The sequence below is a fragment of the Vespa velutina genome, chromosome 9 (genome assembly GCF_912470025.1).
Source record: "Vespa velutina chromosome 9, iVesVel2.1, whole genome shotgun sequence".
NCBI classification, from domain to species: Eukaryota; Metazoa; Arthropoda; class Insecta; order Hymenoptera; family Vespidae; genus Vespa; species Vespa velutina.
The window spans coordinates 1,400,001-1,672,500 of record NC_062196.1 but is presented as its reverse complement, the minus strand read 5'-3'; the positions used below and the strand labels follow the sequence as shown (position 1 = coordinate 1,672,500).

Below are 272,500 nucleotides of genomic sequence, written 5' to 3'. Positions count from 1 at the left end.
AGAAACTTTGAAATTTTTCAACAAGAAACTCCAATTTATTTACAAGTACCTTTTTACGCCTAAACCATCGAAACGGATAAGGTCTACCGAAAACTTTTCTTGACGTAGTGATTTTGAAAGAAATAATATGAAATTCGTGTGGGAATGAATCGAACGCGTCACCAGTGAAACTCGTAGTATGATTTATAAATATTATCTAAAAATAATTCTACCGGCCCCTGTTATCGAAATAAATTTCCTATATCTCTACGATGAATTTCGAATTTTTTCCTTCTATTTCATCCCCCATATTTGAAGATTTTTTAATAAACATGAAATCGATATTTCTGCGATATAATAAAATGAAAAATTATAAATATATCATATAAATTCATATTTAATTATACATGCAATTCAATCTATGCATTTTCAAATTCCAATTTCCAAGTTCCTTTTCAAAAAGTTCTTCGCATTTATTGCACCGGACATTAAAAAATCGATTTTCCATGGTAAAAATAGAGATTTATCGAGTATCTCTTTCCGCTTAGTTTTTCCCATCGTCCACTTTTATCCTTCCTTTCTTTCCTTTTCTTCCTTTATTTCTTTTTCTTGATCTTCCTATATCTTTTAATTTAAGTTCTATATCTATCCTTTTGTAACCGTCTTATATCGTTCTTTATTTTATTTACATTTATTTAAATAAAATGTACTAAATAAATATAATCTACGTTCATATTTGTAATATGGTTAATATGGTAAACATATTAGAAAATATAGTCAACAATTTCATAAAATTGTGAACTATGATAAGTTGACAGTTATACTTGTTAAAAATAAAAATAAACATCTCAAGATCGATCTACTTCCCCTTCCCTATCTCTCTCAGCATAAATTTTTATCCATTAATATAATTTAATATGTAGTAAAGGTAAAGAAAAACAACATTATCAGCGTCATCGTCATCGTCCTCATTTTTATCATCGAAAAAAATCCGTTGACCAAAATTCAATCAATCCTGATGTGCTCTCAGTTTAGAATTTTTTACGATTATAGATCGGTCTGTATTAAATTTGCCCTTGTACCTTTCTTAAATATTTTCGAAAATTAAAAGAGAAACTTAGGCGACAACAGTGAAAATATAAGATTTGGAAAACGCGACGGAAATAGAATTTTTGGCATTCAAGCTATCATCGCTCGTATAAAATACAAAGTAAACGGAGAACGATCCTGTTGAAAAATATTTGTTGATCGTCTTGAAATGATCTATGAAATTAAAGGAGTGGAACGAACAAAGTCAATAATATGCTTATATCATTGAAACTTATACCAAAAGGCTTTCATTCTACGAAAAGTTAAATCGAAACTACCAAAACATCGCACGAAATTTTTTAGGAATATATTATGGATCCAATGACAAATTAAAAAAAAATGAAAATGAATGATAAAATTCACTTATTTATCATCTATTATCAAATTTACTTATCTACGTATACCAATTAAAGCTATCTCCTTACCAAATATTTAAATAACATATCTTACATAAATACGCTTCTATCGTGTATGTAAACGTGATTCCTATTTCGTTTCGTGCGAATAAGAAATATAAAAAAGAAAAAAATATAAATAAAAATAAAATAAATGATTAATGGAATGACTATCTATTGTCGCCGCAATTATATGCTTGTATCACTGTCTGCACTATTGAAGATCTCGAGAGAAATCTAATAGGTATAAACTTGGAATCGTCAAGACGTTTGCACGCAATATTCATTCATAGAAAGCTATAGAAGACATAAACGTGACGAATGACCGGAGGAGTTTATAGTGTCATGACGTTGTCGATGAAAAGTGTCATAACTCTGCTAATAAACAGACGTCATTCGTCTCTTGATAAATGATTCGAGTTTCGATGTACTATTATTACCTTGTATGTGCACACACATTGACACACACGTACACACATCAAGACGAATAGAGATATTCAATGATACATGGTATCCTTCAATTAGAAAACTTGGTCAAGAGTTTGTTAATATACATTAAAACAATGGGTAGTTTTTAAAAATTAATGATACCTAACCCCGGCTTTTTGTTCGTTATGCTAAATTATATTTTCGCTTTTTGATAAATGTAAAATTCATATCCCATGACCACTGAGAAAGATTTAAAACCAATGAGAAAGGTTAAATTATAATGGAACGTATATTAAATTATATTTATTAATTAAAACGAATTTATTATTTTACTAAGTAAATATTTATGTATACAAGATATCCTTTCCTGTTAACGATAGACATGAGTCTGTAATAACACATAAGAAAAGGGTCTCCTTTTATTTACTTTTAACGCAAAATAAAGGATTTCGTATGATTCAAAGTGGGTATGATTAAAACACGACAAAAAGCAGATATTATTAATTGTTTTCTTATGAAATTTACGTTAATACGAATCATTTACGATAGATTTAAAAAATGTAAGTAGCTACAGTAAATTCATAGAAATACTGAAGTGGATTCTCCTCTCAAGCATCGAATATTTTATCTTCTTTTTTTCACCCTTTTAAGAGGATACAATATAGGTATCCGTTCGCAATCTTGTTGCAAAGCTATTAATCCAAGATGGATATTTAACGTGGGTTTTTACCTCTTGAAGGAAAATAAGTATTACTACTATATTGTCTTGAATACCAGAAAAGCAAAAAGAAGAAAATAAGTCCTTAGAGAAATAAGAAAATAAGATCTTATCACTTTTCACTTCGAAGTGTTATTCGATGTATATCTTTACTCCAAAGTAAAGATTTCTGTGTTCATTATATCACGTTGATCATATTGAAATAATTATTTTCAAGTATACTCCATAAAATTCTTAAAATGTGATTTTGCCAATTTGTTTCCTTAAAATGAAACGATAAATTAATAAACTATTCAACGATCCTTAATACTTGTTTTATAAATTTGAAACAATTTTATTTTGTGCAATCAAAAAAGAATCTTTTAAAAGTAAAAATAAAATTGAGTCAAGAAAGTTAATTATGGATGATAATATTACATCGCTGAAATTTATCCACAAGAAGAATCATACTAAAATTCTTACATCTTATTTATCCTATCTATATCGTTTCACGTTAGCCAGATTGAAAATAAACTTTGTTTCTTAGCTATGAAGCCAAACGAAGAAGGACATGCCTTCCTTTCTAAGGAGGTTTGAAGAAAAAGAATTGAAGATAATCGATCGTACGTTTAGTAAAATTAAATTGAGGGAGAGAGAGAGAGAGAGAGAGAGAGAGAGAGAGAGAGAGAGAGAGAGAGAATAATGATAAATCCATTTAGAGAAGATAATACGGTAACATTGACGATAATCACTTTCCTTTTAACACTTAATCGACGAATTTATTTTGTTTATGGAACATATAAAAAAGATCAAATAGATCGACAAAAATCTTAAAAAACGATAGAGTCATCGAATCGAGTCACTTCTTTTCCATCTGTCGTTTTGAGTGCTCAATCTTTTTGTCAATAGAAGAAAAAAAGAAAGAAAGAGAAAGAAAGAAAGAAGATATAGACATAGGAAAGACAAAACGAAATCTTGAAACGGAGTGCTGGCGTAACGCCAAATAGAAGGATAGACGCACACCTTTGTTCGACAGAGAGCTTTTTCCACTGACACATTCCAACTGTGGTATCGAAAATTCACGATAATGGTTCATAATGAAAGAGAATACCAAAGACAAGCTCCGGATAAAATATGCGAAAGAGATAATTTATCGATACGTACTAACTAACATGACGTTTTTGGCATATTTCGAATATTAGGCTCTTTGATAAGTTCATTCGTATTATCTTTGAAAAAGAACAAAGAGATAAATACAGGAAATCAAAATATAAAAAAAAAGAGGCAAATATATATTGATATTCGATTTCCAAATCTTGTAGTTAGTTTAATTATGGAACGTTCAATTGAGCTCACATTCATTAGCATGAAGAAACAAGATCACTTTAACGCACTTCATTTTTCTCACTCTCTTACTCTCTCTCTCTCTCTCTCTCCTCTCTGTTTCAATAATTGCGGTTATTTTAATTAATCGTTACAAATCGTTGTATTTAATTGAGCATGCTTTTATATTCGTTGAAGTTTGAAATCAGAGAGAATTGCACTCTTTCTTTCTTTTCTTCTATCTCTCTGATCGTTCTCTCGTTTCCAAAGGACACGAACAACTATCACGCCATTCCTACGTTCTGCAAACAGTCCTCGTTTGGCGCACGAACTTCGATCCAAACAGAATATCGTTCCCTTGATGTTTGTTACGGTTTCGAAATTCGTGTTACCAAATCAAATTCCAATCGAATCGTGGATGACACACAATTTGAAATAAATTGAATAGAAATTATCAACTAATCCTATGTAGAAACTATCGTAGGATCTTTGAAATATCATTACTGTTTTTTCGAAATTCTAAAAATTTTCTAGGAAAGAGGTACACAATATAAAAGTGAAAAAAATACAACGTAAAAATTGATATTTTCATCTTTATATGAAATCTTTTTTATGTTGAAAAATTAAAGTCGTAGCAAGCATCAATTTTTCAACATAACGAAGCAAATACTCCTCCACAAGGTATATAAAATTCGTATGAAGGAGCAAAAAATATTCAAATGTTCGAAGAATCCTTAGCTTATTGAGAAGAGTAGACAAGAAAGCTGATGGAGAGCAATCTTGAGAAACTCCATTAGTGCGTCTCGACTACGAATTCGATCGATATCGTACCAATAAAATCGACTCTTCACAGATTATCGACAAGAAACGACCGAGAACCGAATAGGGTGGAAGAAAAACGTTCCATAACAAATCGAAAAGTTTCGGGACTAACATAACTATAATCGATAATGTGATGGATGGATTTAGAAGTCGAAGACCTCCATTTGAAGTCTTCTCGAAAAGAGAAGAAGATGATTGTAAGAGAAGATTCAGAAAGAAACGAAGAAAATTTGAATGATGCTTCTTAATCTAACAGAAAGATTTGAAAAGAGATAAAATAATGATAGAATATTAATCAAATGATTACGAGCAATTAAAATTTAAATCAACTGAAATATCATAAAATGCGCTAGATTTTAAAAAAGTTTGCAAATTAGAAATGATATAATCTCTAATATATAATACTTTGAAAGATTAAAAATACTATAACCGTTAAATAGAAACAATTACAGAGAAAATAGCGGAACTAAAATATAATCACGAATTCAATTATATAACAATAAGTTAAAAACAAAGAAACTACCTGATGATAGGTTTATTCTGCGGTTTATGAAATAAATCAGAAAATTAAAATGAATTTCTAAAATGATTTATCGTCTCCTAGTAATCTATTCATTGTTTTTGTTATACAAAAAATCATTCTCTTATAAATCATCACGAGATTAAACGATTGTAAAGCATTGTCCAAAAGTCTACCCCCCCAAAGACCATTCTTTCGTTAAAAAGAACATTAACGAAATATTTTCAAAAAAACACTTTAAATTCCTTCCTTCGAAAAGAAAAAGAAAACAAAAAAGATTTATAGGGAACTATAAAATAGTAGTGACAAACTAAATACATCGTTTTTTTTCTTTTGTTTCTTTAGAATAGAGAAAGCTTGAAAATTTTTTTCTGTCTTGATTATGAGTCACGCTTTTCGATAATAACAATGAGGGGTAGAAAGAGATATTTCCGTTCTCTTCTGTTTTTTTATCTGAAGACAAATGACAAGTACATACTACATTGCTTTTACATAATTCATACGATCTCTCCCTTTTAACATTCTTTTTTTGTAAGAAGTGAAGAAAGATGGATGAAAAGAACCCTCACAAGGGAAACCGAACATCATAGCATGCGTTTAATCATGAAGAACGAACTCTCGGGCCCAGATCACGAATATCTCCAACCTCATTATCGGATCTCTGGTAGGAGACATCTTTAAAAAAGAATATATTGATTCCTTTCCTTTGTTGAATTCTGTGAGAAGAAAAGGAAATATAAAGATCGTATTCGTATTATTAAGCAACAAAGGACCAAAATTCGATCGATTTGACCAAGACCAAGAAAATTATTGTAGATATAATTAAATTTCAATAATAAAATTTAAAATATATAAAATAATTAATAATTAATAATATATTTTATATTTTTATATATATATATATATATTTTTTTTTTCTCTATTATATTTTTCATAAGTATCACAAGATGGATAATGAACTATACAAACAAAAAATATGAAAATTATATGATTATTTAGAAGAGTATATTAATATTTTATGAATATGTTCGAATGGGTCGTCGTGATCGAAAATTAGCAAAATTATTTATGACTGACGATAAGAAATTTCCTGAAATATATTCTTAAGAGGAATATGTAATTGGTGCGTACTCCAGCCGTCATCGGCAAATTTGCTGAGTCCATTTATTACCGAGCAGACTAAAAATGCTTTCAAGCCGTCTTCGAGCGTTTGCTAAGTCACTACCGATATACGATAATGCCTATGTATATAAACGCACACTACACGCAACAAAAATTTCTATATATAAACCGCAGATGAAGCACGTCGGTTCAGCTTTATGAGATATTCTTTCTGCGAATCAACGTCACCATCGTTTTCCTTTCCCATATTTTTACATTTTTCTTTTCTTCAATATGAGATTTCACACACATGTACACAGAACGGACACACATAAATATCTATCGCTAAAATTCAAGTTTCATTCAATAAAAGCACAAAAAATAAGTGATTATCCGATAAATAGCGTCGAAAAATTTCGTTGATAATTTATCATCCTACAGCAGGAGGACCAACAAGAATGGCGACGCCAAAAAGTAACATCGAAAACATTCGAGTACTGTGACGGGTAAACAAGTCTTCTTTTTCTTCTTTTTAATTTTCTTTCTTGAAACAAATAGAGATAATTTCTGTAGAAAAACCATCTTCGTGATATAGAATCTTCTTGAGTTGGAGAATCTATTTTTCACATTTTATCTATACTTCTTTTTACATCCTTCGATCCGACGGGAAATTTCATATATTTTCTTGATGATGAAATTTTCTTTTGCTATCACAAAATATAATATCTTGTGATATTACATAAATGTTCTTTAAAACATTTTATTTAAAAAGAAAAAATAAAAAAGAAAATTTAATCGCACTGTACGAATAATCGATAAAGTCTAACGTGGATTAAAAAACGTTTATCCTAATTACGTGACGGAAAATCAACGAAGAAGACAAAATATTGAACTATTTGTATCTTATCGAGACGTCTTTTTATCGATCGTAATTACCTTCATATATTTTCCGGTAATCGGTCATACTAAATAACAATTAGCGAGCAAGCCGAATCGATTTATCTACATACCATCGATATATTAGCTAATTATCGAAAAAAATCTATGCATTGACACAGATACAATCAAAAACAAAAGAAATACTTTTGTCTGTTTTTCTATAATAGATAATATAACATGTTACACAAAAAAAAGAGAAGCTTTCTTTTCGATTTCACAATTTTACGAAAGATATTTGTTTCTTGGCAACTTTTCTGGAATATTACATATCTATGGTTTAAGTACTTTCTATTTTTATTGAATGATTATTGAAATTGGTTACAATACACATATTAAAAAAAGAAATTTCATTCTTAACTCTGCTCGATCTTTCGAGAGACAGAGAGAACAAGAGAGAAAAAGAAAGAGAGAAAGAGACAGACAGACAGACAGACGGAAAGGCAGGTGGATAGGCAGACAGGCAGGCAGACAGACAGACAGACAGACAGACAGACAGACAGACAGGCAGGCAGAGACGAAGAAAGAAAACGAATCCTTCTGTTATTGGTCGTAATAATACTGCAGTAATTAATAACGATTCCTGAAGTGTGCGGCAAAATCGTTTTTCAATTGCACATCTCTATAGCTTTGTTTTTCGAATCCGGTAAATTCGAAATTACAAGCTATACCAGCCTGTTTTTGAAGAATATATGAACGGGAGGACGATTAATTCACCGAAAACATCTATATAGAAATGAGAGAAATGAGAATATTGTACAATGTCAGTCACTTAGGATTAAAAAATAAAAGAATAATTTAACGAACGAGCCATGAGATTTTATAATTTAGGCGTCACCCCTGTAGAAATATCGTGAGAGAGATAATTCAGCAAGTAGACACCGTCTAACGACAAGTTTTGTCGGCGACAAAAACCGATAATCGCGAAAAAATCCACGGAATTCTCAAAGGAGTATTGCCTCGAGTTTATACGTCGCACGAGCATCGATCCACATAGACTTCAATCGATGATCCTTGGGTAAGTTCGTTTTGAAGCATATCCTCGCTTTCCTAGCGTCGAGCTCTTTTTCCGTCCTCTCTCGGATCCTTTCTTTTCTTTTTTTTCATCTTCCATAGCAAAAGTATAAAAAATAAAAAGAAAAAAAAAAGAAAAAAAAAGAAAAATAATGGAGAGGAGAAAAACACATGAAATACAGACCATCAGTATCGTCCGAATGAGCGATAACGGTGATCGTCTTGCATCTTCCAATAGGACTTCAAAAAAATATGATCGTTGATCGCTCCGGTGTTTTCTTTTCTATCTTCTGTCACTTTTTCTTTTCTTAATTCCTTTTATTTTCTTTTCTTCGAAAAATTCGCACGAAAGGAAGAAAACAAGATATGCTCTAAATTTTCAAAAAAAAAAAAAAAAAAAGAAAAAGAATAAATGAGATGCTGTCTTGTCGGTGAATTAAGAAGAAAAACAAAGAAAATGTTTTTATCGTCCTTTTTTTTCTTCGTTGTCGTTGTCCTTTTCGTCGTTGTTCGTGTGTGAAATGCGCGTCGCGACGTTCGGCCACCGACTGTTCACTGCAACGCGTCGAATGTCGGAGCGACGCCCGAAGACATCCGAGGACGACCGACGAAAGCAATGCGCCGCACCCCGCACAAACAACCCTCAAAGCAAAAGCAACCCCTCGTCGTATCGCTCTGAGATGACCGCTCTTCTTTTTTTCTCCTTCTTCTTCTCTCCTTCTTATTCTTCTTCTTGTTCTTCTCCTTCTTCTTCTCTTTCTTCTTCTCTTTCTTCTCTTTTTCTTGCGGTTTCTCTTTTTAACCCTTAGACTATGAACTATATATATGTATCTATACCCACTCTTTACAGCCTGGCTGATTCATCCAAGTCAGCTTTGCACCGGAAATAGATTTATTCATAGAACCGAACTTTCAAGGGCAAAATGTTATATTATCAAAAGCAGATATACTATACATATGTATTTTTTACTATACTATACATATGTATCTATGCACACATTTATCTTAGAAATGATATTTTTGTTTATTCCGAATTGGACATTTTGAAAGTACTATTATGATATAAGTCACCGTCAGTGATAATAATCTTATGAAAATTAATATAAGAAAGTAATGATTTTAAAAAATATTATTACATTCTTTATTGTACAATCTATCTGAGTGATCTATCTATTATATAAATAAACTGATATTAGATAATTTATTATTAATTTTTGTGTCATTTGATCTGATTCCCTTCAAAATGATTTTCTTAAAAAACTATCTTTCATTTCTAGCAATTCTTGCATCTCTGAAAATAATACTAGCGGACTTCAAAAGAGGATATCGGCATATATTTGGATCCTTCGAATACGGGCAGCGAGCTGTCATATGCAAAACACGCTATTGACAATTAACTCGTTTAAATGAAGAATCCTTGGAAAAAACGAACGAACGGTCTCGATGGATCGTAGGGCGTGGCTTTTGCAACGCGATAATACTCACGTTCGATCGCTTAGGAAAGAAGCCAGCAGGAAATAAGCCGGTTCAATCGGCCTCTTTTACCACACCCATCTTACAGCTGTCCGATCCTCTTCCGATCGATCGTCTATTTCTTCCTTTCATATTTCTCTAACTAAAAAATTTATGAATACAATATGTCCATCAAAATAAAATTAAAAAGAGAAATACAAATATATTACTTGAAGTATTAATGACAATTACAACAAAAACTTTTCGATTTTTATTGATCTATAGATCATTCTCACAATTGAGTGAAGTAATTTAAATATTTTATTCGATTCTTTGCCTCTTTACGATCTACCTTTCGAACTTAGATCTTTTAAGAACTTATAACTATATTTGAAAACTTTAGTCTGATCGAATAAAAAACTTTATGAAAGATCACGTATCTAAAACAATTCAGATTGGATAAAATATAAAATGGAATATATTCAGACGTAAACAATTACGAAGGATTTTACAAGAAATTCGCTTTAAAATCCAACTTTGTTCGATACGTTCGTTTCTTGTCAGGGACATTCAATAAACGTTTAGTTTGTGAGACTCGATTACTGTGTCTTTGATGTGAAACTTCAAGGTCGTTATGATGGACGTCAAATATCGTGATAATACAGCAAATATTCTCTATACACAACTCTATCCGTTAGTGAAGCGAAATTAATGAAGTCCGTTGGTACATTCGAGAGAGAACTCAAGTCGGTAGGAAGTAGTAAAGACACGCCGATCATGCGACCGCCAAGTGAAACGGATTTATATTCGTCGTACCATGCTAACGAGATAATAAAACTTACGAACGTAATGAGATATAAAAACTCGTAGATAATAAAAAAAACATTATAGTCGAATCTTTGCGAATAAGAAAAATTAAGTTATAATAAAATAAAGAAAGGATAATGTAAAGAGAAGAAAAAAAACAGGAAGAAATTATCCGACTTTTCATGTAACAAACATGAAAGAAAAAAAAAACCTGTGTTTCATAAAATCTTGTTATCTAATTATAAAAAATTTTTGTTCGTTAATGAAATATTTTTTTGAAAAAATTCGAAAAGCTAAAAATATACATAAAACAAAAGATGACATTCGTAAGATTGTTAAACGAGATTAAAGAACGATGATATTATGTGACAATAGAAATACGTGGACATTTGATTTTCCGCAATGCGACGAAAATGGACTGTTCGTTAAACGATGCCACCGACCTCAAATTCGATAGGTAACTATAATGCTTGATGCTATATACATATATATACATATATATATATATGTATATATATATATATATATATATATATATATTTATACTCTAGAGAAACTAAATCGTCATGATAAGAGTAAAAAAATATAGTATGATAAATGACTTTCTCGCAAAAAAGGAAGATAGGAATTGTACGAGAAGAAGGAAAAATAAAAAAAGAAATGGGAAGAAGAAAGAAGAAAAACACGAATAGGAAGATAAAAGACAAACGAGAAAAGTAGGAGAGCAAAGACGTGTCTATTACTAACGCCTTGACTTTACAGTGTAGTCCCTCTAAAACGAACGAGCAGAAATGCATTAATAAACATGAGAGCGAATGAATGGAATGCTTATAACACAACAAGCGTTGTATTAAAGGAAACGAGTGAAAAGAAGAGATCAGACGTAGTGGCTTGAAGCTAACGTTTGCCATGTAAGTACATTATATATATGTTAGAAAAAACAAACAAGGATAAATACTTTCATAAAACAACGTATTGTATTACGTTATGTTATTAAATTATTTGAAGATTATAAGGATTAAAATAAAAATGATAATTTTAATTTAAAAATAAGAATAGACAAAAATGTAGAAGACGTAAATGAAGGAACAAAGGATGAAGAAAATAATATAAAATAAATATACGACTTCCTGAAAAATTCATTCAAAGTATAAAATATATTTTTTATCTCTTTCTCTTTCTCTCAACAGATGATATAACGCACATTGATCCATACTATATCTCAACGAAGTAATCAGAATGTACCACGAGTTTATACGATAGTTCATTGCGAACGAGTTAACTTTATGCATCGTACCTTTGGCATTTACCCTGTACATCCTACAAGTCTCCGTTTAATTATAGCTGATGCGTGAGAAATGTCTCCCAGCGGATAACGAGTAAGCTAGTTGTGTGTCAAGTCCGACACCTCTTGCATATTTCCAAATGGTTAACGCGAAATGAAATTTCGTTATGTCAAATTTTCGAACGATGAACCAGGGGCATCCTACGAATATATTAAAATGCCAACAGTTCGAATATAAAAAACGAACAATTCAATTGTATATATAAATTTATTACATACGTACACATAGACTCGTTCGTTAAAGAAGCACGGACATATTTATGTCGATTCGGTTAATAGCATCTATCGATATAATATAACGTACTACGGATAGTTTCACGAGCTATACGCATCATATATTTCTAATGATAGCTTTTAGTATCCTAATGTATAATTACGTATATATCATACGTCGAATATCGCATTCCTTGGCTCGATGAAACGTGTTTTACCATAAATTGATAACGACACGATGTTAATATGCTTATTTGATAGAAAAAAAAAATTATTTTCGAACAAATTTTTCGATATTAACCGACCGTGAGAAAAGAAAAACGATAACCTTCTCTCTTCCTCTCTCTCTATTTTTATCGATCATTTCGTTCTAAGAAGAACATCATTTTCGGCTAATCGCATCCAAGAACCAACTTGTCGTAAGAACGACGAACGGATAACTCATTTTAAGAACTTCGTCATCATCGTCGTAGTCGTCGTCGTCGTTTTCGTTTCTTGGCTTCCTCGACGAGACTACTTTTTCTCGCTAAATATAATAGTTATTGCCGACTACGACGAAAACTCCTTTAGGAAATACGATAAAAGAATATTTCTACCTTTGAACCTTGTCTACAGAACGATTACCAGAAAATATAACATTAATAACGAAAAAGGTAAAACGAATAACTTTGTTTCCAAGTTATATAAAAGACAAAAGGACAAGAAATTTTTCTACGCAAATTCATTAACATTTATGAAATAAAATGAATAAGCGAAAAATTGAATTCAAAATATTCCATCCGTTTAAATTCTCCTCGTTTTTTTTCTTTTCTTTTTATATTTTCGAACTTATTTTAAAGTTATTTCGTCGAATAATGAGACGTATAAAATAATTTGTTAACAATTTGTTTCTCTCGATAGTACGTCTAATGATAAGATTGAAAATAGAAGTTAATTAGTATAAAAATTAATATGACCATACTCTACCTTCTTTTTCTTCTTATTCGTTCTTGCAAGCATCGTCTTCTCCACCTTTTCCTCTTTCTTCTCATCTTCACCATACATTTTTCTTCTCTTCTTGCCATTTTCTCGGCTATTGAGTTACTACGGGAAGATAATGGCTACTATCGGGGATCTAAAAAGAGAAAAAAGTTAGTCAATATTATTGTGACACCGATACTTTTATTTTTTTATTGCTACACGAGATAAAAACTCTAGAATAGAAGCCATCTAGCTTGGATGTCCAAATATTCGTAAGTTAATTAAAACATAACTAAGTCGAGTAAAATAATAATAATATAATGCATAAGAAAAAAAGAAAAACGCAAAATGTATTTTCTATAATCTTATTCGCTTTAATCTACTTTTATCTTAACTTCTTATGACAATTTTAAGAACAATATTTTAAATGCACATACATATGTATGTATATTTATATGTTTAAAAAGCAAAGATGATTTGTATGCTTTCTTTAATATTATTCGTAATATTATTCCACTTAAAGGACATTTATTCAGATAATTTTATACCGTAAAAATTATTTAAGCAATAAGTTTTATATTACTTATTTATATTAATACTAATATCTACAGTAAATTGTTTCTGCAAAAAAAAAAAAATTGATTAAAAATACCATTTTATTAAAATAACATTACATTTCAGCGGAATACGTGGTAAATACTAATCCGAAATCGAAGTATACTATCTAACAAGTGTACTTTTACCTTAACAGATGGCGTTACTATACCCAAATGAATGAAATGCATGAAATTATTGTACCAATATAAATATGTAAAAAAAAACAGCCTTAAAAGTATTTTTACACAGTTTAAAGAAATCGTTCTATAAAAAGCCTTATATTTTAATTGTGTACATAAATAAAATTATATTATAAATTATATTATTTAAGAAAATTCGATGTTTTCAGAATGATATATATGATAATGTCTATCATGGCTGCTACCGTCGTCGTTTCGTGTTCTAGAATGACTAGGCAAATTGATCGAGAAACCACAGAAGGCTGGAGAAAACGTTCTATTTTTTGTTCGCTTTACGTTGGAACGTGAATATTTTTAGGTAAAAAATGGCTATGGACGGAAAGCGATCTATAAAGATGGTACGTCGGCAACTATCACACGTGAGCAAAATGTCTTTCATTATTACCGATCGTGTTTATTTTGATAAATGTACGTTACTATAACATTATGAATAATACGTCTGCGATAATATGTTGTAGCGATATCATCTACAAATTGCAATAAAAATTAGTAAAATATTATTGTTTTTAAATAAAATAGATGAAAAATAAATGTAAAATTTACTATATTATTCTGTAATGAATTTATTTTATATTTTTATTTTATTAGTGTAATCTCTATTATCTGACTTACTTATTTATCTTGTTTATTATATTTTCTTGTTTTTGTATAGGATCCCCTTTCACCAGGACCATGTTTGGATATCAGTGATGATGAACTCGTTACAATATCTGTCAGAGATTTGAATAGACAATTGAAATTGCGTGGATTGTCGAGAGAAGAAATAGTACGAATGAAGCAAAGAAGAAGAACTTTAAAAAACAGAGGTTATGCAGCCAGTTGCCGTATAAAACGCATAGAACAGAAAGATGAGCTAGAATCAGAAAAGACTCAGGAATATCGTGATATGGAAGCAATGCAGGAGGACAATAATCGTATGAGGGAAGAAATAGAATCTTGGCATTCCAAATATCAGGCACTCAAAAAATTTGCTGCAGAAAAAAAAATTCATATTCCATCTGAATTAGAAATCATATAAATCTTAAACAATACTAAACAATATATATATATATATATATATATATATATATATATATATATATATAAGTACATATAACTAGTTTTTGTAAATATAATGTATAACTTCTAAATATAATAGAAATTCATATACTCATCATGATATGATCACCAATAAATAATTAAAACAAATCTTTATTATTGGAAAAACTTCAATTTAGTATCTGTATTGAAATAATTTATGTGCGTGTTATAATAAAGAAAATAGTTTATTAAATTGTCTATCAAATTTTTAAAAATATTATAAGTACTTATTATTTATATTATTTATATGGTACATAATTTTATATCTCTTACATATGTACTTTTCGTAGTACATTAAGTATATCAACAATTCTATAATGCATTTATTAACTTTGAATATAAAATTGTTATAATAAAGTTGAAAATTTATATAATTTGTAACTCACAAATACTTTTATTTAAATAAATATCTCATATATTCTCATTCTCTTTAGTACATAATAAAAATATTAATTTGCTAACTACATCAACATTAATTGAATTACCTAATAATCTGTATTTTTGTTTAATTGTTGTACTATTTGGAAATGTAAAATCTTCTGGAAAACACATTAACCTAGACACTTCTTTTGGTGTAAAATATCTTAACTTCAAAGATAAAAAAAGTTGTAATTGATCTTCTGAATATTTTTCATATTTGGTTGATTCAATAAGTCTTTTTTGTACTATTTCTTCTGAAAATGGACAATATACAGAACCTGTACCTTCAATGTAGTGTCCATAAGCTTTTGTAAAACAGCAAGATCCAAAATTTTCTGCTGTTCTTATATCTAACAGTGTAGCTCGTTTCTGTAGAATATTTCTAGGAATTAAGTATAATGATTCTTCACAAGTTTCTAAAATATGTTTTAATTTATAACAGATAATACCGCATTCCATATTATCTACATGATCTTTTTCTATAAGCAGTTTATGTTTACTTTGTGGAAGAAGTGTCATTAATCTTTGAGAAAGGCTATGGTCTAATACAGAATCATCGAAACAAAATTTTAAACCTTTTTTCTTAGCAAGCAAATAATATCTATGCCTGGTATTTGGAATACCAAATTGATTTGGACTTAAAATTAATTCCTTATAATTAAAATTGCAATTTTTAAGGCACTTCAGTAATTCTATTCTTGTTTCTGAGTTTTCGAATCCCTTCACATTCTCCAATAATATATACTTCAAAGATGAAATTTTTGGTATAATTTGTAAAAGATGAAACAGTGAACACGATCTGTTATCTAATTTGTCCTTTTGCAATCCTACTCTAGTAAATGGTTGACAAGGAGGACTCATAAGTATCATATTTATATTTAGATTTATAATTTCCTCTTCACTTATAGATTCAATGTTGCGGTTCATGAGTAAGACTTCTGGAAAATTATGTTTATATACATTATTGGCAATAGGATTTATATCCACTGCACCAATAACATTTCCAACCACTCCACTTTCTAGAAAATAACATGATAATGAAGACTTTTAACAAATATTAAATCCATACAAATTTTGTAATGTCTTTTTGGTGCAATTAATATATATGTATAAGATTTAAATTAAATGTACCTCGAAAGGCATAATGCATTCCGCCAATACCGCTATATAGTTCCAATATTCGCATTATAAATGATTCAAAAAAATATTTTCTTTTAAAGAAAAAATATTATATACACTTAAAAAGACACATTCGTTACAGTATAAATAATACACGAATTGATTTAAATGTACATAACCTCATAGTGAAAAGTGCAACAAGGTAACTATGTTTTGATTGGTTACCTATTTACCCGCCGTGATCACATAATTTTCGAATATAATAACATTATTATAATGGAGAAATGAATATAGATAATAGAATATAAATAATGAATGAATATAAAATGGTATTTTTTCGATAACAGTTTATATATAAAAATAAAGCTTTTCATCTTGTTCACCAAAATTTTTCAAGAATTATATCTGAACTAAATGCCGTAAATGCTATTTTCGACATTTATCGTTAAAAAAAAAATTTCTTATATTAGATCCCTGGAGCTTTGTAGCACAAAAAAGAAACATCTACCTTTATTACTAATTTTCTTATAAACGCGATAGAATGATATATAGTTTGTTTTCGTGAAATAGCCGATTGCTTGCTTGTTTTGTATGCGTTAATCGATGCTCAAATTTTCTAAGTCATTTCAAACGCAAGAAAATGCGTTTCGCCATACTTAAAAACAGGCCATTGTATTATTCAGGCATTTTAATGAATTTTCGACTGATGAATTTATGATAAAAATAAGAAAATAAAGATTCAGTCGTCCATGCTAATAAGTCTTAAGAATAATTTTCATAATTATTTAAACAATCTTATTATACATATTTAAACAATTAAATGTTATATATATGAAACATAATATATATTATATTTAAACAATAGTACGTTCGCATAAACATATTATACGCGGATGCGAATAAGTCATACCGTAGACTTCGTTTTATTTTTCGAAATTCAAAAAGCATGGACGATCGTGTTTTGTAGTGATTGAAACTTTTAATGTTATGACGGTCTTGCTATCCGTAAGTGGAAAGCAAGTCACTTCGAGTTAACGTTAGGAGCCAGAATTTTCAATAAGTGGCATGTCAATCTGATATCGCGGGTTTTAAAGTAGAGTCACCGCTAGCCTGTAGGTTTCCAGATGCAGCAATCTGCACGTGGCGAGATCTGGGTCGATATTGCTACTTATTGAATTTCGATTTAATGCAAGTGCTACTGGACGAATGGCTGCATATTTCAATGTATTTTCAAATTCCCTTTAATCCAATTCTAATTAAACATTAAAGCATTAACATTGTACATTGCTAATAATATTTCCACAAATAAGTAAAATTCTATGGACAAATATTAAATATATAAATTTGCAACTAAAATTAAGATTTTGTTGATTATTTGGTCTAAAATAATAATTAATGAATATATATTTATATTAATATATAACATATATATATTAATTATAATATATATTATAAATAAGAATACATAATATAATATATTATATATTGTTTTTATAAAAATTAAAACATTAATTCTGTCTATTGCTAGCATTGTCTATGAAATAAAACTCCAAGCACTATTCTTTTTTCGTAGTTTCTGCTATAAGAGAAACTTTATATAATATTATTATTATCACTATGGTAATGATATATAATATAATAATATGATAATGAGAATAGTGATAAGAAGAAGAAGTAGAAAAAGAAATACATTTATCATATAAAATAATATTTAATATATAAGTATTTACTAATTTTCATATCAATTATATTTATTATTTTTTATGCATTTATATCATAAAATAAATACAGCGTACCTGTGCTGCATCATATTTATCATGGATTATTACACAGACATATTACACACATTAAAGAAGGATATTAATGTGAAAGAATGAAAATCGTGAGTTCATAGCCTACTAAATTATCTATTCTAACTCAAACTAACCCGATCGTTATGTTATGCGTAAGAGTATAAGCTATTCAAGCTTATAGACTGATATGATAGTGCATGAAAGTGGAGTGTTCTCTGCTTGTGCATGTAGTTCATATTTTGTCCATACCTGTCGCTGAAGTCACACACTTTTCGACCGAAAGGTGATGAATTGCCTTAAAGAGATAACCTGACTTGAGATGTATATACAACACGCCAGTTCATAGTTCGTAATTTAACGTAGAACTGCGTCGCGTGTTGTGTTGATTAAAATATTACAAATTTATCGTAATAAACTTCGTTGTAATTTGTACAATGTATAAACTTGAAATATATGATGATATGTGACGACATTTGAAGTAAGATCAGTAATTAGGCCAAAATATATTGCAAAAGAGAAATTCTTCGATAGATAATAACCTTTATTTTAAAACAATGTAATATGTTTTATGACGCATCTTTGAAATAATCCGTATATTTAGACATATTTGACACATATAAATCATCAAATCTCACATAATTTATCTAAACGACATGAAGTAATATTTACAAGAAATTAAATTAAACTAAAATCAAACATGAATACATTGTGAAGCATACTCAATTAAGTTTATACATATGAAAATGTTTCGAAGTCGTAGTTGGTTTGGAGGAGGCCTTTGGAAGCCAAAAAATCCACATTCATTAGAGCACCTTAAGTATGTACATTTATTTCAATTTTTTATTATGATTTTAAATATTATGTTATGCTTAGGTACCTGTACAATGTTCTGTCGAAGAATCAAACAGTTTCTGAAAATAATAGAGGTTTATTAGTAGAAACCCTTCGTTCAATAGCTGAAATTTTAATATGGGGTGACCAAAACGATAGTAGCGTCTTTGAGTAAGTAATATTACTTATTATTTAATCTAACATTCTGTTCCATCTTTGAATTTAACCAAAATATGATGAATAATAATTTTTGTACATTTTTCACAGCTTCTTTTTAGAAAAGAACATGCTTTCATTCTTCTTGCGTATAATGAAGCAGAAATGTGGAAGTTATGTATGTGTTCAATTACTTCAGACGCTCAATATCTTATTTGAAAATATACGCAATGAAACATCTTTATGTAAGTTATATTTTATGTAAACTATTTTTTTTTAATTGTTTATTTTGTTTTCATAATATGTATTATATATTTGAAAAATATTTGTAGACTACCTACTAAGTAATAACCATGTAAATAGTATTATTGTGCACAAATTTGACTTCAGTGATGAGGAGGTAATGGCATATTACATCAGTTTCTTAAAAACCTTAAGCTTGAAGTTAAATACTCATACCATCCATTTCTTCTATAACGAGGTAAACGAGGTATACGTAATAAACCTATATGTTTCTTATTTCACTTTTTATCTAATATTATATATGCCTAATTTTTTCATTATTATTTTAAGAAATTCATTCTAATAAGTAATTAAAATTTGAAATAAATGTTTGTGTGTACGAAATATATACTTTACTTTTGTTATTTTGCACAATTTGAATCACATTTATCACACAAACATTATGTTTTATATATAAGAATACTTTGTAATTTAACATTTTTATCAGCATACCAATGATTTTCCTCTATATACGGAAGCCATTAAGTTTTTCAATCATTCAGAGGGTATGGTTCGTATAGCAGTAAGAACTTTGACTTTAAATGTATATCGTGTGGAAGATGTGTCTATGTTGGCATTTATAAGAGATCGCACAGCAGCACCTTATTTTAGTAATCTTGTATGGTTTATTGGTAATCATATTATAGAATTGGATACGTGTGTCCGAAATGATGCAGAGTAAGTTTTATTGCAACATTTCATATTTTCGTATTACTACTACGAATGAACAAAATAAATAAATAAATATATTATTATTATTATTATTATTATTATTATTATTATTATTATTATTATGTTATAGTCATCAAAGTCAAAATAGATTATCAGATTTAGTGGCAGAACACTTGGATCATTTGCATTATTTAAATGATATACTTTGCTTAAATATACCCGACCTTAACAAAGTACTTTCAGAACATCTGTTGCATAAATTATTAGTTCCACTATATGTATATTCGTTAATGAAACAAAAAGATCTTATTTGTCAAAATCAGGTAAATTATATCATCTATAATATCTTACAATAATATTAATAGATCTTTAATATTAATAATTTTTTAATTGTTAGGATGAAAGAAAATATGTCAGTGTGGTTGTGGCATTATTTTTACTTTCTCAAGTATTTTTGATTGTTTCTCACGGACCTCTTATATATACTTTAGCAGCTGTGATATTTAAATCTGATTTGAATATGATTCAGATAGGAGTACGAAAAGTGATTGAAACATTTAGCGATATATCATCAAATAAATCAGTCGAATTTTCACAGCCAAAAGAAACATTAGAAAAATCCTTAGAAAATCTAAGTGAATCATTAACCATTTCAGAAAGTCTTAATGATGATGATGATAATAATGTAGAATTTACAAGTGAGACTGGAGAAACTATAGATGAAAAATTACAAGATTTAAATAAACCTAGCACATCACGTATTCATGTGTTGCCCTGTGATACATCTATTAAGAGCTCTGAACAATTAGATATGAATATTCCGACTGAAGAACTAGAAGACATAAAACATTTGAATGTTACTGATGAAGAAAAAGAACGTTTGGCACTAGAAAGCCCATTAACACAGAGTCAAATACAACATAATGCTCTTGAACTATTATCAAACAAACCATTTTTAGAAACTATACTGAATTCCTTATTTTGTACAGAAAATGATTATGCTGCATTATTTGGACTGTGCTTACTTTATGCACTAGCCAATAATCAGGTAATGGATAAATAAATACAGAATAATAATAATAAATATAAATTTTATGTAGTAATTTAGTAATTTTATTTATAAGGGTATAAATCGTGAAACAATGAATTTAATTTTATCTCCTTCACAGAATGCAGAAACAAAGAATTGGTACAATGATATATTAATAGATAGACTAATTCACATAATCACTCTAAGCTGTCAAATAAGTGAGTTATACAATCAAATACAATTACTAATTAAAATAAGTATCTATTTCTATGATATTAATAAATAGAAATTCTTTTATTGTTAGATGCTAAAGTGAGACTTGTTACATTAGAATTAACAATCAAATTATTGACACAGTTAGTTTTGTCAGAAGGACAAAGTCTTCTAAAAGATTCGCATTTAGCAGCAATTGAAGCAGCAAAAGAACAAAGTACAGCACTTTTAAGAAATTTTTATAAGGTATGTGATCAAACATGGACATATTACATTTATGAAATTACTGAAATTTCTTTCATAACATTTATTAGAATGAAGAGATATTCTTGGATATGTTTGAGGATGAATATAACGAAATTCAAAAAAGACCCTTAAATGTCGAATGGTTGATGATGGACAGTAACATTTTGTTACCTCCTACGGGTACCCCAATGACTGGTATTGAATTTAGCAAACGATTACCATGTGGTGAAGTAAGTATTCTCCTAAATTGAAAATTTATATAAAACAATTTCGATATTTATACTGTATAATAATTATATTTATGTAGGAGGAAAGAGCGCGTCGTGCGATTAGAGTATTTTTTTTAATTCGGGAATTATCTTTCACTATTAATATGGAAGAAGAAACACAGTTACCCTTAACAAATCCAGATAAATGTGTAGAAGTTACCAACAAGCTTGATCTAAGTAAAAGTTATTTGTTTTCTTTGAACAAATTAGTATCTTTTAATAGTAGTATCTGAAAATAAAATAAATGATTGCTTTATGTAATAATTAGAAAAAAGATAAATATCTATATGGCATTAATATTGGTAAACAATTAAAATATATTTTTGTGATTCATAAAACATGTTTTAATTCTGATAACTGTTACAGATAACAGTGACTTAATATCATGTACAGTTATATGGAAAGATGGACAAAAAATCCATTGGTTTTTGGTCGTTGATGTAACACAATTAATTCTAGTTGAACCTGATACTACCAGGCTTGGGTGGGGCGTAGCAAAATTAGTAGCCTTTTTACAGGATATTGAAGTAGCAGGTGACAAGGACGATTCTAGATGTTTGAATTTAACTATATACAAGCCTTTGAGTAATAGCACAGGCAATAGAGTTCCGTTACTATCAACTAAATTTATATTCAGTGACCACATTAGATGTATGGCCGCAAAACAAAGGTATTATATAAAATAGTTTATATCTACATAAAAAACGTATTACGAAATTCTTTTATGATATAGGTTAACCAAAGGTAAAATAAAAGTACGACAAAAAAAGATAAATCAAATTGCTCGATTATTGGATATACCAACAAGTATACCTCATTCGTCTACTCCTCCAAACTATGCTTTACGTAATATGCGACATGACCGTAAGCAAATCATTATATGATCATTAAATTTTATTATTCGCAATATATAACATATAATATTTTTAATATTAATTATTTTAGGTATTCTTGGACGTGGACAAAGGCAGAAGGATCAATCAAGACCAATGTTTACGGTAAATAAAGTTCCAGGATTCGCTGCACAAATGCGCAGGGAACAGGTTCTTAGACCTGTTCTTGGTCTTCCATCAACTAGTTGTAAGCGTGTTGATAATAACTCTAATGAGAAGATTCATGAAAATGGTTTACGATCTAGAGATAGTTCTCCAAAAATGCCACGTCCACGTAGCGAAGAAATACCTCTTGAGGATATGCGTAATCGTAAAACATCTTTAACGTCTAATGGAGCAAGTGCATCTCATATATGTTTAGAGAAGAAAGATAGTTGCAATCCTGGTAGTTCAACTAATAGTGAATCTTCATCTATAATTAGAAAACGTTCCGAAGAAACATCGTTTACTTCTCCTCAAAATAAAGAAATTAAACCACGTAGAAAGGGTCAAGTGGAGACAGTATGATTATATAAGAATAGAATTATTTTTAAAAATTGGAAAAAGGAAAATTTTTGTTAGGAAGTTAATGAAAGAAGAAAAATGTATATACATTTTTGAAATAGAAACAAAATCCTCAATCAATTTAATCTGTAACTATTTGTATGTCGTTCGAAATTTTCCAAACTATGTTTTTTCACAGTATTTGGTAACTGATATTACAAGTAATTACTACTGCCTCTTGTGTAATTACATACTTTACCATTTGCAGTTACAAAATGAACACTTGTATAAAAAATAGTACATTCGCGTTAAATTTTAATAAATGAATATATCGTGATAAATATTTCTGTTACGTAATTACATATTTTGTAGATACGTTTTATTCTTTATACAAATATCATATTTATTGTTTTTTTAAATGTGGACATTACTTCATTAGTACATAAATTCTTGAATAATGTTTCTCATAATGATTTAATGTATATATGTTTTTTAATCTAGAATAAAAGTAATTTAAATTATCTATATAAAATATTATTTGTGTATTAAACATGCTTTGCATTCAATATTTATAAGACTTCTGTAATATTTTAAAGTGCAATGGTATTTTTTTTACTTTTAAAATAATGTGGGAAATTTTAGTACTTATTAACATTATTATCATAATTTAATTTTTCCTTTTCTACAGGTATTACATCTATTTCCAACGTATATAGTATCACTTTCTTGTAAATTATATTAAATTTGGTATTAAAAACGGAAATTGAATATTGTAAATAAATATATTTAAGAAGGATACTAGAATAATGTTCTAATTTCAGAGTAAGCTTTAAGAAACTGTAAATTCTCTTAAATGCATCTGTAATAATGGTATAACCTCATGTCCATTTGGACTATTTTAGTCAAAAGAAATTAATTCAGCTGTTTCAGGCTTTGATTCTTCCTTTGCTGGAGTACTTTCTGCTGCTGGTGGAGCTGAATTTTGTGAAAATGTAAATGGTTGGCCTTGGGTAGCAGAAATTTGTGTCATTCCTTGCATATTTAAATTAGGTCCTGTAGGACCTTGTAGAGATTGATTTGATGGAACCATTCCAGTACCACCTCCACCAGAAACTTGTATAGTAGTTGTTCTTTGAGGTGGAATAATAGTAGAAACATGCTGTTGTACTGGAGCCCCTTGTGGAATAGGTATACCAATAGGTTGTGGTCCAATTTGTGATGGAAGTACAACTTGTCCAGGTGGTGCGTGCGTCGCTGGAACTATTTGCCTTGGTGGTGGGGGAGCTATATTAGTAGGTGGTACAGATTGAGCTATACCTATCTGATTTGGTAGACCCGATATTTGTGAATTGTGAGGTCCTTGTGGCATGTGGCTTGACGGTACTTGTGTCACTGGAATATGACTAGCAGTACCTTGTTGAGCAGGACCTATCTGATGACCAGTTGGTTGCTGAAGTTGTGTTATAGGATTTGTCACTTGAGGCATCTATAATAAAAAAGATAATAAAAAGCTTTTAAATTATATAACTCTTTGTCATTTACTTTGGAAACATGAAATTATTGTTTGTATACTTACCATTGCAGTATTTGTAATTACAACTCTACCTACGTTTTCCCGCGATTGAACTGCTGGATCAGTTGCAGCTGATTCTTGATTTGTCATTGTACCTATTATATGAGGGGGTAGAGAACTCATTGGTGGCATGTTATAACCTTGCATAGGATATTGCCCCATTGAATGCTGTCCATACATATAAACACCCTGATCTGTTGGAGACATAGGATTATAATTTGATCCAGGTCCTTGATATTGCATTTGACGAACTGGAGATCCTTGTGAATGACCCATATATCCTGGCATAGCTTGATAACCACCTAAACAAAAGAAGAGAAAGTTAATACATAATATACTGAAGGACGTAATTAAAAACGAATCAAATAATTTCGATTTTTATAAAGCAAACAATTTAATAAGATTTACTCATTATATATTGTTGTTTTTGTTGCTCTTGTCTCATTTGCATTTCTCTTTCTTGTTCTTGAATTTTTTGTAAAGCTAATTGTCGTTGATACTGTAAATAATCCTGTTTCTTTTTTCGCATAATTGCTAATTTCTGTGCCATTAACATCTGTCGTTGCCTTTCTGCTTCCTCCGCTTGTCTACGCAATTTCTCTCTATGCTCATCTCGTAAAGCATCTAAAGCAGCTCTGGCATCTTTAATTTGTGTTAACTTGTCCTGTAGACCTTCATAATATACTCTACTATCATCTTGCTCTTGAATATATGTTAATAATCTATCGAATAAAGTTATGCATTAATTATGAATAATAACAAATAAATTTTTTAAATCTTTAAAAGTTCATATTTTTTGTATAAAATACCTTGAATGCATACGTGTAATATTTAGAAATAAATTTTGTACAGAACTGTCAGAAGTAATAGGTCTTCCTCTAGAAGAATTACTTTTCATTCTATTTACAAAAATTTCTACTTGAGATCTTAAAGCACTGACAAACTCTTCCATTTCTATATCAACTTCTCCATTTTGCTGTTTTGCAATGACAATTTTCTGAGGCATGGGACTGCTTATATTAGGTGCAGAAGGACTGGTTACATCTGTTCTTCCACTATGCTCTTCTATTGCTGTTTGTCTTTGCTCCCAATATCTACGATTTAAATATTTTGCAAGTTCAGGGTCAATTTCCTCTTCATCCTGAATTCGCGATGGACTTGGTCCCTACAAAATGAATATATCAAATAAAACTATCAATAAAATAAACATATGGTACGTTTATATGTATTCAAAATATAATATGATGGTTAATAACTGTAATAACTAACAGGAGATGGGGGAGGTGAATATGTTGTTTTAGATACAGAAACGGCATTAGATTTCAGAGCATTCGTTGCTCGTTTCTTTTCTCTCTCTTTTTGTTCTGCTTCACTTTGACTTAAAGCTATAGCCAATTGCAGATCTTCTTCTTCACGAATTTCGTCCTCTGTTTTTCTAGGAGGAACCTAAGAATACTTGTATATTAATTTAAACGAAATAATTTACTTTTCTTTTTTTCTTACCTGTTGTTGTTGAGCCAAAGAACTGCTCAAATATTCAGCTGGTAAATCAGTTTCTTTTGTTTGGGTAGTAGAAGGCCTAAAGATATAAAATATTATATTATAAAAATAATATAATAACAAAAATTATATATTCAGAAAGAATTGTACTAACTTATTAACTTGTTCAAAACATGCTTCACATACTCTAACTTCTTTTTCAAATCCAATTTTAGGTAATGTAGATACTTTACTCGAGCAATGACCACAAAATACTTGACCACAGGCTCTGCAATGGTGTTTTCGTTGAAGAAAGGTAAATGTTATACGACAACGATGACAAACATCACCATTTGTCCACTCAGGAGCAGTATCAGCCATGAACATTGCGTCGCTTTCTTGTAAAGTAGGGAATATATGACCTTCACTTTTCATAATATTTAATGTATCCTAGAAATATAAAAGTGATATTTTCATTCAATATACCATGAACATTATTATATAAAATAAAATCTTACCTGCACTGCCCTATACTTAGGAATATTTCGAAATGCATATGCCCAAGCTTGTATTAATTCAAATATTTTCTGTCTAACATGTTCATGAGTTGATGATTTTACTAATTCTTTAAGTTGTTCCATATATTGTTTAGTAGCGATTTCATCATGGATACGTGATCCACAATTTTTAACGCAAGATTCTAATACCTATCCAATAATACGTGATACGATATTAACAGAAAATTGTAAAAGACAATAAATGATACAATAAATATATTTCGAAGATTTTAACTTACTAGCAGAGCGTATGAAGCTACATGTGGATTAGGATTGGTTAGTTTCTTTTTTATAGCAGCAAGTGCTTGCTTTGGCCTGTAAATAAAATAGAATACTAAATACTTTTAATGAAATAATGATATTTGAAGTAAATACAATATGGCCGCATTAATAGCAAACTATGGGAGAAGATAATTGGCTTATCATTAGTCAGAAATGTATGACTAATTCAGGTTCCTACATACGTATGATGAATATATATATACATAAAAATATAGATATATATTATGTATATGTAACAGTTACACATATACACATACGCGCTGAATATTATTTAAGTTTATACAGGTTAACTTTGTTATATTAGGAATACTAAATATGTAAAATTTACTTACTGAACATCATTTTGCCGTATAAGATCGGAAATTTGTAAAATTGTAGGCCAGTCAGGTTCAAGCTGTAAGTGACTTGTGGCTTTATCTGTAGTTAAATAACAAAAAAATAATTATAAACGAACGATGTCCGACATTTTGTGAGTATTAATGGAACAAAAGAAGTGGAATTTACCCAACAGTCTGTCGAAATTTGTAGTACGAAACATAGTGCACTTTTCAAGGATTACTTTTCTTTGCCTAAACTAATTTTTGTGTTATTTTCTTTCAATATAAACTTTATCACTAACTGCACAATAGCTACAATCAGTTTTGATAATAACTTTGCTTTCGAACACTTCTTCACAGTTTCTTCAGTATATGAGGATCCCAAAGCTTAATGTAAAAGATTGCCTACGACTTTAATTTTGTACCTAGAAAGTTAGGAGGCGCAGTGATACATCAGTGCGATTTCTTTATGTGCATGTGTAGTCATTGCGCCATCTAGCAGTGTAAGTCTGTAGTTAAAATTGTAGGTGATATTTTCTATTCGAATTAAAAAATGGCAATATCTTTATGTAGTAAATTTTTTTCTTAAACGACTATATCTCAGGAAAATAAGATACACATTACATTGAAAAACTCACATTTTATTTATAGTCGTTTAGGTAGAGATCGTATATAAACACGCGAAAATCATGTATACATATTTACTAAAATATTTGTATACTATGTGTCTATATTACTTATAATGATATATTGAATTAGAAGTACGAAAACATAGTTATGTACAAGGTAAATATAGAAATTGATTGAAATGTTCAATTTTGTTTCTTATGAAGATCTCTCTTTCTCTTTTTTTTTTTACATTTCAAACATATAAATTCAGTCGCTTCAAAAATGTTATTCCCGTTTTAAGAGTATAGATCACTCCACAACGAAGACATTTCCTGAGAATCTTTCCGTGAACTTCTATCAATACTATTTAAACTAATTATCAGCTTAATAAATATACATATGATTTACTATACTATTAAATACAGTCGTGTATTGCATACAAGTCCCGCAACCAAAACCCCAATTATCGCTTATGATCTCTTGTCAAAAATATTTAATATTGTCGTCAACAAAGATTGTACGGCACGATGATATGAATTATGATCGATGATAATTAGTAATTATTTAAACTAACTACTCTAAATGAAACTGATTATAATAGAAAAATATTATCAGTTTCATTGTAGAAGCTGGAACGAACGTAAATCGTTTCAAGATGGCTATCGAAGATCTGTCAAATGTTATATCTTCGGCAGCCATGTTGACAAAATCCGATTAATCGTCTCATTCACTTCTACGTGCAAGACTTGTATAATGTTTCCTGATGACAAGTTTTGCATGTAACCTGAGAGATTTATACTGTTCTTGGAAATTTACGAAAGTAGTGTATCATTAGCTAATGACTCAAAAGAGACGCAATGCTCTCGCGGAAAGATTGATGTCTTCGACTGGTAATTGCCATCGACTGTCCCAAAAATCATTCTTCCTGTATGCTAAATGTGTGCACATAGGTAGACGAGTAGCACGTTCACATCTTCTAGAAACCGACCAATAAATGAAGTTCGCAGGACATTTATAAAAATATCCTTGCAAATTATCTCTACTGTCTCGTTTGCATTTATAAAATGTGTTGCTGCAACCCTGCCGATATGGATAATGTCCAATGTCAGGACATAAAGGTTGCGATGAGACTTTCACCTGAAATAAGAATGTGTTAAATTAATAATCTATTAATGAAATGATGAATTTATTTCATTTTATGACTTTAATACGTACTGGTGTTATAGAATTTTCTTCTAACTTTCTGTAAAATCTAGCATTGGCACGAAGACCCGTACAACCTTGATTGGTTTCATTTTCAGGAAGACATTGAATTTTTTGCTCGTCGAAGATAGTATTTTCGGGACAACTTAAAACGAGAATCTTGATTTCCATATTACCTTCAATGGTACATTGGTAGAACAAATTACAATATCGCGGATGTTTACGGAATCCTGTGGGACAAATAAGAGTTATTTGTTCATCAGTTAAATTTCCAATAGGACAAGGTGTCACCATCGAAGGTTCTTTGGTTGTAGAAGTCGATTCATCTGATTCCGTAGTAGATCCCTCTTGTATCTGTGTAATCGACTCTTGAGATTCTGTGGTGGATGGTTCTTGAGATTCTGTAGTAGATTGTTCTGAACTATCAGTCGTTGATTGTTCTTGATATTCAGTTGTTGACTGTTTTTGAGATTCTGTAGTAAATTGTTCCGTTGTTGATTCACTAGCAAGTGCTTCTGATTGCGTAGAACTCATAGACGATTCTTCTGTTAATTCTGTTGTTTGTTCAGTGGAACTTACTGTTGATTCAGTCGTTTGTTCAGTGGAACTAGTTGATTCTGTTGTTTGTTCAGTGGAACTTATAGTTGATTCTGTTGTTTGTTCAGTTGAACTAGTTGATTCTGTTGTTTTTTCAGTGGAACTTACAGTTGATTCTGTTGTTTGTTCAGTGGAACTTACTGTAGATTCAGTCGTTTGTTCAGTGGAACTAGTTGATTCTGTTGTTTGTTCAGTGGAACTTATAGTTGATTCTGTTGTTTGTTCAGTTGAACTAGTTGATTCTGTTGTTTTTTCAGTAGAACTTACAATTGATTCTGTTGTTTGTTCAGTGGAACTTACTGTTGATTCAGTCGTTTGTTCAGTGGAACTAGTTGATTCTGTTGTTTGTTCAGTGGAACTTACAGTTGATTCTGTTGTTTGTTCAGTGGAACTAGTTGATTCTGTTGTTTGTTCAGTGAAACTTACAGTTGATTCTGTTGTTTGTTCAGTGGAACTTACAGTTGATTCTGTTGTTTGTTCAATGGAACTTGTTGTTGATTCTGTCGTTTGTTCAGTGAAACTTGTTGATTCTGTCGTTTGTTCAGTGGAACTTAATGTTGGTTCTGTTAATCTTTCGGTCACTGTTGGAGTAAATGATTCAGTACTGGACATGGATGTAATTTCCCCGGAAGTTGTTTGTTCCGATGTCATCGATGTCATTTCTGTTGAAATTCCCGTGGTTGTAAATTCTACCATTGATGTTGTAGTTCCTGTAGACATTTCGGTATTAATTTGCGTTGTTGAACTCTCAGTGGACGAAGATTCTTCTGTTGCTTCTGATATTGTCGTAGATTGTGTTATAATATCATTACCAGATGAACTTGGCTCTGCTGCTAATGTAGTACAATCTCTTGCTGGATAGACTGATTCCGGATAATTACATGCGCTTATACTGGGATCGAATATAGTACTCGGTGGACAATTAAAGTGATAGACGTTAAATCCTTTTCCATTGTTAACGCAACGATAGAATTTTTCACAGTACATTGGATGCGGATAAAATCCTTCTTCATTACAAACTATTGTATTATTAATTTCGGATGTCGTGCAGGGCGGTTTGACCATATTAGATGATTCTGTGTTTGATTCAGAAGATGAAACTGTCGATTCAGACGGGGAAGATGAAATTGGATATGGCGGTTTAGAAGACGACATACTTTCAGTAGTTGATCCTGCAAGTAACTGCATATTTTCAGACTTAGTAGATGTAAACTGAACTTCATTCATGTCAGAAGTTGTTGGTATATAAGTTGAGGAGGGTTTTATTGTAGTCTGTCCAGGTTTTTCATTAATAGTTGCAGGTGTTTTACTAGAATTAGTAGTTGAGGTAGAACCTTGTTCTCCTACTATTTCATTATTATTTATCATGCAGGAACTGACTTGTTCAATATAATTACATGTTTGTATACTTTGGTCCCAAGCAGTACCAGGACCGCACTGAAATTCATATCTTACAAATCCGGATTGATGACTGACACATCGATAAAACTTCTTGCAATCATTAGGGTTTGGGATGAAACTTTCTGTATTACAATCCGACGTTCCTACTTGGCCAGTACTTGATGGAGTAGTACTTATCTGTTGTGATATAGTTGTAGATTGACCAACGTCATTTGACTGCATAGTACTGATAGGAGGTAAGTATGAGGCTGATGTTATTTGTGATGTAACTTCGGGAGGTTTAGTACTAGAAGTCATTTGTGTACTACTAATTATTTCAGAAATTGATGGTGGTAAATAAGATGTAGATATAATTGTTGTTGGAATCATAGATTGTGCCTCATGATTAGTAGTAGTTGTTATTGTAGTAGAACTAAAGATTGAAGATGTTGTACTTTCCATAGGTTTACTAGTACTTACTTCAGACTGTCCATTTGTACTTGAACCATTAATAGAATCTATTTCATTGATAGAAGAATCGGGTGTTGTCATGTCGACACCAGCGTTACTCCTACAATTTGGTACGTTGTAATCGTAATTACAACTTTGTATGCGGGAATCCCAAACAGTACCAATGGCACATTCAAATACATATTTCATGAATGTATTGCCTTCTTTTACACATCGATAGAATTTCTGGCAACTACCAGGATCAGAGAAGAATCCTTCTTTATTACATAGATCTGAATTACTTGTAATAACTGTGGAATCTGGAGTGACAGAGTTGCTAGGGGTTTCCAAAGTACCAGGAGCACCAGGTGATCCAGGAGAGATGGGTCCAGTAGGACCTAGAGTTCCAGAAATACCAGGTGTGTCAGTTGCTGTCGATGTTGCCGAATCTTCTGGTTTTGTAAACGTCGTAGTTGAGACATCTGTTGTCGTTTCCGGGGGAAGGTATGACACTGAAGTACTAGCTAGTGTTGTGCCTTGAGTAGGCCTGGATGTGTTTACTTGTTGCTGTTCACTTGAACTTAAAGGAGTAGAAGAGTCTATTTCATTGACAGAAGAGTCAGGTGATGTTAAATCCCCTTCAGCATTACTTGTACAATTTGGTACGTTGTAGTCATGATTACAACTTTGTATCGTGGAATCCCAAACAGTTCCAACACCACACTCAAAATCATATTTTATGAATTCATTGCTATCTTTTGCACATCGATAAAATTTACGACAATTCTTTGGATCGGGGAAGAAACCCTCTTCAATGCATACACCTGGAGTAATCGATATAATAGGGATATCCGACGTATCATTGCTGCTTGGAGTTTCTGAAGTAACAGGACTTCCAGATATGTCTGAACTACCAGGAATAACTGAGGTTCCAGGAATGTCAGATGTACCAGGAGTACCAGGTATTCCAGGAATACCAGGTGATCCAGGTGAGCCTGGTGTTCCAGGTGTACCAGGGGTTCCAGGCGTACCAGGGGTTCCCGGGCTGCCAGAGGATTCAACACTACCGGGTGTACCAGGTGAACCTGGACTTCCTGGAGTGCCAGGTATTCCAGGAGTACCAGGTAATCCAGGTGAGCCAGGAGTTCCAGGTGATGCAGGAGTACCAAGTGATCCAGGAATACCAGGTGATCCAGGTGAACCAGGTGATCCAGGAGAGATTGGTCCGGTAGGACCTGGAGTTCCAGAAATACCAGGTGTGTCAGTTGCTGTCGATGTTGCCGAATCTTCTGGTTTTGTAAACGGCGTAGTCGAGCCTTCTGTTGTCGTTTCCGGGGGAAGGTATGACACTGAAGTACTAGCTAGTGTTGTGCCTTGAGTAGGCCTGGATGTGTTTACTTGTTGCTGTTCACTTGAACTTAAAGGAGTAGAAGAGTCTATTTCATTGACAGAAGAATCAGGTGATGTTAAATCCCCTTCAGCATTACTTGTACAATTTGGTACGTTGTAGTCATGATTACAACTTTGTATCGTGGAATCCCAAACAGTTCCAACACCGCACTCAAAATCATATTTTATGAATTCATTGCTATCTTTTACACATCGATAAAATTTACGACAATTCTTTGGATCAGGGAAGAATCCCTCTTCGATGCATATACCTGGAGTACTCGGTATAATAGGGATATCCGACGTATCATTGCTGCTTGGAGTTTCTGAAGTAACAGGACTTCCAGATATGTCTGAACTACCAGGAATAACTGAGGTTCCAGGAATATCAGACGTACCAGGAGTACTAGGTATTCCAGGAGTACCAGGTGATCCAGGTGAGCCTGGTGTTCCAGGTGTACCAGGGGTTCCAGGCGTACCAGGGGTTCCAGGCGTACCAGATGTTCCCGGGCTGCCAGAGGATTCAACATTACCGGGTGTACCAGGTGAACCTGGGCTTCCTGGAGTGCCAGGTATTCCAGGAGTACCAGGTAATCCAGGTGAGCCAGGAGTTCCAGGTGATGAAGGAGTACCAAGCGATCCAGGAATACCAGGTGATCCAGGTGAACCAGGTGATCCAGGAGAGATTGGTCCGGTAGGACCTGGAGTTCCAGAAATACCAGGTGTGTCAGTTGCTGTCGATGTTGCCGAATCTTCTGGTTTTGTAAACGTCGTAGTCGAGACATCTGTTGTCGTTTCCGGGGGAAGGTATGACACTGAAGTACTAGCTAGTGTTGTGCCTTGAGTAGGCCTGGATGTGCTTACTTGTTGCTGTTCACTTGAACTTAAAGGAGTAGAAGAGTCTATTTCATTGACAGAAGAGTCAGGTGATGTTAAATCCCCTTCAGCATTACTTGTACAATTTGGTACGTTGTAGTCATGATTACAACTTTGTATCGTGGAATCCCAAACAGTTCCAACACCGCACTCAAAATCATATTTTATGAATTCATTGCTATCTTTTACACATCGATAAAATTTACGACAATTCTTTGGATCAGGGAAGAATCCCTCTTCGATGCATATACCTGGAGTACTCGGTATAATAGGGGTATCTGACGTATCAGTGCTGCTCGGAGTTTCTGAAGTAACAGGACTTCCAGATATGTCTGAACTACCAGGAATAACTGAGGTTCCAGGAATATCAGATGTACCAGGAGTACTAGGTGTTCCAGGAGTACCAGGTGATCCAGGTGAGCCTGGTGTTCCAGGTGTACCAGGGGTTCCAGGCGTACCAGGGGTTCCAGGCGTACCAGGGGTTCCAGGCGTACCAGATGTTCCCGGGCTGCCAGAGGATTCAACACTACCGGGTGTACCAGGTGAAGCTGGGCTTCCTGGAATGCCAGGTATTCCAGGAGTACCAGGGATTCCAGGTGAGCCAGGAATACCAGGTGATCCAGGTGAACCAGGTGATCCAGGAGAGATGGGTCCGGTAGGGCCTGGAGTTCCAGAAATACCAGGTTTGTCAGTTGCTGTCGATGTTGCCGAATCTTCTGGTCTTGTAAACGTCGTAGTCGAGCCTTCTGTAGTCGTTTCCGGGGGAAGGTATGACACTAAAGTACTAGCTAGTGTTGTGCCTTGAGTAGGCCTGGATGTGCTTACTTGTTGCTGTTCACTTGAATTTAAAGGAGTAGAAGAGTCTATTTCATTGACAGAAGAATCAGGTGATGTTAAATCCCCTTCAGCATTACTTGTACAATTTGGTACGTTGTAGTCATGATTACAACTTTGTATCGTGGAATCCCAAACAGTTCCAACACCGCACTCAAAATCATATTTTATGAATTCATTGCTATCTTTTACACATCGATAAAATTTACGACAATTCTTTGGATCAGGGAAGAATCCCTCTTCGATGCATATACCTGGAGTACTCGGTATATTAGGGATATCCGACGTATCATTGCTGCTTGGAGTTTCTGAAGTAACAGGACTTCCAGATATGTCTGAACTACCAGGAATAACTGAGGTTCCAGGAATATCAGACGTACCAGGAGTACTAGGTGTTCCAGGAGTACCAGGTGATCCAGGTGCGCCTGGTGTTCCAGGTGTACCAGGGGTTCCAGGCGTACCAGGGGTTCCCAGGCTGCCAGAGGATTCAACACTACCGGGTGTACCAGGTGAACCTGGGCTCCCTGGAGTGCCAGGTATTCCAGGAGTACCAGGTAATCCAGGTGAGCCAGGAGTTCCAGGTGATGCAGGAGTACCAAATGATCCAGGAATGCCAGGTGATCCAGGTGAAGCAGGTGATCCAGGAGAGATGGGTCCGGTAAGTCCTGGAGTTCCAGAAATAACAGGTCTGTCAGTTGCTGTCGATGTTGCCGAATCTTCTGGTCTTGTAAACGTCGTAGTCGTTTCCGGGGGAAGGTATGACACTGAAGTACTAGTTAGTGTTGTGCCTTGAGTAGGCCTAGATGTGTCTACTTGTTGGTGTTCACTTGAACTTAAAGGAGTAGAAAAGTCTATTTCATTGACAGAAGAATCAGGTGTTGTTAAATCTACTTCAGCATTACTTGTACAATTCGGTACATTGTACTCATGATTGCAACTTTGTATAGTGGAATCCCAAACTGTTCCAACACCACATTCAAAATCATATTTTATGAATTCATTGCTATCTTTTACACATCTATAGAATTTACGACAATTCTTTGGATCAGGGAAGAATCCCTCTTCGATGCATATACCTGGAGTACTCGGTATAATAGGGGTATCTGACGTATCAGTGCTGCTCGGAGTTTCTGAAGTAACAGGACTTCCAGATATGTCTGAACTACCAGGAATAATTGTGGTTCCAGGAATGTCAGATGTACCAGGTAGACCTGGTGTTCCAGAAGATCCAGGAGTACCTGGTGTTCCAGGGAAACCAGGAGTGCCAACTGTTCCAGAGGAACCAGGAGTGCCAGATGATCCAGGAGAACCAGGGTAGCCAGGTATTTCAGCCATGCCTGGTGTTCCTGGTGTACCAGGAGAGCTAGGTGTTCCAACTATGCCAGGAGTACCTGGTGTTCCTGTTGTTCCAGGGGTTCCAGGAGTACCTGGTATTCCAGGAGAACCAGGACTGCCAGCTGTTCCAGGGGTTCCTGGTGTTCCAGTGGAACCAGGAGTGCCAGCTGTTCCAGGGGAACCAGGAGTGCCAGCTGTTCCAGGAGTACCTGATGTTCCAGGAGTCCCATCAGTTCCAGTTGTGCCAGGTATACCATCACTACCTGGTGCTCCAGTTATTCCAGGAGAAATTGGACCGGGAGGACGTAGAGTTCCAGAAGTACCAGGTCTGTCAGTTGCTGCCGATGTTGCCGAATCTTCTGGTCTTGTAAACGTCGTAGTCGTTTCAGGGGGAAGGTATGACACTGAAGTACTAGCTAGTGTTGTGCCTTGAGTTGGCCTGGATGTGCCTACTTGTTGCTGTTCACTTGAACTTAAAGGAGTAGAAGAGTCTATTTCATTGACAGAAGTATCAGGTGTTGTTAAATCCACTTCAGCATTACTTGTACAATTCGGTACATTGTACTCATGATTGCAACTTTGTATAGTGGAATCCCAAACTGTTCCAACACCACATTCAAAATCATATTTTATGAATTCATTGCTATCTTTTACACATCGATAAAATTTACGACAATTCTTTGGATCAGGGAAGAATCCCTCTTCGATGCATATACCTGAAGTACTCGGTATAATAGGGGTATCTGACGTATCAGTGCTGCTCGGAGTTTCTGAAGTAACAGGACTTCCAGATATGTCTGAACTACCAGGAATAACTGTGGTTCCAGGAATGTCAGATGTACCAGGTAGACCTGGTGTTCCAGAAGATCCAGGAGTACCTGGTGTTCCAGGGGAACCAGGACTGCCAGCTGTTCCAGGAGTACCTGGTGTTCCGGGTGTTCCAGGAGATCCAGGAGTACCTGGTGTTCCGGGTGTTCCAGGAGATCCAGGAGTACCTGGTGTTCCGGCTGTTTCAGGAGATCCAGGAGTACCTGGTGTTTCAGGAGATCCAGGAGTACCTGGTGTTCCAGTGGAACCGGGAGTGCCTGCTGTTCCAGGAGTTCCTGGTGTTCCAGGGGTACCAGGAGTTCCAGCTGTTCCAGGAGTACCGGGAGTGCCAGCTGTTCCAGGAGTACCTGATGTTCCAGGAGAGCCAGGGATGCCAGATGATCCAGGAGATCCAGGGTAGCCAGGTATTCCAGCTATGCCTGGTGTTCCTGGAGTACCTGTTGTTCCAGGCGTTCCAGGAGTACCTGGTGTTCCTATTGTTCCAGGGGATCCAGGAGTACCTGGTGTTCCAGGGGAACCAGGACGGCCAGCTGTTCCAGGAGTACCTGGTGTTCCGGGTGTTCCAGAAGATCCAGGAGTACCTGGTGTTCCAGTGGAACCGGGAGTGCCAGCTGTTCCAGGAGTTCCTGGTGTTCCAGGGGTACCAGGAGTGCCAGCTGTTCCTGGAGTACCTGATGTTCCAGGAGAGCCAGGGATGCCAGATGATCCAGGAGATCCAGGGTAGCCAGGTATTCCAGCTATGCCTGGTGTTCCTGGAGTACCTGTTGTTCCAGGCGTTCCAGGAGTACCTGGTGTTCCTATTGTTCCAGGGGATCCAGGAGTACCTGGTGTTCCAGGGGAACCAGGACGGCCAGCTGTTCCAGGAGTACCTGGTGTTCCGGGTGTTCCAGAAGATCCAGGAGTACCTGGTGTTCCAGTGGAACCGGGAGTGCCAGCTGTTCCAGGAGTTCCTGGTGTTCCAGGGGTACCAGGAGTGCCAGCTGTTCCTGGAGTACCTGATGTTCCAGGAGAGCCAGGGATGCCAGATGATCCAGGAGATCCAGGGTAGCCAGGTATTCCAGCTATGCCTGGTGTTCCTGGAGTACCTGTTGTTCCAGGCGTTCCAGGAGTACCTGGTGTTCCTATTGTTCCAGGGGATCCAGGAGTACCTGGTGTTCCAGGGGAACCAGGACGGCCAGCTGTTCCAGGAGTACCTGGTGTTCCGGGTGTTCCAGAAGATCCAGGAGTACCTGGTGTTCCAGTGGAACCGGGAGTGCCAGCTGTTCCAGGAGTTCCTGGTGTTCCAGGGGTACCTGGAGTGCCAGCTGTTCCTGGAGTACCTGATGTTCCAGGAGAGCCAGGGATGCCAGATGATCCAGGAGAACCAGGGTATCCATGTATTCCAGCTATGCCTGGTGTTCCTGGAGTACCTGTTGTTCCAGGCGTTCCAGGAGTACCTGGTGTTCCTGTTGTTCCAGGGGATCCAGGAGTACCTGGTGTTCCAGGGGAACCAGGACGGCCAGCTGTTCCAGGAGTACCTGGTGTTCCAGTGGAACCGGGAGTGCCTGCTGTTCCAGGGGTACCAGGAGTGCCAGCTGTTCCAGGAGTACCTGATGTTCCAGGAGAGCCAGGACTGCCAGCTGTTCCAGGAGTACCTGGTGTTCCGGGTATTCCAGGAGATCCAGAAGTACCTGGTGTTCCAGTGGAACCAGGACTGCCAGCTGTTTCAGGTGTACCTGGTGTTCCGGGTGTTCCAGGAGATCCAGGAGTTTCTAGTATTCCAGTGGAACCAGGAGTGCCAGCTGTTCCAGGAGTTCCTGATGTTCCAGGAGAGCCAGGGGTGCCAGCTGTTCCAGGAGTACCAGGAGTACCTGGTGTTTCTGGAATTCCCGAATTATCAGGTTTATTATCATTACTTGATGTACCACTGTCACCATTCCAACTTCCTGTATTACCATTCCATTGTCCTCCATTTTCTCCTGTATCTCCATTCCATTGTCCCCCATTAGCTCCTATATCGCCATTCCATTGTCCGCTATCTGTATTGCCATTTTCTTGGAGTTGTCGGCAGTCATCTCTCGTAACTGCCCAAGCATGGTTGCATCCTTCGATCTTCGGATCCCAAACAGTTCCTACTCCACAAGTAAACTCATATTTTCGTAATATTCCAGCACCTTCGTCTACACATCTATAAAATTTTCTACAGTCTTGTAAATCAGATAAAAATCCATCAGTAGTACATTGTACTCCTCCTAGACCAATCGTCTCATTTTGATTTGATTCAGATGTTGATGGCTGTGTAGTTGTTGAAAATTCGGTACTAATATCAGATCTTCTCGTAGTCGTCCAATCTTGGGTAGTTGTTGTAGCCTCTGTTGTAGTGGTTGTTGTAGCTATATGTGTACTATCCGTGATTTTAATGGTTGTTGTGGACGTAGAATAAGATGGGTATGAATCCATACTGAGATTTTGAATATCAGAATCTATTTCATTCTCAAATCCACCACATTCTGGTCGTTCACTATCATTTGGATGAATGCATATATTTCCTTTTTCTCTGGAAAATACTGTGTCAATTCCACATTCGAACTTAAAGATTGTCAAAGGACCACCATTGCCTTGATCGACGCATCTGTAGAAAACTCTGCAGTCGTGTGGATCAGGATGATAGCCTTCCTCGGAACAGGTGAAAGGGATATCACTTTTTCTATATTGATCTTCATAAATCTCATAGTGTTCTGAAACAAAACACTTATATTTTGATATCATATCCAATTTAATTACATTTTTAATATCTTTCTTTCTTCAAACAATTTTTTATTTAAAGTTCGATTATTTATAGAAATCCAGAGCTACTTAAATAACATTTTTAATTTTCAGATAATTCATGTTATATACACATAAGATCGTCAGTTCTTAATTTTACAAATGTAATAAAAAAAACAGGACTATGATTATTTTGGAAATTTTATTAAGAACTCAGAATCTATGTTTTGCGGGAATAGATCAAATAGAATCAACATGACACGTTGGCACCTTTCTTGTATTCAGTAGCTTCGTAACTATGCAGGATACGAAGTATATTTTTCACGACTTCGCTATACATTCAAGATTGTGCATCTCGGATGGAACCAGTTTGACGGCAAGAGTAAGAACAACAACAGTGGTGATCGAGACGAGTAAAGGCAAAAATAATAGGAAAGCTCGTTTGCATTCAGCACCCATTTCACGTGTAACCCATCCAGGGCCGTAATTGGCCCATAGGTACTTAACGAACGAGTCTTCTTCTTCGTAATAGTGAAATAAGAGCCCTTAATATGGATCCAGTGATTAAAGGTTCAGGCCGAAAACGTATTACAATTTAAATTCATCGAAGTTCAGAGAATATTTTAACGCCTCGTTTAAAACAATTTACATGCACGAAGAAGAGGTCTTAATGTTTTTTCATTTAGAGGGCGTTAAATCTATGAGATAATACATTAGGAAGATAATAATATAATGATGCTAAAAGATTGATTTATGTGTGTAGGGCGATTCATAAATTGTTTCTCGAAGTAAACTCGAAGTCTACTCAAAAGAGAACGATATTAACGATATGGCCAATATCTCACCTGCTTCTGCAAATGCCAAGATCAGGGCTATCAAAATATGCAGAATTTGCCGTTTCGTCCACATTATTCCAATAAGATCGAACCTAAAACAAAAAAAAATAAGAAACTGATTATTTTTTTTCGAATGGAAGATCATGCGAAAAACGTTATTGTGCAGTCGAAGTACTGTTAAACTGAAAGGTTCGGACGTGACATGCGAGTCATTCGTCTGGTCAACTCTTTTTCTAGAACACAAGGTAAGAATTTCCTTAAATAAGAATTTTGCATAAAGAACGCTAACGATAAGCATATGTACAGTTACTCCTACGTTCCGATTGGCACAACTCCAAGAGAAAGAAGCTTCTCTCTTTCGCTAAAAGACATTACCAGTCGAGGGATTCTAACTGTTGATTCGCATGACCTTGCAAGTTGCCGGAATAATTCTCTCGCATATCATCTACCGTGCTGATCGGCTGAATCACGATTCAGTTTCGAAGTGATAATCTCAGTAAATGATTTCATGTCTCGTATTTTGAAGTGTACACGATGGTCCGCGTGCGCGATCGTCAAATAACCATTTGAATAAATCATTGGCATTATCTACGTGTACAGTTATACATATACCTATTGGGCGTTCTCGTGATGATTTCCGGACGCTCCCACTTAATACAAATTATAAATTTAAGGTAGAGGAACGTCACAGAGAAATATTCAGTTTGAATACTGTAAAGACTTGTTCGATGATCTTTTAAAGATCAAGTTTCGTCTTACCTATCAGGTAAGATGTTCTTCGTCTGATCGAAATATCATCAATTCAAATTCATTAACAAGAAAATTTTTTATTACTTAGCCTCGAGACAAATCTCAACGAGATTTGATCACGCTCTTAATGATCTCTCGATCTTGTTAATGAGCGTTTCTCCGAAATTCCTGCTGCGATCGGCAGGAGTACCTTTAGCAAGCACAAACTTTATTCCGATGCAAGTATCAACACCGATATCCTGCGCGTGGACTCCGAGTCCGCAATTCCTGTTGGTTATCGAGATGGAAGTCACAGGAATGGTTCACCACCACCCTTGTATTTCCTTCTTGATCCACGATCTGCATTGGTACAACGAGAGAAAGAAGAGGCATGCCACATTGGCGGGTAACGTCATTGGCGGCGATCTAAATGTTCCTTTTGGACCACCAACTTCGTCTTTAACATTCTTTGATCATATATAAGAATAAATAATTTGATGATGTATAATACGTTCGTGCGATTGAGGCTAATTTTAAGAGAAAAGATATAAGTGCAAATAAGACATTATATCTCTGTTTATTCCACCGATTAAATTTTTCAATTATTTAAATAGAGATTTTTTTTTATTTTAACGGAGTCATTTTATGAGAGATGATAATCGAATATTATTTTTCATATAAATGAGATTTTTTATTTGAACAGATCCAAGATTGAAGTTATAAAATTTCGTGTGTCTTGGACATACTATAATATAGCGATAATATAGAATCAGAGAGAATAGTAAATCAGAGAATCCCTGTGGTTTTTCTTTCTTTCATTTGATCCAAGTGAAATTAACTATGACATATCAGTTAGCAGTTCTGAATCCGTAGGATGCAATTTGTTCTCCGTCTCCCTAGGCCGCCGCCAATGGGACTAGTTGCCGCAGGAGATGCAACCAAGTGCACTCGATCTACTGCCATAAATACGGTCCACTATAGCAAAGAAGGGACGAGAGAAGTTCTGGCAGCATCTCTCTTAACGAATTGTAACCATCATGATCTACTATATTGCCTGTGTAATACGAATTGATGTGATCCTTTAAATGAAAATAATATATTCATTTTCTAACGAACGAGTATCAAGTTTATGTTTTATTTTCAAATTAGATATTAAAATAGAAATGTAAAAATGTTGCAGATAGAAGAAAATTATTAAAGATGTAACCGAGAAGGCTTATTGCCGTATATTATATATATATATATTTTTTTTTTAAGTTTAAAAGCTTCATTTATCTTAATTAAGATCTCTTCGTCAGATACAAAAAAAAATTTTTCTTTTCTAGAAGTCTGATATAACATAATTGTAGAGTATAGAATCGGTTTTAATTTCACACTAATGTTTGCATTTTTGTTTACTTTCGCGAGCGTTTCTTGGGAAAAATCTTTCATAAAATTGTCTTTGTTATTTGGCATAGAACTTATTTTCAATGTAACCGTGATATTGGAAAAGTAGTTATATCGTAAACCGGTTTTAGATTCTATGCTCTTTTTAGCTATACTTTCTTATGTAATAGGAGAACGCTACTGTATAAATGGAATATTTAGAAATTATTGTTTCCTCTCTATGGTATGCAGGAAAGCGATTGCATCTATCTCTGTAAACCATGTTTCGAATAAATGAGTATCTAAAAGCTCGCTTTAATCTTTTCCTTTCTATCGCAATGTCCGTTCTATCTAACAATCTTTAAATCGCTCGAATAAAACAAAATGTCTAATGTTTTTATTATACAATTCTGGATTCTTTAAGGTATTACGAAAAGAAAAAATAAAATAAAATGAAATAATATCGATCGAAAGCTTTGAGTAATTGTATTACTTAGGTCGACCTTATTGTTAACTTATTATATTCGTGATGAAGATCAATTTATCAATCGAGGCTACGAGGAATGAGGGTGGAACGACCGTGCAATACGAGAAAGAGAGTGAAAGAGGAGCCGGTTAAAAGGAAGAGGACTCGAAAGAAAGAAGACCATGCAACCTCATTCTCTTGTGATTCTATCTTAAGATTGGGATGAAGGAACGAACTCAGAGATCGTGGGAGCATGCTGACGTAATCCGAGAATGCAAATTCAACGGTGTTTCCTGTAACATACTCGAGTAAGAGAGAGGATCCCAAGGTTCCAACGACATTACCGGCGTCTTGGAGGTTCAATGTCAATGCTAATTCTCAACTACTAATACTTCGTTTGACGATTCTATTCGATGAGAGTCGAAAAGAAAACATTGGAATTTCTCCTTTTTCCTTTACAATCCTGTCTACATACTTCAAATGCGAATTCTTCTTTTTTTTGCAAAAAAGATGATGATATGTTATGAAAGATACTAACGCAAGACTTTAAAGCGAAAGTTATGAAATAAGATCGAAAAAAAATTGTTATGAATAAAGGCATAACTTAAGAATGCGGATTTACGTTTTCTTGAAGTATTACTTTAGTGAAAGGAGACGAAGTTCGATAACGTAATCGTTGAAGTATTCAATATCATAATATCATTTTCATTGATGAATTTATTCAGAATTCTTAAAATTTTTTTTTTATCGGATGACTAATTTTCCTGGGATAAAAGGATAGAGAATACAGGTTTAGCAAGTTGTCTAGTTCCGAGTCAATGACACGAGCTGCAACGACGATTGCAAATTACCATTCATGACTACTGGATTGAACGCAAAAAGGATCCAACGATTATATAGCTATCTTATTTTAAGATCCTTCGTGTTCTTACGTTTTTATTTCATTTATGATCACAAATATCGTTATAACTATATTTAATTATTTAATTCATAATTTTATAAAACTGTGTTTCAAATTTTCGAATTTAAATAAAACAAAAAATTAGTTTCGACATTGTGCATTCTATTTGCAAGGAACAATGCATGTTACCGCATACTAGGAAAATTCTCTGAGGTTATTTACGAGATCGTGTCCGTGAATCGAGAGCATAATTCGCCTGGGATAATCTCGATTTGTATTCAAGAGACGGAGATTGTATCAACGGGTCTGTGGTCTTCGCGACGCAGAATGTTTCATTCAAGAGTAGGATGGTACTTCACCCAAATCGCACGGCTCCTCGTAATGTAGGTCGATATTTCGATGAAACGGTTACCAATTTGCTTATTCGATAACATGATCTCACTATGGTATCTTGCGATATCTTTAATATTTTAATGCTAAGCTAAAAAAATGTTTCGATATAATTTTTTTTAAATACTATAAGGATAAAACTATTATTAATAATAATAAGTATAAGACCATACGAAATTTATAAATATGGTGTAATTGGATACACAAGACTAGGATTGTACACCATGACCGCGTGAGCGAGTAATGACAAGTCATGAAAGCATTACACGACTTATTTATAAACCGATTCAGACAGGTCTACCACCTGCCGTTGCGATCGAAAGAACCCGAAGTGGTCTCGAAACGTCTCAAGGACGACATGCTTCTCGCATCTCAACTCTTCTCGTGCAATTTACTCGACCGACCGACAAGTCTTTATTTTTGTTCCTTATTCTTCGATTTTCCGAAGAAACCTTCGTTTTTCTGAACACTTTGAAAAGATTCCATGCAGAATAACTGATACGAAAGGTAAATAAAAAAATTTCTTTTTCTTTAAATAATAATGGTCGTTACCTAATTATTTAGTTCCTGTTTTATCAATGTTTATTATCATATCGATTGAGTATAATTTTCATACGTACGAATGAATTAGAAAAAGAAAGAAAGTCATAAAGGATAAATGCGGAAGAAATGCTGGTGAAGATTTCAAATGATCTTAGCTTCGAATTTTTTCGGAATGCACTCCTCTAGGAAGTAATTCTTATTTCTGATTTCTTCTCTCCTCGAAAGGGACGAAAATGGTACTACGTACATTATTTGCAACGGTGCTCGAAGCATCGTTTTACCTCGCAATTATTATCGATAATTGTATGCTTCTTGGTCGCTTGCAACCCATGATTTTCTACTTTCGTGAACCTACCAAAAGGAAGTTCGTTCTGCTGGAAGGAGAGAAAGAAATTCGGCTTCTACCGGACCATGATTATTCGAATGATTTAATTAACGTCATACGATCCTTCATCATGTTTCTTACAAGCGAAGTCATTGACTCATAAAAAAGAACTGGTATTACTATCATTTGAAACAATTATAATATGCCCGTACCCTTCAAAGACTTCCTAACTTTTAGTCAATTCTCATACCACCAAGCGAGAATGCTAATTCGTTGCTAAAGATTTTTATGAACGATTACTCACAGGATACAGAATTTTTCTAATTTCCTAAGCCACCAATGTCACCCACCATCAATGGAGACAAATTTAAATGCCTTTTTCGGTATATATAGGTAGATATTTTTTAAATCGAAACGTCAAGGACGGTACGATTATTTTTATAATCATCATTTTTGTAAAGGAAAGTTCCATATACGAGTTGCTTTGATTTCACGATAATCGCAGGTGGGAAGATGTGTATGTCTCTCATCGAAAGCTTTGATATTAGTTAGAGTCAGAAAAAAAAAGAAAATAATGTGACAAACTTTGGATGAAGAGAAAAAGAGAAAGAAAAAAAAATCTTAACGTTCGATACGTTCGACCTCGAATTACAAGCGATTATTGGAATTTTCCACGTATCGATGGTAAAAATCAATATAACGATTGATTGAGCATGTTTCAAGAAGTTCCCATTTATAAACAACTGCATCGATTTTTCGCTTTAACATTTCGCACGAAAGAAAATGAGAAAGCCTTCGTGAAAAATTGAAATGTTCTTCTACGAATTTGGACAACTATGTACCAGGAAAACAACCAAAACCGGTACGGTGTTACGATCGTATGGAAATATTATCCGAAATCACACACCGTTATTCGCATTATTTATATAATTTCTCAATAGAATTCCACAAGAAAAATACGATTAAAACAGTGCGGCCTAATTTATAAATAATTTTAGGCCGTATTAAAAACAAAATCTTCCATTAAATATTTCTAATTTAATTAAAACCTTACAAAATTAATATCCAAATTGAGTTGATAACTATTTGAAGGTATCGATCAATCTGATGTTAGATAGTAGATCCTCGATAATAAATCCTTGGATCGACATGATCGAATTTACTTGGATCGAAGATTGAATCTAGCCACAGTGAAACGTGTAAGAATTAAAAAGAAAGAAAAATTGATGAAAAACTCAATCAAATTGATTTTTTTTAAGTCAATATACATACATACATACATATATACATATACATATATATATATATATACATATATATATATATATATATATACATATATACATATATACATATATATATATATATATATATATATATACATATATACATATATACATATATATATATATATATACATATATATATATATATATATATATATATATATATATATGCATACAGAATGTCTGATCGAAATTGCAATAGATCAAAGATAGGGATGCGAAAGTATGTGAGGATATGTAGGATCAGACTTGCGTTTGCGCTTATAATCTAATTGAGATCTATCAAGACTACCTGATGCTACATGACGATGCGAATCCACTAGGTTGGTATCGTATTGCACACGATGCAACTCGGTACAGTGAACCTAAGATTGTTATGATGGCAAGTACACTGCCATAAGCGCAGCCTTGCCGTTGAAAGTTGCAAGGTCGTTTCTTCTCCCTCTCCATCGTTTTCATTTATGAATCTTTCCATCGTGAATGTATCTCTCCTGTTCTTGTTGACAATGGCGTCAGATTGAAGCTAACTTGTTGAAAGAATCTAATATACGTATTTACGGTCGAATTTATTTTCTTTTTCTTGTCTTTATTCGATACTCAGTAATATCCTCAATCAGAGTTCGACGACTTCAAGATTTAGGTAATTTCGAAACGATATTTGATCCGATTCTCATTAAAATTATTTATTATAAGTCGTAACAATTGCATACGATGTGATTAGATTTAACAAAATCAGGTCATGATATCTAAATATTGAAATACGTAAAGAGTAATTTTAAAAATATTCTGAAATCGACGATTTTAATGGTTAATAGACATGAATTAATGACGTTAAAATTAATAACACAGTAAATAAGTATTATAAAAATTTCCGGAAAATACTTTACAAGTCAAATGTAAATGAGTGGAAAATTTTTAATCGTTCGAAACAATCTTATTGTCCTGATATATTTAGAACTGTTATTTCGGCACCACTGCGAAGAAAAATATCTTATCTATAGCTCATTCACCAATTTTTTCAGAGAAGAATCAATGTTTCATCCAAGAATATTTACATTCTCAGTGGATTGCAATTAAAGGGATACTTGGAAAGTGCCTGCTCTCGTGAGCTCTCTTTCTATTCACTTGCTACTATCTTTGCAACCACCAGCAACAGACGAATCGATCTTTTCCTTTTTCCAAGTCCTTTTTTCCTTTCCGTTTTCAGGTTCTCTTCCACCACAATCACGCTACGCCGCATTAACCATGTATTCTTCATCATACGCGTCTTCGTACAGGTCTCACCGCGCCAACCGGTGAGGGTTCAAGGATCTCTCTATTCCTTCTTCTTCTTCGTCCTTCATCGTTGACCTCGTCGACAATTTTCAATGGAAAATGAGAAAGCCAAGAATGGTGGATAAATGTTAGTAATACGAAGATTGGGCACGTGCCAACTGATATTTCAAAGTTCGCGCCATATTCGGCCGTATTTTAAACGAATGCTTGCGAGAATCGATTATCGTTGGAAGGACGTTCGGAAGGATCGTTTTCATGTATGTACCATATCTGTTCCTGCGTTCGTACATCAATTTTTCTTCACTTTTTTGAACCTTTAACAATGATTTCTTCGATGATGACTAAAATAGGAAATATAATGATCCACGATTAAATGAAAAATATTACTTCTTCATGGTCAACCACAAGATAATTCATGCTAATTGTAGTACCGTGAGATGCACGTAGAAAGCATCCTGAATCTCGTTTGTATAAATTTTTCGTAGTATGTTCGTTCTGTTCTTAGTACTCACGAGGTGCTGACTAAAAAGGGCCGAAAAAGTTTCACGTGTGTCCAGTCCTCGTACATAATGTATCTCAGCGCCTCATGACATTGTTTTGCCGGTTGTTTCGTTTCTTAGCAAATACTTTAAACAGTGGCGTCGAAGTTGTGGTTTTTTTTTGAACATGTGTCTAATACTTAGATATAATTTCTTCTAAGAATTACTTTTGTTTTATTACTAGCAAATTATCCTTTCTAAGATTTATCTATTAATAAATATTATTACAGAGAAATTAATGGGGAAATAATCGTAATGATGCAAGATTGGCCTATTCGAAAGTAAAAAATATTTAATTGTTCAATATATCATATAATTCTTTTCACAAATTGAAAACATTCGAATCTTATGTAGAAGTTAAAAATCAGGAAAATTTCAATTAAAAATGAAAACTAAGGTAGTATGGTTGACGCCACTGGGCTTAAGGACGCTGCCATTTATGGATCACAAAATGCTCTCAGAATGATCGTGACGAGACAATGTCGAGGACGGGCATAAATGTATATATGTATAAGTGGAATCGGCGTTTCTCTCGCGTAGTTCAATGCCAAGATCGATCGATCGGTTTGTTTCGAGCGAAGCATTCGAATCGCATTCGATCCAAATACAGACTCGATAACATTCAGTTTTCGGTCGTACGGGTGTGACAGGAATCACAGATTGGACTGCGAATTTTTCGGCTTGGCACGTTTGAGTCACGGACACCTTGTCAAATTCGTAATCCCGCCTTGTAACGAGGTGAAACGGTTACGTGATCATCCTCTAGCTTGTCGAATGACATCGATCTATGTTTCGTGATCATTGCGGAAACAATTTTCAATGGGTCAACGACGACTAAGTTTCATTGCTCTTTTTTATTTTTTTCTCCTCTTCTTCTGATCGACAGGTCATTGACGTTACTCGTCTGTTCCTTTATTTTTTTAATTTCCCACGTAAATGAGATCATGACGATTATGGTTCAGGAATCACGATTGATTTGGAATGGATAAAAAAAACAAAAACGAACCTGTGTGGACCCTCGTCACTGTAGATCGACGTCATAGTTGTGTAATTGGCGCGAGAGATGAATGAAAAGCAAGGATCGATGAAGCATCGTCCGATTTAATTATAGACGTCGAGTCCTCGAACTTCGATTATTCGTTGCATCATAATCAGCTGGCCAACAGTACACGTTCGTGGGTTTTCCTAAATCCATTAGGTGTCCCCGGACGTTCGAAATTATGCTAATTTTGCATCCTTATATATTTGACAAAAGAAATTTTGTTTCCCAATTTCGGAATGTTTCAAATAGATACCAAGAGTGACATATCGAAGACACTAAATGATTTCTTTTTGTGTATTATTTTCTTTCATACACTGGATGTAAAATTGTTAAAGATTCGCGTCCACTGATTGTTGTTTGTATTTCGGTCTGAATCATTCACGCATAACGTTCACCGATAGAGAAAACGGGATGTGCATTTAAGATTGATGCAACTTCCATTGAGCAAGTTTCGATCTTCCGCAGAGAATAGATGTTCCTCTTACTTCGTAGTTGTTATGCGATCGAGTTATTTAAGAGTTTTCAAAATGTCAAGGCGTTAGAGGAAATCTACGCCGGAAATGGTCACGAAACATTCGATAGTCCATGCAATCACTGACGAATTCCAATACTTTACGGGAAAGCAATTTGCATTCGTGTCGAGTTTAAGAATCTAATATTCTCAAGAAGGTAATAAAAAAAAAAAAAAGAAATTCACGAGGTCTAGAAAGAGTTATAAAAGAAAAAAATATTAATAAAAGATTTATGATAGACATTCTCGAATTCTTTCGATAGATTAATTAAAGATTCGATACCGTTGCGAAATGTTCTCATTAAATTCGAAACATATAAAACGCGCTGCGTGTGATCGAGGAAGGAAGATTTATGACTCGCATAACACAAAACAAAACTGATAGAAAACAACAAAGAGAACATAGTTGAATTTATGATACTAACGATTGTTTGTGTAATAAACGATTCATAAATTAATTTTAACGATCGATTAACTCCGACCCTTACTATAATCTTTCAACATGGTGTTCGAAAAAGTCGTTTGGAAAACTAACTAAATTGATCGATAAATCACTGAAAGTACTTACCTTATTGAAAGGGAAGATACTCTTAGAGAATATAGATCCTAACTCCTTCAACGACGATCTATAGACTTCTTCTGCATCTTCCGTAATCTCTATAGCTTTCCTTTAGATTATTCGATCTTCGGAATAAATTTCCTTCTTCATTTCCAAGCAGAAACAACAGGAGTAACAAACGACAAGAACACTCTTTCTCTTCCACCCTTTTTCTCTCTTTCTCCCTCTCTCTCTTTCTCTCCCTCTCTCTCTTTGTTGGAACAGTCGAGGGCTACTCTTATACGAACGACGTCTTTTGAGAAACTATTCTGCAAAATCGGTCGCCGATCGTGGTACGTTCCTCGAGAGGGAGTAAGTCCTGAGGACTCGGATGGCTCCTACTTATAAAGACTTGGCCAAGTCTTGGCTCTCCAATTGGCTTAGCCGTGTGCGTTAAGCGTACACACGGATACGGGAGAGAGAGAAAGAAAGATGGAGAGAGGGCGAAGACGAAGAGGACGCTCGCTTACTCGTTTACTCGATCATTCGTTCGCGTGCGTATGCGTACGCGAGGAAGAATCGTGGCTTGATCTTTCCTCTTTCAAGTGGAAGGGGGCACAAACCGTGTACCGATCGTTACATGCTCAATACTTGTTACATATTACACTGGCACGATCATATCCAAGGATTTTCTTGGTATCCAAGGATATCAGGAATGTTCTTTTCTTCCTTCCTTCCTTCCTCTTCTTACATTTCTCTTTCTTTCTTTCTTTCGCCATCTTATCGTCACTTCAATGAAATTCACCCTCACTAACGATCATAGCGTCTTTTTTCTCCGAGGGTTGTTATCTTAACTTTTTTCCTAGATAATCGAAAGTATGAAATGAATTTTCCTTGGTAATGAAAAATGAATATTTTAAATTAATATTTAATTTAATACCTTAGGTAACATTTTCCTTTTCTTTATCAAACCAATTTATGAATCATTGAATGATCTGATTAAATAGTTATTTTAACGAGAACCTAAATATTTAATATTAAAATTCATGCATTATTTTATATGATCAAAAAAGTAGATTCGTGCATATGCTCGAAAAATAGATGAAATTAAAATTATGAAATTCATATTTGAAATAATGTTCCTTCGCGCAACATTCCATTCAAAACGATCCAAAGGCTCATTTACAAGATATGTCGATATTATTTGATGACCTTCGAATCATCTTCATTTCGATGTATTTCCTTATCTGTCACGGTAGAATAAATGCCTTCGCATACCTATGTATCTTTACAACGTTTTTTGACGTTTCTTTTAAAGACCTCTATGGGATAACGGTAAATTTTGTAGATTAGACAAGTTAAAATTGGTGGACTTATTTCCTGAAATTTTCTGTTATCTTTCTATTTCTTTACAAAATAGGTATCTATAGATATGTAGGAGAAAAAAAAATATTAAATGCAATAATAAACGCAGTGCAAATAAATGATCGAATAGTAACAATAAGTATATTTTCTTATTAAATATACATTAATGTTAAAATATAGAATTTAGAAAGATATATTATTCTCAGATTATGGATAAATTTAATGTCTTACAGAAAACGTTTATTATTATTTTACATTTGTTAGAATTGTTCAGATATCGATAATGTAGGTATATGTTAGCTATGGCGAAGATACCGAAGGCCGGTTTTCAAGTTTACTTCGCCAAGATAATTAGGAAGGTTGGAAGGATAAAATACAAGTAAGTAGACAAAACAAAGTGGACTCATTAACGTCGCACTGATATTTCTAACTCAGAAGTGTTGAATAAGGAATATAATATGAGTTCTTCTATATTTTATGTCCCATAAGAACTATAGAGATCATTAATCATTTTCATACTTATATCAATTATGTGTAGTCTGAGTATTTTATATTTGTTCAAGAAGGAAAATCAATCGATTGACCAAGCTCGTAATAAGTACCTTTTTAATTGAACGCTTCCGTTGGATTTAACGCATATTATATAAATGCGAACTACATGCGTGCATCGTTATGATTATAAAAAAAGGGATTTATCTTTATAAAAAAAAGAGAAAGGTCGTTAGTAACACATACTGATAGGATTTTTCCTTGATTCGTGTCCTTGATATTAACATTCGTTTCATCGATGATACGAATCGCCTTCTTTTTATCGTATTGTTTATTATTTTTCCGCATCAATGCTCTTACATCGGATTTTTTATATTTTTTATTCCGCGAGAAGTTGGAAAAAAAGATGAATTTCAAAACAAGAAAATAGAGGATAACAGAAAGCGATTTTTTTATCTTATCAGTCGAGATATGCATTTTCATATGAAAATCCATGAGTATCTTTCATAGGTATGCTCTATTGAATATTACTAACATTATGAAATAGAAAAATGTCATAAGATATTGTAATACATTCCTAAGTATTTCAAAACGAAACAACTTTAATGAGATAAAAAGAAGAAAAGGAAAAAAGAAAACTTAAAGACTCGATGGCAGAACGAAAGTTACAATGAACGAATAGTAACTTGTACAAGTTGTTTTCTTTTTTTCAACACAATGCATTTCTTTTTTTTTTTCTTTACACCAGATAATCGTTAAGGTTGTTCATTTAATGTCCTTCAAGATGTGTGTGATTTTAATAGTGACCAATGCAGAAAAAATAAACTAAAAGCATATTAAAAATAAACTAAAAGTATGCTAGTATAGGTACGTTGTACCTCTCATGCGTTGTCAGAATGCGTGAAGTAAAGGACTGAGTTGTCAATGAGACATCAGACAATGTCCAATTGACAATTTTTAGAAAACAGCTGGTACGAAGTCAATAGATATCCTGTAAAAGAAACGAAACATGCGATTTCTAGATAAACGTTGATGTTCCTCACATACTCGTTTGACATTAGGCGCATTACTTTTTTTCGCTAATCTATCTAAAACAATTTATTATAATAATAAACTAATCTAAAAGAAACTAATAGATATACATACTTGCATATAAGTCCCATTGCAAGAAGTATTACAATTTTTCTTCCTTCGTTTATTTTGCCATATTGCTTGGTTTCAAGTGTTCCTTTTACATTTTTTTTTAGAAATTAACAAAGAAAGGGACCAACATATTGAGGAAACCAACGGTCTTGCTGTGATAGATACATAGGGCGATTTAAATGGTCCGACAGTGATTAACACACGAAGCGTTAATATCTTGATCATTGCTTTTCATTGCACCACAAGAAAGTTCCAAAGAAATAAATTTCTCCTATATAATCTCCTATATATCTCTTATATAATCATTTAATCATTCTCCGAAATAATCATTTCTCCTATTGTATTTATTATATGTGTAATCATGATTCTACATATATAGATGCATATATTTGAGTTTGTGTGAGAAAGAACAGATATGGAAAGGACAATATTTTTTCCTTGAAAAAAAAGTTATTGCCGAAGACTGATGAAAATCTACGTAACTAATTGTAAAAAGTTCAGGAAAATGTAGAAATTCTTTGTTTTTTTCGAAGAATTTAAAAAGGAAAATGAGCCACTAAGCGGAGACAATCACAATTGTCTTCATCATATGTCAAAACATAATTTGTCTTACAAATATCATTTTGAGGGTTCAATCGGAATAATAATAAATTTTTATGTATGTATATATATAAATAATCGAATAATATATTTCGGAATACCAACGGAATTCATATGAATATCGAGTCCAAGATGAATATCTATTCCGAGAGAAGACACAACTGTGTCGTCTTTTTTATATTTACAAAAGAAGTAAAACGCGAGATTAGAGAAACGTATAATGTTATCGTCATTTTCTCGATATGAGATAGCATAACTTGTGTGGTACAAAAATACTTGCATGGAATCTTCATAAATTCTCCTGGACGTAATTTTTGTCCAACTTTAATGATCAAAGACTCATTCATAAGATATAAGTTTTTTTAACAAGATGATTGTGTTTGATTTTTGAAAAACGTCATTTTCTTTGCATAAGTGCATAATTTTCATGTAAGTAAAAGCCTATTTCAAAAATGTGAAAGGATCATATTAGATTGATCTTTAAAATCGGACAAAAATTGTAACGATGAGAATTCTCATTTCATGAGAAATTTTTAATGCATAGGAAAAGAGTCCCCTTAATCAAATTACCAGAGTCCATGTTTGACTCACGGAGGACGACGAAAAGGACGACGGTCAGTGGCCGATGCGACAACAGTTCGTTCAACTTCGCGGAGAAAACGCGTGGAAGAGGAGAACAAGAGGAAAAGGAGGAAGAACTGAGTTGGTGGAAGAAGGATAGGAAAAAAGATAGATAGACGAAGGAGTTCGCGGGATCGTTTTGTGGGCGGTCACGTGCGAACAAGAGATCACGATCAACCGTTGCTTTCTTTCGTCGGGTTAGTTTTACTGTAAAAGAAACCACGATGATTATCATTATCATTATCAACGATCATCGACGGTAAGAACCGGCGCTCGCACGATGTATATAACGAGGCGCCTCGTGGGAATTTTGTATCTGCACTTTTATTTTTTATACTTTTATTTTGCTTTATTCTTATTATTATTCTTCCTTTCCTTTTATCCCTTTTATATCCAGCACATTCGCGTTAAGGTTAAATGCTACGAGGCGAAGGGAAACGCAACGGAAGCATTTTATTTACTAGATACTGGTACTTCCATTTGCTCCTATGTGTGCCTCAGGGCTGTATTATTTTCACGGAGGTTATTTTTTTGAAGGATGATTTACTCCGATAAAGAAAATTTTTATGTCGTTTATTCTTATATTAAATATTTATTATTACGACCGTTCATTAACTTATTTGTTCATGTTAAGAATACAATATTAATTCTTATTGAAGTTAATTTTCACATACTATTTTCGTTTCCCATCACATAAGTGATTTTACTTGAGAGTTTGAATGGGTGGGCGTTTATGATATTAAATTCTGATATCAAAAGTAAACTCTTCAATTTAACACCTGAAGCCTTTCATATTAAGAAAGAAGATATTTAAAAATCTTAGAGGATTACCTTCCGGCAAGTAGATTCATGTGATTTTATCTTCGATGATCTCGAAGGATAGGATGGTTACAGAGTATCTACTTCTTGTAGTATCAAAGAGGAAACATATGTCAAGATTCTTTCTCGAGTGGAACGAAGTCTCAAAATTATAATAGAAAATTGTTCAGCAATAAACTTTAATAATGATTTAGAATTTGCACACTATATACTCGTTAAGTATTATACCATGATTATTACTATTAATATTAATTATTCACGTTTTAAGTATTATAATTATCATCATCAAGGACGATATAATAGTCGTATGATTTTGTTATAATCATTAGTTACGATCCTGTTGCGTATACGTAAAATAAACACATAGGAAGAGTGAGAGAGGGACAGGAAAGTAGAAAGAGAATCATACAATGGACCGTATCTCAAGAAGCGCTCGCCATAAATGTCGACGGTGAAAAATTCTGACGGCACGTTTTACCCCTTTGTTGTTGTCCAGTGGCGATTATGGCAATCCCCTGTCCTGTCTTGTGGATTCTTGTGGGGAGGCAACGAAGGAAGGAAAGAAGATTGAATTAACGAGCTGTGGAATAAAGCGCGGAAGTACGTCTTTCGGTCCTATCCAAAGGGAAATCCTCAAGTAAACGATCGAAAGAACGCACGAGAAGTATCCATGAATTATTCCTTCTCTCAAGGGACAACCGATTCAGACGTCCTTACGATTTTTCTCTCGATGCGGAAGGATCAACCTTTTTCTTCTTCTTTTCTCTCTTCGTTTCCCTGTTTTTCTATAGATTATTTAGTACTCGCCAAACCTTCGTGTTCCTCGTTACCTACTGAAACAAAAACTGGATAGCATCAATCTTCGCGATTTTATGGAATATTATAATGATAAGAAATTTTCTCAGACGGATCTTTTGTTATTTAATGCAAATTGTTTACGATATAATTTTACAATCAATGAGAGCAAGTATCCGATGATGAATTCGATGAATAATGAATAGAAATAAAGATCGATAATGCACGCATTCTTTTTTATCTTTCTCATTCACCTCGTATCGACAAACTCAAAGCGGTATTTCTCTTTGGCGGGAGCTCTTGAAAGCAAGCAGAACTTGTAAATAAGCCGGACTACCTCTTTGCATCTCTTTGAATTTTTTCTCTCTTCTTTCTTCCCCATTCGTACGAACGTTTACCACCTATCTCTCTCATTCTCTTCCCTCTTACTTACTCTCTGTCTCATTCTCTCTCTCTCTTTCTCTCTCTCATCTTTACTCAGATTTTTGCCATTCCGAGACTCCTGTGATTCAGGTTCCCTCGCACGTACGTTGCGAGTGTACCTACACCAAATGTAATTAACGAAGCGGGTGACAAAAATAAACCTTCTATTTTACCGAGTTTAAACAAAAATTTAACTTTCCTGCACCTGTACACTTTACCTCCCGCCCTTACAGATATACAACTATGCGTGAGTAAGTTTAATGGCCTTTGTTTATTACCGAGTTACTCTTAGGGTTGCTTTAACGTTACTCTTTTCTAAGAATCCCATCGTTTACTTCGTTTCACTGTTCCTGGATTTTACGCAAAGAAGCCGAGAAGATAAAGACCATGTTATTAGCGATATTTTTTTAAATCCTTTCGTTCTCGCAAATTACACGTCAAGACTTTCTTCTCCTTTTCAAATATTTTATTATTTTTACACTCTGATGATTTTTTTTCAATTTTTATTCATCAATTCTTTCGATCTCATTAACTATAACAATGCTACGTATTTTGAAAAAATTCTGTTCTCGAATCAAGGTGTAATTTGAGAAAGGATGTTGAACGATTTACCAGTAAAGTTTGGTCCAACAAAAAAGGATTGCTTTTTCCGGCCGCTAATTTGCCATTCTAACGACGCTCGACGATATGTAAATTTTGGCATCGTATGTTCTCTAAACATCTTCAGGAATAAGGACGTGTAATCAATGTTCGAAGTCAAGATGAAAAGAAAAAGAAAGAGAAAAAAAGAAACAGAATCTTTTGGTCAAAATAAAAGAAGATGACAGAAGATTTATACGGTGGCAAAAATGTAACTTGTCTTCGTTCTTGCGTGAGGTATCGTTTTACGATTGATTGGTTTACCGCTACTTATCGAGATGCTGAACATGATTGAAAAAAAAAAGAAAAAAGAAAAGAAAAGAGTTCCTGAAGAGATTTAAAATACACGTACATACATCGTCTTTGAAAGCAAGTATTACGAATGAATTTGTATCCTTAAAGATGGGCAAATGGCGTATATCTGTTTGGTATACTCTGAGATATTCTTTTCCGATGCCGAAGAATACCTTTTATGTTTCCTCAGCATCAGGATTTTGCGATAAACATTCTAATTATTCCACAAAAGATAGAAAAGCTGTAAAAAAAAAGAAATAAGGAATCAGTCGACTGTTGAGTTCAAAGTCTTAAGAATATTTGGACGAATCACGAAATTTCTCGTTATGAACATTCTTTTTCTTTACCAAATATTGTACACATAATTTAATACAAGACATGATATCGACTCATCATTGTGTTAACCATCTCCGAAAATTAATTTGTCCATTATCGTTTTATCGAGTATCTAATTGCAACGACATTATGACTCTCATGGCACATTAATCCGTATACGCGAGGTTGGGTAAAACCCAACGATTACCATAACTTCTAATTAAACGAGTAGCTTTCTCTCTCTCTTTCTCTCTCTCTCTCTCTCTCTCTCTCTCTCTTCCTCTTTCTTTCTGTCTTTCTTTCTTTCTATTTCTTTTTTCTCCTTCTTAATGTCTGATAAAAAAGCTTTCGTACCGACGAAAAAATTTTCGCCACGAGAGATAAAAGTTTTTCGTGTGTAAAGCGAGCCAAGATAAATGACTAATTAAAGTGTCTAAAAAATTAAAAGAAAAAAAAAAAAGAAAGCCATTGAGCCCTTCTAAGAACAGCTTTGCAACTCGTTAATAACTTTCCTCGAACGTGTTAGTATTCAAAAAAATAAATCATTCGTCATGTCTTATCGTTTTTAAATTGAAATTGATTTGTAATCGATTGTAAACAATGACTTTTTTATTTATCAAGCAAAACTCTCTCTCTTGTCTGAATTTTTATTCTTTTTCGACAGATATATTTCACCACGATATGAAAATTGTTAAGTGTCACTAACGGTAAATAATTTAATAATAGAATAAGGAAAACGAAAAGACAAGAGTAGGCTAGGAATGATTCTGACACTAACAAAAATCAATCATTTAAATCGTATAACCGATAGATTCTATGGGTCGAGGAACGCTTTTATTCATTTATTCCACGCACACCGGACCTTCCTTCGTGAAAGATTCATTCAACATTCTTCACATTTTTCGCGGTGTCATTAGAATCCGCAGCCGCGACTCAACAGTTTTTGTTCTAATCCATTCGAGCAATCTGAATGGCCGAGTGATCTCATAATTCTTACTATGAGTTGGAATGTTAGAAATTCATCATTATCAGCGTAAAAATCATCTTCAAACGTAATTCCTCCTTTCTTTGCTTTTTTTCTTAATTTAAAAATATGGTCTATATAAAAAATGAATCCTTAAGAAGACAATAAATTTTATGAAACGACGAAAAGATACTAAAGAGATTGTTTTGTCAGAATATTCATTCGATGAGTAATATCTATTAATTGCATTCTTTCGTATGTAATATCTCTAATGATAACAATCTTACGAAATTTAGAATCGTTTTTTACATCTGCTAAAATGTAAATTTATTATTTAAAAATAATGTTTAGTATTATCAATGAAAAGTCTATTTTTTCTTGCTGCAGAAGAAATCAACGGATCAAAAAAACTTTAATTCTTTATCCAATAGAACGTAAACAACTCTATTATCCATTTCTTTCTAATTCCTTCTTTTAATTCCACGTTACTTATAAAAATATTATAATTAATGCGAGGTTGATTTTTACTTGTTCTTTATCATTCGTCTTCTGGTAATTTCGATCTATCAACATATCAAGGACGACTGAATCACGACTAATCATGGCTGTCTTGCGTCCGGTATTATTAACGGTCTGTAACATACCGTCTAACTTAAGATCAGTTCGTCCTGTTATTCTTTTTTCAAAGTATATTTCGCAATTCTATCGAAACATATACAACGATAAATATGTTCCTACATACAAGCAGGAATAAAAAAAGCGAACTGGCTACGAAATCGTTTAAAGATATGTGTTCATTTATGACATAAGAAAGTTCTTCAGGAAAGTTAGAAACAATTCGAACGTCAACATGACGTATATCTTTTTGTATCTCTTCTTGTCATTTCTACAAAACACGTGTGATATTTATATCTGATTAATATAATGGAGGAATGACAATAATATTTAATTAGAATTGTTAGAGAACGATATCCTGTTGCAACTGTACATTCATTTCTTCGATAGTTATATGTTGTGTTCATCAAATATTTCTTTGATTTTACAACTTTTTAAACTAAATTTTTTCCTCAGGAAACTCCAGATTTTACAATTAAACTTTTTCCTCAAAAAATAGAACCGTAAAATGATAATTAACTATAAACAAAATAAAAGAAGTATCGAAGACAATATAATATTCGATTTTTATATTGATACATAGCAAGGAGAAAGAGAGAGAACGAGACAAAAAAAAGTAATTTTTGGTATTTTGCCAAAGGCAAAAAGATTAATCAATATGATGCATCTCGAACAACCGTTTTGCAGGTTCCGTTTGAATTACTAATGACTGCTATCCTCTTTCCTATTTTTTATTCTGGTATATCGTTTCCACGATATAAAAGATCCTCTGATGTAAATATGGCGTCATTATTGAGATACATACGATTAGTATAACGGAACGAAATAAATGAATATGCGAGAAATGTCGATACCAAGTAAAGAAAGAAAAGGAGAGAAAGAAAGAGAGAAGTGTGAAAAAATGTCAGACATATCGAAAGTTTGCTCTTCTTTTATAACTCTTTGTAGAGTCTTAATAGATTATAATAATTTGTTAATATATTATATTAAATGAGATAGAACTACGTGCCAAAACACGATAAAAATGCTAAACAGCGTATTTAACTGTGCTACTATGGAAGAAATAACACATATTAGATAAGAATGGTTTTTGATATTAAAAATGTAAAAAAGGAAACATATTAGGAAACTACTATATTATGTCTGAAAATAATTTCTAACATTAATTGTAAATAAGTAAATTATATAAGGTTATACTTCCGAAATTCTTGATAATGATAGTAACTTATATCTGAGATCACTAATTTATGTTGACGTTATAAATCACTTTAACACGATAAAGTGACAAAAATTTACTTCGTCCGTCGATGTCCTGACTCGCATCGAGCTATAACAAGATTTACGGTAGTTTATTAGTTAAGTGCTTTCTATAAAAGCACGATAATGAGATCTCACGCTAGCAAGATTAGTGCATCTCTCTCTCTCTCTCTCTCTCTCTCTCTCTCTTTCTCTCTCTCTCTCTCTCTCTCTCTCTCTCTCTCTCTCTTTCTCTCTCTTTCTATTTGGTTACAATTTCTGTAGAACTATTTCAAGAATATTAAATCATTTTAACGAGTTCAACTTTGTCCTCTGGAGATTCCTTATTATAGTTACTCCTTATTATAATTATACAAAAGAGAAAGAGACAGAGAGAAAAAATCGATTTAATGATATAAATTATATTGTTATGAACCTTTTCATCATGTGTCCTATAAAATAAACTATCGTGAATGTTATCAATAATTTTCGTTTAGTAACATTGATAAAAAAATTGATCAAATGAATTTCCAACAAGATATCAACATGAAATTTCGAACATTAAACGCTTTAATAAATACATTAGAACGTAGATATCAAAAGCAAGCAAAGAAGAAACGTATGGGGAGGTGCAAGACCAACAGCGAATATAAATATGCATTGTGTCGGATCAGCTTTGCCCGATGAAATTTATTTAGTCACGCGTACTCGGTTACTTAAACGTTGCATCGGATGACGACGAAGACGTCGTATAAACTTTTGGACAAAGTATAACGGAATATTCTTATGAACGACTTGACTTGGAAGAGAAAGAGAGAGAGAGAGAGAGGGAGGGAGGGAGGGAGGGAGAGGGAGAGACAGGAGAAGAGAGGTAAAAAAAGTCAAACGATGACATTTGCATCTTGGAGTATCAGGCCCAGGGCCGGTTTCGACAAGTCATTCGTATTCAAAAAGTTGACTATGCACCAACGGTCATGAAAGGTTGGGATCTTAAAACCTCGAGCTCGTATCGAAATTAATCTTAAAGATTGACAATGTCTACAGCGTGACATATTTGTTAAAAAGTGTATTAATATCAAAGAAATTTCTTATATAATTGAATAATTTGATTTTCGAGCCTATCTGTTCTTTCTGAATCAATAAGTTTATACAAGGTATTTATTTGATACCATACTTAACATTAGACTTTTTCAGATGGAAATAATTAAATCTACGATGTTATTATTTCGATAACAAAGAAGTTGAATTTTAGCGGTATTCATTTTTGATGGACGGAAGGGTTGAGAAATGAATTACAGATCGAGATTAATGACTGTTGATTATCTTTGAGAGTCTTCCTTCCTCAAGCATCTTTGTTCTAATAAAAATAGAAAGAAAAAAAAAGAAGACAAATTTGCGTATTCGCTCGTGAGAACTCATTAGATCTCTAATTTTATTTTAGATGACGAAAAAACGAACTCATGAACGTGTGAACATGTTACTCAGCATTTTCATCCCCTTTTGCAGAGACTTTTTTCTGAAGTACCGTACATCCTGATGAGACGTCCGTTCGGTTACAGGCGATATATTTTTATAATCATGCCGAGGTTTTTAGTTCGGCAGCTTTTTTCTTGCGATCCTTAATATATCCAACGCTTAAGGTAGTCGATGTTTATCTTAATATAATAAAAACTCATTGCCGTTATTTTCTCGATCCTGTTTATGTTCACTGTAAATCCAGAAAAATACGGAGAGAAATATAACAAAATATTATTGCGAATGGTATTATACAAATATTTATTTATATAATATAAAAATGTTTTTTTATTTCTATAATTTTGTCAAACTTATAGAGAAAAACTAGAAAAGAAATATAGGTACCTATTACGTCAACTTCGAAAGATAAAGACTATTTTCGACGATGACAAACGACTCCGATTTTAGAAATATCCATTCGATCAATATCTTAGACGTTTGAACGAAGAGGCGAGTGTAAAAATGAAAGAAGTAGGATAGATTGCTAAGTCGATGACGAAAACACTTTTATGGCGACAATACTCTCGCAAATAACGGTACGTCGAAAATGATTCCGTGGGTCCTCCTGCTCGACTATTTCAGGTTGATAAAGAAGTATGACACGAGCTCACGTGCAAATTAGTTGCAAACGTAGGCCCTTCTTTTTCTCCTTCTTTTCTTTTCTTTTTTTATTTCTCTTCTTTTTCTCTCGCTCTTTCTTTTTTCTTACCATCCTTTTGGGGATTCCACCGAGAAAGGATAACGTTACTTCCAGATTCTTTCGCTGCCTCTCGTTACAACGGTCGGCACGATTTTTTTCAAGTAGCCACGAAGAAAGGGGTGAGAGAAAAGAACGCGATGAAAGTTAAACTTCCTTCCTTCTCCTTTCCGATACGCAAAGGAAGTCCTCGTCATCGATCGTTACGATCAACCATCTCCACCTACTTCTCATCCATAACGTATACGTAAGTTCGCATAATCGAGTGGGTGTGTCCGATAAGGAACGAACGAAACAACGACAAATCCATTGACATACATTCGAGAAAGAAGACGACAACTCGACTCGAAATCCAGACAACATAGAATTCCATTCGTAAAGCTTCTTCCGGAAATATTTGTCGAGGTTACTTTTTGCTTTCTTAAGATTTTATGTAATCTCGACGCTTACTCCAAACGATTTGACAATATAAATATGTCACTTATCTATATATTTAGTTTCCGTTAAATTGACAATTTAGTTATTCAAATATTCATGAATTTATTGCTTTTAATTATGAAATGGTATATCATTTATGTTTATTTACTACGATCTGTAGATATTTTAGGAATCCCAAGATAGAATTATTTAATTATATGTAATTTAATTCAAAGTAATAAATACTAGGATTATATTAACGACAATCCATGATAAGGCATTTTTTCTCAGAAGACGGTGAGAACAACCAGAAGTTATTTTTAGGTATGCCTGATGCTGTTTGTTGCACTGTTGCACGTACATACTTGACAAAGATGCTGCATTACGGGTCACAGGACCTGCGCGAGAAATACTTGTAACGAAGAAACCAATAAGGAAATTCGAACCGGTGCTGATCACGTGATGTGGATCACGTGGGCGATTTTATGGAGCGGCAGCTATGGTTAACCACCAATTCGACTACCTTTTGGTATTCCCTTCATCGAATATCAATTACATTTCATCTTATCTTTCTTTCCTTTTCTTTTTTCCTAATCTTGTAAATAAAATGAAACTTACTAAAGACCAATAAAATACATTCCTTTTTTTATAAATGCTGATATCTGAAATCGATATATATATATATATATATATATATATATATATATATAATATAATTAACGAGAATACGACAATATCGAAAAGAGCGTTTAAAAAAATCGTTTACTAATGTACGATACTATTGTTTGTAGTATCGATAAATCACGATATCTGGCTAGTTTCTATGAGTTCTTATAAGAAAGGAAGGAAGAAAGAAAGAAAGAAAGAGATAGAAATAGTTCTTCCATCATTCATGTATACTTCGTCTTCCTTTAATGAGACAACTTTTTAAAGAAACACTTTGCTGTTCCAGGTAAATGAATAAACAAGAGTCAAAGATTTATACAGCCGTGTTGTACAATATTTTACTCTTCCTCCAACGTGATTGCAGTCATGATACGATAATGAATCGCGAGCGAATCTCCAACGATCGAAAGTGATTTTCCTTTTCTTTCCATTGCATCCTCGCCTTCTTTGGGCGTTCAAGTATCAAATTAATCGAGCGTGCAGTGCAAACGAGTACCTGTAACTACCTATACACGAAATCTATCGAGCGTGAAGTTCGAAAAGATTTCGAATCAAGAATTATGCACATTTATATGATGCAATCTTCTTATCTAACTCTTTCGATATAATTTATTTTACGTTTGTATATTTTTGTACCGTATTTTAAAAATTTATTGACATTTTCTTCGCGGCTAGATAATTATTTTATTTATTTTTATTATTCCTTCCATTCTCACGGATCAAGTATCTTCCGAGTAAACGAACACGTGAAGCGAAAAAAAAATAAAAAAGACATAAAGTCAGAAACCATCTAATTTGGTCATCTTGAATTATATAGAAATTAGAAATTATGTAAACATCATGGCGAAATTTTAACAAGAAATTTTTTTTCATGAGAAGTATATATTGCGTTGTCTTTTCTATAACATTAAATTATCAACGATCAATGAATTTTCAATTCATCAACGTAAAATTTAGAGATTATAGATTAATATAATCTTTATAGATTACAGAGATTAATGAAGAAAATAACATAACAAAAAATACAGAAAGATAAAAAAAGAAGAATATAACGCGTATCGTTCTTTGCTCGTAGTAAAAGTTATTAAATTCACAACAAACTGTGGGTACTGTGTAATTTGGAACACGTCGTTTGAAGATAAGGTGTGTCTAAGTCAACTCGATCGACTGGATGAATATAAATTTTGGTATAAGAAACCTTGGCCTAGAGGAGCCACTCTCCGGAAAAAATTCTTTCCTCTATCTCCCTCTTTTATTCTCGATACCATCATCGATCTTCGATCTTGAACTTGATCTTACTCGATCTCCCCTCTCTTATCTATCTATCTTTCTCCTTCCCTCTCTCTCTTTCTCTCCCACTCTCTCTCTCTCTCTCTCTCTCTCTCTCTTTTACATTACCAACTTCGTATACGAGTTCGTGCGAAGTCAATAAATATAGTGGCTTACGTAGGCAGATGGAATTTATTAAAGACGGTCATTATCCCTTCTGTTAGTTGCTTCAGGCGCTGTTTCGTATATTCGAAAAAAGATCATTGACTTTTATTAGGCGAAAAATAATTTCGAACTTGCCGTTAAATCTATGACCCTTTCCTTCTTCCATTTCTACATTCTCTCATACGTTTCGTTTTCTCATTCACAATTCAACCATTCGATCCCTTCGATTCCCTTCGAGTAAGAGAGAAAAAAAGAGAGAGAGACCGCATTAAAAGCCCAATCCATACTCAATTAGTACTGTTATTTACGAGCATTCTTTTATTATTTCTCTACGATAAGTAGACAGGCTTTTATATCAGATATTATTACTGGATCGAAATTAAGTGAAAGGTTATTATGATTTGGTGCAACTCGAAAAAAAGTTCTTTTTTTTCATTTGCGAATTTTACTATCCAAAAAAATAGATAAATAAAGATAGTTTTATCTCTTCCACTTTTATTAGTTAATAATTTTTCATTGATGTAAAATATAATTTATTTTATATTATAGTATAGTATACTAATATACTATATTAATATACTATAATATATTATATTAATTATGATGTAAGGATTAACAAAACCATTTAATATTATGGTTTAGCACACGTACATTCAAAGACGTTTTACTTATATAATATAGTGGAGGAAAGAAATGAAACTTCGTTAAATATTCTACTATCGTTGCCATAGCATGTTCGATAGAACAGACTAGAAGCAACCTTGACAGCAAATATTATCCTTGTGTCCTTTTAACTCGTCGGACATATTAGAATTTATAAAAATAAATTAATGATTCTCTCGAAAGAATTAATAATGAGTGACACATTTCATTGAATGAATAATAACATCTTATTTAAAATAAATATAAAAAATAATCGTAGATCGAAAACGATCTATGAAGCAATATAGACCATCTATGAAGCAATAGATCAACCTTGAGGATACAATTTTACGATTCTCTTTTTCTTAACGAGGCTAATTAACTTAAAAATTGTAAGATCTAATTCGATTTTTCGTACTTTATTAATTATGGTTATTAACGTGAAATGTATTCGTGTTATTTTCTTTTTTAAAATATTCTCGACGATTATCATCGACCAGAAACAAGCTGATCTAATGCACTTTAAAAAGTTTATATGAAGAGAAAGATTTTAACATTAATGACATTGTTAATACAGTATGATTTGTTCTACGGATATACCTAGTATGTCTAGGTTTGAACTTTTTCTTTCACGCTTTTTCATCATTTAGCATGACCGCTACCATTTTCTCTTATCTTTTTTTTCTGTATCTACGTACTTCTGTAAATTTTTTTTTAAATATCTGTATAAATCTTCAAAATGAAAATTTGATAAAAATCTTAATTTCTTTTCTCTAGAGAAAAATAATAAAAATATAAATATAAATAAACAATTGAATTCAAAAACATTAACTTTTGAAAAAGCAAATTTCTATGATTATATTTTTAACTCTTTTATGGTTTTAAGAAATGTTACTATTTAAATAAAATTAATTTTACTAAATTATATCATTCAATTCATTTTTGATACAAAAATCATGATCCATAGGAATCACTGCTGCTACCTATCCATAAAACAAATAACATTTCTTTATCTTGTTCCAACGAACGGTAAAACAATATGATTGACCAAATGAACAATAAATCGTGCTGCCATCTTTTGGGATCAAAAAGTTTCATCTTTTATATTTATCAAGAAACTTTATTCTTCTTTCATATCGATATTACAGAGTTCGTTTTTATCTCAATTTCTTTATCGCATGCGAGTACATGTACATGATAATCAAATATGTAAAACGCATGTATTCTATTTTTGTAAAAGTTAATTAACAAAACTGAAAAAAGCTTATTTTGTATTTTTTATCTTTGCTAAAATAAAAAATGCTTGTATAAGACATTATTTTCTTCATATTTAGAAGAACTTAGATCACTTTGTTTAGTCTTCTAAGAAAGTTATTTAATTATAAAAAGTATTGGAATATTTCTATAATTATAAATTTAAAACAGATAAGAAGTGAGATATGCGACAGATAAAAAAATAAAAATATGTAATCAAGGATCTAAAAATTTAGCGATAAATATATCTTTGAAGCAACTAGCATTTAACTATTGAAATTACCCCGTTCGTTAAGCGATACGTGAAGGAAACGTAAAACATATAAATGCAAATTTTACGATCTTGTGGTTAGCGCAAGTAGAAATTACTGACGAAATATTTCCCTGTTTGATTTTTCTAAAGACAGGGCAACATTTTCTAAAATCTATAATGTGCTTTAAACATTTGTTTGTTCAATAAAAAGATGACGATTTTACTTTATAAGCAACGCAATAAAATAGAATTTTCACCTAACATAGACTATAAACAATTCGTTTTATTGATATACTTTTCTAACGTTTACATATTACACAACTACTTGAAGTTTATTCTTAGAAAAATGATAGTGTCATTATTTTTATCTTGACATATCTTGTACTGTTGCAAGACATTATTAAAAATAAAGGTTTTATTTGGTCAATATGTCCGCATCATTCTGAAAATTATGTAATAATTTCCATATGTTTCTTGGAATCATACGAATAATTATCTACGAATGTGAAATAAGTTTACATAACTATATACACACACCTACAAGTATATCTATAACCTTGGCTGATTTCAATTTATGTGGATAGCCTTTCCAATACAATTTCTTTTTTATCAATGTTACGTATTTATTTTCTTTTTATTCTCTCCTTGTATCTCCTTGTAAATATTATTTATAAAAATCAATAAAATTAAAAAAATTTCGTCAAAATTTCGTTTTGTTTTAATAAATGGAAAAATAAAAAGAACGAAGGTTATACAAATTGATATTTATAAGTGGACGATCTAAAAACACGTGTAATGTTTATTCGCGTTCAAGAACATCCAATACATCCAATACATATATACGTCGTCCTTGCGATTGCGTTTACCTGCCACACATAGTAAAGAAGAATGCACGAAGAATTTAAATGAACTTGAATTAACTCAATACGGAACATCGACCCAACCGTAAAATCACTACTACAGTTTATTTTATGAGGAAGTAATTCAGTAAAATTGAATTCAAAGAATTATTACTTGGCGATATTTTTAACATCATAAATCCAAATGTGAATAAAAGAGAAACATAACTATAAAAATATTTATAGAGATAGAGATTTGATATACGAATATTTTTAATAAAATTATCTTTGTAGTAAAATAATCTTTCTCTCGTTAGATTTAAAAAAAAAGAATTTTCTAACGAAACATCTCGTGACAACCAGGTCAATGGACCACTATTCCATTATCATTTCGAGAATTATTAAACTAACAAATATATATATGTACAATATATACCTGGTCTGAAACACTTAATATTGTTACATTAGTACGTGATAGCATTTTACTTTCTTATTGATTAGTTATTTTTTACATAAATATAAAAAGTGAGATAAATTATTTATAGATACTTTATTTATATTTGAACAATATCCGGAATTTAAAAATAAAGATGCAAATTAAAGTATAGAAATCACGTTAAAAATTAATACGTGTATTTGTTGTTTGCTTGTTTTATTAACGTCTTGCGAATTGCGAGAGAAATACCATTCCTTAACATGTTGTCCGTCCTTAATATATATATATATGTATATATCATTAAAAAACAAAAATCTGAATAAAGAAATAATAAACCTGTTATCGTTAAACAAGAACAAACATAATAAATACTTCTTTATAAATACTCTCAATATATAAATTAAACCATTTCAATTACTCATATGAAAAGAAAAGGAAATATAGTGAACAAGTGAGGACCGGAAATACCCAGAAGCACGGAGGCGTGAAAAGGGAGCAATTTGACGAAATCAACGATGATCCTCGTTTCCGTCAGACACGACAACGATGATTACTCTTAGCAAGTACGTATTAGATATAGCTGAACGAATAACGATGATGATGACGATAATGACAATGACGGCGACAACGAAAACGACGACGCATGCGTTGACGTTTAAATACTCGTCGCGTCCAGATGAAGCACGCGGAAGAGAGGTACGCGTCAATCGAGAAAAGCTATAGATTCGATCGGTCTGCCGAACAGGTAGATCGTACGAAGCACAGATCTTCGGAAAAGATTTCGAGTTTCGCGACATCCTAGAATATCCGTTTTTCTTCAATTTTGTTCTTCTTTTAAGGTTGCCTTATTTTTGTTTTGTGACTTTTAAGAAATAAGCAAAACGGATCTAGGAGAGAAATTGTCGGTATAGTTATAGTTTTGTAAAACTAGACGAATTTTATGGAGTATTCACAACTATGTAAGAAATCGATGGAAAAGGAACAGTGATTAATCCGCTAAACCGTCTACATTTTATCATTCCGGCAAGTATATAATATATATAGATATATATTTTTTTTCGATTGACAAAATTCTTCATAGTTTCTTATTAATCATAATTTATTACATGTGTTATCAATTAAAATCAAACTTAATTCATAACTCAACAAATTAAAATAATATCGATAACGTTCGTTTTGCTCTCATTAACCATTTACCACCTGATCTAACCACGGTTAAACGTAGTTTACCGCGTGTGTCGATCTTAAGACGCGCAAATTGTTCCATACAAATTGGTTAATTAAAATTGTTTCCTTTGTCGGACAATTAAAATTAAAACCTCCGCTTTAGTCGTTGGTACAGTAATCCTAACGTTGGTGATTATTTTCCGAGGCATGATTAAAAATCCTTTTCATTGCGTAGTTGGCGAAGATCATTAATAGTTGGTGATGCTTCTTTATCGTCGATTCTATCACGGTTCAACAACAAGCTGTGGCTGACACTAAACGTCGTCGTAACGTTAGGAAAGAAGAAAAGAAAAATAATCATCTTATTCATTTATAAAGGACAACGTAACGAATGTAATCGACTAACAAACATGACTGGGATCAGCTTTGAAAAAGTAATTAAGGGAAGAATTCCTCTCTTAAAATGGTTACCTCTCTACAGAGGCAAAGATGCGCTCGGTGACCTCGTTGCTGGTCTCACAGTCGGACTGACCTTGATACCTCAGGTACTTTCAACAGTGATTACGTTTTTAAGTTACGTGAACGACATATGCATGGTCAAATGATTTAACATGTCTTTTGTTTTTTGGGTTTAATTATTATTAATTAGGCGATAGCCTATGCAGGATTGGCCGGTCTAAGTCCACAGTATGGCCTATACAGTGCGTTAATAGGAAGCTTCGTTTATATCATTTTTGGTACTTGTAAAGAAGTGAACATCGGTCCCACCGCTCTAATATCCTTGCTGACGTTCACTTATGCAAGGTAAGAATGTAAAAAACTTCTGTTTCAAAAACCTTCTCATTCGACGCACCATTATTTCTGTAGTATACTATTCAAGAACAAAAAGCACGTGGTAATACCACATTAGACAAAGATATCCATAATATAAAAGATAAATAAATGCAAGCATATGATAATTGTTTGTTTAAATTAAGTATGCCGAAAAATGTATTTACTTTCTTAACTTTCAACTTTATAAATGATTCGATTCTCATTGATCTTAATAAAATATTTCACGATAATTGACATACATCACTATATCGAAAAGTATAAGAGCTATTATTTTTTTAGGGGAATTCCACAGTATGCAATCCTTCTCTGTTTTCTATCAGGTTGCATAACCATTATCTTTGGTATTCTGCGGTTAGGATTCTTAGTAGAATTCGTATCTATGCCCGTTGTTGCTGGGTTTACGTCTGCAACGAGTCTGATAATCGCTTGCAGTCAAATTAAAGGTCTGCTGGGCTTGAAAATACACGCCGAAAGTTTCTTAGATATATGGAAGGAATTGTATAATAATATTGACCAAACGAGACTGCCAGATCTTATTCTCTCCTGCTGTTGCATTTTCGTTCTGCTGCTTTTAAAGGTTCGTGTGTATAATCGACAAGTGTACATTCGTAGATTGTACTTACATATGTTCTAACACAAACATATATGTATACAATCGATGCCATTGTGCGCGAGTTATTTAAAAAAAGATTCTATTGTGTGATATTTACATACGAAAAGAACCTGAATCAATGAATCCGACAAATGGTTGTTGACGCCATCGTTCACGATGGGATGCAATTTTAAAGTTACTTTTATATTGTATCTATTATCTCTAAAATTCTTACTCCTAACTTTTTATTGCAGATTCTGAAAGATATCAAGTTTCGAAATCAATTCCTGAAAACGTTCTTTTGGTTCCTAGGAACAGGCAGAAATGCCCTTGTTGTTCTCCTTTGTGCCGTGGCATCATATATCTTTGAAATTCGGGATGGAGCTCCTTTCCTTCTTACAGGACACATCGATGCCGGCTTACCGCGAGTGGAACCTCCATCCTTCACGATAAACGTTGGAAATGAAACTCAGACTTTCATTGATATTTGTAAACATTTTAGTTCTGGTATTATTGTTGTGCCATTGATCTCTATTATTGGGAACGTTGCCATTGCCAAGGCTTTCTGTAAGCTTTTAATATACTAATTTTTGTTTATTCTTTCTTCTTTATGAATTTAAATAGAAACATGTTTCATACTTTGACGTGTTTATATAAATTTTCTTTTTAGCACGTGGACAAACTCTGGATGCCACGCAAGAGATGTTAACTTTAGGATTGTGTAATGTAATCGGTTCATTTTTCCAATCCATGCCAATTACTGGTTCTTTCTCAAGAAGTGCCGTAAACAATGCCTCAGGTGCAAGAACTCCATTAGGTGGACTTTATACAGGTACATCGTTGACATCTGGGCAATCTAACGAATAATATACTCTTTCTATTAATCGATTGACATCGTTTTTAGGTATTCTGGTCATACTTGCCCTAAGTTTATTGACACCGTATTTTTATTACATACCCAAAGCTACTTTAAGTTCGGTTATAATAAGTGCGGTCATATTTATGATAGAAATAAATATAATACGGCCGATTTGGAGAAGCAGTAGTAAGTATAATGATTTGATCCGTATTAATTGTTAATTAAGGATTAATATAGATATATTCATATTATATATATACACATACATATAGAACATATTAGATTCATTTATTAAGTTCTTGTTTTTTAAGAAAGAGATCTTATTCCGGCATTCATCACATTTCTCGCATGCTTATTCGCCGGTGTTGAACTGGGAATTTTAATAGGCATTGCGATCGATCTACTTATATTAATTTATTTCAATGCACGGCCAACCATGTACATTGAATATAGAAATGTAAGTGAACAAGAATGATTACAAATAATATATAAACCTATAAAATATGGGAGACTTAAGTATTCGTACAGTACAGTACGTATTTTCATATTCCTACTTTATGAATACTTCCGTCCCTCATTGTATATATTATATTTTATATATATATATATATATATATATATATATATATATATATAAAATATAAAATGAATAAATATAAATATATATATATATATATATATATATATATATATATATATATATATAAGCATTATTTTTCTATTATTGTTTTTTATAGAATCCCATAGCGAATTACGTTCTCGTTCGTCCTAGCGCTGGACTTTTATTTCCCGCTGTTGATTATCTAAGGATCTACTTGACTGAAACGTTGGATGATGATAAATATAAGAAATCATTAAAATATTCAAGAAATATAAAATATGTCGTGCTGGATTGCGGATATATCGACAAAATTGATTTTACTGCAGCACAGGTACATTAAAAGAATATACTTTTTATTTTTTTTTTTTTTCCCTATAAATTCAATCTATTTTTTTTTTAAGGGTATTAGTACTCTGGTCAAAGATTTCAAAGATAACGGTCGCTTTTTGATATTGTTACGACCAGCTGCAGAAATTTTTCAAAGTATAAAATCTCTTACCAATGAATCGATCGTTACTGCTAAAACAGATGTAGAGTTATTAACCATTTTAAAAGAGTTCAATGGAATTAAGCGCATAGGTTCAGAAAGCTATGCCATACCTGATGATTTTAAAAGAAAGACTGTCGTCAATGTAAGGGACGAACTTGCAAGTACAAATCTATGATTTATTTTATATCAATTCATCGATAATAAATTATATAACACCGCTAAGTATTATTCCCTGCATAATCTCCAACAGGCTTATTTTATAAACATAATAATGAATACTATTACAGAATATAGGTATAATACAATATCTTACAATCAATAATTTTATTTTTTCATTACAAAATGTGTATGGTGTATAAACTATATCATAATTAATAACAATGTCTCATATAAACCAAAAGAAAAACTTAATGATTAGAAATACTCATCTGTATATTATTTTATAACAAAATTTTTATACGTTAAATGTAATGGAACTTTTTTGTTATTTTTAATATATTTAATTAAGTTGATAATTGTAAGCACAACGAAAAATGAAAACATTTTTAAAGTATAGTACTTTATAACATAAAGTGATGTTTTTACTATAAATATATAGGAACTTGCAGGAAATACTGTTACGAAAGAAATCTTTGTTTATATTTTAATACAAATTTTGAAAAAATTTATTCACATATATATAAAACGATTTTCTTATTATTAATCATAAAAGACATATCTTACTGCAAAATCGTGATTCTAAAGTGTTCTACAGAATAGAATATTGATAATAAAAAAACTATGCTATACCAAATATCAGAAAATAAATAATTTTATTCTTGTGCTTTATAGTTTGGATGGCTCTGTTGTTTAATTGCCTTTTTTCTGTAATCAATTTTTGCATTAGATACATACTCTTTAGAAATATAAGAGCGTCCATTGTATTTCTTATATTGGAAATCATAATTTGAAGCTGATTCTTTTCTGCCACTATACTTTGTTTGAGGCCTTACAGTATTAATATTTATAGGCAAACCACTTCCATAATTCATACATGCTCTTGGTGATATTATTGGAAGATTAGTCTCTTTATCATTTAAAAACTCATTATTCCGTTTTTCTTGTTTAGAATCTGAATAATATTAAAAAATTAAAGGTTTGCAAAAATAATAAAGATTAATTAATACTACATATGTGCTTTTTTAAAAGTTTGTGGATATTTTCTTTACTTACCTATCTTTTCTTGCATATTTACTAAAACTCCTTGTGTCTGTAAATTAATACCATGTGTTTCTTTATTATGTGAGCTTGTATTATTATACCAAGAATTAGACATAGACCTCCCATTTCTTTGCAAGTTTTGTTCATAAGAAGTTTCTGCTTGTATAGAAGTAGGTATTGATCTTGCTATAGCAGGATTCTTATAAATCATATCATTTGACGGTGAATGATTACAACATGAATTACAATTACATAAAAGAGAATTCGGTAATAATGATACTGGATAAGCATTAGGTAAATTCCAATTTTGTGGATGTGGTAAATAATGGTCATTCCTACATACAAAGCAAGAATTCATAAAATATGAATAACTCATTCCATATCTATGCAAGTTAAATTGCTCCTCTTGAGCTGTCGTAGGATGTATACAAAAACCTGGCTGTGGTCTAATCATATTTGGATTACTACAAGGTACCACGTTTGGCATCTGATATTGCAACATGTTTATATTTTTTGTATTTGTATGTGAAACGTTTGGATTTGTCATAGAACTTGCGTTTACTAAATTGTTCTGCATAATTGGTATATTTTCATATTGATTTAAATGCATTGCATTTGCATCAGAATCGGATACATTGGAATTATATTTGGGTAGGTTAGTATTTACAGGACAATCTGTAATAAATTGATTAGGGATGGAATGAATAAAGTTCTGGTGTGAAGATATCTGCTGTTGATAGATATTTTCTTGAGAGTGCTCATAAGCATACCAAGTATTAGTAGAAGATATATTATCAAATTGTCTATTACTATCACAGAAGTCATTGTGAACACTTTCCTTAATATTTTGGGTATTTGTTTGTAAATTTGACAAACCTTGTAAAGATGGATTAGTATATATCTGTTTCTGTTCTATACATTCATTAATGGAGTGTTTATTTGGCAAATTTTGTGTAATGCTTTCATTAATCTCTTCTACTTCTTTAGATAATACATTTGTTTCTTTATTTACTACATTAGTCACTAATTTATCATCAATACATTCATCAATACATTGTTCTTTCAGGGTTGGTATTTCTATTGCTTGCTCACCTTTTAATATTGCATTCTGTTTTATATTCTCATATTTATTATCTGTATAAGAAGTTATTAGTTTTTTACTATGAATAGAATCCATTTCTTGTACATTAGATAATTGTGCAGTTGTTTGCGATTGTACTGAAACAGGTGAATTTGAATCATTTTTTTTCTCCTTAACTGTACATAGTGTAGTTTTTGATGAATTATTATATACTTTTGATATAGACTTATTTTCTGTTTTCCTGTATGAATAGCATACACGATTAATTTTAGTTTGTTTGTTGATACTATTTGAAGAAGTAGTTTTATTCTCTTCACTTTCTTTAATATTTTTACTAGTACATCTTGATATAGATTCTGAAGAATATTTCATATTAGATTCTTTCTTTGACTGTAAATTACATTTACTTTTCAATATTTTTGAAGTATTTAATATAGGTGGATTTGGTTGATGATCTCTTTTATCTTGGCATTTTTTACTTATTACTATTGGCTCATTTTTAAATGAATTTTTTATACCATTTTTTAATTTATTATCAATGTTTTGTTTTGAAATTTCATTTTTAGATTTATTAGGAACATTTGTAAAAGCACTTTTATTTGATACTATTTTCTGTATTTCTTTTTCCTTAAAAGGTTGCTCAATCTGATGTTCATGCATTTTCTGAGATTTACTAGCAACATTAAAAGTCTTCGATAAATTAGGGGCACGAGTATCCTTTTTAGTAATGTATGTTTTATCTAGATTTTTTGAATTAATTGAAGAATGTTTTTTTTGATTTAAACTAATATTATTACTTTTTTCTTCTTGATCGTCATCTAATAAAATATATGTAAAGTAAGCTATTTTTATTACATTTATTTTTACTATTGAAATCATAATAAAAATTGTTATATAAAAATAAATTATGTTGGTTACCTTTCATTAATAATGTTGTCGTCTCTATATCAGATTTGGAATTAGATTGTTTTATAGTATTCAATTTATCATTATTATTCTTATCATGAATATTTGTTTGATTCATTTTATTTATATTGTCTTGTACTTCCAATGAAACAGGAAGATTACACTCGGGAGTGTTTCTAATTATTTGAACATATAAATTTATACAAGTCGATCAATATGTGAGATTTTTACTAATTATATGATGAACTTACTGTTTTGTATCCTCTGATGCAATACACAATGCATCGCATTTGTCCTTTCCTTGTTCCTCTAACCTAAGTTGTATTTCTAATTGTTCTGTGATTGAACTATCATCTGTAGCCATATTAATTATTTCTTCTTCTTTTAATTCTTTTAGAACTAATCCTTGTTTATTTAAATGTGAAGAATTTATTATTTCCCTTTTTAATTGCAAAGTAGATACTATATTTTTAGATACAACTGGTCTTTCAGTTATGTCACTTTCAATGTCAGAATCACATTTATTGTCATGTGTTGTTAAAACAATGTTGGTCGAGTTTGCTAGTTCTAAATTATTATTTATAGAAGTATGAACGTACTTAATCGTCTCGAGATCTTCTCTTGAACTGTTTATGCTTTTCTTAAGTGTTTTTGATTTTACACTGTAACAAAATTTTATAATTTTTTACATGCATTTCCTTGTTAATTATAAATTATTAAAAACATTTTATATCATATGTAAAACAAAACCCAACAATCATACAAAACTCAAATTTCACAAAATGATTAAAAAGAACAAATTATAATGCATCAAAATACTTGAAAAATAAAAAAATTGAACATACTGGCCTGGTAAAAGTGCATTATTTTTTAGCCACTGCATATTATGTAACTTGCTAATTACAGCTACTTGCTGTGTTTTAGATGTATTTTGTAAAGTTCTATTTTGAGATTCCATTTTATCTGTTGTATGGACGATTGATAATAATATTGGTTATTATTCCTAACAAATACAACCAATGAGAGAATCAGTTTAAGTTAGTTTTACATAAAATTAACATCTACAGAGTTATTTATAATATAAGAATAATACATAATAACACAAGATAAAGAAATATAAACAAAATGTAAAATGAAAACACTTTAGGTCAAACAAAATATACACATGACAATATCTTCGACATAAAAGGTGAAAATTCGTATTGTTATCAACGGATATTCAGTTTGTATCGCTAGATATTATATATACTCATTAATACATAAATTAATAATACGAAAATGATACAAATAATATTCACCATAATAACAATTAATAATAATAAATATAAATTAAAATGGTAAAGTGCGTCATACGTCAAGATAAAAAATAAACTTAATATGACAATACTTCACTCATGTTCTTGGATTATACGAATGAATTTAACAATGATATATTTTGTACTTACCATTTAATACTGGACCGTCAGACACGCTTAATATTTAAGCTTTAGAAGTTTTCAATAATTAAATTCTTTATTCTTACGCTTTGAAATTCTAAAGATCGGACGCTGTACAACGTTGAGACGCCATTACTTTTATTACTCTCTGCTTACTTCGCTGATACCGATTAATGCGTAAATTCAAACGTACTCATATATCGAAGAATTTATACAGTACAAAAGAAACGTTATTTCTTTCAACGTATATAACAAGTCAAAATTTTAATTCTTTATACTAAGTTAACGTTTAACGACTCGAACACGACAACTGATCTTCGCCTACTGTTTGAAATATGAACAATCGAGAAATTTCAAACTACGATTCATTTATTGGTTGCAGCTGATCACAGATCTGTCCAATCATATTAAAGATTAATTTCATTGAATAAATGAATTATAGATCCAAAACGCAAATTAAAAATATCAACCTCAAAAATGGAAATAAAAATATTAATCTAAGGTTTAATTAATTTATATTAAATTACTAATTAATATCAAATAAAAAATTTAATATTAAATGTATCCTAGTAGTTTGAAATAGTGAGAGAAATTTTTAAAAATTATCATCTATCGATAAATTTCGATTATAGAGGCATCTATGCGAATTTAAAGCATACTTAGAAAAATATATAGTGCAATATGTTAAGAAGTGATGTTCAGTTTATAACCTGTAATAATGAAGTACTGGATTTTGACATTTATTCTGTTTTAATTTATTTTTGATGTGATATTTATGAATATAGATTTTCGAATTGAAGAAAGGTATTGACCTTTCAAAAGATTAGTTTTTATTCGATTTGAAATAATTATCGCGTTTATAGGTTATAATATATTAAGTGTGTTTAATCGTGTAACCTAACATGTGACGTGCGTATTTACGTATGTCAAAGCGTGAAATATTTTAAATAAATATGTGATACATTCCATGACATTTATTTATATCAATTTTATTAATATATGAACAAATATAAATCGTTTAATGTACTATAGCAAAGGTTTCCTACAAATAGAAAGAATTTGAATTTTTATCAAGAATCAACCACATGATCTACATTTCAAGGTGTTTGTAATCGTAGTATATACATACGTCGTTTCGATGTGGTTTACTTTTGATTGTGTAACAGAAAGGGTCAAATAGTCGTGGCCCTTCAATAAATGCGATGGATACGATCGGCTGTCAACGTGATATGTCACGCGGTATTTGTGAAGACAATCTCTTTGCTGATTGGTAGAAGGAGAAAAACACATCTGCGTTCGATTCGGTGATTCAAGTGCAAAAAGAAATCAACGTACAAGTAAGTATAACCTAGAATTATGAAATTCATAGCGACTAGCTGTGTAATTAGATTTGATGAAAACATTCAAGGCCGTTGTTTTTTTAGTTAATAAATTGTGTCCTTAAATTGTTCGTTTTTGTGTTCGCCTTGAATGATTACGATTTTCTCTGGTTGCCGCGTATTTCTATTATCTTGTCCAATAAGAATAAGCCACTATTGTATACGTTCAAATGAATGATTATCGAAGCTAGTGGCGCGAAAACCATACCAATTTGATTTCTTTTTTATCAGAAAGAAACAAAATTATTCCGGACAGAAGATCGCTTCGAATTATTTTAAATAGCTTATTTAAAGCGATAAAAGCGATAAAGCGATTAAATAAATTAATAAAGTTATCGCTCTTATTTTTTAGACGTCATAAAGTATAAGCTTAATTATTTGCAGAAGTATTTGTAAAATTATGAGGAATTATTTGAATAAAATATTTAATACTTATCAGAATACTGTCACAGTAATCAACAATTAATAAACTGTTACCATAAGAAATTTTTGTCCTTGTACAGCATAGAGAAATAAATGCAAGAGACAGTAAAAAGAGGTTTAAAGAAGTAGCAAAAACCATAATCCAATCACCTTCGAAGTGCAACGACATTACGTAGTGCTTTGCTATATTTCTAATAAACGTTCTTATATACACACTAAATACACACATTCAGTTTAACGTTTAGAAAAGTAAAGAACCAAAGAAACGTAACGTTCAACGACTGGTGACTAACACCAGCCGACTATTTATACAGATTTATTTGTCCCAATACTTTCGCACGTTACCGTACTCTCGAGAAGCATACCCTCTCACGTTCATTCATTGTGCATTAACGTATGGCTGAAAAAGCGAGGAAGGTTAATAGCCAACTTTTCCTTCGACCATACACGAGTTTCGCTTCTCTCCTTCTTCGTACTATATAAGCAATCAACAAGCAACGGATAACTTTCAGTGAGTGACACGCGGTATAGCGTTCTCGATACGAGCGTTTCTTTCCACAAGATTTTACCGTTAGTGTACAAACACAGAGAGAGTGAGAGAGAGAGAGAGAGAGAGAGAAAGAGAGAGAGAGGAGAGAGAGAGAGAAAGAGAGAGAGGAGAGAGAGAGAGAGAAAGAGAGAGAGGAGAGAGAGAGAGAGAGAGAAATATTAGAAGTGTTTGAACATTTTCAAGCTATTTTAGTGATTTTAAATTCGATGAATACATCGATTACACTGTTCTTATGGATCACTTTTCTTTTGAGTTTAAAGATTCAATTTCACGCGCGAAAATATTGATTTTTCCCCGAAGAAAATCGATCGGTACATTGCGATCAGGTGACGAAGAGGTCAAAGAACGCACTTGTTTTTCTTGAATTCAAATTACGATTGGATATGTAGTGTTACGTAGGATCTCTTGAGTAAATTCACGTGAAAGGGCAGATGCACGAATAGATATTTTTTCTCTGGTATTCAGCACCACGGAAGATAACATTACCTCATCATTATCGACGCATCTACTACTAGATCGCTGTCCAAAACTCGTAAGTTTATTTTTAGAGCAAGCAAAAAAAAGAAACGATCAATTGATGTATTAGGATTGTCGCTTGTTTTGTCTCGTTTGTTGATTTTTTTAAAGAACAAAATTGGGAATAAAGAGGACAACCTCAAAAACAAAAGAAAAATGAACAGTGAAGACGACGACTTGATAATGACATAATTATTTCAAACGATAATGCAAGAATTTATGTTCACAAAATAAGTTTGCTATGACTAATACTTGCATGCACTAATGAAATTCTAATGGTATACCTCCGCGAATAAAAATAATGATGAGACTCGTTAATTATGATTGGTGATTATATACTCTGCTTTATAATTGATTGATCATTAAAGAAAATCATGTAAATTTTTAATTCTTAAAGCGTAATTATTTCAGACATGCATACCATTTAAAATGGAATTATATACAATGTGTGAACATCAACTGCAATTCAATAAATAATAATAATAAGATTTATCGATAATAATAACTTATCAATGTAAATTTGATCAATTTTCGGCTTTAACAGGAAATTATACGAAATTAAAGTTGAAAATTTATCATTACGATCTGAACGATAAGATACTGATAGTTTATCAAACGTTCGATAATATCAGCTTATCTATTATATTTAAATTCATCCGATACCGAATACCGAAACATACTAGCATGTAAATTTCAAAAAATCATATAATACTTGAGATAAGAGGAAAAAAAGAAAAAATATATCAATGAATTTCCGTCAACGTGCGTACATGTTTTTTAAATGTTTAACGATAAGGTAAAACCTCTCAAATCAGTTTTGCGATACGACCTTATGAACTTTGCTTTTTGATAAACTGTCGATATTTAATTCGCAAAATTTTCTATTTTATTCGTGTATCACTTTTTTTTCCTAACATATTGAAATCTATTTCGATGACTTTAGCTTTAAAAGATTATAAGCAAACAAAAAAAAATAAAAACAGAGAAAGAGAAAAACGTATGAAGTAATATATTTGTATGATGAAGTTATCAAATTTGTTTCTATATCTTTTACGTTTTCATACTATATAAAATGAGCAAATTCCTTATTAATATCTTATCCGTAAAATATTTGAAAAAGCTAAGAAATTCATTTAAAGAAAAAAAAAAATAAATAAAATAACAGTTTTTTTATCGCTATAATTTTCGTTAAAACGAAACAAAAAATCTTGTAATAAAATATCTTTTTTCATTTGCATATTGAAATCGTATACTTACTTATCCTTATTAGCATGTCTTTAGATATAAATACAGGTGTACGCGTCCTCTAATCATTTTTAATATGCATACATTCCGATTTTTTATATAACGAGAAACATATGTATGTATTTCAAGGTTCTTTTCAACTGCAGAATTATATAAACAATGAGTGAAAATGAATGAAAATTACCAAAGAAATAATTTCAGATATATAAAAAGTATTAATAAATTTTATATAATTTATTATATTTTTTTTTTTTACAATAGAATTCAATAAAAAGCCATTGGAAAAGGTGCTTCATAATTTTCGTCGTTGTTACCGATGGTTCCGATTATATTTTTATGTTCTTGTAATTTATTTCTTCTAATTTATTTTAATGTTTGAATATTTCTTGGAATGTTGTATATGAGCTATATAATATAATGAATGATTTCCTTCCCAAAGGTATTATGGAGGACAAGACGCCAAAAGTTTTAAAGAAGTGGAAAAGTAAATCTCGTGGAAAATTTATTGGGAAATTAGTGAAAAGACGAATACCGATTTTGGAGTGGTTGCCTAAGTACGATTCGGAAAAATTTTTCAACGATGCGATCGCTGGTGTCACTGTTGGACTCACCGTGATGCCGCAAGGATTAGCTTATGCGACTTTAGCCGGTTTGGAGCCTCAGGTATGAAAGAATGGATATCATCCTTTGTTATTTCTCGTTACGCCTTTCTAACCCACGCCAATGAAATTTCTCCTTTTGATTATTTATCAACTCGAATGTTTAATATATTTTCACAATGGAAAGTTGATATATATATATATATATATATATATATATATCCCAAAATTGGTACAAGCTGTATCTCCTAAACAGTTAAAAATAGAGAAAATGTTATAGGTCAAAGTTAAATGGTGTCAGACAGTGTATAATATGCAAAGTTTTTTTTTTTTTATGGAAATCTATATCCTTGACTGCATCAGTTGATGCAGTTTTTTTATGCTTTACATGAAAGTATTAACATATTTATGTCCTAAACTTATATGTTAAAAAGTTATCATAGCTAACTTTTTCTGATTTATTAGGTTTGTCGACAGGTGTTTTAGAATACTTATGTTACAACAAATATTCGAATGGTCCAAAAGTGCAACCTAAGCACTTTTCCATTGCTTCTTAACGTTACGTAACACATTCCTGACGGTCCTTTTTGTAATTCTTGTAATTTCTTGCCGAATACGTTGCTGGAGGTCTTCAATATTAATAATTGAAACAATGATTCGTTACATTATCGCATACGAGTAGTAAATACTTATTAATAAAAATCTTAATCTTACGTTAATATTAGTGATTAGTATTAGTAGCTGGTTCATGTTCACAAACACGGCAATGGAACATAACGTAAATATTCCAGAACACTTGCTGATAAACTGAAATAATATAGAAAATTTTTAGCTACAATAACTTCCTGACGTATGAGTTTACGGTATATTAATATTTTTATTTAGAGCATAAAAACTGCATCTACTGATGTAGTCAAAAACATAGGTTTTCATTAAGAAAAAAAAGTATAGTTGTATTTTTCTGATGCACCAATTCACAAAAGTGCATAAAATTATTTTGCTCTTATATAGTTTGATACTATTTAATTTTTACAAATATTATTTTTTACTACTCTCAAACGTTTAAGAGATACAGCTTGTTCTAGTTGCGTGGAACACTCTTTATACCTATGTATATATTTCATTACTCTGATGTAAAGGTTTATGATTTAGGAACAATACCATTTCATATATAAAAAAATTGCTTAGATATCGCCAACTTCATCAGCAACTATAGATCCGATCGTTTTAAAGTACCAAACCATACTATGATATATGCGGTGAAAGTGTATGTATTACGTATACCTAGTACAAGAAATTCTAAGCATTTATTTACGAGATATTATGCTGATATTCTCGGTAATTTATAAACGGATCAATTATATATCTTTGAAATTCATAGCATGTCCTGAAATATGTGTTATAATATGTTTCATAGTATTTATTTACGTAATAAAGGTCAAATTAATAATATACTTTCAATATGCGTAGCGATATATTTAATTAACCAAATCATTATTATTCTTTGATCGAAAGACGTATTAATTTTCTTATCTTGATTAACAGCCTTCAAGTAAAACATCATTGAACATCAATTTCTGTCTTATTAAAATAAAAAAATTATTATCAATTCGTGTTTATATAATTCTTGATTCGTGAGAAATGAATGTATATTTACAACATTCGAATATAATAATGTGAATTTTTGAAAAAATATTTTTTCTTGCTGTATTTTGTCTTTGCGGTAGAGTGTACAATTCCCTAAAAATTATTTTTTTTTTTTTTTCATAGTATGGGCTCTATTCCGCTTTTATCGGTGCTATGGTTTACGTCATATTTGGCTCTTGTAAAGATATTACGATCGGTCCGACAGCACTCATGGCTTTAATGACCCACGAATATGTTCAAGGAAGAAGTCCTGATTTTGCTATTCTTCTTGCATTTTTAACTGGATGTTTACAATTATTGATGGCCTGTTTGCATTTAGGTGAAAATTGTTTGAAAGATATGAAAGAGAAAGAGAAAGTAATCGTTTATTTTATATTTATTTTATATAAACATCATTTCCTATTTTTAGGTGTTTTAATCGATTTTATATCCGTACCAGTGACCGTAGGATTCACATCAGCCACATCTGTTATAATAGTGGCATCCCAATTAAAAGGCCTTTTGGGATTAAAGATCACATCTCAAGGATTCTTGGATACTTTGATAAAAGTCTTTCAAAATATTCACCAGATAAGTCCTTGGGACAGTGTAATGAGTTTCACTTGTATTATCATTCTTTTATCATTTAGGGTAACTCTTATCATCTTGAATGTTTTTTTTATTGATTCATTCGTTTATTAGCTTACAATTTTATTTATAGAAAATGAAGGACATCAAGTTATGTTCCGACGAAAAAAAAGCACCAACCTGTCAACGGATATTGTCTAAAACAATATGGATGCTTTCAACAGCACGAAACGCTATTATCGTCATTATTTGCTCAGTAATTGCTTACAACATGAACACGTCCGAGTCTAATAATCCTTTTATTCTAACTGGTAAAGTACGATCTGGTCTTCCATCGTTCGGTCCACCACCATTCTCAACTCAAGTTAACAATCATACCATCGGCTTTATGGAAATGTGTTCAGAATTAGGAACGTCCATAGTATTAGTCCCAATTATCGGAGTACTCGGCAATGTAGCAATTGCGAAAGCATTCGCCAATGGTGGCAAAATTGATGCCACGCAGGAACTTCTTACCTTGGGAATTTGTAATCTTCTTGGATCCTGCGCCAGTGCAATGCCCGTTACAGGTTCCTTTAGTAGATCCGCAGTGAATCATGCTAGCGGTGTAAAAACTCCGATGGGTGGTTTATACACTGGTGTACTAATTTTGCTGGCTCTTAGTCTTCTCACTCCATATTTCTACTTTATTCCAAAGGGTTGGATAATATGTTTCTATAGTCATCATTTGTGTCAATAAACTACAACCACAATACTTACTTTTAATTTTTTTTAGCATCATTAGCCGCAGTTATTATTTGTGCCGTTATATACATGATTGAGTACGAGGTCGTAAAGCTCATGTGGAAATCTAGCAAGAAAGATCTCATACCGATGTTTGTTACCTTCCTTTTTTGTCTCATTATCGGAGTGGAATATGGAATTTTATTGGGCGTTGGCACTAATTTGATATTTTTGTTATATCCATCTGCACGACCAACTGTACACGTAGATAAGTGCACCGTGAGTAAAATTATTTATAGGTTGTTACAGTGGTTAATAAAAAATATTAATAATACTAATAACTAATCTTTTATTTTTTAGACCGATTCTGGAGCAGAATATCTTTTAATTACTCCAGGGAATAGCTTATATTTTCCTGCTGTAGATTTTATTAAACAATCTGTCGGTGATGCAGGAGTGAAGGAAGGTTCTAGTCAATTGCCAGTAGTCGTTGATTGTAGATATGTTTTAGGTGCAGATTTCACAGCTGCTAAGGTAAAATTTTGCAAAAGAAATAAAACCTATTGCATAAAGATTATAGTACTTAATTTTTTTCCCATATTTTAGGGTATAGCTACGTTAATCAGCGAATTTAATAGTCGTAAACAAAGCCTATACTTTTTAAATCCGCGATCTGATGTTGTGGCCGTATTAAAAGGTGCTTGCGGTGAAGAATTTCGATATGTATCTACTCAAGAAGAACTTTCGTACTTATTATCGACAAGTCAAGGTAATTTAGTTATTTACAAACTATTACTTTGCTATGAACTATTTATAATGAACACATTCTATATTTTTTAGATAAATCATCCCGACAATTACTAGAAATATCTAGGGATAAAAGTAATGACCCATTATTATTAAATAATTTAGGAGTTATTCATAGAAGTAATCGATCATCAGCTCATGAGCTAAGTGAAGTTACAACCACACTGTTACATGCTACGGCTAGTTGAAATGTAATCATTTCAAATATATGACAATTATCTTATTTTTTTATAGCACAACATTTTAAATATTTATGCACTTGTTCAACATTAACATGACAAAAAGATCTCTTAAAGTTTTTTGAAGTATTTTTATGGACTGTATTTGAGCATATGAATGAACTTATTTGCTTAAACTTTCTTATAAATATAAAATATTTATATATTATGTATATGTATATATATATATATATATATATATATATATTTATATATATATATTTATATATATATATATGTGTATAAGATTAATTGTTCCTCGTATCACTTGCATATATAAAATGTTATTTTATTTATCATTAATATGAGCAATGGAGTTTTGGTGAAATATCTTTTCTAAACCTCAATTTATTGGTTTATTTTTATATTATATAAGAAAACTAAATGCAAGGTGAGTTATTTGAAATTTCTTTTTTACTTACCTATTACCTGACTGATAAATTATAATGTATCGATATTTATTATGTTATTATAAAATTATATAATTATATAATTACCTCCCCCCTTCTTTGCACAAATCTTTGATTTGTACGAAACTTAATAGAGCATTATGACATTCAAGTACTTGTATATTAAATAATTCAACTTACATGTTTCATGTAAAAAATAGAATATACAGATTGTGAGAGTGTTTGATATTATAGTCATTGAATCATCTAAATATCTGTTTTTTATTTACGATACGAAATATAGTTATTATATAATATCATTCTTTTATTAATTCCAGATAATCGTAAGTTTAATGCTCTTTACATTAAATAATGAAAATTTAATAAATTAAAAGCAAAGTTACAGTAGCGCAATATCGAAATTTCTGGCCGTTCTGTTTAATAATTTCGAAGAATTACATGAACTTCGAAATTTGTTTAATTATAGAAATAACATGTTCAATCAAATATTATATCTTCTAGCAAGCTGTTATTTACATTTCTGCTTAAATATGCATAGGATACAGCCTTTGTTGTAGTTATATTACTACTACATGCAAATGTGATTGCAATGAAAACAAAATATTGCATGATGCATTTAAGATCCCTCCATCACCGTCATAATCATCGTAGTGTGAATGCACATAATTTTGTAATGCTTACAAATATCTATAAATTAATTTCTGAATGATTTCGCGAACACTTGTAAATATTGCACAAGGATTTGTTAGGTTCATTACAAATTTTAATAATTAGGAGTAAAAAAATATATTAGTCTTTATGTCTTTTAAACAAATGTTTTCCAACAATTCAATTTGAATTTCATAAATTCTATAAAAATATCGATTTAATGATTTTAATATAAACCTGAAACAACATCAGTAACCTTACCACGTTTACCAATTATGGATGAGGTGGTATTTCGTCTGGCCAATGGATTATCTTTAATGCGTTGATCACCCGAATATTTTCCTGCGTTAAATCGATTTTTACCAAGTCCAAAAGTGTCATAGGTTCGCCCAGCGAAAATACCAGAATCGTTTGATCTATTTGAAAACCTATTGATCGTAGATTTGTTTTGGCCAAAAGAATTATGTTTGACTTCGGATTTTGATAATTCCATGGGTATAGTTTCGGAACCAATTTCATTATCCCTCCTTGCTAATTGTACTTCCTTCTGATAATTCCATTGCCGATTTCTCTGCTCTTCATACAATTCGTCATTCCTTAATTGCTTATTGTTTATATGACAATTATAAAATTCATCGTTCAATAAATGATTATTTCTTACCATTGATTCCTCTTTTTTAATTTTTTGCTTTTCACGATCTATGTAATTACTTTTCGAATTATCCAATTTATTGGATTTAACTTTTATTGATTGTTTGTCATTACGACTGTTATTCGATTTCGGTTGATGTTTATTTGCGTTCCATTCGTTTTTCTCTTCCGTTATAACGATATTAACCATCGAGTCTAAGCCTTCGTCTATTCTATCCAACGATTTAGTAAGCAAGTTGGGTGACTTGGGTGCCTCTATAGATCGTGGTCTTCGAGTAACTAGCGGATCGAGATTATAATCCGTAATATAGATTAATCCACTGTCGCTTCCGCCTCTCGACGAGCATTGATCCTTTCTAGCGATATGGGACACGTGATGAAAGGATTCGGATCTTCTCATCCTGGACTTGGAGAAATCTTCTGTGATACTCTGGTGTTGCTTGTTCAAATTATCGGTACTGCCGGGTCCACCGTAACTCTGAAGACTACGATGTTCATCGAATGAGTTTAAACTCTCGAATTTTCTTATACGACACTCTACTCGACTTCCAGTCGATCTTCTCGAACAAGGTGTTGATGTATTCGAATCTAGATAATCGTGACTTGTCGATCTACGTAGAAGCTTCCTCTTTTCCACTTCGCTCCTATACTTAGAACCGTGTCGATGAACGGAAGATTGACGATCTGTTTGATGCTTCGAGAAATCGAATACTTTCGAAGATGTTTCAAATTGTCTATATTCTACATGTTTAATCGATCCATTTTCAGCTGGTATTCGTGTTTTAGACGAACCAGAAGGTTCATAATTTCTTATAGTTTTTCCTTCTAAATTATTTCCATTATTTCCAAAATGACGAAGATCGTCGAAACTTTTCCTGAATTTAGCACTCTTATCGACGATATTGTTTGACAATAAACCGTTCGTGGATCTCTTTTGAAAATGTTCAACCACAGCGGTCTCTCTGATGTGTTCCTCATAGGATTGATTCTTCTCGTTGTACTTCAATCTAGAAGCACTTAACAAAGAATCACTACCATCACCTAAAGTTTCCTCCTCGAGCTCTTCGTCGTGAGAGTTGTAAGGTTCATTGTGATCGGCAAAATTACAGTGCCTCACCGCCATTAATGCCGATAGACACGGTGGCGTTCTTCGCGGTGGTTGCGGATGAAGAATTGTCGGAACTATAGCATCTTCGACGTCCGGTCCCTTGACGACTATCTTGACGCTACCCTCCAACGAAGATTTTGAGATCCTTCGTGATACATCCGAGCTCAGTCTTCTAGTGACACTCGAATTATCGCTGTAATCAGGATCGTTACCAAAATAAGTAACTTGTTCTCCTTTCTCCTGACAACTTTGTAATACATTCGAAGCAGAATTGGTATTAAAGATCTTTCGATCAATTTGCTGATCTCGTTTCGAGACTTGCTCATAGAGACAGACATCGGAATTGTCGTAAGAAAGTTTGGAATTTGGCCTGAAGAGGGCATTTTTCACGAAAGCTGGATCATTTGAATCCAATTCCGCAGATCTTTCTTGGTTCTTATCGCTGAACTCTTCCTCAGCATCTTTCACGATGATCCTAAGTTCCTCAATAACATCATCGATCGTCGTTTCCTGATCATTGTCTTGCATCGTCGTGATTTTCTGATGATCGTTTTGAGATTGATTTTTTGTATCTTCTGGACTGCTCGATCTTTCTGACGAACTAATACCTTCGTCTTCCGCGTTCGACGATACCTTTTGCGTCTTATTTATACCAAGAATTGTTCCGCTAGATATATTATCGCGATTTTTCGTATTATAATTGTTGAGCTTCTCCACTTGCAATTTTTCAAGCTGATTTTGTAAAGCAGAGACCTTCTTGCTTAAAATTCTACAAGTTTCTTCTGCACGTAGAACCCTTCGTTGAAGGGCATCTACATCGACACAATTTTGTGCCCATTTCTGGACTTCCTTACGCAAAAGATCGGTCAATGTATCTTCCTCTCGACCGTCCGATTCTCTCAACCATTCTTGGAGTACCTGCGGCTCTAGTCCAGCTTCGCAGGCCTCCGCCTACAAGATGATTATGATAAATATATGCATTTTATCGGTCAAAAGAAATATATATATTTAACGAAAAAAAATAACAAATACAATTTTTATTCAATTTTGAATAAAATTACACAGACTGCTATCTATTGTTCTTAAGTGGCCTTATTATCCATTGTTCATTCATATTTCATATTTCGATGAGCAAGCATTTTATTATTCTTACCTGAATGTATAATCTCGTTTGCGTACGAGGTGCTGACTTTAAGAAAGCATTCAAGAAGGATACTCCTGCCACTCTCAGAGCGATAGCAGCTCTGGGAGCTAGAAGTGCGCCAGCCAAAAATCTGAACCTTCCACCTTCGCCGTATTTCAACCTCAATGTAGAAACAGCTTCGGAAACTGCGGCGTGTCCACCTGCAGTCTGACAAACCTTCGTCAGCAACTGTAAATTCGATCAATTTTTTTCTCTTTTTTTTATAAACTATAAACATCTTATGTTATCAAACAAGTTTTAGTTTCAGTTATTACAAGTTTTACGATTGGAATGAAACACGTTTTACAACCATAGGAAATTTTATATATATATATATATATATATATATATATATATATATATATATATGTGTTTATATATATGTTTTGTTGATTAATTTCCTTTTTATCTTCTGATAATCGTTCATATATTTAGCCTGGCCATGGTTAACAACTATATAGGTACTTCCTGAGATAAAGATATCTAGGTATATGAGAAGATAAAGAAAAAGAAAAGAAATTACGGTCAACGGTTGTATAAACGCTTGCAAATGAAACCGTTGCGTTCGACCGAATAACGTTTGGTTGTAGAAATGATAAAAACTGGTTTTGCCGTTGACGGTATATATTCTCCAAATAACGGAGCTCGATCGAGTAAAGGGTTCTTTTCGTTGCCCAAACTTCGTATTTATGAGCGTCTCAATGGGTCAAGTCAATAACGAATTAATCGAGGACGATTTTAATTGGGTAGAATTGAAACTACAACGAATAGATGATTCTTTTTATTTAATAAAAGTTTCCTTTTACGAGTTAACAGAATTATCACGATTCTTATAACGTTAACAGAATTTTTTTTCTTACCGTTCCGAGATATATACCCATGCAACATAGCCGTGATGAATGGTTAATTTACTCTAATGTTATGGTTATAAGAAATGAAGATAAGTACTGTCAATTTTGATCGCATTAACGAGCGTATAAAAACTTCAGAGTTCATTGTAATAAATTATATACGAAATTAATACGGAAAGTATGTTAACGGTAAGATGTGTATCTTCGAATAAAAATGTTTTGAGATCCTCTTTCAATTCCAGGAAGAAGTAATAAGCGGGGATAAAAGAGATCATCAAGGTAGAGTGAGGAGTTTGAAGTGATCGACCACTCGACTTAAATCTTTTCTAGGATTGAGAATCATTCAAAGGTACGTTTACGGATGGTCTCTCGCGTTTGTAAGCGATTATCGTGTCGGCCAGCTGTTTTTAAAATAACGGTAAGCGTCGAGTACGAGCGCGGAAGATGGTACGATTGTTACCTGAAGAGCCAGAACACGAGACCGGTTCAGACTACTCGTCAGACAGACCGCCAGAGCAAGAAGTCCAGGTTGAGCTTGCACAAGTAGCCGTGGTGCATCAGCGCATCGTTCACCGCAGGCGGCCAAACACTCGACGCATCCTAACTCGTCCAGAGCAGCCCTTCTGGTACCGACTCTTGGCCCAACATGTCCGGACGTCGGTGGTGAACTTTGAGCCAACTGTACTCCACGAAGAGTCTCCAATAATAAAGTTATTCCATCTGCCGGTGGCGAGGCAAATTCTTGAACGAAACTGCAAAGCAAAGCAACATGTGAACGATGTATTCTTTTATTTTAAATAATAGTTCCATAACTAAGATATTTGTCAAAGAATAGTATCAAGGATTTAAAAGGCACATACATATATAATATTTACTAAAAGATATAAAAATATTATATATTAGAATTGAAAGTTGTTAATGGGGTTTTAGTAATATAAATAATCGGCAACCAAAAGATTTGCTTGCTGATTAACATATCACATCCTCATTTTATTTTTACAATTCTCCTTTTCTTACTTTTTCCCATACGTCAAAGCAAGAATATGGAATATTGTCACGCATCGGTGAGGATTATTTTCACCGAAATGTCTCTTGTGTCTATTTATTTTTTCCTTCTTTTTTCAACGATCGTTCGTCCATATATCGCGTCTGCGACTATGGAAACTTGGTTGGTGCGTTGCGACAAGCCGGCTTATGCAAATGAAGTTTATGGCGAGCTATTTTATGCGATCGGTTTGTCACCGGGAGAGGAATGGCGAGAGAGGGATAGGGTGGCTGTTTCGTTCGCCAACAAAAAAAAATAAAATAGAGAAGGGAGAGAGAGAGAGAGAGAGAGAGAGAGAGAGAGAGAGAGAGAGAGAGAAGGCAACAGGATTAACGTAGAAAATCCCTGCAGCCCGTGGAGAGCCTTTGAAATATCTCGTAACGTGGCAATACGTTTTCCCTCTCGATAATATCGGCCATTGTAAAATATAGGCGCAGATTAAGAGGACGATAAATTCTACGACTTAATGACGCGGACGATCGGCAAATAGAAGTAGAAATAAATAATATCGTCTCGTGTTTGTCTCCTTTATATTTTATTCTCTCTCCCTCTCTCTTTCTCTTTATCTTTCTCTCTCTCTCTCCCTCTCTCTCTCTCTCTCTCTCTCTCTCTCTGTCTGTCTCTGTCTCTAACTCTTTCTTTTTTTCTTTCTTTGCTATCTTTTTACAACGCTCACCAATAACGTCATTGCAATTGCAATTTCTTTTCCCAAGCTTCATGCTCGAGTTTCATTTTTCTTTACTCTTTTGTTTTGTTTTGCTTTCTTTGTTTCTATTCGAACAACATGGTACGTGAGGAAGCGTATGAATCATTGTGGCGATCTTTAGTGGAACGAAGAAGAATACGGAGAACGATGATGAAGAAGAAAAAACAGAGGAAAAAGAAGAAGAGGAGTACGAAGTGATTTCCCTCTACGGACGTCCGCAAGGTGCACGTTCGTGCGTAATGGCCCTAAGGGAGACAGGTGCAAGGACGAAGAGGAAACGCACGATGCAGCTGTCGCACGGTGACAAGTCAACACGGTCTATAGTAGAGGAGTTTGAGAGATACCGAGAGAGGATACCACCATCACAGGTGTTGCCCAAGGATACAAAATTACCGATCATTTATTGTAAACTAATTACGCCGACACCCATAATTTCACTATTTTACCTTTCCAAAGGGGAAAGAAATCTTATAAAAATTTAATCATTACTCGTTCCATTTAAAATTTAATTTTTTCCAAAATTTTTTCAAAATTTTCTTTATGATCATCTCGTAAGATAGACAACGTTCTTGTATTTAAGTGTAAGTTTCATTTAATTTCTTTAATTATAACTTCTAAACGAAGTGATGTAGTTACGTATAATCAAATTGAACGTCAATTTGCAATCGACAGTCGATAAACGAACGATAGAATAATTTTTCCGCAAGTTGTACATACGTATGTATGTATATATCTATTTCTTTCTATTTGGGTGAAATAGAAGCGTCTTATCTCTTATCATAGAAATATGAATATATTCATTAAAATCGTAGATACTGATACAAAAATATAAATTAATAGACTCAATAATTCAAGATAAAAGCTTATCTTATATATCGACATTAATGTTCATGAATATTTGAACATTCGATGAATTTCTAAATTTATTGTCACGTGAGAACATGAACCGTTTTTCCAACTTTCCTTGGTTAAATTCCCGTAACACATAATTTGCGTTGTTCCCTTTTTTCTCGGTTTCTGAGTCGTTTTCTTAATTGCACCATTAATACTCAACGTAACGGCACACAGGAAGAAGTGGAAGCTAAGTAGACTCTTCGTTGTAGCTACATTTTAGTCAGCTTTAAAGAGCTTCTTTACTGAGAATTCACCGTGAGAATGAAACGTACAATAAAATTGTTTGTCACTATTCTGGAGAAGAAGGTTTCGACGAGCTCGTTGACGGCTAGTCTTAATTATTAATTTTAGCTTGGCGAAGAAAATAAAAGGGTTTGTAATTTTCTCAGGGTTGTTCCTACGAAAGGCAAGTTCACGTTCTGATGTTCATATTTGGATGATCTCCTTCGCATTCGTACATTAATGGTTCGGTGCTAGCAATCGACCGTTCAACATATTTGGATGTTGAACGTTCGAACGATTTCGCTCGAATATTCGAGTTGGAACGTTAACGACAGGATGTTTTCCTATTCCCTTGAATTTTATAATGATCATTCTAAGCAAGGTGATGTTTAGTAATCGTCGATTTAATACTCGTTATCCTAAGTCCAGTAATTTACGTTTCCATGGACTTTCTGAATAACGCACATATATAGCAAAATTACATTTACAAATTGCCTTTCGAAATTGAAGTAAAAGGAATGGATTTGAAAGACATTTATTAATACATTGACGATCTTCTTTGCAATGATTTATGTTATGACTTAGTTACAATTTAAAAAAGAATAAGTTCACAGCAAAGATTTCTAATATGTTTCAACATTAATCAACTATATTACCTAAGTATAAAAAAAATACTAAACAAATAAAATCTTAACATATCTAAAACAAATTTCTTTCCATTATGAACTCTAATAATTGCGTAGTTGACATAAATAAACACGGTATGTATAATTACAAAATCGTTGTCTACCACTTTCGATAAGCAAACGAGAAGGCCTTTGCATGTTGTGAGCTGATCGTGGGTCGAACGCCGTGGAACAACGAGGACCAGAATTCGTACGTCTTAGCCATTTATGGTCGTAAGAAATGTTGCGCAAGTTGGAGCATGACCGAAAGAGTGAAGTGGTTGACGTCTTGAGGAAAAAAGAGGAAATAAGAGCAGGACAGAAACGGTAATACGCAGGAACCATAGATCAAGAGCTGTCAAGAATCGAGCCGTGACTTTTTTCGGCTAACAAGATCGCAAGAGGAAGAGACGATAGAAGGAGAAAAAGAGTTAAAGAAGGGAAAGAATGAGGAAGATGAGAAGGGCTCGTCGATATCTTTTGCCAATTACTCGTCGCGCTCGTCCGACGCTTATACCTTCGGACGAACGGACGTCGCGGACAATAGCTTCATTAACTCCTCGTCGGACAGGATCCTTGAAGAAGCAGGAAGAGTTAACTTGTCGTTTAACGATCGCCCGTAACTCGAACTTCCTTTTGTTTATAACAGAATCTAAGAAGTTTTTTTTAATCGGATGCGAAACAAAAAATAATCATTTCTTGAAAAATGGTTCTTTGATCTATCTAATAATAACTTCTTCTTTTAATTTATAGAAAAAAAACGAAAATTAACAAAGTCGTTCGATGTACAAATATTATTTATACTTATAAAATTATCACGTTTATGAAAAAGAATGTAAACGAGTTAAAATTAGACCAAAAGGTACAGCATAGTCACTGTTTACTTTTTTTAAATAATATCATATGGATATATATGTAAATTGGAACTAAAAGTTCGTCTGTCTTTCTATGTATATACGAGGACTGCATAAATATAACGTATAAGCGCCGTTGTATAATAGAATGAATGCAAATGAGTATTAAACGGGCCGTGTATACCTTGTTTCTATGAACAGCTCAGCTCGTATTTAGTAGCACACTATGAAACAAACCGATACACACAGAGAAAACGTTCTTCCCTTTTCTAACAATGGCTGCATTATGTTACTCCGTGTATTATGCATAATGGCCGAGGTGTCGTGATACCTCGACTACGTGTATAAAATATTCCAACGCCTCAGGATTCACAGTTCAAATATCCGATTTTTTTCTTCTTCTTCTTCTTCTATTTCCCTTTTATTACATTTTTTTATGGTAACTGTTATCAACTACAAATGTAAATGTTAAATAGAAATACGAAACAAAATCAAAATCGAAATTAAATCGCACCAATCGATATCGATGCTATATATACATAAATATATATATATATATATATATATATATATATATATATATATCGTTGCTTATAAATTGTTGATTGGCGATACAAATGCAACATCTCGTAATAACTCTTTAATTTTTCTTGAAAAATCAAAACCGTTCAAGTTTTTATCCGTCTTTCAAGCAAGAAAGGCGAACGAAGTGGACGGTTTATTATTCCGCGCGACGTCGGTATGGAACAAAGAAAGCGTTCGTTCCAAGGAGAACGAGTGGCCGTTTATCGAAAAGTATGCCTTCCCCGCGACGCGGAACGTGTCGCGCGAGGCTTCGTCCGGCAATGGGTGCATTATACTGCATCCTGCATTATGCAGACTATGGTGTGCACGTAAGAATGTCTTGTGGCGAACACACTGTGAATACCGATTGGTCCTTATTACTTCTTTCAAGAGATGGACACACCCTAAAATTCACGTGACAACGATGCTCGATGACGTTGAACGAAGAAGGAAAATGAAAGGAAATGACCATCTTTTCCCTTTTACCACGTAAATACGTGCTATTATGTTGTTGTCCTATTCATCCTATTTTTCTTTTTTAAGAAAAATTGCAATATAAAATAATTATATGCGAAAAATAATCGTTATTATTAATATTACATATAACTATGTTAACAAGATTCCTCTAATCTGATTATGTAATATAAACTTTTTCAATTTTTTGTAAATAGCTGTAAAGCATAGAATATAACTCTTAACGATTTATTTAAATAATAGTATATATATATATATATATATATAATTTCTGATTATTTAGTTACTCACAATTGTTTAAATTTTCTATTGTATTCGACTTTATATGTATTTGTACTATAAACAATTTTATCTAGCTGCTTACGTAATATATAATATGAATAAGTTCATGACCTACAAACTAAAAGTGAGATTTACATAGCAAGATAAATAAAATCCAGTATTTATATGACCGTGTCTTTTTCTTTGGAGTTCTAAGAAATTCGTCTTCGCGTAAGGAAATAAACAAAATCAAACAGACCAACCGTCTTCTCTCTCTTAACTGTGATAAGGATAATCCTCTTAGTATTACACGATATCCTCGTGAGTACGCATCTGTCGTTCCTTTTTGTAGGTTTTAAATTCGTTCGTATATTTTAAATTCCGTTTAATATTCGATTTCACACGGAATTAGATACTTGATACTATTAACTGATAAGGTTGACAGTTGATACATTAATTTTAGAAAGTGAACAGGTTAACCTTTTGCACTATAACTTATTTTCTTAATATCTTTTAATAATATTCTCGGCAAATTCTGATATGATTTTTTTTACATTTAAATATCTTATGTATAATACACATGTTCACATATACTTTCAAAGAAATTTTTAATTAAAACTTTTTTTTTGTTAAGCAGATCAAGAGTCATATCAGAGGTGATTCAAGAATTTTATGTAAACATTTTATTGTCAGGTCAAAGTGCAAATGATTACAAAAAGAAAGCAAATGTTTTAGCAATAGTATTATTTTCTGACAAAGAAAGATATTATAAGACGAAAGAAATGAAAAAAAAGGATAATAATAGAGATAGAAAATAGAGGAACATCACGAAAATGTCTAAAAAAGAAAGAAAAAAGTTTTCAAAATCGTAGACATTATTTGATTGTGTATTTCCGTCCAATATGTTTGCGTGGAATAAGAAAATCACAAAGGAAAGTGCCGGCTATTCTATTTCTCAAATACACGCGATCTGATACAAAACTTCAGTAAGGAGAAGAAAGAAGAAAATGGATTCAAGATCGCGTGGCTTTCCACGCGATTTTCCCGTTTTTTCTTCTCTTTTTTTTTCTTTGTTTTTTTTTTTTTTTTTCCATTAAACTAGGAAGCAGTTATGCGTTAGCTGTTACGCGAAGCGGAAGCATCGTAGTGTGTATCACGGGTTCGGTGCCCGGTCGACGAGCTATCCTCTATCCACTTCTTATTCCTCCTCCTCCTCCTCTCCTTCTTCTCCCTCTTCTTCATCATATTCTTATTCATCTTCTTCGTCGATAGTTGCGTGCGTATAGATGCGTAAAAACACGTGTGCATTAGCTACGTTTAAAAATTTGTTTCTTTTTTGTTATGCTTTCTGTTTGTTTTTTTTTTCCACACGATTCAGTAATCACATAAACGAAAAATATGTCTCTGCTTATTATTAAGGCAATAGAAAGTATTAAAATATATCGAGTTTTGTCGATTTATGTTTAATAAAATAATCATTTGCATATCTGAATGTGATATAAGTTATAGGTAATAGCAGACTGTAAAATACGAGATTATTAATATATCATAACTTACAAAAGCAACCCAGACGACAAGAAATGTATTAGTCGTAGTATATGAACAGACAATTAACACGGGAGAAGTGTACGGAATTAAATAACATCTCCGTAAGATCGTTTATTCATGTATAAATATATACATACATATATCATATATATATATATATATATATATATATATATATATATATATATATATATATATATATATATATATATATATACAGAATGTTTCTTATTCCGGTAATGAACCGACGAATCCTTCGTTAATGAATAAACGAAAGGGGGAAGGATCTTGTTCAGTAACCGTGACGGGAGAACATGTTTTTTGACGTTAAATTACCAGTTTAGATATGATACATAAATACATGCACACATATATATGCATACATACATACATACATACATACATACATACATACATACATACATACATACATACATACATACATACATACATACATACATACATACATACATATATACATATATATATATACATATATATATATATATATATATATATATATATATATTTATATATATAAGAATTTATAATCAAAGGAAAGTAGAATGGTTGCAGTTAATAAGGAAATGAAAAAAGAATTAAAAAAAGAAAGACAAAAGAACAAATTTCCAAACATGCCGCACCTTCAACTCATCAGAAACTTTCATGATCCTTGAATGAAGTCACGGATTTCTCGTATGCAAGAAATATGGCATCGAGGATGTGACTCGTTCAAGATCATCGATTCGCACACAATCTCTACTACGCTCCCGTTGAGCAGTTAACCGTAATATCACAGTTTGCTTATCCACGATCCGTTCGGTAAAAGAGTCTTATCTCATTTGCATCGTCGAACAGGGTGCTCTCCGTATAGTTATTATTCCTATTATTATTATTATCGTTGGTTTATGTGGGACATCGACCACGCGTCCACTTGCTCGCGCTAACGACAAGACGAAGGATTCTAGAATCTCTCTTTCTCGATTACGCCTCTTACTAGGCGCCGCGCACGAGTCCGTCCCTCTTTCTTTCTCTTTATCTTTCTCTTTCTTATTCTTAGATGCCACGGGCTAGACGTATTTCTCGATAGAAAAGGAGAGAACAAAATATAATATACATACGACGATGCACAGCATCATCTTTATTAATCATTCGTTCGCCTAACGGACTTAGCTCGTTTCTCTTCGACGACTTTCGATCGGTCATACATTGTTTTTTATGTTTGTTAGTTTGTATGTACGTCGCTGTCGTTGATTTTCTTTCGAAGCGAAGAGAACGCTCGAGAATGATTCATTTTTTTTAAAGAGTTGTACGAGTTTCCCTGACACAGCTCGTTGAATTTGTCTCAACAAATATCATGAAAAGAAAATTATATGATTACGTTTACAAAAAAAAATGAATTTGATTTTGAAATTTCTTTGATCATTCGAACTGCAAGAAAACAATATATGATGTCTATACTATATGATGTCTATACTATATGATGTCTCGTTTCATATTAAAAAACATTTGTAAAAATCTTTTTTTGATAATTTCAGTCCCTCACGATTTTAACACTGCGATACATTCTTTATATTTGTGCGAATTTAGAATACGATTTTAATATAGATAAAAAAAATAATTATGCGTTATTAATGATAGCCAATAATGATAATACATCGGTCGAATAAGGAATAATGAATTCTATAATTTCGTATGAGTTTTAGTCAATTACGTAGAAGATACTTCCGTGTTATTAATTAAGTTGAGTTAAGACACATAATTTCTTATGTTTAGCAAGGTCATAAGATAATTTTTCTTTGTTCATAAATAAATTAAGGGAATGTTTACACGTTTATAAGAAATCTATTAATTGTTACTTCTTAAAAGGTTAATTGATAATATACTAACCTTGGAAAGGCCAGCCTAAGATCAGCTCTAAGTTTGTTTAGTAGTTCGCTAACCGATGTAAATTGTCTGAGTGTCATCTCGCCTGCACTTCCGGAAATGTAACCGGAACTTGAGCTGGTGGTAGACGGCAAGGTATCCTGTGAATCCTGAACAGTGCTTAGAGGTCGTCTTCCCCATCGTCTTAATGCGATCGCGTAATCCTCGGCGTTGTACGTTGGTGGTCTCAGGCCAGGTTCCTAGATAAATAAAAAAGTCGATTTAGTTACACTTTTTTTCATAATTTAAAATTCATAATTGCTATACGTGAGTATAATGAACATTCAACGAAATGTCTTAAACGCGGAAGATGCATTTATAATAAACAAAAAAACGAATACTTCTCTATGTATTCCTATTTGAATTTTCGAGCTTGGTAAGTGAAAAAGCTGAAAGTTCGCAGACATTGATGGACAAATTGTTAGTCGATCGATTTTCTTTGGTTGGTGATCGTTCGAGCGATGCGTGACTGGAGTGTCTTTCGATGATACGACGAGATACGTTTTTCTATCTAGAATATAGCGAGTATCGTGACTCATGTGCGTTTCTTATGAATTATTTACTTTGATGTAATAAAAAGAAAAAAGTTCTCGCTATATCGACCTTGTCACTTTTATTCTCTCCATATTAGTTGACATAACGTTTGTGTACGAATTGATTCCCGAGCATTAACGAAAACTATGCGATCTTTTGAATGTGCATATAAATTGAATTTGTTCTTTTTTTTTTTTCATTAGAACGAACTTACAGAACTTACGAATAATACATAACTTACGTAAAGTTCAGGATTAATCTTTTCGATAATTTTTAACTCCATTACTCGTCCTTGGAAAGTTCGTTGTGAAGATCAGTTTAAGAATATTTCGAAATTAGTCCACGAGTTCGCGTTCGCGCGAATTATAGGCGCATCGAACTATGAAATATTCATGCGAAAAGGCTTGGAGGCAATCGAGAGGAGAGCGACGGCTAATTTTACGGCGCTTCGAAGCATAAATCGGTGAGATTATAGTGATTATCGCGTTTCCCCGTGATCCGAACACGAATCGAGTGCATCAAGGTGCTACTGAAGCTTCTTCTACTATTTCTACTTTTTCTTTCTATTTCCTTTTGCTTTCTCTCTCTCTCTCTCTCTCTTTTTCTCTCTCCCTCTCTCTCTCTTTCTCTTTCTGTTCACTTTAATCGGCAAGACGAAAGGCAATAGAGGAAATCAATTCTCCTGGATTCAGAAAGATTCGCTGGTCCGTGGAAAGCACGAAGTAGAGCCGGAGCAACTAATGAGAAGATTACATAGCAATTTCGCGGGAACCAACTCGTCAATATATCGGCGTTCAATGTTGGTTATTAAGTCGATTAAAAGATCGTTCGAGTTATTGTACTAGGAGAATAGAATTTTCTTTTTTTCTTTATTATTATAAATTTCTATTAAATCATTCGAAAATTACTTTTAAATGAAATAATGATAATATATAATAACATTTTAAATGACGATCGAAGACCCGTGGTAAAATATAATAGTTCTAGTTTCCACGTCCTGTCAATTTTAAAGGATCGCATGTGCCCGAGTTAAATTGGAATAACTAACAATAAAGGCAAATAAGTATATATAAGGTAATATATCCTCTTTACATAGTTTCGAAAATTACAAGAGGGACACAGAGAGAATGACGAGACAGGAAACGTAGTCTCAGCAAAGTAGGTATATACTTTGATTTCTTATTTGCGGTCGACCGTTTCTTTCCCGTCGCACGAGAATCTCACACGCTGGATACAACCGCAAAGTCCAAGTTTTACGAATCTTATTTAATATACAGCGAAGAATGGAAAAAGAAAGGAAAAAAGACACTGTCCTTCGATCAAGTAATTTATAAATAAGAACAAAAAATGGTTGAAACGAAAAAAAATCATTATCTATGAAAAAATCTATCCTATAAAAATTCTTAATGGCTCTTCGAAACATAGATCACAAAATTATTTTACATCTTTTTGATTCAACGGTCAAGCTGTCCTGATTTGAAGGATCATCCATTAAGATCCGCATCGTCGATCAAATTCCTATTAGGTCGAATATCGCGTCGATAGATTAGAAATCTGGCTCAACGATAAATGACGGATACTTTGTAAGACGTATTAAGGCGCTCAAGGTATTACTCCTGGCAACGCTTTCATGAATCGAGGACGATTAATCGTGCGGGGCTTATCGATTCTTTATCTTCAAAGAAATCGATTGCATCGTTTCCAATGACTTGTCCGAAACGAGGACGAATTAATCAAACTCATAACATTAATTAGGAAAACTGAATTTAATATCTCTAAATGTTTGTTATTAAGGAGTATAAAGTCAAGAATAGTTAATAGAACAAAAAATGGAATGGTTTCATACTGATAGACTATTAGTTAAGTTAAATATTCGATCCAAAGATGAAACGTGAAAAACAATGTCTTTCAGTGAGGAAAATTATATATTAGAAATACATATTATAAGTTAACGGAAAGTGATCTTTTTTGATCCTGCAGCTAGATCAGTTATTTCTCGCGTTCTTCTCTTTTTTATTTTAGGCTCTTATTGTAGTTTCCTTTGCGTCACTTTCAATGTTGTCGTACACCGAGCATTAGTTCTCTGGTAATGGAATTCTCACGGTTCGAAAGAAGCAAAAGGAAGTGGCCGAAGGACGTTTTACCATGTATATTTTCTCTTTCTATCTTTCTACATACACACACACACACATATTTCAAAGCAGAAAAATAGAGAGAGAGAGAGAGAGAGAGAGAGAGAGAAAAAGTATGCTAATCTAAAATATCCTGCCGCGTCGACGCACCGTGCGTGGAACGAGCGTTTTGTAGGATTAAAGTTAATTCTTTTTCTCCTCGGTTAACCTTGTATGAAGTAGAATAAAACAATTTGAAGTTTTTGAAAATGTCTAAACCAATTGATTATGTGCCTAAATAATTAGTATTGAATATTAGAAGAACTAATAAATTCGATTTATATAATAAGTATAAAAACATTTCGATAAATGTACATACATGCACTATTACATTTTACAATTGAGTGTAGTTTATCTCTACTTTCTTTTTAAATAAAATAAATAATATCCACATGAGAAAGATTTCACGTTCTACAATTGAAAACTAAAAATACACATAGTGATTTTATATAATTTAATCGAATAAAGTCAAGCGCACGCACGTGTAACGGTTTAAAGAAGTGCTTCGCAGGCGTGAAATAACGTGGAAATCCTTGAAGTTCTTACCTTTTCCGTTTGTGGTCCCCAGGGCTTCACAACGAGCAACTCTTCCTCTGCATTTGGCGCCATGTCCGATTCGCTGGAACAGAAAAGCAGTTAGTCTTAATTGAGGAATTTTCATTAAACTCATTTACATTTAGTTCAACCGCATTTACATTTTTTCTAGATTAAATGAGAAACGAAGGAATAAATTTTGTTCTTTTCTTTTCTGTTTAATTTCTTTATATATTAATAAAATGAATTAGTAAATAGTTATAACTTTCTTTTCTATCGATTATTAATGAAATTATTAGTTATCGATTATCGTTATGTTAAGTTTTTTTAATCATATTTCAACATAACAAATTACGCGAGTAAAAAGTTTGATAAAAATATTGATTTGAATAGTAAATTCTTATAAGATATACAGTAAGAAAAAGGAAAAAGAAAAAGAAATGAGGAAGAGAAAGAGCAAGCAGGTCGAAGGAGAATCGATCAGTCGATACTCGTGATATTTAATCGAACTTCTTGCACGTTCGTACCAGCTGTTTGATTCTTTTACGATTATGTTTGCCACTTCAGTGCGATTCCACGCTTAACGGTTGATTTAACGACGAGGTACGCGCGATGTGGCGGATGAATCGATTTCGTGTGGACTCCCTCGACTCTTTGCAGAAAGAATCGATGATGAATGTTACGTTCGAAGTTCCTCTTATTCTCTTTCGAACGGATGGAAGGCGACCAGACCGCCTTCAGAGTTTCCATCATGGAATTTTCAAACGGTACCTTTGCCGAGTCCGCTTCAACCATAAGTGCAAGTCGATGCGATCGCAAGTAGTCAGAAGAATCGCGACTAGTTTAATTACGCTTAACTCACGAACCGACTTCGAGGTGAATTCTGCGAATCCCTCGTTATTAGAAGATCTTCTTGGCAACGTGACATTTCCTTGACGATATAACTACATATATGCGAGTCTTGCTAATTGAAGTAAATGAAACAGATGTATTCTAATGATTCGAGTACTTTTTATAATTAACTTTATGAACAATTTGACATTATTACTAGAATACTATATAAATTAATGTTTTTTTTTTTTGGGAGGGGAAACGTTTGGAATCTTCATGGACTTTGCAGTTAATTATGAATCGAAAAAAAATCCAATAAACTTTTCAAAAATTTTCTAAATATTTTAATGAACGAGCTGAAAAAAGATTGTCATAACGTGTTTATAAATTTTACATATTTTATAAATTTCAATGAATCTTTCAATTGGTATATCAATAATCGAAAAACTTTCTATACAGCTATTCGTATCTACGCGAAGAGATTGAATGATTATAATAAGAAAAAAAAGCATAATCGAATCGTTGTCCGACATCTCCGTTTCACTGTCAAGGTCAAGTTACGGCCAGTTGTGCTTCTTTTGCAAAAAAAAAAAAGCTATAGAAATTCTTCCCGTAAGCGTTTATGCTTTGCTTATATGCGAAACGAGAACATGAAACGACTTGAGCCTGAAGGAACGCACGGAGTAAAATTTTATCAAATATTAGCGTTTTACGGTCCAGTGCAGTTCGTAATGCGATAATTCTACTATGCTAGACGTTCTACGAGGACATGGGACTACGGGCGCTTAGTTTTGTAGGTTAGCTATGTCGATAATGGAAGTCACGATCCGTATACGATCATGTTCGTATGCACAAAGAAAAAGAGAGAGAGAGAGAGAGAGAGAGAGAGAGAAAACGAGATGGAAAGATAGATAGATAGATAGATATATAGAGATAGAAAAAGAGAGAAAGAGCAGAGTACAACTTCTCTCAATATTATCGAGATCGATCAGAAATCTATTGGCCATGTTCGGCGAGTTCCCGACCTCGAGATCACTCGATTACTTCGAATCGTATCGATTCATGTAAGAACGTTTGCTATTCTTATTTCTTATCTAGCAAAGAGCGATCATCTCAAAGTTCGAATCTTCTTCGAAGGTCCGTGATCGTGCGGGTAATGGAAAGGGCGAATCGACATCTGATGTATCTTCTCTTCTATATATCCTTTGAATGTTACTAACCGGTTTAAGGCTATCTAATTTATCGTACTAGTGTATTGACAGTACGGTAAATCTTTAATTATATGAATACCGGTTATGAAAATCCTGCCGGATCGATATGACAATTATTCGAAAATAGATCATGTAGTATGTAGTACACCTTTGCAAATGAAAAATTCATGTATTCATCTTAAATTTTTCCTTCTCTTTTAAATTAACGTTCGTTAACGTTACTTCATCATAGTTTCTATGTATTTCTTCCAATTTTTAATAAATTGATACACACAATCGCAGTAAATTATACCATCAATAACCAATTCTGCTCGGTATGGATGTTATAAACATAAAAAATCAATTTTTATCGACGTATTATTCATTTTCTTTTTGTATTTAAAAATCAATTAACGTCTCGTTTACAATTATTTTTGCTACGTCATTCCATCACTTGGACATCCATTCATCGTATCTTTTTCAAACTTTTTCGGTAACGGTATCCCAAAATCGAGACTCGAAGTGTGACGCAAGAATTTCTTCAAGGCTTGTAGGAGTAACTTGAAAGGACAGCTATAAAAAGTATCGATCGTGACAAATTAGCCTCATAAAATTCTTAACTGCATTTGAAATCTCTCCTGTCACCGTTTGTAAAGTAAGAACGCGAGGGTTATCGTTTATATCTTGCCTGTTATAATTTATACGTTTGAGTACCGCGAAATTGCATAATCGCAAAGTGTAATTTACACGACTTCGTTTTTCATGTTTCTTTTTTTCATGTTTCTTTTTTATTTTTTCTTGCAATGTCTCTTATTAATTTCCAACCTTCTTTTTCTTATACAATTTCCGTGTCCCATGGAAAGAAGAAATAAATCAATAATAACATCAATTTAATAAATAAGTTAATTAATAAAATAATTCATGAACAATCAACACAAGATAATAATATAATGTGAAACATATAAAACGCGTAAGATTCTTAACGTAATGATTTCTCTACGACAAGTGTAACTCATTCATTCTGTTTCTTGCTATAATAACTTTACATGTAATGACAGCTAGAACGAATTATATTTATTACTCACATCAGACAAGAACGAAGAACTCATTAAAACAAGAGCACTAATAAGCAAGGATATAATATATACTGCTCAAAGTTCACAATAAATCGAAGAACGTTCTTTTGTCTTTTTAAAGATAAAATCAAATTTGCAAGGGACGATGGTTAAACGAATATATATATCGAACTATGCAATTCGATCGGAGATCGTGTCGTTGTAGCAAAATGCAGGATGAAAACTCATTACGGTCGCTCATGATGTTTCTCTAGAAATACAAGGGAATACCTTTATTGATCCGAGTGGAGTCATTGGTGATCAGATTGAATCGATTGATTGATCGATCGATCGATCGACCTCGTCTCGATCAGATTTAACCCCCCGGAAACGTCTCGGACCGCTCGGAAGCATGTCGAGCACGATCGGATGTAGCAGACGAAGTAGCAGCCGAGCAAGATCTTACGTAGTCACATCTCTATGTATGCATACATATATGTATGCATCTATGTAAGACATGATACGTATATACAAGATAGGTAAATATCTATATATATATATATATATATATATATATATATATATATATGTATTTCTGTGTGCGTGTGTAATGCTGGCAATGGGAGTCGACTCGTCGAGGACAGCCAAGGCATTGACCCGCGCGAGCTAGCTTGAGCTAGCGAACTCAAGCCACCCGACTACGCAAGTCCACGCACTACTGCCCGCTACTTAACGGAAGAACGAGGAGAACGCCGTGCGTTAATTTCGCTACTAGAATGAATAACGCAAGTACGTCCCATTTCTCCCGAGTTTCGTATTTCAACTATCGTTCGTGTTCGAATTTGCACAGCATCAAGTTTTTCCCTTTGACGGGTCGTATTTACATCTCTTATTTACTAGGAGACAAGTGATACTGATTAAATCGTTTCTGTCGCGTTTTCTTTCTTTTCTTTCTTTATTATCTCATTGTCATTTGAAATTTGAAAAGTTTATACACTTTATCGAGTATCAACATTATCGTTGTTGTCCTGTTGTCAGAAATCACTAAGATATAAAAGAAAATTTTCTTTTTTTTCAGGTTTATGTTAATGACAACAAGAATATTAGGCGTTTTCATAAAATTAAGATCGATAAAATATTTGTTGATATTACTATGGGTACTTAGCAGTACCTGTATTTTTCTATTTCGTAAGCTTATAATCTACTTTCCTTTTTTGTCTAACGGATTAACATTTTCAAGGAGTTTCAAGGGGACAGTTATTTCTTATTTACTATTCAATTCATTATTCCGTGTTTACGTTATGTAACATGCAACGAGCTGTAGTTAAAAAAGGTGAAGATTAGTTATTCAATTCTGAAGGTCAATTAGCAAGAGAGAAAGTCTAACGGTCGTATAGTGAATAAGAGGAAGGAGCAGAAGAGACGGTCAAGTTCGTGTCGGCAGGTGTTTGTTGCGGCTAACGTAGATTTTCATAAGACGGTAGCGTGAGAGCACGCGCGCATATAATGCAAACGATTGTAACTCAATGATAGTGCTCTTTTAGCCTGAACGTATATATATATAAAACAATTTAAAAGCTTAAAGATATTTTTCCCCGTTCTCGATGAATTGACGTACCATTAATTTTATTTTAACGGAGTTAGCATATTGTTGACGGATCTTTTATAATTATTTCTGTTCAGCTTTGTGCGCAATCCTTATTTAGATAAATTCATTGTAGTTAAGTTGAAGTCGAAAGAAAATAAATAATCGTTAACCGGTATGACAACATTATAAGTTGTTCATTAATGTAACGTGCAGAATGACAAGAAAAAAAAAAGAAACAGTTAAATGAATCTTTTCATTTCATGATTTTCTTCATTTCACGATGGAGCACATCCGTTAACTTGCGTTCGTCCACAGAAGATTAATGAAGATCATTCGAGTCGACAAATCGAAGCGAATGCACTTTTTATAATTCGTAGAAAACTCGAAGGAAGGCGATGATGTGCGAAAAGACGATGTCGGACGTGCCGACAAAACGTGCTCCCACGCTCATTGCCATAGTCACTTTGTAAAGAGAGAATAAGGCCTTGGCTTATGAAACACTATGTTCAAGTCGAGCCACGCATGGCTTTCCATGACGAATTTCTACGTCCTCCGCGAAGCGATGGCTTTAAGACGCTTTAATTCCGAACAAATCGAATATTTACACTATTTTATGTATTCCTCGCTAAATTGTGAAATAACTTGAATTTCCTTAAAAATTCCGTAAAATTCGACATCCATCATCCTTGTCAGATTTGTAGAACTTTATCGATCCACTATTCAATACCATTGAGACCGGACCCCATGATACTCAAAGCCATAGAAAAACTATAGAAAAAATTTTGATTCTATCGACAATCGAATATCCTATTCCCTTGATATGTTCCTTAACCCTAAGAAAGAAGCCGTGTGAGATTTACTGAGAAAGTTCGCTGAGGTTATGCGTTTTAAGGATGGAAGAGCATCGATAATCGTTCACGTGGACGGCGAATTCTTTGAGCATTTCGACGTATTGCTTGTACCGTGTATCGGCATTCAACGAAGGGAGCGAAGGAAGCGAGAGATCGGCTGGCAAGGCGCCACGACTTCGATGCGGTTACCTATCCCCCTTTCGGTCTCTTGGAAAAATAGCGTCGATCGAGACTCCAGATCGTCGATCTTAACGGCCATTAGTGGAATACACGAGAGTTTGCAGTGATTTTTCTCCCTTGCCCCGATGGTCTTCGCGGTGGAATGCTAACCGGCGCCCGGAAGTACGCACTCGATCTTCCATTCCTGATCTTTTGCAGATCTGAGAAAAAGTCAACTCTTTCTCTCTTTCTCTCCTCCCTTTCTCTCGTTACATTCTTACGGACATAATTTTTAATAATTTTATTTTAATCATTTTTTATCAAGTAAGTAAGTTACTTTTCTTCATTATTTGTTTCTATCCTCGCTGATACGAAAGAAAAAAGAGTTATAATTTGTCTCGATGTGTTCGTATCATCTTGTATATTAAACGCAATTTTATTGAAAGGGGGAAAAAGGTAATTCGTAAGAGAAGACACGCATCAGCGTGTACCCTTTTAAAAAGTCAAATTATTGGGCGAGGTTCGAGATATACAAGTGGAACGAGATGCATGAAAGTTCTCACGGTATTCGAGAAGAGATTCGCAAAAGAGAACAAGAAGTATAGTAAGCGTGACATCACGCTTCGTACCGAGTTGCGTGAAGGCGCGACGAGTCTAATCGACCTGACGCGCCCATCAAAGGGTGATTCAGAAAGCATCTAGGATCTCGATGGGATTACGGATAGATGCGTGTGCGTACACCTACATATCTCTTCGTGTGCTTGTCAATTATAGTGTTCGATCTAGTTATTGGTAGATCGCTACCGGTAAAACTTTGCAGAGAAGACGGATGAATGAAGAAAGAAAAATCAAACCAACAAAAAATCTCAAGAAATAGGACGACGATGGAGAAGTAGCCATTGCGACTACAGTGTTTCAAGCGTGTAATAAATGTGAGATCGAATCTGGTTGCTCTCATTTTATCACCTTCACCGATTCGCTCGAGCGAACGGCTATCCAGATTATTTGAATATCATTTTCCGCAAATGTCCGGCTAGCCAACCGAAGATGATGTCCATAAACACATGTTTGATGATCGTAAATATCTGGAACAGAACTCACCCTGGAGGTAATACGACGAACTCAATATCCATCTGACCCAAAACAAGACACAGTATAGTAAGATCTGTTCGTAATGTGTTACAAGAATATTAAGGTTGATATATATTAACTTAGACTAACTATTTAATTTGATTTGATTTCAATGATTTTTTTTTTTTTTAAGAGAAATTTGCAGAAAGCTGATAAAGATATAAAAAATAATTGTTTCTAACTGTAACGTAAAGTCCGATTATCTCGACTACGTGTATAATTAACGTTCGAATAAACGAAGATTAAGCTAAAAATTTGATAACGATAATCATCCTAAAAGAAAAAAAAAGAAGAGATATAAAAAAGAATATCAAGATCACTTTGAAAACTTTCTACGGATATCGCGGTTGTGGTATCTTCTCCCTTTCTCTATCTTGAACAAAACAAATACGATAGTGGAAAGAGATACGAACGGTAGATATCTTGACACTTTCCAACTTCAACCGCAGATATGACGGTAGTTGAACTTGGCGATCTGTGCACATCTTATGCTAACGACGAGTACCATTAATACTTTTCTTGTTTTCTTCGCTCGGTATATTTCTCGTAGGGTGCGTTCTCTCGCATAAAATATAAAGTACACGTCGTTAATGGTTGGTATCGAAGAGTAAGGTTGTGTTCTCCGTCGCCATGCAACTTTACCATAATTTTCGTCTATCTAGTTTTATGCCAACGAATAATATTTCTTAAGAGAATGTAGAAATAGTTCTGATAAGGGGACCCAACGTAACCGGTAATCGTTGTTTGCTATTATGCTGATCTCCGTGGGAGTAAACAGTGTGCTAAATAATACGTATGTCTCTCTCGACAACGAGACAATGCTCGAGTATCTTCCTCCTTCCTGAGTTAAGACGGTACATTACGTTGGCCTGTGATGTGCTTACATAAGATTAACTCAATACCTCCATTCTTTTCTCATAGAATTTTATTTAAAATGTTGATCGATAATAAGAAATATTCAATGTGTATTATTATTTTGTATGGATCGAGTCATTTCCGATATTTTCTTAGTCATCTTTCTTTTGAATTCACATCTTTTTTCTAGAAAATTCTACCTTGGCAAAAGCAAACAAAAATCAAAAATAAATAATAAAATAAAAAGAAAAAAAAAAACAAAAATTCAAAAAATTCCTTCGAGTCAACTACTTCATTTCTCGAGTTGGCCATTGATCGTGGAAATGATTTTCACGGACTTTCCAGGAACCGTTGAACGTCGTAGAAGGACGGTAATCCTCTTTGGAAAAGAAAACGAAGCCGTGCGTTGATGGTAGCCATCGTAGACCGCAGGAAATTGAAGTCATTAATGCTGGAGCTGGAGACGAGTAACGCCCATTGGTCGAGGGTACTCTTCTTTTCCTTTTCTTCTTGCTCTTGCTCTTGCTCTTTGCGTATGCTCGATGAATGCTTGCTTTCTACGTTAGCTCGAGGCCCGAAATACTTTTCGCTTGAATCTCTACCGGAAGATGTTATCATTTTTCCGATCTTCTTATTTTTCTCCTTTTTCAGATCCTTTTCTTCTCTTCCTTTCTCTTTCTCTCTCTCTCTCTCTCTCTCTCTTTCTCTCTTTTTTTCTCTCTCTCTCACTCTTTCTCTCTTCTCTCTCTCTCTCTCTCTCTCTCTTTCTCTTTCTCTCTCTCTTTCTCTCTCTCATCCTCTGTTTTTTCCTTTCCCTTATATTCTCTAGTACTTGCTCGAGGATGCACCATAAAACGATAATCGTCATTAACTCATTAGGATAGGTAAAATTAGTACCCTCTGAAAGCCGACATCTGTCCGCCCGTGCGTACACCGAACGCACGCCGCTTTTCATGAAGGTTTCTAACGGAAGACGTCATTTTCGTTAAGCGGACACTTTGTACCCAGAGGCGATCGGTAACCGTTTTACTATCCTAACGGAGAGTACACCAACATAGTAGCGGCGTAGCATTCGCGCTTCGCTTCGTTAATCTTCAACTAAATTAAGCAGAACGATCTACGTTGCTTCGCCTTTCGGCCGTTACACCTTTACCATCAACCTAGATCGTTTTAAACTAAATGAGGAATTAGTAGTCATTCGAGGTAATTTCTTCTAATTTTACTACCGGCCGATTACTAAAGTAACTGACTAGTTGTTTCAAGTATATGTTATATTTTTTTCTCCATCGAAAGTATGAATTCCCTCTTCGTTGGTATATACATACATCCTAACCCCGATTAGACCGATTTGTTAAATTTATTTAACTGCGATATAGATATATTGAAATGGTCGACACAGATTTGTAAATGTATATAAGTACCTAAGCAATATATTTGATACACATTCTAGATTAGTATGTCATAAATATAAAATAAATATATGTCTTTAATTATATAGAAAAATAGTTTATAAAATATATGCAGGAGATATGTATATATATATATATATATATATATATATATATATATATATATATATATATATCATTAAGAAAAAGGCATATACTATAGCTATATCATCATATATGAAATACATTTACATCATACTTTGTTTATGGACTTTCTAACAACGAGCGAATCTGCGGGAAAGATAATTTCTAATACGTTACCACGAAAGCGAGACGCCTCGAGGCTCAACTCCCATCTTCTAATTTTTCTCTACTTTATAACACACCCTTCATAGCTTTTTTAATGAACGATCGAACCACTAATGCGACGGCATCGGTTTCTAATTTTCTCTTAAACGATAAGTATACCATTTCTTTGATTTCATCTTTTTTCTTTTTTTCATCTCATAGAGATTGTTGAAAGCAGGTCATCGGGCGAAAGAATTTATACATATCAAAAGGAAACGATCGTCATTACTATTTAAACAATAAGAACGCGTAGGTCTTATTGTTAATATTATCTATCCCACGCGATTACTCTCACGTGCGGAATCGCACATATATAACTTTATTATCAATATATATTTAAATGATAATATTCTCATGCAGGTGTTAATTGCTATTATCCTTTATGATGATCATTTACCGTTACGATTCCGAAGGAATAACATACCGATTATATTCTTTTTAGACGAACATTATTGACCGTTCCATATTCAACGAAATTAACGGACGTGACATTGCAAGGGATAAACCGTGTGGCGAATAAATTTCCTTGAAATGTTTATAATTCTTCTACATAATTTAAATCGTCGTCAATAAATCAGGTATGTCCTAGATATGATTTTATAATTTCTAATATAATTTATCGAAGAAAGAAAAATTAATCCGAGTAAAAATATAAAGTATGTAAGCAAGATTAATGCTCGCATAGTAGCGGAGAAGGTTATCCTTAAAAATTACAAAATTATATCCTCAGATAAATCAAGCGAAACGGTCGATCGTGTTCTGAAACTAAACGTTTATGTCAGTACTATTTTAGAAGGCAAACAAGATCGTAACTTTGAAAATAGTATTGACAAAATTGTTCAGTGAATATTATGCCTGATTCTATCCTATTAAAATGGATTTCATTGTACGTATATGATAGTACCTAACAATAATCTTTTGATTTATGCCTTTTGAGAGTAATTTAACGATTAGTTCAAATGTAATCTTTGTTCACTGTTTAATTATTCTTTAGAATATTTGAACAATGACAAGTATCAATAGTAAAGATTACTAACTAATAGATGATGGTTTCATAAAAGCGAACATCAAAAACGTAAAAAATATCTTGAAACGGCTCTCGGTCCATTGTGAGAGATCGTGTGTGCCGTTATGAATCTCTAGTTATAAAACGAGTCCTCCGGTAGACCCGGGCACCGCTCTCCGAGCGAAGCGCATAACTGTATCCTTTCACGGAGAGTACGCGTACGTCGGGAGTACGAGGGAAGAGTAGGGCTTTCAGTAAAAAAAAGGAAAAAAGAAAGACAAAGAAAACCAAAAAGAAAAATAAACATCAGAAGGGTTTGAGAAGTAGGCGAAATAAATGATGTCACGGGACGATATTTTTGATGTAAGAGACAACACTTTTACCAGAAAATTGTCATGTGTTCTTTTTATGAAAAGTGAAATTAAGTTCGGAGATTTCGAATATTAGAAGGCATGCTCATCAAAAACAAATAAAAGTGAACATTTTTATTATTTTCAATTACTATAATAATAAAATATACGTATAATAGTCTGTTAAAATTTGTTATCATCACGGTATATTCCTATCTTTATATCTGAATAATTTTGTCTTATTATTATTTATCAAGAGGATCAACGAATAGAGATTCCACGATGAAAGCTTGCCGATAAGAATAGAATCAACGCGAGGATTTTTTTTTTCTCTCGAGGGAAAGACACAATCGACTTTCGCATCGGTTGCGACAGTTCCGCGTTGATATTCGGTGTCGTACGATTCACGTACAAAGCGCGATATCATTGAAAGGATCTACTCGTACCATTGCTTGCATAACGTAGATCTTCCATAGATCGTAGTAGTAAAAGGTGAGAAACTATTCCCTCCTTCTTGAGGTTGGAAGAAGCCTTAACCGTAAGAGGAAGCAATAACAATTCGACTTTGTTTCCGCAGATCATCGACGAGCCGAAACGACAGCATTGCTCCTTGCCTTTGTTCTTTCAAATAGATTCTTCTTGAAAATTTGTGATGTATGGTAAACGCGAAAAGTCATTGTCCTTTGAATACACTGTGAACGAGCCTTTAGAAAATCCATCCGCATGGAATGTCGAGTCGCAGCGTGTAACGGCTATGGAATGCGCTAGTGGAAGTTCGATGCGCGTTCCCTACTCATGGTGTATGTACGTACGTACGCACTTGCGCAAGCGAACGCTCGCACATACAAAACACACATATGCCACCGCGGAAAATTCTTTATTCGTCGTAGGAATTTTCGATCGTCCTTCGTATGTACTTTCAGCATTTATCCTTGGTGGATATACTTCGATACATTAACGATTTTCATAGAAATGGCGGGAAAAGTTAAGATCATATACGATATGCCCGATTATTCCTCTTAAATAAATGGAATAAAAAAAGATCAAGAAGACGATGATAGAGTCGTTAGAAATGTTTGTAAAGATCTTAGGTGATCTACAGAAAAAGAAAAGAACACCATAACACCATTCTCGACTGCGTGAAACGCACGAAAAGGCTTTCGCCTTGAAGCTGGCGATCTCGAATGCGAGATGAGTCTGGCGGCATTGCAACACGTGTTTAACACCCACGTGATACGCTTACGGGCGTCGTCGCGGCGGCATCAACGACCAGGAGGTGGTCCCTTCATGATTTATCGATCCGATCGATCCTCGAGCATGATGTCGTGCCGCGATCCAGATTGCGAGACTCTCGAAACTCCGACCATTCGTGTTCCGGCCAAGGCTCGTTCTTCTTCCTACGTTTCTAGAGGCTGATTCATATTCGAATGTAAGAAACTTAAATATTAGCTATAAGATTAGAATAAAAGAATCTGTAGTTTGAATCGTAAACGATAAAGCTCTTCTTCGGTGGAAAATAAATTATTCGACGAAATAAAATCTTTTCCTTAGACATAAGCTTCCTTTTGAAACGTTATTCGAAAAGCAATGGGAAGAAGGTAGCTCGGCGTTGTTCGCGCTAAAAATATAACATCCAACGATAACTTTAAGTGCGTGTAGTAAAAGCTCAAGAAGAGGACACCGTAATCCATGAATGTTGCGCGACGAAACCGCAAGCATAAAATTGGCAATAAAGTTTACGAAGAGACATGTATACAGAGATACATATGTACATACATACATATATATATATATATATATATATACATATATATATATATATATAAATATATAAATATATAAATATATATATATATACATACATATATACATATTTATATATATACAACATGCATACATTTATGGTGAACAAGAGAGTTTCTTTTTCTAAAAATATCATATCCAGTCGCTCGTTTTGAATCGCTTTCGGCGCAACGAAAGAAAGAAATAACGGATGGTGGTCCGTGCGATATATCGAACTTTTGTAATCTTAAAATACAATCAATGGGCGTTACAAGAGACGGAACAAAGTTAATAGCCCAAGGCAATGTGTGATCTCGATTTACGATCGTTATGTAATTAATCAAGTTCGAACTTCAGTCATGGTATTTCTTTCAATTTTCGTTTCTCACTAAATTACTTACCAGACGAAACGACCGTGAACTCTTCTAATGATTTATCATTGAATTCTAGAAAGTAGCTTGGACTACTTACCCACTAATGTAATTAAAACTCCTTTCTTGGAGATAGCTATTATTGCTGTTAGACCGATAATTAAATAATAAAAAGAAACTTATTCTCGATTGTAAAAGAAGGTGTGAATTTAAAGACTCGTCAAATTAATTTTACCTTTTACCAATTTATATACTTCTAAACCCATTCACACTCACGATAAATGATCAGGTAAATAAACAGAAATCGAAGGAACAGTTTGAGTTGAAATAATTCGATCTTTTAAACGATCTCTTTCTTTCTCATATTTCAGAAGAGAGAATTACGAACGTGAAGTCACGATCTTGAAGTAAAACAAAGGGTCAAACAAGGTTGCGTCTGGCAACCCTTTGAGGATGAATCGAGTTAGAGAGAAACGAATCGTTATCTCGTTGTGCTCACGATCGTTCGCGAGTCGATTTAATGGACCGTTCGCGGGCCGTTCACTCTGGTTACCGCAAAACGATCGTCTGCTTCTCTATCCTTTCTGTGGTGAGAAATCGCGAGGACGTTTCCGCGATGGAAGGCGCCCGATAAATACACACATTCCTACAAAACTCAAGAATAAATATCTATTCGAGATGTGTAGTAACACAGATCTCGTCGTCTCGCGGAAGCCCAATTAAAGCGTTATTTATTGTTTCGCGCCCTTTATCGAACGTTTCTCGAAAAATAAGAAGATTCGAATCGTGGCTTTAAAGATCCCGCAATAGAGATTGCCATCTGTTTTTCTTCATTTCATCGTACATCTTCTCTTTTGAAGATAACTCTTAGTCGTTCGAACTTTTTATTGATTTAATCGTCTAAGTGAAAATTTTATTATTTTACGTTTATGCCGTTAATGATTTAAAAATTTCATGTGACGTGGTTTCTTATTTAGAGTTGTCATTTCTTTAAGCATAATGAAATCACGTACAATGAAAATCTATATGAAATTCTCGTACTCGTATCGACGAATTATATCGAAAACAAGTAGGTACGTTTCATCGACGGACATTTCTCGAATTCTAAACTATACGATTCGATTTTATTTCCAACGAATGATAGGTGTAAAGGGCATTAACCGTGAACAACTCCGTGTATGATCGTGCGTTGATTTTAACAAGAGAATTCATTTATAAATTCAAACGTGATCGTAACGGTGAATGGAATCGAAAAGAAGTATCTCCGTTAAGAGAAGGGAAAAGGATAGAAAGAGAAATGTAAAAGTACACCTTGGTAATTGGCCGTTCATAATTAACGAGAATGATAATGACGAGACGATGGGCGATGATGATAATAATGACGACTAGAGTAATATTATTCCGCATTATATTCGCTCGAGAAAGCACGATGCGCGCGGATGAACGGTGTTCTTCTCTCACAGATTTCAAAGTCGATCGACTGTCTCGAACTTTGCGCACGATTTTACACCGCTTATTTTGCGTCAAACCAATTGGATTTATTTCTGTTCTCACGAGTCTATTTCTATTTCAAATATATCCGACTTATTTGTTTGGAATTTATTCACATAGAACAAAAGTACATATACATATACGATATATTAAATATCATATGCTCGTATATAAACAATAATCATTTAATTTTTCTTTTGTATATACAATTGATCCAACTATCGTTCAAATGGGAAATAACAAATGAAAACTTTATAATAATTTCAATTATTTAGCTGGACGTTTCTCGGGCATCGTGTTCTGTCAATTTTACGAAATCAATTCCAACGATCTATTATTCGTCGCGTAGAAAATTCTCGGGCGGATCCGGATGCAATTTGTCGACTCATATAGGGCGGATTACTTTCATATTTACTTTCCAACAAGAGAATTCAGTATAGCGTCGGAGTGAAATTTCGCTACTCTCACGCGTCGAATGAAATTGTCACGTACTCAATGTCCGCTTGGAAAACGAGAAAAGTATTTGGTCTTGGTACATACATACGTATAATGTCACATTCTGCATAAAAATACATGACATTTCTCGATTCCTTCCTTCTCGATTAGGAAGGTACTATGCTAACGGTAAGTCGATCGTCGGATAAGCAGAGCACTCGTCCATCACGAACAACAACGATAATTGGACATTCGAGGAAATTGGTAATTACAAAAAAAAGTTCGACGAGACGGCAATGCATCTGTCTTTAAATTGATAGCAATTGAAAGACTTTCGACTTTATTGCTTCGACATTAATCGTCTGATTGGACGTTGAAGAGTATCGTGCCATACGTAGAATACAAATGTCGCGATAAAATCGTTTATGTCGGCGTTATCGCTTGTAATTGTTCTCGTTGCTTTGCTTTTCGAATCGGAATTGTTTTTAATCTCATTAACTATGTATAACGAGATATTTACATCGGTAATAATAAGTAATGATACCACGATCTAACCGAGGGTTATAGCAAATGGAATATAAATGATGAAATTATTTAAAGCGCTCACATGTTATAGGGAATTCGATCGTTACGTTTGTTACAACGATCATTTGTCGAGGTACGATATAAATGATTTCGATACGACCGATGAACCTTTGAGGACATTCATCATCGAGCCATTCTAGCGTTCCATCGTTCGACTTATCAGAGACGTAATTAATGTTCGTTCATTAAGCGACCTATGGTAATTTGCATTTGCCCGATCTTTCGATCGCAATGCTCTGTGTAACGCGTTAATGAATCGTAAGATTCTCATAAGTGATCATGTAATAAAGTTTTTTTTTAAACTGCTGGAACTTTCGTACCGCTACTTACTCGATTTCCGGATTTCGTTAATTTATCTCATAAAATAAGGTTGCAAGCGTGATAAACCAGTTTGAAAGTTTACAAAAAAAAAATGAAGAAAGAAATTAGTACAAGCTCGTATGAAACACGAAGAAAATAAAGAATTAATATTGAAACATTTATGTATAAGTGTCGCATCAACTAGACAATAATTAATATGGATCAACATTATTCTCATTATCTTAAAGATGGCGAATGTAAAGTTAAGAATCGGCTGAAGCGCAATTATATCTAGATGTAATAAAAGTCATTAGAAGCGATCAGAAACGACCCCATACAGAGCAGAAACTCTACCAATTAATTAAACGGCGCTATTAATAGAAGCTATCTTGGTCGTACACGCGTTATAATGCATTCGTACTATATAAAAGTTAGTGTAAAGAAAGATAGATGTTTTATAAAGGGAACTAACCGGTTGACTCATCGTTCTTGCAACCTAATTTTTATATATATATACATATATATATATATATGTACATATATATATATATACATATATATATATATATATGTACATATATATATATATATGTACATATATATATATATATACATATATATATATATATGTACATATATATATATATATATATCCATACATATATATAATCTAGTTTTTAATTATTCGTAATATTAACTGGGCAATTATTATTCGTTAATTAAGTGCGACATGATGATTTGCATCCTTGCATTCTACGTGGTCCATTTGATTTTTATAAGAGATGGCAATGCAAAAGAGAAAGAGAAAGAGAAAAAAATAGAGATAGAGAAAAAGATATAGAGAGTGAGTTGTTATTTTCTTTTCTCTCTTGCTCCGCTTTGAAGCAACGTCTCGCATCTTAATCTTCCTATACCGTGAGCAAGGATTCGCTCTTAATCGATCTCTTAGCTACTTCTAGTAGAAAGAGTCGTGATACGGTACAACTAACAGCGAAACAGTTTATTAGAATAAAAAAACATTAAATTGTACAGAACATTTCTTTTGTGTACAATAGAAATTGGTAGCGAGTAATACAAAGTAGTATCTAACGAGTCTCATTTCAGAATCAGTAAGAAGTTTCGCGGGTAAACATGTTTTAAGGAAAGGATTATACTTTCTGATAAAGTCGGAAACAGTTAGAACTTACTGTTAATGTAGAAAGGATTCAGCATGTGAAAGGATTATAATGTTTATTGTATCGAACACAGGATTCGGTTTAATTGACCCTCGTTCTAGGTTCGTTGCAGTCGAAGACTCGTATGTACGTATGTATATATGTACGTTCGTAAGAAAAAAATGAACTGATTTGGAAAATCAAGTCCACATGATTTTCTTATTTGGCGATAGTAGTTTCTAAGGAACTTCATTTTTTGTTTCTTTTTCTTCTCTTTAATGAACGATCCAAAGTGAGGATATTTTTGAAGAGTACATCGAACCGATCAAAGTCTAACTGGTTCCTTAGCACTTGCCAGTTTAAAATTCTTCAAAAATGCCGTTAAATTTTTTAGTTTACCGTTATGAATAGGATCGTTATCGTTGAAATATAGAATATTTATATCAGATAATAGCTTCGTTAACGAATCATTTTACATATACGTTATATTATGATACATTTATATTCCACAGATAATATATCTTTCGAAATAAAATTCATACGACTAAAATGGAAATAAAGTCTAAAAGAAATTGTCACTAAAAACTATTTCCATCTCGAGAAGACGAAGAAGGTAAAACAATGTTGGCGTGGATGACAAGGGTCTCTTCTATCCTGTCAACTTTTTTTTGTTACGCTCTCACGTCACTGGATTTCTAGGATCAAGAAGAATGCTTTCTTCAAGAGTGAACGTTGATGATGATTATAATAATAAAAAAAAAAAAAAAAAAAAAAAAAAAAAAAAAAAAAAAAATAATAATAATAATAATAATAATAATCATAACAAGAGCAACAACAATAATAATAATAATAATAGTAATAATGAAGAGGCGATGATGTGCTAGAAATAGGCTACGTGACTTCATGTTAAAGAGCTAAGGCATTTCTGTAATCGTCGATAATTGGCGCGTAAGTAACGACCGATGGCTTTTTTTGTTGACTTTTACACGCGAGAAAACAAATGCGCGCGCTCCTTCGCTAGCGCATGCGTTCACGACTAAACAAGCATGTGCACTATTTACGATTCATTGTACGTCGATGAAACGACGGTTTGTCTCGTTAAGTCTATTCTATCATTGAAAATGAAAAAGATGAAAAGAGAAAAATTCATTACTGGTTACTTCGAAAGAAAGAAAATCCATGAATGCCATTTCCTTAAAGGAAACACGTCGAAGAAGTTTTAATCGCGCAGGTCCCTCGAGAAAATTCTGTCGAACGTAAGAGATAGACGCGCGTACTACCCGCAGCATTGTTACGTTTTTTCCCAAACGAACAAAGATCAGAATCAAGAAAACGACTCTTACAGTTCATAGCGATAATTTCTTTATAATACACGTATTCTTAATTTGCAAACAGTATTAATCACAATAATTTTATCGAATACTAACGGTAAGATTTTAATCTACATTTATTAAATTAATCATTCATGAGACAACAGAGCTAAGAACTTGTTTTTATCATATTCACCTACGTATCGCTAATGCAATTTCTCACCCGTTCCGTACTATTGCTATACATGTTAAAGCAAATTTTATAATATGAATTGTTTAAAATAGTAAAAGAGAGAGAGAGAGAGAGAGAGAGAGAGAGAGAAAGAGAAGGAGAGAAAAAGAAAGAGAAAGAGAGATAGAGAGAGAAAGAGAAGGAGAGAGAAAGAGAAGGAGAGAGAAAGAAAGAGAAGGAGAGAGAGAGAGAGAGAGAGAGAGAGAGAGACATCCTTATAATAGATTTAAAATAGAAAATGAATCATCATATGTCTCGTCGTCCCACAACTTTACCTGGATATCTTTTGGACGATGACACCAACAGGTCTAATTTCTCCGGAGACGGAGCATGTCGTGGTGGATGACATAAAAGAAGCCAAAGAGAGAGAATTTTCACATGAAAAGTTTGCCTCGTTTCATGACTCCGAATTCGACCGATCGATCGATCATCGAATTTAACTCTAAGTAGTCACACGACGTCTCCGACCAAAAACGTCTCTTGCGATCGACCGTTCTTCGAGACGGTCGGAGGTTTACTGACACCGGCGCTTCCACCTGCTTGTAACGCCAGCCAAGTTTACCCGAGTTTATCCCCCGATGCGTTACACGCGCGCGCAAGTGAAGTGCTGACTACGAGAGAAGGGACACAAAATGTAAGAGCATTATACATAGTCGATAATCAACCGTTTTCTTGTCATCCTTATCCCCTCTATTCTTCTCTCTCTCTCTCTCTTTCTCTCTCTTTCTCTCTCTTTTACTCTTGTATTAAGATGAATATAAAATAGATGTATATAGGATATACATCTGATGATACTTGGATGCTGGACCGACCTTCTCATGACGCAGCGAATGTTCATAGAGATCATTATCCTTGATAATCCACGTTCAGTTAAGAAGACAGCAATATCATTTTTTTTTCTTATATATCATGCATAATGCTTACACCCCTTTCTTCACTATCTACTTTCTTTAACATTAGGAAATGAAAATCAATAAAGTATGCTTATGATAGACTTAAGGAAATTTCTGCTTTTGTATTTATGATTAAATAAGCTAATTTACATTCTATAATATAAAAAAAATAACACTTATTGTTAGATATGGTCAATATTTTTCACAGGTATTATTATATAGTTATTATATATAGTTCATATAAATTTGAAAAGCATTTTGTATTTCTGGAAAGTAATATAAAATTATAAAAAATCGTTTTTTGTTTTTTTTTTTAAATATTTTGAAACCGTTTAAAAACAATTAGATAATACATTTTATGGATATAATTTTGATGTAAACAAGATAATAATCACCGACAATTTCCACTCGATTAAACAATGTTCTACTACTACCAACAATATTTCCATTGATCAATAAAAATAAAAATTTTACTATTGCTGACAATTATTTATTGAATTGCCGTTTATTATTATCAATTTTTATAAAATTAACATTTTTACTCAATTATTAAAGCAGTAATATAAATAGTTAACGGTGTACTTGATCAGTAAAAAATTTGCTGTTCGTCCAACTATATTAGTAATTACAATAGAAATCTACTATTACTGACTATTACTCTTCCAGTGAAGAAGAGAACTACTATTACCGACAAATACTCTTTCAATAAAGAAGAAAACTACTATTACTGATCGGAAAGGAATCTACTATTACCGATGTATAATAAAAGACGGTAAAAGTTTGTTATTATCAACCGAGTAAAAATGTCATTAAAAGAAGGATCTACTATTAGCAACAACAGGTATGTAAGCTGATAAAATAGGAATCTACTATTACTTAACGAGCATATAGATCGGTAAGTTGGGGATCTACTGTTACCAATAGTGCTAATAGTTCGCGAGATAGGAATCTAATATTCTTAAAGATTTAATCAGTCGGCTAAATAGTATTCTACTATTATCGGCCATTTTCAAAATCAGTCGTTATAACAGGAATTTACGATTATAGAAAATTTTTTAATTCTTTATAAATTGTGCAGAAATACCTGAAAAATATCATATTATATTAATGCTTATTTATTTTATTTAATGTTTCCATTATTATAGAATTATATATAAGAATTATATATAAGTCCTTTTTAAGTAAATTAACATTAGTATCTACACAATTTTGATTATGTTCCTATAACTCTCTATTTTGCTTTTATTATCTATTAATGACGATGTTGTATTTATTTAAATGATTTTAATTTGAATATAAGGAAATTGTTAGAAGTGGTAAAATGTATGATATTTTTTCGATATTATCGATAAGCTACAATGTCGTATTAAATTATATTAAGATCTTGTAAATTCGAACAATATATGCTTACTACATATATATAAAATCTGTATCGTTTACCAATTATATTAATATGTAAACAACTTACCGATTGTATCTCAACCAGTATATAATAATAATTTTTCTTACTTTATCTTGGCCGATATGTAGCACAACATTCTTATCAACTAAGTTAAAACTAAGCAAATATTGAATCGAAGAAATCTTACCTGTCGAATCCAAGGCTGTCCTGTCGGTAAGCACAATCGTTGCAGCCGCTGCATCTTGACGACAGTTCTGTTTCTCGATCGATATCATCGCAATGACTTTGAGTCTTTCGATGATCAGCAACCATAGACCAAGTACGATGAATGAGATATAATAAATAGAGCGGTTTATTGCGTCGACAAGGTTGCGATCTTGAATTTCCCATTATATTTAAACTTATTTGATACCTCGTTCAATAACTTTTTTTATCTTCCCTCAAGGAATCATGTAATAAACGGTATCATATATTTCGTTCGTTGAATCCGCACATTTGTAATTTCAATTTTAATTGAATAAAAAACTATATCATTCTCTTTACACATAACATACTACACCATGGAAGATTTTACTATTCTACTAACACGACAGCATGACTCGATCACTGGAGGTCGTGGGATCTTGGGATTACAGAATAGTATGACTGCAATAGCACTGACCTTGAAACGTGCTCTTTTGTTTGGTATACGTAACACTTTCCAATGTAATCACGTAGCAATCATTCACATTTTTTTAATGCTTGTAGCACCGATCATTTAATATAACTGTACTTTTATATTCAATTTTCTTTTTTTCGAAACACATAATCTATATTTTAGCACGTTATGTATATTATTAAAGAAACAACACATGTTTTTACAAAACAAATTTTCTTGGAAGAAAAAAGAATTATTATGTATATGTGTATGTGTTTATATGTATGTGTGTGTGTGACAACGTTCGTTCACACGTTTTCCTCATGTCCTTTTCGACGAGGTTATTGTAATTCTTGTCTTACATTGTTTCTCTCCTGCAATAGTGTTTACACTTGCGTAATTACAGGTCGAGGCAACGACTCGAAAGTAGCATTTACGGAACGGCGAGTGCTGCACTTCCTCAAGCAGCGAAAGGACTAAAGTCGCGCTTTTATGAACCGAGTTTATTAAGATATTGCGCATAGGACGTCCATAAATTATTCTCACGATTCGTACGTGGGAACGTTATACGTTCATATAATTTCATAGTTTCATCGTGAGGCCCATTCGCGAACACTCCCCAAAGCCATACGACTTTCTTGCTCATCATTATTCACAAAGAAAGGAATCATGATAATATCAAGGTTCTTCTGGTTTCCAATTTTGCAAAAAAATTTCAAAAAGATCAAATATCGAATCTTTCTTTAACCAATCAATGTTTCGTAATCAATTTATCTTATCGTAATTGAAATTAGAATTTCTCGGGGAATGTACGACTCGTCCATGGAATTTCTCGGCTTTCACGGCGAGGCACTTCCTACGTATTCCACTCTCTAATTCAAGCCCATCCTACAGGTTTACGAAGACATAAAGTATCGTGCGATCCGTCTTGTCGTTCGTCCGTGAAAACGAGCAAAAATCGAATCAACGTTTCCTGTAATTTAATTTTACATATCAGGATGCACCGTAATTTTCTTTTATAAAACGCACGTTTTCTTTTCCAACTTATTTCGAAAGTTTCCAATGCCTTTTCCGCGATTACGGTATTTTCTTTCCTAAGATGACAAACACCCACACTTTTATTTCTTGTTCGATAAACGTCTTTCTGTAGAACCGGTGGCAACATACATTCAATTTTCTTCCTTTCTCCGCCGTCGTGAACGAATTTACACGTCGTTATTATACACTTTAGAAAAAATCTCCGTTAATGTCGTTAGACGCGAAAATATGTCTTCGTTCTCTTCGTTGTCGTTTTCGTCGTCTTCGTCGTCGTCTAACAAACGGATTCCCATACTTTGTGCAGCAAGTATGACGACGCTCGCTTCTTTCAAGCGGTCCTACATCCTGTCGCGCGCGCGTCAGACACAACGCGAGGTAATCTTCGTCTACTTCTTCTTCTTTTTTTACTTCTTCTTCTTATTTTTCTCCTTCTTATTATCTTTCTTTAACCATAGATTCTCGTGCTTACTTTACGTAAGTTACTACTTGTACGCTATAGTTCATTTTGAATAGCCTACATCCTAACACTATATAATATACATATCGATATATGTTATTTATCTTCCTCTACTCCTTTTTATTTTTCTACTTTCACGTTATGACCATCGGAGAATGGAAAATGGAATAGTTAAAATCGTTAAGGATATACTTAGATTACCGAGCGCGATCATTAATCTTTCTCAGCGATCAATCGGAAATACATTGAACGGAAATGAAAATAATGAGCTTAAAACATGCCGGTAATTTCGATCATTATTTCGTGCTCGAGTCGCCTACTCGTAAATATATATTTATTAATATAATAAAGATCGTTATTATGAGAACTCCAAGGTTGATTAGCGTATTTGTATTATTAAAAGATAATTCCTAAATGGATTAGAAATGGATCGGCTTTCTCGATGGAATGACAATCAAAATAGAGGACAATAACCTTGATGTTAGACAATCGACAAACGAAATTAAAGACACGGTTAGCAGAGAAATTGCCTCACATTATGTTGCGGTGGCTGCATAGGCCGCGAAACCACATCGAACGTTGTAGCCGTGAAAATAATAAATTATTCCTTCCAGGAAAGCCCACTGATCTACTGACACGCGAAAAATTCTTCAAACCGTTATATATTACGCATCAAGAACGTTTGTAAGAGTTGCTAAAGTTATTTTTCCAGAAACTTATCAAATTGGATAAAAATAATACCGACGATACAGCAATATGTTCTAATTTGTTAAACGTCCAACGAAAATGATAAATAAATATAAGATGAACGTATAAAATATCAATTGCCAATATTAATAAACACGAGATATGAATTAAAACTGTAGTTTCAAATTAATATATTATAATAATAATTGACGATAATTACAACTTGATAACTCAACGAGAAATGTTTACGTTTACATAGGCTATGATTTTTTCGACTACACTACGCTTTCTCACGGTTAATGACTTACGCTAACAACTACATAAACGTAGAAGAAAGCTTTGAAAAAGACACTTTAATTCGATGTTAACATCTATATGATTTCTAAGAAGCTGCAAGCTAATATAAATCTACTTGATTATAGATTAATCACTTTTTATACTAACTCCTTTTATAGCATCGCAATAAATCCCAAGACATTCATAAAAAGAAAAGAAAAAAAAAAAAAAAAAAGAAAAAGTAAAAAGTAGTAATTACAAGAAATCGTAAAACTTTATTATAAGGTAATTTTAACGAGGGCCTCATTAATTCCATCGATGAAGCGTCATACCGACCGGTGAATATGCTTTCTTCCCACGTAAGACGAATGGTTAGGCAAATCCTTGAGGTAAACCAGAAGCCGATCCACTTCGCACGTTCTCACTCTCGCGAGAATTAACTCGCTTATCTTCTCGCTCGAAAATTGTTGGTAAAAAAAAAAAAAATAAAAAAATAAAAAATTGAAAAATTTTTACTTATTAAAAAAATTTTTAACGATATATCAACATCAAAATGAAGCAATAACAAAAATAAAAACACGAACAGTTAATCTCTAAATATTATCTTTGTCACACCTCACGAGAATCTCGTATAATAAATGTTGAAAGGTAAACATCTTTGATATCTCTTTTTCTCTCTCTCTCTCTTTTTCTCCCTCTCTCTTTCTTTCTTACTGACAATTCATCCTTTATCCCGTCTCATTCTCTAAGAAGGCACTTGGCTCGATCGCGGAGCCGGTATTTTCTCGCCTCGAAAGGACAGATCTTTGAAGAGTCTCTAGAGATCAGATTTGACCTTTTGAGCCCGTCGAAAAGTCACGCGAAAGAGGAGTAGCTCTCTTCGAATAGGAGAGGCTCTCTTGAGGCATTCACCGTGCGAGTTTCAAGAGCCGACTGTCGAGCCGCAAATGCCCGAAGGTGCACGTGCACACACCGTTGCCTCTCGTCGTCGCCTTCTCTCTTTCTTTCTCTTTCTGCTCTTTGCTTCTCTCTTATTCGCCAAAGCCGCGGAGAATGCTTTTTCTTCATCTTCTTCATCTTCTTCTCCTTCTTCTCCTCCTTCTTCTTCTTCTTCATCTTTTTCTCCTTCTTCTCCTTCTTCATATTCTTCTCCTTCTCCTTCTTCTTCATCTTCTTCTCCTCCTTCATCTTCTTCATCTTCTTCATCTTCTTCATCTTCTTCTCCTTCTTCTCTTTCTTCTTCTTCTTCTTCATCTTCTTCTCCTTCTTCTTCTTCTTCTTCTTCTTCTCCTTCATCTTCTTCTTCTTCTTCTTCTTCTTCTTCTTCTTCTTCTTCTTCTTCTTCTTCTTCTTCTTCTTCTTCTTTTTCTTTTAACCGGTCGTCGCTCGTCGTTCACCACCTTTCAAACAACAGCGAAAAGAGCTAAACTCTCGATTCGAATCAAGATCTTAACCTTACGATTTTGTGTTTTATTGACGATCCGTGCGTGAACCAGATTTTACTAGGTCATCTTCGCCCAGGGACTCAAAACCGGCTAAATTCTTTATCTTGAATATCTTTTTACGAAGTTACTCTTTAATATTTTTCTATGTCCTTTTGATTCTTTTATATCTCTTTTTCGATACTATGTGATCATGTGATTGAACGTTATCATATATAGTTGATATTGTTTAATAATTTTTTTTTACTAATTTTCCAATTTTAGTTATTGTTACGTCGAATAACATGTTTGATATAATTTAACCGATGTAATATTATATAACATAGAAACTTACGTGGTACATTAAACAAATGGCACGATGCCGATAGTGAACAATTTGAAACGGTATCATAACTCATTATTGAAATTATATATATCATACTATTGTTAGTCGTTAGCGAACGTTATAACTTCGAAGATGTTCTACGGAGCAAATATTTTTATGAATTTACGTTAGAATGTATAATCTTTGTATGTGTATATGTATACCTTAATATCTCTGTGACTATAGTTCGAGTATTTCGCGAAAGTTAGTGAGGTTTGCTAATGAGATACAATCAAGTACCGCTTGAAGAAAGATATCAGTCACGAATATAACTTTCGAGAAATTTGAACTCTATTTAATGACGTTTAACGAACTAAGAATGTCAGATAAGAAATTTTCTAGATCGTTGCAAGTTACTTTCATTAGCGATCGCATTTCTCATAGCTCTTACAATATCGGGTCTATAATCAATAAAAATTCTAAGACATTTGAAGAGAAAGATCGATGGTTAACTTCTGTAATCGACTATACAGTTACAACAGCTCTATCAAGATACCAGAGACGTCTCGATTAATCGTGATAGATTATCTTCGACCGATCAAGAGCAAAGAAGATTATTAGTTTCCTAGGTGCGATTTGGTTCAAATGATAAGTTAGGTTGTTCCCTCCTTTTATCTCTCTTTATAGGCTATATATTTAAAGTTTTAAAGCATTTTACGTGCAAATTTGCGAACAAATCGAGCGTGGGTCACGTTTTACGCTGGTTAAACCAAGTCTCTAAGCAGATACTAATGGCCAATGTAAATCTTAGATGAGGATGGCTTCGGGTTTTACAAGCTGACGGCTTTTTGCAATAAGTTGAGTCAACTAGTCGTGGAAAACCGAAGGACCGAAGTCTCGTCTCGTCTATCTTTATCTTTCCCTCTTATTCTCACAGAACGTTCGGATTAAAGCTCACGACTGGCTATAGTATGTACCAAGAGAAACGTGGAATCTTCTCCAAGGTACTTATATATGTGTGTGTGTGCGTGTGTGCGAGCGCGCGCGTGTATCTGAGACCCTAGGAAAACTCCTACGATCCAGAGACGATTAGGCTTACGGCTGACCTGAGATAAGCGTTCACACTCGTGTATCATTCTGTAAGAACTAACGTAACTTCCGGGTGTCTGCGAGATCTTCAGAGAACAAGGAAGTGCCGTAGAGGAGGATATGCTAATGAGCGATAAGACCAGTTTTCTAACAATTCTAGCGTCACGCCTTGGATTCGAAACATCATTCAGAATTTCGATCGAATTTTAGACGTTTCGAGATCGTGTCGACTAAACGACTAAAAGATGTCACGAGATATCTCCGACTTTGTAATACTTTTAAAGCGTCTACTATACAGAGTGAAATAGATAACTATTCCCAAGTGAAAGAACTTTCTATTTTCTATTTACAGAACCTGTTGAGTTTGAAATTATTCGGATAAAACGGTTTATCTGATTTTTGTGAAATTAATTCCTAAATCATTCGTGTGAACTGATCACTAATATTGGATATAATAATTTAGATTATATATAATATATATATTATATCTAGTAGATATCTATTACAAATAGATAAAAACAAATCTTTTTTTTATTTATCAATAGAAAATTATGAACCAATCGGTAGTGTCCAACACTCATGGTAATTAATTTGTAAAATTTACTAATACCAGTAATCATTTTCTGTGATAAAACAGATGTTTGTCAAAGGTGATCATAATGGCAGTTAGCGTATTAATGTGAAATCGTTTAATATTTCTAGAGACAGTAATGTCATTATCAATTTGTCAATCGTAAGAAAATAAATGTAGACACAGAATGGCTACGACATTGCAACTTTCTCAGTGAGTTGACCAATTGTAATTTGACTCATAAGAAGAAAACTTAAAGGGAAACGTGAGCAGAGTGCGGAATACAGTGCAGAGCTTCCTGATGATTGCGCTCGCAGGAGCTAGAATGCATCTATGTAACTGAAGCAACTCTAGTGGGTCAGATTCACGCTTGACCTGCCTTGAACGGATACTTGTAACCATGTATCAAGCGCCCAAGAGCACCGTTCCTTCCGGATGCTTGTGCAATGTCAGGAACAGGAAAGTAAAAGATATGATAATTACTTAGGCCCGTCGAAACAAATCGTCGTCGCGTCGAGAACTCACCGAAGCGTGCTAAAACGAGCGAAGCAAACCAAATCCATTTCCGAATCAAGAGAATACGCAACAGATCGCTGATATTATGTCATTCCACGGTGAAACGGTGAGCCGAAGAGATAGATAGTTGGATTATTGGATAATTAAAGCGTAATGCTAACGAGATTTATGTAACGAGTCGGAACTTCACAAGAAATCTTTCATTAAATAATGCTTTTTGTTTCTTTGGAGAAGAATATTAGTGAATATCCATGATTGATTTTCTTAAAAAATTTATCATTATTTCGAGCGAAGTTTTATCGAGACCATTTTATTACAATATATTTCTTTCTTAGAAGGAACAAAATAATTATACGATACATGTTGAAAATCTTATAAAAATATTTACTTTATATATTTTGTTAAAATATATATATATATACAAAATATATATACAAAACCCTTAATCTCAATCACAGTTTATGATTTCCTATTATTAAAATGGTAAAAATCGAAAGTTTGTTACGGGCAAAGTTTTTTTATAATAAACTCATCAAAGAAATATCCGTTAATAATGGATAAGAGGGGTGAACATGTAGAAGCGAGGTTAAAATTCTTTGGGAAAATTGCACGACTAACGATACTCGTGCGACTCACGGTTTTGCATCGCGATAACCTCGCGCATCGTACATGAGATTGTGGTCTCGGATTGCGTAAAGGTACTTACACCTACCAGAGAAGGAGAAATCATCTACACGCGTCGACACGTGTTCTATGTTTCCACACCTATCTCTTCGAGTTCTTCTATATTAATACATAGATATGTATATAAATTGTACAGTTGTTTTTCGTTTAAACCAGAGATTATTGGCGCCTCGTAATATCAATTGCATTGAAATTGCATTGAAAGATGTTGAAGGTTCGTGATAAAATATTTACTTTCTCGGTGATTATGATTAAAGTGATTTCGATTGAGAAAAAGTGTATAAATTCATTTTCACATCGGTATGCGTATGTATAGTTTATGATTACATGCGATAACTTGTTGAATGGAAAATTATTGAATTTGCATATGAAAGAGAAGATCTAAATTTTTGTTAGATGTTTATTTTAATTTTTTCTTTTTTCATGTTTCATAAGTATGATAAAGGTCAGTGAACTTTTGTTATCTACCTGTGTTTTCTAACGATTAGACCGTTTTTTCAAGGAAACGTGGAAACGTTAAAAGTAGAACACTTGTCCGCCGTCTTTCGCCGAAGGCGACTAATTAGTCGAGGTAAGGAAAAAGTTGACACGACGGGATCCGAATAAAGTGGGACAATGTCATTGGTATATACGCACACCCGATATCAGAGGACGCGTCGTTTGACCCCCATAAACACTTTTATCCATTAAATTAACGCTCATCATTCGAGAGCGATGCGAATGGACGATTGTGCACCACCATGAATAATTTATTCTCTCGTCAATACGTAACTTCGATTCTGAATGAAGATGCATTATGCATATAGCAGAACGTTCGGAGTCCGGTTTGGCCGGACGGGAGTGATCGAAAGAGAACCATGTTGGAATCGAGGAAAATAACGGTCGCATAAGCCATTAAGAATAATTACGCTTTGCGTTTTTTATCTTCTACATTCTTTCTGAATCTATTAATCAATTTGAACGTATCCTCTTTCTTGAGAATCTGCCCACCCAACATGTCCCAACTTGATATCATAAGAATTAAGCAAAATAATTGAGCTCGTCGTTATTCCTAAGTCTTTAGGAATATCAAAGACATAAAAATAACTGGTCATGCCGTGGGAGTGCATAACTTATTAGTCAATTTAACGGTCGATGTCAAACGTGACTACATATCGAGGACTTGAGAGATTAGGGTTTAAACGGAAGATAAAAAGATATGGACGAAAAGATTAAAAAATAAAAAAAAATAAGAAAAAGAAATGGAAGAAAGAAAAAAGTGGAAAGAAGAAGGAAGACTCGAGCAACGGTACCATTCGATTTAAAACCAAAACTCAATGAAAATCTGATGGCAGAGAACTCGATCATTTCCTATCTTTTTCTTCCGTTAACAGAAGCTAAGGTCAGGGCTTGTAGTACATACATAGGTACGTGTGTACTAGAACCGTATGGATATCGATTCGGAGCAGGTGATACGAGTTTCTTCTTCCTGTGTTCTATCTACGTGTGTTGCTTGTAGCCTACCGACAACCGCAATTACGGTGCTCTACAGTTAAGGTCACTAAAAAAGGCTGTCGGGATCTCGGGTCTCGTCGGTCCAGTTTCTAAGCGTTAGATCACTAACGCGAATGCATCTCACGTCCTTTCTACACGAGAAAAAGAAAAAGATGGTTGAAGAAGAAGAAGAAGAAGAAGAAGAAGTAGAAGAAGAAGAAGATGATGGAGGAAGAGGGAGAGGAAAAGACGCGTCTGCAACTCGTTCTTTCTTCCTCTTCTTCTTTCTCGCTCACGGCTGCGTGCCTACGCCCAGTAAGGCTGAGTCCTTACACACAGTATCGCATACCGTTATATTATTTATACCGAAGGCATATATTTTGCCTATGCGAAAGCCCTCCTCCTCCTCCTCCTCCTCCTCCTCCTCCATTTCTCCATCTTCTTTTGCACAAGAGAGAACTCGCCTTAACCTCGATTCATTATGGAGCTTGACTCCAAGACTTTCCAAAAGGATTACATTCTCTCCGATCGATGACATAATGATGAGAGATAATCTATTGCCTCTTCTATTTGTTCAAGCAATTTCTCTTCGTCGTACGATCGAAAGTCGAAGAAAAACGAACGATCGTTTTTCCTTCGAGTATCAAAACATTTAGATTAATTTTGACAAACAATTTAACAAATGTGATATAACAATAATGATAAATGGATATTTCTAAAGTTATATTTGAATGGAAATATAAATGATTTTAATATTTAAGAAAAGATTAACACTCATTAAAGAGAGAGATACTTTTATGATACCTATATGATCAAATATCAGTTGCGATAATAAAAGCTCTACAACTAACGATAAATATTATCAAGTGTAATTTGTTTATCTCGATCAATGGTTCATACTGTCTTTCGATCCGGTTTCGAATGTAGCAATGGAACGATATTTTTCACGTAACGCGAGTAGTAATATACGGTTAAAAATTGACGTCGTAAATTATTGTAACGTGCGAAAAATAAATTTCTAATAATGAGATTGTGACAGGGTCATGAAAGCATTAGACTCGCTTTTACGTATCTCTACGTTCGTTCAGGTTTCTTTACGAGCTTGCCGCGCCTCGTTAAAAAGCCCTTTGTCGCGCGCCACCGACGTTTAATTACAGCGATCTGTTTTATCAACGTGTTCTCGTACTACGTACCACGTTCTCGTGCACGTGATTTTTTCCTTTCTCGCGTCGATGCTCGATAATTGCAATTTCCGTTTAACGACGTCCTCATTCGTACACGGTAATAGGAAATCTAAACGATTGCTGTCGTGTCAAGTTTCAAGATATAAATAATAAAAGGACTAATATAATAAATGTATCTTATTCGATTCGCACATCGAGAAATATTAGACATTGCAATAAATGATGTTTAAAAATTTTGATAACAAAAAACGAAGGCTATATAAAATTATTATTATACATTTTATATAAAATCCAAATGGAAAATCATTGAATAGTTTCGTTAAGCTGGAGTATTAATTCCTACTAATTAATTGAGATCATAATTATCATAATGAAAAATAGCACATACGTATTTGTTGTATATACAAAAAGTATACAAAAAAAATAAACTAAATGGTCTGTCTAAATAAATGATTATTCTATTGAGTGTATATATATATATATATATATATATATATATATATATATATATATATATATATATAACTAATTTATAATTAAGAAATTTCCATTCTTTGTTTATTATGTAATGAATAATTTATTATTATTGGATAATTATATTAATAATAATATGTTTGCATGGAGTTTAATTATTCGTTTTTTTATATATTACTTGAACAAAATCTTTCTGTAAAAATGCCAATGTAGTGTATCGAATAGTCGATAGATGGCACTATGAACGTTAAGGCGACTTTTATCACGCGCAAGCTAATTGGACAAAACTAGAAATTGTCCAAAACGTACATAAAACTCATTACCAATGCGAATCTTTATCTAACTTGGATATGGTTAATGGTACCACATGATCTGATCATTTATAGTTTTTCCAGAGTTTATTACGGTTCCAATATTATTCAATTTCATAATAATGTTGTTAAGTAATTGTGAATCAATCTTAATAAAGAAAATTCGCGCTGTTGTCAGTTTTTAGTTGACGACTTGTATGTGACTAAGATGGCGTCAGCGGAACAAGTAGGTCTTAACAAAACTTGGGAATTATCGCTTTATGAATTACATCGAACACCTCAAGATGCTATTACCGACAATACAGAAATCGCGGTTAGTCCACGAAGTTTACACAGCGAACTTATGTGCCCAATTTGTTTGGATATGCTTAAAAAAACCATGACCACCAAGGAGTGCCTCCACCGTTTCTGTTCCGATTGTATCATCACCGCACTTCGAAGCGGTAATAAGGTATATATTTACATTTTCATCTTCCTTATGACCTTCTTTATGTATTTGTTTATTTTATAGTCATTTTATTTGTTTGGGTACTTTTTATGTCTATGTAAGATTTAGCTGTGTCCTAATCTCTGAATGTCAAAGATTTATGTAAACAGACTGTTGTTAGATTAAGAAACTTTGTTACATTAACATCGCTATTAATTCTATGTAGAGGATACAATGTTATGATTTGAGGAGTATTTGAATTTTCCTATTTGGGGAACGTTTAACATAACTTGTTGAGAAAACTTGTATTATTTTCTTCTTTTTTTATTTTTTAATTTTAGATATAGACTGTATCCATGGCTTATTATGGAGATGGGGTATGTTAACTGTATTTACATTGTTTATTTGTAGGAATGTCCAACTTGTAGAAAAAAGTTAGTTTCTAAACGTTCTTTGAGACCAGATCCAAACTTTGATCTATTAATTTCAAAGATATACCCAAGCAGAGATGAATATGAAGCGCATCAAGAAAGAGTTTTGGCAAAATTAAATAAATCACATTCCCAGGCTGCCTTAGTAAATTCTATCACCGAAGGTATCAAACTACAAAGTCAGAATCGTCCACAACGTTCCAGAAAGAATGCTAATGAATCTGAAAATACAAGTAATGCAACTTCGTACAATAATACTCCAAATGTTAGTGCCCCTACAACGCCAAATCCTTCTACAAATGCTGCAAATCAAAGTGATTCTTCGCAAAGTGCAACGGGGCCATTAACTACTAATAACGGAGGAGCTAGTAATAGTTCACAGAATTCTACAAATATTTCTCAACCTGCAAGTAGTCCTGCAGTTTCCGGTAATTTACATTATTTCATTTATTATCACATAAATAGGATATATATATATATATATATATATATATATATATATATATGTATAAAGTATATTATATAAAATGAATGTCAAAAATTTTTAGGAACTACATCTAGAAATTCTACAACACCTTCGCCAAATCCCACAAATCAAATACCAAAACCACCAAAGCGACAAAAAAGTCTTCAGAATTCAGAAAATGATTCTTCTAGTGCAGAAGCAGAAACAGGAGGTGGTGATTCTATGGTCGATACAGAAGGCGAGGGTCCTAGTGAACCTTTGATGCTTAATGAAATCGAATTAGTTTTCAAGCCCCATCCAACAGAAATGGCTGGAGACAATTCATTAATAAAAGCATTAAAAGAGAATAGTATTCGATATATAAAAACTACGGCAAATGCAACAGGTAACAATATAAGAAAACCATTTAAATCATTTTTAACTATTTGTTTTCGCAAGATAATGACTATTTAATTTGTTTACAGTGGACCATCTCAGTAAATATTTAGCTATGCGATTAACTTTGGATCTTGACACGGAATTATCAGAATCGGATAGGTTATTGAATTTTTGTATTTATATAGCACCTTCTCCAGGACAGCTCGTGGTATTGAGTGGATCACAAACATTACGACAAGTGAATGACAAATTCTGGCGAGTCAATAGACCATTGGAAATGTACTATTCATGGAAAAAAACCTAGGGAAGGCCTCGAAAATATCAGTCAGATGGGAGCTAGTTGTATTATGCTCCGAATCAAAATTAAAATCTAGATATTTGTGGAGTCACGTAGGGCTGTTGTGAAAGAAAAAACCTGATGTGTTTTATTATATTCTAACAGCTTTGATACGTCTTAAGAGAAGGTAGAACACGAAGAGGTTCTTCGTGTTTTTTGACAGTAGTGCAATTTTTACGATCTTTTCAAATGGTTGCCAATGTTTATGCGATTCGAGTTTTTGTACGAGAGATTGTTATGGCAACGTATTTTTAAGTGATAGAGTTAAATTAGGAACATGACATACGTCAACGATAGCTGATTAAAATAGGAAAGGATAAAAATGCATCTCGTTAATCCGTGATCATTGTTTTATATTCTTGCAAATAATACCTACCCGATCTTATTGAAGAAATAACAGTTAGATCGGTGCACACATCACATACATTTCCATACTCGAACAAAGTCAATGGTTAATTAACTTATTTAATAATCGATGAACGAATTGTTGTGGACCATTCTGTACAGTTTTGTGAAAAAAAGCAAAAAATAAATGAATGTATATAAGTGAGATGACTCAAAATTATTAAGTTATCACCGTTCATTCTGTAAGTTTATCCTATTTTTCGTTACTTTATACCGTATAATGCTACTGAATCACAAAAAAAAAAAACCTATTTTAAGATAAGTTTCCTAAAGAACATTATCTTATCCTTTTTAGAATAATATATATACGTAGGGGAATGTGAGTGCTTAGTTAGTCTACTCCAACGCGTTCGAGCTTACATTTTCCCCGAGTCAGACGTGATAATCGAAAATCACATTTCCGGTCTTGTTAAAGATACATAGAAACCGTCTTTGCCGTGGAAAGGCAGAGTAATCGATAAGAGAACCCTACGACGCACCCCTGCGTTTGCCGCTGAAGCGAAAACAATGCGGATACTACGGCCTTTGATAGCGTGCCACCCTTCTTTAGTTAACGACAAACCAGATTCTGAATTTCTCTTCTCTACCTAATGAGAAAACGACGGAATAATATCGAACACTGTTGGAGAAACACAACGGGATATTTTAATAATCAATCTCGTAAGAAAAATTCATAACAATTTTGTGGGAACATTTCATGTTCTTAGCTTCCTTTAATTTTTATATTCGATTATCCTTAGCTTCTTAAAAATTATCGAAATTAATGGAACGGAATTTATATTGTTCTTCTTTATAATAAGATCATTCCTCATAATACGAGTTATAGATTATCTACGTTTATTTATTTGATAGCCTTTTTTCATTAATTCGCTAAAACTAATAACGTACAATTTTTACTGTTTTTTATGCTATAAGATAGGATCGTACAAGTTGCACTGTAGGATATTATCTCTTTCGGAGTAATATTTTTCTGTTTATCCTAAGATAATACGCTTTAAATCATATCCACTGACGGAAGTGTTATATATAATAAATTTCCGGTTGTATTTTAAGTATGTTCTTTGTATAAACTATTCACAATCGGTTCGACTTTCATATTCCTATATAGTATTTTTATTTTTAAATTAATTATAAAATGCACTAATATAGCCGCCCTGATGAGCCAACGTCTAATTACAGGGTATAAACTAAAGTAATACCGCTGTGTAATGACTTTTTCTAATTAGCGCTTTAAATGTGTACTAAGATTAATAAGATCTTACTGCTGTGCTCGTCCTAGAAACAATAATTAATATTCTTAATGCGAAGATTAATTTCACTTAAGACTTATAAAAAAGTAGGTTTAACAGGAAAATCCATTTGAAAATATTTATTTAAATTATTCTTTTTCCTTTTTATTAGCTTTTCACTTTTTTGAAATAAAATGTTCTATAGAATTTGTTAGAAGAACAATTTTTTTCGAGATGTTGAACGAGGACAATTGGTCGGGCCAATTAGTTTTACATTGAATTACACGAACGAAACAATGATCGCTTTGATGGTTTATCATTTGCTCACGATATTTAAATTGCAATTTTAAATAAAAAGTTAAAGACGTGATGCGAAAATAAATTATCTCGTTAAATGTTATTTATTATAACGTGATTTATGATTGAATGAATATTTTACATTTAAAATAATTCAGAATTGCATCATCGAATGGAAAGTGCAGTATCGATGGTTTCGTAATCTTTCTTCTCTTCCTCTTCATCCGGTAATATTGTTGAATGTTCTTCGTCATCATTTTCATCATACGGAATTGAACTTTCAATGGAGCTCTCGTCGGTAGACGATAAATGATCGGAAGATCGATTCGTTAAAGATTCATCTGTACTTCTCTTATCATCTTCGATTTCCTCTAGATTTATATTGTCCTCTTCATCATCGGACGTCGAAGGTTCTTCGACGAAATTTGTTGATCTTATCTTTGAATTTATATTCATGTTACCATATTTTTCTTTAAGAAGTTGATACTCTTTTTTTGCCGTGATTCTAAAAAAAAGAAAAAGAAAAATAACAAATATTGATTCTAAAATCATGTAAATCTTGTAATGAGTATCTGTGTCATAGGGAATACAAGCATCTATGTTTCATTGAAAATTGATTGAAAGAGTATAAGGTATACACACACATAAAAAGAAATGGTGGAAGAAAAGAAAATCGATGCTTTTAATATTAAAGATTCTATTACAGTACTCTCTCTCTCTCTCTCTCTCTCTCTCTCTCTCTCTCTCTTTCTATCTCTCTATCTCTATCTCTCTCATTGCTCTGGTTTCTTAGTTAACGCAGGGAGAGAAGAGCCTACTATAAGATAAAGTAGGGTCAAGACCGCTTTGATTATACTCACGGCATTTTGTAAGGGTCCTTGTACCAAAGCGGATATCCCGTGGGGTTTTGTCTTCCATCGGGGATAGAATTTTCGGATGGTAGTGGGTTCACTCGGAAATTCGCTGGCTCAACCGTTTCTTCCAAAAGGGCCGAAACTTGTCGTGCGTATTCCTCAGTACCAGCTGACCTTTCTAATCTATTAAATAATGAAATATAATAAGGCATTATGCTCTCTTTTCTTATGTTTTTTTTTTTTTTTATAAAGATCATATCAATGTTATTCGTATGTTTAATTTCATAATTTTATCATTTTATTCTGTAGATATATATAACAATACATTTTAATAACGTAATATTGTATCTACTAACTTGTGAACCATTTGTCTCGTAAATTCTGATTTTGTCGGTGTTTTTAAATCAATATTTTTCACATTATGATCTGCATTATTACTTTTTTCAATCGCATTTTCTTGAAGTCCATAAAAATTCCCGAAATGTACAGCTGCATCTCGTGGGATTTTTAAAGGGGATGACTTTTGAGTGTTAGATTTCGCATTTCCTGTTAGTGTCATTCTTTTCGGAGGACTAGATATCGTCGGTTTCTTTAAATTCCTTAAACGATAAAATTATTGGATTAATTTTAACAATACATTCGACGTCTTGATATTTTTTAATAATTAATTTGTTGAATGCGTAATGAAATTAATATGTTACTATTATTTATCGTTATTATCAAAGTACGTAAGCATAAGTTGATTTGAGAAAAAAAGTGATGTTCATATTTTACAGAAAACGTTAAAATACTACTGGATGATTTCTAATATTACGATGGAGCGAAGTATGTATACATAAAAACCTCGTTTTATAGCTGAAAATAATATACGAATGAAATTTTAATCTGAAAAAAATAAAAGAACATGTGTCTTTTACGATCTAAGTGGATATTGTAAAATAGTAGGACTGATAAATAAATCGTTGTCTGTATGTTGAAGTATTTACACGACACTTTGACGTTTAGTTAATGACCTGTCTCTTGGAAAGTCAACGAGACCCAACGACTTTACCGTGAATAGTAATAGCATCGTATTACTCGAGCTTGGTCTCTTCTACATGATATTACATATATAAACTGACGCCTGCTACTTAGCGATGTTATTTAATTAAAAATAAAAAGAATTAAAGGAAGAGAGAAAATGAAAAAAAAGCAGCTTCGTTATAATCTTAAGAAATGATAAAATGGTCATTACTTTTCGCTTTTATTTAGAATGGGAAACGTTCCAGAAATTTTCAGACTCTCGGACTTGAGAGATTTCTTACTGATACTTCGAGCAACTTTCGTTACAGATTTTATTTCAACTTTCTTCATAGTTTTCCGTCCAATTTTATTTCCATTGCTTTCTTTTGATTTACGTTCCATCGTCGATTGAATTACTTGACAATTTATTTTCTATTTATTTTTATGTTTTTAAGATGATATACAACGTTCTTTCATATAAATCGATTTTACTCTTAGAGTATTTCGCTCGTATTTTTCGAATGATTTCAGACTGACTTCAGACAAACAGGAAAAGTCATCGATATAACACATGAAGTTGGTTCCCTAAAATGAAAATGACAAACCGCGAGCCTTTTAACGAAATTAATCGGTTAGAGGGCATATGATCGCAACCATTTTAACGAAATTACTTTGGTAAAGATGGGATACTCGTTCTCATCCTTTCTTCTCCTACACATATTTTTGCATGATTTTTGCTGCCACCCTTTCACGTATCCCTTTGGTTTTTTATAAATCAAAAAAGATTTTTATTACCATAGTTTACTTCGAATCAAATATTTTTTTTTATAACAACTTTACAAAATTGTCTTTTGTATTTTATTATGCAATTAGTATTTTGGGAAATCATATATACATACATACACACATATTAATATGTATATATATATATATATATTTATATTTAATGAATATATATATATATATATATTATATTTAATGAATATTTTTGCATTTATTTGAACTATATATATAATTTTATTGCATTCTTATCCACTTTTATACGTAGATTCTTTTTTTCCGTTAAGAAGAAAGAGAAAGAAGATGAGAGAGAGAGAGAGAGAGAGAGAGAGAGAGAGAGAGGAAACGTTGCTGCGAAGAGTTTAGCAAGAGAAATACGAATACGAGAGGAAGGATATAGTAGGTGCATTTTTATTTACGATCGAAGACGGCTTAGTCGCCGGCGGCGGCTCGGAACCATGCACCATCTCAACAAAAGCGAATAAAACGTATCGTCTTTTTTCTCGTGCCCGATATGCAAATGTATGAATTCCTTCTCGTACGTGTGCTATGAAAAATATAATACTGGTCCACGAAATGGACTTGCAAAATTATTTATCACCCGCTGTGTTGAGGGATAAGAAAAATTTTTATTCACCTTGCTGGCTTTGTTTATTTTTTATATCACGACTATGGAGAGAGTTGGATATACAGAGAGAAAAAAAGAGATACAGTGACCTGTAAATTTTCGTGTATATATTACATGGATATTTAATCGTGAATAGACAAAATTATCTCGAAAGTGATAATAAAAGTTAATTACAAGATAGTCATAATTCATTAGGTTAAATCAATCTGACTTTTTGATTTGATGATTTTACACGAAAATTTTATTAAGATGAATGTTGATTTCTTTTCAACAATAATAATGTAATAATAATAGCATAATTTTACAAAGCGATTGTGCATATATGGGATTTCTTATAGAACAAGTTCGAAATGTTAGCCAAAAGATATATTTTTAAAATTTCAAGAAATGAATCTATGTTCCCATATGTACGCTATTTTTATTCAGTAATTTCTAGATTGACAGGAGTAGATGTAAGATGATTTTTTTCTAACTTCAATAACTGAAAGTTATACTCGTTTTCCTGTTAGTAAAGTTTAATTACTCGATGGAGGCTGCCGACGATCGTTGGTATAAAATCTTACGAGTAATAAAAGTCGACGGGGGTTTCGAAAAGTGATTAGGCAATCGGTAGTTGGGCTATGGTATTCTGGTAGGACACGAACTTCGTCGAGGGTGGTCCTTTGATCATTCTGGCATTTCTCGGTCGGGTACTTTTCTATATGTACAAGAGCACCTTTTAAAACAACTCTACATGTCGAAGTACACGATATTATATGAGTAATTTCGAATTTTCTAATACTACATCGATTGTAATCTTTTTTTATCATCTAACGAACATTTTATTTTTTTTTCTATTTTTTTTTTCTTTTTTTTATGTATATAACTTGTATAAAATTCACAAATAAGCGACTTTATTTACAAAACTTATACCAATTCATATCAGAGGTTTTGTTGTATATTTGTAAAATAGTTTACAAATTATCGTATAGTAATTATACAGTATGTTAGAACAAGAATGGAAAGTATGTATGTTTATTCTGATTTCCATTTTGAAAAATGAAATTCGTAAAATAGTAAATAATATTCTAATAACTCTCGAAACTTATTATTACAATGTTTATGTTCGACTTTACGCTTCGAGCTTCCAACTTAACTTTCTCGCTCTTATTATATTATACCAGAGAATGTACATATTTTTTATTTAGTTGATTAATTTGTACAAAATCATGAAGCACTTTCTTGACTCTATCCTATTAATTAATAACCCAAATTAAAAATAATAAAATACAATTATTACAAAGAAACGATATTTTTCATAAATATAATTACGATCTTCTATTTTTAATTTAAACATGCATCAGATTATTCTCGTTACGTTTTTATTAATATTTAGAACATTTTATACAGGATATCAAATACGAATGCCTACATATTATGAAAGAAACGAAAAGTACACATAAATGGCTCCCTTTTTTAAATATATTATTTCTTAACGTTTCGTGACTTATCAAGTACATTTCAATAGGGTCCATTTACATTTGATCGCTACTTGCCGTTTGTGTCCGTTATTTCTGATATGTGTTGTCAATTCTATCGAATTGTTAGGTCAAAGCTATCTGCTTGGATCTCCGATGGAAGTAAAGACGCATAGAAGGGAGATACTAGGATGGTTGGATTGGAGTAAACACACGGATATCGTTATAGCTAGATGCATACAGTATGATACCTACGCGTTTCTATGATGCCACGGCATTCCTGACTCGGTCACAGGTGTACATATGTACATAGATACACTTCGTTTTAACGCATATACGGACACATCGCTGTGGGAATCGCTCGGCTGTTCTTTCGTATATCGCGAACCACCTTGCATTGGTTACCAACGAACAGGTAACTTGGCCTCCTTAGCTTTGCAAGTCATAATATCTGATGGAAAAGAAGAGAAACGAAGTTAGAAGACAGTAGGGGGTAGATAAAAAAAGTCAATAGATTTTTGTCTAACCTTTGTAACCGGAGTGTGAATTTCTTCAAACTGAAAGATCGTAAATGCATAACCTTATTTATAGATTCCTTCGTTATTTTATTATATGAAATATTCTGTCAAATGTTTTTTGTTTTTATTTATCTTCGTAGATAAATTTATAATTCTATCAATCTTTTTTAATATTGGTAGTAATCAATAATAAGTGATTATATTTATTACTTCTACAATCATGTAGAAATGAATACTCATAGTTTATAATTATTTAGAAATTTTACGAGAGATAAATATCTTTTTATATAGAGATAAGAATCTTTTTATATAGACATCTCTTTAAATGATTCATCATAAATATTTGAAATATCAATATTTTACTATGGACAATTTCATTCCTAAATTATTAATAATATCATTGATTTGTTATTTTATGAGATGAAAATGTAAGGAAGTAAGATGTTAAAGAAAGCTGGAGATAGTGAGGGTCAATAGGAGCCGTCTTTTCGAACATCTTTTTCGCCTGTGTTCGGCGGCGTTCGATTAAATTCGGTAACGTTCGGTGGTGCTCGGTGGGGTTCGGTGTCTCTCTTAACTCGTGCTCACGGACGTTCAGCTCAGTCGTCGACGCGCGTTTCTTTCGTAAACATTAAGTGTCATGCTTTTCGTGTGTTCCTTGTCTTCGCTTCTACGAGCTTGAATCAAGAGGGAGGATCGTACATCAGTGAGATATCGCTTGTCTCTTATCTACATTATCACAAAAAGGATGTTCGGAACTGCGAGGTTAGAGAAAAATTATACATATATTTTTTTATTTTATAATTTATTTTCAAAGACATTTGTATAATGTTTTTAATTTATTATATTATTAATAAGAAATTAATGAAAATATTGCAGAACAGTTGAAATTCATTCGTTTAATATTAATGTATAATAAATTTCCGAGAAATTTCGAAGAAGGAGAAGAATCGTATTCGTCTTTCAACGTTTCTAAGAGCTCACGTTTGATGAGTCACAACCATCGTGTGTAAACAACGAATTCCCATCGTTTTTGATCTTTCTTTTTACCTTTGTCCCAATACGTTATAATAAATGTATATAAAAATATATAAACATGTTAAGGTATGAAGGAACAAATGACCAGCATCGATGTGACTTATTTCATATTAAGAAAAGAAAAAAAACATTTGTAATATCATATGTAGATTAGATTTGATTATCAATGTTTTTTTTTAATTTTATCACTTGATAACTTAATAAACATTTTCGAATTAGCATAAGAATCGTAGGATCGTTTGTAACATTTCTAACGCATTGCAATTACGTTGGAGTTGCGTGTAATGCGAATAAATTGCACTGAACGCTCGAGTAGCATTTCCCTCTGTGCTTTCAATGATTTTCGCTGGAGAACGTTCTCGTCTGTTCAGCGGTATTATGCCATTTCGAATGGCTATGCGTTTTAACCAATTTGACATAAATGGCTGCACCTCTATGAACCATGTATTTACCGCATAATTTTACGATGTTATATATACTCTTTGAGAAATCAACGACGTATATTACAGTTCATTTGTTTAGTTTAATAAACAGCATTAAAAGAGAAGTCATTGATCCACAAATAAATAAATTCTTTTTTTGTAGACACTTGAGTTAAGAAAGTAAACTATGTTAAAACGTATCTTATTAATTAAAATTGTCAACAATTTATAAATCGTTTCATTTAACTTTTGAATTATTCTTTAAATTGAGCCAATATGTTACACGTAATAGTTCGGATTAAAATTTTTAATAACAAAATATCTCAACCATTATACTTTATCGTATGTTCTCGCGGTTTCAATGTTCCCTACATCAAATATCGAAAGTCGATAATAGTCCTCCATTACGTTTATCGCTAGTCTCTTTCGTATGCGAGTGCATGTAGAATCCTTCGACGATACTCGTGCTTCGCAATTAAAACGTTACAGGTCATTAATTTAACGATCGTTATGACAAACGTAATGATGATTGTATATTATTAATCGATATAATATAGATGTTTTCTTAATAACGATCGTTAATTACGTGAATACCCGCAAGGATCTGCCAGTTTAATAGAACATTTCTAAGCAACTCTAAGACAACAGATGATACTGAGATGCAAGGTATTTAAATATCTCATACAAACGATCTATAGGGCAGCTCATACTAAACAGGAAATTAAAGGGAAATTTGTAAAATAAAACTACAAAGTTAGATCGGTAAATTTTAATATTTTATGAATAATGAATTTTAATTTAATTTAATTTAATTTAAATTCTAGTAAATTCTAAATTTTTTATTAATTATTATATTTAAAATTTTTGTACGAGAGGATAATATTGGTTTATTGTAAGAAGATACAAGATTCTTGATTAAATTACGTGTCCCTTATATATCAAACACAATTAGTATTATCAATTAACAATAATAACTGGAATATAAAGAGTATAAAGTACTTCTGCTCGATGGGATCACTCGAGTTTATCCTTCTTTAAAATTTTGGACCTTTTTTTATTTTTCCAGGTAATTTCTCTCTATCTGTTCCTTATAAGCTAAGTTCGAGAAAGCTAATGCAAATATTTACGAACAGAGCCTTCTCGATTGAATTTGTTGTACTGCGCGGCGAACGGCGCCGTAGTCTCTATCCCAGCACGGTCAATATTGACTCTGGCTCGAGCCAAAGCCCATCGTAATAAATTATTGACTTCATAGCAGCGATACGAGAGAGAGAGAGAGAGTGAGAGAGAGAGAGAGAGAGAGAGAGAGAGAGAGAATTTGAAAATTCTGCAGTGATCTGCATTAACCGTTAGGCTTCCTCGCCTAGCTTGAGCTACAAGAAGATAGTATTTGCCATGAGACATACACGGGGAACCATATGATACATAAATCACTCATGATTTATATATAATATATGTATTTATGTATATATAAATAACGCATATGCATATGTATTAAATTTTTCTTCAACTATCACGTATGAAAGAGACGAGATGTAAATATCGACGAATGACATACTTCGATAAATTATCTCGAATAATATTAACGTGTAAACGAACGTATTGGACAACATCTGATCTTTTTCTTATTACGTTCCTTATCTGGTGGTACTCTACGAGCAATGTTTATTTTATCTTGCTTGAATTTCTCATGAAATCTAATAGGTCGTGTTATTTAATTTTTAAAAGATATACATGCATAGATTGAATGTTATATTATCGTATCTTGTCATGTTAAATAGAAATGTAAATAGTATTATCTATCATATAAGAGAGTATAGATAAAGATGGGTATTTGATTTTACCAAATAGAGAAAAGGAATCTGGTAATTGGTTTTAAATTCGTTTAAAATCGCCGGTGATCGATAGCTCGTATCGTTTGGTATCGTCCTGAAAAGGGAACAGGACGATCCAGAGTTTATTCTTAGTTGAACTACTCACGTTGTATTTTTTATGGAGATATTTGCTCACGGCAAATTGGTCGTTATCGAATATTCATAACTTATATTTTTTATTTTTATCAAAATTCCTCTTATAAGTCTGTTACATTTTATTTTCTTCTTTGAAAGATTGTATTTTGTAAATTACATTTATTTGAATTCCATATTTTTCAGATAATTTTTTATATAATTTGTCAAAGATGCGAATTAAGAGGAAATTAAATCCATTTGATATATGAAGATTATTCAAGAAAATTCCTTCTAATTATTTTGGCTGCGATATTATATTAAACGATGGCTAAATGAATTTGTAATATCATATCTGCAGCGAAAACGAAATATAGTCGGTAGTTATATTAAAATCGAAATGAAACCGAATCCCTTTTCTAAGTAAAAGTTCAAAGAGATACCGAGATATTCGAGTTAATTAAACTTCATGGACTAAAAATCCAAGTGAAACGCATATCAAAGCATATCATTTCACGATTCTGACGTTTCATACGTAAAATAAATTTATATTATAGTGGATTAAATCAGAAAAAAATTATTTATTATTGAAAAAATACCGAAAAAATGTCGCATAAGAAGTGTAAATCGATGTATGTAACCGAGTAAACGTCAAAATCAGCTGTTCATGTGACACAGAAGTTATATTGGACGAAAGTTGTCGTTCCAAGATCGAATATGTATTAATCGAATATATATATATATATATATATATATATATATATATATATTGTGTACATAGATAACTACATAGATAGTTACACGCATACATCTTGAAAGTGAATCGAAAAAAGAGAAAGAAGAAAAGGAAGCGATAAAATGTCGATAAGGAAGAAGAAGCAACGCAGAAAGAAAGAATAACTCAATGACTAAAGTAAGGTGTATTCCGGTATACTGACGATAAATTTACCAGAGTATATCGTAATTTAGCATCATGGCTTCTCAAAGGGAGATGCTGTGTTCGGTGTTTTCCGTCGGTCCCTTCGGTACTCGATATTTCGCTCGTCGAAGGGGTCGCCCACGCACGAGCGCGCATTCACACGTATGTACTTTTGCCAAGTTCTTCTTTTTTCTTATTTTTTTCTTCTACTCTGCGTTCTACCGATCTTCATCTAGAAAAGGCTAAAAAAAAAATATCCAGGAAGAAGGAACAATCGCGTCGTTATATAGGGTGATTAAGCTACAGTACATATTTTTTGCTTTCTTACTGTTATCGGTATTTTAATCGCGAAACTCTCGAGCGTTATCGAGTGTAAAAATGTATGTATAGCGAAGACAAATAAATTGCGTTAAAGGGTCCGATAACGAGTATTCGATTCTTAGAAAATTCGTCTAGAAAAAAGAAAACAAAAAATATTAACTTATATTCCACGAAAGAAAGAATAAACTTTATTATTATTACTTTTTGTCTCGATCACAAAAAAGAAAGTTGTCATAATGTTGGTAATTTGACGGTCATGTCGATTGTGACCCTCACTCGTTAAAATAGGAAGGGTTGAAAAGAGTTTACAACGAAGTAACATAGATCCGTGAGTTGAGAAAGGGTAGGTTGCTGAATAAGAGAGTAAGAGAAGTAGACGGTTAGGGGTCAAACGGGAAATCGCGGCGCGAGAGTGCGTGTCGAGTGCACGTAATCGTTCCTCTTTTCCTTTCAATATATGCCGAGAATACGGCTTGGCCCTCTGTGATTTCGTGGCTTTGCTATAGCCGTTCTTTTATTATTTATTATTAGCCTTTATATAGCCTCTGCTCGAGTGCTTCTCTCGTGTCGAGATTCTGCTGCTCCTTTCGTTACATGAATACCTTAGTACGTATCTTACATCGTTTCTCTTTAAATTGCAGTAGCGTTCAACTATAATTACGACGATGCATTGCAGAATGATCCTCGTTATTCTTTGAATATTTTTAAAAGAAATTGTATTTATAAAATAAAACGAATTATTGAACTTTTAAGGAAATATATTTTTATTTAGAAAGATTCATATTTTTTCTTTTATTTTTCTCACGTCCAATTATTAAAATAACAAAATATTCCAACATGTTTAAATGATTATTTTAAAGTACTGACACGTTTCTTTGATAGATTTTTATATTTACCTGCAGATTCAAGGATCACTCCCCTTTGAACTGTAAGACTCTTCTTTAAAATATGTCCTTATGAGACGGACGACCGTCGTATGCATACTTACGCTATAGACGTAAACCGTTCCATTTTGAAAATACATAGTGTGAAAAGGTGGAGCGGATGGATGGTTGGCTAGACGCGTGTCAAGTGTTCGTAACGAGACAGAGCGAGCTTTATTGCCTCCGTTGCAACTTGGTTCCCCCTCTTCTCTCTTCCTCTCTTTTTCTCTGTCTGTCTCTTTCTCACGTACACGCTCTGCATTTCCTGTATTATACTTTACAAGTGTAACCGTAGCACGACACATGTGACAGCCCTTGTTAAATCCCTGAGGATAAACGGGTACGCGTCAAAGCAAGATGGACGCATTTACGTGAATATATGCTTTCGCCCCTTTCAAACATTTACTCCGACAACGAAGCCATGCTTCGCATGTATAGTCCACCCCTCCTTATTGTCGGTACTCACGTCTATCTTCTTCTTCTCTGTAGAATTCGATTCTTTGTACTTGTAGAAAAATGATTGCTGGTTTAAATTATATAACGAAGAGATCAACAAACGGATATTGGTTGTACAATAGCGTTAAGAATCGTACTTTATTTATAACAATGTAATCAATCATTATAATATAGTATTAATATAATTATTAGGATTTATTTTTTAATAATGATAAACATTTTATTATTTTCATATTATATTTAATTGACAAAAAATAATACGTTATGTTTTTAAGATAAAATAACAATATTTGTAGAAGGTGACAGGGTTGATAAAAAACGCGCGATGCATTATTTTCTTCTCAAATAGATAAATACGAGCATGGGCGATGTCGATTCGTTGCATAAGTACACGAACACGTAAATGGTCTTATCGTACTACGATGCACGAGAGCGAACGCGTGAATCGGCACGTGAGCAATATCGTACTTCACCTTGCTTTTGAACAACCCCTTACAACCCTTACCATTGGTAGCATATTTTTCGATCGATTGAAACGCGTCGATTTTAATGAAATATTTATATCGAAAAGTGTCTCGATCGCAAATAAATAATAATTTTGCAATATCGAAGTTTTACGATGAGGAAATTTATATGTCTATTCAAACGATTAAATGTAGAATAATAATTTTGTGATATTTAATTTATTATTTTTTAACGCATTCTCCGTTATATATATATATATATATATATATATATATATATATGCCTGCACTTTTTGTAGTTGTTTTAGAAAAATTAATTTTAATATTCGTTTATATAATTTGTTATTGGTTTTTTAAAACGCATATTTTATATAAAAGGAAAATATAACGGGATTCAAAGGGAAGAAGAGTAAAGTTTTCGCTAATGAATTCGAACTATTCAATGAGCAACCATAAAGAATATTTCCTGACGCTATAAAATGTCAGGAAGTTAATAAAAACGAGTTAGATAGTAATTCGTGATGTTCGAAACGCTCGAGGCATGCCGATGAATGTAAGGAAGAACGGGCGGCTCACTCGAAAGAGAAATTACATCCCTCGCGATTTCTTCGTGCTCTTCCCCGTTGCTTCTCATCTCATACAGGGACAAGCCTCTTCTTTCTCTTTTTCTTTCTCTTTCTTTCTCTCTCTCTCTCTCTCTCTCCTTTTTCTTCTTCTTTCTCCTTTTTTTCTTTCTTCTCGGGGTCTTTGGTACCACGCGGGAATCGCGTCGACTCGTAATTAGTGGCAATTAGCCCTCGGTTAAGTCAACCGTTCGACTCGATGGCGTAGGGACACGAGAAGAGAAAAAGAAAAAGACAGGAGAAAAAGATACCTACCTATATAAAGAAAGAGTGCGAGTGCACCGATGCAAATACAGAAATTTTCTTGGGCTACGGGACGGGACGAATCGTAAATAACAGAGCGAGTTCCAGCAAAAGGGATAGAGAAAGAAAGAGAAGTCACGTACGAAGAATAAGAAAGGATTCTTCGACTTGATATTACATTGCAAACAGCATATTTCCCTCTACTTTTTTCTTTTCTTTCTTTTTTCTTTTTCATTTTTTGTTTCTTCGTTTTCGTTTTCCTTATTATTTTTCTCTATTATAGCTTCATAGAGTGATTTCCGTCCAATTTCCTCGAGTTTCATTATCCCAAAGCGTCTTTCCTTAATTATATCGCTATCCGATGGAAGAAAGAATGATGAGAGACGCGTGCTCACTGGTTCGATGTCTCATTATGCAAGAAACACGTACTCTCGTTGTATTGAAGTGTCGTTTGGAAAGATAGAAGAGGTTGCATACCACGATTACTTGCGTACTTATGTGGTTATATTATACCTTATACCAAGTGGTGCACGTGATTGCATCTCGATATGGGATTACCACATAGGTATATTATATAATTTATTAAAGAACTCACGAACGGAAGTCATAAAGGAATGTTTAATTACTAAATCTTCCACTTCTTACTAATAGAATTATTTTGAGACGTATGTACGAGTTATGATTATTTACAATCACATGTTCGATACAGTTCATTTTTTCAATCCAACTTATGATTAAATCGTTCAATGAATTAGTTCCGTAAGAATTCGCAGGAAGCGACCATGACTATTGAATATTCTTAAGTAACCGTATTTGAAATTCGAAGAATCACGATTTATGGTACGACGTAGTAACATCCTCTTTCTCGGATATAGTGACATAATAGGCAAACGTCCAGGCCGATGCACCGTTATACTGAATGGTCCGAGGTCAAAGAGCCGACGGCACAACGGCCACGACGAGGGCACAGAAGGTTCAGAAAGAGGTGGTGGAGGAGATGAAGGAGGATAAAGAGAAGTCGGGATATGCGTTTCAGAGTGCATCGGATATACTCGTTCGGCCAGTTCGCTCATGTATATTCGATGAGACCTAAAGCTCGGAGGAGGGAGGGGGAGTGGAGTAGTATACGAGCCACGAAACATCGCGAGGATAATCTTCGGATAACGATGAGAGACGCGAATTACGTACTTGAATCTCGATCATAAATTGGAACGAGCTCGAACGACTAAGAATCCGATCTCCCTTTACTTTCAAGCCAAATCGACTGTTAAATTTCATCGTCCATCGTTCACTCTCCGTTTCGATAGAAAATAAGTTTAGAAATGAGTTGAAAGTATCAATTTGTGGAGTTCTTTTATCTTTAAACGATATTTCCGTCATTTATTAATATCAGGTCATATAAAATTTATAAATCGATCATTCCTTTTTAAAAATGAACAAACTCTATTAAAGTGCTATCAACGATATATTTATAATGATAACATCAATGTCAGTGAGTTAATAAGATTGCTTTGAGATGATGGAAAATGAATAGTCGGATAATATGATTACCCGTTTGAAACCAATTTCGATAAATATTATTCAACAATCGATAAAAAGAATATTGAGAGAAGAAATGTATTAGTATGCGCGCGCGTGTGTGTGTGTGTGTGTGTGTGTATGCGCGCGCGCGTGTTCATAAACGTAACATTTTGGTAAATGTCGTTCGTAAGCGTTTGAAACAATACTTCACGACCGCTTTTGATTGATGTTTGCGTTGGGGTGATATTTAAACCTTGGTCATTGACACTGACCCAATAAGTGTCAATGAGTTGTTCCTCACTTACCGACGGGCACGCGATCGTATTTGAGATGAGAGTACGCGTGCATGCACTTCAATTGTATTACTCTCTCCTTTAAAACTTATATCTTGAGTGTCTCTTTTCTTCTATTCTTTGAAGCAGTTTTAATTGTTTCGTTATATTTTAATCGACTGGATTATTCAATGATATTGCGAGACGAAGAAAAGAGTGGAACATAGTCATTAAAAATCTAGTATATTTTCTATGGTCTACTTGTATATCGTTCGTTAATATGCCAACATAGCGCGGAAGCAAGCCGATATCTGTGAGAAGATCAGCATATCTTCCGCATGTTTCATGAGATCCGATACGTCCACAGAGCGAAACGTATCCGTTAGTTATCTTGTTGATTCTCGCGATCTATTTTCTCGCGGTTTTGTTATAAACTTTTTTATAATTCTCTATTTAATTCTTTGATAATTATTCTTATGATTTAATTGAATGATGTACGATAAACTGTCATAGTAATTCAGTATATTATAAACAATAAATATGAATTAATATTTATGATGCAAAAAAAGAAAATGTCCAATTATGTGAAAATGATTTTATTAATTAATATTTATTATTTATCATCAGCGAGTATATCAGCGGGCTTTTTATACTTAAAAGAAAATCCAAACGAAAAATCGGTGATGCAAATCCTATTATTTAAATTGAAAGCAATTATTAAAGCGCACTAATTTAGTGTCGAATTCTATATACGAAATTAATACCGTTGAAATTTGCTGAGCGTATTATCGAGATGAGATAGAGACAGTTAATGCTGGCAGCTGTCCATTTTCCCAGCAACCGCTCACGTTATAATACCATACTCATTTATCTCCATTTTGATAACTATAAATATGGAAATTAGCGATAAAGATAATAATTATCGTATTATAAAAATTCGCTTATCATACAAAGATATGCGCTCGCATATGATAAATTTGATAAATTATTCGTATGATTAAAATTTTTTTCGTTATTATGTTTTAACGATGATTTTTTCATATTTTTTGAAACATATAGAAACGTAATATTTCTTCGAAGATTCCTCGTCAACGAGAGAAAGGTCTGTTTAGTATCGAGATGTCCAGGATATCTCGATCGATCGATTGAGAGAATGTGAAAGAGGGTGGCACATTCTCCTGGGAACAGATGTTTAGTGGATGAGAGACTCGATAAAGCTTCCGAAGGGGAAATAACCTTCCAGAGAATTATTGCTTCTTAAATTTAACTTTGCGTTGTTATTTATATACATCGAGTTTAACCTTGAAATCTAAAGTCATTATCAATACGGATGTGTTGGAAACGAATTTGAAAAATAGTGATTTATTAAATTTGTTTTAAAAAGTGAAAAGATTGGCTTTTCACGGACGTCTAAACATTCTCTCATAGGCACCCTTTTGAAGACAGCTACCTAAAAAAATTGAATTTATTACGTGTGTATCAAATATTCGGGTAGACAGATACGCGGATAAGAAAATGAAATTATTTTGGAATATACAACAGACAAAAATGAAAGATAAAAAATGAAAGATATGATAAAATATCGAAAGAACGAATGATGATTTTTTTTCTTGATAGATTTAATTTTTTCTAAATATGTGTAATAAATGGTTTTAGCTCTTGTATATGTGTGTGCATTCATGCGTTAACTTCTAATAATGTTTATATGAAATTGATTCATGTAGGAGAAACGATAAGAACAACCATGCTCTTGGAGCGAGTTTTTTATTTTGAAGATATGTTTGAATTCCAGGAAGTATCGACTAATACTTATTAATTTAGCGATAATTAATCATTAAAAATAATAAACCAACAATAAAGATACAATTTAAGTTTAAGTATTCGCCGTACTTATGCGCAATTGCCAACGAATCCTTTTAATCTATAAGTGATTAAGCAATTAAGATCCATTATTTCAGGAATATTACTGAATATTCGTAGAAAATTAAGTAAAGATTATACATTGGAAAATTATCAAGGAAATAGTAGAAATTCACTTGGTCTCGTAAATAATGATACTCAAAATCGACGTTATAGGAAATAATGGTTGTGTCAGAAGAGTTTTAGATTTTCGATCGTGAATTATAAAAGTTTTATCATTAGCTACGGAAGGAGTCGAGGGTAAATTCTTGAATTTCCTACAAAAGAGCAAATGAAAGTCGAAGGGAGGAAACCGAACGACGATCTCACAAAACTCGTCCGAGTAACTCCGGTAGTTTGTCAGCGTTCGAATATCCCCTTTTTCTGCAGCATCCCAAAGTACGGCTCGGTTCTTCTCGATATATACGATTGGTAACCCGAGAAAAAAGCAATTCCATTTAATGCGATCGTTTTTCATCGTTGTCAAGGCGAACGTAATGGCGGACTCAAAAAAACTGGTATCATTTCCTCCATGCAATTTTGTGAACGGCCAAAGTATCACGATGCGATCACAACATCGATGAGTTCTCACCACATAGTCATTTACGTGCGTACACATACACGCAAACCTTGTTATTCCATGGAACCGTTAGCAAGAACGTGTTGGCGTATTCACGAGATACAAATTAAACGCCCATATGAATGTTCTCTCTGTTATTAACGTGCTAAACGACACGAGATATAACGGTCTCGTTACGCTTTCGAAACACTCAAAAGTAACAGATATTCGAAAATTTTATTATATATTATTAAATGAGCAGTTTTTCTATATTTATATATTTGTCAATTTTATCTTAAAAACGATCCTAAGAATCGTAAGATCGTCTGTTCATGAAATGACATGAATCTATTGTTTTCAAGTGACTTAGCTCGATTTTGTAAAGATTCATTTAGATGATGAAATAATCAAATGAAATTAACAAAAGTTTGAAAAAAATTAGGGGCAAATAAAAAAAAAAGAATGAAGCAGTTAAACTCGAGAAATTTTCAAACAATTTGATACAATATTTTCAATAATATCAATTTGAAAATAAGACTAAATAAAAATTGAAATTTTTTGTCTGAGACGAAGAATGTCGAGACGATATCAGGGAATTTCTATAACGTCAGATTTAAATGAGATGAAATGTAAGAGGAATCCCGAGGATGCGGAAAGGGGGTTGGAACTCGGCACTATAGAAATTCCATCTCGCGAAATAAACGTAACTCCATGCCTCGGCTTCTTTCTGTCGTCTCGAATTTCATCTTACCCTTGTATATCACTTTTTACCAACGTGATTTATCGAGCAAAAAGAAACGTTATTCGCAAACGGTGAAACTCTTTCAGGTAGATAAGAGATAGTGGTTTGCTAAAAGAAAAATGGAAAAAGTATGGACGATGGTGGATGTTCTCTTTCTGTCTGACTCTTTCTCTCTCTCTTCCTCCTCCTTTTTTTACTTTAATTATCCTCCTTCTATGTTCGACTTTAATTATCATTAAGGTGGACATCGGAAATTATAAAAAGATACGTTTGACGAAATCATTTATCTAGATATACGCGAGACACCCTTGTAGATGCTTATCATCGAAGAGCCTTAGAAATAGACAACGTTGGACTGTTCATCGTGTCTCAGAATCTGCTTTAGGAAAAAGCTAGATGAACCACTGTATATCTAATCAAAGAATGCATCTATACGACGTAGTTACATGATCGAACTCGTCGTTACTTAAACGATAAACGACGATTAACGACAAGAAACAAGGAAGATCATAATTATTGGACATGTTCGACTAACGATCGAACATTCACTTTCATTTGTTAGCGAACAACAGCCTCGACATAGGAAATTAATTATAGTCAAATCGTATGTCATTAATCCTTTTTTTCTTCCGCGATATAAACAAACAATCTAATAAAAGGAATATAGAAAGTAGATTGATAGATGTGAAACAATCATATAAAGAAAAAGTGTATAAATTACAATATTAACTTGAGTTAGCACTTATACTAAATAAAAAATATACGATAAAATATCTTTAGTAATAGAATTTTAACAATTTCATCTTTTATGTTTTTGCTCATCGTAGATGTATAATATTAGAATGAGAAATCTGTAACATTATACTCGTTTTAGGAACTTGTGAAACAAGTATCGACAGAAATAAGAGAGAGTATAGAAACGTGATTAGATACGAACTGCGAAAATAATCTATCAATGAGTATGTAAATTAATCTCTTGAATCGATTAAAACAGTGATATCATCGTAAACGATAAAAATAAAAATTAATAAACAATCGATTTTATTAATTTCTCGACGATAATACCAGTACTTTAATTCTCGCATTTTGTTTCATTTTATTTCATAGCTTTGGATTTTATGCAACATCAAATGTGAAATACGTTTTTACAAGTGTAACGTACAATTTTTTTCTTTTCTCTTCTTTTTTTTTTTTTTAAGCGAGTTCAAAAGGCAAACGAGCACGAAGCCCGAATATTCAAGGGAGATAAAAAAATTTCAAAATCGTCCGTTCGATGGGTATGTTATCCAATTATCGGTGATAACGACGTTTCTCTTTTGTATTCACCGATCTTTCTCCCCTCCTTTCTTCTTCCAAATATCTCTTCTGCACTGATGCGTAACGTGTAATCAGAGTTAACTGCCGAAGACGTATAATGACAGGGTTAGGCCTAGCACGCGGAATTAACGATCTGGGAATGGAGCTTTGGGCGTAGCTCTCTGGCTTTTCGCTCGCGTAATTAGCTTTTCACGTAGATATATTCAAGAGAACTTTATACATTGTATATGTATATGTATGAGAGAAGAGAAGTTGTACGGTAAATTTTGGACTAAGTTGTATTTCCAAAAGTACAGAGTTGTTACAGTTAATTTCTTTTAATTGCTTTAGAAGTAGAGTTTTTATATATTTTTCTATTTTAACTCTTTTCTTCTTGCAATTAATTTCCTTTCTTTTTATAATTTATTTTATTTATTTCTTTTTAGTTACTTTTTCATTTTTTTCGAGCATTTAAAAGTAGCCAGAACAAATAAATCAAATAGAATTTTTACATTTATTATTTTCTACAAAATGAATTAGCTTATATAAAGCACATTAAATATATATATATATATATATATATATATATATATATATATATAGTACATGTAAATTATTATTGGTACAAATGGAAAATTTATATCATGGAACACACCGAGGGAAGAATTTCCGTACGGAATATTTCGGATGCTTAACCGAAAGAACGGATAATGGTCTTTGTTAATCATGATTGGTTGGAAAGAGGGAGGTAGTTCCGACTGGTAGGGTCCATACGAGAAGAGTGAAGGGCCGCAGGCTTTACGTCGAAGTTCTTCATTGCTTCCTTTTTTCGACGTAGTGGTTGAATGGAGCATGGTGTTGTAGGTCCTAAGATAGGAAGGTGAAGGGAGCGAAAAGGAGGCAAAGGGGATCCTTGAGACAAATGGTGGAGGCGGGGAAAAAGGGAAGTAGAGAAAAAAAAATGCCTAGCGGATGTTTCGGACGCGGCTGGCTGCTTTACGTTCAACCTTCTTATTCTCTTTCTCTTTCTCTCTTCTTTCTCTTTCTCTCTCTCTTCTTTCTCTTTCCTTCTTTCTTTCTTTATTTCTCTTTTTCTTCTTTCTATCTTTCTCTACTTTGTTATCTCTTTCTTCTTCATCCTCTTCTCTCACTTTCTTTCCTACACTTTAGCTTCGCTTTATTCTTCGTTTTTCGCCCATTGTTTCCATGCGTTCTTGCACGGATCGATTCTTTCGAAGCTTCGAGACTTCGAAGATAAATCGAAGTTAGGAACGTGTGAAAACAGAATTCCTAGACCGTCCGTATAATAAGTTTCTCGATTTACAATCGCGGCAATCTACTTACTAGTGCCATATCGTGTGGTTCAATACAATTGAATTCGTTGTTAGAAATCATCTCAACTTCGTTCGGTGGTAATAATAGAATAGGATGATCAATATAGGGATTAAGTACACTGACACCATGGAGTAGAAATCCCAAAGGATCCCCTATTGCCTACATCTTTGAATGCAAACAGGTGTGTCCATTGTTATAACCCTCCTCATGGTCCTCATTTTTACGTAAACTCGTGTCTTCCTTACCCCGCCCTCCTTTCTCTCCATTCTCTCTCTCTCTCTCTCTCTCTCTCTCTTTATCTCTTTCTCTCTCTCTCTCTCTTTCTCTCATTCGACAACATTAATTTCAACCTGTCCTTTCGCACGAGCGAGGAGAAAACAGGTAGCTAGCACGTGCTACATCCAAAACCCGATAATCCTGATCGGATCGACCACCCTTCGTTTGGAACAACACATATAGACTACCTGTCTTCATTTTCTTTATTTTTTTTTTTTAGGAACTGTAACATAGGATAAATTAACACGTTTAGAATGAATAATGGTTCATTAAAATCTACCTTCATCGAGAAGAAACTTTTCAAATCTTTCTGATTGTCTTTCCCTTCCGATTACAGAAGAGTGAAAGGAAAAACATGAGGTGAAAAGAAAGACTTTTCTTCTCGTCAAATGCGGATTCAGGAACGAAATTCTTTCTTGAAGAAGTTGGTCTCTGTCGGCGCGAACGGTAATTCAGTTTAGCGCAAGAGTCAATTTTTCGCAAGAGTCACGCGATCAATCACTCGACGACATCGGCATTCCGATGGATCGGTCGTCTGTTTCTTCTTTCTTTTCTTTTTCTCTTTATTTTGATTCTTAACGAACGGATTCCAAAGCAACAAACAAAACGATTGGAATCAACAAACAAAGTATAAAAGGCAGAAAGAAGGAGAGAGAGGGAGAGAAAGAGAAAGAGAGATAGAGAGAGAGAGAATAACTACTGCGTGATCCTTTGTACAATGTTACTTCGTCCGACAAAAGAATGCATGAAAGTCCATCTCGCAGGGTCCATCCTCTTACCGATCTTGACAATGGAATTCCAAAGGAAGTTCTCCTTTCTTTCTGCGGCAGCTATCAATGGGCTGGCACCAATGGTCGTCGAACACTCTCTTGGCCGATGTGTTTCTTCTTGTTGTTTTAATCCTTCCGTGTGTATAGTTCAACGTGGCACAAGGAAAGGTAAGAAATAGAGAAGGAAGGGCTTTTGCTCGCTGAATCCTCTTTCAATGTCGTTATAATCCCAGCAGGAGCATTTGCATAACCTATAAAGCGGTATTATGTGTTGAGTAAAGCTCTCTGTCTCTCTCTCTTTCTTTCACATTGCGTACATTCTAAGTTGCGCTTCCGTATAGCTTCATTAGATCTATTTGGTATCGCCCATTGGGAGCCATTTTGTTTGGATTATAATTCTCCGCGTGTGCATAATGTTCATGGAACCTATGAGATTTATGCTAATCTCGTTAGTATCTAGATAAATAACGTATTTTATCGCTTGGATTTGTTATTCATTCTTGGGTAATTTTTACAAAGATCATCGTAATTCTTTTTTTCTTTCTTTTCTTTTTTTTTTTTTATTTTTTCTTTCTTCTTTCTTTTTTTTATATAAAACGTCTATATCTACTAAGTTCGATTTAACATTTCAATCGGAGATAAGAAGATCAGAGATAAGAAAACAGAGTTGTTTCTTGTTTTTCCATGGAACTTCGATGAACTAGTCTGGCAAGCCTATTTTTCCAAAAGACTCGTTTTCTTTCACATCCGTTCGTTTTCGAGAAATCGACTTCTTTGGTACGATCATTCAGACGAACCTTATCCATGCTAAGCTTTTCTACGTTTTCTTTTCTTTTATTCTATGTCTACGAAGCACCTGTCTGGAATATTTAGTTTCTAAACAAAGTCATGCAGGCCTTTGCTCGAAGAAATTCTCAATTATCATGTTTCGTGGGAGGGAGAAAAGACTTAGAAGAATCTTGTTAACAACGATAACGTTAATTAGATATTATCTGACATTTATTGCTTCGTACTCGTTACGAACATTGAAATGACCGTGATTCCGGTTCTGGTATTATATAAATCAAGATATTCTTAATAAGAACGAACGTAAAATCGCGATAAAAACCGGAAATCGTAATTAGATGTCGCCACGATGATTATCGATTATGAAATTACTTAAGTAATTACAAAAAAGAGTAAGTGTGAGTGCTTATGTAAGGAAGATAGAGAGAGAGAGATAAAGACAGAGATAGGAGGAGGAGAGAGAGAAAGAGAAAGAAAGAAAGAAAGAGTGAGAAAGGAAGAGAGGGAAAGAAGAAGTGAGAGAGTGAAAGAGAGACAAAGAGAGAGAGAGAGAGAGAGAGAGAGAGAGAAAGAGAGAGGGAGAGAGAGTTCAAGAGCTTAGAATACTCGTCTTTAAAATTCTTCTCACATTTCTCGGAAAGTGCACGTTTCTCACAATGTTCCCCACCTCCTTCCTTCACTTTCAACATTCTCATCGAAACTTGGCGCCATTCTGCTTCGCGATCGCCGATAGACACGATCGAAGGACTTCGCATCGAGTCGTCTTCTCTTTACTTGGTTTGTAGCCTTCGAGACTTATATCGATGTTCATTTAGCCGTCGCGGAAATGTAAGAAATAAAAAAATGACAGGCGTGGGAATGAGATTCCAAAGAGAGGAAAAGAAAGAGAAAGAGAGAGAGAGAGAGAGAGAGAGAGAGAGAGAAAGAGAAAGAGAAAGAGAGAGAAAATCGTGTTCCTTCCTCATACGATCGGAGAACCCGATTAATAGGATTCCGTTAAAACAGCCGTAAAGTCTCGTCACGTAGACCATGCATGCCTTAAGCTCGTTAATAGGACAGAGGATGCTAAGGAAAAAGAAAAAGAAAAAAAGATAGAACCTTGTTTTCGCATCTCTTACGATTTACAACGCGATAGGCCTTGCGAACTGGCGAAGCCATTTAGAGTTAGTTCGCTTGTTCGCGTGTAATCTTATTGAAAAGATCGAAGATTTTCGCTCGACCACAAAATACTGACATGATTGCATGATGATTGCATGATGATTGCATATTCGACAGGATACTGAAACTGGACCAGATTGTTAGAGTTCCGAAACAGAAAAAAAACTAAATAATAAATTCGATAATTTTGATGGACATACCGTCTTTTATATATATATATATATATATATATATATATATATATATATACATATATAGTGGTTCTACTTTGCTATTTTATACCTTTTCATTGAAATGATGGAAACGAAAGAGTAGAAGAGACGAAGTAGAGAGATGAAAACTTATGTCGAGAACGATAGGGACGATCCAATTACTCGAATGATAATTAAGAGATATTATTCATACGATAGATACTTGGAGGTGCAACTGTCGAGTGCGAGTTATATGTTTCTTATCTCTATAATTTATTCGTTATTTCTTGTAATTATCTTCTTCATACGGATATAGTAGTACTTTACGTATGAGTAAAACCAAAAGTGTAAAAAGTAAAGTGTAAAACCAGTGTAACATGGATTCGATTATTCGATGGAATATTTTCTTAAACGAATTTAATATTAACTAATTGACTAGCATGAATCTTATGATGTCCATATAGGAATACGACATATGATATAGTAAATGTAAATAATGAACTTGTGGATACAAGTAACGAAACATTTATAAATAGAGAGGACATTTATAATATCTATTCGTTATAAGAAATGAACGTAAATTAAAGTACACTTGCACGTTCTTTGGCGTTCAGTCATGTCGTAAAAGCTAAGATAAATAGTTGGGATAGTATAGATACATGTTGTTCATCAATAAATAACAATCAAAGATCGTAAGTTACTTTCTTAAGTGAGCCGGTAGGTGTTAAAAAGACGATTCTAAGAATCCGTAGCAGTATCCGTTAATCGCAAGGAGAAGACACTTCCTTAAAAGGGATTCGAACTGTGGTAGCAGCCAATTACGACGAGTGACGAGCGCTCTCTTTCAATGTCTCAAAGAATTCTCCGGAAAGCGGCGACACGAAGAAGGAAAAAGAGGAAAGGTTTAATGGAACGATTCCAAAATTGAGAATCAGCGGTACATTCCGATGCGTCTTTCTACGAGTGCGAATTACTTCACGAGCTCGTGACGTGCATCGTCTTGACGCCATTAATAAACTAATTCGCTAAGTAACTATTAATTAGTTTGGTCGAGATGTACACACGGTAGGACGAGCTTCTGAAAGTTTCTTCCTTCACGGATGTCGTCGCTCCGATCCAATTAGCTAATTAATGTCTTGTGAATCCGGCTATATACTATACTAATTAGCTAGTTTATTGGTGCAGAAAAATAGAGAGATAGATAGATAGATAGATAGAGAGAGAGAGAGAGAGAGAGAGAGAGAGAGAGAGAGAGAAAGAGAAAAAGAAAGAGAAAGAGAAAGAGAAAGAGAAAGAGAAGTAATAATCCTACATTTAATTTAAAAAAGTTGGTTGAATGATAGGACAACAGGTTCTGCTCATCGTAGTTTCTAAGCACTGTTTAGCACGATGAGGTATTTTAGCTTTCTATGTATATACATACATATACGCCAGTTTGAATGCATACTGGTCCCATCGAGGGAAGATACTTCGACCTGTTATAGAGACGGAAGAGGGTGGAAAAGGGCTACGTGACCGAAACAATACGAAGCTTGAGAAGGTTTTTTTTCTCTCGGCGGCTCGTAGCAGTGTTCTTTTGATGCTTGGTAAACTCTCCTTGTTCTTTTCTTTCTCGCGTCGTAAATCTCGCGGTTCTCGTCGTGCTGCTAATTAATATTTACCGTACCATGTTTCTATGTAAAGAGTAGAATTCGTAAATTTGAAGCATCCATGGTTATATAAAATCTACTATTATTTATTGAGTCAGAAAATTGAGAAAAAAGATATAAAAATAGATTTGTCTTAATTAAATCTTAATAAAAGAATTAATAAAAAAATAATCGAAAACAAAATTAAATTAAAAAGAATTATATTATCAACGATCAATCGAATACAACTGAATCAATTAACATATAAAACGAATTCGTATATGTAGATATGTAACATATATAGCACAAGCATTTAGTCCGCTAAAGTTTCTCTCGAAGCCATACCTCTTGGGTAGGTACTTACCCGATGGGGCTGTTTCAAGTTCCACGTTTGAACTAACATCTTTTCCTTTCTACATCACAGACCTTTTTCCGACGACCTTTCAGAGGTTTCTCTCCTCGTTGAAAACGAAGTCCCGTGTGTAGTATTAATGGGAGTCTATGTTGTAAATTAGCTACGGAGACGAGACTCGGTTATTTATTCAAAATGAATCTTCTTTTCTTTCTCTTTTAAGCACCATTTAATTTCACGACAAGATAACGTTTCGTTTTATTTCTAATCGCTTTGGTGTCTTTAACTGAAAATAAAATTTTATTAAACGTCCGCGGTAAAACGGAATCAATGATCCGTAAAGAAGAGCATAACGATCCTATTTACGCCGTAACAATAATTACGAAGGAACGTGGATGGTCATTAAGTCTGGTTCTTGATTATGTGACACAAAGTAATCGCCGTGGCTCGTGAAGGAATATTTTGCCTTATGTTTGCTCGTCGATCTTCTCTTGGTGCAATTCACTTCCTTTCTCTCTTTCTCTATTTCTCTATTTTTCCCTTTCTTTTTATCTAGCAAGAAAACGTGTTCGCTCTGCTATTCCTGTTTTTCCTTATGCTGTTTCGCAGACGAATTACCTCGGCAGCCTCCTTACCTTCGCCAAAGTATCAAGACTTTATGATTCACCTCAGAATTTCTTCCTCCGTAATTTCCGATCAATGACGTCACGTCACAGATATATTTATATATATATAAAATTATATATATTATTATTATATATATATTATTATTTATTTTATATATATAATATATAAATTTATATATAAAGTTATATATATTATTATTATATATATATTATTATTTATTTTATCTTATATATATATATATATAATATATAAATTTATATATAAAGTTATATATATTATTATTATATATATATTATTATTTATTTTATATATATATATATATATATATATATATATATATACATTTTTAAACTTTTTATTTTCCTTTAAGGTAAAAATAATGATGACATATTTCATCGACGTTTTATCGAAAAAAGAAAAAATGCAAAAAGAAGGAAAGAAAGAAAAGAAAAGAAACAACATTTTATTAATAGTTACGAATTTTCCTTGCTTCTTTGCACATGAAATTGATTTTCCCGTGTTATTAAACTCGTGCCGGTGATCAAGAACCAAGAAATGTTCTTTACCATTCGAGATACCAACTCGATACGGAGAAAAAGGAGAATCGATTATCTCCAAACAAATCCATTCCCTTGTCCTGACTCATTGCGGCAGGATTATATACGGTTACATCGTTCCCCTAAGAAAAAGTAACGAAAGAATTAATCATGACCACGACTTAATTGATTTTCAATCGTACGTGTCTTATGAGTCATCTCGTGTAATCAAAGAGAACTAAATAATTGACTAAATATTGTTAATAATTCGAATAAAGTCGAATTATTAACGATATGATCGCTCTTTTACTCAAATCGGAATTTAAATGCGGATTATTTCATTTTCATTTGGAAAGAGGATGGGAAAATAGTTAAAGGAGACATTTCTCTTTGCCAGAATGGACATCACTTTTCTTTTTTTTTCTAAACTATCCTGCTTCTTTATTTTTTTCGATCGTCCCTTCCGTCGTTTCTTGGCAATGTCTCGTAGATTTAATGGGCTGTAAGGGAATTTCAACATTTTATCTTTCTTTCCTTCTTTTTTTCTCTCTTTCTTTATGAGGCGAACCTAGAATAGACGATGTTCAACTATGAAAGTACTTTTCTTTTTATCATTTTTACTTCTTTTGGTCCTTTTTTCCTTTCCCATTCTCGTCCCATTAATCAACGATTGCGTCAAATTGCTCGACACCCTGATCGGTAGCACTATGTATAGATAATATACATAGATAGATACATAGAGTGCTATATAGGTATATAGTATTATGTATAGAATGATAGAAGAAGGAAAGGGAGAGAAGAGAAAGGAAAGAGCGGTGAGATCGGTTGTCGATGGGCACTTCCCTTTTCACGCCCGGTACCTTCTAATAACTTTCGTCGCGCACGGACCTTAGCTGTATCGTGGCTGCCATCCTACGCCAAGCAAATTAATCTTCTACTTCCTACTGTTCTTCTTTCTCCTCGTTTCTTATATCTCGGAATAGGTAACCGATGGCTATATCCGATAAAATTCTTCTTTAGCTTTAGATTGATCCTGACGTTTTCTCGAAGCACTTGGAATTTCTTCTTAACTTTTTGCACAATAAGTATACGAGCGAATGGTTCCAATGAGCTTCCTCATTCTTCTTCAAATAAGAATAAACTTTATTTCGCATATAACGCGAATAGGATTGATCGAAAATAATTGAATTGAAGTTTATATTCCGAAAGTATTTTTCGAAAATAAATTCATTTAAACGATGGCTTCTTCTTCAGCTTCTTCTTTAAGAAAAAAAAAAATGTATTATAGAATGACTTGATGCAGTAGTTTACGATGCAATTAGAATTAATTAAAAAATATGGTTCGTTGTATTTTACGATTAGTATAAAACGATAAACTCTAACTATATAGATATATGCGTCTATGTATATGTAATTGGCATCTTTGATTATATTTTAAGTCCCAATCTAGAAAATAAACTACAGAAGAGATACTCCGTTTGCTATCTTTTTCTTATACTATCTTGTTTAGCACGAAGGTACGATTCCACTCGTTATCTACGATGAGCATTCCTGGAGTCGAGACAATTCACATCTCGACGGTATATGTAATCGAGGGGACGAGTGAGCTAAGGTATCGGCATGCGATGACTCGACCGGTTCTTTTCTTCTAAAAGGATCGTTAAATGGACGACTCCTAAGTCCGTCTAAGAGAAGATGCCCTTTCCTGTAGGGTGCCTACCAAGGAAGAGAACCTTTCTTGGTTTCCGACGTCGTGTTCTCCTGGAGAGATACATGGAAATCCTTCTGAATTCTCGTTAAGATGGCCGAACCGGTTGTCAACCGGTCGACCCTTCCTTTTTGGTTAGGATGTCTTTCTCGGATATACTTTTCCTGCTCTAGGTCTGCATTCGTGATATTGATTTTGAGCCGGTTCGTCTGTGGTCAGGGTCAAAGGTCACATCGCTTGACTTCTCGGATCCAATCAGAGAATATGCGGTGATCGCGTCGTGCTTTCGCGAACGATCGATCATGTTCGAGGGAGTGATGGATGAACAAATTGATTTACATGAATTACCTGTCAACGGTTTCAATAGATTATTAATAAGATTATTATTCGATTTTAAAAAGATAAAGATAGAAAGACAGAGAGTCATCGTTATAATTTTATGACTAATGAAGTATCAGTAAATGATTATTATCTCGAAGACTTCAACGCTTATTCAATTAATTCGAATGATAGGATTGTTCAGATTTTTTTTTAAGAATGAAAATGCGTTTTGTCTTCTCTCTCTCTTTCTCTCTCACTCTCTCTTTCTTTCTCTTTCTCTCTCTTTCTCTCTCTATCTATCTATCTCGTACTCTCTCTCCTATTCTTATTATAATTATTTTCTCGTCTATGTTGAAAGGAAACATCTAATTTGATCCATGTTCTCGTGTTAATTTCACACAGCTGTACGAGAGCGAGTCAGAGTCTAGCATTATGAAACAACCGATAAGAAATATCATCGGAATAGTCAAACAGGGTTGGTATTTAATTCTATGGAATGGAGAACATGCTAGGAATGTAGGAATCCTATAATCCACAAGAGTTCTAAGCATCCAAGACTTGCATGTTCGGAAGGAAGGATATAATTACAGAGCACCGACCGACCAATAAATGCGAGTTAGTTGGCACCCAAACAAATCCAGACGCATTGAGATTTATGGACGTCACGTCCGTTCGTCCATTTTCTCCGCAACGAAAGCGAACGCCCTGTGGTTTAGGCCCGTGAAACATACACATACGTATGTATATATAATATATATATATAAATATATATAAATATATATATATATATATATATATATATATTGTACATATATGAACATTTGAAATACAAGTATATATACGCACAACAGTCGGAGAAAAAAATAGAAACCAAGTTTATTGCCATTCATTTCAAATATATCTACTCGTCCATTTATTGTTACTTTTATTCGAACATTTTTCGATAGATAATGATGAATCGAACATCTAATTGAAATATATCCATTTTCATTAATTTAACTTGAAGCAACTTTTGGTTTATAAGTTTCAAGAGCGAAGTTCTCTTAATAACTTGATTTATTCGTTTAAACGTTCGGTATAAACATACGGAACCAGTTCGAGCATATTTTCTTACTACGTTAGAGTTATTATCGACGCGGTCTGGGTTCATTATTCATACACGTCGTACTTATTATCATGCAGTAACATATGCGGAAAGGACGTCACGTAGGAATAAGAAATATTCTCTGAACCTGGGGACGATCATTCAATGACAAAATTGATCATTCGCGAATTCGGCAGTTGGAAAAATTTATTTAATATTTCTATTATTATTATCTAAATACAATCCATCGGAGTTTATTGTATACGTATATATATTGTGTACTCTTCAATATTGTATACGTAGTATCAAAAACGTAGCTCTTTTAAATTCGAAGTAGATATCTATTTATTTATAAACCATAAAATACATATTTATTTTACGTTCAATAGTATTTGATTGCGATGGTAAATCGTCAAGTTAAAAAAAGAAAAAGAAAAACAGACCAATGCTATTTGATTCTGGCTAATGAGAGTGCATATTTATATTTTCTGTCAATACGTATTTACAGATTGTAAATTTTCTATTTTTATGGCTTCAAAATCTTGACAAATTTGATAAGTATCCAAGTTTTGAAACGATTTAACACATGTTTATCTATCTGCTTATAAGCTTACCCTGTGATGCTCGCACAGTGAAAAATTTGTTCCAATTTGTAAGCCTGATAAATATTCCGATCGTGAAGCGTAACTCACGAGTCTTGAATTATGCAGAACGATAAATTCAGCACGTTGTCTGATTATCTCACGTGACTCGCAACATGGTGGGATGATCTGGTAGACGTCGAATTAGGCTAAGTGGCTTTTCCAGTTTCTGTCAAGACAATACATATTTTAGCTTTCTTTTTCTATCTCGTCTCGTCTCGTCTCTCTCTCTCTCTTATAACTTATTTCTGTCACGAGTCTCTTCGTCTTCTCAGCTATGTTCTTCGTTCTTCGTTCTTCGTTCTTTGTAAAATGTAATCGTATGCGTACGAGCGTGCACGTGGACATGTGCAGGGTTCCTGGCACGAGAGAAGTCAATGTTGAGATCGAGTTATACGAGCGAGAACCTCGCGTGGACACGAGGCTACGTTATTCACGCCAGGCATAGTATGTTTGCTTGGATCAGTAAGGTGAACAAACTCCTTCTATTCCTTCGGTGTCACGCTCCAGGATATCTCTGCGATGTTCTTCGAATGATTTCTCTGCTACTACGAACGATGTCTCGAGCACGAAACTATGTGGGAAGATTAATGGACGATAAATTTAGTTGAAATTTTTTTCATTAAAATTCCAGTCAACTTGTCTTGGAAATAATCAAGAGAAATATTACAATTTCCCAACGAAAATATTTCATATCATATCTGTTATATTGACTTTTTATTGAAACTGAATTCATATCTATAGACGAAATATATGATATAATATATCGATATTCTATTTCTTTCGTCTGAATAGTTAGATTTTGATCATCAAAAGTGTCTCGGTATCTCCGACATCAAATTCCATTCATTTTATGGAAATTCTTGCGACGAATATTCCAGGAATCGCGAATATTTGGGGATCTTGAGAATCAACCTGACCGATCTTCGATATCTAATACTGCCCCTATAGATTTTGCTGGTATCGCGTGCGTTAACATGCGCCATTATTCAAGTTCCGACCCCTCGAAAACTTCCAGTCCGTTTGATTCTGAGACTGCAATTATTTTTCTCATAGCTTTTATAGTTTCCTGATTTTAGGAAACGATAAAAGATACTAAGAAAAATAGGTAATATATTTTTAGCAATTCTTTGTTTTAAGAAGAAGCCTTTTACTTGACATTGATACAATACAAAAGGAACGATACATTTATCGAAGCATGTCGACGTAATTTGATTAAATTTATACGAAAGGAATTTCATGATCACTATAATTCTTTTAAACAAGGTTTCACACTTGACACGAAAAATGGAAGGAGATCTATTAATAAATAGAGAGAGAAAGAGAGAGACAGAGATATCATATGTTGCAGAAACTAGTCGTAAAGACATACGATTTACATAATAATAATTGTATGTCGTAACATCAATTTCTGCATTACCGTTGGTTGAATGTAAAATAAAAATTATGATGTGGTCGATATAAAAAGAGTATCGGATAGTTGGACGAAGGTCTTTTAACTTCATAATTTCGATGGGGATTGTAAGCTCTCTCTCTCTCTCTCTCTCTCTCTCTCTCTCTCTCTCTCTCTCTGTGTTTCTCTCTCTCTCTCTTAAACTCCAGCACGTTAACTCGACCAAGACACAAATTATAGGCTTCGCGAGCCCATTACAACCCTGCGGCAACCACCGTCGTCTCATCGCCTCGTCCACCTTACCCTTCCTTCCTATTCTTAACCCTACAAAGAAAGGTATTCTGCTTATGTTGGAACGCACTGGCGAATTGCTGCGTTATTCTCTCGTTTAAGCTTTCACGTGATCGTATCCAATTTATATTGGAGTACGAAAGAAAGAGAGAGAGAGAGAGAGAAATGGAATAGAGTCAACGAGTTGTCGTTTAAATTTGATAACTTACCGAGATTTCAAATACGTACAATACATTAAATAAGAACGCTTTTTAAATAACATGACGAGGTATCGTGAATCTCAATTTAATCCTTGTGTTTGAAAAAAATTCTGACGTTTAGTCATAATATAAGATATCAGAGTAATATAGAACTGGAAAATATTATGATCGATATCGTTATTATTAATATTATGATTATTATGACTATTACTATTATGAAGGGTCTATGCGACTTAACCCAAGTGCACTTACAGCTCCACAACTTATCAAGAGCAATTTCGATAATTCTCCTATGATCTCTCTGTAGACGTTTAATCTAAAGATGGTAAGGAAATAAAGACAAAAGGAAAGCGAGAAGGGTACCGTAAGGAGGTGTGCTAAACTGGCCGATATTCCGAGTTATTAGAGTATTATTAACCGAGAAATCAAGTGGATGCTGCGTAACCGCCGATTCACGTGATGATCATGAAGATTAATCTCGACTCACTGTAAGATGCTACACGGAGATTTCTTTTCATTTGTCATTCATCTGTGTGTGTTAGTACGTGTGTGTCTTATTTACTTCTCTGTCTTCTCATTACTTCTGCTGCTGCTGTTGCTGTTTCTGACATCCACCACCTTCCAACTCTTTTTCTCTTAGACTCTTTCCTCCAGTCATCTCTCTTTCTCTCTCTTTCTCTTTCTTTTCCTCGCTTCTCTCTCTCTTTCTTTTCTTCACTTTTCTCTCTCTCTCTCTCTCTCTCTCTCTCTTTTCCTCGCTTCTCTTTTTCTCTCCCTCTCTCTCCCTTTCTCTCTCTCTCTCTCTCCCTTTCTCTCTCTCTCTCTCTCCCTCTCTCTCTCTCTCCCTCTCTCTTTTTCTCTCTCTCTCTCTCTCTCTCTCTCTCTGTCTCTCTCTTAGGGTCGCCTCTTCCGCGTTCCATCAACCTGCCAATCCTGTGCTTTCCTCGAATACGTCCGGCCATAATGGGCCACCGAGGAGAGATTCTACGTTCCTGCTTCGCCTTCGGCCTTTGAAATCAACCTTCGATGTGTTATTTCGCTATGCGATAAGAGGAAAACGTGCCTGCACGGGTAATAAACAAGAATCATCTTTAGACCAATCAAATCATTCCGATTTGATCATTTCAATCCCCCTCGAAGTTTTTTGTATCTTTGGTATAATGTGTTAATTAACTTAAATGGAATCAAATTCGAGAATGTTCGTGAACTATTTCAAGACGAATAACGGGTTAATTCACAAGAAAGCTTTTTTTCGTTTTTTGAGGATCGTTCCTACGTTTTGAAAAAAAATAGTCGAAGTATCACAGGAGACTATCTGTCTGTCTGAAAGCTCTTGCGGTTATATTATACTTTGATACGATCGCTAACGGTCAGGATTAAGCGCAACGTAGGATAAAAAAGAGAACACAAAAAAAAGAACGAAACCAAGATTCTATTCACGCGAGGGGAGAATAAAAGAGAATGAAAAATAAATGAAAAGGAAAGTCAAAGAAATGATCCTCAAAAGTATAATTAGAATTAAACAATCAAATACGATTATGGTAATTATGAAAGTATATGGTAGGGTGTTCAATAGGTTCTTGTCAGGCTTTTCGAAGAACCAATTCACCCTTTTTCGCGGAAACAACGAAATCTCTCTTTCTCTATCCCTTTATTTTACTTTTTCCTTTCATCAACCAACGTTTATCGTCATCCTTCTGTAACAAAAGCTTCGATAGCCCGGAGTACTCGAAGTGACGACCATGCGAAACGTTCGCCTGCGATGTGATGGAAGGAGGAATAATTTTCCAACGAGGGAGACGCCTGGCTGGAGTATTAATTCATGGACATCGCGTGACGGACGTCCCCAGATCTCCCTCTCTCTCTTTTTTTCTCTCTCTCTTTCTCTCTCTTTTTTCTCTCTCTCTCTCTCTCTCTCTCTCTTTCTCTCTCTTTTTTTTCTCTCTTTTTCTCTTTCTTTTTTTCTCTCTCTCTTTCTCTCTCTTTCTCTCTTTAGGATGGACGTTGTCCGATGCAAAACGTTTACTCTTTTGCCAATCTCTATCCAACCCAAGCCCACCTACCTCGTTTTTTTCTCCGCAACAACGACGTCACCGCATAAACGAATATTTAATTATTCTTTTATAAATTCATATTTTAATTTCTCCTACCTTATTTCTTTGTTGTTTACAATTATTTATTGGTGTTACGTTTTCAAGGATGTGTAAATTTTTTTGTTCATTAAAGATAAAGAAAAATTTGAATCTCGTTTGAATATTATTCGTAATAATGTTATTAGATATTAATTATCTTTTATTTATAGTCTTCTTTGTGAAGCGATATTATCTTATTTTATATTGTTGCAATGTCGTATTGGATATTTAGTCGTATATACTATTTTACGGTTTCACTATATCGATCGTAGAAACGCGAGAAGAAATAGAAGATACATTGAGTTTTGCATTGAGTTAAGAAAATAGCTATGAAGAGTATAGTAATTATGAAAGCATATCTTCGTGTAGTGAGTAATTAAGAGGGAAAGATGATTTATCATCCGTACGAACGCATGTTGAGCTGTTTTACACTGGTAGAATATTACGAAGAAATGAGCATAGTACCTATCTTCGAGATACGAAAGTTTCATGTTCATTTTATATCTAACAACGGTCTTGATAACATAGATGAATAGCACTAGGCAACACGAACCGATTTAACCTCTGTAATAGACCCTTTAATGATCAAAAAACGTTTATCATGAGTACATATTATATTTCATCGTTCAATAGATAATGGCTCTGTCGTTACATCTAAATCGTATAACAAATCTATTTAATTCATCGGCTTCTTAGACCTTTAAAATAATTAGATTCGATCTTCGATACACAATTTTAAATTTGATTGTAAAATTGTCAAGATGGCTTTTTGGAAAACTCGTCACTTTCACGGTCAACATCTAAATAAAATTTTGTTTTGTCTCTTTTCTTGGGTACAGGAATCATATTTATAGTATAGCAGGTGGTTTAAAGCTTCTATCTGTTTCTCTCATTTTCTCGTTGTTCTTACTCCAATCGTTTCTTCGAGTAGCGTCAGTCAGGGTCGTGCTTGGACTCCTTGTTCTTCTTCTTTTGGACTTTACGACGTGGCAGCCGTGATGGATCGTTCCTTAAGACGACATAACTCTTTGTCCTCCTCTTCTCCCCTTCTAGATTTCTATCCATTTTCCTACCTCGCCAATCTACAACGATAATGTCGGTGTCTTCGAACTCGCGAGATATTCCTCACCCCCAAGGCATCCCTTCTAATTGGTTACCCGAACGAAATAACGACATACGACAGTGCGACAGGGATGTCCATAAATCGAGTCAACGTTCTGCGAAATCGATCAGTTGATCCTACGATATAGCAATAAGAATATTAAGAGAATGACCTATGCAAACACGAATAACAAGAAATCGTAGATATTGAATGTTTAAAAGGGATAACAATTGATAATATTTAAATGAAAATAGTAGACATTCATAAGACACGTACTGATGATTATTTTTTATTTCAGATTACATCTTCTGAGCGGTAGTCTCTTGATCATTTCCACTGGCATTCTTGCGATTGGTACCGAGGATGGTCCACAGTCCTTCGAGACTGTCCATAACAGTAACGCAGCTATCTTGAACCGTCTCGGCTTGGCACCCCTTCAAATCCCTGATGGACATCACAAGAAACGTTTAGCTGGTCCCGAACCGCCTGGACTGAATTCCCAGACACGAATTCATCAACCGTACAGTCGTCGACACGGTCATCGAGACAGTCATATTTACATCGTCAAACTACCAGCCAGTCCGCCGTACTACACGATCACAAAGCCTCACAAAACGGCGAAGGATGAAAAAGTAATCAAAACGGGACCAAATCTTCCGGTTGGTTTTCATGGTAACGGCAAGCCAGCAAAAATCTATCATTGGAACTTGCCTTTGGTGAAGAAGATAACGGAAAAGAAGAGACTCCAAGCACAATTACGAATGGACCAGGCTAGGAAAAAGTTGGAAGAGAGCAAAAAACATCAGCTATCCGAATCATCGATTTCTAACGATAGAGTCAATTCCGTTCTAGATAATACCCATCGCCAAGACATCGAGAAAAAGAAAATTATACCACATAAGATTTTATCATCCAAACATATAAGGAACAATGATAAGAGATTAAATTATCCCGAAATAATCGATAAGAAATCAGACTCGACCAAGAAAACCATGAACAGTTTATCGACGAAAACTTACAGGCTCGACGATTCGAATATGCATAGAATTCATTTGACCAACGAACTTCACGGCTCAAGGAACACTTTGCCGAAGGTGAAGAAACACCGGAAGAAGGCAGCCATGTCTTATTATGCGCCAATCACAACCAAGACAGGCTCTACTAGCATCCACAAGAATTTCTCCGGAAATGGCAAGCCTAAAGCGTTCTACGTAATAGAGAAGAGTCGTAAACCCGTCTATTATCATCCCCTGCTGCCTTAATCTCCAAAATCGTTAATCGCAAAAAGTCATGCACAATCCATGAACGACCTAAGGAATCTGTTAACTTTAGTAGATTCCTCTTCGCCACTTCGCTACTTTGGTTAAACAGAATTACGAATGGTCGTTCGTTCAATAACAAGAAAAAGAACGAGAGAGAGAAAGAGAGAGAGAGAGAGACTTAGACTATGACCTCCGTATCGACGTGTGGTCAATCATTATTCAAGGTCACGCGTATCCTACAAACCGTTCCATTTCTATCACAGTTGTTAGAACACATTAGGTTTAGGTCGAAGATGTTTCTCTCTTCGGCGGATGGAGCTTACGTTTAAGATAAATTAGGTTTAACTCGTACATACGTGCATAAAACGAGGTGCGTCCGTTCAAGTATCGAATCGATCGATTATAACTTAAGTTCAATTATTTTAAATATCTTTTTACATACTTCTTAATCTTCCCTGTAATTGTATAACTTTGATTGAATTAAGATAGGCGATCGGAATGATTGAAAGAAAAAAAAAAAAAAAATACATAAGGAAGATCAGGAAGAAAGTTTTTTTATCCTGTTCATAAAGATCGATCAATCTTGAAAACTTATCAGACGCACCAAGTAAATCGACCTTACGATCTTATTTCGACGTTGACTAGTGTTTTAAAAGTTCTGCGTCGAAATAAAGTCGTAGTGTTTCTTCTTTTCATTAAGAAAATATCAAAGCTCACTTTCTCGTTACTAGATTAACGCTGTATAATTATATTTTTCTAAGTATAACGGATACTTTTTTATATCCTCGCTCGTCTGTGAGCGATTTCTTCTTGATTGAAAAAAAAATCTATCACGAAGAAATCGCACGTACGGACGATGTCTCGATAAAGACTGGACAATATATTTCTTCGTGGAAGGTATGCACGTCTTTTTCTACGTCGGATCGCGCAAGGATCTTTCATTATACTGATTTTGCTATCGAATCGCAAGAAGAAAGCGACACGAGATCGCATTTTTTTATATTCTTATATAGAAATACAAAGATAAGAGAGATGGACCCGTACACACACACACATATATATTTACATACATACATACAACATACATACAACATACATATAACATACATACATACATGCATATATACATACATACATACATACTTATATGTATGTATGTATGTATGTATGTATGTATGTATGTGTGTATACATGCCGTAGAGAAGCAATCTAATACAAACGAGCCACGTCGTGTGAGAGAAATAACATATTATGTATTTACATTGACCAACAATTTTTCTTTTTCTCTCACGATAAAGTTCGAATACGGTACGTATCTATCTGTATATGATGTTACTATCAAGATAAACATTAACATGATCGTTGGCTCGTTTTCCGTTTTCTATCGCGTTGATGGGTGCAATCCATTATTTCGCGTTACGTTGTACTTGTATATCCCTAGTAATAGTGGACATTATTTCGACTGGTTACTTATTAATAGGCATAACTATTTTTCTATCTACGTATTTTTAATTTATATCGATTAGTCAACCGTAGTAAATACTATACTACGTTTATGGGAATTTTCGATTTATTTGTTAACATCATCATCATTATTATTATTATTATTATTATTATTATTATTATTATTATTATTATTATTATTATTATTATTTTTATTTTTATTTTTATTTTTATTTTTAATATTATTATTATTTTTATTTTTATTTTTAATATTTTTAATATTATTATTATTATTATTATTATTATTATTATTATTATTATTATTATTATTATTATTATTATTATTATTATTATTAATTTTCAAATGCTCCAAACTGTTAGTATGATTGTGTAAGTACATATAGTGTTATATAATGACACACATACGTATACGAGCGTACACACAGATACACAATTAATATTAAAAAACAATATCGTATTATCAACTGTATGACGATGATCGTCTCTGTATTCAAAACAAAAGGAAAACTTTTTGGCTATACGTCATAATTAAAGAGAATTGTAGAAATCTTATGGGAGTAATCGTATTATATGTATATATTATTTCGTTCTCTTCACTAAATGAGAGCCACTGTTTGCAACCCGTTATAGCATACTTACGATAATATCAGAAAGCAGTAACGCAGCAACGATGGCGAGAGAAAGACTTCGTCCGGACCCGCGGGCCTGTATTTTTTGGTAATTGATCGTATAAATTCAAATTTGCAGGAGGAACAAGTTTTTCTTCGGTATTAATGCCGCAAGAAAATTTCTGGTCGAGCGTGATTACCGAGAAAGAAAGACAAGAAAAAAAAAAAGAAGAAGAAGAAGAAAGAAAAGGGTAAGAAAAAGAACGATCCTTTTTAGAGCAATTTGCTGAATTCAAGGGGAACCTATCTTATCTGTGTTGGTCAATCGACGAATGTTAATTAGAAACATGTGTGTCTTGTTTTTTCTCTGACTTAGACTGTCTATTATCATAATCTTAATTTTATCAAAAGTAATTCGAGTATCGTGGGTTTCGAACGATTTATTACGTTTTCATAAAGTATCCATTGTTCCTATTTACACATTTATCATTACCGTTCGGTTTAATGATAAACGTTGGAAGGAGAAAATACGAAAGTAGAATAAAAGAATAAAGAAAAAAAAAAGAAAAGAAAAAATGTGAAAAGAATAGAATCTTTGTTAATACAGACCATTCCTGATTGATATCTTTGATAATTAAAATTCTGAGTCTTCGAATGATTAAATATTCTTCGGTTAATCAAGGTTCGAGAAAGAAAAAAGAGAAAGAAGAGAAAAAAAAATCAAACGATTCTCTTATTTTAAAACAATACAAGACTAATCTTAGCACGGAATCTTAACCGTGTAATCTGGTCCACAAGGTATGTGGAATGCTAAGCAAACCGGCCGTATCCTGGGGTCCCTAGTCCCAGGTTAATATTTGCGTTGCGTTCAGGGAGAGTGGATGAAACATGTGCTGCAAGATTGTTTATTTTTCTGTTTCCTTCTTTTCTTTTAGACGCTAACGAGCAAGCAAGGAGAGAAGAGACGGTCAAATGGAATTTCAGGGAAAATGGAGAGACACCATTTCTTTTTACACTACGAATATATTTCTTTTTCTTTTTTTCTTTTTCTTTTTTTCTTATTTTCTTTTTATTTACAGTAACAGATACAACAAGTGGTAAGACGTACAAAAATGGCTACAACAACGTCGTCTTTCTTAATACTCTACATGATTATGAGACGACAAAAATATATATTTACGTATATGTGTACCAGATGGAAAGGATAGAGAGGAATAGCATGATCGTTGATAAATAACTTCACGTTATACCTACTACTTACATATATAAAATAGTCGTTCACTTTAAAATCACTTGATCAATTTCTTAAATTAATTGCTATATTATAAAATTATAATTTAATAGCCTTAAAATTTTTTTAAAAATTACACAATTTGTCTACCATGCTACAATAGTTCGCAATCGTAGTTCGTACAACAAAATACATACTTATTATTACTTACATTTATACAATGTACATATACGCATACTACATTGATCCATTAGATATAGATAATAGTGTTATTTCTCGTATACAAATCGTTCATTCATTGTCAGTTGTGTTCATCGTCAGTGAAAACTTGGCTTAGAATTATAAAGAAGATAAAGAAAGAAAAGTGAAGGAAAAAGAGCAGACGTGAACGAAGTCACGTGAGAACTCATTAATTGATCGTTCGTACGTAAAACTACATAATAAGCCACCTTTAAAAGGACTGCTTTAATTACATTACCGTTACTCTCCACTGGCACCTCGTTTACTGTACACACCGAACCGTGTAGTCCATTTGAAAGCGGAGTAATGGCTAGCACCTTTACAAGGTCATCGACGAGACATAAATCACTGAACGAGCCTCCTCCCTTCTCAATAGAAGTGGGGTTGGTCGATAAATTATTACGACGCGTTACGAGTCGCGCTTTAAGCTGTAAAATTAGTAGCAGATTTTCACCGTTCGCCTATAATAATAATAATAATAATAATAATAATCATAATAATCATAATGATAATGATAATGATAATGATGATAATAATAATAATGATCATAATAATAGTAATAATAATAATATTAATAATATTAGCGAACATCCATTTTTTTCGTTTCTCCGGTAGGTTTGGCGATTGAAAATTGTATTTGCATTATTTTATTTAATACGAATTATCGTTCTCGAAATCGGAGTATCGAATAGGCCGATGATCAGTACTGGTACCATCTGACTTAAGAAGATACAAACTGGTTGGTTTTCCATTGAATAGGTAAGGTCCTTTATCGAGACTATTCACGTAGTCGTTGGGCCTTTTGCCAGGTTTTAAATTCGTGTGCCATTGATAGATCGTCGTTGGCTTGCCGTTATTCACAAAACCGGGTTTGAGATCGTCGAGATTGGTGATCGGACTGTCGGTTGATAGTTTGACATTGGTCATAGGTTTCTTCTTTTGCCATTGGTAGACGGAAGTTGGTTTACCGTTACTCACGAAGTCTATCGGCAACTTGATAAAAGGATTCGGTCTCTGATAAGTTGGAAGTTGAGGTTTGGGTGGTCTCGACTGAGAGATATGCGGTCTTAGGTTGGCAGTAGAGTAGGTTGGTGGTTGAGAGATATATCCTAAACCTGGTACGAACATGTAGGGAGTCGGTGGTAATCTGATGTAAAAGATATTGCTCTCTTGATAGTTTCCACCTATATTATTGGGTGTCCTTCCTTCGACATTAGGATCGTAAATATCGTTATAACCGATATCGTAACCAGGCGAGTTCGAATAAGTCTGTTGTATTCGTGATATTAATGGATAATTCAAAAAGATAGCCTTCTGCTTTCTATCTTTTTTCGAAAGCTTATCCAAAATCTCTTCCTTGTTTTCTTCTGTTTTTTCTTCGTTTCTATGATATTGATTTAAAAATGACGAAATTGAGCTATCACTGTCCTTCATTATACCCTTTCTGAAATATTTCTTTGTTTTATTTCCGTCGTTATCGTCGTCGTTATCATCATTATTGGCCGTCAATGTTGCCGAAGAAAGAATTGCTCCTCCGTTTTGCTTAGACAATTGATTTCCAGGTAATTGTTGAAGTGAACCCACCGTTACACCAATCAACATGGGAACCAAGAAGACTAGCGATGTCATCATCGTATCTGAAAAAGTCAATGAACGTTGGTACGAAACTTGAACAATAAAGGGAATCCGATCGAGTTACAAGTGTTATTTATTACAGAACTAATAATCTATGAATCAAACGATTCATAGTATGATAATCTATGAATCATACGAGAGTAAAACAATTATTAAACGATTATTCATTGAATCAGATATTACGGACATTTCGATTACTTTCGACTCAATTAACGTCGTCGAATTGCTTTACCGAAAGAAAAACATTCCTTTTCTTTTTTTTTTTTTTCTTTATTAAAGATAAATTTATTTTGTTCCGTTATACCTAACATATGTTTAGAATGCGAAAGAGAGAGAGAGAGAGAGAGAGAGAGAGAGAGAAGATATCGACACTTTTTAAAGATTCATTGACCTTCGAGACTCGAGGTTAATGCTAGACTACTTTCGTTCTATCTCTTTCTTTCTTCCTTCCGTTCAACCAGTACTGAACGTATTCAACGTAGAATAAATCATGTCCGTTAGTCAGTTTTTGTGGGTAGAGAAAAAAGGATCGGAGACAAAGTCAAACGTGGCACTTAGAGAGCCCTTTGCAAGTACCTTTTGCCCATTTGTGTTTTCTTTTTCCTCATGTAGCATCTTGGTAAGAAACAGAAAGAAAGAAAGAGGGGAGAACAAGAACAACGAGAAACGGTAATTGAAAGCAAGTTATAAAATCGTCGAGTCACGCATTCCATGTGACGAGTCTTACACCATTTCTACGAAATGTTGTGGACCTTGCCGAAGGTCGAAGAAGAGTGAAAAATGAAGATATTCGTTAAACAAAATTTTAAAGGATATCAAGTCACGTTTCTCATAAATTACTCATATTATTTAAGTATATATTATTTGTCGATAAGAAAAAACTAGTTAAATATAGTTAAGATGATAGGACTGAATAAGGTGGCAATGACGACTACTCATTCGTAGATCTTCGAGTCATCGACTTCCGGTCGTTTATAGTAAACGATCGTTCGGTTTTTCATTGATCGACGTTAAGAAGATTGTTCGATGATACCTCGCGGCGAAATTTCCAGTGGACGTTTATCGAGAGTACTAATAACGTCGCCATTTCGAGCTCATAAACGACCGACAGCCAACGATTTTGTCGTTTGCATAGCAATAGGTAGTATTCTGGTATTGTTATTATTCCATGACACGAATTATCTCTTAAATTAGATTGTATCTCATTAGAGCTCATGATGGTACTTAAAAATCTTTCGTTTAACCGACCATTATATGTTTTTTATCTATAAAAACATCATGCCAGTACATTCCGCAGTTCTGTCTAAATATTTTCTTTTTTCTTTTTATTTCATCAAGTGATTAGCTTTTTTATAGGCAAACGGTCATCGTACTTAATGATAGCCTGTTAAAGTTTTCTTTCATTATACAATTTTTAAAGAATAGTTTAATTTATTTTTGTTTAAATTATTTTTGTTTAAATTATATAATGATACTTTTTTGATGTTTAAATTATTAAGAACGTATCAATTCAAAGTAAGTTAAAAGAGCTACTATTGCCATCTATCAGTAAATTTAGTATTCAAGTAAAAAGTGGATCTACGTATAGCATTATCATTTAATAAATAATAGTAATAAGTTATTATAAAATATATAATATAACACTATTATTAACATTCAAATTATTAACATTCTTTATTTATATAGAAAAATTATAGAGATCTACATTATCCACTTTCTTTGGAATATATAGAAATCTATATTACCAACAAAAGAAATTGTGTCTCGCTAGATACAACAAATTTATCGATAAATTCTCGTATCTGATTAATTTTTGTCAAATTAATATATATTAAACGTGCAATCAGTATCATGATAACTTTCTTTCTATAAAACTTACGTGTTTTTTCTCAATTATTTCATTAAAATTGTTCCTAAAAAATTTATACGATCGCTAAAAATACCAAATCGTTTCATTCAAAGGAGTACAGGATAACAAACTTCGCTTTTTTATTTTTTTGTTTTTTTTTTTGTAAGATGTTATTATTATTATATATAGTTAACGAACTTATTGTCAGTCATAACGATAAAAACGTACTAGTTTCTATGAAATATATCTGATAATAAGAAACTCGTTCGATCTGCTTTAAATTGCAGGAAATCATATGACGCGAGTGTTTTTCAAAATATTCTTCGTTAGATATTAGACACGTTATTGACGAGTCATCAAGCACAGGAAATTTATCTGTACGCTCGTCATAGGTACGTTCAAAGTCGACACTCTTCTTTTTCTGATCCACCTCGATCGAGGAAAAAGAAACGCGAACATCTCAAAGCCGGCGTCCATCAAAGGTCCAGTGGCCAAGCGTTGTTCACAAAGAGATTCTTCATCTTATTCGATACGCTGGACCACACGATGTAAAGATATATATGTTCTTTGATCTTCGAAACCGATAAGCCAAATTACGAAATGTACCTGTCGTGTCTTTTTTCTTTGTCTCTTTCTCTCTTTTTCTCTTTCTTTCGAATTATTTATATTTGTCTTTTTCTTTTTCACTATATTTAGACAATCATTGCATCGATTTGAAATAATTCATCTACATCATATATTCTTATTTGTTATCTTCTTCCTTTTTATTATTCTTTTCTTCATTTTTTATTTCATTTTTATATCTTTTATTATGTGATATTAGTTTTCCTGTTTTTCTTATAATTTATCACTCTTTCTCTCCGTTCTTTATTGTATGTATGCATGTATGTATGTATGTATATATGTATGTTTGTATGTATGTGTGTATGTATGTATGTACTTGATTAAGTACTTTCATGGTAATAGTGATAAATCCTATTGATTTGTCGAAAGAAAGTAATGACATTGGCGCGTGCACCAATCTTATCATTTGATCGGAGAAACGAAACAGTAGGTGTATTCATTCGAACAAAACCCGACATAAGATTTGTAAGTTAGTTGAATTAGTTGGTCTATTCGACGATTTTTAATCGAGTTCGTTAACGACATGAATAACAGTTTCCTATTAACCCACTTTGGTCAATCGATCGAAAAGTCTTCGAAGATTATTTTCAATAACGGTTCGTCCATAATAATGCATATAAATATTTAACAGTATATGTATATATATATATATATATATATATATATATATATATGTTATATGTATATTACTATTGTCTTTATATATGTATATTACTATTCCCACGAAATTCGGCGTACATATATCACTGATAAAACTAATTATTCCTTTTGACGTTGTTCCATTAAATCTTGTTATTCGAACGACACTTCCTACGTCAGTGGCAATTAAACGAATTGCTTGCAATCGATGGATCGATCGATCAATCATTCCTTTTCGATTAATGCATCGCGTTTTCTTTCCGGATGGTTCGATGTTAAACGATAAGCTACCTTTTAACGATCTCTTCTCGTTTCGTTGCGTTGCGTCGCGAGCAATCTGTCATTCCACGCAAGATTAATGATATCTCATACGGCTCGCTACGTTTGAACGAACTTTCTACGGATATTCGTTCCTTTGATTTCCATTTCCTTGTGTACCTACTCTTCAATAATTTCAAGGATTTACGGAACGAAGAATACAGAAAGTAAATCGAACGGTTTCATCATTCATATATTTCGAATTAAAATATGATAGTATTTTACTTTCTTCTTTTTTTTTGTTTTTTATTTTTCAAACAATGATATAAGATAACATAAGAGATGTAGATATATATACATGTATACATGATCACAGAAATATTCTGACACTTCCTAAAATCCAATAACTTTCTTTAGATTAGTCAAAATAATTTGAATCGGCATTATTTTAAATGTTTAATTTAATGATCACATTCGTACAAATACTTGACGTATCTCATATTTGCAATAATAATTTCTTTATACCTATTGAAAATTTGTAAGTTCTTTGTTTATTTTAGGAAAAAAAAATGTTCAGCGTGAAAAAGTATCGGAATATCCTTGTGCCCGACTATATGGTAGAATGTCGGATACTTGTATGCGTCGGACCGGTGAAAAGCGTACAGAAGCAGAAAAGACACGACGTCGGGGCCTTCCACATGCGTACGTGACTCGGGACTCATTACGCGAAACGAAACGAAACAAACTTGGAAATCTCGCTTATCTTGAATGCTTACGTCGTACATCGGAAAGGAAACGATTCGATGTTTCTATTTCTGGTTTTAAAGATCATTCGACGTATTAACATACACGCGAAAGCTGCAAAATATCATCCAAAGATATTTTTTTCATTGTTGACTTCCACTAGGAAGAATCTTTTTTTTTTGAATTTGAAATTTCGATTACGGACTTATTCATTATGCCGAGCGTGCTCAGATTACAGAACGCCATTTTTCTCTTTACTCACTCGAGCCTTCTTAACCATCCAATTTTACGCTACTGATTTCTCTACGGTAAAATCGTAAATACTCGCATAACCTGTATTATAAGTTCCTGTCAGGATGTAGCGCGAAGAACGAAGAAAAATAATAGGAGAACAATGAAGGTGGTTCATAATACTTCAGATAGTAGTAGTGTACACGATCGAAGAAAAATAAGAATAAACCGACAAGATTAACAGTTGCCATCAACCCCTTCTTAAGTTTGTTTGATTTATCTTCGTTATGCTTTATAGACAGTAAGAAAATTCTCTTTTAGATATACCGGAAAAGGTATAAAAGATGTACTGTAAATATTCATTGAATTCGTATTGATATTCTCTATAACTTTTGTCAGGTTTAAAATATCGATTTCCATAAAAAAAAAAATTATTATAACATTCGTATCTTGACAATAGCACTCATTTATAATGTTACATTTCCCCCTTTAAAACATAGTGATATTTAATTGAAATATTTATTTATAAAATCGATAGGATCGGAGATATTTTGTCAGATATTTTTAAAATGAGATACCTGGTATATGTATCTAAAGATAAAATCAACAAATTTACAGTCAATTTTCTAATTATTTTCGTAAATATCTTTTAATGATTTTGCAAATTTACTAGAATTATAAATTTAATAGCAAAATTTGCAATTACGTATATTAGTATTGAGTGAAAATCATTCAACTTTGTATTTTCTATTATTATGGACACTTGATCAACAAATTTGTTACTTAAATTTTTTGAAAGAGTTATACCACTTGTTTCATTAATTTATAATTAATACTACACAAACGTCTTACAAAGAATAAATTGATAGGATTCTTTTATTATCGATAATGAACTCCACGTGACATTAATCGAACATTATTATTGAGTCGAAAATGATCCGTTATAAAAATTGATCCAACCTTTTGTTCACTTGCTCCTTTCTAAAAACTCTTTCCGGATCTTAGTATGCTTTTTTTCTGAGGAGCAAAACAATATTAGCTAACTTCGTAACGATACGAGAAAGGACAAAAGTTTGTGATGTTCTCTCTTCCCTCGATAAATTTTATTTTCGAGGACAATCGGAAGCTAACTGAAATTTTTTGCAGGCTATTTCTCAAAGAGATTCGCACGTGGAATAAAATCGGTTGACAATGGAAACGAAAACGTGTAAGGTTTAATCTGAAAGAGAGAGACAAAAATAGAAAGAGAGAGACAGAGACAGAGAGAGATGGAGACTGAAATAGAAACGGAGAGAGAAAGAGAGAGAGAGAGATAGAGACAGAGAAAAAAGATACAGATAGATACAAAGAGAGACAGAGAAATATAGAGAGAAAGAAAGAGAGAGAGAGAGAGAGAGAGAGAGAGAGAGAACACTAGGTGGGCGGATATCGAAAGAATGTGTCGATTATATAATTGGAATCGCTTGTCTAACGAAACGACGAGCTGCTATTGTTCAGATTAATCACGTTTCCCGAGTTCTGCAAATCTCGAGATCAACGTACGAACGATGACTATGTCTTCGATACATTCAACAAATTTCATTAATACTTATTCTGTACAATCTTTTGTATTGATTTGGATAAATTATCTAAGAAATCAGTAATTTATTTTATATTCGATCCTATCTTGTTTTATACACGTGTTTTTAGAATCAGATTAGGTATTGAAAAAAGTAATAGATTTAACGAACCGATTAACTTTGATTACATGGAAAGCGATAATGTTAGCGTGAAACAATAGAGATTGGTTTTGTTAGTTAGGCGATCGTAGGTCGTTGACCAGACGAGATTTAATTTCGACGTGAGAAATCGAATTGCGATTTGATTCGGTAATGACTTAGGTCTTTAAAATATATTCGTATATTACGTTGTCCTGTTTCTTTTTTTTTTTTTTCTTTTACAGTAATCTTTAATATAAATTAATTTCATGTTTTTTCTTTTTTTTTTATTTCTTTCCTTTTTTGTTTCTTCTTTCAAATAGTATCAAGTAATCGGACCAAGTAATTGGTATAGCTCGTTTTAATTGTATATCACATAGAAACCATAAAGACATAGGCGTAAAGAATGTATGAATTAATGAAGCGTCAAAGAAAGTAGAGTTTCAAAGATCGTTAATAAAATATATACGTGTGAAAAAGAGAAGAAGAAAAGTCCATGGACGTTATGATGGACGGTTTATGAAATTCATTAACCATCAAACGAACATACAATAAAAAGAAAATGATATAGAATCTTGGCATAAGTTAAAATCATAATTTTACATTTCCAACAGGAAGCAAAATACACAAGTATACAATGAATTTTGATTTAGTAAACTACCGGAACACCGTTATACCATTTTCTTAGATTACTCGAACAATATGCGATTTTACTCTTCTATTGGTTTTAATATAATCAGGAAAAGTTGTATGATCATTCTCTTTTTAAGTGAATTCTCTTTTAAGTGATTTTAATTGACGAAGTATAACACAGATTTCTTATTCTTTCGGTTAAATCATTACCCACTTTTTAAAAACTTATCTACTTTTTTTTCTTTCGCTCGCACTTTTACAAGACTACGTGAGCTACTGACTTGTCAAAAATGCGGGCAAACTTTCACCAGAAATTCGTGAATCAGATCGCATCAGGCATCGAAAGAATCATCGGTTTTATATACACTTCGCACGTATATTTATTCTTATCGAACGACATTAGATTCTTGGAATCTCGATTACACCAGAAAGTATAAATATAATCCAACTGGAATTTGATGATTTTCTAGTAAATTAAATTATTCGCGTTAACGTTCGACAAATGGGTTAATCGATTTATAATAATTTCGTACGCACGCATTCTTCATATTTTTTTAGTCCAAAGAAATTACGGAAAGGTCAGAGCACCAACACGACGACCGGTTTGTGGTTAGCACGTATTTCGTATTTCATTCTCTTCGCATTTTTTCTTTTCAATGATCATCCAAGAGTATGGATAACTTCGTTCTGGATTCTCGTAAGACTTCGCTGCTCGTTTTCCAGATGTTACTACTACTACCTATCGATTTCTTGAACCGTGAAATATTTTCTTCTTGTGTATACTGTACGTTTCTTTTCGAGGCAATGATGTCGAATTAAGGAGACACTCCTTCTTAAGATAAAGAAAGAAAACAAGAAAGAGAAGAAAGAGAAAACAAAATATGTAAGCATGACGAGCATGAATTTTACATGGTAATATCGTCAAGAAAATACTTTTATGTATTTTCATAGATAAGAAACTTTTTTTTATAATAAATTAGATATATACTTTATCGATACTTATACGTAAGTGTTCGTCAAATATTACGTCGGATTCGTAATCCTTATATCTTTCTCTTTCTTTCTCTTCCGATTACATTTTGAAAGAAAGGATATTAAGGCGAATATCATAAATTTGAGTTCCAATCGTTAGTTTAAGTGTATTCTCTCTTCGTTTGTAAATTATAATTTAGTACTTCGATAATCAATATTCTCAAGCGATATAAGTTTCAAGAGGTAGACTATAAAAAGATAAAATATAGAATATGTCTATCATACATTTGAAGTTCATAGAGGTCTTGTACAGTCTGGTTCATCCGTTAAAGAGATATAACGATCGAAGACAAGTTTCTTCTTTAAAAGAATGAACGAAGGAATTGATAAAAATCATACCTTAGAAATACTAATTGAACGAACTCTTAATAGTAAAAAAAAAAAAAGAAATATTATAAAACGATTAAATAGTTATTTAGAAATTTTCAATCGAAGTAAGATAGAAAATAAAGTGTTGATAATGAAATGGTACATATGCGGTTATTTTATCTGAGTATCAAGATTTGATAATGTCAATAATAATCTTTTACGATAGCCCAATTTTGCGCTTGTACGGAAAATTCGACGAACAAGACTGTACGTATAAGAGCCGAAGTTTAATATATTATCGGTATGAACAATGTGCACCTTCAGGAAACGGAACGTGGGATGATAATAAAAGAGATACGTCTATTGAAAATTGAATTCTCGTTAGTAAATCGAAATGTGAGATATCTGAAATCCGTAGTTCATATTATTCGTGTTTACAACGATCGTGCTTTCCGTGACACGACAGGACCGTTTGTCTCGGGGGTGCTGCTATTTGTATTCGAAATCACTAGGAAGTGAAATCCTAAACCGGTCGAACGCGTTGTTAAGCCAGATGCGTGTGAAAATCGTTCACCACCCGGCTGTTCATTTCAAGGCAACTCACGGACGATCGATTCCGCAAATGGAAATGAGCCTTTTCGTTAGAATCGTAAACGGGAAACCGGCGACGAAGGAAAATCGGTGAAGATCGGGATAGGTAGAAAGAGAGAGAAAAAAAGAGAAGACAGATAAAAAACAAAATGCTTTGAATTTTATCGGAAATCTTTTTCACATCTTTGATTACTTAACAATACATGTGATTCATAATTAAAAGAAAAAATTTAATTTGATTTCTTTTTCTTTTCTTTTTTTTTTCTTTTCTTTTTTTTAATCGACTAACGGACACTCTTTGTGGGTTAGAAGATTAAGGTACGCGATAACACGTTTATTGTAGAGATAATTTCACGTTTAGAGACAAAGTTAGAGAGTGGAAAGGAGGCCGGGTAAAAGCAGACATTCCACGTACTATCTAAAGTGCTAACGCTAAAGATTAAATTACATCAAAAGCCATGCAATCGAAATGCTCGAGTTAATAAACTTTCTAATCGGTTTTACCGGCAAATGCATGTAAGTTAACATGAACTTTTAACATTCGATATTATCTTTTTCTATTTAACCTCTGGTCTCGAAAATGAACTCGTCAAAATATCCGTTAAAAGATTCTTTATATTTCTTTTGTTGCTTCTCTCTCTCTCTCTCTCTCTCTCTCTCTCTCTCTCTTTCTCTTTCTCTCTCCTCCTCTCTCTTTATTTCTTTTTTTCTCAAGAAGAGGAATACAAATCGAAGGTACCCAAGAATCGTCCGAAGATAAAATCTGGTTATTATTATATCGTTTGCAGACTTTACGATACAACGGCACATAGAGAGGTGTCGATTGGTTAGTTAGACCGACAAATTCTTGAACGTTCCCAGGCCCGTTTCTGCCGATGCTCGAATAACGTTCACGTCTCTGAACGTTCATGGAATAGCAAACTAGAGAACGGCCGACGACGAAGATCGCGATCGTCGCCATCGAGACAGGATCTTTTAAATCGTTTCGAAAGATCACGACCTTTCTACGAGATTCTTCTTTCTTGATCGATCTTGAAATTCTCTTAAATCAATCCTTCTTTCTCTCTCTCTCTCTCTCTCTCTCTCTCTCTCTCTCTTTCTCTCCTTCTTTCTCTCTCTCTTTCTCTTCCTCTTTCTCTTCCTCTTTCTCTCTCTCTCCCTCTTCCTTATTTTCGAATAGTTTCGTTTTTATTCTTTATTAATCCTCATAATTACATCTAATCACTGTCATTGCCATATTACTTTTCATAAATGACAGATCTTTGCACTCTACTCTGTAATAAAATTTATTTCCTTTTCTCTCTTCTTCTCTCTTAAAAACTGTTTAAATAGCTCTGGTAATTGGAACAGCGCTCTAATTGCCGTGTTTCGATTAACCGAGCGCGACAGCCTGAATGCTACCAGGCTCATTAAGGATCAATTTTTAAGATCATCCCATTAATCACTCTCGCGAGTAAGCATTTACTATTCTACTCCACCCGTTTCTCACTCTCTCGATCGCTCAATCTCGTTATCGAGACGCTTTTCGCGGTACCGTGAATTAAGATGTACGAGACAACGCGATAACGTATCTATTCTCATCATAGGCATCTATCTTAGAAGACGATTCGTATTATCTTAACGTTTTGACAAATTAATGACCTTTAAGAGATCTCGATGATAATAGTAGATGCAGATTCGTAAATGTAGTTTATTTTTAAAAATTCATGAAATTCAAATAATTCATCCAATAATTCACAAATAATATATAAGATCTTTATTATATAGGATCGTATATATTATCATATATTATCGAATTTTTCTTACACCGAGTATATACAACAAGAAAAAATAACAAAACAGAAAGAAGAATAAACTATTTATACATAGATATTAATTTAAATTGAATTTAAATTGAAAAGATTGACGATTGACACAATTATTTAACGTTAAGTAAGTTTGTATTATTAAAGTGTTCATAAATCCTCTTTATGAGAACATTTATGTTTTCTTATATTAATTCGCATAATGGAAATAAGAAAGAGGATTATAATTTACGTAAAGCCGACGCCAATGTATTCTTTTGTTCGTTCGTTTGTTCATACTACTTCGATCTTCCTCGATCTCGCATACATACGTATGATCGATAGACTCGCAAATGAATCAGCGTTTTACATCGCACAGATACGGATTCCGCGATCGAGTATAGTCCGAGAGATCGCATACGTACCTACCTGATTCTTGTCGATGATTTTGATCGGCGGAACGCAAATCGATATTGCGTGTCTATCTAGTTAGAAGCAAACGACGATCTTACGGCGAGTTACCGCTGCGAGCACGGATGAGTATATCTGCCTTCCCCGAGAGCGCCCGCATCGGTCCACTTATAGTCATCCTTTTTCGTAGCGAATAACTGTGTGACGTAGGATAACGTCTCTTTAGATCGTACGATCTGACGGCCTGAGCCATTCCGGCCTATCGTGAGAACCAGACGCAAAAATCATTTTCCGAAAGTGCTCTTTTCTTCCTCAACGATCGGTGGCTCGTGTTACCTTTCTAAGAGATCGATCTACGAGATTTTTTATACTGGATTACAGCGAACAAAACGCAAGGTCAAAACTTTTCTGACTTTAATGGCGGACTTTAATCGCCCTGCCCTATCACTCCTGAAAATAGCAAAATAATATTATATCGTGAAAAATGAACCATCGTCTTCGGTATTAAGTATCAATTATTGACCAATATGTTAATCGAGATAAGTTAATTATACTGTAGTACTTTATGAAATAATGTTTGGTTCATATCAAAATTATTATTTTCTTCGATCTTGATATTAGAAAATGAACTCTGGAATTCGTCAAACCGTTACAAAAGATATCATGGAAACATACATATGAAGAAAATTTGTTATAATTCAAAGGCATTCTGATCGTATAGAGTTCAAGATTAATCTCGTTTTGTATCGTAGCGCTGATCGAAAATCGTTCAGTAAGTAGGGTGGAAGATCACAAAGGTTGAGATTGCGAAGAATGAACAACTGGCCTCAGGCCAGGAAAGTGATAGTCGATCAGAGATTTCCAACATTTCAATTAGTTGATAAATTATAAGCGCCATCATCGTCAAAATAAAAGAAATGGACGGTCTGTTTAAAAAAACGAAAACAAGAAAGTTGTTCTCTCTCTCTCTCTCTCTCTGTCTCTCTCTCTCCTTCTCTTCCTTTCTCCCTCCCTCTCTTTCTCTTTTTCGCTTCCCTTTGACGTTTCGATCAAAAAGTCGAAGTACTTGGAGCTACTCCCTAATAAATGCTCCAACATCACCTTCTTAGAAATTTCCATGGTTTTCGCGAAGATAACGACCACGTCGATAACGTCCTTCATTATCGTCAAGGATAAGATCTCTCATCCCTTCGATCTCTTCGCAGCTTCTTACATCTCACGAATACATTGGTGAGATCGATTTCTGCGACGTTATAGTTTCTTAATGATCGTACCGCCGTAGGCTAATGGATTTTTTTCCCGTTGCACTTATCGATAACGCGCCATCGTAATTTTCAATTTATGGACCGTTCCGCAGCGATCTTTCGATCCGATAAACTCAAGGATTCCACCCTTACGCTTTATACTCGCTCGTATCTATCTTTCTCTTTTCGGATCATCCTTACGATCATCAAACGTTAATTTTTTTTTTGTTTCTTTTTCTTTTTTATTCATAAGAATAAATGAATCAAACTCATCAAATCAAGCGACAGATCTATAATGTTTTTCGAATATTTGCATTTGTGGAGTAAACATCGTGATACGAACATAATAACGTCCAATTAAATAACGACGGCATAGAAGAAATTCATAGATATTGTAGCGATAAATTGTTGATAAGTCGATGATTTCTTTAAGCCGGTACGTGCTTCTATCCACATACTAGACTATCCGTTATCGCCTTTCCGTATTACGACAAATTGGTCTATTATAACGATTCTGTTAGTACGAACTGGTTCGTTAACGTGCTTGTAAAGCGTTCGATGTAACAGAGCAACATTCTCCTCGTATCTACTACTTGGTCTGTATTCAAAATATCCTGTTGATGTTTCCAAGAAATTAACACCAAACGTGAGTTTTACTTTATAAATTAAATTGCTATGTTAATTAACACAAACGTATTTATAATCGTATATATTTATTCAGCCACATTCCATATATATATATATATATATATATATATATATATATATATATATATATACATATATGAATATTAAATACGATGTTTTCTAAACTGCAATCTACACGTTCCACTAACAAGGTCGCTGACATCTCGTCGCGTAAAGGTGACGCCTCAAAGAACGACAACTAACAGAACTCGGTGCTAACAGTGCTTTGTCGTTCACCACGAAAAATCTTTGCCTTTGGATTCTAAGCGTGTCTCGAATAGAATGACGACGCCAGCGGACAAATTATGCTTGCTGTTACGTGTTTCTTGGGCGAGGCTCTTACATGATTTTGTCTAAATAATCAGGAGGTATGATTTCTTCTTTCTTTCTTTTTTTTTTTTATTTTTTTTTCAACAAAGTTATTGAAAGTAAATTATTTAAGATAGGCCAAATAGTTAGACAATTTAAAAGAATTATATTTGTAGCATCAAGTTGTTCAATATGAAATGTGAATTTTTGTGTCATTTTATTTTATATTATTGAATTAATAACAACAACAAATCAGATTATAGTAGATTTATCTATCTATGATTGTTATTATTTATTTATTGTTGAATTCAATTCATAATCGTTCAATAAAACTTAAGAATCGTCTTGGAGATATTCAGTAAAGTCGATAGTTCCAAAGAAGAAACGTAAAAAGCATTTACGAAAATGGCGTTTGTTAATATCAAACGGGACACTTATGACATCAACTTGGACTGCATTCCTTAACAAGATGAAACCGTAGTCCGGTCTAAATAGAGAGCACTGGGTTTCAGGGTCGTAAAAACGTTGTTTCCTCATCGTCTCTTGAGACCCGACGAGTTGTCAAAAATACGCGATACGATTTGTGAGGACGTGACTCGAAGCGGGAGTTCAACTTAATTTGTAACGTTTCTGTTTGTTTCTTATTATATTTCTCCTCTTTCTCGAACGAATCTTGTTCCTCATGAACGACGATAAAAAGTTATGTTGAACGACGTGTATGACGGTACATGGCTCTTATACCAGGACCAGAAGTTGATTCGTGAGATCGTAAAAGGTTTCAAGAGCACGTATGCTCTCTTTATTTCTTCGTTTCTACCTGGTAACTTCGTGTTAACGTGCTAACGATTGCTAATAAAAATTAACTTTAAATGGTAACGATAATTTAGTTTAACCGCAGAAAAAAGTGTAAAACATTTAGATCAATTGAAAGGATCTAATCGTTGATCAGTTATACGTTGAGATTCGAGATAAAAATACGTAGTTTTAAGCACACACACATATATATATATATATATGTGTGTAAATTTCTCAAAATTTTCGATAGAAATTAGATCGAATTATTCTTTCAAATTGATATAGACGATCCCATTAATAAATTTGCATAAAATACAAAATTTTACGTGTATATATATGTTTATATAATCGAGCTCGGTATGGAGCTCGATTTATGCATTGAGAATTCCACGAGATTGTCAAAGACTGATTATAATTTGCTTTTGCTCCTTTTAATGCGTCCTCCTCGTCGGATTTATTTATTTTTTTCTTTCTTTCATTTTTTTTTCTTCTCTTTTTTTTTCAAGGATTAAGAGCGACGAGGCACTTCCTGAAGCAGTGCGAGCAAGGAAACGAGCGCAAAGAGCGAGGTCCTCGAAGGATGTGTGCCCTTCATCATCTCTCTTCTTCTTCTTCTTCTTCTTCTTCTTATTTATTTTCTTACTTTTCTTATTCTTCGTTCTTCTCAGCCGCTTCTTCCACTCTTGTCTCGTAAGATGGGTAACCGTGCAACGTTTTGCCGACGAGCAAACCGTCCTTAACGTCTTATGAAATTATCGGCAACGAAGGAATCTTCAGCGCGACAATGTACGTTTTGTTTTGTTAATAACTTCTTTTTACGTTGATAACTCCTTTTCTATTTAGATACATTCATATATACATATCTTGCGATAACTATGATTGAAAAAGTTCGAAACTCTAAACTGAAAAAGGTGCAATACTTTTTTTTGCATATCTACTACTTATATGATATATCCAAAAATAAATAGATATAAAGAATGTCAAGGCGAGATAAATGATTTTAATAATATAGCAAGGGCGAAATGATAAATTATATCTATATTTTACTTCTATCAATAATATATGTACGTAAATACACAATTGCAGGGAAATTTCTCATAATTTCAATTGAAAGAGAGAGAGAGAGAGAGAGAGAGAGAGAGAGAAATGGTAATAACATTGGTCAGATCAAAAAATGATTGTAGAACGGAAGTCATCTCGGTTAACGATGTACCTTTAAATAGTAACAAAAACTTCTTAGATTTTGAAAAAAACTTTCACGTTCCTCTTTAGCAAGCATCGTGAAAGTTGTGGCTATAGAACAATGACTCGTTTCTGGATGTTTTGAGTTTCGATTAGCGATAGTTAACGTCATGTTAGAGACTTTGATGCTTTTAGAGAGTCCAAGTTTCGAATGGTGCCAAATAAAAGTTTCCACAGGAGAGTTCGATTAAACGAATTTTATGATCACGTTATTTTTCATGAGTTTCTTGCATCGTTCTCAGGGTTCTTTGTGCGGATTAAAAAATCATATATCATTCTTTTATCTTCGTGAGATTATCGTATAAAAATGATGTAATCGCATTAGATATATTGCAAGTACATAGTTTTATATATGTACTTGTGTCTGTCGATAATACGCATTCCGTTATACGAATTCAGAAAAAAATTATTTAGATCATTATATTTTTTAACAGTAACTCGTACAAACTTCTAGCAGTCTGTTTCTAACAGACACTCGTAGAAGTTAATAATATGAACACTCTTATTAGCATCATCTCCGTAAATAATATATAAATAGTAGATGTAACCGGTAATTCGCCAAATTTAACGTTTTCAATAAAACTTTAAGAGTTACGATCATTATAATATATCTCGATAGTCGTTATTTTCTCAGGTATTTTGTTTAAATTAATTCAAATTGCCGTAAAAACAAGTTTTCTTGCAGGGAATAAATCTACTTATACAGGATGATCCATGGGAAACCGAACATATGAATATCTTCTTCTTGGGATTGAAAATGATTTTGATAAGTATTATTAATCATACCCATGATTTATGTATATTCATAATTTAGTTCAAGATTATCCAATAATAAAAAAAAAACTAAGTTTATAGAATTTCTCCATATGAATTTACATTCATATTCGAGGAAAACGTTTAACATTTTGGTTTATAATAGAATGATGGAACACTATGCTTAAATATCTTGAAAAAGAAAATAATTCTCATTAATTACTTTCTTGAAGATAGTAAAACGGAGGCATCTTGACAAATTTGTTTTCGCTTCGTCGCTTTCGTAGCCGAAGAAACTCATAGCATTCGAAAGCGACGAAGACGACAACGACGAAGACGAAGACGGCGAAGACGACGATGCACCGCACGATTTACTCTTTCCACAAACATCAAAGCCGTCTGGCAATCGCCATTAGATTTCCAAGAGGAAACGATCATCGGCCTTGCGCTTACGTAAACCTTCGTTGTTGAAGCCGTGAACGCGTTCTCAATACACCGTGTACAACGTTTCGCGTAATTACATATATATATATATATATATATATATAATTTCTACGTATGTATGTAATATATACAACGTCTTAAGTTTGTTCGCACTTACACTCGAACTCTCGACGTCGTCCTTGGGGGAATTTTTTTTTTGGATCCTTGCCTTGAATGATCACTTCCTCTTCTTTTTCTACTTCTTCTTTTTCTTTCTCTTTTTCGTAAAAAAAAAAAAATGTTTGAACTTACGCCGAGAAAATTATTCGAAACGTATCATAACTTTATTTAAAACACAGTTATTGAATGAAGGTTCAAATTCAGCGGGAAATTCAAACTATCAAAAAAAGCCCCCTTCTTTCCCGTTAAATACCCAAAGTGTAAGGAGTAACGCGCAAGTTCACCGACTCCCGTGGATCGCGATCTGCTATCAGAATGAAGGCTTTTCTTAAGGCTGTCTCGTACTTATGTCGCTGCCCCCACCTGTGCTAGCCCAACGGGCTCTCCTCGCGAACCTCTTCGCCTTGCTACCCGAAGAACGATGCCCCCCTCTGGATAAGAAAAGGCAATATGCTCGGTCTAGGACAGACACGGCACACTTTCCTCCGACTCGCTTCTCTTTCGGCGACGGTTACACTCTTCCTGCCCTCTCCTTTCAATTCTCCCATCATTTTTCATCTCCCTCTGAAAGTCACTTTTGCTCTCAAATACGACACTTTTCATATTTTATTATGTCCTTTGTACTGTTTCTAGATTACTAATGATAATAAAAATTTCCAAAATTTGTCTTATAGAATTAATAACGAATCGACTTTTATTTTCGTCGATTTTTTCTAAAAATATTTCAATCGCCCGATATTGTAAAAATTTCGTTATATAATTTCATTTATTTATATAACTTTTGAGTTTACGGAATAAAATAAATAAAAAAAAATATATAAAGAAAAGAAATTGATTGATAACTTATGAATCTATATAATAAAACAGTCGTTCGATCTAACGACACGGAAACTTCAACGCGTGGATCGTAGTATCTTCGTATAAAAGAAATTAAAATAGCAAAGTGAATATAAAGGGACGACAAAACGAATTCGCAATAGTTTTGCAGTGCGAATGTACTCAATTTATCGTCGACCGAGGGACGATGTCGATTCTCCGAGAATAACCTTTCTGTACGTTTCATCTCGGATTTCACGCAAAAGCACGACTCGTAATTCCGAACAGCTTCGAGTAGATGGGAAGCTGGACTCGTCCGATTCCACGCACTTATCTTCGCATTTCTCTCCCTCCGAACAGATTCATGCATGCACACATACCAATATACCCATGTAACATCCTATCTACATACACTGTATTACACGACTTTTCTCCGAGCTCATCTCGCACGAGCCTTGCCACCCTTGTTCGCCATTTATTAACGATCTGCCACGGACTTCGCGGTGAATTAATTTTCTTCCGTCGATCGATCCTGATGATTGATCCTCGATCGTTCGCGCGAACTCGAAACTTTTCGTCCCTTTCGACGAAGCCGAGTAGTAGGTATACCTACGTGTACTTACAGTCTACCTCTTATCGTCTTGTTCGTCTTTCTTCGAGAAAAAGAAAGTTAGAGAGGAAGAGAGAGAGAGAGAGAGAAATAGAGAGAGAGAGAAAGAGAGAGTGAGAGAAAGAGATAAACAGATAGAGTGAGAGAGAGAGAGAGAGAGAGAGAGAGAGAAATAGAGAGAGAGTGAGAGAGAGAGATAAACAGATAGAGTGAGAGAGAGAGAGAGAGAGCAATCTCGTTGCGGTGGCAAAGAACGCGTGTCACGTCGTGTTAGACGCAGAGCGGCCATGTAATAGCTCGCTCCTGCGATTACAGTCGGCGTCTTCTTTCCTTAGGCTGAGTTTACGTTCGACGTTTATCGTCGGTTTCGCTGCTTCCGATAGCGACAGGATCGGTAGATATACCCTGTGAAAGAGATAGATCTTGATGGCTCGCTCGATATTGATGTGAATATAATTTGCTCGTATCGTATTTTGCGATTGATCGCCTTTACTTATTTATAATTTATAAATTTTATGACGTGTTGACATTACAATAAGGAATTATAAAAATTTATAACAATTTATTACCTATATTCTACGTATTATAAATTATACGGAAAGGAAATGAAAGTTTATAGATGAAATTTTTGAACGAAATTTCTTCGATTCTTGATATTTAGAAAATGAAAAATTCATTTTCTAAATATCAAGAATCGTAAGAATATTTGATCAGACAAAAAAAAGAAACATATAAAAGAAAAATATTCCGTTATATTTCCAGCAATTAGGATGTTCGAATTATAGAATGATCGAAGTAAAAATGACCGTTTGAAAATAAAAACTTCAATTTGGCTGGTTCGTTAAACTTTCATGGAGGGTGGCGATCGAACTCCAAAGAGGAGGAAGTAGAAATGATGGTTTTCCTAGAGACGATGAAGGATGATCGGTCGTATATCGCGTTCAGTAAAAGATATTTCGAAACATGCCCCATGCTTGCAATCTGTTTTCAGATCGTGCAGTTTATTTCTGTGGAATACCGCTACACGTGAGCATCCTCATTATCAGCCTCGATTCATCATTTTATAACGCAATGAAGACGGGCTAGTCATTGTCCAAAGTCACGTCTAATTGCGACCGGTAAACCGTTGCTTTCAATATTGATAAGTTGTCAGATGTTAGAGAGAAATAGAGAGAAAGAGAGAGAGAAAGAGAAAGAGAGAGAGAGAGAGAGAGAGAAAGACGAAGGAAAGAGACATATTCAGGTGCTTCCTATGTTTCATCGGATAATTCAAATTCTACACTAGATGCGTTCATTAAAGAACTAATCGACTATGGAAGAGACATTTATCGATGCATTTTATAGACGCCAACAACTTATTTATTACGCTCACGTGCTATCCTTTAAAGCCAACAAGCTAGTAAAATCCGACTGTAAGTTTCACTGTTTTCGTAATTTTATTTGCAATATGGTGTATTTGGCATTTTTCTTCTTTCTCTCTCTCTCTCTCTCTCTCTCTCTCTCTCTCTCTTTCTCTCTTCCTTTACTTTTCCTTTTTTGCCAATCCTCTAATTTTATATTCTATATTACTCTCAATTAATTTATCGCAATTTATAGTACAAACCTCATACCATTTATCTTTAATCTAAATTAACAAGTTTCCAAATTTAATCTTTCCTTATATTTTTCTCTTTTTCTCTTTATACAGACAATATTTTTCCTATTTATAGATATTTCGAAGATCATTAACAACTACATCCAACTCTATCGTCTGATGATCTTGAATCGTGCAAAAATCTAGATCGACCATCGTTTCTCTTTGCGGGAAAAGCTGTCCTCTTTATTTCCTGTGCGAAACTTCATTCTGCGTGATTTCTTCGACTCGCCGTCGTACACTATCTACAAAACGGAATGTACGACCATTTCTTGATACTCAAAGAACGGCACACGACACTTCTGATGAGTAAACGACATCGACATTCCGCTCCATATTCGTAAAGTTTCAAATGGCGATCTTAGTGTAATGACGAACGTGTCTTCGTCTCTGATTTCTTCTATCTCGTTTGATACGGATTTTTCAAGTTCTACCTAGGACATCTTCTTTCAAACTCACACATGATTCCTTTTGAAACATTTAAGAGAAAACGAGAATCAATTACGGAGGATATTAATTATTATCTTGTTATACCAAATATTATGTAATTTTATGTAATTGGATTAGGTAAGGAGTAAATTTTTTTTTAAATTCATTCACTGAAAATATATATTTCTTTAAGCACATCCATATTATCTGTTCCCACTTTTTTAATAGTTTTATGAAATTTTTCATTACCAGAAATACCATGATAAAAGAGAATCGAAGTAATGACGTTATTTCTGAAATAAATTTAAATCATGTTGCACATGCAATTTATTCTTTATTTACAATTAATAGTTCATCGTAACACTTTAGAATATCATAAATTATTATCGCAGTTGATTTAAATATATTAGCATATGGTGGTAAATGATTAAGTAGAAATATGCCCTTCGCACTTTCTTCATCGATAGGTGTGTTTATAAAACACGTTTTAATAAACGCTGAACGATAAGAAATCAACGATGAAAAGCATTAATTACTGGTATAACATGATAATTGACGGTTTTATTGCCATGATAAAAATTGATTGCCTTAAGAATAACTAATTATAACGTAGGAGATCTTTGTTTATGATGCTTCGTGGACGTGGATGCATTTCCCTTTTATTTTTTTTTTTTTTTCATGTCTATCTTGTTCCATTTTAATTTCATTCTTACGTGTCTAATCAGCAACCGCACTTTCTTGCTTTCCTGCTTTAAAACATTAATCGTTTCTATTATATGATCATTTACGGTATTTTGTTAACGCATTGAGAACTTTTAAATTATAATCAGGTTACACTCGGTTACTTTAATTTTATTGTAGACTTTCTAAACATGCGTTATTGCTCTTTATTTTATTCTTTATTTTATTCTTTATTGTTAATTTCCGCGAAGAAGGTTCGAGTTTAGGAAGCGTTTAATTTAATTTGTCATTAAAATTTAGAGTGGAACCAATTAAGATATTTTGTTCCACGCGGCGAGCTTTATCATTTGGGATTCTGTTAAGAACTCTTCTGTAATACTGCAATTAACTTCAATATGTACATTCTACGGTAGGTTTATGTAGGTTAATATCTCTAGTTCTCGCAATATATAATTAAATCCTATAAAGAATAGAAAGGTAGGCGGACTTTTATGCGACGATATGTCTAGTATTTTCATGAAAATTAAAGAAGCTAAAATCAGTTGTATAATATTTTTGAAATAAGTATTTACGAGATATCTTTATCACGTTTCTTTCTAACATTTATATATGATATCGCATGATCTTATAAGTTATTTTTATTTTCTTTCATCGGTATAAGTTATAAACGATTATGATGATGTTGATAATAATAATGAAGAAATAAACATTAATAAAATTCTAAAAGGTACTACTAAAGGAATTACTTTTATTCTTGGTAACGTTATCCTTTATAAGGGACAAATATACAAAAATTGTTCGGTATGGACAATAATATGGACTATAATATAAAATTTACTACATTAATTAATTTTGCACTAAAAGATTGTAAACAATAATATATTGCAAAACACAATAACAATAATATTATGTAAACAATAATATATTGCAAAAAGCAAAAACAATAATATATTGTAATTCGTTCCTTTTTTCACTTTTTTTCTTTTTTCTTTTTTTTTTTTTTAACGCTAAGCAAGGAAAGCCGAATGGAATGATATAAGTAAGATAAAAATTACGATGAAGGAATCTTCCCGGTGTTAGTTGCCATCCAAGATGCGAGCTGTGAGAAGAATACGTCGCAACATACTGTGAAATACCTTGTACTTCCGGCTCGTCGAACAATTACGAATCCAAATTAACGTGTGAACGGGATCCCTTAATTTTCTACGAAGTTTCTCAAACGTCTCGAACATCCCCAACGGTGAAAGATTCTACTCGATGGCCTGTCAGATAAAAATTCCGTTTAATGAATTCTTTCTTTCTCGACAATTTGTTCGTTTTATAAAAAAGAAGAAGAAAAAGAAAAAAGAAACAACGAAGCGGTTTGATAAAATTATAATTTATAAATATTAATTGTAAAATTATGACTTAATCAGTGATCAAGATCAGTAATTACTGAGTTCCAGAGTAATATTGAAATACCGAGAAGGTTTCTGTCAATTTTTTTCCGTCCTTATTCCTCTCTTTTTGAAAGAGAGACACTTGTTATCTTATAACAGCGTCAAAAGTTAAAAAGTTATATATGTTATTTTAAAGTTATATATGTTATTTCGTTTCAAGCGATCTGCTTTAATGGTGTCAATTTTTGTTCTTTTTTTTCCATATATATTACAGTCACTTCTAAAATAAATTTTAAATTAAACGTCGAGTTAATCCGACAAGCGAGTCGTTTCTATTTTTATTAAATCATTGTACGTAAGAAGATTTGAACGTGCACCCACGCGAAAATAAAATAAAATAAAATAAAACATCTCGACAGACCGTTGTTGGCATTTCTCGCGAGAACAGAAAATGCGTGTATGGCATTGGAGTACCTTGGCACGCTTATACGCGTGCACAAACGCGAAGGCGAGAGGTGGAAAGGTTCTAGACGTGCAAGGAACAGGCTATAGAATAGAGAAGAAGAAGAAGAAGAGAGAGAAAGAACGAATGAGAAAGAGAGAAAGAAAAAGAGATGGTAGACGAGAAGACACACGTTATAAATATTGATCGAAGCCGGTTGCCCTTCTTGAATTATCTCGGGCATCGAGCTACACTGATCGCGTTTGTTAATCACGTTTCGTCATCCCCTCTTCGTCCCTCTCCTTAGTTCTACTGGTACCAGCTATCTAGCAAGTATGTAGCTAGCGGCCGTTTGCCACCCCGTTGCCTTCTTGTACGTGCCACGGTGAGCGTGAAGGTGGGAATGCATTATCATTACGTCACGCGAGCTTCTAAACTACCGCCTTCAAAGGAAATTAAAGGATACGATAAATTGTATTTCGCTAATTTTCGTCCATCGTAACGTGAATATTTTAAATCTTTTTTATAGGAAATATAATTTAAAAAAAAAAAAAAAATAAAAGAAAAAGAAGAAAGACAATCCTCCATTTATTCCTCTCGAACGCGTACGCATTCTTTAACAATTTATAATTTTTATAGAAGTACATTAACATTATTGTATATCGTAATATGATTGTTCGAGGAATTAGGAAACGTTTATACACTTGGATGGATGGATACGCGTTCATCGTTAGGCGACGTGCGAATTGTTCAAGTCGCAATACTATGGCGCCCGAAACGGGACAAGATTTTGTGATTCAAACAGATAGAAAATACCGTATCGTGATGGTTAGATATTCTCCAGTAGCTCCTCGTCAGCAATTTATTTCTCACTAACATACGTTCTATGCACTTCGCTCGTCTTCTTCTATCTCTTCATATTTTTCTTTCTTATTTATCGAAGGAATTCTTTGTGATCATTGATATTTTTTTAATATAGAATAAAAGAAGATAGAAAATTATCTTTCTAAATGTTTTTTTTTTTTTAGTTTATCGTTCAACAAAATCCTCAAGTATTTAAATAATTTATTTTCATCGTTTTATCCTAGACTCCCTTTTGACGTAAACGTGTTAATCCTGTTTACACGGTACTAGACATAATTTCTCAGGAAGGAAGTTATAAATGAACACAAGTAACGTCTATCTACAAACATATCATCTTACACGTGTTTGCTCGCGTGTGCACGGTTTTTATTCGTTTAAAAATGTGATTTTTGTGTGAGAACTGGATAAAATACGGACAATTAGCTAAAGTACCATTAACATAATAATCCATGGATCTTTAACTTAACGGGAATGAGCGGGACTGTTACTGAAATTTCTTCGTAGTTCCTTTCAAATTTTCATAAGTCTTTTTTTAATTTTGAAGAAAATTTAGAAAATCAAACATGTAACAATATCAATTTTGTCTCGATCAAGATCTATATATCAAACATATAAATGAATAGATTCGATTCTATCGATTCTATTCATAAAAATAATTTTCACAAAACGGCTGAAGAAATTAAACGTTTTAGATAAAATATGTTAACAACATCGGTCATAGGAATATGATAATTATTCGTTTACAGCGAAATTGATTTTTCGAAATTTGAATCATTAATCAAGTTAGGAAGAAAGTACCGTCGGTTTGTATGGATTCTCATGAAATGAAACCATTATTTCTCTCTCTCCCTCTCTCCCCCTCTCTTTTCCTCTCTCTCTCTCTCTCTCTCTCTCTCTCTCTCTCTCTCTCTCTCTCTCTCTCTCTTATGTATTATCTTCTTTACTTCACCAGCAGAGAAACAGCTCTTCTCATTCTTCTCTCTTCTATCCACATCTTTCTCGGCATCGTTTCCTTTCCTACATAGTACAGAGTCGCTGTTACCTTCGATCAGATAAAATCGAAAGCATTCCAAACACGCGTCACGTCTGCCTCGTGCTTTTAATCTCTCGTTAATCAGCGAGTTACTCTCTGGGAAGCGAAGACGAGGAAGATGTACTCTAAGAACGCTTAACTGTAAAGCTTTCCCGCGTTTATTTATTAGCTATCACATTCGCTTGAAATAATAGAGTTTTCATTTTTTATAAATCTTCGTGCACGATAGTTAAATATTTTATATACGTATTAATTCAAATTATTATAATATAATTTTAATCTTGATTCTGGTCTTGATGAACCTGTTCTAGAATCATGTCCTGTTTTATGTTCTGGTTTTAATCTCCTTTTCTGAATAGATTCATTCATTGATTCTCTTGATCAATGATAAAAAATTTTTACAAAAGTACGTTAAAAATACGTTAAAAGAGTACCTTATTGTAGGATTATAGAAAGATTAGAAAGGCTAAAATTTATATTGAACTAATCGATCCAACAAGATTTTCGTATAATTAAACGTGTACCAACCCATCATTAATAAAAGCAACTATCACCGGAACGTTATTCGTCTTCGTTCTACTATTATCATAAGAAGCAATTAATTTTTTCTCCTTTTTCAGCCATTCGATACGTTTCCTTTAACAGACTATTCATAATATCGTACAAGATAGTAGGTCACTCAAATTCTATTTTTATTTAACGGAAATGAAGGCTATCCGGATTCTGCAGGAAAAAGAAAATTATGCAGAATCATCAGTTTGATCGTATGCTGTACTGAATGCGTTTGCTTGAAAACAATGAAGAAAGAAGAAAAAAAAAAGATGGAAAATGAAGGGAGTGTGTCAAATAGTATACAATAGGTAAGGTTCTTTTGAACGAGTAGACAACAGAGAGACAGAAAGAAAGAGAGACAAAGAGAGAGACAGAGAGAAAGAGAAAGAGAGAGAGAGAAAGAGAAAGAGAAAGAGAGAGAGAGAGACGGAGAAAAGAAAAAGAACTTTTTCATTAACATTCTAGGTTCGACTAACCAACAAGCGGTTAAAGTCGTTTCCAAGTCACGTTCTCATCGAATCCTTTTTTTGCGATTCTTTCCTCCTTTAATAGACGTTATTACGAGCTTAACGAGAACATCAAATCCATTTCTATCGATCATTTGCTGTCTTAAGATACTTTCACTCTCCGCTTTTCGTCCGACTAACAATTATCACGTACGAGATCATCAAACGGCTTTTACACGATCTTTTTCTAATCCTTTCACGGGCGTTCGCGCACGCTTGGCTGGGCTGCCGAGCGCGTGCCCATGAAATTGACGAGTACTCGGAGAAAGTAACGACTTCTTGGTTGTTTGCTTTCGATACTTAACGGGAAATAATGATACACAGCTTGCAAAATCCATGTGTTGCTTCGAAATAGATCGGAAAGATCGAAAGATTTTGATCGATTTTCTTTCGAGTAAGTGATCGAAATGTTTGACCATTCTTAAAAAAAAAGAGAATTTCTATATAAGGAGAAAGTTCGACAAGTGAGAAGTCAAAGAAAACAAAAAGTTTGATATCGATTCTTTTATAATGAAACTTCGTTCGGCTTATTCTTCGATTTTCGATATCAATTCGTACGATCGATTGAGAATAATTGAGTTGTTACATTATATATATATATATATATATCATTAATTACCACGAAAAAAGACGTTTGTTCCTGACGTTAATTTGTGCAATTTAGTTGAATTTCAATAAATATGTCGGACATCGATCTCGCGTATTATTTGCGGATTCTAATCACGCGAACGGAGAAAGGGATTTCATTGCAAGCTAACGCGATGACTAAGCAAGAATGATTCAATCGTTGATCCATTAGAATCCAGGTGCACCGTAGAAAATTAATGGCATCCTTTCTTGAATTGGCAGCCTTGAAGTCGTAATACAGACTGGGAGACCAGTCTCGGGATGTGTCATTACCTACGTATTACTCGATTACCTAATAAAGGGTCTCCATGATGCGGAATCCTGGAAAGTTTCTTCGTGGTCCTTTCTTCTTTCACTGTTACCACAATAATTAAATCTTAAACGTCTTGTGCGGTTCCCTTGCAGAGATCAACTACTTTTCTACTTGTTCATTAACGTGATTATCTTGCGCATGAGGAAAGCTTCCGATTCATTTGTACCAAGCACGATGAATTTATTTCAAATTCATCAATGATTCATTACTAATTTATTAAAAGGAAAAGAAAAAAAGAATATTTCGATGCTAACCGTCTTTGTGAATTTTATATGAATCATTTCAAATGAATTATGCAAATGGTTAAATCGCAAGACTTAATTATCCTTTAAGAGTATCGTTATCGAGAGAATTTCGAAGAAAAAATTATTAAGTTTTCATCATTTCCCAGGAAACCTTCTCATCTCGCTATCAGGATGGCGAACAAGTTCTCAGAGAGCTTAGGAGCGATAAATTAATTTCTTTACATGAATTTTACTATGGCGCCTCCGGCATATTGCAACCTTACGCGATAAGCGATCGAGGTTTATATTATGAGCGTCTAATTGTAAGTGCGTGATCATTCACTCGTTAACGTGCGATCACTCGCGACCGGTTTTATCATCATTGTTATTATTATTATTTATTTCTTCCTACATTTTTCTCCCAATGCCCCATTATCGGACAATTAAGCTCTCATTAAGAAAGAGGTACGTCTTCCTCGAGATTATCACAGGAACACTCCTTTCTAATGAGTTATTAGCCACCAAATAAATAATCGGTGAACTTTAGATAGTGATATTATCTCTAACATCGATATGATCTCTCGTAGTAAACATTAGAGCATAAAATCATACGCATTCGTAATTCACAAAATGTGAAAATAATGGGACTATTATCATCAAGGATAACAAGGATTCCCAATTTCGTTTATTTTCTTTTCTTTGTCACGATAAATTAGTTACTTCCAAGATCATTATCATGATAACTCGTTGGGAAGCTAAGAAATTGCACATTTACATGCTACCATATTGCACGCTCTTTCCAAGAAGTAACTTTGTTAAATCGAGTTAGAATTATCTTGATCTTTGAAGAGATGTACAAGGGTATTTTAGTCAGACAGTAGATGTATCTTCAAGATTCTAATTCAATGATGTTTTATATATATGAAAAGTATCAATAGTAATTCATTATAGTACGTGATTTATCAGTAACATCAACGCTTTTATTATTGTCATTGGTATATTATATAGATAAGAAATTATTAACAAATAATCAAATTGTCATATAAATACAAATGTTATTTATTCGTAATTTAGAATCTAAAAAAAAGTTTCGTATTATTTAAATGATATTTTTTAAAAAGAAAACTGATTAGAAAACGATCAAAATGAGATGAACGTCAAGAAATGTCGGTCATATACGATTATTATTATCGGCGTGCAACCGCAATTCCTTTATTCGTGATTGACGAATCCGGAGCAATCTTGGAACGTGCTGACAAGGCTTCTCTCTCGTGGCATACTCGCAAAAAAGAGTCGTACATGAATAAGATCGTTTGGCTCGCTTTCCATCGTGATCCACCCACCATATAACGAATGTAATGGATACGAGTCGGCAAGAAACAGGTATCCGCTTTCTTCGATATAATGTGCCAAATTTTACTCTTTGCTAAAGTCTTTACTTGTGCATGGCGCAACGTCGAAATAAAAACTGACCGTTATCCGACGAAAAATTGGCAAAACCAGATCAATCGTGTTCGCCTTTGGCTTTCAAGCGAAATAATTTATTCCATGAATGTGTGTATGTGTTTTACAAGAAACATATTCGACATATTTTCTTATCGTTTTTACGTTATAATTTAAGAAAATGTACGTGTTATATTTTACTAGTGAGTCTCTCTAATATTATTTGTTTGTTTATTATTATTAAGACTCTCTCTTCTATCTATTATGTTATTCGCGTAGAAAGTGATAGATACCATAATTAAGAAGATTTTTAGAGAGAATATTCATCGAGATAATTAATCAACTTTATTCGAGTTTCATATTCGTCGAATTTTTGGACTTGATCTTTAAAAGAGTTTCACAATCTCGGATCATTATTGAATGACGTTTCATCGTCGATGAAAAAGCAGAAGAAACGGTAATTGAAACTTAAATGAGATTGGGACAAGATGACGCAAGGAAAAAAAATCTTAATCGGAAATCGAGAAGGAGAAATGAGAAACCGAATTGCTTTGTTAAATACATATCTCGTTAACTATCTGAGGAATTACATTAATTTTTCTCTGTTAGAAAACTTTCACAATTTCGATTCCTTCATTGATGCTTTCTTCCTCACGAATTAAAGCGATTCAAAAAATCCAGAAGTTAGGAAATTCTAAATTTATTACTCTGTCTTCATTAATTAGTTTTATTCTCCATAAAGATTTATAAATAATTTAGATTAGTTAATACTATCATATATATATATATATATATATGTGTGTGTGTGTGTGTGTGTATATATATATGTGTAAAATATACTTTGAACTAATTCTATCCTTTAATAAATAATACTATATGTATTGTAATCTATAAACTAAAAAGAATATTTTTCCAGAAAGTAGTTAATCTTAGTAGGAATTCTTCATTATAATTTTTATTATCCACTAGTAGGTTTTTATTTCTGAAATAAATAGTAACCGCATTTCAAGACTTTTTACACGGCACGATGTTTTATAGCGTTATAATTTTAAAGAGAAAAAACAAAAAACAAAAAAGAGGCCGAGAGGAATCACCTTGTAATTAACTTCCCTACGAGACGAGATCGATTTGCACAAAAATCTACAATAAAATTTTGCTCGTTTTCTAAGGACATTAGCCGAAACGAACGAAATAAAAATATGCAGATCCATATAACTGTGCTTTGTGATTCGCCGTAAGGAAATAGAAAGAAAAAGAAACAAGCAAAAAGGAAATGAATTCGATTCGCAGATGCAGAAGTGAATTTATTTCGAAATAAATCAACTTTCGAAATTCAACGTGACGCATTCTTCCTTTATACAAAATTATCTATTAATTAAAATTATATTATTTAAGATGAATTAAATGTTTATTAACGATAATTAAGAGTTCTAAAGTTTTTTAAACGATTTAAGCATATTAAATTAATTAAATACAAAGATACCAATAAATTAAAAATGATAATAATAAATAAAAAATAAACGTAAAAATAATACAAGCATTCGTGCATATGTTATATATATATAATAAACCGAATAGGCAAGGTGAGGTAATAAACGAAAATAAGTTTCTCTAACAAAGAAACGACAATTTACATTTATTATTTACATTGGTTAAATTTCACACTACACTCTCGTGCTACTTCTCTCGTGGCGTTCTCTTTCTTACTGCCCGTTTCTCTCCCAAAATCTTCACGGCTCGATTTGTAGGTAACAAAAGAATTTGTAGATAACAAAAGACAAAGGAAGGGCGAGGCAGATCTACCTAAAGAAAGTATACTTTCTTTACATATATACAAAGATTTAATTCATCGAATGTCTTTCGAAAACAATTAACTCAATTTTTTTCTTCTCTTTTTCTCTTGAATGATATATATATATATATACAAAAATTTGATTCATCGAATGTCTTTCCAAAATAATTGACTCAATTTTTTTCTTCTCTTTTTCTCTTGAATGATATATATATATATATATATATATATATACAAAGATTTGATTCATCGAATGTCTTTCGAAAATAATTAACTCATTTTTTTTCTTCTCTTTTTTTCCTGAAAGCGAGAGGACGATACCGTCTATCCTGGGATACACCGGACGTGATTAATTCCAATGCAATAATTAGAAGTTTCACTTATTACACAAAACTTCATTGTAGATGAGATTCCATCAGCCGTATGAGTCCAATATCGGTATACGTTCTGATCCACTGACCTCGAAACTTTCCTTAGTAAAAACTTATCTTGTTTTTTAAATGTATTCTCCATCGTTTCGTTCGAAATGTGTGTGATTTCAGCGACAGGTACGAACGAAATATGACTACATAAAAAATGTAATAGAGGGACACTGTTCCCATTATGCGCCATCGGTGTATAAACTTATGTGAATTATAATACTCCTCTTATATGTAATCTAACAATCGAAATACACATTATATCGAAAGTAATATCGTGTACTTAGTATTTAGATCTCACCACATGGAGGTTGCTGCTGTTGAGAAACAAATTGAAGACAATGACTCTACTCTTTTATATTACTATCATTATTTAAAAATTAAAGTAAAATTTTAATTCCGAAATGACAGTCATTTTCGCGAAATTTTTTATCTCAACGCCAACTCCAGGTATTTTAAGTCTGACTAACAGATAACGAGATCATCCAACACCGGTAGTTTCAGTAACCTTTATGAAAGAAGCTTTTGAGATTCTGCAATTTACTTCAAAAAGATCGAATCCTATGGCACTTAAAAATATTTACGCAAGTGTGCCGGACACAACCGCGAAAGTATCCTACCTAAGTACGTTCGGGTCCAAGCTTGGATTTAATAGCGCCCATGAACGCTCACGTGAGTGCCTACCCACACTTCTGCAAGTATTCTACCTGTTCTGACTAAACGGGAAAAAAGACATTTTCTTCTCGATACATTTAATGCAGAAAGATTTTGAAAACATCTTTATAAAAATCTAAATCCATGATATGAGATTGCAATTTCCTCGATGATGAATAGATCCCCTAAAGGAGAAGAAGAAGAAGAAGAAGAATAAAAGAAAAAAACTCTATCCAATCATAAAAGTCCTTTCTTAATCAATAAAGCCCCACGAAAAGCCTTTTTGGAGAGAATAAGAAATCCAGAAGATACAATAAAATGAAATTTAAAAAAACTGATAACGTGGAGTGGACGTCTTGGAAATTGTCTTATTTGATTTAAATCGTGCTTGATTTTTCTCTACTTAAAGAATAAAAGCTTTCCAAAGGTTTCATTTGAAAGTTCCACACAATAAATATCTGTAAATAAGAATAAATAAGAATTAATAAGAATAAATGAAGCGGTTTGTTTATTCACGTTACTTCCGATTCTATCGCTTCTTCAACTTCTGAAAGAGATCTTACGAGTATTGCATGTGCAATTCACTATAACAAGTTCCTTTTTTTGTTTTTATATTCTATAAATATAAGTTGTATTAAACAAAAATTATCGTTTGGATTATTCAATAAATACAAATGAATAAGAATAAATAAGAATTAATAAGAAAAATGAGAATTAATTTAAAAATTTATTTTAAACAATTCTTTATTGATCGATAATACTTGCAAATATGTAGAAGATGATTAAAAGAATGACTTGATATAAAAGCTTAATTAAATTCTGTCCGAATATAATATTAATTGTAATTAATCACATTTAAAAAAAAGTTGAATGAAAATCTAATTTAAACAATTCTTTATTGGTCCATGGTGCCTTAATCAACATTTGAAAATAGATTAAAAAAATACCTTATATTAAAAAACCTGGTCACATCCTATCGAATGTAATATCTTCGATCTCACCATGTGAAACTAGCTGTTAAGAAATGCACGATCTAATGATCTCTCTATTTTTATATTATTATTTTTTTTTAAATCTTATGTAAGTATCAAAGAATTCTATTCGCATTCACGGAAAAATGTGAGAACGAAGAGATAACATTTCGTAGTATTTTCCAAATTTATTTCTACACTCGACACCATAAGAATATTTTGATTGATAATATGACTAATTGTAAGAGCCATTCTCAGAAGGGTCGAACATGCTGATGAACTTTCGAAAATAACTCACAGTTTATAGTTGCCCTTCTTGAGCTGCAATTTGTGGGAACCTCTTCGGTATATAGTCTTTTCTTTACTTCATATCCTAACCACTGCATTCAGACATTCCTTATGTGGGAATAAGAAAAGAGTCTTTGGTTAAAAACGGCCACCATTCAAAAAGTGTTATAACAGAATGTAGCAAATTACAATATTACATCATTCAAGGACATTACATTTTGAAGGACATATGAACATTTTTGCATATTTATTCTTAACTGTTTATAATATCATTTAATTCTCATATTTTAATATTTACTTTGTAAATATCATATTTCTTTTCGTTTTCTCTTTCAAATATTATCTCATTTCGTTCAGTTTTCTCTTTCAAATATTATCTCATTTCGTTCAGTTTTCTCTTTCAAATATTATCCCATTTCGTTCAGTTTTCTCTTTGAAACATTTTCGTTTTTCGTTACATTATTCTCTTTCTTGATAATTAAAAAATTCATTTCATTTCTCGTTAGTTATCTAAGTTCGTAAATCATCAACGAATTTAATATATTAGAATTCACCGACCATGGACATATACACGAGTATTGAATTTTAATGTTTCAACAGATAATAATTAATATTATAAATTAATATTAATCCTTTATTTAATTAATATTAATATTAAGCATTTTTCACATTAAAAAAGAATACAATATAATATTTTGATCTGTAATATATTTTCTTGGTATAATTTTATTTTACTTTTTCGTTCGTTTATACTTTAGTATATAAATCATTTTATATAAAAATCGTTATGTTATATCATATCAAATATATAAACAACAAAATCGTGAGTATGTTAAGTGCTAATTTTACGTAGTTAACAATAAATATCAAATTCATCAAAGGTTTTGCTGAAAGATTGAATTCAACTCTATTTCCTTAAAAATAGAATCTAATAAATTTCATATAATCGCAAATATCTTTGAATCATAATACATAATAAAGTCACAGAAACCAAACTATCTGGTTAACTATCAAAGTCGATGAAGAGTTCGTTTTGTTGACATTATGCAAAGCTTTTGTAAAAATTTATTAATACAAAGCTTTTTTAAAAATTCGAAAAAGGCATCTCCCTGTTTAAATCTTCATCTTCAAGATGAAACCTTGTTTATTAAAATCAATCGAAAATTACATTTGGATTCATTGCTGGCGTAAACCATTATAAGACAAGGGATGATGAACAACCTTAAGAAATAAATAGTGCATCGAACGAAAAACAATTATCCTGTTGAATAAAACAGAAAGAGAAGGAATTTGGTGGCAATTGGGATAAATAAAGTCAGTCAAATATGGTCAGAAAGGTTTAAAAGACGATAGTGATGTACTTCATTACCTCTATTTAATCTTGGCCGATCTATCTCCTTAAAGGGTCTTTAAGCTCGCCGGCTTCACGATCTTACATTGGCGTACTCGATTCAGAATTCAAAATCAAAGTTAGAGATTGCTTATAATTACATTATTCGAATAGCTTTTATTATTGATGATAATAAATTTAAGAAATGATTTAAGTAAGGCCAATGTTTAAAATAAAATTTTTCGATTATTTTCAATAGAAAAGTTTATTTTAATCAACAATAATAGTTAGTAAAGTAGACTACGCTATTGACTATTCTATCTGAAGGTAAGCACCTTGAGCAATAAATCCATCGAGCGGTTTCCTTTACTAGCAAATTCTTTTTATTCTTCGTCAATGCGCCACCGTCTTCGAGTGATTCCGATACGACAAATATATTTGCTTGTCAAATAAAGATTCTTCTCTAACAAAGACTCTTACGCGGAACTTGTTATACAAATGCGTTTAATAGACTTTGTAACTACGATATTGATCTCATTAGTCTGGATTCTTAAGGTTTTTACATGTAAAAATGTTCCTGAATCTAATACATAGATCAGATGTTAAAATAAGAGTTTTCAATTAATACAATATATAAGTAATATAATCTATTTTATTTGTAAAATATTTATTATTACATTTTGAGATAACTCTGCAGTTTTTAAAATTCCATTTTTTCATCTGAAATAATTATAAAATAATATTTAATTGTTTTAAATTGAAAAATCTGTAATCATAATTAGTTAAGAGTTAACAAACAACATACCATTTTCCTTAGCCTTTAAACCCTTTCGTGCTTCTTTAAGTCCCCATAAAAATTCGTGAAATATGTGAAGTGATTTCTTTAAACTCGTCTTTTTATAATCTTTTATCTTTGTTGTATCTAAATTATTAATTTCTTCTGTCTTCTCCTTTGCGTCGAACTCATTAATTTCGTCAATTAATGTCATTATTGTTGGAACCTTATCTGGCTGAAACTTTTCTACGGTCTTTACCGTAAATGGTACACAAACTTTGCCCGTTTTTGGATGTATGCAGAAAGGAGATTTTAAAAGATGATTCATTCCTTTTGTAACATTTATATCTAACCTTGGATAGGCATATTGCAATATTACTTCTTCCCTAAGATGACGGTATAAATACCATTTTGATCCCCTCTAAATTAGATGAGATGATTAGTTCTTAATGTGAATTTTACTCAAATTCACATTTCTTTTATACCTTTGTTCTTTTGTCTTTGACAAATTCACAGAATGCCTTCCATCGAGTTGTACTGGAAGAACATTGGCCAAATAAATTCTTCAGTTCTTGTTGGTCTTCTTCATCAGGTAATATCGCTAGAAACTTTTCCATTCTTTCATTTGTTCCTAATATATCTTGCTCTTCAATGCACATAGGTATAAATTCTGCTTCAATTATATCCAATGCACGTCTGTATAAGACAAGATATTAAATAAACATAGCAGTATTTATTTAACATCATAATAAAGTTAGATAATATTTCACCTAATAGATTTATGTAAAGTATCAGTGGATAAATTGACTTTCTTTTTCATGTATTCTCCTCCTCCGATAATTTGTAAATACTCTGCAACTCCAGCACGTTGAACATCTTCTAAAAAGCGTGCTTCTGGATCACAAACCCAACAATGTATACCTCTTCTACCAGAAAATACCCAGAGAATATGCTTGAATCCAAAATCAGCTAAACATATAATTATTTTTCTTAATATTAACAGATTATTTTTAACAAAAAAAGGAAAAATATTTTCTATCATTTGTATAACATATGTATAATTACCTCTTAACGCGTTGTCTAATATTTTACATGCAAGTATCATAAACTTCCAACATTTATTACAAATATCTGTACCTTCGCAACATGTTCTTACTTCATCATAATCTGTCATATCAATATCAAAAACAAGTTCTCTTTCTACGGGAAAAAATCGTGCTCTTTTTCTTTGTTCTTTCGGCCTATCAATTATATAATTGATCCAATAAATAAAATATATTATTTAATAAAACATTAATTAACTTAATAGTAGAAAAATTATAAGATCATTCTTACGGAACATTGTACACAGCACCAATGTCAATTTTAAATGGAAGAAGTCTCTTGATGTCTGCTTCTAAGTCTTTAAGAGTTTTAAATGATTGGAATCGAAGATAAATATCATCTTGAAGAGTGAAAGAGAATTCTCTTCTGCTAAAGTTATTTGCTAAAATTAATACAAATAAAGTATACAAATATGAAATTTTCTTTGTTACATTCTAATTTTAGAAAACATGTTGAACAAACTTACTACTTCCATAACTGAGCCAGTCATAATAATCATTGAAAGGAAACAATCTAGCATAATAAATTGGCAATAAATCATTAAGATTTGCTACATCTCCCATTTGGAATGAATATAGTAAAACTTTGGATAAAATATCATTTAAGGGCTCTTTGCCTTTAGTGTTTTATTTAATTTACATGTCACTAGTAAAATTCACATTAACAAAAATTTGGCGGGAATTAAGACACAGATTAACTGTAAAGTACCAAATATAACCACGTATTGATTGTTGGATGTCTAGTATAGCAACAATTTGTGTTCTCTAGTAATCGGCTTTTCCTTATTGGTCGTTTCTTGACAGCGCACTCTGGACGTGCCATGATAAACTAACAAAGATTCTCGTCATATTCATAGTAAATGCGAAATATAAATTGCAACTTGTACGATTATAAAAGTAAAAAATTTTAAGAAAGTGATAATTAAACAAATAATTAAAATATTCAAAAACATTCTGTGATAATTAAACGAACAATTTAAACGATAATTCATTTCATTTAACAGTATGATATAATTTAAAGTAAGGTACAATATGTAATGGTACTTCACAGGTAGATTTCTAATATTCACCTGTTTGATTTTTTGTGAATTTGTTTAGCCAAATATAGTTTACACTTTCGAATTATACTGATTGATAACACAATGACAATAAAAAAGAAAGAAAATGACGTTTTTATGTTTAATATATCTTAGTTTTAATTTTTATAGTTTTGTAACGATTTAATTTGTTTTGCGCGCCCAATGACGAGTTTATTCATCATCTCCGGTTAGAAAGGTTAAATAACATTAAATTTGATTTAATCGTACATTTAGCTGTTATAAACACAAATTTCTTACTTACAATGTTCAACGATAACATCTTATGACCTAACAGATCAACAACAACAGTAAAAGGAATTCTCATTGTCAGTTTATTGCGATTCTTCGACGTGTTAATATCGTTCTTTCTTTTCGTGATTAATTTATAATTTTTATTTTTATTTTCAATTTTCACGATTCGAGCAAATATGTAAAATAATATAATCAGTGAATTTCAAAATGTCTATATGGTATAATTTATCTAAAAATGTTTTACGATGTATTTAAAATAGTGTGACATTGCTGGCGAGCATATCGGAAATACCCATATTTTATTTATTTACCCAAAGGAAAAAGTATTGATCTTAGTTATGTTTTAACAAAGATATACAAGGAATTGGAGGTATGATTACGATCGAATTTTAGTCAGTATTTGTTATAATACGAGATTTTTCCTTATATTAAGTCATAATGGCTCGAAATATAAAAGATATATCACGCTGTTAGATAAATAATATAGAAAGCGAATGTCCAAAAACACCATATATGAAATATTTTTTCAACACTATAATATTGAATATTCTTTCTCGATAAGGTCCACTAGTAACAGGATATTCGAGAAATGGAAAAAACATTTGCAAGATAATTACGTTCAAGTTTTTATTCTTTTTTTCTTTTTTTTGCTTTCTTTTTGTTTTACTTTTTTTCTTTTATAATATTGCTACACGCATATTTATTCAATTTTTTTTTTTAATAGTGTAGTACCTTCATCCCTTTGACCTTACGTGCAAAAATAGAACGATTACTCTATTTTCGGACAAACATTATTAATTAGGAATGTATGTGTGAACTTATCTAAATTAAATCAAAATTATCTTTAACGGCGCGCTGTAAAAGCGATTAAACGAATTTAATTAATTTTTTACGTAAGGACGAGACGTCGATATATATATATATATATATATATATATATATATATATATATATATATATTTCTTGCTTTTCCTTCTTGTGCGTCTTCCACAACCCACGTCCCACGTTGTAAAGAAAAGAAATGTAAGTACGAACTATTACACGATGGTAAAATATACTTTTTCGATATATTTATTTACAATTTCGTGCATATATCTATGTATATAGTGATGATATATCATATATGAACGCGCGCATCGCGAGCCGTATATAAAGTAATAAAAATTATAATCAAATTCTAATAACGCAAAATAAAAATCAGGCGAGGAATACTTTGAATTCATTTTCTTTCTTATCTTGAAGTAAAGGTCGGCATGCGATTTACACAATACAGTCTTAGCACTTGGTGCAAAATACACGCTTAACTTTTAACTCTTGTATATTGAAAACTTTTTTTTTTTTATATTGAGAACTTATCTAACTAAACGCATACCGTTTTTCCTTCTAGAATTTCTTAGTAGCTCTTCAAAGAAAGAATTTTCTATCTTTTCTACTTCCTATTCTTTCATTCATTTTTATCTTCTTATAACAAAGACAAAACATGCATTTTAAGATTATCTGTCGGTACGTCATTTTCGTGTGGATACAACTTTTCTTTTTTTTTTCTTGACAGATCATGGGTATTCTACCGTACACCGTTGTAAATATTTTTCTTTTGCATAATAACGTGCGTAAAATTACACATTGCATTTTCGTAAAAAGTTATTTTTAAAGCTGTAATATAATAATAATTATAATAATAATAATAATAATAATAATAATAATAATAATAATAATATAATTGTATAATATTTTCATATATATATGTGTATATATATATATATATCTCTCTTTATCATTCATATACTCTACAATTGCAAATATTTACAAAAATCGTAGTACTGCCTATGATAACAATATTAATCATTGCAAGATTCCGATTGGCTTGAAGCCATTCATACAATGTTCGATGAATACAAGGTTTCTATAAATTATCTGAAGTGATTGTGATTAAGGGAAACAATTTGTTTTAAGACGATTTTCGAATGTTCGATGATGCGTCAGAAAAGGCAACGTGATCCTTGCCTTTAATGGATGATTATTTCTTAATGTATCATAGATAAAAAAGAGTACTCTATTAATAACATGATTTATATGGTCATTCGAATGTATATGTGAAAAGTTAAGATATTTATTTGATATTCAGTTCGAGCGCACAAATCACATGAATTGATATCCATGTTACTGCAATGCTTCTAAATATTTTTAATTTGCATGCGTGCGTATGTGTGTTTGTGTGTGTGTGTAATTTCTGATTATGAATTTAATATATATATATATATAATAAAACCGATAAAGTTATTATTGAATATTAATTATCATTTTCAATTCCTCGAACTGAATATAAAAATAGATATTTTTCTTGAGATATAACTAATGTGTAAAAGAAAATTACGGTATTCGAATCGTTGATTTTTTTTTAAATAACGAAAGAATCTATATTCTGTATGAACAAAAGATTGTTGCTATTCCTAATAATATCCGTTCTAAATATTATTGTCTTACAAGACAGATATTTTATCGCTAACGATGAAATTCAAGCTTTGCTCGATAAGTGTCTTATCAGCAAATGGAGAATATCATTAACGTGGAAAGAATTAATAATATATGATATTTTTTCTCTCTTTCCATATAATGACGATATTATTTCATTATCAACATTCCCATCGATAGTTAACATACTTTTTATTTTCTATATATGAATATTAAAACTAACGTTGATCGGACGATTCTATAATAATATTCCATGATCGATCCTCTCATATGATAAACATTTATTTAAAGTAAAACAAAGAATGTATGTTATTAGAGGAATATATTAAATTCTTAATGTTTCTTTTCAATTCGATTTACTATTAACGTTTAACTTTGTCGCTAGTTATATCGATGTATGTTTATTATTGAAAAATTCGAAATTTACGAAGAAAACCTTTGAGATAAGTGCGTTCTTTCACGATCGTTCGATTTCATTTAAACGATATTTATTCTTTCATTTTGTTGTTATCTCTAGAAAAAAAGGGAAATAAAGAAGAAAAGAAAGAAAGATGGTACTTCACTGTTCATGAGGTACCTTTACGAGGACGGTTCTGGTGCCTTCCGAGTCAGATATATTGATTTTTAGTTCGTTGGTCAAAGCTTCAAGCTTATCGACCACTTTAGGTTCTGTTTTCCCGCCTGGATTAGGTGGTGGCCAAACGTCATCCAATGGTGGCTCGATATATTTCCGATTGCTCGGTTTCATAAACGGCATTTCTTGGCCACCAAGTAAACCACTTAACGTACCACCAATTTGTTCCGAGGAAGCAATGAACTTTTGATTGTTCACTTCGTTCTCAATGCGAGGACGTTTGTAGGGAGGCATCTGAACCACGGGACTGTAATCGTGATCCAAAAGACCCTCAACTTCCTGCAACAATTCCTCGCCATATTGTTGCAGTTCTTCATCTTTTAATTGTTTCGTATAAAGGAGTGTCCTTGAGCGACCTAAAAATAAATTCTCATTAGCGATTGAACATTTTTCAAATTTATTTTTTCTTTCTCCTTCTTCTTCTTTTTTTTTTCAATCGATCTGTATTCTAAAAGTCAACAACTTTTCTATATAATTTCTATTAAATGTAAAAGTAGATGAAGGTTGATACGGATGTGAACGTAACAGCGAAGCCCTATATTATTGGAGTAGGCCAAGGAAACTGGGGAATAAGAGAGATAATAATGAAACTTTCAAGTACGATTGAAAAAATATTCGGTACAAATGAATTCTTTTTTTTTCTTTTTTTGTTCTATTTTTTCGTTATCATCTACCGACTCTTTTTTTTTTTTTAAATCGTTATCGCAAAGAAATATTTCTCCAATCGATATCATTAGTGATTCTTTTTAAGTAGTAAGTAGTATACAATGAATTTCGTAACCTCCGGTTGAAGAATGATTGCGAAACAGTGCACGTATGTAGTCCCTAAAGTTCTCGCTTTGAAATTCCAAGAAGGGGTCATCGACATAACAGTGATGATAATTCGTGATCGGAAAAATTCGAGTATTAGATAAATTTAATTGACCGTTTAATTAAGAATTATTTAGAATTTATTCTTTTTTTAACGTTTTATTGTTTTCAATTTATAAAATTTTAAAATTTTCTCAACTAATTTTAGAACATCTTTTGGATTAGTAAAATGATCATGACCTAAATCGTTTCATTTCTAAATTATCGATAGTCTAGATTTTTCGTCGAAAAGAACTTCGATCCAACAATCGAACGGTGCTTTCTTGTCGTCATTTAGAAAGTTGTAGATCAACTCGTCGGCAATCTCACACCATGCTCCGGTTTCACCGCTCTCTTCTTAACTTTGATCTTTCTTTCTCCATCCCTTTACTTCATATATCTTTCTCTTTTTCATTATTTGCTCCTTTCTTTAACCTAAAGAGATTTTACGCTTTAAAGAGCTATTTCACTCATTTGGCTCTCTCTTTCTCTCCATTCACTTCGTTATATATAAAGTTTCGAAATATTGAAGTTATATTATTATCGAAAATTGTCATGAACTCGAGATAATTCAATAATACAATTTATTGCGCATTTTCGTTAAATGATATCTTATGATATCTAATATTAATAAGTGAAGATATATATGAAACGATATTGTTTCACTCGATTTATTTATGACAACCTCTTAATCGTAAATAGTAATGAGAACATGGTCTAATTAACTTTATCTAATCTCATATATAGCGATGTTTATCATAGTATATTATTTAATTTAAAAGATATATTTTGGATAGAAAAATATATTTTAGAAGTTTCTAGTTGTTAAGAAAAATCCATAAAAAAAAAAAGATACTACAAAAAATGTTGACACGACTGTCCCATGAAATTATATGTATTTAAATTTCTGAGTAAGCAAGTTTTATTTAATCGTATCACTTAGCAAACAAAAACATGATGCAAGCGAAATATCCATTTATCAAGTCTGTCATTTACATTTGAAGTCGAAAAAGAAATTATTATAATCGATCATTATGAAGATGACGAATAAATTATTTTGTAATGACAAAATAGTTTAAAGATGAAGCAAGAAAAGGTTTAAAATTTACAATTATAAATAGCAAAACATTTCATAATAGTATCGATGAAAAATATATTTTAGTCACGTTAATATACGAATGTTGATAAAAAAATTGATGATAACAAGAAATGTGAATTCTTTTTAATCACCAAGAATTCAAATGATTTTATAAATTTTTTTATCAGTTAAAAAACGCGGATCATATATTTCAATTATATTTGTTTTCAGAAATAAAGAGAACTTTTTACTGTTTGAACGTTTAAACAGTCATCGGGGAAACAGAAGTATAATGCATACACACACACACATATATATATATATATATATATATGTGTGTGTGTGTGTGTGTGTGTGTGTGTGTGTGTGTGTGTGTGTGTGTGTGTGTAGTATCAAAGTACACTTTTACGTACCGTTGGATTATCTAAGGTTACCTAATCGTTCTTCAAGATACGGAAAATATATCTTTTAAACAATATTCACGAGCATTTTATGACCTTATTTTTTCTACACAATGTATAGAATTATATTCATTTTTGTGTATTATATTTAACAAATTTTCCTTAATTAATGGTTAAAATAAATTCATGGAAAATATATACATAAAAAGTATAATAATAAATTCTATCAAATATATTAATATATGAATTCTATCATAAATATATATATTTACATTCAATATCAATCATAAATTGTAGGAAAATATGTTATTGATCAGCAATATGATCAGATCAATTTTAATCCAATTGTAAATGAAAATTTATATAGTTGTTATTTGTAAATATTGTCTCGACGAAATTATATTAGGGGGACCGGAAAGTAATGTCGTTTCTGCGCATGTCGATATTTGATTGTTAAAAATTGTTAAAAATTTATTCATTTGAATTTAATTCAAGAAAGCGACATTACTTTTCGGTCCCCCTAATACATAAAGGCGTATAAATATATATATATATATATATATATATGTACATGTAATGTAATTAAATATACATATGTATATATAATTAATCGAGTGACTAGATTGATCCGATACTAAAGTATAAAGAGATGATCATAATCCTTTCTAAGAATAGATAAAAGAATAGGGAAAACGAGAAATTAAGTTTGCCGACAGGCGGAATGTGAACGGAAAAGAAAAAGTTAGGAGAATAGTACCTTTCACAATTTTACGTGAGTTCAACGTACCAAGCAGTAACCGCTAGGGCATTGTCAAACAGATTTAACTTGCGCACAGATGCGCATGCGCGCGTTTGTGTACATGTGTCTACGGCAGTTGTAACGGTTCTTAAAGATTTGTTATATCTTACGATCGTCGTTCAAGGATTGGACGAAAGAATCAGTGTAGAATGTGCTCGAACTTCTGAAGCATGACCTCGTTTAAGAACGAAAATAACTACCCACCGACAATAGGACGAAAATTTTATATATTGCCATAAATTTACCAAGAATTTAGAGTGAAATTATACGTTTATTTCCTTTGTAATATATATCATTCGCAAAAAAAAAAAAAACACTTTAATACGGTAAAAGTATAATAGATGATTTAGTATAATTTGAATAAACTAACTTCCTTATATGGAAATGATATCAATATAAAAAGTAGCTAATGTTTGTTGTAATGATATCTGATTTTTCTTCATTTGATAAATTTCAAAGAGATCTATCCTATTTATCATATGTAATATTTTTAAGATGAAATTTTAAAGTAATATCATGCAAAGTATATGGAAGATCTATTCGTTCTAAAACTTGCCGATTCACACGGCAAAATAAAAAGGTCTAAGTCACATCAAAGAACGAAATGCAAGAAGAAAAGTGGAGATAGTAAAATGTAATATATAACATGTGTAATTATATTAGAATTTGTAGTAATACAATGACTCACCTGCAAGAGGTGGCATCTTTTCAGGTTGTTCTTGCTCCTTTGTGAGTTCATTGTTGGAATTTGAGTGTGGTCGAAGATTCGGCACAGCTACGAGTGCTAGCGAAAGTAACAGGACCATCAGACAAGTTGCTGGTTGAGCGCTCTTGTTGCTTTTTTGTATTAATGCTTGGAGTCTCTTAAGTTGACCGGCTAGACTCTGATTTTGGGATTGGAGTGCTTTTATACGTTTGAGCAACGTCATGTTTTCTTCTGTGCACTGTTTTACACGATCCTCCAATCCATCCACGTATTCCTTTTTTCTTTTACGTGAATCCTGAGCAGATATTTTGTTGCGAATCTTACGTCTGATCCTCTTCAGCTCACGTTCTTCGTGTTTCGTGAGCGGATAATGAGTTGGTAACGTTATCCCTTCCTTTTGTAAAAGACGTTTTTCTTCAGCATTTAATTTTAATCTTGGATAAGGTGAATCTGTTTCCGAAATTTCGTCACTCGAATTACAACCCTTTTCGCTGCTGGAATCTTCTTGCTTTATGGTCATCTGAAGAAAAATAAATCATTTTCAAATATTAAAAAAAATGTATTTTTATAACGATATTCAATAGGAATGGGAAATAATGCTTTTTTTTCTACCTGAACAGGTTTGTTAATGATATTTGCTTGATTAATCTTGAAGCCTTTGAGATTTCTGGCTTGCGATGCGTTTATGATCTTTATTGTTCGTACTTCCTTCATATCCTTTAAGCTAACGGGTAATAAAATCGACCTAGGGTTACCAGATCCCATTGGTGTAACACGAATTAATTGCCTTATGTTTCTCTTTCCACTGCACGTCAGATTGCGAACATTTACCGTATTTTCCTGAGGCGTCACATGTGTCTGCTGCTTAATTAGTGCTTCTGTAAAATATACACTTTTATCTCTTAACAATCCATTTCCTTATCTCTTTATCAAACTTTTTATTCCTTTAACATCTTTGAAAATATGTTTCGTCGACAAAACAAAAAGAAAAGAAAAAAAGAAATACAATATGCAGCTGAATTATTTATTTTAATCCGTCGATGTATCAGATTTTTTTTCCTCATATTGTCTATAAACAAATAAGAATCCGAGAGGAGTTAAAAAAATGCAATAAACGAGAAAAAACTTCCACGATTTGCGTCACGATAATTATGTTGACATATTAATGAAACGATTGAAACAAATAAATTGTTCTTAATAAAAGGATTCGCCTTCAAACTCCATGATTCTTTATAAAAAAAATTGTAAAGCAAACAATTCATTCAATACATAATTTTCTATGATCAATATCTAAGAACTAAAATTAATTTCTAATAAACAATTTTAAAAAATTCGCAATTGTTTAAATCAGTACAGAACGTATCAAATGTGATATTAAAATCATAAAAATGTTATCGATATTTACGTTATGTCACGCTAAAGACGAATGATTGATGAGACGTAATATTTTTTAGCAGCAGAATTATTTTTTTTCTGAAAGTAAGATAGCTTTATGTAGAAGTAGGAAAAATCAATATAAGATTGTTCCCATTTTGATGTATCCGATTTAGTATTTTTGGGGCGATAAGATATAACACTAATCTTAAATTAAATCAATAGATTCTAAAATATACTGAAAAATTATTTTATATAATTTTTTGTTGTTCGATTATATGTATGATAACAATTTTAAGATAGAATTGAATTGGATGATCGAATAAATAACGAATATTCTTACCTATATTAACTGTTGGTTGTTGATCTGTTGTTATGACAGGAGTAGAATCAGGAACGGTATTGTTAGGATTTACCACAGCTACGAGAGTTGGCTCGAACTCCATTTCTTCGTTAACATCCGTGACTGGTGATCCTATATTCGAGCTGACAACAGATCTTATAGGACTGTCGATACTACCCATCGATTGATTTGGACTTCCTAGTGAATCAAAATCCATAAAATTCTGGGGACTGCTTAAATCTGAATTCGAGACTTCAGCTTGGTCTTCTTCGATCGGTAAAAGAGGACTCAATTGTTGCTCGCAGGAAAGACTCAAAGCACTGGAAAGTCCACTGTCCGATGAGGAGGATGGAATTGCTTCTAAATCATTCTCGATCAGATTGAATTGATTATCTTCTAATTTGAAAATCGAATCCAAGAAATCGTCCGGATTCGTTGGCCATTCTTCCGTCTAAAAAAGATTTATATATTGAACGATAGCAATGATGAATAGTTCGATGAAATATATTTGTGATGTGATATAGATTACATGTTATATACGTGCTGCAACAAAGATTACATATATTAAAGATTCAATTCTAAATTTACAATCGTCTTTATCGACTTATAATCTTGACGGTGAAAGAACGAACGGATTTATTCGCGAAAAATTGTACGACCTACTTCTTCGAAGCCAAGCGCTTTTGTGTATGCATACATATATGGCTGGCCGCTCATGATTAAAGCAACATCGAGCATCGGTAGAATTATCTTTTGAATGTTACTTGTGGCATTTAATGCGCGTATGTATAATCGATGTTTAATGTCGAGTTTTAATAGCTTTATTCGATTAGTAAGTCTTATTCTAATAAGATTTTATGCGTTTAAATAATTAATTTTCCTTTGTTTCTAGAAAATTTTTATCAGATTGTAAAACATTGAACTCATAGTTTCCATCAATGATTTTAGATAAAGTTGACTTTCTCCGTAAATTAAGAAGATATCTAAAAATAAATCTAAGCTAAAATGTTCTTGACTTTGAAACCAACGTATACTTTTATATTGATATTGCGGTCATAAATCAAGAAAAAATACAACTTTCTACGCGTCAATAACGAAAAAAAAAGAAAAAAAAAGAAATATATATATATATATATATATATATATATATATATATTGTCTCGAAATTTTAGTCTTCCCAATCATTCTTCAAGTCTTTGCAAAATTCATCATTCCGCAATGTCATGATTCTTTTTTTACACTTTAGAAAATGTTTCGCTGAGAAGTCGAAGAAAACAAAATAAATAAATCGCACGTTTTTTGTCTCTCTTTTTCTCGGATAATTATTTTCTTTTTTGTAGGATGTTCGATTTGACGATGATGTCACAAGCTTTCGATGAAGCTTATCTTTGTCGAAAAAAGAAAAAAAAATTCGAATCTCTTAAGGCTACTTCTTTATTTATGATAATATGCGTTATTAAATTAGAGATCTTTGTTTTCACATAATGCGTCGTTTTATTTTTATCAACGGTTGGCATAACTTCAACTTGAGAAAGCACGTTTCTCGCCATTGGCAAGAAACTCGTCCCAGATTGGAGTAAATTGTATATCTCACCCCTCCTCCTCTCTCTCTCTCTCTCTCTCTCTCTCTCTCTCTCTCTTTCTCTATCTTTGTCTGTTTTTCATTTACGTCATTATCAATTCATCTTAATTGAGATTGTAATGCGAATTTTCTACGGGAAAAATACATTTTGTTTCTCGGATTTTTATTCTTATGAGAATACAATTTTTCTTATGGAAAAAAAAAAATCAATCTTGCGAATCTTTTCGTATTTTGAAAGTTAGTTTCATGCAAATTTATTAAAATCAGAATCGCAATATCTGTAAAATGAGCATAATAACGTAAACAATAATTTACAAACTTACAAACGATTTAGAAAAAAGTAGATTAGACTCTAATTCCTAAATCAGAGGAATATATCGGATGAACTTCAATTGTATTGATTAACGTGCGTTAATCCTTAATTGGATTCTTTAGGTGAGTCCATAAGAGAATATTTATACTAGCGTAAGAAGTCCCGTAACTTAACGGTATTCTACGTTCGAAGGTCATTTGCCGTAACGAGTAGAATTTGAATTATTTTAAACAGAGAAGAAATTTTAACGTTTTATTATAAGTATAGTATAAAATAATGAAAAAAAATTAGAAAGCGATATTAAACGATGAAACGGAGCATCGAAAGTTCATTCATCCTTCTCAGTATTGAGTTAAATTAAACTATATATTCTTGTAGAAAGATAATAGGAGAAAGTGTTAATTTACTTAATAATTAAAAGCATTGTTCTTACGACAAAAATGCATATTTTTAATGTAAGGATAGATGAAGTTTCTCGCTAAAGAGATTTGAAGAAGAATTCAATATGACGACGTATATATATATATATATATATAATATCGGCACGTGTACGAGACCATTCCATATGGATGCTAAAAATTCATAAGGATTACATAATTCATATAATATTCATTCGAGAAAATATCACTAGAATGTTTGATATTTACTTAATACTCATTTCTTATTTTGATAGTATACAAAGAAATTCATTTTTATTTTTATGCTCGTTCTTACGTATAATATAATAAATATGAATCGATCGAATTATGCGTTTAGAAAATATTTCGAAAAAATCGTTGTTGTTAAGTATATCTTTATATAATAATAATAAAAAAAAAAAAAGGAAAAAAAAAAGAAAAATAATGAAATTAAAATGTAGGAAAATATATTTTAAAGGAAATTTTATAACGAAATTTATGTTCATCCTGTATTAAAATTTGTCGATATCTGTATTAAACTATAATTATTTGGATTACTCTGTTCCGTTCAATCTCGTAAGCAAATGAACGATTCGAGAAGAACGTTAGCGTGCACGTGGGTACATATGCACCATATGTTAACGTCTTACGACGGGAGAAAGATGAATAACGGGAATTTCCCGCGAGGTTTGCTCTTACGATTGAGTTTCTCGTCAAATTTTTTTCGATTGATGCTTTTCGTTTTTTATTTGTTTACTTCGATAGAAGAAGGAAGTTCCGTGATAACATATGTTTACGCGTAAAAATTCGAAAATACGTTTCGTGAAAGGTTTCGATTAACGATATTCCTACTACTTTTACAGATTAATAAGAACAATAAAATATGTAAGTGAAAAGTAGCACAAGATGCGGTGAAATATAAACGGTCAATGATCCTTCCATGAGATCACTAGAAATCCGATCATAGTATCTTATTTTATTTTTCTCACAAGAGATAACGAGTACAATAAGCCTAAGTTAAAAACTTTTTCAAACTTTCATACTTCCTGTATAAATTTTTAATCGAATCAATTATATTGTTAATAGTTACCGTTATAATTAATTATGCATAATCGATACTTAAACCTAACGTTTTTATCATATACTATGATAGGATCAATATTAAGAATATAATGGAGTGTCACAAAATTATTGAAACAAATTCTTACGTTAAAAATACGTAAAATGATTTTATTGAGAGATTTAATAAATTCTTCGTTATAAGATTAAAATTATCCCGTTCGATGAGATAAGGAGATTCGTTCTATGTGATAAGAAGACAATAAAAAATCTGTATTTCGTCGAATTCCACGAAAGAGAGTCACCAAAACTGCTTTTTCATTCTAACAGAATCGAAGGGAACAACAACCTATAGAAGTTTACGATGAAAATATCGTAAACTATTGTAGCTAAGTTCAACATTTATTTATGACAAAGTTATTCGTGTCATCGATAAAGCCGGCTATGACCGTGCGTCTGAAACTTACCGTGATGGCGTCGTCAGTGTAATTGTGATCGACGAAAGGCTCATCTTTAACGACATCCTTAAGGAAGGCGTCTTCGCGAGAAAATAATAAATCCATAAAATTCATATCCGAAGAGGATGATGACGACGACATAATTGCACTCTTTTTCGTCAAGAAAAAAAAGTATCTTTTTTGTTCTTCTTTCCAAAAGCTGATTAACACACGAGACGCGCGCGCGCGCACGCGCACACGCACAATCACACGCACTCACTCACGCACGCACGCACACGCACACACAGTACTTGTTAAAGCAAAGGAAGAAGAAGCTATTTCCTTGTATTAAACTTCCTCCATGAAAGAAATAATGTATTGAAGGGTTTTTTCTCTGTGGAAAGAACCGCGTGTTTTCACGCAATGTGACGAAGCGTTTCGTATCACGAAAATGAACACGATAACGTACGAAAGTGGACTAATGAGCTCGGATGGAAGAGTAGTGGAAGGGACAGTCTCCTTACTCGTTCGGAATCGGATTTCACAGTGTCGAGTAAGAGATGGAGGGAGGAAGAGAGAAAGAGATATTTTTACTCCCCCACCACTCGCTGTGTTGAGAAAAAGAGAGAGAAAAAGAAAGAGAGAAGGAGAGAGGGACTTTTAGAATGGCTCGCTCCCTCTTTTTCTCTTTCTCTCTGTTGTCTGTCTGTTTGTCTATCTATCTATCTATCTCTCTTTCTCTCTCTCTCTCTCTCTCTCTCTCTCTCTCTTTCTCTTTTTTGCTTTTCTGTTATTTATTCTCCTTTGCTTTTTCACACGATTGAAACACTTCGTCCTTGTCTATTTTTTTAGAGGCTCCTCCGATATTCTCACGATACGATTTTAATGATTTTAAATCTATACTTTTTCTATTCTATATCAATATATTTATTTTCGTGCACACACTTTTTTTCCTTTTTATTTTTTTACAAATTGTATAGGTGAATCGATGAAACAAAAGTAACAGAAAACGAAGGCGTCGGCCGCGCTGCCAACGTGGCACTGAACGCGTCACACGGCGGCGCGACTACGAGCGAGCATGTGATTGGTCCGCTCGAACTACGCGATAGATCGATTTTGAGCACTCATGCAGGGACGAATATTTTGAAAGGGTTTTCATTCTCTGGATATGTGAAAGTTTTAGTAGAAATAATATTTTCTCAAGTTCATTTTTCATTTTTTTTCTTTTTAGATATTTTCTTTTCTTACGATGTTATCGCGATGTATTTGAAGATGAACGATATACAATAATGCTTTTAATATTTTTGGTACTTTTTAGCAGGGCGATCGAAGTGCGTGATTCCTACTTAAACAGGATGCACATTATATTTGACCTACGATTACATCAGGCATTATCAGTAGGTAATGTAGAAAACGATATAATGTTATGTGTTATATATTCAAAATAATTTTGGATATTACATCTTGGCATTTATCAATAAATATCAATATCTCATTTTTAAAAAGAGATAAAAATATTTTATTCTGAATATTATCAACAGAGGAAAAGAATTGCTTCTTGGAAAATGAAGGTAGCGCATTCTAGCGGCCGCGTTAGTAAGCATAAGAAACATAAGAAAATACTTACGATATTATTTTAATTTGTATCGTACTTTTTTTTTTTTTTTTTTTTTTAATTATACACTTTATTTAATCATTAAAATATTTATTATTATTTAACATTTATAATTGGGAATATACCAACAAAACCAATGAAATGATTAAAATATATGTGCATTAATTGTACGTTTAAAATGTATGTACATTAATATTGCATTATAAATTATTTATTCATTAAACTTATCTATTTTGCAATTTGTTCTGATAAAAAAAGATCAAAAATTCACGATAAATCTGCGCAAGTTCTCGTATCTTCGTTCTTATTTTTTTCTACTATTCGTAGATACTAAAATAAATTTCAACATCATAAAAGTTCTGTGAAGCGAGAGAAAAAGAAGTATCTTCCGGGTTTTAATCTAGTACCTCTTTAATCGTCTCGTTCCCTTTTTCATCCCTTCACCACGGTCGACCTTCACCGTTGCGTTGATAACCCGATGGAATAATTCATTTTCGGCGGAAACTCCGAGTCTCCGCTTGCACGCTTCGCACGTTTACCTCCAGTGGCCGTGGCCATCCACTTCCGGTTGCACCGGACAACGCGCGAACCGTAAATCGCAGAAGCTCGGATATATATGTGTTCCTGCTAATCAAGTCTCTGATGTATCGTATATCGTTCTCTCTCTCTCTCTCTCTCTCTCTCTCTCTCTCTCTCTCTCTCTCTCTCTCTCTCATTCTCCAGTTTCAAGCTTCGTCGTCCAATAACGATACGCGGCGATCACCCCAAGCTACGCTGTGCGACATAAAACTCAAGAAAAAGTAACACAACAGTTCGTATGCATAAACCATTATGTACGTAAATATGTATATATATATATATATATATATATATATATATATATATATATATATATATATGTAATAAAAGAAAAATGGATCACAAAAATATTCGGATACGTATTGAAATTGAATAACTTTTTACATACTGCATAAAATGATCTGAATTTTGATATAGATAATAAAAAAAATTAATATCCTGTAAAAAGTACATGAAAAAGAAAATAATAATTTGTTTGCTTTTATTATGATACAATTCTATATATATCACATATAACTTAATAATTAATTTTGTATCTATTAAAAATTCCACAATATTTTATTTATCCTAAAAAAGAAGTGATTTAATCCCGAAAAATATTTGTATGTTTCTGCAACGCATTGTATATGTATGTACGTAAGTATATAGGATTCATACGTTAAAATAAAATAAATGGGTAGATAATTAATTTATTCGAAAAGTGTACATTATACAGATTCAAGAGAGAATAATTTCTCCAATATAATAACAGCGTTTATAAATGTTAATAGCATTTATTACATATGTTTAATCTTATTTCTACAATGATAGCGTCTATTATTTTTACTGTTCAAACATATCCCTGTAATTCCTATATTAAAGGATTCATTAAATATTCATGGTTTTTTTCTGAATTATTTTCCATACGAAAAATCAGATTATCTGCCGTTAGGATTATCGAAGGGAAAGAAAAATATATTATGAGCCCGTATTTGTGTGGAAACGTCCAAGTACCTTTACCAACGTCCATTTCCGAGATCTCCACGTTTGGTTAGTTTAATTACATTATTCCCATTATAATCGAATTCATATAGGTTTATTTAACAGTACTTTGATTTTTGAAGCAGTGTACTTAATCAAGTTGGTCTATAGATGATGGCATACATTCTGTTATAAAATTTGTTGCTTGATGAGTAAATTTATCATTTCCTGACTAAGATAGTTTGCATTCAAGTAATTAGACCCCTTATTATTCTTTGAAATATGCAAGTCTCCATCTGTTTTTAGGCGGATTCCATTAAATCTAGGATGATTTCTGCAACGTTTAAGTTATAAAATATAACATTCATGATATTTAATGGAATTATAATTAATAAAAGGTAATATCTTTGAACATATTTCTGATCATTAGTCTAGTATTGATAAAATATCTAATTAGTCATTAAAGAGGAGATGGAAATGTTCGATATAAGGAAGAATCGTTTGAAAGATTTCCTTAAGAAAAGATTTTTCATTCGAATATTGTAACTTAAAGATTTGAGTAGGTTTCATTACAGAAACCGCATAGGAGAAGGAATTTTTGAGAAATTGCTAAAGTAATAGTGATATAAAAAGTTAGCTAGACGTTCGTAACAAGTTCCGACATTGGGTCTAACTTGTCAGACTTCGGAACGGTAACCGGAGATAAATGGAGGCAGATTATACATCATATGAGATTTCTCGCGCGAGTATTATCCATCATTGGAAGGAAATAAATGATTCTGATATTTCTCTTATTAATGAATAAGTCCTTTTAAGTAAGCGACGTGGTATTAGAAATACACGCGGTTTATCCATTAGTTTGATTATGCAATATTTATAAAAAATTAATTTCTTTTAATTGCAAACTTGTTATAACATTGTACATAATGAAAAGGATAGGGATAAAAGGAAGTATAGAGATGAAATTTTTCAATAAATCAAAATGTCGTAACTTACGCGCAAATAATTGTTGTAAATAATGGCGATTAAAACAATGATAGCGATAAAAGTTAGAAAACTCCATCCTTGCCATCCATAAAAAGGAATACTTGAATGAAAATCGGATTTCCTTGCACAAACACCCATTGCTATTAATTTATAATTCGTATATTTGAATATTTTCTGAGATAACAAATTTTGCGGATGATTTGTTGAAATTTTGTTATTATTTTTTTTTCTTTTAAAAAACGAGAGGTTATTTTATCGCCGAAAGCGTGCCATGTTATTGATGTTACTATAGACACTAGGCCGTGGCAAAAGTAATATTGAAAAAAACGTACCACTTTTACGACGACGAAGATGACCGCTTCTATTGTTTTTCGCAATCGTCAACTCTTGAGAATATTTTTACTTTAGATAAAAACAACTCGAGCTTTCGAGGGAAGGAGCAAAGAGAAAGTATTATGGCATCCAGTTCTGGTGACGGTGATTCCTTTGGTGTCCAGTATCCGAACAAACAAAGACGTCGTTTCAGAAACCACACGTTTCGACAACTTTGATTTCAAAATAAAAACGTGACAATTCTATTATATTACTTATCCTTATTTGTATCGAATATGTTCTTTCAATCTAACAAGATCACTGTTTCTGATTCATAAAAATTTATTTTCTTTCGCAGATTCGACTAGGATGTATCATTCAGTACGTTGACGAAGGAAACAATACAGGTGCGTGCGTTTATAACAGATTCGAAGTATCCAGGAGCTATTTACTCAACGGAAATTGATTCTGTGTATACCGGAAACGAACTACTCGACGAAACGTTGACTCTTGGACGCACGCGACTCTGCGTTCTCGCGCGTAAAACGCTACGGTTTGATCCCCACGAGCGATTCCGCGATGCGATTCATCCCTACTAAATTGTTTCATATCCGTTAGTTTATGATTCCTAGAGTGGTCGCTTATTGAAATCGCATTCCGAGAAGTTTTCGAGTAATCAATACGAAACCATCATCGAAAGATTTTTGACTTCCGTTCTATTTGTTTGATCTTGTTATAATGAATTAAATTCAAAATTCTTCCTTTCTTTCATTTTTCACTTCATTATTTTTATGCCAAATGAAATAATTCACTTTCTCACATTTCGTTTTTCAAAATAATTTTTTTAATTATTAGAAAGTATAGTTAAATGTTCTAGAAAGTAATTTATTTTTTTTTTAAGCAAGGTTCACAAAGTAAATTTTTTATTTTATACGTTTTCCAACAAAATGATTACTGTAGTAATAGAAATAATTCAATTAATTGAATAACAAAATCAGGAATAAATACATATAATGCTGCCCGAGTCAGATTTTAATTACAAATTTTTTTATTACTTCCGTAAATACTTTTTCTTTACATTTCAAGAGAAAACGAAATATTTTTTTGTTTGTATAAAAGGAGCCTTCTGTAGTAGACATATATGTGTACACATAGTATTTTGTGAATATATTCGACACATTTTTAGAATAGAAATTACAAAGAATTCTCGTAAAAACTCGTGCATGATGTTTATTCACATGAATGAAGGGTGCCGAGAAGAAATGCGTGGATTTTAAAAATACGATATATATATATATATATATATATATATATATATATATACACATATATACATATATATGTATGTATTTATGTATTTATGTATATATGTACATACTTAATGATTTTATAATTAACGACTTGGTGAGGTTTCTAAGTAGAGGACGGATTAGGAAGAAAAAATGTTTAACGATAACGTGAAAAACGTGATTATGTGTATATACGTGTCTCTTATTTTTTTTTTTTTATTGGTCATTATCGTTGCATATTTTCAAGTAGATTTATGCGATTCGTTACGTATTTTTCGTTGATATCATTGAATTTTACATAAGTAAGTCATTGTCGATTATTATCGTTAATTAGGGATATAAAATACATAATGAAATTTATAAAATTTGTAAAAACGCAGAAAAATTCATTGCGTAGTTATCAGGAAAGTATGTCGTATCGAAAAACAAAGCTCGGTCGTAAATTGAATTTCATGAATTTATGCACGGCGTAGTCTGTGTTTCGGAATGGTAAGCAAAAATAATAAAGCGCAACTCTCACTGATAAATATCGAGCCAGGGATTCGTTTTCGAACGATGAATTTTAATGGATTTGGTAATGCAATTTCGTTACAAAATTGCGATTAACTTTCGATGTTTCGTGTTACATCCGAGAAACCGAATTTTATTTAACGTATATGCAAGATCATGTTTTATTCTTTCTCTTTTATTTATTTTACAGAGAACGGAACATGGAAGTGGATAAATCCTGTGCTGGCATAAAAATTCTTCAAAAAGAAAAAAAAAAAAAAAAAACAAAAAAAAAGAAAAATTAAATAAAAAACAAGAATGTTAGACCGCGCGATATGTGTTTTTATTCGCGTTAACATTTATGTAGTAGCGGCTTATACTTTCTGTTTCGACCGGTACATAGATATATTTATGTACGTGTGTACATATTATTTCAAGTCCTCATTATATGTTTTATCAATGTAACACGCGAATTCACCACGGGGTAGTAATAAGTATTTTTAACATTCACGTACTAATTATTATTCGGCATACACCTAGTTACGATTTGTTGCTAACGAACGTTCTATCGAATTACCACGTGTGTACGAATTAACGAATATGCATGTTATTATGGTGAAATGTCCAATAATCGATCGGTACGTACCAGTAATTTTTACTGGATTACGAATTCATTTCGTAAAATAAAGTTAAAAACTACGTTTCTCTTTGGTTAAAATTATCGACGCTTGACGTACCGTATAAGCGAATTTTTACTTTAGCAAGGCAAACGTCGTCTAGTTGAAAAAAGTTTGGAAATGGAGGACGACGTCTCTTCGAAGTTTCCAAGTCCATTATACCAAGATCTTAGCAATAAATTTACAATACACCATTTCCGGTGTCGTTCGCTTTATCGATTCGATCGAATGTTTCCAACGAATTCCCAGCTAAATTTGCATATATCCTAGGACGGTGCTCGAAATTCCGTATAAATTTTAACGAGATACTCACGCGAGTACATTCTCGAATCGCACGTTTTAGAATGACCGTCCAAATACAGCATTCGCGAGCTGCTGAATTGCGATGGGTTAGTTGAAATATAAGAGAAAATTCTTTCAATTTCTTCCGTAGACTTAGTTATTTACGTTAGACGTAAATATTTTCTAAAATTTTTTTTTGTTATTGTGTTTCATAGACGAAAGATTAGATTATTCAATTTTTATTTTGATTAAGATATTTTTCATTGAATCGTTCCTCATGTATTACCTAGAATTATATATGTATACTTTGGAATAAAAAATTAGAAAGAGAAAAAACTTTTCTTCTTTTCATTAATTTCAATTTATTTTCCTTATCTTATAATTTAAATGAACTTGTCTAAATATCGCGCACGTTACGAAATAAACGAACGAAAGGTATCGATGTATTTCATAACAAAAAACATCTTCGAAGATATCATCGAGATATGATTGTGTTCCAAGAAAGCGGGCATGCGTTCTTTTCCACTTATGTTAGTATCGATGGTAAAAGAAACCGACAGCTGTTACAAACAGATTGAGACGAAGTTAGAACATCGGCAGTTTCGAATGTTAGAAGACGAAGAAAGAGAGTATCGTATTATCAGGCTTTCGACGAGAAAAATAGAAAAGTAGTAGAGATAATCAAGGAAAAGTATCGATTCTCGATTAACTCTGGAGGTATCGATAATCTGAGTTCACCAAATAGTACGATTCTTAGTACCGAATGCCTCTTTGGGCTGTTCTCTTACATCAGAACTTCGAAATTCTCGAACTTTTTAGCTAATACTCTTTAGTTATCGGTTATTGTCAGATTTCTGTGTGACTCTATCGAGTAGTTCAGTTTGCATTAGAAGAAATAGTCTTTTAGATTAGAAGTAGAGAGTTGCTTAATCTTTTCATATTGTTAATACGTCTTCTACGCGTATAATGCGAATAATGAAGATCCTTTAAATGTTCATTACTTTTACATTTCATTTATTTTTACTTGATTACGACCGAACGAACGGAAAGAATCATTTCCTTTTATCTTGCTCGAATTCGACGAATTGAGATATCGAAGTGAGAGAAGTATGTATTGTACTCACTTTAAGATATTTTCAATTTGAAGCTTTTTAATTGATTTCAACCGAGAAAATTTTTTATCGATCAATCAATTGATGCGATTGGTATGTGAAACTTCAAAGAGAATTCATCCTGCCGATACGAAAGAGAAAGTAAGGATATATACTTCAAAGAAATGGAATAAAATGTCTGTCGAAAGTCGACCAGAAAGGAAGATTGATTACTTTTGCATTTGACCATTCGCAAAGAAATCCCAAAGAAACGAATTATCCTATTTTCAGTCTACCATCAACTTTTCCTATGTAACTTTTTCCTTATCTATCCTGCGTAATTCCATTGGATTTCATTCTTTTAATCGAACTTCGTGTAAACTCAATCATCTCATTGCGGAAATATAAGAGAAAGAAAGGTAAGGGAAAAGGGAGAGATGATGATCGAGGGAAAAGGTATTCCACGTTCGTTGCCTTCGGTTATCGGAATTTTCATTAATGTCCGCTTTCTCAAAATGAATGAGCATCGAAGTGAGAATGCAAAACGATTGGCTTTTCTACGGTTATTATAAATCGTTTAGATCAGCCTGAGTACAGCTCGGTTTTATTGTGACGCGAAGGAACCTCGATGAAAAGGACATCGTGCAACCATTGGAAAATTCAATAAAATTACAAAAAAATTAAATTAAAAATCAAATTCAAATTAAAAAGAAAAAAATCAAATCAAATTAAATTATCAAAAAAAAAAAGAAATTGATAATCGCGTATCATTTGATTTTTATGAAATATATCATCAATTAGATATTTTCTAGAGAATAAAATAACAAAACAAAAGACGAATGATTAATGTTTATCATTCTTAATAAGTCACTAGAAATCAATTTTTTGATTAATCCTTTCGTTCTAATCATTTAATCAATCAATCAAATTACAATCGCCAAAAGAGAAAATCGAACAGAAAACTCTTTTTGAATCGATATTTGGAACTTTAGATTGCTATGCAATGGTTTGTAAATATTGTTGACGAAAGCAGTAAACGAAAGAAGTGAATATGAAAAATGAATAAAAAAAAAAAAAGAGGACAATAAAAATACACGCAGACCATTCTATAACTAGTAGCTACGGTATCGAAAGTTTTCAACTTTGCGGATGAGGTGGGAGTGGGGATGGGGAGGATCATGAAAAAAGCAAGAAAAAAATAATAAAAATAAAAAAGAAAAGGCACAGTCGATATGAACGAAATATTTAGCCACGTGTCATCGATCGTTACATTTTTCTTTTTATTTTTCCACGCGTTTCGACGATTGTAGAGCTTCGTCCGCGTTTCAATGTACGTTCGTTGCCTTCCCTTTTTGCTTTTTCAAAAACAACGAAGAAGAAAAATAAAAGAAGAGAGAGAGAGAAAAAAATAAATAAACAGACAGAAAGATAAAAGAGAAAAAATATCGAATTTTTTCGGTCCTTCTCATATTTCCTCTCCTTTACTCGTATTATAGCACGATGAAATCCATCGATCATTAATCCTACGTCAAAGTTTTAAGAAAATATTCAGGAAAGGGAAAGTCATGGAAATGGGAAAGCAATCAAACGTCAAAATATTTCGTTTAACCTTTCAACTTTGTAAGCACACAAGTAAAGGCAATGGTTTCTGTCATGCCATCCGTTTTCTCTCCCTTTATACTTTATACTTTTCCATCCATTTTTCTTCCCCACCCTTTTTCCATTCTTTTTACGTAGGGGGACCGTAAGTACTTAAAGTTCCTCCTTCAGGATATTCCATACGCTTTTGAAACGCTATAGCTTTTCCCTATAACAGATGAGATAAATTTAGGTTGAAAAAATATTGTCACCGTACGTGGTATGTCCCTTGATTTTATAGCGCGAAACTATCGTCACTTTCGTCGTGTTGCGATAGATAGCGCCTATGTGAAATTTCAAACGCTAGAATATCTTTCGCTTTCGCAGGCACAGCACTTTCCCTTAATCTATCTCTTTCTCTTTCTCTCTTTCTGTTTCCTTTACTTGCGTCACCAGATCAAACGAGATTTTCGAAGGAACGCTATACCGTTTTAGGGTGGACGCGTTTTATTAGGTACATACGACCACATCAAAGTGAAACAGGTACCTAACCCGTGGCATGGAAGAGCTACCATCCGTAAATTTCAAATTCTTTTCCATGGGATTGTGCCAAACGCGTAGTGCGATAAAAATGTTACGAAAAAAAAGAAGGAAGAAAAAACGGAAAAAATCAAATTTTCCTCATTCGCGAGAGAGAAACGGTTATTTTCACGATCTTATTATACAAAAGGTAGAGAATTTTTTCTTTTTTTCATTTTTTTTTTCATTTTATTGTGCTGCACGGAACGAGAAATAGAAGAACGTGCATAGATTTTTTAAAATAAAAAATAATATGAGCATAAAAAGTGTCACGGCTACGTAATAAAGAAGATCAACCTAATGTCCGAAGCAAAAAAAAATAATTCTTTATTGTTGGAAACTGGATAGCGACGAAGCCGTAGTTTACATTTTATCGTTACAAGGCTCATTGCCATAGGCAAAGAACATAATTAAAGTGAAACACTCGGCGAGAGAGAAAAAAAGATTAATAAAAAAGTGTTTGTTTCGTCGTAGAATGACATTGTCGATTCTAAACATTGTCAGGAAGGGGGAGGTGGACAAAATTTCAGTTAAACAACAACGCGATATTGCTTGTTGAATGTTCGTACCTCGTTGAATGTTATGGTGTGAGTACGGAGGAGGCTCGCGCTCGTTGTAAATTCGATCGCGCAAGAGCACGTAATCACGACATAATGAGATGCGGTGACTGGTCTCCAACTTTAATCAGTGTTTAGTAGAAATTAGCCCAGTCAATTAAACGCCTTGTCTGGCTGCGACAGCTCACAGCCAACCCCGGACTCCTCCTTCTCTTCTCTGAATATAGCTTGCGTATGGTAATTCGAAATAGCATCCCCGTGAGCACCATATGTCAACGACATGGAATTAATTACCTCCATGGAGTCCGTACCAACCTCGAAACGTTCAAACCCACCACCAAAGCCTACCACTCCTACACTTCTCCTTCTATTTCGCCCCTCTATATTTCGATTCCGACTCCCTGGTAATAATTTGTCGTTTCTGTCTAAGTGCATAGGCGTCGGTTTATATTTATATAGCATACGAACGAATAAATCAATACCAACATGATTTTTATTATTCGTTCTGTTCCATTAATACTTCGATACCAATAAAAGAAATTCTTGTGCCATCTTAATGAAAGCAATAGCTTCTACCTCATCGTTATCGGATCATTTGAAGAGAGTCTTGAGAGTAGTTGATAAAAAATCGAGCAAAAAAGGGTGAGAGGGCAATTCTTTAGCCGCTAACTGGCACTCCTCGTCTAATAGTCCGTAGGACAGTATCTTCGAACCGAAGGAGAAGTTATTCCGTGACGAATGGCTTTGCCGATAAAACATCTTCGTTTCATTCATTTTCTTACCAGATCAGATAGGCTCGGGAAGAAGCATTCGTGTCTAAGAAAAGGTTCGTTCGTCGAGTATTTAACAAACTCTCTTTTTTTTTTTATAATGGCAATTAGAGTCCCATAATATATATATATATATATATATATATATATATATATATATATATTTTCTTTTATACAATTAAATTGATAAACTTTAACTTTAATTGGCTACGATGAACGAAAGTCGAGTTGAGAAATATTTTATATGTCTGTGATTAATCACTTCGTAACACGAAAGGAAAGGTGGAACGTGGTCTACGTCTTTTCAATTATTTCTCTGAGATATATTCGGAGCTTGAATGTACATACATGTAAGTTGTACTCTGGCGTGGGATACTCACTATACAAAATAATGATGAAAGTTCTTGCAATTGTTTCTCCTATTCGAATGTTGTTTCCACGTTGGAATCATTTTTTATCTCGTAGTAATTATCACGATCAGTCAACAAAGGGTTATATAGATTATAAAAAAAGCAAGCGTGTGTCTACGACTTTGATATAAAATCGAATGAAAAATGACTAACCCTGCGATGGGTCCCACATGTTGTTATAAAGTATATCCTATATAGCGAGAGAATTCTCGCGTGCACAATAACGTATTGCCCTTTGTTATCCCTTCTCAGAGGACTAGGGACTCATGCTCATGGTGCGGTTGACCATTTACCATTCTTACGAAGATCAATTGTGTTTAGTCTCGCACCCTCGTATACGCGAAGCATCCCCCTAAAACCTGTTACGTGCAGACGTGAGCTCACTCCATTGGCACGTTCTACGGCATATGACCTTTCTATCCAACGTTAATGGTGAATTTTTGTGATCGGACACATCGATAAACATAACAATTTATTTTCCCTTTCGCACGTGTCCCTTTCGTTCGTTTAATGGCATTGTTCTTTTTTTGTTTTTCTCTTTTTTTCTCTGCACGAAATAGAAAGAAAAATTAAAAAGTACGATGAGTTTTCCTTTTTTTTCATCTTTTCTTTTTTCTGCTTTGAATGGGTTTACAAACTTGTTAAAAAAATGTTGCGCAATATATTTATTATGCGTTTTGTTATTATATTCATATATCTTTAATGGATTTGACGAATGAAAGGGCTCTTCGTTAATTAGTCGAGTATGTCGGTAGCTCTGAATAGCAAAGCAGAGTTGAGACAAAGACAATTGCCTTAATCGATAATGAGAAACATGAGAGCTTCTCATTAACATATATATATATATATATAAAACATAGGTACCTGTTAATAATGACAACCTTGAAAATGTTCTTTGCTTCCATTATGATAATAACGTAAAATATAAGTTATATTCTAAAACACGATACGATATATTCTTCATTGTAAAGGTACGGCACGAATATAACAACGATTTTAATAAGCAGATTTTATCAGTAGGCAACCAGCCATGTTTTGTTAGCATTTATCGCTAATTATTATCGGGAAATATCGTAATCGTTCGTTTTCTATCGTCTATTAAATCTATTTAATTATGACTATGATATCGATCAGATAAGAAATCGAAACTCATTATTAATGCATTATTTCTATTTTAAAATGTACATCACGAAATTATCATCCACATTTTCCCTCGTTCCTTTGTCAAAATCGTTTGTAATAATCATCGATTAAATTTTTTTTTTAATAAGAACAACACTTTGGTCCTATTATATATATAAATCCGATCTCATGACATTGATATCTTTGAAAATTTCTGGTTAATCAAGGTAACTCGTAATAAACAATTAAGAAAAAGAAAAAAAAAGACAACAAAGAAAGAGAAAAAGACCGTTGTGTTAGTAAATAAAAGCAAAAGTTTTGTGATGACGACCGCACATTGAAGTAATAGTGATAGGTAGGTCAGATGGTGAACACATAGTAACATTGAATCTATTCAGCGATTGTGAGTTGACAATGAAATTAAATAATTTTTCTTATTTAGCGAAAATCGAAGCAATAGAGATAGATAGATAGATAGATAGAGAGAGAGAGAGAGAGAGAGAGAGAGAGAGAGAGAGAAAGAAGGAAAAAGAGAAAGTCAAAGATATATATATATATATATATATATATATAAAGAGAGAGAGAGAGAGAGAGAGAGAGAAAGAGAGAAAGAAAGAAGAGAGTGAAGAGTCTCTGATATGCTTTAAAAGAGGAGCATGCTTAGTTGGGGCTTGTAATGAACTCTCGAGGGCCAACTTGCCAGCCACCCAGTCCTCTCCCTTTCCCTCTGTCACTCTATGAACTACCATGGTGAGTAGCATACGCGCATACAAAGGACAGAATAATAAGACTATGCTCAGAAATATATATATATATATATATATATATATATGTATATATTATATATATAAGATGTATATATATATATATCGGTATATCTGAGAATAGTGATGGAGTCAAAGAGAAAGACGAAAATTGGAAAGAGAATTTTGAATGAATAAAGGAAGATGATATTACGAAACAATAGAATGATTACAAATTAAACATATACATATATGTACATATATATATATATATACATATATATATTATATTACACACATACATACACAATTACATTATGCAACACATTTGATGTCATTAATCAAATCAGCAATTATCGTCTTTGCCGAAGAAGGTCAAAGTCGTGTCGTCATTTTCTATTCTCATTCAGTCTGTATATAATTTAAATATTCATCGTTATAACTAGAAATGCAGCTGTAGTTGCTCGCCTTACTCCACCGAACATTTCGTGTATAAGTATGAAGGTGCGCGCACGCGTCCGCGCATCTCAGTTTACAGACCAATACGTGCGAATACTAGTGCACTTGTAGTTTACTTGATGACCTGGCCTACATCATAGCTTTAATTACGAAGACGAGATAGGGCGCCGCCCTGCGTCACAGCGCCATTGAAAGTTAATCTTCTTCCCATTCCATCCACCCTCTCTTTGCCACCCAGCTCCTTTTGCCACCCGATTTCTCACTCTCTCCTTTCTCTGTCTCTCTCTCTCTCTCTCTCTCTCTCTCTCTCTCTCTCTCTCTCTCTCTCTCCCTTATTCGTAACTCCTCTCAGTCCTAACTCCGCAAGTGGCTAACTGCTCGGTGAATGCCTTCCTGATGGCAATTATCTGTGAGTAAACGCTCGGAATGTTAAATCGGTCGAATCGTTTGCGCATTCTTTCGCCCAATTTACAAGGAATGCTTTAAAATCGTCAGATGAATGAAAACATTGAGATCCTATTATCTATGTCATTTCCTTCTTCTTCTTTTTTTTTCGTAATTTCCGGTTTTACTTGGCCGTAAATTGTTTTATAAATTTTGTTTATGAGAAATTAATTTATAAGCAAATGATTTACAGAACTTCGTTAAATGTCGGGCATGATAATATCGAATGTTATTAAAAATTTGAAGGCGTTGATGAGTCTATTTATTTTGTTATAATATCTTCGTTACTTTGTGTTTTACAAGACGCTCGTACGATAAGATGGACGGCAAAGAATTTAATTTAGCACGGACACGTTTCTTAGTAGGTTAGTCAGCCGTGGGGATTGAAAAGAATTGCTTTGATGCGGCCGAGGTAAAATTTAATTTGAAAGATCCTTAACGAGCCACGGAATATGTTGTTAACTATGATTAGGATTCATTTTTTTTCCTAACAATACACTGAGCTGGAATTATACATATAATTAATTGGAGAATGAAACGATTGTGAAACATTCTTTTTTATTATTAAATTATACATTATTAATTTTTTTTATTCCTTTGTTGTTGCTGTATTTTTTAATTACTGACTTGTAATTTTAAAAACTTTCAATTCATGGAATGGTTTGAAGTCGATGGAAGCTCTTGAAACGTCTGATCAATATCTCAGCTTTCTACTGACAACCAAGAAAATATTTAAGTAATACAAAGCGTTCATATTTAATCATTCAAACTGAAGTTATTTTTATATTTTATTGTTAAAAATATTAATATTATTTATATATTATACTATATTAATTTATTGTATATATCTCGTATTATACAATTTTATAGTTGTTAGTATTCTGAGTAGAACTTGTATCCAAACTCAAGTGGAGTATGGATCAGAAACGGACAATATTGCTAGGATAACTCGGATGATTTAATATTATTTTAAACAATATAGATACACGCAAATACATAATTATTCATGTAAACAATAGGTGACGAACGTTTGATTTTAGGTAATGTACATTTGTACATTATGAACGGGTCAACGGTTTCACTGAGATCACAGCCAATCAGGATATTCGACAGAGCACTAATTTACGAACGCACAATACCTGATCCATAGGCTTCCGAGCAATTAACTTAATTCGCAGTTTAGAGAATAGCCTAATATTGTCGCAGAGCGTTCATCTGTGTTCGTTTTAGTTTACATTTAATCTTTAAGTTATAATAGTTCAACGAATAAGGATAAAATGGACAATAGTAGTAAAAAATTTGACCTATAAGAATCGAAAATCAAAAAGTTCGTAAAAAAAATCTTTTTGTTAATATCTTTTAATTTATTTAATATATCTACATATTATATATTATATACATATATAAAAGAAGAAGAAAGAAAACTAAAAAGGCTGAATATTATCTAATATTAAACAAGTCATAACAGTGTTTTATATCTTTTACATGGATAATTATGGCACGTTAAACAGCATTTTTTAATGGAAATATAATTTTCTTGTTATAATATCGTAATCTTTTATTTAAAATCCTTTGCTGGAATATTTTTTGACATATTATGAATAATTATTAATTAGCGTTAAATTCATGTTAAAATGTAATCAACGATAAATTCAGAATTGGAAAAGTAAAAGATTTGAATTAATATCTATGCGAGGAGTAATTAAATTATGTCATTTCAGTTGTGTGAATTATTACACACCACTATTCAAGTCGACGGTCACTGAAATTTCTCGAATAATATTTTCTCTCATACAACTTTTTTATACCGGTACTCTATTCATTTTATTTTTCTATCACATTAATGTCTCGTTAAAATTTTGATATTATATACCCATATCTGCTATAGATACATATATAGATATTATTTTGGAGAACGTCTAATTTGAAGATCCTCTTTGGAAAATTAAAAAGAGAAAAAGAAATCCTCAAAGAACTAACAATAAGCGTCATGAGAATAAGACTAGACTAGAATGTACCATTATTCTCAAAGGCACTTGCATTTTGCTCATTATGCGATTTAAAATATTTTATTTATCTTGTACTGTCATTACGGATGGTAAATAGTAATGCTAGAAAACAGATTTTTTTCTCTTTTTTTTGTTTCCTTCTTTTGTTCTTTTTTATTTCTTTTGTTGTTCTTCGGTCAGACTTTCGCCAGTATATAGATATATACATGAACGTTTCTGTATATCGCAGCTTAGAGCAGTAAGTATATTTAATTATGTTGTGAAAGAAAGGGGGGAAAAAATGAGTCTTTCACCGACGTTCAAGTAAAATGAGAAAAAAAGTGTTAGTAAAAGTATTTTAAAAGTTATAAGCTTGAAGCGTATGGTACAGAATTTGCTAGCGCGTTTTCCTGCATGTCGCTTTAAAGCTTTTCCAGGGACACCAGCAATTAGCCATGGCTGAGTGTGAGACGAATGAAAACGTACGGTAATCCAACAATTTCATTGTTTTCTCTCTGCTTCGGGTATGGAACGCTCTAGGAACGTTCTTTCCATGCGACAGCTTGCTTAAGAAAAGAGAATAAAGCCGATAGAATATTTTCATTTCTTGTTGCGTAAAAAAAAATCGTTAAGAATAATCGAATGATTCGAATTATATCGACTAATTAATGGAAAAACACGTTCTTCTTTTTTTTATTTTCCCTTTTTTACTTTATCGTATCGATGATTCGGCGACTCAACAGTTGGAAAACTTTTAGCTGATATCGAGTTTAATTTGAAGATTTCAGATATAATTATAGAACTTGACAGATACAAGCAATACAGAACAAACTATGTTGTTCTCATTGGTTAGATATAACGACATTGACATTTCGTTTCTTCACATCAATATCTATATATATATATTCTATTTTAATTTAGTAACGATAACAATGTCAATGAGAAAAGCTTTAACAGAAGTGCTTGTAATGTTGACTTATCAAGTGCAGCTAACCAGTGAAATTAAATTTTGGTGAACCGCTGACATTCTCAAATTCGACACCGTATTCTCTGAAGTTTGTAATCAAGGGTTTCAACTTACAAGATACCAGTGCCCTAATTTACTTGCTCGAATATGAGAACTATATATATATATATATATATATATATATATATATATATAAAGAGAGAGAGAGAGAGAGAAGCTTCTGGCTCATATTAAAAGAAGACATGAAAATATATGATTATACAACTGAAACTTTTTCATTCGATTATTATCCACCTTTTTTATCTATTCGAAGAAAATCATAAAAATCTGTAAGAAATTGAATCAACGTTAGGAGCGAAATTTCATCATTGAATGTCTTTTCTCTCTATCTCTCTCTTTCTGTCTTTTTCTCTTCCAACATAAAACACTGAATGAATGAATGCAGTATAGCATAATTTCTCTCATTCTTTTTGCAACTTTTCTCTTTATAATTCGTGAATGAATATTCTAAAATCTTCACAGTACTTCGAAGTGTCGTCTGTCTTACACCATTAAAAAATTTACGACGTACGAGTTTAACGTTCAATGACGTGTCTGAGAATTCTTTTATAACTGGCATGAGAAAGGGACGAACAATAGAGAGAGCGAATAAAGAGAGAGAGAAAGAGAGAGAGAGAGAGAGAGAGAGAGAGAAAGAGGGAGAGAAAGAGAGAAAGAGAAAGAGAAAGAGAAAGAGATACATCTAGGAATAGAGTAGGTAATATCATTCATACGACGAACTAAAAGTCGAAGACGAGTATATTATAGAGAAAAAAGAGATAAGAGAGAGAGAAAGAAAAAGAGACGGAAAGAGACAAAGAGAGTAAAAGAGAGAGAGAGAAAGAGAGAGAGAGAGAGAGATGAGATTAAAGCAATTTCGTTGGTCATTTGGTATTCTCGCTGTACAAAGCTTTGTAGGCGTTCGCGCGAAAGACAGCGCATAAGTTTTGTATGTGGTCGTGCAACCGCGCTTTTATCATACTAGCTGAAAATGGCTCATGGAAGCCGCATTTAATAATAGTAGAAAAAGAAACAATTTCACGGCTATCAATTAACTGTGTTCATGTGTTCCGTGTGTTGATGTCTTATATCAATGAATCGAATGATTTGAAATTCAAATTTGTTGAAACTAACTCGTTTTCGAGGAAATTAGTCGAACTAAAGGATAGGAGAGAGACAGTCTTCGCAAGTTTTCCGTTTACTCTCTTTCCACAAGGGATGAGGGTAGTTCGCGACTGGGGGCGTTGGAAAATTGAACTTGGAACGTTCGTTAAAATTTTAACGGTCTCACGTAACAAAGCGAAGTGACTTTCCTCTCGTTCATTAATTGAAAAAGAGAGGAAAGTAGATTCTTTTGTCGTTCTTTATTTTTCTTAAAAGCTTTCATGAATTATTTGTGTATAATAATATCAAATGTAAAAATATAAAAAATTTCTTTGTTTCACAATAAAAGAAAAGATTTATGTTCCATTTAATAATCGAAGCGATAAATGAATTTTTAGCGGATTTACGTGAATACGTAATTTTGTTTTAATGTAATGATTGTATTTTAATATTTTAAAAATAATTCCATCTGAATGTCTGAATATAATATAAGATACGTGATATGAAGAAAAGGGATGTATATCCATATATATATATATATATATGGTAACTATGAGAACACGGTGGACATTTAATGTATAAAATATTCCGTAAATTCTGAGCTCGGTTGCTCGGTTTTAATCCGCGTATTATTCAAACATACGCCGACCGTGACTGGATGATATGGTGCAAGGTATAGGATGAGATAAAGGGTAAGAGCTAAACCGGTCTTCCACGTATCTTCTTTTCTACCTACTGGTAAGATTACGAATTAACCGGAGGATAGTACGAACGTGGTTTGCTAGTATTTACTACCTTTCCTAATTCAACTTGTATCGTTTCAAAGCAACGACTACGTTCATTTTGTATACGATTTATGTACGGTTTCGTTCACCATACTCTCTCGGACTTTAAGATCTGTAAGACACAATATTTGTTTGAAATTTCTAATTAACGTTAAACTCGTGATCGTTTATTATTAATCTATAAGAAAGAAACTCAAAGTTAAAATTTGTTTAATATAATAATGGAAGAATATTCGAAGAAGAATTGAGAAAAAATGAAGGGACTATTAGCGAGTCGAGTAAGAAAATGGTACGAAACACGATAGACTAGAAAATCTGCAAAATGACGTCTCACGAAAGTGCCTCAAAGAGAGGATCGTATGGGGAGAAATGTGTATCGGAATGATGCGGATATTGGAAACGTCGTACGTCCTGTACGGACTTCCGTTAGTGTGTATCGATAACGAAAGAACCATCCTCTTCGTTCCTCTGTCAAATCGAACAATAACGATACGTACAATAGTAAACTTCTCATGTCAGTAAAATATAGTGAGACTATTGATTCTTCGTATCTTATCAGTTAGAACAGAGAAACATAGTGAGCTAGAGGCAAGTGTTCTCTATCGAAATCATGATGTATTTTGTTGTTTGTTATTGTTTCATTTATATAGAAAGAACTATTTAAAAGAAACTCTTTCCAATATTATTGTATTCTCAATAAAAGTTCGCTATCTTATCATTTATCTATATACGAATTAGTTCAGTATACATAAATTTAGTTAAAACTTATATATATATATATATATATATATATATATATATATATATATGTCATGTAAATTCGTTGGAATTATTAACCAAATTTGATAGGAAATTCAGAACTTATAGTCATAGGAGAAATGCAAAGCCAACAAAAATATTCATTCTTGAGGATAATCCTCTTCTTAGAAGGATTATAGTTGTTATTTTGTTTTCGCAAATATGCAGTTCGTTCGTATATATTATAAAGAATTCATCGGCTTTCTCATAGATGAGACCAGCTTTGAGAAGAAATAATGCATAATAACTTGAATTGAGTCAAGAAAGACAAAAAAAGAAAGAAAGGAAGAGAGAAAGAGAAAGAGAGAGAGAGAGAGAGAGAGAGAGAGAGAGAGAGAGAGAGAGAGAGAGAGAGAGGAAGAAGAAGAAAGAGAGAAAAACACTGACGACACAGTGAAGTTTTTCCTTTATTCAGAATCTTACCGTATTGAAATGAAATACGCGGAAAGTGCAATTTGTTATGGAAAATCCCTATGAGACGCTGAGATGGAGTGAGGAAAAAGGGGATCCATCAGGAAACTTACAAGTCGTAGAGAAACGTAGTCTCTTTTCTTAGATTCTTCTCCGTTTTCTGATTTTCTTTCTTCTATCTCCGTTTCTTTCTAATCTTTCTCATTCTCTCTCGTTCTTCGGTTTCTTTTTTTCATACCAAGATGTATATGAGCAGATGGCAAAGTAATTTCCAAGATACGATTCTCGTTTCTTCTTATTTTTTTTTCTTCTTTTCTGCATATGTCTTATCTTTTCCATACGAACGCTTTAAACTTTTTAAAATTATTATTATTATTATTATTATTATTATTATTATTATTATTATTATTATTATTATTATTATTATTATTCGAACAAAATAAAATATGTAACTGTTGTAAGTGTTTTTCCTTTTTTCTTTTGTTCTTTTTGTCTTTCTTTTTCTTCCTCTTTTTTTTTTTTTGAAAAAGTTCAATTGAACGAAGAAAAACGTTCGATAAAAGAACAAATAATTTCATAAGCGACTACTTGATCGCGATAAACCGAGTGAACGAACCAACTTCGATAATAGCAGAAATTGGATAATAGAGGCTTGCTCCTCGTTCCTATTATTAGCGCTGATTGGTTCTGTTCTCGGGGTGCTTGCGGATAATCAATACATTATACGATATTAATCGTTACAATACATGAACGTGTTCATATTTATATTGTTATCAATGTGGAAAAAAAGTCGATTTTATTGTAGATCTTCCGTCAAGATAATACATATTTATGAGTATTCTTTAATAGGTATATAAACCTGTCTTTTCCTTTTTTTTTTTTTTTTTGTTAACGAAAAATATTAACAATTTTTTAAATATTTGATTATGATATGTTAAAGAAAAAAATAAATATATAAATATATCATTCTCATAGAAATAATTTTCATCGTTGTATGGCCTTATGTATGCCTTACAATAGATTAGAAAGCAATCGATCATAAATATCTAAGGAAACGTCGACGTCGTCGAGCGGTAAGGCTGATAAATTATTGTTACGAACTCTGTATACGTTGCACGTTGAGCTTGGGATAAATTTTGGCAACGAAATTCCAAATACGTATGTATACATGCTTCCACTTTGAAATAGATAACGCTACTAATATAATTTCTACTGTTTGATTAAGTATTATAAACCGCAACTAGACGAACAAAAAAATGAATATTATCGTTTACACAATGCCGCAAAAAAATGGTTTAAAAAATTTAGTTTTCCAAATGTGTTTTATTCTTTCTTTTTTTTTTTTTTTATTATGTCAAAGAGTTAAAGAACAAAATGAACTGTAACTACATTGGAAGTGTTTTTTTTTTTTTTTTAACATTCGAGGCATTAATAACAATTCTTTTTTTTTTTCATTCATAAACCGAATATCCATCGTTTGAATTACGCGAAAAAAAATCGATCACTCTTATTACAGATATCAATGATAAATCTTGATTCGGCAATATCGTGAAAATATATTTTGAGAGTGTCTTTATCAAATAAAATGGAAAATATTTTTTTCACAGTGCTATGAAATTGTACGAAAAGAATGGTAGAATAGAATAATGGAGTCCAAAGGAGGATATGGAGATGAAAGTAATAAAGTAACAGCCAATGAGATCGGCTGTGAATAAGAAGTTCGAGGGTGCGTAATAGCAGGAAACTTTTCTGACTTCATCCGCAAAGTAATCGCTTAAATTCAAACTGCATTTCCACCGCTGCAGGTTTTATTACTCGAACTCGCTCGATCGTCATTTTACTTCGAGCTCTTTGCTTTTTTAGAGATTTCTCGGCATTTACGATCTCAGCTCGCAGCTGTTCGTAATGCGGACATATATACAGCCGTTAATATCGAAAGTATGCAAGGAACTCGGTGCCATTTTGAGATGTTAAATCAAAATGTTGAAGAAAAGAACAAAGGAAAAGAGAACTCAAATTATCAAATATCCGAGATTGTCGAGAAGCAGAGATCGACAAAAATTTTAATTAATCGATAAAAAGACGGCAATGGACATAGTAATGTGATTACACTAGAGAGAAGTTAATTTCTGTTTTTTTGTAATCACGAGTTCATCGTCAGAGATAGTAATAAACGAGGGGATAGACGAATGGCTTGTTTGATTATTAACGTGAACAATGTATGCACAGGTTATAGATAAAAATTTGTATTCTCAGCAAAAACCCAGTTGTATGAGATAGAAAAAGAAAGAGAAAGAGAAAGAGAGAGAGAGAGAGAGAGAAAGAGAAAGAGAGAGAAACAGAAAAAGAAAGGGAAAGAGAGTCGTTGGCTCATGGCCTGGTGCTTCACTTTTTTGTTCAGAGTGCAATACTCCGAACTGCAGTGCCATTACCAAAATTGCTCAGCGATCCTGGTTATACATCCACTTAAGAGGACTTTTTAAAACTTTCAAAATTTATTAATATTCCGGTTAAGAGGAAAAATTTGTTATATATGGCACCACAGAATTCATTAATTACTTACTCACAATCGTATGTGGGTATATATATATATATATATATATATATATATATATGTATATATATATAAATACATAAAGAAGTACTTAGAGAAAGTAGAACGTTTAACAAGCCATGCAGGCTTAATTACGAAGATCTCGTGAAGCTTTTTTGTACTTTCTCTCTCTCTCTCTCTCTCTCTCTTTTTGTCCGACTGCCTCGTTTTTTCTTTATTCCCTTCTTTTTTTGAAAAGTAAGGAAATAGAATATTTTATAACATTCTATAGTAATATAATTATTAGTGATTATATTAAAATTTCAATAATACCAAGAAATACGGTTTATAACATTTAATCAATCTATCAATTAATTTTTGTGAAATTCATTTCATGAAATAAAAATATAAACATAGAGATTCACGTATAATATAATTTTTTTACCGGTTGCATAAAAAGTAATATATGTTTTGACTTCTGCGAAAGTTTTCATTTTTAAAGCTAGATGATATAATACAGATGAAATAGTACCTCAGCCGTACAATTACGTCTTCTTTGTTTTTCAACTGAAGTTAGGAATGTCTAGACGGCGAAGTGACCCAAAGTGAGAAAGTTCATTTAATTGCAATTGGAAAAAGAAATAAGATAAGGGGTGAAGTAGAAGAGTATCTACTATTTTATGTACTTTTACTTTTGTACATCCTATCTGATTGCGTTTAAAATTTAAAATTAAAAATTAGTTGACCCAAGAGAAGGTCTTCCTTCGTTAATCGCAAGAAATTAATCGCCTTGAAATATTTTTCGATGAAAACTGATTATCCTCGTAAACATTTTATTAGTATACAGGAACAAATGCATTTAATTTTCTCCGTCATTTATAGAAAAATTTTCACGTGATGTAAAAACATATAAGCAAATAGTTTAGCATAAAATTTGTGAGATTAAGAAGAATGTTTCATTTTCTTAATTGAAAAGTGATAATGCTAATGGGTTTCGTTGAACGAAACGGCCATTCATTTCAATGAAAACTTTCAAGACATTACAATTGTTTTTATTAATTTAACTGTAGATATTGTAGTTGCAAATATATGCTGATATCGTTTCTTCTATTTCTTTTTCTTCTTCTTTTTCTTCTTCCCGCGAGTAACTCGTAAGAAATTTTCTTAAAGTAACGCAAGGGGGGATGCTTGTTCGGAAAAAGTAAAAACGATTCGCCGAGGGCGAAAATCCGATGTCGTATTTCTTGGAAACGTGAGTGTGCTTAAGGTAAGTCAGGTTGAATGAAAGAGGTAGTCAAAATGGGCTGAAGTCAAAAGGCTTTTTTCCGGCTAACTAAGCACATATAAATAAGTAAGAGAGTCCTACCCTTGAAAAGTCACTCGTGTTAGAATGACTTGGTAAAAGAAGGTAGGAAACCTTGGAAAAACGTACTGATTTTATATATTTCACTTTGCATAAACAGATTTCTTGAATCACGTTAATTATGAATTTTCATCTTTTCTTATTCGTTCAGTCACTCCAGCCATTGATAATTTTATTAAACTGCTAAATATATAAACAAATAAATAAATAAAAAAACAAATAAAAAAGTAATATTAAAGATGATTATTTCATAACATTTATGGTAATATTGAATAAATTGATTTTAAAGAAGTGCTTGAATATAACAAGATTGAACAAAGTTCAAACGTTTTTCATATAATTCGCATAAATTTTATATATATATATATATACTCGAATATATATATATATATATATATATATATATATATATATATATATATATATTCGATAAATCGTTCGTGTCTACTAGATAGAGAAGCATGTATCCTACAGTAAAACTATGTTTTACGAAGAACAGATGCTCTAACGAAGGACATCGAATGTCGAAAGCTCTGCGTCTTTGGGGAAAAGGGCCGAGTCCTGTTAGGCGACGGACAGAGTGGACGGGCAGGAAATTCGCGCGGCACGTTTCATGATCGCGACAGCGTATATACAAGGTGAGACGGAACGAGACGTTACGAGTCCCATGGGAACCGTTTCGTGATATACGTATAAGAGCCGTTCTCTGCGTTCCATTGAATAACTCAGTGTTGCACACCGCCATCGTTCTCGGCATCTTCTCTTCTTATCCTACGTTGCCTTTTACCCCAACCTCGTTTAGGGATCATCCAGTTCAAGTAAAGGGGAAAAAAAAAACAGAAAAAAAGAAAATAATGAGAATGGAAAGAAGGAAAAATCAATAATCTCGTTTGCCACACATACCGCAAAGACTGTCGATGTTTCTTTTTCTCTCCCTTTTGAAGGATTTGCGTCACGAAAATCTATGCTCCCATTTGATAATATGTATAAAATGCGTGTCAATGATCATGATAATTGTTTAAATCATATCACTCTTAGTATTTTTCTAAAGAGGATTAGATTTTTTTAATTAATTAAAACTAAATTAATCGAGTTAAAGAATAAGAATGATTTTTATTCTTTTATCATCCATTATATTCGCATAAAAAACATCTAATACTAAGAGGATTAGATTTGTTTAATTAATTAATAATAAATGATCGATTTAAAGAGTAAAAATGATTTTTATCCTTTCTTCATTTTATTATATTTGTATTAGTACCAAATCCAGATATTTTAATCATTAAATTCACTTTTGAACAATTTCATATGGACCATAAACGTATAAGTAAGTATAGATATGGTTTGAGGAGAGATAGAGACAGGAAACATGTATATTTAACAAACGTTGAAGTTGGTCGACGAAATTTCGGTGTATCTCTACTGCCAAGAAGGGAAGTCGTCGAGTTGGTTGAGAGAACGACGGACTGTGTTGGTTAATAGAACAATAGGAGTCGTAAGCGGAAAACGGTCTATTCGGGTATTTGCATTTGCGGTATGCATTGCACATTGAATGCGACTAAATGATGCCTAGGTTTCCACGTATGCGACGAAATTGTACGCGTACGTCTTCGTCGTCGCTGTCGTCGTGGTCGCCGTCGTCGTTTTCGTTGGGATACATCTAGACATCGTTAAAATGGAAATGGAAACGAAGTTGTAGCGATTCGTTAACTGAGAAACTACGGTATGCGACTCGATGTTTTAGCAAAGAAGCCGATAGAGTACGGACACCTCTGAATCCTATACTATATATTCCTTGAATTTGAGATAGATTTCAACAAATTGAATAAAAAAAAAAAAAAAAATGAAAGAAGATATCTTAGATACGTAGAGAATAAAAAATAAATTGTAATTATAAACTAAGTCCGTGTGAAGCTATGCATATGAGAGTTAAATATATAAATTTGTTTAAGAAAAATGTTATGTAAATTGATATATTATAAAAAGAATTATTATATAACTATATTCTTTTTTTAGGTATATTTTTCAAACGCAATTAGTTTTCAAAATACAGTTATACTTTTAGCAAAAGAAATACATATTTGTATGCTTCCTCTTTTTTTTTCTTTTCCCTCTTTTATTTCTTTTTTCTTTTCTTTTTTGTTTTCTTTTTTTTCTGTTTTATTCTCACTTTCTATTTCTTTTTCACCTTTTTTAATACTTTCATCTTTCCTTTTCTTGAAGTTTATCCGCCCCCTTTTCCTCAGTTCTCTATGTCTTCCCTTTCATCCCTCCACTTGCCCTTCTAAGCACGACATGAAATAAAAAGAGAGTAAATAGTCTGCGCCGTCGTCTCAGAGTACATAGGCGTTTGGCACGAAACCAAATTTCACCGCACCACTACAACCATCAAGACGGTCATCAACGACGGGGTTGAGAGAATACCGACACGCGAGAATAGTCGACCGATCCTTTTATACTAGTTTCCTATCTCTTTCTCTCTCGCCTGTTCTCGCTCGATTCCTCCCAAGAAGAGAAAAGTTTCTACCTTTCGGTTCTCCCTCGTTAACTGTACGAAGGACTGCGAGATTATTCGACCTCCGGAAGAGCTTATCCCGTGAAATCAACAAAAAGAAATAGTTTGGCATTCAATTCTTCAAGCTGAACGACTCTTTCTCTCTCTCTTTTTCTCTTTTTCTCTCGGCGAGAGATACTGATTCTGATTTCTTTCATTGATTTTATCGATTATTGAAGGACTTTCCTAATAATTTGTCAAAGGTTTAATTCGAAGAAATCCATCGTTTCAAATTATTTTGTATAATGAGCTTCTTTTATTTCTTGATATTCAAAAGTTGTAAAAATCTATAAAACGTATTTCATACCGTCAGTTAATATTTATAAAAATTTCTGTGTTCCTGATTTCGTCAAAAAATATTACTTTGTACTCTTTAATCAATTTAAATTATGTTTCGCATATCAACAGTTCGATACACATCGTGACTTTACTGTCTGAAATTCGATTAATTGTAAATTGTATTTTTACTCGGACTATTAATTTATTTTATTCATTAATTTTCGACACGTATAAACTTCATACCGAAGTAACGATGTTACAAAGTCATTTCAACATTCCGCATTTACTATGTTACGAAAGACCATTACACCGTAAAACCGCACTCGATCAATACCGTCATCGAAAATGACGTTGCGATCGGTAAGCGAAATACGTTCTGTCGTCGCTTTGTTTCGAGTTCCGCGTCTAGTTTTCAGTTGGAAATGTGGAACAGGAATGAGTGAGTGAAAGAGAAAGAGAGGGAGAGAGGGAGGAGAGGGGAAGGGGGGTGAGAGAAAGAGAGAAAGAGAGAGAGAGAGAGAGAGAGAGAGAGAGAGAGAGAGAGAGAGAGAGAGAGAGAGTTACGCGTAGCGCGTAACTGTTTGCTAATTATCGCCAATTAATCTGGTCGCTTTGCGTTCGTACGTCTGTCATCGAACCGTGACATGTGGGCAGCCCGTTATAACCACGGCAGCCTATAGCCGAGATTGTGCTCGTTATTAACGATTCGATCGTTCATTCAAGAGCAATCGCGAATAACGAATATCTCTCTCACTCTGTCTGTCTCTTTCTCTATCTATTTCTCTCTCTCTCTCTCTCTCTCTCTCTCTCTCTCTCTCTCTCTCTCTTTACCGCGACAAACAGTTGCGGTTGGTAGAAGAGGGACCTCTGTGTCATACGAAACATCCGATGATTGTGTCCTTGAGAAGTACACTGTGGTTTGAAATCAATGACACGAATGAATTCCAACTATAGCATGGACCATTCAACGGAATGTTATATACATCATAGTCCTCATAGTCGCTTGAAATTTTTTCCGATCGCTCTTTGATTAATCGACGGTAAGATGAAATTCCTGTGTGAGTAATTTTCTTTTGGGAATGAACTCTTTATATTCGAGGAAAGGTCAAATTTCTCGTCGATTGCATTGAAAAGGAAGGTCCACTAAGACCTTTCGTAACTTCAGTAGAAATTCTGGAATTTGAGAACTTTTTTAAAATCTTTTAAAATTTTCTATGAGATAAAGGAAGTTTTTGAAGTATCGTAAAAATAAAAGATTCGTTCTGAAATATGTTCGTTCACGAACGAATTAAGATGAGAAATATCGAAATTCAATTATTCGTTTATTAAGATTGTAATTTAGTACCGTATTGAAAAATCATTAAACATCCGATTTATGAACTACTTAGTCGAATAGAACTTTGGTCCATTTTAAGTATTTACTTATTTAATTAATTTTCGGATATTTCTGTATTTCGTTATTAAGAAACGTTTTTGTCGAAAGTTCATTAAATTGTACCGAGACTTACAAACTCTCTTTAAATTAACGCAAGGATTTACTTACCTTTGCTCTCCGTCTTTCTTACTACGTTCTTAATGAATCCGAAATATCTTTCGTTGCTGGTAGAATTCTTACTTCCATTTTCAGAAGGAATCAAAGAGAAGATCGTGTCTATTATGGTTTAATGTTCATTCTATGATTTAAAGATGTCTATTTGGTACAATATTCTGATTCAAATAGAATTTTCAATATCATAAAATATTAATATCTTGCTGATTAAATTGATTAAAAAAATGTACGAATCATACAAATATCCATTATATTTGGCATTACCATCGTACACGATAATGGTTCAAAAAAACAAAAGGTATATAAAGATAAAAAAGAGAGAGAGAGAAAAAGAGGGAGAGAGAAAGACAGAGAAAGAGAGAGAGAGAGAGAGAGAGAGAGAGAAAGAGAGAGAAAGAGAGAGAGGAGAAAATACAAAGGTCATATTAATTATTATTCTATGTAAAGCATATAGTCCATTAATTAAGTACTGCATTTCTCACTGCCAATTAATTTCGCTGTTGCAATCGTTGTGCGATATCACGCAGGAATGGCTTGTTAATTATCAAACCTCGAGGGCGTCACGTTACAAGTGCGAGATCGTTACGAAGATGCTTGATTACACAATTAGCACGTTTCTTCTGGATCATCGAATCAATTATTTGAACATCAAACTAGGTCATCCGCTGACTTTGACAGAATTGGCTTTTACTAAACGATTCGTTCGCGTGAATTGACCGATTATTTATAGCTCGGTGAAATCAAAAGTGATATTGGATAAAGTTCTTACTTTGGAAAAAAATCAAAGTAGTTTGAGAGAAGGATACATTATTTTCTACAAAAGTTTGATCTTAAAATTAATTAATCGAGATTTATCACGAAATATATAACGTCGAAAAGAAGGAAAAGTCATTATATTATTACATTTGGAATTAGTAAAATGCTTTATTAGTAAAATGTTTTTTTGTTCTTTTTTTTATTTTTTCTTTGTATATTGCGTATATATACTATCCTTCTTTTACCATATTATCGCTAATAGTTATTTGTATTTGTACTATCGTATTTTCCACATTAATGATTACTATTTACCCATATTGATATAACATAATTTATATATGTTATATGTATAATATAAAACTGCAAAGTAGAATAAAAACAATTTTATTCATTTTTATATTTGATTAAATTAAACCAATAAAAATATTCTAATTGAAATTATGAATTTAATTACGAATGATTTATGAAGAAGGATTAGGAAAATTATTGGAATAAAATAAAACGCGAGTAATCGAAATATTTTCACTTCTATTTTATATTTTATCATATTTAACAAAAACAATCAATACCGCGATGCTTCTTATTGCGTGGAACATGTACATTTGTGGTAACAATGAATAATAATATAGTTATATTATTACAAGTGTATAAGTGTGAAATTATTTAACAGTAACATGATATATCGCATTATTTAGATAAAGCACTCGAAAAACTCTGTTTTTCTTATCGATATATTTACAATATTTCGTACATTATTTATATATATATATATATAATATTTTATTTTTTATTTTATATTATATATATTTTATATATATATATATAAAAGTCATATCATCCAATATTAGCCTACATTCTGTTCTTGTGCAGTCAAAGTTTTACTTAACAATTATGCAATATATCGAACATGTTATAATCAATTACAATAGTAAACACGTTATTTCATTGGTCCATTTGACCGTGGTCAAGCTAATATAATTAATCCTGTTAAAGAAAAGTCTTTGCACATTTTTTGATGATTTTTTAATACATTCAATAGTCTTCCACTTTTGTAAGTAAAGAAATAAAATACTGTATTTATTGATCGTAAAAAGAAAAGAAATGAAAAAACAAGCCTCTGCATTTCTACTTGTATCACATGTATGTATATATATATATATATATATATATATATATATATGTATATACATATACAATTTGATTAAACAATCACTGGACTATTAAAAGTATTTTGTCAGAGATCATCATTATAACAAGGACTATCAGCGTAATTCGATTGTAATTTTATAAGTTGGAATGTTTTACAATCATATCAGTCAGAGAATAAATGCATCATGTTATTCTCGCCATTCTTGTCGGCAAACGAACGTCTAACATTCATGGAAGTATCTAGCAGATATCTATTTCTGCTTCTCCTCCTCCTTTTCCTTCTTCTCTTCCTCCTCCTCCTCCTTATCCTATCCCGTTCTCTTCATTTCCATTAAAACAGTCGACTGTATCCCCATTGGAGAGCAGACTTCCATAGGGTCTTAGGGATAATGAAATTTGCATCTCTCGCGGTTACGTTTTACTCGCTATCAGAAATGCAATCGTCGAGTCGAACCTTTCGAGCGTCACCGTTGTTCGAATAAGTGACCTTACTGTAATCGTACGTTGAAGAATTACTCCTTCTGATGTACCAGTTGACACCGATGTAGATCATCGCTAGGACAACGATCAATGCATTAATCGAAAAGAAAATGGTTAGCCAATAGAACCACATCGTTGACTCGAATCGCCATGCCAGATTCTGAAGAACGCATTGGGACTCGCCGAAATTTGTCAAGAGGTTGGAATCAGAATGACAGGTTGTGCATTCACCGTCGGTTGCTCCGGAACAAGTCAGACAGGAATAGTGACACCTTCCACATACCTTTCTGGTGGTAGATTCCTCTGTAATGGCGTAGCTTCCGATTGGACATTCTTGCCAACATTTATCCTCATACTGGTACCATTTGGACTTGCACTCTGAAAAATGACACACCTTCGTTTTCCATGCTGTTCTCCATTGTTATTCTATAAATATTATAAAGTAACTACTTTCTGATACTGATGCATACTCGTTTTTAAAGAAATCAAAAAAAAAAAAAAAAGAAGAAAAAGGAAAGGAAAAAATAGAAAGACTATCATCAAATAACTCATAGGATATTCGTCAATACACCTTCTACTACGTATGAGAGATGGCTCTAAGCAAGGCTTTTCCAATAAACTGTGAAAACATGCAGGAAATATCCACAATAAATACGTAAAGCGTTTTGCAGGCATTCCTATACAAAAGACAGGCTTACACTGTTTCTTTTTGTTTTCTTTTACATCTACGTAGAACAACAAGAGGAAAGTAGGCCTGTGTCTCGTTAATCTTCATTATCCTCGTTTCATCATTACGTTGTTCTTCGACAGTACTGTTGTAATGCGATAAGTAATTTCTCACTTTTCGTGACCGATTATGTCCCAATCAGAAAGGAATACCTTTCATCGAAGAATCGGCTTACTTTCCTTTCGCTGGAAATAAACATCTCGGCATATTCGCAATACCGATGTACAATTCATAGCAATTGAAAATGCTCTACATGGAATACATAAATACGATACACGCAAGCACATAATATCTAGATACATTCTGTTTGCATTCGAATAATAATGATACGCACACATACACATATATACTATATACATTGTTTAGAATGTAATTATAGTTCGCTTTATTAAATCGAACATACATGTTGAACACATAAAGTTGAGATTAAACGTAATGAACGTCCTTTTCGATTTATTAAATTATAATATTTATTATTGAATCTTGTATAAACATAGATATCAATGGAGATATTTATTATACAATTACGTACAAATGTTGCTATATAAATTTTTTCATACAAAATTTAACTATAATATTATTGTTTCGATCATATAAGAAAATTGTGAAAAAAGTTCGTGGACAATGAATAATTTTAAAAGTTAAGTTAAGTTAAGTTATAAGTTGAATAAGTTTTATTTATTTCCCTTTTTCAAGTAGATTTAAAATTTCATCCCTACAAGCCGAATGAAGCTTCATGCCATTCGGTGAGCCTACTATTTGAAATACTTTACCAAAAAATTTTATTGAATAAGGAATGTTTGAAACTTTGTTGAGTTTGTTGAAAGAAATTTTTCGAACTTTGTTGATCTAAGTACCTTTCTTATTTCTTTTTTTATAATGTTAAATAGACAAAAATACAAGTTGGCTGTTCCAACACGAATTTCTGCCTTGCTGGTCGTTAATCATAGATACGTATAATACTTACACCTTTCCCACCCAATTTTCGTCGGCAAGCATACAAATTTTAAAAATTATCTAGGAGAACGAAAGATCCCAATACGAATTCCTGTATATATCTTAATATTTTTTTCAAGGCAATAATTAAACATACGTGCCAGACAAAGCAAGCGATCCGAATGAATAAGTTAAATAGAACATGAGCAAGCACTTAGCGATAATGATAATAATAATAACAATAACAACAACAATAACAACAACAACAACAACAATAACAACAATAACAATAATAATAATAATAGTAAAATAAGCAAATGATCAGAGTCGAATTAAGGGCAAAGCGAGAGACAAAGGAGATTCTGAAATTTTGTATCTTAGTTAAAGAACGATAGATATTTGTAAATAAGTACATATGCGCGTGTGTAAGTAAGTACACATACACATACATATATATATTTTCTTTTAACGCGAACAAATTTTTCTTGTTTAATTCGTAGAGAAAGTTGAAGTGAAACATTCGACCTTATTAATCCTTTAATCGAGGGCTCTTACAAATATCGGGAAAATAGTTTGGAGTTCAAAGTGATGATCCTTAATCCGACTCTGTATCTGGTTACAGAATTTAATATCGGAATTATATAGAGTAGAGAAATAAGACTCACCGTGCTGGTGAAGCGATCAGAAGGATAGGTTTATTTTTGGTACTGAGTGTGGATGTGATTGATATTGGTGATAGTGGTGGTGGTGATGTTGGTGATAGTGGTGGTAGTGGTGGTGGTAGTGGTGGTGGTAGAGGTGGTGGTGTTGGTGATGGTGGTGGCTGAGTTGAGAAAATCCGCGCCGCAACTTCCGCCCAGGAAGAGCCCAACGAGTACCTAAATACGTTTCGTGAACCTGCTATGAAGTAGTGGGGGGTGGCGGGAGATAAAAACGACGATTGACGCGTCAACAAAATAATCTACCTACTTCCTATCTATTTGGGATTACACGATATTCTTTCTTCCATCTTGTAGAAGATGAATGATACGCGATTTCCACATAGACGACAAGGGATTTTTTCATTTCTTTTGAACGATTAACTTTCGTTTCGACTTTTAAAAGATTTTACTTTATCTTTTTTTTTTTTTTGATTGGGAATTACTCAAAACGTTATTGACTTAGGGGTTTCTAAAATATCTCGTTCATCGTCGTGCATGTAATATTTAAAAGGGAACTTTTGAAATGTATACAATCTATATAACTATGCTGTGTAATAAACTCGTGTATGAAAAATTAAAATTATAATAATCTCATTTTACGTGTACGTCGAGAAACTATTTTCACGCGGTATCTTTCATTCATTTTCTTTAGGAAATGAGTACACGTATTTTCTAAAAGTCAAATTAAGAATTATTCTCTATTATTATTGCAGAATATTTATAAAAGATCTCAATTTGCACGATAATAAATTTTTATTTTTTCGTTGTTAAAGTTATAGAATCTTGTAATGAGTTTGGTCCTATTAAAAATGGGTGCTGAAAAAGGAATTGTTGAAAATTTATTATAGCTAGAATAATTAGAATATAGAGCGCGTGCATTCACAGAAGTGCGTATTAAAGTAGATATCGATGCACGATTTATGCTAGTTTCAAATAAATATGCGATTCACAAGCATTATTTTGCTAAGCAATCATAAGAGCAAAGAGGCATAAAAAGGAAAGAAGATTTCTCGTTCTTTCTTATTTTTGTTTATTTTTACAAATGAAATTATTAATAGATAGAATTTCATTGAATTTAGAATTTAGTGAAAAGAAGAAAAAGAAAAAAATAATAAAAAAAAAAAAGAAAACAAGAAGCGAGTCAATTGAAATACGGTTAATACGAACGATGATAAAAAAAGTATGTAAGGGACGAAAATTAAAAAATTCCGCATTGAGCCGAACACGGCCCTTCCACGAACCCATGCGTGTTCGTAGAGTTTACATTAAAATTCGTTGAATTATTTCTTTTTGCGTTGAACAAATAAAGGTTGATTTTTAATATTTTTCGTGATTTTCTCTCTTTTATGGTGGTTTTCATTGATTTTTGGTTCACTATCACAGTACGCGATCATCATTTTATAGTTTGCAATATAACCATCCTTTTTAACGTTTGCGAATTCAGCAAAAATATTATATGGTAATGACGAAAATACTTTTTCAATTTATATACACTCGAGTTAACGACTGGATATAAAAAAAAAAAAAAACAAAAAAAAAAGAAAAAACAAAAAAAAACAAAATTACAGGTTTATACGATTTGAAAATAAATGGTTCGTTGATCTCATGTACGTAGGAAAGTTTATCTTCTCGCTATTTGCAATTGGTCGCTAAAAACATTTCTTTCGAACGAAAAACACGGAAAAGGGCGTTTGATTGAGGTTCTATTTCGTACCAGCAGAATGTGCGTTTACCAGGGGATCGTTTGAAAAATTATTTGTTTTTCTTTCTTGTTCTCTTTCCTTCTTTCTCTGTTTTTCTTCTTTTCTTTCTAATTAAAATTAAGAATTTCGATTTACTTTCGTATTCAGGATATTCTCCCTTTTTTAATTCTTTCATGATATACAAATTTCAATATCGCATATAATGATTCCATAATAATTGCAATTACTTATACAATATATTATTATGTATATGTGTACATAAATGTATGTGGCAAAAATCCTCGCGACCTGCTCACGTCCGATCCCCCTTTTCGGTCTTCTTTATCTTTTTATTTAAAAATTTTTGTCAATACTAGATTATCTTTATAGGATGACACATCGATCGTTCGAAAGCATTGCTTTTCATTAAGAAAAAAACAAAAAAGAAAACTAAAAACAAAATAATAAGGAAAAGAAGAAAAAAAGAAAAAAAAAACCATTCGTGAGTTGTTTTTAATCAAGACCGTATGAAGGATATTAACGCGAGCGTGTCGTGAGGAACGATCGCACGTCCTTTCTTTATTTCTTTCATGTTTTGAAGAACACTATAACTTAAGATATGTCGCCTCTCCAAGCAAAGATACATTTTACAATACATACAAAGATTTACAGTAGATACATTAACAATATGGCGGATCGTACACGGAGGAACAACGTCGGAAGACCATTGATATTGATTTTTGATTTTTATTTTATTTCTCATAAATGATTTAACGCGATATCGATTGATATAAGGGATATTAAAAAATATCGTCTGGTATATTTAGAAAGAACAACAAAGAAAGAAAAAATGAGAATCTTCGTTCGATGTTTTTTGTAAATTTCAAAAAATCTAGACGATCATTTTTATAATAAATTGTAAAAAAGAGAACAAAAGAAACATTCATTGAATTAAACGCATGCTTTCAAAACGTTACAGCGTTTAAGAAGATTTCTGGAGATCCGTCTGTCCCGCCGTGACGTCACAAGTATTGTACATTTTGGAAGATACGTCACACCTGAACGAATTAAAACACATTCAACGTCCATTGTACCAAGTAGCCACACGCCCGTACCATTAGTATTAATTTTTTTTTTCTTTTTTCCTTTCATTTTTTTCTTTTTTTGTTAAGTTTTTTATTCAAAAGCTGACACGCTTCCACGCTGATTCATTTAATTGACTGACATTCTTCGAATTCAATAAAATAGTTTCATCAATCCTTATAATCTTTTAAAGAAATTTCGAACGACTTCGTCGATGAAATTTCGAATTTTTCAATATTAATGTTTTTCCTCTTATTATTTTCTTTTTGTTTTTCTATTTTATCCTGCTACGATTATTAATTCACGCTTTTACAAAAAACGTTGTAGCAGTTGACTTTGCAGTGTCAAATCAGCGTCGAAGTATCATAAAGAAGAAACGTTTAGCCGTTACATCGGTTATTCATTTCTTTTTTTTTTTTTTTTTTCTTTTTTTCATTATTTTTTTCACTTTACCTTTACCTCGAGTCGCGTTCTCTCATTATGAAAAAAGGTAATGAGGTATTTTTAGAAAACGTTAGCTTATGCTTAAATATCGTACGAAATGTAATTACACGATCGTCAATTCGACGTTCTTTCTATCGCTTGAGTTTTCTAAACATCGATGCGTCACTTTCGAAAATTTCGAATAAAATACCACTTTTATTGTTTCTCGATCAAAGACGCAAAATCAGTACAAATGTGCAGCCGTAGGGTCATCGAAGTTTCATTTTCAACGAAACACTTTGATCATTTCTAAAGGAGCGTAGCTATCAATTCGTTCCACCGTCATATGAAAATTCTTTTCTGTTTCTTATTCCTTTGTTTTCCCGTTGCGATGCACGAGACATTCCAATAAATTCGTCTATGGTTATTTTCTTATGTACATTTATAATACATTATATGCATGTGCGTCTGATATATATATATATATATATATATATATATATATTTATATATATATACGCGAGAATATATATATAACGCGTGTGTCCGGAAAAAAAACTGGACGTTTTGTTTCAAACAAAACCAAACAATAAAAATAAGAATAAAAACAAAGAAAAAAATAAAAATAAAGAAGTTAGTGTAATCGTAAAATTGTAATTTACAAAACGAAGAAACGAAATAAATCTTTTTTAATTTTTATCTTTCAAATAAAATTAAATCGAAAGACATTTTTCTTTAGAGTTTGGTTATAGTACGGAATTGTCTTATTGTATACTATATAGTATATTATTTGACTAAATAATATATTGTTTGTCGAAATCATACCTTGTTTTCTTTTCTCTCACATCTTTCCTTTAACGTTGTATTCAACGAAAATAATATATGTATATTATATATCCGAGTTTTTATCACGCATTATATATGCCTTTTTAATTGTCCTAGTAATCCGTTCGATAGAGCATTCCGCAATGCATAACTTGTGTCTGTAAGGAAGTTAAAAGCTAAACATTTGATCACACTGTTGCATAATCAAACGTAGCTTGTCGTTAGCATTAAATTATTATCGTTATCGTCGACGATGGCCGAGTCGGCATTTTGTTACACCGATATCTTCGATCGTTTTAAACTATGATATTATATTATTATAGGCATACCTATATGTATATATTTATATATAAATACATATCACATAATATTCAACAAATATGACAGTTACACGTAAAAAATTATCTATTAAATACGGAAGCGTACTCTCTTAACTAATGCTCGCTATACGTTCGCGTGTCTCTTTAAATAAATGGAGAGAGGAGGAACACGCGTGAAAAGAGGAAAGAAGTTACAAGTTGAAAATGTATGGCGAAGTAGAGATAGGCTAAAGTTAAATTAACGAAATAGCGATCCGATGTATTTTATGGTAGTCTCCGTTTAATAAAAGCAAATGGATATATCCGTAAATCGTGAGAACAAAGAAAATGGAGATTCTACAAAATTCATCTGCATGTTTAATTATTTGACGTTTTCAAGAGAGTTCGGGATAGTTTATTCTAAAATATACGAAATTGCGAGAAAGTTAATACGTAGTTGGAAAATTTCGTTATTTGAGTCAAATCGAATTATGCTTTTTTCATTTCTATCATTCTCTTTCATAGCAATCGTTTTTAATTATTTTTATCTTATTTTTCGAGGAACGAAAAAAGTATTGAGAAAAATGGTCGAATCATAACCGAGTATTCTTTCTCTTATTTTTTTTTTTGTTCCCCTGCGAAAACTTCCATTTCATCCTATTATCGTCCAATCGTGAAATTAACGAGGAAAAAATAATGGGAAAAGCTCTAAGCCGTTAATTCAAAACTTTTTTCCCCACAACGTTTTGCGCTAATGCGAATCACCTACAATACGAATTCGTTTTAAACAGAGACTACTTAATGTTTAGATATAAATGAATGCTATATTTTAAAATGCACCGTACGTATCGTTCTTTTGGCCGTCTCTACCCGAGAGACCTACTAACATTCTACAGAAAATCAACGATAATAGCGATCGTGTTATACGAACTAATTATTTTTTTTTGTCACTAAGAAGTCCATGAATATACGATAAGTACGATCATGACAAAAAAGAAAAGAAAAGAAGAAAAAGAAAAAAAAAAGAAAAAAAAATAAAAGACAAAGAAACAGTCGATGTATGTAAGTACGTCAATCAATCACAATAGATACGTATTTACTGTTAGCTTATAGCTTATAACTTACGCACTTTAATTCATAATTAATCATTAATCGCGAAATTTGTCTACCTGCAGACACACGAGGAAGCATATTTAAAAATTAAATTACGGGATTATCAAATCGTACGTTATCTCTATCTTCGTCGTTTAATCGATCCATACATATTTTTTTATTTATATATCGAATTAATACTAAATTCGAATATGGAGCTCGTACGATGTTATAATGTTAAATCTTTGATTCGATCGACGATTAAGAAAATACATGATTATTTAATAGTAGCAGTGATTTATTGATTTTGGCACACTAATTATTATTTGATTTATTGATAATCACAGAGGTTCGTTGCCACTATTTATAATTAAAATTCGATTTCAAAAACGTGTATTCGTCGATCTAGCGAAGAAGATACAGTCCTTCGTTATTTCCTTTGTTCTTTTCTTTTTTTTTTTCACTTCATAAAACGATAACGAAAAAGATAGGGAAGAACGTAATTCGATTTGAATACGATATGTAAGGGCACTAAATGCACTACACTTCGAAAGGGCGAACATTAAAAAATTTCTACGAGTCCCTTTTTTCCCTTTCGAATTTCAAATTAGTACGAACATTTAGGAACATCGCTTCGAACGATACATTAGCGACACATTTTCATCTTATAAGAATATTATTTCTTTTTTTTCTTATTTCTTTGAAATCCAAATTAGAAAGATAATTTATATGCTATGTTTCTAAACTAATAAAATGATCAACAAAAAAATCACGAATCTTACTCTTTAGAATTATCATCGGCTTAATTCTTAATTTAATAAATTCAATATTTATCAATTAAACGACGATTCGATGATATCTCTCAATGATTGCAATAATCAAGCAATCGATAAAGCTAAATAGAGGGAAATTTAGGGTCGTTTTATTAGGGAAGGAAGACAAATAAAGTGAGAGAATGAAAGATCATCGGAGAGTCGTAAACCTATGCGATATAGTACCCTTACAAATTAAACTGATATGCGACAAATTGCCTCTACGATTAATCGATAACGGCGATAAATTATTCCATCCCGAATGACCATCAGTTGCCGTTATCGCATGTCACATTGCCATTCTTGCGCCCAGCATTCGATTATGATTATGATATGAAATATAATGCAACAAGAACGATGAATGTTTCTCGATAAAGTATCTACTTTCGATCGATCGATCGAACAACTTTCACTTTCTGATTAGTTTACAAAGTTTAGAAGAGTTTTAAGCGTTCAAGTGAAATACATTCCAAGCCGTTCCACGAATAAAAAGATTTAGTAATTAACGATTTTTCATCAATACGATAAAAGAATCTCCTTTACCAATATGCCGATTGGATAACAGCAAAAATATTAATAATATTTTTTCGAAATGATTCGAACAATCCTCGAACGTTGTTTGAATTACAAAACTTACTCGACTGAAGAAATAAGTTTGGTTATTTTTTCAATAAATACAAAACCATTTATAAATGTCGAATGGGGCGTCTTTCTCTTTTAAAACTCCAAGTTGGATATAATTGTTGAAATAGATATAATAATGAAGGGGATTATTTCATGATTACTCTCTTCGATTTCGCTTTGATCTTAAAACTTGAGAATGATGTTTGACTCACATTTTACACAGAGAAACTAATTTTTTTTTTCTTTGAAAAATTTCACCCAGGAGATAGCTATAACGATTAAGAGAAGCGGAAGAAAATAGGAAAAGAGTGTTTCGGTTAAATTCGGTAAATTCGAGGAAAAATGACAAGAAGAGAAAAGAAGAAGAAGAAAAAAAAAAAGAAAAAGAAAAAAGAATATTCAAGGCAAACGGTAAAGAGAAATGTTCGACTTTTCGTGTTATACGGGGAAATCAGTGAGCTTGCCCTTGGAAAATATTGTAGCTATATATATATATATATATAAAGAGATAGATAGATAGATAGATAGAGATAGAGATAGAGATAGATAGATAGAGAGAGAGAGAAAGAGAGAAAGAGAGAGAGAGAGAGAGAAATAGAGAGAGAGAAAGAAAGAGACATTTGGAAGGTTTAATTTGGTCTAGCACGAGCAAGGCCAGAACGAGCAAGCATGCCCGTTAACGACGAATCGAAAACTGGGTCGT

The 272,500-nt window shown here is 32.9% G+C and overlaps 15 protein-coding genes and 3 long non-coding RNA genes across 44 annotated transcripts in view; 8 read left to right on the top strand and 10 right to left on the bottom strand.

Moving 5' to 3' along the window:
* The window catches only part of LOC124951582, a 95,316-nt gene extending 80,449 nt beyond the window's left edge, over window positions 1-14,867 (bottom strand). For 2 of the 4 annotated variants that reach the window (XM_047500189.1, XM_047500191.1), the window contains exons 1-2: window positions 14,492-14,867; window positions 13,089-13,236 (exon numbers count right to left, since the gene is read on the bottom strand). In XM_047500189.1, coding sequence (XP_047356145.1) covers window positions 13,089-13,166 — 78 coding nt within the window. In that variant the 5' untranslated portion in view covers window positions 13,167-13,236; window positions 14,492-14,867. Of the gene's footprint in view, window positions 1-8,489; window positions 8,660-13,088; window positions 13,237-14,491 lie in introns of those variants that run through there. The other 2 variants (XM_047500193.1, XM_047500190.1) reach the window with 2 other exon arrangements.
* On the top strand, window positions 13,872-14,968 carry LOC124951585 (transcription factor MafG). 2 transcript variants are annotated; one of them, XM_047500203.1, is made up of 3 exons: window positions 13,872-14,217; window positions 14,532-14,917; window positions 14,950-14,968. In XM_047500203.1, the coding sequence occupies exons 1-2, from the start codon at window positions 14,185-14,187 to the stop codon at window positions 14,895-14,897; spliced, it is 399 nt and encodes a 132-aa protein (XP_047356159.1). In that variant the 5' UTR covers window positions 13,872-14,184; the 3' UTR covers window positions 14,898-14,917; window positions 14,950-14,968. The 2 variants fall into 2 exon arrangements, with proteins under 2 accessions (XP_047356159.1, XP_047356158.1); XM_047500202.1 differs by lacking the exon at window positions 14,950-14,968 and having other exon boundaries at window positions 13,893-14,238.
* Window positions 14,969-15,330: 362 nt separating this feature from the next.
* On the bottom strand, window positions 15,331-17,838 carry LOC124951584 (tRNA (cytosine(38)-C(5))-methyltransferase). The gene is made up of 2 exons (XM_047500200.1): window positions 16,511-17,838; window positions 15,331-16,398 (listed from the first exon to the last, which is right to left on the bottom strand). Exons 1-2 carry the CDS (start codon window positions 16,563-16,565, stop codon window positions 15,371-15,373), a joined length of 1,083 nt encoding a protein of 360 aa, XP_047356156.1. The 5' UTR covers window positions 16,566-17,838; the 3' UTR covers window positions 15,331-15,370.
* Window positions 17,839-18,583: 745 nt separating this feature from the next.
* LOC124951464 (protein CLEC16A homolog) lies at window positions 18,584-24,890 on the top strand. Of its 3 annotated transcripts, XM_047499897.1 has the most exons (15): window positions 18,584-19,108; window positions 19,165-19,293; window positions 19,390-19,523; window positions 19,611-19,768; window positions 20,009-20,238; window positions 20,363-20,555; window positions 20,630-21,280; window positions 21,402-21,480; window positions 21,567-21,721; window positions 21,790-21,951; window positions 22,029-22,167; window positions 22,357-22,660; window positions 22,724-22,854; window positions 22,936-22,988; window positions 23,129-23,271. In XM_047499897.1, the coding sequence occupies exons 1-15, from the start codon at window positions 19,029-19,031 to the stop codon at window positions 23,132-23,134; spliced, it is 2,604 nt and encodes an 867-aa protein (XP_047355853.1). In that variant the 5' UTR covers window positions 18,584-19,028; the 3' UTR covers window positions 23,135-23,271. The 3 variants fall into 3 exon arrangements, with proteins under 3 accessions (XP_047355853.1, XP_047355852.1, XP_047355851.1); XM_047499896.1 differs by having other exon boundaries at window positions 18,585-19,108; window positions 19,611-19,759; window positions 22,936-24,890; XM_047499895.1 differs by having other exon boundaries at window positions 18,585-19,108; window positions 22,936-24,890.
* LOC124951465 (hepatocyte growth factor-regulated tyrosine kinase substrate) lies at window positions 23,473-27,989 on the bottom strand. Of its 3 annotated transcripts, XM_047499898.1 has the most exons (11): window positions 27,762-27,989; window positions 27,590-27,674; window positions 27,215-27,290; window positions 26,937-27,125; window positions 26,594-26,868; window positions 26,443-26,518; window positions 26,209-26,385; window positions 25,749-26,104; window positions 25,348-25,661; window positions 24,943-25,241; window positions 23,473-24,852 (listed from the first exon to the last, which is right to left on the bottom strand). In XM_047499898.1, exons 1-11 carry the CDS (start codon window positions 27,793-27,795, stop codon window positions 24,265-24,267), a joined length of 2,469 nt encoding a protein of 822 aa, XP_047355854.1. In that variant the 5' UTR covers window positions 27,796-27,989; the 3' UTR covers window positions 23,473-24,264. The 3 variants fall into 3 exon arrangements, with proteins under 3 accessions (XP_047355854.1, XP_047355855.1, XP_047355856.1); XM_047499899.1 differs by lacking the exon at window positions 26,937-27,125; XM_047499900.1 differs by lacking the exons at window positions 26,937-27,125; window positions 27,215-27,290 and having other exon boundaries at window positions 27,762-27,782.
* Window positions 27,990-28,194: 205 nt separating this feature from the next.
* LOC124951463 (mucin-12-like) lies at window positions 28,195-50,912 on the bottom strand. Of its 2 annotated transcripts, XM_047499894.1 has the most exons (5): window positions 50,597-50,911; window positions 40,666-40,748; window positions 39,010-39,792; window positions 29,399-38,934; window positions 28,195-29,320 (listed from the first exon to the last, which is right to left on the bottom strand). In XM_047499894.1, the coding sequence occupies exons 2-5, from the start codon at window positions 40,727-40,729 to the stop codon at window positions 29,027-29,029; spliced, it is 10,677 nt and encodes a 3,558-aa protein (XP_047355850.1). In that variant the 5' UTR covers window positions 40,730-40,748; window positions 50,597-50,911; the 3' UTR covers window positions 28,195-29,026. The 2 variants fall into 2 exon arrangements, with proteins under 2 accessions (XP_047355850.1, XP_047355848.1); XM_047499892.1 differs by having other exon boundaries at window positions 29,399-39,792; window positions 50,597-50,912.
* LOC124951466 lies at window positions 40,053-42,980 on the top strand. Of its 2 annotated transcripts, none has more exons than XR_007101613.1 (4): window positions 40,053-40,390; window positions 40,584-40,901; window positions 41,331-41,422; window positions 41,495-42,980. It is a non-coding gene; the product is annotated as an uncharacterized LOC124951466 (long non-coding RNA). The 2 variants fall into 2 exon arrangements; XR_007101612.1 differs by having other exon boundaries at window positions 40,963-41,422.
* An 18,827-nt stretch (window positions 50,913-69,739) lies between the features above and the next one.
* On the top strand, window positions 69,740-76,714 carry LOC124951514 (sodium-independent sulfate anion transporter-like). 2 transcript variants are annotated; one of them, XM_047500013.1, is made up of 11 exons: window positions 69,740-70,060; window positions 70,583-70,749; window positions 70,854-71,008; window positions 71,318-71,615; window positions 71,885-72,197; window positions 72,301-72,462; window positions 72,535-72,675; window positions 72,801-72,946; window positions 73,227-73,421; window positions 73,492-73,722; window positions 76,497-76,714. In XM_047500013.1, the coding sequence occupies exons 2-11, from the start codon at window positions 70,615-70,617 to the stop codon at window positions 76,536-76,538; spliced, it is 1,818 nt and encodes a 605-aa protein (XP_047355969.1). In that variant the 5' UTR covers window positions 69,740-70,060; window positions 70,583-70,614; the 3' UTR covers window positions 76,539-76,714. The 2 variants fall into 2 exon arrangements, with proteins under 2 accessions (XP_047355969.1, XP_047355968.1); XM_047500012.1 differs by lacking the exon at window positions 69,740-70,060 and having other exon boundaries at window positions 70,445-70,749.
* LOC124951512 (rhoGEF domain-containing protein gxcJ-like) lies at window positions 74,031-79,760 on the bottom strand. 3 transcript variants are annotated; one of them, XM_047500008.1, is made up of 6 exons: window positions 78,213-78,597; window positions 77,613-77,770; window positions 77,019-77,429; window positions 76,780-76,943; window positions 74,793-76,679; window positions 74,032-74,691 (listed from the first exon to the last, which is right to left on the bottom strand). In XM_047500008.1, exons 2-6 carry the CDS (start codon window positions 77,723-77,725, stop codon window positions 74,393-74,395), a joined length of 2,874 nt encoding a protein of 957 aa, XP_047355964.1. In that variant the 5' UTR covers window positions 77,726-77,770; window positions 78,213-78,597; the 3' UTR covers window positions 74,032-74,392. The 3 variants fall into 3 exon arrangements, with proteins under 3 accessions (XP_047355962.1, XP_047355964.1, XP_047355965.1); XM_047500009.1 differs by having other exon boundaries at window positions 77,613-77,730; XM_047500006.1 differs by lacking the exons at window positions 77,613-77,770; window positions 78,213-78,597 and adding an exon at window positions 79,333-79,760 and having other exon boundaries at window positions 74,031-74,691.
* On the top strand, window positions 78,870-87,006 carry LOC124951513 (sodium-independent sulfate anion transporter-like). Of its 2 annotated transcripts, none has more exons than XM_047500010.1 (9): window positions 78,870-79,540; window positions 82,756-82,979; window positions 84,686-84,881; window positions 84,972-85,192; window positions 85,263-85,827; window positions 85,905-86,131; window positions 86,213-86,386; window positions 86,459-86,621; window positions 86,693-87,006. In XM_047500010.1, the coding sequence occupies exons 2-9, from the start codon at window positions 82,761-82,763 to the stop codon at window positions 86,845-86,847; spliced, it is 1,920 nt and encodes a 639-aa protein (XP_047355966.1). In that variant the 5' UTR covers window positions 78,870-79,540; window positions 82,756-82,760; the 3' UTR covers window positions 86,848-87,006. The 2 variants fall into 2 exon arrangements, with proteins under 2 accessions (XP_047355966.1, XP_047355967.1); XM_047500011.1 differs by lacking the exon at window positions 78,870-79,540 and adding an exon at window positions 80,315-81,087.
* Window positions 87,007-87,268: 262 nt separating this feature from the next.
* LOC124951571 lies at window positions 87,269-129,098 on the bottom strand. Of its 5 annotated transcripts, none has more exons than XM_047500152.1 (7): window positions 125,021-129,098; window positions 104,139-104,211; window positions 100,852-101,087; window positions 92,189-92,480; window positions 90,848-91,066; window positions 88,597-90,645; window positions 87,269-88,506 (listed from the first exon to the last, which is right to left on the bottom strand). In XM_047500152.1, the coding sequence occupies exons 1-7, from the start codon at window positions 125,221-125,223 to the stop codon at window positions 88,162-88,164; spliced, it is 3,417 nt and encodes a 1,138-aa protein (XP_047356108.1). In that variant the 5' UTR covers window positions 125,224-129,098; the 3' UTR covers window positions 87,269-88,161. The 5 variants fall into 5 exon arrangements, with proteins under 5 accessions (XP_047356108.1, XP_047356107.1, XP_047356109.1 ...); XM_047500155.1 differs by having other exon boundaries at window positions 88,331-88,511; XM_047500151.1 differs by having other exon boundaries at window positions 87,269-90,645.
* Window positions 129,099-136,004: 6,906 nt separating this feature from the next.
* LOC124951636 (E3 ubiquitin-protein ligase RING1) lies at window positions 136,005-139,296 on the top strand. 2 transcript variants are annotated; one of them, XM_047500341.1, is made up of 4 exons: window positions 136,005-136,427; window positions 136,896-137,262; window positions 137,383-137,685; window positions 137,765-139,296. In XM_047500341.1, exons 1-4 carry the CDS (start codon window positions 136,185-136,187, stop codon window positions 137,980-137,982), a joined length of 1,131 nt encoding a protein of 376 aa, XP_047356297.1. In that variant the 5' UTR covers window positions 136,005-136,184; the 3' UTR covers window positions 137,983-139,296. The 2 variants fall into 2 exon arrangements, with proteins under 2 accessions (XP_047356297.1, XP_047356296.1); XM_047500340.1 differs by having other exon boundaries at window positions 136,815-137,262.
* Window positions 139,297-145,775: 6,479 nt separating this feature from the next.
* Window positions 145,776-177,434, top strand: LOC124951915. Its single transcript, XM_047501009.1, has 2 exons — window positions 145,776-145,950; window positions 175,659-177,434. Exons 1-2 carry the CDS (start codon window positions 145,934-145,936, stop codon window positions 176,620-176,622), a joined length of 981 nt encoding a protein of 326 aa, XP_047356965.1. The 5' UTR covers window positions 145,776-145,933; the 3' UTR covers window positions 176,623-177,434.
* Window positions 177,435-179,250: 1,816 nt separating this feature from the next.
* On the bottom strand, window positions 179,251-219,352 carry LOC124951914 (DNA primase small subunit). Of its 4 annotated transcripts, XM_047501006.1 has the most exons (8): window positions 217,587-219,352; window positions 217,352-217,502; window positions 217,082-217,257; window positions 216,787-216,985; window positions 216,502-216,712; window positions 216,047-216,437; window positions 215,919-215,961; window positions 214,715-215,824 (listed from the first exon to the last, which is right to left on the bottom strand). In XM_047501006.1, the coding sequence occupies exons 1-7, from the start codon at window positions 217,681-217,683 to the stop codon at window positions 215,942-215,944; spliced, it is 1,245 nt and encodes a 414-aa protein (XP_047356962.1). In that variant the 5' UTR covers window positions 217,684-219,352; the 3' UTR covers window positions 214,715-215,824; window positions 215,919-215,941. The 4 variants fall into 4 exon arrangements, with proteins under 4 accessions (XP_047356964.1, XP_047356963.1, XP_047356962.1 ...); XM_047501005.1 differs by lacking the exon at window positions 214,715-215,824 and having other exon boundaries at window positions 215,876-215,961; XM_047501008.1 differs by lacking the exons at window positions 214,715-215,824; window positions 216,502-216,712; window positions 216,787-216,985; ... (1 more) ...; window positions 217,352-217,502; window positions 217,587-219,352 and adding exons at window positions 179,251-181,802; window positions 213,922-214,019 and having other exon boundaries at window positions 216,047-216,096.
* A 153-nt stretch (window positions 219,353-219,505) lies between these two features.
* LOC124951913 (cyclic AMP response element-binding protein A-like) lies at window positions 219,506-231,949 on the bottom strand. Its single transcript, XM_047501003.1, has 5 exons — window positions 230,926-231,949; window positions 227,107-227,557; window positions 226,002-226,267; window positions 225,372-225,909; window positions 219,506-221,912 (listed from the first exon to the last, which is right to left on the bottom strand). The coding sequence occupies exons 1-5, from the start codon at window positions 231,055-231,057 to the stop codon at window positions 221,482-221,484; spliced, it is 1,818 nt and encodes a 605-aa protein (XP_047356959.1). The 5' UTR covers window positions 231,058-231,949; the 3' UTR covers window positions 219,506-221,481.
* Window positions 231,950-233,675: 1,726 nt separating this feature from the next.
* Window positions 233,676-237,392, top strand: LOC124951674. Its single transcript, XR_007101666.1, has 3 exons — window positions 233,676-235,602; window positions 235,707-235,755; window positions 237,338-237,392. It is a non-coding gene; the product is annotated as an uncharacterized LOC124951674 (long non-coding RNA).
* LOC124951675 lies at window positions 233,770-236,048 on the bottom strand. The gene is made up of 3 exons (XR_007101667.1): window positions 235,369-236,048; window positions 235,046-235,176; window positions 233,770-234,383 (listed from the first exon to the last, which is right to left on the bottom strand). It is a non-coding gene; the product is annotated as an uncharacterized LOC124951675 (long non-coding RNA).
* Window positions 237,393-261,483: 24,091 nt separating the features above from the next.
* LOC124951663 (furin-like protease 1) overlaps window positions 261,484-272,500 on the bottom strand; it is a 178,045-nt gene continuing 167,028 nt past the window's right edge. For 3 of the 5 annotated variants that reach the window (XM_047500413.1, XM_047500417.1, XM_047500414.1), the window contains one exon: window positions 261,484-262,971. In XM_047500413.1, the coding sequence (XP_047356369.1) occupies window positions 262,532-262,971 (440 nt within the window). In that variant the 3' untranslated portion in view covers window positions 261,484-262,531. Of the gene's footprint in view, window positions 262,972-264,921; window positions 265,135-272,500 lie in introns of all 5 variants that reach the window. The other 2 variants (XM_047500416.1, XM_047500415.1) reach the window with 2 other exon arrangements.

Excerpts from the sequence above, each read along its gene's own strand:
- LOC124951585 (XM_047500202.1), top strand. The coding sequence starts at position 14,185 with ATGGCTATGGACGGAAAGCGATCTATAAAGATGGTACGTCGGCAACTA. Across the intron at positions 14,239-14,531 it reads TACGTCGGCAACTATCACAC|GATCCCCTTTCACCAGGACC; the intron begins GTGAGCAAAATG and ends GTTTTTGTATAG.
- LOC124951584 (XM_047500200.1), bottom strand. The coding sequence starts at position 16,565 with ATGCGAATATTGGAACTATATAGCGGTATTGGCGGAATGCATTATGCC. Across the intron at positions 16,399-16,510 it reads AATGCATTATGCCTTTCGAG|AAAGTGGAGTGGTTGGAAAT; the intron begins GTACATTTAATT and ends GTTATTTTCTAG.
- LOC124951464 (XM_047499895.1), top strand. The coding sequence starts at position 19,029 with ATGAAAATGTTTCGAAGTCGTAGTTGGTTTGGAGGAGGCCTTTGGAAG. Across the intron at positions 19,769-20,008 it reads TCTATAACGAGGTAAACGAG|CATACCAATGATTTTCCTCT; the intron begins GTATACGTAATA and ends CATTTTTATCAG. Across the intron at positions 20,239-20,362 it reads TGTGTCCGAAATGATGCAGA|TCATCAAAGTCAAAATAGAT; the intron begins GTAAGTTTTATT and ends ATTATGTTATAG.
- LOC124951465 (XM_047499898.1), bottom strand. The coding sequence starts at position 27,795 with ATGTTTCGTACTACAAATTTCGACAGACTGTTGG. Across the intron at positions 26,105-26,208 it reads ATTCACCTCCCCCATCTCCT|GGACCAAGTCCATCGCGAAT; the intron begins GTTAGTTATTAC and ends TTCATTTTGTAG. Across the intron at positions 25,662-25,748 it reads ATTACACGTATGCATTCAAG|ATTATTAACATATATTCAAG; the intron begins GTATTTTATACA and ends TTTATTCGATAG.
- LOC124951463 (XM_047499892.1), bottom strand. The coding sequence starts at position 40,729 with ATGTGGACGAAACGGCAAATTCTGCATATTTTGATAGCCCTGATCTTG. Across the intron at positions 39,793-40,665 it reads CTTGGCATTTGCAGAAGCAG|AACACTATGAGATTTATGAA; the intron begins GTGAGATATTGG and ends GTTTTGTTTCAG. Across the intron at positions 29,321-29,398 it reads AAGAAAATTCTATAACACCA|GTGAAAGTCTCATCGCAACC; the intron begins GTACGTATTAAA and ends TTCTTATTTCAG.
- LOC124951514 (XM_047500013.1), top strand. The coding sequence starts at position 70,615 with ATGACTGGGATCAGCTTTGAAAAAGTAATTAAGGGAAGAATTCCTCTC. Across the intron at positions 70,750-70,853 it reads GACTGACCTTGATACCTCAG|GCGATAGCCTATGCAGGATT; the intron begins GTACTTTCAACA and ends ATTATTAATTAG. Across the intron at positions 73,723-76,496 it reads AAAGAAAGACTGTCGTCAAT|GTTGCTCAATCTGATGTTCA; the intron begins GTAAGGGACGAA and ends TTTCCTTAAAAG.
- LOC124951512 (XM_047500006.1), bottom strand. The coding sequence starts at position 79,493 with ATGTGTTTTTCTCCTTCTACCAATCAGCAAAGAGATTGTCTTCACAAA. Across the intron at positions 77,430-79,332 it reads GTAAACCACATCGAAACGAC|TGTAAAATCAAAAACACTTA; the intron begins GTATGTATATAC and ends ATTTTGTTACAG. Across the intron at positions 74,692-74,792 it reads AAATATGCAAGAAAAGATAG|ATTCTAAACAAGAAAAACGG; the intron begins GTAAGTAAAGAA and ends AATATTATTCAG.
- LOC124951513 (XM_047500010.1), top strand. The coding sequence starts at position 82,761 with ATGGAGGACAAGACGCCAAAAGTTTTAAAGAAGTGGAAAAGTAAATCT. Across the intron at positions 85,828-85,904 it reads TTTCTACTTTATTCCAAAGG|CATCATTAGCCGCAGTTATT; the intron begins GTTGGATAATAT and ends AATTTTTTTTAG. Across the intron at positions 86,132-86,212 it reads TACACGTAGATAAGTGCACC|ACCGATTCTGGAGCAGAATA; the intron begins GTGAGTAAAATT and ends TTTATTTTTTAG.
- LOC124951571 (XM_047500151.1), bottom strand. The coding sequence starts at position 125,223 with ATGGGAAATTCAAGATCGCAACCTTGTCGACGCAATAAACCGCTCTAT. Across the intron at positions 104,212-125,020 it reads GACAGCCTTGGATTCGACAG|CGAATCGGACATGGCGCCAA; the intron begins GTAAGATTTCTT and ends TTTCTGTTCCAG. Across the intron at positions 101,088-104,138 it reads GGGGACCACAAACGGAAAAG|GAACCTGGCCTGAGACCACC; the intron begins GTAAGAACTTCA and ends TTATTTATCTAG.
- LOC124951636 (XM_047500340.1), top strand. The coding sequence starts at position 136,185 with ATGGCGTCAGCGGAACAAGTAGGTCTTAACAAAACTTGGGAATTATCG. Across the intron at positions 136,428-136,814 it reads CACTTCGAAGCGGTAATAAG|GAATGTCCAACTTGTAGAAA; the intron begins GTATATATTTAC and ends GTTTATTTGTAG. Across the intron at positions 137,263-137,382 it reads AAGTAGTCCTGCAGTTTCCG|GAACTACATCTAGAAATTCT; the intron begins GTAATTTACATT and ends AAAAATTTTTAG.
- LOC124951914 (XM_047501006.1), bottom strand. The coding sequence starts at position 217,683 with ATGGGAGATGTAGCAAATCTTAATGATTTATTGCCAATTTATTATGCT. Across the intron at positions 217,258-217,351 it reads GGTGCTGTGTACAATGTTCC|GCCGAAAGAACAAAGAAAAA; the intron begins GTAAGAATGATC and ends TATAATTGATAG. Across the intron at positions 215,962-216,046 it reads TTTAAAGGCTAAGGAAAATG|ATGAAAAAATGGAATTTTAA; the intron begins GTATGTTGTTTG and ends TAATTATTTCAG.
- LOC124951913 (XM_047501003.1), bottom strand. The coding sequence starts at position 231,057 with ATGTCGTCGTCATCATCCTCTTCGGATATGAATTTTATGGATTTATTA. Across the intron at positions 226,268-227,106 it reads ACAACCAACAGTTAATATAG|AAGCACTAATTAAGCAGCAG; the intron begins GTAAGAATATTC and ends TATATTTTACAG. Across the intron at positions 225,910-226,001 it reads TCATTAACAAACCTGTTCAG|ATGACCATAAAGCAAGAAGA; the intron begins GTAGAAAAAAAA and ends ATTTTTCTTCAG.